Source organism: Abrus precatorius, unplaced genomic scaffold, assembly GCF_003935025.1.
Source record: "Abrus precatorius isolate BTA unplaced genomic scaffold, Abrus_2018 Scaffold7, whole genome shotgun sequence".
NCBI classification, from domain to species: Eukaryota; Viridiplantae; Streptophyta; class Magnoliopsida; order Fabales; family Fabaceae; genus Abrus; species Abrus precatorius.
Genome location: NW_020874417.1, coordinates 34,085,835 through 34,357,870, shown reverse-complemented (window position 1 = coordinate 34,357,870; position 272,036 = coordinate 34,085,835). Strand labels below are relative to the sequence as shown.

Sequence of the window (272,036 nt, the reverse complement as noted above, 5' to 3'; positions counted from 1 at the left end):
CAATTAATTTGCATGCAAAGTCATTTAAGGAAGGAGCAATAACGTATGTATTTGGACTAGCATGCATATATATATATATATATAGATATATACAGTATAAAATATGTTAGTGAAGACCGCGTTTGGAGGAACCGACTTTGACAACACGACACGCATAGCATAGGAATTGGATTCACACTCCTTCAAGTCACAACTTGTAAATCGAAGCCCATCACTTGGCTTATAATATGGCCACATAACGCGTATAATGCTACTTTTGCATCCCAAAACTCGGAAAATTAAAGTTGCTCACAACTCAATTAACGTAGCTTAGTTGAATGCATTATTAGTACACTGTACCACACGTTGAAGCATTCCCCACACGTCTTGCCAGAGAGAACTCGGTCATGAGATAACTACTTAGAAGAGAGCTTAACTATTTTGGTCGTTCCTTCATAATGTCCTAATAGCGTACCTGCCCACCTGGCTATGATTGGTTTAACATTATGATTACTTTTAGGTCAAATACAATAATGAGTTAGATTTAAAAATTAAAGTAAAAAATTACCAATGTGTATAGAATAAGAAGCGATTAATTGAGGGATTTTTTGTTGACTTTTTGGATCGTGTATTTGGATCCACCCTAACTTGGATTCTCAAACATGGAAAGTATAGTTTAGGGGGTGCTTTATCTACATCTCTTGTCTAATACAAGATTCTGGACAGTGGAAACGTACAGAGACTTGTTATTAATTAGTGGGTGGATAGATTTGCCAACCCAATAACAAGTGTCCTTAGCCACAAGATAAAGCGGTTGTAAATTCGGTATAATGATACCAACATGTGCATTAAAGGCAGGAACCACATGGGGAGGGTTTTCGGTTCAACCCACCTTACCCATTGCCCCTAACACGACATTGCACAACCAATTAAGTGTACCCTTTCATTAGCACTCGCCTTTTTCTCCTCTCTAAATTTTTTAAGGAGAGGGAAAAGAATAACAGTTAGTGAGTCTTTCAAATATTAAGCTCAAGTTTCATTAATGAGTACAGTGCATTTAACCTGTCAAAATGACTTAGCAATAACTAGTATTAAACAAGCAAATTTCCTTCCTGCTGTCCCTGCGTTGTTCACGCGGCATGCAGTGGATGTTTTTGGACCCAAGTAAAACCCAACTATTTTCATTATTTTATTGGAGAAGACCTTGACTCAATCCATTCTTCCCTCGTCAATTCATTTGGGTCACTAATGGACATCACCCATTTTTGTTATGTTTATTATAGGGTGTAAATAATCACCATCCATTCAATATTGGAAAAACGAAAAAACGTCCCTACGTTCAATTACGTAGAAAATGTCAAAATTTATAAATTTCCACATTTAACCCAATCTTAATTCAGTTTTCTCTTTTTCCATATACTTGATTTCCAAGAACATGTATTTTGCAATTTATATGTCTTGAAAAATAGTGAAATCAAATTACTGAATAATCTTAATCTTATTATTATTTTTTACTACTCAACGTAATGAAATTATTATCAGTAATTATTAATTTTGTTCTGGCTGTGTGATTAATACAAGAAATCAATGATATTAATTCCATGTATACTTTCTTACATACACACAAAAACATTAATTAAATCAGTAAATGTATCTCTAATGAATAATGGTACTCAAATTAAATTCACTCACATAACCACTGAAGAAGGGAAGAAGTAAAAGTATATGAACTGACATATGTATGTCTTTGGCATAAATACTGAAATGTTAGATTGAATGGATGACAAAGAAGAGTCCAAAAGCAATGAACAAATTTTGTCTGTACAGATGACCAGTAAATTCAACAGAAACAAAACCTAATCCCAACTCCCACTAACCCCAAAAAAATAAAAATAAAAATAAATGGAAACTAAAATAAGTGCGTGCAATTCATATTCACTGCACCACGATAGCAACAAATTCAATGAAATTAAAATAAATAATAAACGTTCTGTGAACAAAGCTACGCCGTTTCACCATCATCACCGCCCAAAAACAAACGTGGCCTCTTGGCGGCTACTGGCAACGGGCTTTCCACCTCTTGCTCACCGCCTCCACCTATGATCTCATCCTTCTTCTTCTTCGAATCGAACCCCAACGGAGCCCAGAACTCCGTCAACGGTGCCGGCAGGTTCAGGTCAAACCCACGGAGGGTGTGAGAAGAGGCAGCACCGCCACCGCCGTCAGAGGAAGTGACACCGCTGCTGTTATTCGCGTTAACGGTGCCGTTACTGTGGTTGTTACCGCCGTCGTAGTGGCAGCGCTTGTGGCCACCCAAGGCTTGCCCCGTAGGGAAAGTCTTGTGACAGATGGAACACTCGTGCATCCTTCCGGCGGAGGCGGGAACATTGTCGTTGACTGAAGCAACGGCGGAGGCGGTGGTGGCTTCCGATGAGGACTTGCGGTGGCTTGCCTTGTGACCACCGAGTGCTTGATAAGAAGGAAAAGCTTTGTTGCAGACGGTGCACCGGTGAGTTAACTTCACCGGCGGTGACGCTTCTTGTCGTGACTGTGACTGCGAAGATGATGATTCAGTTTGGCGGCGAGAGACGTTATTGTTATTATTGGTGTGGTCGTTGTTGCCGCTTTGTGCGAGCATGATGAGGCATAGAGCGAGATACTCTTCCTCAGTGGGTGGGTTTTCGAAACGCGGACGTTTGGAGCGTTTTCTCTTAGCCCAAGGCTCACGGAAGTGATGGTCAACGTCCTCCTCCTCCTCCTCTTCCTCTTGGTAGTGGTGGAACGAAGCGGTGGGTGCTGTTGGAGAATTCAAAGCCTCTAACGCCATTAAGCTAAATAAAAACGATGATTTGAGCTTAGTTAGCAAGCTAATTAAGCAAGTGATGAAATAGAAAATTGAGTTAAGTGGATATGAATGAGGAAGTGGGGGTGTGTGTGTGTGGGTTTATATAGGGATGGTGTAAAATGAGTGAATGTTTTAAGGTTATTGTGAGACGATGAAAAGAAAGAGTGAAGTCGGTCAACTAAAGGCAAGAGGGGACTCACTCCTTACGAAAGCTTTTAATACGACTTTTTCTAAGTCAAAACTATGTTACGTTATACGTCTGCGCTATCTTTACACCCTTTTTTTGTGTGTATCTCTATCTGCATTAACCCCCCATAAAGGCAATGGTTGTGATTATGAATTCTGAATTTGAGGGAATCTTCGTGGGTGTGTGTGTGACACAGAATTTTCTCGGTGCGTGTAAAACACGATTTTCATTTTTATTTTGTTATATACGCTGTTACACTTGATTTTTCAACTTTCCTTCCTCCCTTTGGATTATAAAACGTGTGCTCTTTTACCCTTTTTACATTCAAATTAGTGTTTTCCTTTTTTAAAATTTGTCCTGGATTACGTTGCCACCTCCGTCTTTTAAATGCCAACGAAAAGTATATCCTCACTTGTTCCCCAAGATTACTTCTATCTAATAATTTAGTATTTGCTTCTTTTAACATTATTATTTGTAGATAAACATTAATGTGTTTATATTTAATCTTGTTCGATCAAAGTATTTTGAGACAATAGCTGTTTTATTTATAATACTGATTTGTTAATGATTTAAGATTTTCCCTACCACATTTATTTATATTTAAATTTTGATATATATATTGAGCATCTCTTGGTACAGTACTTGTCCTGAATGACTAAGACCACGTTTAAAATATTTATTAAAATGGTGTAACATTTCTCTTTTTTACTTGCCTATGACGGTTGATGTTGGTGGAGAACAAAATACAGATAAGAGCAATGGAATGTGATTCCGAAGGAACCATGCCAATAGGGCAATAACATGTTTGACTGTATTCAGATTTCTTTAGAAAAAAAATATATATATATTTGACTGTTTGATATTTGAAAAGCAAAATTGAAAATGCGAAGTAGATATAGACGCCTCGTGGCAAAAAAGCGAAGTGTGGCTTGGCGTCATGGCTTTGATAAGATTTCAGGTCGTGAATCTCTCTTGGATTTCGTGGTTTGGGCAACCACTTCCACTGCTATCAGGGATCGTTTATTCGTTTGTTTGTTGGCACACAACAGCCAAGCTATTGTTTGCAAGAAACCTCCCCACGCGCCACCTGTATTTATAACTTTCCAGTATTTCAACTATTTTTATTTCCGTCATCGCCTCAAAGCTGAGAATAAACAAATATTAACTATAAGATTATATATATATATATATATATATATATATATATATATATATTAAAGTAATTGTGTGATTTTAAACTGAGACAATAGTAATAAACAATGAAAATTAAAAAACAAAAGTTATTTTATACTAATATTTAAAACAGATCGATAGTTTAATGGCTTACCAAAATTGCATCCATGACTTAATATATTTGAAAGATTAACAAACTAATGACTATTTTAATTAACCAAGATGAAGCCAATATTATGACATAAAAAAAGGAAAATATGACATGATAAGCAATCAGTTATTTAGCATGATTAAAATTTGCGTACACTTAAAAAAGTAATTGTGTGGTTTGTATAGCGAGTTCTAGAACTACGGTAATGGGGAAAAATATGGAAAGGCGTGTATGATTAATTTATAATCTAAAAAAAAAGAAAGAAAATGAAACGTGTTAAGTGATGAGTGAGATAGTGAGTGAAGACTGAAGAAGAGTGTGGCAGTGGTAGAGAAAGTAGTTGCTTCACCGACGCAATATAAAAGAAGAAGAAAAAAGTGTTGGCCGTACTCACACGCAACGCAGATAAGTTGTTCTAATTGGTGACACGTTGCACTTCAACTCTCAATCGCCTACTTCCACGTGTTTTCGATAACCGACAATCTTCATCATTTTTCTCTCTACAGATTTGGCATTTTATTCAAAATAGCCATTCTCTCTTTTATTTTAAGATGATAATGCATTTTCCTTGGGTGCATGTGTATGACACTGCTATTGTTTTACACTTGGCATCTTTCAGTGTCAAGGCTGCTGAAAGCTCTTCCAAACCCCACATATGAACCGATTACAGGTGGAATGAATATGAATTGGCAGTAGCATGTCTAGCATGACACCAAACGCTTCTATTCACGAGCAAACTCACTTCTACACACACCCGTGGAGCATTTATAATCTTTTTGTTTTAATGTTTTATATCTTATCATCTCAATTAATGTGTGAAAATCTCTGATTAAATATATATTGAGTGCATATCTCTATGTGCCAAATAAATATCAATATTATACCTGCAAAGTTTAATTCTTTAATAAGAAGTATATATAAGAGTACAAAATAAATTGTTTCATTGAATGTAATTAATAAGTTAAATTTTAAACAATTTTATAATCTATTACAGGCTTATATATAGTTTTTTTTTAATTTTATTTCAACTATTGATTAGCAACTATAACTCTATTTTTATCTCTTTAAAATACATTTATTGTTTTTTTTTGGTCGTTGTTGATACAAGGCGAAAAGCCCAACGGCCGAAAACAAAAGGCCCAATAAGCCAGCGAAGAGCAACCTGGACCAGTGCTGACCAACATAAACAAAAACTAATTTTTTGGTCAATGTTGAAAAAAAAAAGAAAGAGAGTTGATTCTCATAAATTTTTTTATGAATTTAAAGTGCAGAGTTTAAATATTGCTCAGAAAATATCACTCATCCCAATATATGCAATATCACGCTCACATTTCTGTGACCTCACGGCTATAATTCACAAATCTAATTTTAATGACTTAATTTTCTTAATATTAAAAGTGAAAATCGTATCCCTTCACTGTTATTGTCGAACATTTTTATCTCCATGACTGTATTGCAATGTTGTTGCAAGTCCGTTTCAATTTTTCTAGCTGAGGAATTGTTTAAACTTGCAACAGTCAAAGCAAGAAATGATAAGCAAAACAAAATTTGAAGATTTGTTTGATTATTGTAACTTAAATGAAAACTTTTAGATTATTTCACTATGTTCCGTTTTATGTTAAAGTTTTATTATATTTCTTACTATAAAAAATGCGAAAAATAAAAAGTTAATACATAACTACATTTTTATGATTAAGAAACTTGTATGCGGCCCATACAAGAAGATAATGATTAAAAAAAATAAAATAACAAATCTATTTTTTTTTTCAGTATTCAACGGGATTGAGGTTGAAAACCCAAATATAAATTAACTTTTGATTTTCTTATTAATGATTAAAATAATAATTCATTATCAAATATGAAAACATCAAAGACATAAAAGAATAATAATAATAAAAAAAAACTGGAATTTAACCCGAACCCGATTACCACAAGAACAACTGGATAGCAGCTTCTGGCACCTATCTATCTTCGTTCCTCGCCGTTGCAACCAAAACCACATTCTTCGTACCCTTTACACGAAATCTTGTAATTTTGTTTCAAATTGTGTGAACACATGGCCTCTTCTGTCTCATTATCACTCTCTGCACGCCACCTTTCATTCCTCCATGGAACAACGCTCTTTCCTTATCCTCACAGACACAGAGTGCCACCACGATGCTTCAATTCTTCCTCGGTTAAATGCTCCCTCGACCACGTCCCCAAACAATTCAGGCAGGAAAATCTCAAGGATGGATGTTAGTTTTTCCCTTCCTTCTCTTTTATATGTTAATTTGTTCTGTTTCGGTGAAAAAAGAAAAGAACTAAGTACGTGGTTTTTGAGAAAATTTCGAGCATGAAGTGAAAAAAGATGGAATTTTTAATCTGGGTCTGGATTATTTTAGTGCTTTTTATGTGATTGAGGACTGTACTGTCTAATTATTTTGTCATGTGTTTGAAAGGGAAATAGCAGAAGGGCATGAAAAATAGTGGTTTTTACTGTTTAGTGTTTACTTTTATTCCATAAATTTTATTTTGGAGTTGGTTTGCTTTCGTTAATTTTTTAGCGAACTAGAGTCTATATGCTTGGTTATTTGCATCCTTGGAAAGATTAAGTAGTTAAATTAAATCACACTTCAGGTTTTGTCTAGAGCAACTATGGCATACTGCAGAAGTTTATGTCACAGCTCCTTTGATTTGAAGTAACAATGTTTGTGATAATTTTTTCTCCTAAATGAAAGGAATTTTACTAGATTTGTCTTTTTGAGAAGTATGACTAAGGGAGATTTCGAGTTATATGCGTAAATTGTAGGAACGAAAAACAACGAGGCACTCTGAATTCTGGCTGTATACACTAGAATACGCAGCATTGGGCAAGGCCAAGTGAAATTTTGGTTAAAAAAATAACATCAGGCATTTTCATTATCAGTTTCTACTAATTTATTTACACTCTCCATTTATAAATCGTCTAGACAAACATGGGAGTAAGTTTGTTCATGACGTGTGGGTTGGGGGACTTGGTCAATGTAAGGCTTCAAATTGGTGCACTAAAATTAATTTGGACGAAACTTTTATGGAGGTTGAATATAATTTACCCAAATAATAATAAAGAAAACTTGAAAGAGATTCTTCAATTCTTCTGAGTTTGGTTGGAAAGTTTGAAGATTGGGTGCCGAAGCCCCAGCCTTGATTTTTATCTTCTTTATTATGTGCAGTGATGGAAAACTACAAAAATGCCTCTAAATATCTCTATGGCCTCACTCCTTCACAAATTGACATGTTCATGACCGAAGACAATCCTGTCCGCCGGCAATCTGAAGGAGTAACAGAGGTTCTCACCATATTTATCCTCTTGATACTGTCTAAGTGATTGTGATGTTATAATATCTAATTTCTTATCAATAATTTAATTGTTAACATGTGATTTGATTTTGCAAAGCACCCAAGTTTGATCACTGCACAGTTGACTGCTTGGAAATGCTCTGAATTTTATCAATGTGACAGGAAAGCATCTCATCTGCCAAAAATTATTTGGATCATGGTGGAATGTGGAGTCTCTCTAGCATGGGCAACAATGACCCTTCAAAATACAGCATGAGTGTTAGTATGTATCGCGGAGGAGGTAGGATATCTGAAAGGCCAGATACAGCTCCACCTGATCTGCCTTCTTTGCTCTTGGATGCTCGAATAGTCTATCTGGGTATGCCGGTAAGCTTCGTCATGTGTTTTATTTTGATCCCCAGCCAGGTGCTGGTGATTGTTTTTTTTTTTTTGTTTCACTAGCTTCTGTATACGGATATATACTTTTTATCTGTTATCCTAATGTTCTTGATGTTCCTCTATGATTTGTACAGATTGTTCCAGCTGTGGCGGAACTTATTGTTGCTCAATTTATGTGGTTGGATTATGAGGACCCTTCTAAACCTATTTACTTATATATTAATTCATCTGGAACTCAGGTAAGTGTTATAGTCACTGTTCTAAAATTTTCCCTTATGATGTATAAGGTGCTGATTTATATAATTACTTTTCTTTTTTGTTTAGAATGAGAAGAATGAGTCTGTGGGATCAGAAACTGATGCATATGCCATTGCTGATATGATGTCTGTAAGTTGTTATCATGAATTGTTTTCCTCTTCTATTCCGACACCCCAAGGCTGTGATTTGGTTTATCTTTTCTAACTCATACTTTTAACTCGTGTCATCAATTAATCTTTTTCTTTCTGCGTGAAGTATCTCAAATCAGATGTCTATACTGTGAATTGCGGCATGGCATTTGGTCAAGCAGCAATGATTCTGTCTGTTGGAGCAAAGGGTCATCGTGCTGTACAGCCAAATTCATCTAGTACGAATCATTTCTATGTAAACCTTGGAAAATTTTTGCATGATTACTTTTACTTGTTTATTGTGACTTTGTGAAACTTCTGGCAAATGCATACTTGAGCCTATACTTTGAATCTGATTCACAAGTATATTTGAAGAATGGACAGCTCATTTGTAATTTCACAATAATCTTTGTTGTCATCACATTGTACATCTTTTGATCAACTGACTACTAATATGCCTGTTAAGAAGTATATTCTGGAAGATCAGTTTATGAAATTCTAACTCTTCTGGAGCCCTAGAACAAGGAGGGTAGAGTTACAGTCTGAATTTAAATGCTGATGTTGTATATTGAGACTTGTGTGTTGCCTTAGGATTGATAAAAGGTCATTGCCTACATGACCGTGGCATGAAAGGCCTGCTACATGGACCCGTTTTAGTTATGGTTTTTCCTGTTTGTGTGGGTTTCATAATATTTATTTCCAGAGCAAATTAAAACTTATTTAATTCAGTTTTTGGTGCATGTGGCACATCTAAGTTATTTGTTGTTCCATCTTGACAGAACAAATAGTGGTAATTTAGGAAAACAATTTGAAATATGCGTTGATTGGATTGCATACAAAGCTTGCTTTACTGGCAATACAGTGTTTTTTCCCCTCTCGTGCCGGTGATAATATTATTGAGGCCCGAAATTCTACACGGTTAGGGATATGTTTTCTTTGTCAGTTGCTATTATTGGGCAGCATTGACTAGGTAGAAAATAAGTGATTGTATGTTTTGTATAGATCATATGGAATATAGGGATGCTTAACTTTTGAGCATTGCATTCACTTACTGTGGATTCTAAACTATTTTTTATTGCAGCAAAATTATATCTCCCAAAAGTAAACAGATCAAGTGGTGCTGTTATAGACATGTGGATTAAGGTATGGTCTACTTATTTCTTTTGTCTGTTTATTATTCTTTTACACATTACATTTATCTCAACTTTATTGACACACATGCATACAGGCAAAAGAACTAGAGGCACATACCCAGTATTATATTGAGATGTTGGCAAAGTCAACAGGGAAATCTGAGGAAGAAATTGCTAAAGAAATTCAGAGGCCTAAATATCTACAAGGACAGGAAGCCGTAGACTACGGACTTGCTGACAAAGTAATTGATAAGCAGGATCAAGCATATGAGAAGCGGGTAGTTTTTTTATTGCCATTAGTGTTCATCTCTGTAAACGTATCATGATGCATAATATATTTATGATTACTTTCTGGATCAGGATTACGAGGCAATGCTTGCTCAATCAAGAGCTATGAGGGGACAAGATGGTGAGAATCCTCAAGTGCTTCCTTCTAGATTTAGGTAATCAAACAACCCATGAGGTCACTTAAAAGGTGGGTTAAAGTTAAATTGACACTTAGTATAAAGATCAAGCAGCTATCTTATATCGAGGCCAAGTGGAAATTTTCTCTGGATAGTGTATGGAGTCTGTATCTTGGCTCTTGGGTGATGTGTTAAATACTTACGTTACTTGAATTACCTATGCATAGCTTCAGCAACTAAAGAAAATGACCAGGTTTCATAAGTTGTAAATATGGAACCATTACCAATGTGATAGACTTGATTTCATGGCTGCATTCTATACTATACTGTTTCTGTTTCTCTTTTATGGTGGGTTTTATTTTCTCCTTTATCTGTTGTCGATAAGCACTTTGCGTTGTTCATTTCATTTGAATGATAAGTACCCCTCTAAATTCAACACTTATTTAATAAATTTTTTACGAGAACTTATACAATCAATATAATTATAATAAGTTGAAAGAAACTTTTTTAAATTAGTTAAAAAAAATTATAAGTCTATTTTGTTTTAATATGCTATTGATAAGGTTTTTCCGCATTTTCTAAGTCTGATCGAAACCCGATATTGAACAGTCTCTCGAATAAGCTTATGTAAAGAAAGGTCATCATATTCGGACAATAGTGGTTGACATTGAATGTTAATGTGACTTGTAAGATCAGTAAATGTTTCCAAAACCGTGGATAGTTGTCCTTGCAATTTTTTGCCCATGACATCTCTCAGCTATTGGATGCTCAGGAATCCATAGTCAATCCTGCTAGAGTTACATGGGATGCATCTATTTCACATACATTGGCCATTGACGAGACAAGTTTATTTTTCAATGATTTGAAAATTGAGGAAGGCACAGCGCTAGTGGTTATCCTTGGCTTATCAGTTTCAATTTACTTTACAACATATTTGACTGCACGAGTGCACAGTTTGAAGGGGATTGGACACGCATACGGAAGATACTTCTGACCGCAGCTTGTATCTACAAATAAGCTAGTGCTTCACCAGTTTACGACATGCAGTTTTTTTGTTTTCACAAGAGGGAACTGAAACAGTAGAAAAAAAAAAAAAACTTCCATTTTCAAAATGGCCTTCACGAATCACGCTGGAGGATTGGGATAGACTTTTGGCTTTGGCTTGACCTCAATCTCGTTTACACTGCGAACAAAAATAGCATCTTGTTCGTCGTGGCTGTAAAAGAAATGAGCAAGTTACTTAAATCTATCATGTAGATGACAAAGGTGAATATTGTGTGTGAGAGCGAGCGTACGGTTTAGGCCCCTCTTCGAATGTGTAACTTGATGCAACAGCCAAGAGGCGTTCATCTCTGCTAAACGAAAGTGCTGCAATGCTTGTAGGATATTTTGAGTACTGGAAGACAAAACAGCAATTACGCAATTGAATTTATTGCCATACGAAAATTTTGGTCACTCAATCACTCAATGTTAGAAGGAAATAAAAACCTGGTATAGCCTCTTCTTATTGTTTCCGTCCCATACATTAGCATAGCCATCACAACCTCCCGTGGCAAATGTACCATATCTGCAGACAGTTTTTTTATAAAGCATTTCGTTAATCAAGATTATTAAGTGTTGGTAATTCTAACATGCACAACACCGTGTAATTCCAAATTTCATTTAAAGGGTTATCACTGTATTTCATGTTTAGATCTCTTGAAATTTAAGGGTTGAGAGGGAAGGGGGAAAAGAGAGGCAAAAGACGAAAGTTAGTTTAATAACGGTTCTGGATATTTGTCAAACACAAGCCTCATCTACCAACTTCAGATATTTGTACTCAAACTCAGACTGTGTAAAAGCATTTATACCCTCTACTTTTGATGAACAATGTGTACTTAACCAAGAAATTTTTCTTAATAACAATTTATATTTCTCAGCAGGATCCTTGAATGATACAAGTCACAACTCAGCTATTGACACTGTACATTGTAGAGAAACAATAAAGCAAGCAATTCAAAATCTTCTTAGATTTTAGGCACTTACATGGGGTGGAATGCAATTGCATTTACAGGATAGACGATGTCCCTACCAGCTTCTGATTTTCTGTGACACTTAAAAGCATATCTGCACAATGATCAGAAGTCATCACGGGTAAACGGTGATGAACATATGGTATTTTTCATATGGACTGAAACACAATCGATACGTATGGACAAAAAAAGTTCAAAATCTTCATATCACAGTAGTATTACCATTAGGAAGGGGAAATACACTATACACAAAGAAGTGTTTACTTTTTTGCTTGGCTAGCCTCAGACAGGTCAAAGAATTCCATTGCAATCCGGCCTTCAACAGAACTAAGTGCATATCCTGCATAAAGTAGCTATACAAGTATGAAGGGGAAACAAATATCTTGGCTATGAAGCAAGACAGAAATCAGTTTGTCATCTTTTTGAAAATCAATGGTTGAGTAATAACCATTAGTTGAAGTTCACCTGTTCCATTAGGGTAACAGCGCACGCATCTGGTTTGATATTTTAGTGAAGATTCTCTACGTTGCTCAGGTTGAGACATGTTCCTCAAATCATAAATATTAACATGTCTTCCAGCCGTCGCTACAACCAGACGATGTCCAACCAGTGAGAGAGAGTAAACACGCTCAGGTTGTGGATATGTCCCAACTAGCGTGCGCTCTTGGCCACTTGCACCTCTAGGGTCCCAACATTTCAGGGTTTTGTCCCAGCTACCAGTGATCAGCTGCCCTATAGTCACAGACACAGACAAGATAGAATTCAATATCCTTATAATAGGAATTCCTTTAGCTAAGGAATTAAGTAACACGTGTGAGCATTATAGAGAGAGGGAAGAGACCTGCGGCATAGGAATACTCAACACAACGAACAGGTGCATCATGCCTTCCCAGAATATCCTCTTTATTGGAGCTGAATACAAGCCTGGAGCATGATGATATTAAAAAGTAAATTACTCTCCCTCCACTTATAGATGAATGCCCTTTCCTCCACTCAGAGATGCTTAAATTACACTTTCTCTCTCACCTTCTTCCCTCTCAAAAAGGTGAAATGAATTCCCTCTTAGTCCAATCTAAATGTAACCTATCCTTTAAGAGGTAATCAGCCCAACTATAATCGAGCCTATCCAAAAGGGAATTCTTTTTCTTTCTTGCAGTAAATCATAGCGCCACTGACGATTGGTTTTGAGCATTGTATCATCAAATTTTGGACTTTAGAAGATAAATTTATATACACATTATATTGGCTTTGGAGCTTAATTCACAATCTTGGCTTTGTTTTCTGAAGTCCCTAAACCGATAATCGTAATTCAAAAAATGAAGTGATATCGACATTGACATTGAATTGGGAGAGTAAGTAACAACTAAATGACTAACCGTCTAACAGTATTGTCGGCGGCGACACTGAAGCCGGAGGAATCGTCGTGGAAGCAGCAATCGAGGACGGGGCCAGAGTGCATGAACTCTCCTCTCAGCACATTGGCGCTCGCATCATACAACCGCACGCTCTTATCCCACGAAGACACCAGCAGGTGATCGCTGTGGTTCGAAAACCGGAGGTTCGAGATGCCGTCCGAAGGAGGGTTCGACAACTCTTGCCCCGCCGTCGCCGTCGCCGTCGCCGGCACCGCAGATGCCATCTCCGAGATTTGAAAATGTAAAATAGAATAGAATTAAAGCCCCTCTTTTTTCAAAATTTCAAAAGGTTGGGTGGTGAAGTCACTGTCACGTCAAGTTATGGCCCATTTGATTGGGCGGAGTTATGGTCCATTTGATCATAAAAGATGTTGAGAAATCGTGGCCCATTTCTTAACCCGGCCCGTCAAGTGTGTTTTTTGTTTTTAATAATTTTTTGTAGCTGCTCTGGAAATAATTAATTAGGAGAAGAAAAAATAAATAAAAAAATGAAAATGAAAACTCAAACGGATCTCGGTGGCAAACGTAGGAGGGGGGGTTTTGTTTTGCAGTGAGCTGAGGCTGAGGCTATTATCAACACAAACATCAATCTCAGTGAAATTGTCTCTGTGATCGTGATTGGCGATTATTTCATCATGCTCTTCGCTTTAATTTCCCTTTTCAAATCCATCTGAAAATTTCTGTGTTCAATTGGACTATAATCCCTCAATGCAATGGTGGTCTGCAAATGTCGCAAGGTTTCGCTCTTTTCTCTTACCCTCTTACACTTTGTGCCTTTGTCTTTCTCTTTTCAAAGCCCTGATTTCGGTTTGCTCAATCATGCTTGATTTGTTAGCTGGGTAGGCAGATCCGATTGGTATTGTCAACTCAGATCAATCATGGGTGATCTACGTGCTCTTGCATTTTGCGTGATTTCATTTTTTATTTTTATGCAAATGCGTGATGAAAACAAGTGCTTGAACCGTGTAGCCATCGTGTTAATGCAATTGTGAATAACTGATATAAGTGAATGTCTTGGCATGTGAATTCCGTTTCTGATTATCTTGGGAGCCATGATACTTGTTTCCTATTTCCTTGCATTCGAATTAGAGCTAATGCTTTGTAGCGGGTTTCCTATGGTGTTTTAGGCTACTAAGTTATATTGCTTCGTGCACAAAGTTCCTGTCTGCGGAGAATGTATCTGCTTCCCGGAGCACCAAATCTGCGTGGTAATTTTTCTTTTTTCAATTTGTAACTTCTATTATTTTCCACTTTCAATTTATGCAATTGCAAACCTGGCCTTGTTCCCTTGTCCTTACCTTCTTCATTTCTACTTTTCAGTGTGATGATTTTTGTTTTCATTTAATATATTAAACCTTGCGACCTTTTTTGGTTTTAAATTTTAATTTGATTCTAGTTTTGGTTGAGTGTTGTGGGAGATGATGCTGTAGAGGTAACTCTTAGTTGGTGTTTTGGGAATATATAAAAGTCAGAAAGATAATTTGCTATGAATCTTGATTTGATATTATATTGATATATAAATAACGTTCGTTTTTTTTTTCTTTATTTCTTCTTAAAAAAATAATAAGGTTTGTGTTTTGTCCAAAGATTTTTTTATCAATCTGTAGATTTCTGTTATGCTTCATCTGTTTTGTCATGTTTCATAGGTCCGGACTTATTCAGAATGGGTTATAGATGGGGAGTATGATTGGCCCCCCAAATGCTGTCAATGCCAAGCTGTTTTGGAAGAGGGGGATGGATCTCAAACAACTCGACTGGGTTGCTTGCGTATGTGATTTTTTTCATGTGTACATTTGAAAATAAATCCAGTTGAGCTTGCACTGATTGCATATTGTAAGCTTAAATTTTGTTTATAGATGTTATCCACACAAATTGCTTGGTCTCCCATATCAAGAGTTTTCCTCCACATACTGCCCCAGCAGGATACGTGTGTCCTTCATGTTCTACTTCGGTAAGATTTACCTTCAAATGATTTTCTTCTTCTTCAGTTAGAAAGATTTTTGGTTGAAAATAGTGTATTAAAGTAGATGTTTTTAACTGAAAGCCAGTATGCGGTTTATGTCTAGCTAACTTCAAAGTATGATTCATGGTGTTTTGGTTTTGTTGAGCATTATGCACAAACAGGGACAAACATGCTGTAGGTTTTTTCTTCTGTTATTTGTTTTCTTAATCATTGAGAGCAGATAGAAACTTGAGAAGGCAATTACTAGTGTCTCCTTCAAACCTTAAACTAATGGTTTGTCATACGGAATATTGTCATTTACTCATATTATGCTTGTATTGAAATTATTCTTAACCTGAAGCTAGCCTGTTGATTTTGCCTAGCTATGTGAAAAATCAAGGTTCTCCTTAGTATAATATCATGGTGTTCTAGGTGCCTAGAGCAACATGTACAAACAGGGAAAGAAAATGACATGTCATGTTTTGGAAATAGATACTCTATTAGATAAGTGTGTATGTCTTGTTGCTAATATTGTAATTATGTTTTCAGCTTTTAGAACTTACCTTCAGGCACCTGTATGCCAAAAGTTCTTCTTTTGATGTCTCATTTTGGTGGAATAAATCATACAGATATGGCCTCCCAAAAGTGTGAAAGATTCGGGATCTTGTCTTCATTCCAAGTTGAAGGAAGCTATCATGCAGGTGATTATGAAATGAGTAGTATATGGTGGGGTCCCTTTTTTACTAGTTATGATATTATACTAGGTGTATTTATTGACAAATGAAAACCAGACAAACTTGTAGTCATAAACAGGTGTCTTTTACTGCCATTTTTTTCAGAATAAAATATCCATACCCAAAGCTTATGAATTATTTTAAGGCATATGGAATTATAGATTATGAATAAATTGGGGCCTGACAATTATATTGGTAGACAATCCCAATTGTCTTGGGTCTTGTTATTCTTCTTTCTTCTTAGCTGAGGACGATGAAGTAGTATTATATGGAATGTCAACATTCTTTGGTGTCAATACTAATTGAACCAATCAAGCAATCACTATAATTTATGTTACTTGCAAATGACCATTCATATACTAAAATATTACTAGTTTTTCTTTCATGCCCATCTCATTTTTGTTCAGCAACTTCATGGTCAGCATGGAAGAGATGATGTTAACGGTTATGATACGCCATCTTGAAAACTCATTTGAGGCATCTTGTCTGATTGTTTATTAAACGGACAGGACTGATCTATAATTGTGGTGGTAAATTGTTGATTATTGCCATTTGCTGCTGAAAAATTGCCTTTCGTAATAAATGCATGTTTCCATTATTTTTGGGTGATACTTTTCTTGGACCCCAGAGTTATTTTCCTTGTCTGTTATAAATAAATTTTTCATTAGTTTTTATCTGTTTTTGTGCAGTCTGGTATGGAAAAGAATATCTTTGGGAATCATCCAGTTTCGATGTCAGTTACAGAATCACGAAGTCCTCCACCTGCTTTTGCTTCAGATCCATTGGTTGGTAGGGAAAATCATGGAAACTCAGATTCAGTTGATGGATACTCAGCTGCAACTGGGTCAGAACTACCTAAGCTTTCAGAGACAGATATAGTGGAGATAGATGGTGCCAGTTCAGCAGGAAATTTCATGAAAAGCTCAAGTCCTGTTGGTGTAAGAGGATTTCTTCAGTGCACTTATTGTGTTTGACCGTTTGCATTTATTTGTCCTCTTATACTTTAATAAGTAGGCCTGAATTTCTAGTTTTATTCCGATGTGAGTTGTATCGTCTTTTGTGTTTGGAATTTATCTTAGATAATTTTGTTCTTATTGCAAATAATTTAGCCTGGTGCCACGACAAGGAAGGCCTCACTCCATGTTGAGCGACAGAATTCTGAAATCTCTTACTATGCTGATGATGAAGACGGGAATCGTAAAAAGTATACAAAACGAGGTGATATTATCTTTTTGAATGAATTTTTAATATTTTAAAAGTTTGCAATTAGTATTTGACATGTCTTCCTCCCTTTGTTTAGGCTTCCTCTGCTCTTACCCTCAGACTCTTGTCTAGTTCAATATATTAATTCAAACTTTCATCTTTGAAAGTGTAGGTCCGTTCCACCACAAGTTTCTTAGAGCTTTACTTCCTTTCTGGTCTAGCGCTTTACCTACTCTACCAGTGACCGCACCTCCAAGGAAAGATGCATCAAATGCAACTGAAGCCTCAGAAGGCCGTACTCGACATCAAAGATCATCAAGGATGGACCCCAGAAAAATCCTTCTCCTGATTGCAATTATGTATAGCTCTTGCTTCTCTTCATTTATAATATATAATAATCCAAAGTAGGAAGGCAGTAGGGAAGAAAAGATGAAAATCTAGGATCAAAAGTTTGTGCAATTGAAGTTATGTTTGAGTCACAGGTGATTCCTAATGAGGAGTTGTGTTTAGCGTAAATGGGGAACAACTGGGTTGGTGAGCTGGGATTTTATTGGAACATATACGCCACGTTTAAAGTATATTGACCTGTCGTTTGTTTTTAAGTAACTTCACGCTACATTATCTATCTTATATTTGTCAACCATTATCTCATTGCCCTCAGAAGAAAAATAAAGTTTCATTAGCATAAATACCTATATGCTATAATTCCTTAAACTGATGAAGTTATTATGATCCATTTGCAGGGCTTGCATGGCAACTATGGGTATATTGTATTACAGACTAGTGCAACGGGGTCCAGGGGAAGAGCTTCTCAATGATGAATAAATTTTCCATACAGTGCTCCTGAAGTCCAGAGATGTTCAGTGGCTCCCATTTTCGATATTGCTGGTTACTGTTGCTTCTGCTGCTTATCTGTTTTTTATTTGGATCGGTCGCTGTTTTCGGCAAACATACAAGTGGCTTGTTGATAATTTTCATTTGAATGCCTATGACAGTGACGTGTTACATAGAATCCTTGTAAGCCATCGTTGCTCTATGCCCTCAGTTTTGGTATCCATTTGGAATGTAATTGCAAATTCAGATTTAAGTGTTGTTCTCTTAATTGGATTAAGTTTTATCCGCCATTTCAAATATAATTCGGACGTTCTTTAGCCAGCCCCGTTTATCTGCGGTTGTTTTATACCAAACAAGCTCATACAAAGTTATGCATTGATAACACATCTTTTGATAGAGAGATGTAATCTGAAAACACGACCACTCTTAGCCGTTTGGTCAAGGCCAGGGCTTGGAGCGATATTTCAGTTCCATTTAAAAATTGTAAAGGAACTCTAAAACCCTGCAACTTGAACATGTTTAGAGCATTGAGATAAAATAATACAAACAAGAATGCTGCAAACTCAATAAGGATGAATGTAGCAAAGCATTCTTTTAAACATGCTTTTTTGTGATTGATTTATTTTTTAAAAGGGTTAAAGTAATTTTTAAAAGTAATTTATGAGACAAATGTTTAATTATTTGAAAAATAAATTAATAAAAAACAATGTATTTAGAGTGTATTTAGTAATATGTATTAGCATTTCTTGATCATCAAAACTTAAATATTCGTTCTTTAGTATTATTTTGCTACGACTAATATTACAATGATAGCCCACACGTTCAAAAGCTGGCTTAGAATCTTGTTTCGTCATTCAAATATCACACATATTCTTTTTATATATAATTAATGATGTGTTAATTAGTTTGGGTAAAATTATCGTAGAGACGCTAACAATGAACGATGTACAGTTATTACACTAAAATTATAACGTGAGAAATATTAGCAATATGTTTTCTCTAATGTACTGTTTGGTTTATTTTTTAAGGAAAATGTTAACGTTAATTTTAAATAACTAAAAGTGCTACTTTTTATTTTAAAAAAATTATTATTGTGAAAATATACAAATATAGTATATATATATATATATATATATATATATATTATTTTTTATTCGTCTCTTTTTTTTAAAAATTATAAGATAAGCATTTTAACTTTTTAATAAATCAATTTATTAACTTCAATCTTTAATGTTGATTTTAAACATAAATGCGTTGCTAGCGTTGTTCGTTATAACAACTATGAAAGAGCATCATGTCGAGTACTAATAATAAAACAGTTATGAAAAAGTCGGTGTTTAACGGTTACTGAATGAAAAATGAAATATTTTAGTCCAAAATAAAGCTTTTTAAGTTACTAATGCATTAAACATTGCACTTTAAGTTTTCTACTTCTCGATTCACAACAATAAAAGGCTTAAAAGGAATATTGTTAGTGATATTTTTTCTTCTAAGATAATAATAAAACTAAGGTAATGTATTGGCTCACGCTTATACAACCTTTTGACCTCTTCAGGAGTCAAATTATAATAAATTCTATAAAAAAAACTCAAAATTGATACACTTTTAACTGAAAGATATCGTTGTTGCTCTGACCGTTGGTATAATCTTTTAATTTCACACATAATACCTTCTAAGATATAATTTGTCAAATATGTGAACAAATAAACGAATTTAATTTAAAAAGTCAAAGCAAACAGTGAATTGTATTACTTTACTTTGTAATTCAACTACCTTTAAAAAATTCGAACAAAAGTTCGCAAGTCATATTTTGATACTTCTTATTTTATATTCTATAAGTCAAATTCAAAGAAAGCAAGGAGCGAAAGAGCTCATCAAATTCAATCTTATATAAAATTGAACATTCGGGCTACACTTCTTTTTTTGACATACTATTCATTATATTAGTTGAAATGATCCAATTATCTAGGGTTAAATGGTTGACCAATCCAAAGTCAACTCTACAAAAATAAAAATAATTAAAGAAGAGTTTCACTGTTTCAAGCTATTGAAGTCAAACATTATGCCTAGATAAAAATTAATACAATTTCTGCCTTCATTGACTTGCATGCATGGCCTTCGGTTAGGGGCTCTTCTTGGTTCATTTTATGCACCAACCACCCTCAACCCATGAATTCAGAAGACACAATATAAGGCATCAGAGGAAGTGTTCAGATTGCATTGAGATTGGTTTACACATGTATTTGGGTATAACATGAAGAGACTATATCATTTTTTAAAAAGTTTAAATTTTTTTTGTATCTGTAATTTATCATGATTTTGGTTTTGGTTCTATTTTTTGAATATTTATAGTAGGGTTTTATCCTTATAGTTTTATTCTATTTAACTTTGGTCCTTTTAATTTATTAGACTTTAGTCCAAATGATTATACTTTAAGGAATGCGTGTTTTAGCATATTGTTGATGGTAAAAAAAAAACAAGGCCAAAACCACTAAAATCATAAAACTAAAAATATATTTAAACTTTTGAAAAATAAGGGTGCCAATGTGCAACAACAGTAGAGCAGTACTGTAAAAAATAATAGTATTTCTTTCACAAAATTAATAGAGAAAAAGTCTTAGAGATAATATTTATTTTAACATAATAATTTATCACTCTGTATTACTTACGATGGACGAACTAGTTTATTTTAATAATTGATAAGTAATTAAGTCTGGTTGATTGGAATTTAATTCTAAATTGCATGTATTGAAAAGATCTTTGAAAAGAAGTTGTATATAATTTGGTAATTTTTGATAAATCAATATTCAATAAATATTTAACAGCTCAGTAATGTGAATTAAGTTTAAATAAGAATGTTTATGATAAATGTATTGTCAACCCCAAAAATTTCAATAAAAGAATCTTTAACCCATTTTATATGGACACGTGATTCTCGTCTCCGTGCACCTGCAAACTTCAACAGTGGACAGCACGTTCCCACATTTATCCAAGTTTCCACACGCTTTCGGCTTTCATTCAATATAATTCATCTATAACTATTTTTGCTAATTTTAGATTTTTAATTTTTCATATGTACCATTCGTTATATATTTATGTGTATAAATTCTATTAATATGAAAAGTTACACGTTTAATAAAAATATTAATTGATAAATCTAAAATTTAACAAATCTTATATATATGATAAAAAAAAATAGTAGTGCCCATAAATAGCTAACCAAATGCCAGCTGTTTCATAATATTAGATGCCAACAAATAAATACACACAAAAAAGGCCTTTTATAAAGTCGTGCCTGCCGGTTTACAAACTAAGGCTATGTTTATATAAACCCAGAAGATCAATTATAGGAGTGCATACATATTATAGAATATAGATGCATGCAATGCCAGAATCAATATCATATTTTTTTAAAAGGGCTTTCAGGTTCCAATGTTTGTAAATAAATAAGACAAGAATTTCACTATGTGCCACTTAAATGACAAGAATAAGAACCGATTCAGAGATAATTTCTATGAATATAGAAAGAATAATATCTTTGTTTGGACAACAAAATTGTTGGAGTGCTGAGTGAGTCAAAACAATAATCTTGTTTGGGACAATGTCACACTTTCAGCTGTGCATCAAGTTTGAAGAAGATAATTTACGCGTAAACTCAAGCGGAGAAACCGCCGGGAACAACGGTGATTGGTGGGATAATGACAAATATTTTGTAATTCATTCCATTTGCTAATCATATCTTTCTTCTTTTTTTCTTAAATTATTCTTATCTTATTTATTTTATCGTTTATCATTTAAAATAAAATTTTATTAAAAGAGAAATATTTATTAAATTTTTATAACTTCAATATAATAACTATAAATTTTTTTATTTAATAGATACTTAAACTCAACGCTTAAAATTGAAGTTAATAAAATCCTTTAAAATATTAGCACATTTGGAGTAAATTTATCATGTAACCAATGTTGGAAACTCAAAACGCTTCAGTATTCGGAAAAACCTCTCATTACAGCAAATCTACCCATTGAAATTCCACCTGTTTTTCTTCTATAGCTATTCACATAGAACAAGATTATCTCAAACAGTATATTTTCACAGCACATTTGGTGACAAGGAGAAGTATAAAGAAAACAAAATTGTAAGATAAGATAAGTGATACATTAAAGGTTAAATTATATATTTAATTTTACAATATAACAAAAATATTTGTACAACAATTTAAATGTAATTTTTTTAAAGTATAATAACGAAAACCTAATAGAAAAAGATAAAAAATTGTATTTACATAGAGGTTTATTAGGGTGTTATGGAAACCAATAAAAATGACTAAACACACATCATCGTGGTTAAACAAAGGTTCAAAAATAACAAAACAGAATCTTGAGTTGAGTTGAGGAAGCTGGATGGATTTTAGACTGCTTCGGAGGGTACATGAATCCAGTTGGCAGACAACACTGTCACTGTCAGATTCAAAATTAAAAAAGGTATATATTTATAATGTTTGACAAACATTAGACACCACCACCCCTAAACTAAAGCTCAAGCTCTTCCATTGCCATGTCAAAATGTCATTTTCCTTCGTTCTGTCTATAACACAAATTATTCTTGTTATATTAATATCATATTCAGGGCCAACCCCATGTCTCAAAATTGACATTTTTCATTCTCCTTCCTTGTCTCGAATGTACCAAGTATCACACCGGTCTATTTGATCATTGTGCTTCTTTCTCACCTGAGAGGGGAATTTGAAGTCCCATTCACTATTTTATTTTATACATATCAAAATTTTGAGATGGGTCCTCTTAAGTTATTAGTGTTAGTGGTCCCATTCCCATCAAGGACAACTAGTGGAAATTAATTTCAGGGTATTTGTACTTTGTCAGCGCTTAATTCTTGCCAATTATTATTGGTATCTTTTTCTATAGATGAATCCAATCCCTTTTTGGCATTACCTTAAGTTGTTGGATATAAATGTACTAGTATTTCTCTCACTTTTTCTATCATTAGAACACTGAAAAATAATCGAACTTCTTCAGTTCTATTACATACTATCACACTAAAACAAGAGCACCAAAATAAAAATGGAACCTGCTCAACTGATATCTGAAGAATGGAGTTCTCTTAGTGGACTGCATACAGCTGAGGAAGCAGACTTTATGGCTCAGTTGCTTGATGTTGGTGGCAACTATTCTGCCTCAGAGAAGCACAATGCAAATACCAATTTCAACTCATACTTTCCTTCAAATGTTACAAATACTAATCTTCTATGCTTCTCCCAAAGGAGTATCTCCAACACTGATAGTGGTAAAAGCATATTTTCCACTACAAGTAGTGGAACCTACTCCTGTGATCCAGCAACAAACTTTGACTCTTTGTCCATGGTTTTTTGCTTGGAAGATGCCAACTTGAGCCAACTGATAAATGAAAGCACTGATGAAGAGTGGAGTCTAGATCCAATGAAACAGGTTCTTGGTGACAAAATGAAAACTAGGAGAGATAATGAAATGATGGTTTCTGAACCTGTAGAAGAGGATAGAAAGAACCCAGCAAAAAGATTTAGGAGCTCAATAGAGGTAGAATAATAATACCTAGTTAAAAATCTGGCACTTGCTAGCTAGTGCTATGTGTATTTCACTATTTCTATTTTTTCTTTCAGAACATTTGAGTTATGCTGTTTACTTGTGTGTGGTTCTGATCATGGTTTTATTATGTAGGTCTCAAGCACATTGAAGAATGTTAAATTGATGAAAAATCCAATGTCTACTTCTATTAGCAATGATGAAGATGCTAGCAGCTTGAGCCTCCAAAGGCATGGCTCCAGCATAAAGGATGACTCTAATGTTTCTCTGGAGCCCAGTGGAAGGGTATCAAAAGACCTTGCAGCTCCCAATTTATATAGAAAATCAAGAGCAACCAGCAGTGCTGCCACTGATGCACAGAGCCTTTATGCAAGAGTAAGTTCTCTTTGAAGGGCGTTTCTTTAACAATATTATGATAATTTTGCACACGTCCTTATTATTACTGTATTAAAAGTCTTGTCTTTTCTCTCAGCTAAATATCTTTCATTTTGTCCAAATCTTGTGTTGTGCAGAAGAGAAGAGAAAGAATAAATAAGAGATTGAGAATATTGCAAAAGCTTGTCCCTAATGGAACCAAGGTAGCTTTCTCAATTGCTATTGAACTATCACTCAACAATTGGTCAAGGTGATCAATCTCTCAAGCTTTCTTTCTTGGTGAATTGTAGGTTGATATAAGCACCATGCTTGAGGAAGCTTTCCAATACGTGAAGTTTTTACAGCTACAAATTAAGGTAACAACTTGAAAACCTTCCTTGCAATGCATTTTTTTTACTTGCAAGTGATAGTGATTAATTCATTTTTGTTTTCCAATTTTTTGATTTGGATGAAACAGCTTCTGAGCTCTGACGATCTGTGGATGTATGCTCCAATTGCTTACAATGGAATAAACATTGGATTAGACCTCAGTATTTCCCCAACCAAAGGAAGATGAATATCATAGCATAAAAATTAGAGTATATAGTATTTAATTAGCTTATATTGCCTTTTTATAATTTTTCTTAGTTCACATGTATTGATGGCGGTGAATCCTAGAAACCGTGGTCGAGATTAATTAATCAAACAAGCACTGTCTTACTTCTGAGTAACGAGACATCAATTTAACTTTGTGATTCCTTATGCAAACAATTTGGCAGAGTGTATATTTGTATTTACAAATAATTTGGAAAGGTAAACGAAAGTAAAAATTATTTGAAAAGCAATATTATTCTATTAAAAATAATAAATTATTTTTCTTAAAAAAATATTTCATTTTAATATGATTTTCCCCATATTAATTACATATTAAATATTAAATCCTAATTAACATTATTCATCTGTCTCGTCACCACTCGACTTTATTGCTCTAAGTTTCTCTATCTCTTCCACTATATATTATACATTAGCGATGCTACAAATTATTTGCTTTTCAAAGAGAAATTCTTAATTAAAGTTTCTGCAACATTGACGAGAAAATTTAGACAAATCTATTATTGGAGTTAACTGGGTATAGACAATGAATATAATCTTGGAGCAGCTAGCATGCTGAAACATGAAGTAATTAATTTTTTTTTTCATTTTAATTTAGATTTGGCAAATTGTGCCTATTTTATTCGATGATGGAGATCGAGACAATATTGTTCGTATATGAATTATTTATTCATTTACTTTGTGTGGCATATGGGCTATAGCCTATAATATACCCATTTATAATTATGTCTAAGGCTATCTAAACTACTAAAATTTATCACGAAAACAATTAGACCTAGTTGATAGATATCTAAAATACTAAAATTATGTTGATTTGGGCTTAATTTTTAGTTGTGTATATAAAAAAGACTTTATTAATGAAAAGAAAAAAAGTTCACTTTGAAGATATTTATGTCTAAAAAAGGATTAATTTTTAACCATTGACTAGAGAAAGATACGCCTATATTTACCGAAACATGCTACAGTGAACATCTCTTGCCTTTATTTACCTCCAAGACCAAGAGGTCCAAGACAACTTAGCCATCACCAAAAAAATCTAATCAAATCTTAAACCGACTAATATCAGACGCGAACATATCCTAATAATTTCAACATTTGCGGGCATATTTTGCCACCTTGAAAATCATTGCAGCTCCAATAAGATTCAAGACTGATTAATATCTCCTCCAAGAACATGATGATGATGGCGTATCAACTATTGTCAATCACCCTGATGGGCAACAAAAATGTATCTGTGAAAAGGACCACAATGCCAAAGAAAATCCATCCTCTCTAATAACAAAGAATAGAGATAATCAAGTGCTCTTTGTGACAATGTTTGTTGGCTCAACTGATAATATGGAACAGTAAAGTATTTATGTTGGATTCTTGTTAGAGTTTCGTTGAGGTAAGACTCTAATTCTTGGCTAAGGCATGTAGCATGACTAATCTTGTGCAAAACATTCTTGAATTTGAGTGTAAGAGGAATCTTATGCCAGGTAGAATCTTTCATCTTATCAAACGGGCATTCACGTACTCACTGAGGATATAAAAAACAAGAAATCTTATTAATCGATATATCAGAAAGAATATATTGTTGTCCACATATTCCAATATCATAAACATAAAATACAATTGAGAATAGATCAAAGCAAGAACCAATCTTCATATATAAATCATTAATTTTGCCTATGTTCTCTAGCCTAATGCATATCTGGATTATTGCTTGCCCAGAATACCAACTCAGCATTAACATACTCGGCAGCAGAATCTCGTATTATATCCACCCACGTAATGTCAGCAAAATCTATAACTGAACTGAGTTGAAATTATGAAGAGAATGTGGTAGGTTTTAACAGCTCTGGAGGGGACAAAAACACAGTTAGCAGATAATCCTGTCTAGGTTTCAAACCATGTCAGACTCATCTCCACGATCTCAAGCCGTCCCTCTTGCATGCGTCATTTTTATTTTTCTAATACAGAATTCTTATAATATATTCAAGGCCGATTTTGGGTTCAAATTTGATATATATATAAAAAATTCTCGCTTGGAGAGTTAGCCTCATCATAATATAGATATTTCTGACTCGGGTAAGATTATTTCTTGTGGAAGATAACTATAGTTTAGACCTTAAAAAAGAGCCAACCCCACGTCGGTCTCACAATTAACAGGTGTAATTCGTTTTCTCTATCTCCTTTTCAAATCCCATTCTCATTCAGACATTAACAAATACTTAAATATTGTGCTTCTCTCTCATCCTTGGGAGGAATTTTCAAGTCTAGGAAATCCGTATAGGGTTTAATTATGACATTCTTATGTAAACCAAATACTTGGAACTGGGTCCTCGAGTTAGTTATATCAGTGGTCCCATCAAGGACACATATGCATATTGAATTAAGGGTATAGGACTTTGTCAGATGCCAATTATTGGCAATATGAACTGGGATATTTTTATATGGATGAAGTCAATCCGTAGTGGTATATTATTTCTACTTGTTGGGTATAAATAGAGTACTGATCTCATTCGAGCATTGAATCAAGTGTAGCCTTTTCTACAATATCAAAAGAAAAAAAAAGAGGCATACCAAAGAAAGAAAATGGATCCTGCTGAGCAAATTTCTGAAGAATGGAGTTCTCTTAGTGGGTTGTACACAGCTGAGGAAGCTGACTTTATGAGCCAGCTGCTTGGTGACTGCTCAGTCCCTCAGCATTTGTATGGAAATTTTAATTTGGGAATTCCATCTGCAATATGGCCTGGTCATGAATCAACAATAGTGAGCGTGACAAGCATCAATAAAAGTTCAGATTTTCCTGCAAATGTTGATAATAGTAATGCTAATTATTTTTGTTTCTTACAAGGAAGTAGCTACACTTCTGAGAGTAGCAATACATTTCCTACTACAAGTGGTGGTAACTGCTGCTTGAATAATTCAGTAGCCAACATTGGCTACATGAACTCAGGTTTTTCCTTAGGAGATAGCACTCAAGGGAATGACAGCCAACAGATAAATGAAAACACTGATGAAGAGTTAGGTCTGGAGGTTGTTGCTGACAAGAATATGCAGGATCACAAGGAATGTGAAGTACTGGTTTCTGAACCAGCAGAAGAGGGTATAAACAACAATCTTGAGAAGTCAGAGAAAAGATCTAGGAGCTCAATGCAGGTATAATAACACATTTTTCAATAAATAAATCACAAATGTTGTTTCCTAGTCCTTGTAATATAATTATATAAGCATTTGCTTTTCCTGAAGAATTTATGGTATTTGATTCTGAGAGGTTCTAATCAAGATTTGATAATTTTGATTTTAATAATTTCATAGGTCCGAAAGGGTAAGAGAAATGTTAAATCGATGAAGAAATCAAAACTGGCTTCTATAAGCAACACTGAAGAGGGTAGAAATGGTGATCTTCAGGGTCAAAGCTTGAGCAGTTGCTGCTCAGAGGATGATGATTCCAATGCTTCTCAGGAGCTAAATGGAGGAGGATCTTCAAGTTTTAGCCCAGAGGATTCTACAGCTCTGAATTTAAAAGGAAAAAAATCAACATCTAATAGAGGTTCTGCCACTGATCCACAAAGTGTTTATGCAAGAGTATGTCCTTTGTCAAGTGCATTTCATTAAACCATGCTAATAATTTATGATTTTGTACTGTTGTATATGTATTGTGAAGTGTGAAGGATTAGATTTCAAGAGATTTTCCTTTTGTATAACGCAGAGAAGAAGAGAAAGAATAAATGAAAGGTTGAGAATCCTACAAAATCTAGTCCCTAATGGAACAAAGGTAGTTTTTTCAATTGCAATATTACTATGGTAAAACAATTGGTTTAGATTATGAAATTTTCATGTTTGCTAATTGCAGGTGGATATCAGCACCATGCTTGAGGAAGCTGTCCAATATGTGAAGTTTTTACAGCTCCAAATTAAGGTAACATCTCCTTAGTCCTAATCTGCATTCAAATTTTAGTTCAGTGCAATCCATAGTATATTTTCAGGAAATATAGGGACTCATTCATATTTCCATGTATTCTGATTTCAATTTAACAGCTTCTGAGCTCTGATGATCTCTGGATGTACGCTCCAATTGCTTACAATGGAATGAACATTGGACTAGACCTCAATATTACACCAACCAAACATCCATAAATATATAGCATAGCAAAGGGATGCGCAATTGAGTGCTGAGGGTGCCATTTTGGCATTTTGTGATGTTTCTGATTGGTTCATAAGCGTTTATTAATTGGCATTTAATCCGAGGATGTTTGAAATTAATTAATCAAGCGAGCCTTGTGTATTCTTTTAACCATGAGACAACATTTTGAGTTGATTTTTTTTACTCTATCCATGTTTTTTGGGATAATCCAAGTTTGGTTTCAACATTTTACTAGCCCTCGAGTTATTTGCATCTTGCCTTGTATATAATTGTAATGAAGATTACAAGATTGTTTGTAATTATAAGCAACGGTCACAGTTATATTTCAGCAAAATTGACCTGAAAAATGAATGAAAGGCAAACTTTATAGATTGATTAATTAAATATTTAATTTCATCTGAGTTTGGTCATGTCATACTCAATAAGGTTGCATAAGACTGGATTAGAATAGATTTAAACTTTTAATGACTCCATTACTTAAATTTTTAGAAAACATTGAAAAAATCGTGCATCTTTTAAAGATTTAAATAGTAATTTTCTCTTAAATGAATTAGAGTCTGATTGTATGAAGTTTGGAATCAATATCTTCGTAAGTAGAAAATAGTTATTGCCGTTTAACATACTTTGAATTTCGTGTTAAACATCTCTTCATCGTTTATTTTGAATTGAGAATCGATTGATGGCAATGCAACGTTAAAGCAAATAGGCGGTTAATCGGACTCCAATGCAGAGCATCTGTGAGGCCAAGCTGTTCCAAGAATTTGTTTTCTTCTTCAGAAAAATAAAGAAAATAATAATTTAAAAAAACCTTACAAAAATTTTAATTATAAGTTATTTAAAATACAGAGAGAAAAGGAGGCAATTATCTCAATGTTTTGTAGTTCGACTATTATAAATTATTTCATGTGCCAAACACAGGACATGAAAATTTTCCATCTCTTACATGCTTGAACTAATTACATATAATCATTAATTGAAAACTACGAATAAGGGAAAACGTGCTAATTTATACCAAATACAAAGTGTATTTTCTACTAAATACTAATTGGATTAATCTGATATATTTATTATTTACTACATAAATATGATTCATGCCTACTATGTCTAAATTCTGTCGCAGAGCTGATGTGCATTCATTTGTAGATCAGAAATGAAATCATTAATTATAAAATGCATCACCATTCTCACAAGTGGAATGTTATTTCATGCAGCCATCACAGAAGAAAACTTCACTTCTTTAAATTGATATTAGCATGTAATGCTCATGGCATATATATACACACACACACACACACACAATACATTCTTAATAAAGAAAATGATAACACCAACTTTTAAGATTAACTTGAAGTATCTCAATACAATAGAATTTTATAAAATAAATATTTTCTTTCCCAATAAATTTTTATTACTTCTCAATATTTTAAGCTATTGACTAACTTGTTCAACATAATTTTCGTATGTATAACATCTAAATACTATTTTAATTTCAATATAAAAAATATTTACATCCATGTATTCTTACATTCTTAATATCTCTGATTATTACTAAATTTTTTTGAAAAATTAACATAGCAGCGCAACGGGTGGTTCTACATCTATTGAGTAGTGTTGTTCACTTAAGCCTGTACTAAAAAACAAAATAGGTTACAATCTCTTTTTGGTCAACACATAGGTTACAATCAAAAGTGTGGAAACAAAACATGTCACAAACAGAAATACTAGAATCTTGTGAAATGAAATAATTTAAAATCTGCCCTAAATTCATCCTTTTCAAGTATACAACTTACTACATTACCATTAAAAACGTAGGACAACTATCTAATTCTGAATTTTTTATTGTCCATAGGATACAGTCTATTAAATTCAAATATTCAGAATTCTGAACAACTCAACAAGGTACACAGGTTAAGCCACGCCCAGGCTTCACACATGATATCCCTAGAGGTTGATAAGTGTTTCCTTTCAAGCTCTATCTTCGTTCACATGGTTTACAACTTCTCCTTGGCTGTCCAAGGGCATATATTGTGCCATGATGGCTCTAATTTCAGAATCCATGTAAGACTGCAAAACACCAAGAAAAAATATTTGTAAATTACAAAGGAAACGTCTTTTGCTTCTTTACAGAAGCAGAAAATAATGAATAAAGAAATGCAGATGCACAAGAGACTGCAAATTTTTATGCTACACATGCATGTTCTAATATTTGAGTTTCTATTAAACCTCAGCTATTTATGGAATTTAACGAATCTCATAGCATGCCACAACAATAAATATTTAGAGTCAAATAAAAAAAGGCATTGAATATTGTCACCAAACTGTGATAATGTAAGCTCACCCTTATTCTATATTTGTACACAAGGTATGCCCCGGCAGCAGCCACAACTAAGCCAACTAGAATGACCCAAAAAGCAGCCCAAGCAGATTTTCCTTCTTGACTGGCAGTTTTACCTGCAGAATACCCCCAATCGGATACATAAAACCAAGCAATTCAAATGTTCATGCAACAAAAAGAACAAGTGTATTTAACTCACTTATGCAGGCATCATGATCTCTGATATACAGGAGATTCCCACTGCAACTGCAGTCATAGCTGCCCCAAGTATTCTTGCAGCTACATTCAGGGCACTGACAAGCTTTCTTCTCTTTGCATTCATCAATGTCTGAATCGATGAAACAGAAGGATTCAGCTTCAGATATTCTGATTTTAGTTAGGATGAAAACATTCCCAGGTATCATCAATTAACAATGTCAAGTTAAATGATTACCAAAAATACACAACTAATTTATTGGTACGATGAACTTAAGATATGGTTTATCCAAGTATAAATTACATAAAAGCCAATTTTACTTACTGAGACAGCAATACATCTTCCTATTTTTAGTCATTTTTATTTGTCCTAAGGTCTCAATTGGTTTAGTTCAAAATATTTTGTGTGTTACAGAAAGCTCTTTTTATGCGAGAATAAGAATAAAAATCCTACCATGAATGGTTAGGATAAAACATAAAAGTCACACGTCTTTAAAAATTGATCACATGACTTTTTAAATCGATCATGTGACTTTACTTTTTATGTGAAAATACATCATACAGCAGCAAACTCCCCCTTAACCTTCTGATAACTACACATCATAAAACGAAATAACTGTTACATTACTTCCCTATTACAATTAAATAATTGCTGCAGCACCAATAACTGTTACATCTGTCTAATCACACAAATAAATAATTGTTACATAACTGCCCTGTCATATAACTACTTTATCATTAACTCTGGCCTGTCATTTTATTATTTCTCCTAGAGTAGACAAGCCAACGTTTTAGAAAGTGCAAACAGATTTTCATTATCAAAACATGTTTGGTAAAATTCAGTTGATTTGGGTTAAGACAGAATTTTGGATCTTCAAGCATTGGTTTGAGTAGAAAGGAAAAAATTGATTTTCGGTTAGGTCTCAAACCATGCTTTGCAACAATAATCCACATATACACTAAAACATGGATCCTCTAAATAAATCCACATTCATGAAACGACAAGAATATCCACATATACCAGAACAACATTAAAAATAGGATCCAGATTCTATTCCAGGTGTATGTCTTACTGCTCTAGATAATCTGAATATTGCACAAGGGCTCACTCCAGGAAAAGAAATGAATAAAAAACAATATCAATATTTCTCACCTTCACAACTTTTGACACCATCACCTCTAAAGCCAGCAGGACACTGGCATTTAACCCCTCCATTATCCTGTTCATGAAGCAAACGACAATTTATGTCATAATTCAGTTTCCATTATGTATGTACAAACCAATATAATTTCAAATGTTAAAGATTTGGTGAAGACAAATACAGGCTGAGTGGAGTTTCAATTGTTGAGAAACTTATAAATTACTAACCGAACAAGCAGAATATGCATGTCCATTCCGAGCTTCATGCCAACAACCTCCATTGTTTATCTTGCACCGCCCAGGTCCACTAGCTGCAAACCCAGAAGAAACTTGTTGAATGAAACTATGAATACACATTTTAAAAATGGTTAAAATACTCAATATATATTTTAGGTTCCAATAATTTTATTGAATTTTTATAATTTAGGGTTAAAAGCTTTCAACAGTATCCCTGTTCAATAGGTCCACACATTTTAACTAAGATTTTAATTAGGTTCCTAATGATCAGGAAGTTTTAAAATTAGGTCCTCAAAACAAGTCATAGTAAGCACAAAATGACATGCAAATGACTTTAAACATCCATTAATGGAGTTTAACAGCTGTCAATCAGTAGGGATCAATTAAATAATTTCTATAGCATTAGAAACTTAGTTTAGGACACTAATTAAAAATTCAGTAAAACTACAATGACATATAAAGTAATTTAACCTTAAAAAAAATAGATTTTGTAAAAGGATCATCTGACCATATTAACCAGTGCACCAAATTGACCGCAATTAGTAAACAATTACCCCTTGAACCACTGTACTTCATTTAAGTGTAACATCTTCACAAAAAAAATTTGAGGAATGATGAAAGTGACTTTTATGCATGGGACAATCATAGATCATTGTTCACAATGCTATATTCGCATCCTTCTAATTTCATCCTTTTATTTTTCTTCAAATACAAGTAACATGCACAGAATTGGATGAAGTTTATGCAAATAGATAAGTTTATATTTTAACCTTCACAGGTTGTATAACCATCTCCTTTGAACTGCACACCATCCACTAAGGGGCATTCACATACTCTCCCACGGAATGTATCCTGAGAAAATATTCACAGATATAATCATGAATACAGAGAACTGGAACCAGAATTGATCTCTAGTTAGATAGTTATTTTCACTAAAGTACAAATACCTTGCATGCAGTGATGTTAGCTGTTTTATCCAGCCAACAACCACCATTGTTCTCCAAGCACTCATTTGTCTCCACATCTGCCAATAAAAGTTTGCCACCCATATCAACTCAGCTTCAAAACTAAAAAGTAAACAAAAATAGTTCCCCTAACCCCACACTGAAGTCAACATTTACCACTGCTCAAGCAAACAGCTGGTTCAGTTGTTTCTTCAAAACCTGCACAAATAGCTTTCATAACAGCGCCTTTCTCCAATTTTCCTGAAAAAGCATTAAAAAAATACATAAGAATAAAAAATGCCAGTCAATATCTATCAGAGAAGCATACAATACAAACCTCGATACTGTCTATTGTTGACAACAAGAGTAGGCAATATGGTAACATCACCTCGCGACCCTTTCCCTACCTGAAAAACACTAGTTCATTAAATATCTATACATAACAACCAATTAAATGATGACAAACTAAAAAACTAATCAATGTTATAAAGGAATACTTGGGCATCTTGCTCTTCTTTCAAAACAGGATTTTCAGAATCAGCCTCTGGATCTCCCATGCACTTTTCAATTTTTTTAATATCAAGGCCTGCAGATATTGAAATAATCATATTTGAGAAGTCACCATCAATCACTGATGAAAAACATAATAAACAATAATGATGCACTTGCCAAGTGATTCAATGACAGCATCAGCACATTTCTTGTTGTATTTTTTCTCCTTCATTGGGCATCTAATTTGAAAATCAGTGACATAATCCCACCACACCCAAGGCTTTTTGGTTTCATTTGCCACCTTGAAAACACATAGCTGCCTTAAATTTTCAACAACCACATCTTTCCCGTCATAACCAGTGCTGAAATCCTGCTCGGGATCTGGAGCACAATATCTTCCATGATTTATGCACTGGGACTTGCACTGTTTGCTTAATGTGAATGCCTGAGGACAGTACCAAGTTATATAATGGGGCGTAAATTGAGTATAACCACCCTTCTCTAATATCTGCGCTGCACCCTTGAAATCCTTCACAAATTCCATCAACATATCACATTTAACTCCACACTCATCATTGCTGTTGGTCCACAATTCATACTCTACACGATCATCTGGGTGGGGGACAGCCTCTCTCCAATCAAGATTGACGTTGACCATCTCCCCATTATTTATGGCATTCTTTAATTTTTCACCAAAACTTTTCTCAATGAGAGCTGATGGTATTGTTATGTTTTCTATATATTTTGCAGATGACCCATCCTCTTCAGGTGTGTCCATGGTTATCAATTTTTCCTCAATATCATCCGCAACAAGAACAGCAGAAGCTCCAGCCTTCTGGGCATTCCAGACCTTCAAAGCAAAGAAGCAATCTACAAGGAACAAAAGAAAAGCACTAAGTGTAAACCCAAGAGAACATTTCAAGACATAGTCATACTTATAGCCCCCACTCAACTCTCACTTTCTCAGCACCAGTGTAAAACTGTAAAAGCAAACCACAAATTTGAATTCATAAATTATTCAATCATCAAATAAAACCTAAACACCCATCTTTAACTATCAACTAACCCAAAACGAACTAATGGAGCAAAAATATTTTTCTCCAATGGAAAAAACAAAACCATTAATCCAAATTTCAAGCAGACATAAAAACATGCAAAAGCAAATTTCCACGAACCAAAGAGCATGGCAGTGCAATTAAACTGACAAAAGCAAACAACTTTAGCTCAGCAACAAGCAAAACAATCAACAAAGTGACAAAATCGCTTTAGTAACAAAGCAAAACCAGCTACAAAACCACAGAAACAAAAATATGAAAAAGTTACCCCAAACCTCAAAATCAAATATGCAGGTAAAAGAACCATACTTCCTCGATCGAGCAAAACGATAGTGGGAAGAGCACCGGGCTTGGATTTGAAGGAAATCCCATACTCATCGAACTCCTTGCATCCCTTTTTGTTGTCCTTTGGGTACAACACGTTCCCAGCCATGCTTCCTCCATATTGGGGTATCCCAAAGTTCCCAATCGCGCTATCGTGCGTGCCCTTGATGTCATCCGGCGACGTCACCGTCAAGCTGTTCTTCTCCACCACGAATTTCGCCATTGACGCCGGCGAAAACGACAACAACAGAAACCCTAGAAACACACCCAAAGAAGATCTCCGAAGCTTCATTTTGGAACACCCGTAGGGTTTTCCAAACTCCAAAATGGGTCTGCTTCAGAGAACGCTTCTGTGAAGAAAAAGGGATAAAATTTGCTCCGTTACTCACACACTCTTATTAAAAGTAAAATAAAGAAAGTGGGATTTTTTTTGTTGTTTGAGAGGAAACAAAACAAAGTAAGGAACTTGAGTTGCGTTTTTATGTTTGCTCACAACAACGAGTCTCACGCAGTCTACAGAAACTTGGAGACTCGGAAACGCAAAGATCTTTTTCTCTGTTGATTCCACGGAGACACAAACTGAAATTGCTATTCTTAACCATTAAGCATATAATGCATTCATAAACATGTTTAGTTGATTAATTAAATTCTTTGATTTTATTGTTGATCAAGATTTAGTTGATTGGTTTTTTTATATATATATATATATATTTATCCATTTTTTATTTAATATATTTTCTTCTTATCAGCATATCGTATATATTATATCACTACCAATCCTATAAAACCAAACACATCGTGTGCAGTGTGCTGCTGGATCGACATCACCATATCTCAACGGAGACAATAATTGTTTGTGCTTGTTTTTTTCAGAAAATTTTAAAATAAAAGCAAAGATAAGTTTAAAATTTTAATCATGATTAGACAGGTTTTGGAAAATAAAAAATAAATTTATAGTTTAATATGATTTAAAAGATATAAAATAAATAAGTATTGCAAAAATTTAATTTATACAAAAGTATAAATTTAATTTTATTATAAAAATGACTATTTTAACAGTTAAATTAATGAAATTTAATATCTTTAAAATTAAGTAGAAAGTTAAATATTAGGTTTGTACCATCTTATTTGCAATGAACCTAGCTACAACAATTGAGTGTGAAAATCTTTTCTTTATGAAGCTTTCAATACAAATATGTTTTCAGATCTTAAAATCGGAATGGCTAATTAATCACAAAAACCCTCTATCGATAGAGTATTAACCTATATGCTGGAGGGTCAGTAAATTTAAGAATAATTAAATAATAAAAACTGCAAATACAAAATAGTAAATATATTTAACGATGTTACATTTAAGACATTTTAGTGATATACGTTAACTGGGGGTAAGATTGCTTAACTGGAGAGACATTACTTAATGAAAATGAGTAATGAATAAGATGGACAGTGTAATTAAAAAAAAAAAAAAAAAGAATTTTTTAATTAAAAAAATTATACAGTATAAATGTATCATTACTCAAAAGAGGAATAATATAATACTTTATAAACAAATTTGTCACCCAACACGCTTCATTTTTTCTCTGTCTTTAGTCACCACCCATGATTCGCTGTGTTTTATTTAAGAATAATAGTCTTTTTTTTTCTGTTAACATTTCGAATATGTTTGGTTAATTTTTTATATATATAGATTTATTTATTTATTAGTTTTATGGATTTTTTAAAAATGATTATTTTTCTGAGAAATAACCCATATACACATGCAATTAGTCAATGAAAGATATAGTCACTCTCGCTCTCCTTCCCTTGACAAAATTTTCAATGTTTTTTGTTTTATAAAATGTACTTTAAAAAGTAAAATATAAAGTGTATATTTTGATTAACCAATAATATAACCAATTTAAAGAATTTCATAATTCATTACATATAAATTTGAATAATTTCAATAAATAAAATTTGATTTTATATATATCAACTGCAGTTTTTTTAACGTGTATTCAAAATATGCATTATGAAATTGATAAATAATAAATTTTAATATTTAATATCATTAATATATCATGTTTTATCATATTTAAACCATTTAATTAAAATTTATGATATTCTTAAAAGTTTGTAATTTATAACAGGACGGGTTCAGGTTTGAAAAAGGGTAGTGTATACCTCTAAATTCATCCTACCTACCCTTTATTTAATGAATCGGAGCATACATGATCCCATGATCAAACTCAATAAAATAACATATTTTTCTCATAAAAATAATGTCAAGATTAGAAAAGGACTTGTGAATTCATATTAATTGTGTTCTTTGTTCGTTTTCTCAAAATTTGAAAGCCACGTAACTAAATAAGGTTACCTGATGAAGTCAAATAGCATAATAATGAGTACGAAATGCAATGAATGAATGAATTATAGTGAAGTTGAGGCAACTTAAACGAGTACTTTACTTAAATATTTATGTTCATCGTCAACTTGGCTTCATGCAAATTCAATTTACTCACAATCAGAACCATACTTTGTCACTAAATAATAAACATTGCCCTTTAAATCAGTTCAATTAATAAAATTATGAGACAATGAAGTATGTAATAATGAGAATACAGTATCAGTATAGTCATAAAGTAACAACAGCACCGTTATTAACTTGTTCTAATTACTTCAGTTATTATATGTCACTTTAAGATTTTAACATAGAAATTTAAATTAATGCTTTCGTTATTATTAGAATTATTGCCTACAAATTATTATGTTTTAATTTTAAAATACTAATGAAATTTTCAATTTCGTTGAACATTTGAAATTGATAAATAAATACAACAATGAAAAAACTAAAAGTCATAAGAGTCAGTATTTGCTATAGTCCCCGTCCATGACCACCATATGCTGTCGTTTTGCGTGATTGTGCACTTCGTACGACAACGTGTTTGATTTATATTTAAAAGCTAATAAATTTATCATGTTAGATTTTTGGATCAAGTTATGAAAAGGCACACATCCACTTCAGCTTAAATTTAATTGAAATGCAATAGAAATTAAATAAATAAATATTATATTAAATTTTTAATCATATGTATACTAAATTTTAAGACATCTAATATATTTTAAAATTAAAGATAAATAGTTAATAATAATAATTTTTTTAAAAAAATATTTAATGTATTTTTATAATTTCAATATAATAATTATATGTTTTTTTATAAAAAAAATTATTTATGAATGTTTAAATTTAATTTTAAAATTTGAAATTAATAAAATTTATTTCTTAATATGGAGTAATTATAGTTTTACTATAATAGCAAATGAAGAACACTTATTTAAACTTGGATATAAAAGTAGGTCCACGCGGAAAACGTTTCTCATTATAATATGAGAAATGAGCAATGAGAAAGCACATGACGCGTTCCAGCCAATAACCATAGTGACAAGTGTTCTTCAATGACACGTGGACAATCCCGTAGGCGCACCCTTATATTTCAATCGTGTGAAGATTAAGAGCACAAGAAATTTTATTAATTAATAATTTTTTAAATAAATGTTATATTAATCTCATTAAATAAAAGGCTGCTCAAATAGGGGAAAAAAGTGTCTCAAGTTATATAACAAGCGTTATACAATATTTATTCAACAATAATCATTTATTAAAAAGAAAAATAATATAATATAAAATAAATATTTTTATCATACAAGGATTTTAATTTTAGATTCTTATCTTATGATATTTATATGCCCATTTTGATAAACTTTTAGAAATTTTTTTATAAGAGAAAAATTATTGTAAATAACAAATATAGTTAAAAATAATAATTTGTTATTAACACATAACATAAATTAATATTAAATATTGTTAAATAATATAATATTTATGAAATAAATATTAAATATTTTTTTTATTTAAAAATTTAATATATTTTTTTATTAAATAATTTAAAATATAAATATATAAGATAAAAGGATCTAGAATCATTCATATTATTTTTGCCTGACAGTCATCGTATGGCTTTTATCTACACAGCCATCGCTCATTGGTGGAACTCAAATTCAACTGTACAGTAGTACTTTTTCCTTTTTCTTAATGCTTTAATAATTTTATTTTAGTTTTCTAAAATAAAAAAATAGTTAACTCGTTTATAAGTTTATCTTTAATATTGATTTTATTTGATAAAAATAATAAAAAAAATGAGATGTTAATGATTTTTTTTCATTTTTATAATAATCTTATACATTTTAACAATATAATGTAAATTTATAATACATATATAAACTTTCATTAAATATTTGTTATTTATAAAAATAAAAAATATAATAAAACATTTATTCAATTATTTATTATTTTATAAAAACATTTTTAAAGTCTTAAATGTGAAAACAATAATAATAAAGAAAGTTCTTTAAAAGACGGTTTGTCAGGTTGTAGGTGAAACCTGATGAGGAAAGTTAGTCTGTTTGGTTTTTAATTTTTTTGTTTTTATTTTTAATAATAAAAATGTTATTTATTTTTATTTTTTTAAAGATTTGTGTAGAAAACAATAAAATATAAAATACGTTTTCAATACCTTTTTATAAATTTTAAAAAATAAAAATGAAATAAAAATAGAATATAAAAATATATTTTATAAAACTGGTAAATTTGGCTTGTTTCACATATATCACATCACCGGTACAGTCCATTTATAAGCACAATTGAATAGCCCTTGCATGACCACGCGCGGTGACAGAGCGTTAAGACAAAGAAATCGAACATTTATTGCAGAAAATTTGCAGAGCAAACAAAAATATATCTCACATACATCCCTAGGTGAATAATATTTTTCTTTTAAATGCACGCAATAAATACTTTTATCAATTTTTTTAAATTTGTATCCTCTCGTATTTCCAAATGGTGTTTCATTCGAAAAGATTAGGTTTAGTAAATAGCTTAATTAAATATTTATTTAATACTTTTATATAAAATTAACTGTAAATAGCTTAATTTTTTTTATTATCTTAAGCTGTGAAAACGAATCATGTAAATGTCTCATAATACGTTAAATTAAAAGTAAATTAATTAAACTTGATTCACTTTTATGATAAGTCAAGAAAAAATTTAATTCCATTTAACCTATCAACTTGGTAGATTGACTTGATATATAAAAATATTATAAAAATAAAAATATTCAAAAAATTGTAAGAAAAAACTTCACGTAATTTCACCATTAGCATTTAATAAATTGTACTACTAACTAATTAGTAAACATTAACCATTATTGTAAAAACTGGAGTCCTTAACTAGTTGGGTCAGGCCCAAATATCAATGGTTGATTAATCAAGAGTTAAAGCTTTGTATGACAAAGAACATATAGAGGGCGTGCACTTCATCTGCTTTGTCTTCAAAGGCACCCTACCATGAGTACCCCTTTCACTTCCTTTGGTCCCTTTTATCTAATCCTAAATATATTCTTAGGTACTAGTATCTTATTTCCCAAGAAATATATACATCATTACTTAGTTACATTGACATTAACTTCGTTATAAGCTACTCTCATTGAGCAACGTCATATTAACAATCCTATCCCATTCCTACGTGAACCACCATTTTCATAATTACAATGACAAACCATTTGTATAACGAATAATATCAACCCACATTAATTATTATAGTGACCACGCAATTACTGTTACCATTCTCTAATTTTTCGGACAAGATATGGGATGTGTTGGACCATGTAGAACCCTACACTAGTGATGCCACGGAAGAACCAGAGATGCTTTTGTTTTGTTTAAGCATCGTAGAATCATTATACATGCATTACATCACCGCCAAAGTAGTAACCAAACAGTGAAACAATACACTGTACCTTCTAGATCATATCCCAACTCACAAGCAACCAACTTTTAGCATGAAGAAGGAAAAAGCACACAATCTTGTAGTAGTATATAAATCAAGAGGAGAGGTTGCTACGCTCCATAACATAAAAACTACATAATTTTATGAAGTTTTTGTAAACCATACCATGAGAAATCAACTTTTGTTCTTACCCATTTTTCTTTCATTTGTGGTACTCCCAACTGGTAGCCAAAAACATGCATGTGACAAGGGGTCAACTAAAACTAGCAACTTCCCATTTTGCAACACTTCCCTGTCGTACGAGGCAAGGGCCAAGGACTTGGTGTCACGCCTAACACTTGAAGAAAAGGCAAAACAATTAGTAAACCCTTCTGCGGGTATTTCTAGGCTTGGTGTGCCTGCTTATGAATGGTGGTCAGAAGCACTTCATGGGGTGTCCAATTTAGGACCAGGAACACATTTTGACAAGAGGGTGCCAGGTGCCACTAGCTTCCCAGCTGTGATATTATCAGCTGCAAGCTTTAATGCAAGTTTGTGGTACAATATGGGGCAGGTTGTGTCAACTGAAGCTAGAGCCATGTACAACGTGGATTTGGCTGGTTTGACATTTTGGAGTCCTAACGTGAATGTGTTCCGTGACCCAAGGTGGGGACGTGGCCAGGAAACTCCAGGTGAGGACCCTTTGGTGGTGTCTACATATGCTGTTAAGTATGTTCGTGGCCTACAAGAAGTGGATGATGAAGCAAGTGCTAAAGCTGATAGGCTTAAGGTTTCAAGTTGTTGTAAGCATTATACTGCTTATGATCTTGACAATTGGAAAGGCGTTGATCGCTTCCATTTTGATGCAAAGGTAAAGATAAAAACTAGAACAAGTTATGTAATATGCCCAAAAATGCATTATTTATTTTATTCACATGGGATTCTTTCTAAAAGAGGTCAATCAATTTAGATGATTAATTTTTTTCAATGATGTCTCTGACTTAAGACATCGTTAGTATAACTAAGATATACATAATGACTTATACATTAATAATTGTTGCATAATTGGGGTTGTTGCAGGTGACAAAGCAAGACTTGGAGGACACGTATCAGCCTCCGTTTAAGAGGTGTGTGGAGGAGGGGCATGTTAGCAGTGTCATGTGTTCTTATAATAGAGTGAATGGGATTCCTACATGTGCTGATCCAGACCTTCTCAAAGGGGTAATCAGAGGCCAGTGGGGTCTAGATGGGTTTGTCTTCCACCCTCAACGAGTCATTTGATTTATTCATAACATATCCCAGCCTAACATAAAAACGTTACATAAAAATTTCCGTACAGGTACATTGTTTCAGACTGTGATTCAGTGGAAGTCTATTATGATGCAATACATTACACTGCAACTCCAGAAGATGCAGTGGCTCTTGCATTGAAAGCAGGTAGAACTGAAGTTGCAGCTGCACAAATTCTACAATTTTATGATTTGGTTTTGGATAATTATTTGGTATCTTATCATGCAGGTTTAAACATGAACTGTGGCAACTTTCTAAAAAATTACACTGTAAATGCAGTGAACTTGAAAAAGGTAGATGTAGCTACTGTAGACCAGGCCTTAGTATACAACTACATAGTTCTAATGAGATTGGGCTTCTTTGATGATCCCAAGTCGCTGCCATTTGCAAACCTTGGGCCATCCGATGTATGTACTAAAGACAATCAACAATTGGCCTTAGATGCTGCAAAGCAAGGAATAGTTTTGTTGGAGAATAATGGGGCTCTTCCCTTATCCCAAACTAACATTAAAAAATTGGCTGTGATTGGACCAAATGCTAATGCCACCACAGTTATGATTAGCAACTATGCAGGCATACCTTGCCGCTACACTAGCCCTTTACAAGGGCTACAGAAGTACATTTCTTCTGTGACTTATGCACCTGGTTGTAGCAATGTTAAATGTGGTGATCAGAACCTCATTGCAGCAGCAGCTAAGGCAGCAGCCTCTGCTGATGCAGTGGTGGTGGTTGTGGGATTAGACCAATCTATTGAAGCTGAGGGCCTTGACCGAGAGAACTTGACATTACCTGGATTTCAAGAGAAACTTGTGAGAGATGTGGCCGCTGCTACCAAAGGAACAGTTATTTTGGCCATCATGGCAGCAGGTCCAATTGACATTTCTTTCTGTAAAAGTGTTAGTAACATAGGCGGGATATTGTGGGTGGGGTATCCAGGTCAAGCAGGGGGGGATGCCATAGCTCAAACGATATTTGGAGACTACAATCCAGGTACAGTTTTTGTATTACAATGCCTATATTTATTTTTTAGTACTTTGTTACCAGATGATGTCTACAAAACAAGTCTTTAGACACTAACAGTGGTGTACTAATTTTTAGGTGGTAGGTCCCCTTTTACATGGTATCCACAATCTTATGCTGATCAAGTGCCCATGACAGACATGAACATGAGAGCCAACAGCAGTAGAAATTTCCATGGAAGAACCTATAGGTTTTATAATGGGAATTCCCTCTATGAATTTGGTTATGGATTAAGCTACTCCACATTTTCCATATACATTGCATCTGCTCCCTCCACCATAATGATTCAGAACACATCCATTTCTGAACCACATAATATCTTCTCTTCCAACTCTGCCACCCAACTTGAGTCTCTCTCTGATGGTCAAGCAATTGATGTTTCCACCATAAATTGTCAAGATTTGACATTTTTACTTGTCATTGGTGTGAAGAACAATGGACCCTTTAATGGATCTCATGTGGTGTTAGTGTTCTGGGAGCCAGCAACTTCAGAGATGGTGACTGGGGCTCCAATCAAACAATTGATAGGATTTGAAAGAGTACAAGTTGTGGTGGGGATGACAGAGTTTGTAACGGTGAAAATTGATATATGTCAATTGCTAAGTAATGTGGATAGTGATGGCAAAAGAAAGTTGGTCATTGGACAGCACACCATTTTGGTTGGCTCCTCTAGTGAAACACAAGTTAGACACCACATTGATATCAGACTTTCAGGGAGTGTGAATGGAAAAGAATTCATGTATGAATGAAACCAAAAAGAAAACTATGCTAGCAGCTACAAGCCATAGCAATATTATCTGCCAGCTAGTTACTATACTCACTTCATATGTAGTAGGTAAATAACAGTGTTTCTGCAAGTGATGAGTTTGATAGAAGTGGAAGAGTCCTACGTATAATGTATCTGATACTATATATATATATAAAGTGATGCAAAAGTATTAGAAGAAAGTTTTACTTTGAGTAGGTAATACTGTTTACAGTTGATGCTTAGAAATTGGCAAAACAGCGAAAATAAATAAATAAATGAACAAACGCTAGAGGAAGGGCTTGAACCTTAGACCTTGTGGTTAACAGTCACACGCTCTAACCAACTGAGCTACTCCAGCTTGTGTGGTGCTTTGATAAGATAAACTTATTAGCATAAAAGGTTGGCATAAACGATTTTAGATTAAAGCTCTCTAGCTTATGCACTTTTTTTCAGCCTTCATTTTATGAATTTAAACTCCTTTTTCAAACTTGAATATCCCATTATTTAAAATCCTTCAAATCTTATTAAATTTTTACTAACTTTGTAACTTAAAATTTGTTTTTGTTTTTAAAAAAATATCCACATGCTATCTCGTTAACCATAGGTTCAATGCAGTTAAATAGATTGGGCTAAAAAACTCACATTTAAATGATTCTATATTTTTATAATTTCAATACAATAACTATATATATATTTTTAAATTTTTTTATTTATAGATACTTAAACTCAACCTAACAAAAAAGTTAAAATCAAATTCAGATAACAGCCTCTAGTTATTGGTTAAGGAGTTCATCTTAAACAGTGCATTTAACCCAATTAAAAACTATTATGCGAGCCTTTTATAATTAGACAAAAAAAAAAAAAAACACATACACGTGTGCGCACCTACACAGACTCTTTGTATATATAAACTCTAATTTAGTAGAAAAAAGATAAGTCAACATGAGAAAATAAAAAATTAATTAAAAGACTATCCAAAACTAGTTTCGATGACAAGAAGATAAGAAAATATATATAAATAATAGAATGATAACAACATTTTAATACGAAACTTCTCAAAAAATAAAAAGCATAAATTATTTTTAACTATTAAAAAAATTATTATTTTTTTATACTCAAACTAAACTTTATTCCAATCTCATCATTTTCAAAAACAATCATTTTAAGAAAGTGGCGCTGAGCTGTTTAGCTCTATCTTTTGCTACGCGCAATGTCATGGGGCATTGCAGCCAAAGGAAAATCATATGGTCAAACCTTCAACGGGTTACTTATTATTCGTTGAAAGATATGACTAAAACATGGTGCTATCAAATATCACGGAACATATATCTAGCAAAAGTCGTAGTCAGACTTGTCACCTGACAACAATTGCAACCGGAAAGCCAATTACCGAGTGAAAATATTCAAACACCCCTCAAAAGTCAAAACCATTTTACATATTTTAACTGATAAAAGTAATAATATTTGAGATTTATCTGTTAAACAACTTTCCTTATGATTATTATTATAATGCACTTGGTCATTATTTTATATATTACCTAGGAAGAAGTGTTTGAAGTTATCTTTACATCTAGTACTCGTAGAAGGATATGAATGGAATATTATTTGGCGTTGACAATTTAGTCCTGCAAAATCTCTGATTGCAGGCTCCAGCAATATAAATATGTGATCCTTCGTAACCTGCTATGCAAAAAAAACCCAAGCTTCACTTCAAGGCTTTCAATATTCATAGTCAAAGGTGGCAAAATTTGTGAAAGGAAGAGCAAATTAAGCAGCAATGGAAGGTTTGATTCCATATCTTATTCATGTGATGAAGAAGCAAAAGCCTCATCACCATAGCTTCAGGAGCTTCTCTCATTCTGAGAGCTCAAACCGTAGCTACCATTTGCTATTGGGATCTGACTCATTCACAGGATCATCTCACAGAAGAACCAGGTCTGATTTCCAGCCACCCACAACTGAATTCTTAGAGCATAGACATGGTGTTGATGGGTTTTTGGTTAGCCCCAGAGGCCCTGTTACTGTTGCTCCACCCACTGCCAATGTTACTGCTTCTTATGCTGCCCAACCCACTAATAATTTCAACAACATTCGCAATCGCAAGTGATAACATCATAGGATTGTTCAATCTTCAATTATTTATAGTCTTCTGGGACTTTAAGATATTATGTGTTTCTTTTACGGTTTGATTCATTTGTTTAAGATGATGGGTGACTATCATTTGTAATATAATTGTGTATACTCCTGATCTTGTAACCTAATTTCTAGGGGATCAATTGTAATGACTGCTTCAATGAATGTTAAGAGATTTTGATTTTGAACAGAAACAATTTTCTTTTATTCTGTTACAGCCAAATCAGTACAAAATATTTATCTAATGGCGTTATGTATATAAAATTAAATCCATTATATTTAAACCAAAATAATGTGCGAATTACCCTTTCTCTGTCGATGTATAAAATAATTTTACTTTTTATGTTGTGCTGGCACGTTCTCACAGGTAATATAAGCTTGTAGGTGCATATTGCTCTGACCCCCAATGAAACCAACTTAACCAAGTTACTCCACTTTCAAAATATATACCTCCACTGTCATTAGGATTCGACCCTGTCGTTAACATTTGCAGAAACTGGCAATCGTAGCAGAGTGAAGTCAGTAACTACTTGATATCATATAGAACAGATTCGGCAATACGAGGGTAACACGTAAAGCAGAGAGAGACAGAAATCATGAAACTGGTAAGTGAAGCAAATCATCTCTGGGAATTGTACGACAAGCCACAAGTTGAAAAAAAAAAAATCAAATTAAAAAAAAAAAGCAAATACTGGCTTCTGTTTTATACTATGAAGCCAAGAGTGCTTCTAACTTTGCAATCTGCTCATCCTCATTCTTTGAAATAGGATCTTTGTTAACCTCTTGATACAAATCATGTTTCCACTTCTCTGTTCGTGTTGTAATAGGACGATAACCTTGTCTCCTATTAAATTTATCTCTTCCCCTGTAATTGTTATTGGCTCCACTGCCCCCATGCCTTATCGCTCTTGATGAAAAGCCATCCCTCCTAACTTCACTCTTGTTCAGTGCTCTGTCATCTGCATTTTGCCCCTCAGGTTTATCCAGATGATGAGGATTGCTGCTCCTTTCCTCCTTGCTTTCATTTCTTTCTTGAGGGTAGTCAGTATGGCTTGACTTTACTGCCACTGTTGGAGCTGGATTAGCATCTCCTGAATCCATTGGAATTTTCTTCTCCCTAAATGCCGGCCTTTTCCTCACTGTAGGAGGTGGATCATCTTTTCTTTCAGTAAAACCATTTCTTCTCCGGAAATTATCATCCAGTTTTCCCTGTGATTTCTCGTCTCTTTGCTCTCTACTTTGACTTTTTTCCACCCTTTCATTATTCTCTTTACTCTGAGTGAAGACTTTTCCTTCGTTAAATGGAAAAATTGTGCTTCAGTGTATGGAGTCAATCTACAAATCATCCATGCACAATAAACCGAAGGAACATATGTGTGTGTGTGTATCCAAAATAAAAATAAGGAAGCTCACCGCCAACATCCCTTCGACCCCTGCTTTGATCAAGCTGCCCAGTAATTCCTTGTTCATCATGCTGTATAAAACATGCATAGGCAAGCCTAAGATGGTTATACATTGAAAATCAACCATATAAAAGGGATTTTAAATGAATCACCAAGTCATCTCGTAAATGATAATTAAGAAATGTTATTTTCAATATTGCGTACAGAAAGGTAAGTGATGATAAATATTGTCAAGGGAAGTAAAAATAAGAACTATTGTCAACAATGCTTGCCAAGGATTTCATATTATACGTTTTGCACAATCAACTACGCAGATTTGAACTGTTCATACAATATTTAGCCCTCGAAGCAAATGCCAGTTGTTGTCTTTTCATGGCATTTCAAGCTTATATTTCACCTGGTATAACAACACTATATAGCAATCTTGAATCGACAATCTTGAATAATTACCACTTGTACCCGATAGACAATGGCACCAAAGAAGTACATCTAAACCATTGTATACTAGCCACAATACGACCGATTATATGCAACCCAAGGATATACAATAACCTTGAGCTAAAGTTCACTACTTTATGTTGGGGAATGAATTAGCCAGTGGATAGTGTACAGTACACATGTAACACTCCTCTTTAAGAATATAGAAATCATGGATCTTAAAACAAAAGAAAAATCCCTTTGGTTAGGCAGTCACTAGGAACCAAAAAAGGGTTAAACAACAACCAAATCTAATACAAGTGAATATGCAAATTTGAATACGATTAGGGGCAGAACTAGGTTCACAGGCAAACAAGATGCATTCAATTGAAAAATAAAATAAAATTGGTATGACCTGATAATAAGAACGAGATCTTGGTGGTTGAGAAGAATGTTTGCGAGGCTCATGATGATTCATATGATTATGGTGGCCACCTCCTCCTCTATTTTCTTCCTTAACATCCCTTCTATATCTCTTGGGACTACAGGCAACATCCCAATAATGAAAAATCTCAGTAATTTACAAGAACTAGAATGTGTGTATTTATTGAAAACCATGCTATGCGATTGATGGAGTTGAAAACATAAGGAGTGAGAAGAGAGAGCACCTTCGTTCTCGATCCAACTTATCAGAATGGCGACGCATTGAATCCATGAAACATTAGGTTTTTCTGTTCAAAATTGAAATCTCAATCCGATTAGAGTAGGGCTAAACTTTGTTCTGTTCTACTATTCAATTTCTACGTGTCACCATTGCTCTTTCTCTCGAGATCCATCCCACAACACAAGGTCATCATTTAATTCTCTTTTTTTTTTTTGTTAATCATCATTTAATTCTTTAATTTGTTTTTAATAATTATTTAATGTTTATATACTGCGTAAACATTATTAAATTAAATAAAATTTTAAAAATGTATTTTTATTTTTATTTTTTGCTAACTTTTTTTTATTTGTTTTTAAAAATATACAAATTATTTTTTAATTTTGTTATATATATATATATATTTATAATAGTTTATTTATTTATTTATTATTATTAATTATTTTTTAATCTTTAGACTACTTAATATTGTTTTAAATGTTTATATTAATAAATAAATAACAATACTTTTCCCTCTCTGTACATAAATAATAAAAAAAAGGGTGATATATTATATAATTATTTTAAAAAATTAATAAAATATAAAATATCATTATTAAATATTTTATTACACTGAGTAAAACTAAATTAAAGAGATATATTTTTTATAATTAAATATAAATTGAATTAGAAATATTATTCAAAGTCATATAACAAAATGAGAAAGAAAATATAATGTTGAAAAAATAAAATAGTTTCTAGAAATGTTATTGCTTAAAATAATCACTAACCTTGGATACGTAGAGGTAGATTAAAATCTTTAATACTGAATGAACAAACACAATTTACAATTTATTTAAAGAATAATTGAAGCAAGTGTGCAAATATTAATTTTAAATTTGTTTTAGATTGAGCACATTTATCATATTTTTACCTGGCGATGCGATAATTTTCCTCTTTCATTGAAGACACTTAACGTTTTGAAACATTCACTTGTTTTGTATCATTCAGTGAAAATTAATTAGATGTTTACTAAAGTATTTATATATGTTAAAGAATTCCAAAATTTTCCAAATAGGTAATTTCTTAATTATTTATATTTAGACCAGAGGAAAACGTGGACACCTACGCCATGTTAATTAGAGGATGCGTTCTTCTTTTAACAATTTTAGCAATTTGCTCACAGAGGATGTTGTAGAATTTAGACATGCTGCTCCAATATATAGCTTGATTCGAAGATATTAGGAGCCAGAGGCACCACTTACGTTTAAATCGATCCATTTTTATATTCTTTTTGGACACTTTTTTGAATGAAAAATTAAATTAAAATAGAACCACAGACACCTCTACTTACATGGTGGTCATGCCAATCAATGAATAAAACAAAACGTGCTTTTAAAATTGCAAGTGACTATGCAAAAATTTAAATAATAAAAACAAATGGCATCTAATGTCTCATTGAAAGATTTACTAGAAGAGTGAATTTGTAACTCTTTCTTACTACTAGCCAACCTTATTCGGGAAATTAAAGCTATCGCATAATCATGCATTCAGTGAGTGGTTTTCCATCTCTTTAGTAATCTGCATACTCAACCCACTTATTATACTCGATGCACTTTGAGCCTTGAGATATTGTAATCTGCATGCGTTTGGCTAAATGCAACCTATATATGGTGTAAACTCCATTAATGAACGTCACCCATGTACTTCACTATTTGAGCTGTAAAACACCACTTAAATATTTGATTTTGGTGTCAAATATGAGTTGTAACTCACTCACTAAACAATGGTTATATGTGGTTGATAAAGCTCACTATTTGCGTTTTATCTACAACAATTTATAAATTTTGTTTACGTAACCTCTAGAGTCATTTATTTAATCATGTAGATGCATTCCTCTTCGGATGGCACTTGATCAGTATTAATTGAATTAACAAACAGTGGGTGTCTGATATATTTATTTAAGTAATCATATGAAATATTAAAACGATATATGCCTAGAGTATATATGTGAAAATTATTTTTTAACATCAAAGTGAGGTAAGAAAAGGTTATAAAATATTGTAATATATGTATCATCTAATCTTGCATGTGACTATTTGTTATTTATTAATATTTTGACTTGTTTGCAATTTTAATTCTATACCTTAATATATATTATATAATTTTAGTCTTCTTAATTTTAATTGTTCATATTTAATCTTTCTATTTTTTAAATATTTAAATTAAAATTTATACTTTAAAAATTTATTCAATAATTAATAAAATATAATGGGAGTATGATATCTTATTAATTTATATAAATAAATAACAGAAAATATTTAAATAAAAAATAAAATAAAATGCATAAAATATTATTAAAAAAACCTTTTTATTTGTATTTAATTATTTTATTTGTTTATTTATAAATTTACATAGATAAATGATATATTAGTATTTTTAAAATAATTTCATAAACGAAAAATATTAGAATCTCTCTCACATATTTTATAGTATAATTATTAATCGCTATCTATTTATAGTCATTATTCAATTATTTTTAAAAATTAATGATATGATCAATAAATAATGAATAATTTTCATATTAATCAGAGTCCAGATAACTGATGTGGTATTGGAAAAAGAAATATAATAAAGTATAATAAAATAAATTTCTTTAAACATAACATTGAATTATGTATTCAATCAAGTTATAATAAAACTATTTACATAAGCAATATTAATTACAATAATAATGCTATGAATGTATTAGCAAAAAAAAAAATAATGCTATGAATGTTAATTACAAAAAAATTACTAGTAATAAAATTATTATTTAAATACGAAAATTACAATTACTGAACTAACTTTATTTGAGAAAAAAAAGTTCCAAAATACTTTATATATGCTTTTTGAGTTGTAACACTGTATTAAGCGGGAGGTGATTCACGGGACGTCATCGATGACCATAATTCGAATTATCTGACATTGCTACACAGGTCCTGTCTGGACAAGTTTATATATATATATATATAAGTATTATTTTAAAATCTGAAATGTAGGTACTGGCTAGTGAACATCTGAATTATCCAATTAACTTAATTTTTAATGTTTACATCTATCTTACTTGAGTTATCAGTAAACCAAATAAATCTCTTTCCATATATTTGGTACCATGCATCTTCATTCTCTAATTGTCACTGAGATTCAATTCCTCATCTTTTCAGCTCCATTTATCACTTTGGAACCATTACTACAAATCTATACCAACATTACAAAACTCTCCTTTAAATACATTTAGATTTTACAATGAGATCAGTTTTTTCGATGGTATTAATTGCACATATATTATTCATTTTTAAATAACATCAAAACAAATTCAAATACATCATAGATATAACTCTTAAGTGTGTGTGTATTTTCATGTGTTTTCTTATTTTTTAAATATCTGTAACTATTATTGACTTTTCTTATAAAAAAAAAAAAAAGATTTCAACGCGATTTTCAGGCTCACACGTATTGCACTTAAATCTAGTTAATTATTATAACCCCTATGAGTGCGTTGTGTAAAGGAAGGTTTCTTTGGTACACTAGGGGAAGTTTTTAGTATTTGATGAATTCCAATGTCAATATATACCCTTTGATACTAACTTAAAAATATAGTTAAGGCTTCTTTGATTAGTGAAAAGATGAAGGTTGGTGCAGTATGTTGCAATTTGTTGTTCATCACCTCTTGCCTTTTACTGATCTCAGGTTTCCATCTGTCTCTGTCCCTCCCTAGCTTTCTTTCTGGGGCTAAATGTTTACACATTCTAATATATCTTCTTAAAATGTGCAGGGCATGGCGTCTATTCCATGTATTATGATTATTCTGCTCCTACAGAGGCAATAACACTTCCTCATAAATAATTTCATACACTAACCAGGAAACTAAAATATTGTTTTCTAAGTTGCAAAATGTTTTCCATATGTACCGTTTTCTTCTTAGGTTCCACCATTCTAGAATACAGAATAATTTTATTTTACAAGATAAGCCATAATAAATATAATTTTGTATTAGTTTCTGTCAGCAATTGTAACACAGACCTACTTGTGTTGTCAATGAAGCAGTGTTTGGTTGAACCTGAGAGAGCACAGTATGAAGGAGGGATTATAGTAAATCCAGGATTTGATCACAACATAGAGGGTTGGACTGTGTTTGGAAATGGAGCAATTGAGGAACGAATATCTAATGAAGGCAATAGATTCATTGTTGCCCGCAAGAGAACACAACCAATTGATAGTTTCTCACAGCAGGTTCAACTTAAGAAAGGAATGCTTTACATCTTTTCTGGTAACTTGTTTTCCTCTTTTGTAAACTTTGAAAACGTTATAAAACCATATTCAATAAAAACAGAAGGTCAATATTTTAATAAAGACAAATTTATTTATGTAACAAAAAATTAGTATAACAAGTTCATTTTATGAATGTTACCATCTTGGCCATTACTCCCTTCGTTTAATATTATTTGTCTTTTAAAATAATATATTTGTTTTAAAAAATATCAATTTCACTAACAAAATGACTCTTTGACATAAAAATGCTTATTTAAAGAGGTAGAATATAATAAGAATATATTTAAGTATTTAGACAAAATATCAATAAATCAAGATAGCATTGAAAAAAAAAAAAGCTTCTTTAATAACATATAACATGAGATAAATAATTTTATAAATTGACCAATATTTTGATATAAACTAAAAAGTCTAGAGCGGCATATAACATGAATCGGAAGAAGTATTTTTCTTTTTGAAATTTTATGAATGATTATTTTTCTTCCCCTCTCCACATTCAGCATGGTTTCAGGTCAGTGAAGGAAGTGACACTGTGACAGTTTTATTTAAAACGAATGGAAGTGAAGTGGTACGAGGTGGCCATGTGGTAGCAAAGCATGGATGCTGGAGTCTCCTTAAAGGAGGCATTGTTGCAAACTTTTCAAGTCCTGCTGAGATTTTTTTTGAGGTGAAGAACATTCTCGAATCTGGATTGCTAGTCAATAATTTCAGAAACAAGAAAAAAATTATCTAATATTTTTATAGGGCCTCTGTGATCATCACTTATCACTCTTCTCCCCTAATTGTTCTGTTAAGGATGAAATAACATGCCCAAGAGACAAAAATCTAACTAACCAGCTGCTCCTATGTGCAAATGCAGAGGAATGATAATTATATGAGTTTATATTCAATTATTTATTTTAAGAATTTGTAATTTTTTATTCTTGGGTATAAAATGCATGTAAATTGTAGAATCAAAGGAATCATAGATGCTTGGAAGTTGCATGAGATCCATAATCAAGAGAGAAAAAGAAAATGGTCAAAGGGGCCGTTTTTATGTTCTTATAAATACCTGTTAAGTTTTGTTAACTGAAATTTCTTGAAAAATGCAGAGCAAGAATTCCACTGTGGAAATATGGGCTGACAATGTCTCCTTACAGCCATTCACTAAAGAGCAATGGAGATCACATCAAGACGCCAGCATTGAAAGGGTAAGCTACCACGAATATCAACCTCTTTTCTTTTTTTTCATAGATATTGGAATTTACATTGAAAACCGGTTCTTCTTTTATACTTTCACATAGATCCAAGTTCTTTACATCAGAGGAAACATCATTTCTTTTATTTTTTTTACTATTACTAAAATGAAACGCACCAATTGTTTGTCATGCATGTGTGACTAAGAGGACTGAAAACAAGAGGAGGTCTGAAGTACAATATTTTAACACAATCTTTGCTGTAAGCTTAAATTTATTAAAAACTAAAAAAAATATAAGTAAAAAATATCAGATTAAGAACAAGACTCACGTAAATTTTTTATTTCTAATAAATTTTAGCGTGTGATAAAAGAGTGTGCTTAAAAGTGTTAAATAATGATTTGCTAGTATTTTCGTGAAAACAATAGCAAAGCAAATTGCAGAGACAAAATCAGTAGTAAACTGTAAAAGAAGAAAGAAAATAATGAGTCTTGACATATAATTAACCTGCAGGTACGTAAGAGAAGGGTGAGATTCAAGATAACTCATATAAATGAAACAGCATTGGAAGGAGCAAAAGTGGAGGCCCAACCACTTAAGATGAACTTCCCATTTGGATGTGGAATGAACCATAATATCCTCACAAACAAAGAATACCAGAATTGGTTTGTGTCAAGATTCAAATTCACAACTTTCACCAATGAGATGAAGTGGTATAGCACAGAGATTATTGAAGGCCAGGAAAACTACACCATAGCAGATGCAATGCTGAAATTCGCCAAAGATAATGGCATTTCAGTCAGAGGTCACAACATTTTCTGGGACAATGAAAAATTTCAACCTGAATGGGTTAAGACCCTATCACCTGAGGAACTAAGCGAAGCAGCATCAAAAAGATTAAAATCAGTGGTTTCAAGATACAAAGGAGAACTCATTGCATGGGATGTGATGAATGAGAATCTCCACTTCTGCTTTTATGAGGACAAACTCGGTGAAAATGCCTCTGCAGAGGCTTTTGCAGCAACTTACCAACTTGATCCAGAACCAAACTTATTCTTGAATGAGTATAACACCATTGAATATAGTAGAGATGAGATTGCCAGCCCACACAATGTTCTGTCGAAACTCAGGAGTATTATGAACTATCCTGGAAATAGAGAAATACCAGTAGCAATAGGGTTGCAAGGCCACTTTACCCCTGGTCAGCCAAATATTGCTTACATGAGATCAGGCCTAGATCTTCTTGCTTCAGCTCAAGTTCCAATATGGCTCACAGAAGCTAGCGTGGATTCAGACCCAAATGCGGTAATTTTCTCAACTTAACAGAAACTTCTGCATGTTACAATCTAAAGCATTTGACTAAACAAACAACGTAAATATTTTGCTTAACAAATTTTACTATACCAGAGTTTATTATTGTATATTTGTCTATAAAATTTATTAACAAACTCTATTAAAAAGACATATTAAAACAAGTTTATTTTAAAAATATGCATTTTATTTTGATCAGTTTATTGACATAAATTAATATATATAAGTTTTTTTTAATAAATTTAATGCATGTTTAGTTTAACTTGTTTTGAGAAAATAATCTCTTTTTATTTTTTATTTTTGTGAGAGAGCTTTTGAAAAATAAACAATTATTTCTCTAAAAAAAGAAAATCTAAATATGCATTTAAAGTTTGTATTAGTTGTTTTAAACGATTCTTTAATATTAAAAAAAAATCATTTCATCTTCTTTTTTTATATTAGGAAAAAGAAAAAAGAAAGAAACAGTAAAACAAAAAATCAATATACCAAGTGATTGCAATACCTTCACAATTTTGTTATTCTTGTTTGTTGAGAAGGCAGAGTACTTCGAAGAGATACTAAGGGAGGGTTACTCTCATCCTTCTGTTAATGGGATTATAATGTTTGCTGGTCCATCACAAGCTGGTTTCAACAACACTCCCCTAGCAGATGAAAATTTCAAAAGCACTGCAGCTGGAGATGTTGTGGACAAGTTGATTGCTGAGTGGGGAATAATAAGGCCTCATTTTGCCACAGCAGATAGCAGAGGATTTGTAGATGTTTCATTGCATCATGGAGATTATGATGTAACTGTTACACATCCTCTAACCCACACTTCTGAAACACTGAAACTAAGTGTAAGGAAAGATTTTTCACTGGAAACCATCCACGTGAAAATGCATGGGTAATGAACTATTGCCTTCTATTACTTTTGAACCATGCAGTCATTGCATGTGTACATTTCGAAATATTATAATAAAATGGCATGCAGCATCATGCTTGATCATTATTCATGCTTACCAAATCGATCCATCATTAGTGCTCTTCCTCCACTTCAACATAAACCATATACAAGTAATTATGATACATTTCAGTTTTTGCAACATCTTTTATAATTTCTTTCTTTATTGCATTAGTTATCTTTCTTTTTTATCTCCCTTATGTAGGAATAAATTGAGTTGAATCTAATTATATGAATCTAGAATATCAATTGTGAAGTAATGATAAAATCACTTACTTGTTGTAGACATTGTAAATTATATCGTAAATGATCTACACGTGCGAATTCTTTTGTGAGTGAAAAGTCAAGATCTTCCTTTGTTTTATCACTCTCTTCTAATCTTAGGTTCTCAATGGGGCAAACCTAAAGAGCAGTGGAATGTGTTTCCTTGACGGCAAAGGGGACTTAGTCATTGTATTTATTAATCCTAGGCACTTCCCATCATAAACCTAGAGGTTAGGCCCACACTATATTCCACATAGATCAGTATTAAGTGTCCAAAGCTCATAAGTAATTAATCACATTATTAATAGGCTTAAACATCATAGAAATGGATCACAATATTAGCCTGTTTTTAATAAAATAAAAATCACAATTGATTGTAACCCATAAATAAATTTTAATAAAAATTTCTAACACCTTAAATTATAAAATTCGTTGGTCAAAATTTTTGTATAAGTAGCATTCTCAAAAAAAAATTACTCAATTACTGTCATATCAAATCTTCAAAACATGATGCTAATATTTTTAAATTTAGATAAAAATTTAAAATGACACAATTTATAATGAGTTTATTTTTTAAGAATCAAAATATAATTTACACTAAACTTAAATATATATATATATATATATATGTATATAAAAAAATTATAATTTAAAATTAAGGATTCATGGACAGGGGAATCTCCTCGCAATTTTGTTTATTATTTAAAGATTATTTTATCAATATTGTGTGCGTGTGTATAAAGAAATATTATTTTTAAAGATAATTTATCCTTTTTACTAAACATTTTTAATAAATTATATGAAAAATATTTTTTTATGTAAAACATAATGGGGTTTAAGTAAGTATGTTTCTGTTTACAGTTTGAATTAATACTTACACTTTATAAATATATACTTAATTCATGTTTTCTTTAATTGAGACAAATGGTTAAGCATTTCAATAAAAATATGAAGGAATACTTTTAAAATAGTTAATGGTATTAAAGAAATACTTAGTCAAAGAAAATAAATAATTTGTAATTTTCAGTCAAGTGTAAAAATTGACATCATACAACCCCAAGAATAATAAAATGTAATTTACTAAAAAAAATCAAGAAATTAAAACATTCTTTAATATATTGAAATGAATTAAAGCTCGGTTTCATCTTAAGCGAGTGTAATTTATACCAAACTCCAAAGAACCAATCTTCAATTGCACGAATTTTAGTGAAAGGGATGTTGTACCAAAACCTGTAACTTGAAAAGAACACTTAAGACTTTCATTTATTATATCTCGAAGAGACCAGGAAAGATTGGACCCTGAAGCCTATCATCACCATTTTGAAGGAAGTTATGACAAAATCTTGTCACTTCCTCGTTCTTTCCCAATCTGGAAATTCAGCCAATTGTAATGTGCCTTATGCACTTGTGCAATTTAGGTTCTTATTTGTGTGTGTTTGTGTATGTGGTGCAAAGATGTGTACAATCAGTTAATGGAGATCCCTCCATTATAGTCTAATTATCATGTGAAAAAGATTTAAAAAGAAAGAAAAAAAGAAAGAAAGGCTATTCTTCATTATCAGAAAACATAATTTTTTTCCCATCACATCAAGGAAATACGATTTCTGGGTTCTGATGATTATATTAGTGCAGCCAAGGACAAAGGTAGATCCAAGTGAGAAAATTCTCAAAAAGCTAGTGAGTAGGCCGTGGAACATTTACAAGATCAAATAGCAAAAGGTTGATTCTTCAGGATCAGAACTCAATCAAGAAAAGTAAAGATTCTAATATTGTCATAAAGAAACTAATGAACAAGATTTTTTTAGTAATTTCCAAACTAAAAATGAACTCTTGTTAGAAATCTGCTACCAACCAGTGATCTAATCTAATAAATCGAAGTACAAAATAATGCTGCATAAAATTCTCAGAATATTATAGATAGAGTTCCTCCTATAATAGGCTCCTATTACATCAACTGAGAACTCTTTTGTGATCCAAAACAAAAATAAAATTAAACAAATTCCTAACAGCTAACTACAAAAATTGATCTTGATTTCAAAACCAGCTTTCCTACCTGTTCAACATTTAGCTGGACAAACTGCAAAAATGTGCAAAAATGTAGAAATAGATCAAAGTCACTTGTTTTGGGTTGGGTTTGAATTGCTTGGGGGAGCCTGCCTTAAACTTGTGGTTACTGATTTCTGAGGGGCTTCATGAGATATTTTCAATTTATCTAAACTTGAAGAGAACGAAGAGACGGGAGCTAGCACCTTCCGTGGTGGGCACCTACCTATGAGATTAGTTCTACTCTCTCCATTGATTGAAACTATAGAACAAATGATGAAATGAGTGAGAATAATAACAAAGAGACCCAACAAAGCACGTTGAGTGGTTTTCATAGCAGGGTCTGACTGAAACATTAATTGAAGATAGTTGAAAGAAGCAAATTCCGGTGCTTGGAAGTTGAAACTATCCCCATAGAAACGTTGCAACACTTGTTTGTGTCTAAGATAGATGGGAATTAACAGGTGTGTCTCAAAGTAAAGCAATCTTTTTTATTAGCAATATGTTGGTGGTTGAAGAGTGAAGACTATAATGGGCAATGGAGAACAAAGAAGTTTTGATCTTGGACTCTGATCAAGCACTCAATTTACTAGAGTAATGCATATAGAGAGCGTTGGCTTGCACTACTTTAAAAGGATGAAATGAACGTATTTGAGATTTCTTTTGCCAATCAGTACTCAAAGCAGTATGAAAGATTCAGATTTAGGAAGAGGAAAGAAAGGAAGAAACATGGATTATTTGACCTGCCACGTCTTTGTAGTGTTGTGGGGTAGAACATGGAACGGAAGGAGCTTATCATGTGATCCTTAATCAAATCCCATACTTCTCTGACATTTCTACAATCTTTCCATCACATGTCAATATATATCATGTGACTAATCACATGATATAAAATGGGTTGCCTCATTTTGCTGATATTCTTGACCATAAAATATTACTTATGATTGTTTGTATTTCTGGTTAGTTTGACAGGCACAGCTAAACTTAGCTGGGTAAAATTACTTTCCAGGTACGTGAAGCTTCTTCTTCCTATGGGAAGCGTACTTTATTGCTCCATATGCAGCATTGACACTGTAGCGAGTTCATTATATTCCTAGAGTTCTTGCTAGTTACTACTTGCAATATATAGAACTCAATTAACGAATTAAACATATAATTGCTTATGCATAATGTTTATGAAAATAAGACATATTTATATTATGTGAGGAACAGCTATTATTTTCATGTGAATCCAGATATTATTGTATGTATACACGATGCTCTATATCTTACTGCAACTTTTTCGGGAACTCGTAGAGGTAAAAATCCTATAAATAACGGCATTTGCTCCATTAAAGTATGTACCCTTTTTTTTTATGTAGTTTTGAGGTCTTACGTAGATTTTCTAATAGAGGATGTGGTCTTTTTATTTGGTCTCAAATAGATAATGTAATCAAGTGGCTCCTGAATGTTGTTTTTAATAATGGAAGCTTTGTTATCAAGTGTCTCTCACTTGATTAGAATCAAATTTGCATGTGAGACTGCATAGCTTCAATATTCTTTCTGCTGAGAAAAACATATGGTCTATGTCAGCAAGAATAAAATAGAATTTGTACAACTAACCGTAACAAAATATTTTAATTAAAGATTAATTGGTTAGTTCAATCAAATTGGTTCAGCAATAGTAATCTGGATCAGAGCAGTAACAAAAAATACTGTAATCTGAAACCGAGACACTCTTCTTATGGTTATTTTGCTCTTTGCTTTACTATTTGTTTGGTCACGTGACAGAAGAAAACTCGTTCTGATCGGAAGAGAAGTTTAATTGATGTTTGTAGCATCAACAGCCAACCAAATAGGTTCAACATCATAACAATCCCGCAACATATTGAGCATAATCTTAATATCTGATTTGATTTTCCTCACCTGATCTTTAATATACGTGTTTCTATCATTTAACTCACAATATATTATCTAAATCTTGGGATCAAACAATTGAATTAGGTTGATCATTATCAGCTACTAATCAATCACAAAAATTCAGGGGAAAAAAATGCAGAAGAATGTACATGATTTGACCAATTTACGTCTCATATAAACAACCGTGTAAGAATGATTGTGTAAGATAAAACAAAAGTTACACAACTATCTGTTACAGTTACATCTCATTCAGTTTTGTTTTTATCAAAAAATATAGAAGCATCCTCCTTCCATACCAGGTTATTATAACCAAATATTCTAGCAAAAGATGAAATTAACTGCTCCTGTATTATTTCCTCTCCAGGAAGGACAAGATCTGTCTCCCTTCTCAAAGATGTCACTTCTTTATCAGTAATTCCACAGGGAACAATATGACTGAAGTATCTCAAATCAGGATCAATGTTAAAAGCCATCCCATGGGAAGTGATTCCATTCGATATGCGAACACCTATTGCACCAATCTTCCTTTCTCCTACCCACACCCCAGTCTCACCAGACTGTCCAGGACTAGCTTTTACACCATAAAGGGCAGCAAGTTCAATCATGGTTAACTCAATTTTTTCTACAAAACTTCTAGCACCAATTCCCATTTCGCGAAGTGATATGATAGGGTATAGAATGGCTTGGTGTGGACCATGAAATGTAATATCTCCTCCCCTTTGTGTGTGGTGAAGTTCAGCTCCAATTTGTTCCAAATCTGATTGGGGGATTAATAAATTGTGAACAGTTTGTCTTTTGCCAACAGTGTATGTAGGTGGGTGTTGCAAAGACAGAAGAGTATCACATATCCTATGAGATTTTCTATCCAAGACCAGTTTTTCCTGCAGTTTCAATGCATCCAAATAGTTGACAACTCCCAGTTTCCAGACTTCAAGGCTTCGCAAAACCCTCATTCCCTATTCATAGCGACATTATTAATTACATACATGACCTACTCTTATGCCAAGAGAATTAATGAGGAAGACAGTAACAAGTAAGGAAGAGGCAAGAGAATTAAACTTTCTAGCAGATAATTGCTTATTTTTCAAAAGCTAGAATGGATAAAAATAACGATTAATTAACCAAACATGGATCAAGCATTATCACAAACGGGGAATTTATGAACCGTACCAAAAAGGTTTCTTCTCAAACGGTTGAGTGGGAACAGCAACTATTCCTCTGTCTGCGATCTCAAATTTTCTTCCGTTCCTATCCCTTCTACTTAGCTTTGCGTTGGGCTTGTTCCCAGTGAGCCCGATGGGCCTTTTTGCTGGTTATTGAATCACCAAAACCTAAAAGCTCCACTCGACTAAAACAACAAAACTCCAAATACTGGTTTCAGTCCAATAAATAGGTTGACCAAAAAAATGAAGAATTAATTTATTAAAAATTATGTGTGCCTCATACTTCTCATTTATATTTATATTTTCTTATTTTTAATAACTTTTTATAATTTTAATCAACAGTTAAGAGTATGTTAAAAAAATTGTATTATTAATATTTTTCTTACTATTAATATATAACAAATATATTTAATTTAAAAATATAACAGTTTTTCAACTTTATGAAAAATGAAAAAATATTATTTTTCAAATTTTAAAATTATAATTTTCAAGTAGTAATTTTTTTCTAATCAGTATGTTATAAATACTGATTAATATTTAAATATGAGATGAATATTTTTTTTATAATTTTAAATTAATATCTTAAAGACCGTGGTTCTCAATGTATTTTTCTTATTAAAAAGTGATGGAAAATGCCGACAAAAGCATATTCTTAATTGTTGAGTTGAGTAGTTGACAACTTATCTGAAACTGTTGTTTGGGAGCTTAGTTCAGCGGTCGGCACCGTCCACTCATAGTCCCCTCTCCAATATATCCAAAATTTACTTAAAAAAAAAAAGAGCAACTTTTGTTTGGTACCTTTGTGTAGTGTGCTTTTTTATTGGAAAATGTATTCCACGTGTCTAATATACATTCCGTTTTACAGGGAATGTTTTCAATTTAGTTTTCTTTTTGAGAAATTTAAAATTATTAATTATCTTATTATTTTACATATGTTTAGGAAATAATATTTTTCTTACAAAAAATAATACTCCGTGTTTGGTTTTTTGCAATGTTGTATTGGATCTAATTAAATTTATCGTTATTTGGTGTTTAATAAATTTTTTACGTATAAATATCTAAAAAAAAAAATCTAAAATAAAAAAGAAGTAAAAAAAATACCCCGCTTTAAATCTAGAAAAATAATTTTCAATATATCAAACGTTTTTTTTATTATGCGTACACGTAAGACGGAGTTTTCTAGTCGTACTTTTTGAAAGAGAGGAAGGTGAGGGGCTAACATATAGAGAAGTGCTGAGAATTGAAATCGAAAGGAAGACATTTACGTCTGATCAATGGGGTTGTGGTTGTGGGAAGCCTTCGTGAATTGGTTGCGAAGGTTTACCTTCTTCTCTCTTTCTTTTCTTTCTCGTTTTTACATAATTTTTAAAACTTGTATTGCTTTGCTTGTTTTCACGAATGATCAATCACATGAAACTTAAGGTAAAAAAAAGACCATGTAGTGTGGATTGTGTTAGTCCATGAGTAGTTTTAAGTAAGTGCATAAGTGAAAAAGCACTAATCGAGTACGAGAGGGTCCTTTTGAGTTTTGAGCTCCATGCATTGCATACCGATACTGTGGAATTCTTTTATTTCCAATTATTTCATTACTTGTGAAGGGTTTAATTGGGGCCAAGTCCTTACCTTTCTTAGTGTTTCTGAGAGATTGGTGATGTGATGATTAACTGAAATGCTCCTTTTGTTTCTGTAATATTTCATTCAACAGGATCGAGTGACCTTTATGGTGTGCTTATTATTATTATTATTATTATCATCATTATTATTTAATTTGTTTCTTTCTCTTGCCGAACGGTAGTCTCTTTTTCAAGCATGAAATGGAGTTGTCTTTGATTGGTCTTCAGAATGCTGGGAAAACATCACTTGTAAATGTTATTGCAGTATGTAACTAGACCTACATGATTAATTTTCCATTTTATTTCTTCCTTTCCTACCTTGCTGATGCCTGGTTTATGTTTGGTTCCTTTTGCTGAAGACTGGTGGATATAGTGAGGACATGATTCCCACGGTACACTATCTTTCTTTAATCACTGTAACTGTTCAACTGGGGCATGTCGTGCTGCATCCTAGATGTTTTGTTCTATTCCCACAAATTTTTGCTTAATTATTTCTCTGCTAAGTTAATTGCTGAAGTTGTTGTCTACAGGTAGGATTTAATATGAAAAAGGTAACCAAAGGGAACGTGACTATAAAGTTATGGGACCTTGGAGGTCAACCAAGGTTTCGCAGTATGTGGGAGAGATACTGCCGTGCTGTTTCAGCTATTGTGTATTACCTCTAACACTGTGAAACACTCAATCATTGCATCAGTGACTGAATTACTGTCCTTTCTTAACTACAAAAAAATTTCATATGCCCTTCTTACCAAAATATGTCAAAACACTGCCTTTTGTCTCATTTGGTTCAATATTTTCTGCTATAATATTTTTTTTTTTCACTTTTAAAGAAATAAGAATGAGAAACTTCAAATTTGACAACTGAAAAAGTAATCCCAAAAAAATTTGTAATTAGAAAAGGATGAAGTATGATACTTTGTTTAACATGAAGTTAGTATATATTTTTCCCATACTGAAATCTATGAATGATCGTTCAATTTAACCTTCTAAATAAGTTCCCATGAACAATCTGGCTGCAAACCTCACCTTGCAGCTCTATGTCTCAGAGATTTATTGAGATCAGCATGAACTCCCGCTCTCTGCCATGTGGCATTGCACCATGTTATTTTCCAGCCAGCAGAGTATATAAAATAGAGTGACACGTCACTTGATCATAGACCACATCACCATCGCAGAAGGAATTAATTGCATCAATGTGAAAAATGAAAACTATTAGGATAATATGATTACAATTGAAAGGAGTACCAAAATTGAATTTTAGTGAAACTAAGATTGCTTAAAGTGTAATTGAGTCTTTATTGTTTCCATCCAAGGCATCACAGATTTCAACTTTATACTTTGTGTTTTCCTGTATTGTTGTATAATTTTCATTTTAGTTTTTATCTATATGATCAAAATCTTATAGAGTATGAATATCATCAATTTTTTATGGTGGGAGCTGCAGTTATGTTGTTGATGCAGCTGATCACGACAACTTACCTGACTCTAAAAGTGAACTTCATGACTTGTTGAATAAACCTTCTTTAAATGGGATTCCTGTGCTGATTTTGGGTAACAAGATTGACAAACCAGAGGCTTTGTCTAAGCAAGACCTAACAGAGCAAATGTAAGTATTGTGTCCAGATGTATAATATGGTCAGATGTACCTAGCCAAGTTGAGTATGATATTGACTAAAGCAAAAGTTTGCTTAAACATTTCTATTATGATAAAGTACAAATTACTAGTCAAATCACGCCATTTCAAATGACTTTAGCTGCTAATTTATTATCATCTTTACTTTTGCTACCTTAAGAATACCCCACTAAGTAATGTTCATTATTTTGTCTGCACCCAGTAATTTTATTTAAACAATTTAGCTTTCAGAATGTACTTGACTTCTAATATTGTTTCATATGTGCAGGGGTCTCAAATCCATCAATGATAGAGAAGTTTGTTGCTTCATGGTCTCTTGTAAAAACTCCACCAATATTGATACAGTCGTTGATTGGCTTGTAAAACATTCTAAATCAAAGAACTGAAGCTTAAGTTCTTCCTATAAATCTATTTGCATGTTGTATTATAGACGCATTGAGCTTATTGAAGCGACTTCTGTTTGTATGATACTAGTTTCTATTTTCTATTTTTTCATCACATCAAACAACATGTGATTTGATATGTAGGTTATTATGAAATACATCTCAAGTGTTGTAAATTTAATGTAAGACAATTGCTAATGCTACATGTATAATGAATTTGAATAAATATTTGTCTTCATCAATTTTTTTAAAGATTCATATTTTTGGGCCCTAGGCATCATGGACAACAATTCACTGCCTCCTTCCTTATTCAATTTTAAATCATGTAGTTGATTTAGCAATATTACTTCAGTTTATAATGTAGAGTTCAAATGTTGTGGTTAGACTTGAGATCACTCACCATATTCTTGGTGTTGTGACTGATGCTTGCTGCTCAACTGTAAAGGCTAATACAGGCAAGCTGTTAAGCCTGTGGTTTACATTGCAAGTATTCTTTTCTGATTTAAAATGCTGTGCATGTCTTTGTGGCTAGTCATTGACAAAACACACTTGTGAATAATAAATGTGCAGATAAATATGTAAAAATAGGGGCATTCCGAGAATCGAACTCGGGACCTCTCGCACCCAAAGCGAGAATCATACCACTAGACCAAATGCCCACATTGAAATGGTGAGAAGTAAGTCAAGTCTATGTCTACTTTCCTGTTAAATTTGTTTATGCATGCCACACTGTCTGCAGTTCTGTACTTTTGTAGCAAAACTGTAAACAAAAAACCAGATTTGCTTACCTGGATAGGCGATTGTTAGTCAATGTAACATGTTTTTCTAGTCAAGATATCAAAGAGATTTTACTTATTTGTCACTCTTTTTCCATTTTTTTTATTTTATATTTTCAGATCAAATATGACTTACAAGTTACAACACATTATTGTATTACATTTTCAGTGGCAATCTGCCCCTTGGTACTGAAAAACTTCCAGCCAAAATTGTCAATGTATCACATCATTCATCCCAACACACTCACATGCTGCCTCTGATGCTTATTGTTTAACTAATTAACAGGTCAAGCTTGTCAGCTTCAGAAGGCAGAATTTAAAAATAAAACTTGATGCTTGTTGACATTTAACTACACTAATTGACAAGTCATGTCAGGCTGCAAACTACGAGTCTGGTAAGCTTGTCAGCTTCTAGATCATCAAATATGAGGGGCATTCCGAGAATCGAACTCGGGACCTCTCGCACCCAAAGCGAGAATCATACCACTAGACCAAATGCCCAGATATGGAAGTTTTATTCTTTCTAATTATATTAAAAATTCATAAATTTAACAACATTAATCAAGTCTCATCCCATTAGGTGAGGTCAGATAAATGGATTGCATGACATTATTGAACTTGGTCAAAAACCAAGTTTTCAAAAATCTGATTAATCAAAATGTTTCTTTTAATAACTTTATAGATTCATTAGGTGAAATTAAATTAGGCATTATTCTAAAGTTATAACATAGCTTCTAATTTACACATCTGATTTCACCACATGTTTATACCATAAGTTGAAACATTACTTGTGTGCTTTAAATGTTGTTTCATATGTGCAGGGTGCTGAAATCCATCAGCGAGGAAGAAGTTTATTGCTTCATGATCTCTTAGAAAACCCTGCCAGCAACATACAACAGCTATTGATTGGTTTATGAAACATTTTAAATCAAAGATCTGAAGCAAAATGTATTTATTTGTATGTGAATTACAGACTAAAGCAAGCTGATTGAAGTGACTTCTGTTGGTGTCATGAGTTTTTCTTTTTCCTTTTTGACTGACTTGCATCCCATCAGACAGCATGTGATCTGATATGTGCTTATGTAGGTGAGTGTAGTGGACTCCAGGAAATAATTATGTTCATACATTTGTTTTAAGATTGATGTTTTTGGACACAGGCCTCATTTACAACAATTCATGACATCCTTCCTTTTTCAATTTGAAGTAATACAGTAGATGTAGTAATATTACTTAGGAGTTAGGACAAAACTGAAGTGTTTTTTATCAATCAAAACTAGAGTTTTATCTTGGTAATCGGCAATAACATTAAATATAAATATTTTATTGAAGTGAAAATTTAATTTTAAGTGATAGATTGAACCAACAATACTTAAAGAATAACACATAAATTTTGTCCTATTACTTATTGTAAAATATAGAGTTCAAATGTTGTACTTGAGACCTAAGATCTGTGTTGTGAGTCTTGTGACTGATTTGCGAACTTGTGCAGATATATGGAAATCAAAGCAACTGCCATTCACTTCTCCTTTTCCTTGGCAGAAAAAATGCAACTAGCATTTATTTCTGGATGATAATGCAAAGCAGATCCTTGTGCCGAGTCAATGGCAAAGTACATTTAAGAATAAGAAATGCACTGACAGGTATGTGATAAAAATAGGGGCATTCGGAGAATCGAACTCGGGACCTCTCGCACCCAAAGCGAGAATCATACCACTAGACCAAATGCCCACATTGGAGTGGTTAGAGGTAAGTCAAATCTATGTCTAGTTTCTTGTTAACTTTGTTTATGCATGCCACAGTGTCTGCAATTCTATAGCAAGATTGCATACAAACAACCAGCGTTGCGTACCTGGATAGGCAATTGTTAGTCAAAGTATCATGTTTTTCTAGTCAAGGTATCAAAGAGAGCTTCAAATATGACTTACAAGTTACAACACATTATTGTATTATTTTTTCAGTGGCAATCTGTCACTTGGTACTGAAAAACTTCCAGCCAAAATTGTTAATGTATCACATCATTCAACCCAACACATTCACATGCAGCCTCTGATGCTTGTTGTTTAACTAATTAACAGGTCAAGCTTGTCAGCTCAGCAGGCAGAATTTAAAAATAAAACTTGATGCTTGTTGGTATTTAAACTACACCAATTGACAAATCATGTCAGGCTGCAAAACAATTAACAAATCAGGTAAGCTTGTCAGCTTTTAGATCATCAAAACAGCAGGGGCATTCCGAGAATCGAACTCGGGACCTCTCGCACCCAAAGCGAGAATCATACCACTAGACCAAATGCCCAAGTCTTTGTAATTATATTAAAAATTCATAAATTGATTTGGCAAAATTATTTTAGCGAGCATTCTAATGTTATAACATTGCTTCTAACTTATACATCTGATTTTACCACATGTTTATACCATAAGTTTAAACATGTGTTTTTAATGTTATTTCATATGTGCAGGGTGCTGAAATCCATCAACGATGAAGAAGTTTGTTGCTTCATGATCTCTTGGAAACAAACACCCCCCCCCCCCGCAACATAAAAACAGCTATTTATTGGATTATGAAACATTTTAAATCAAAGATCTGAAGCTCAAGTTCTGCAACATGTATTTGTATGTTGAATTACGGACTAAACCAAGCTGATTGAAGTGATTTCTGTTGGTTTCATTCTAGTTTTTTCTTTTTCATTTTTGACTGAATCACATCAAATCAGACAGCATGTGATCTGATATGTGCATATGTAGGTTATCACCTTTTACATCTGAGTGTTGAAAAATATAATGTAAGATACTTGCTAATGCTACTAGTGTAATGGACCACAGTAAATAATTGTATTCGTACATTTGTTTTAAGATTGATATTTTTGGACGCCAGGACTCATTGACAACAATTCACCACCTCCTTCCTTTTTCAATTTGAAGTAATTAGAGTAGATTTAATAATATTACTTAGGTCAGAACTTAGGTGTTGATTATCAATCAAAATTAGAGTTTTATCTAGGTACTCTGAAATAACATTCAATTCAAATATTTTATTGAAGTGAAAATTTAGTTTTAAGCGATAGATTGCACCAACAATACAAAGAATAACACATTTTGTCCTATTACTTATTGTAGAGTTCAAATTTTATACTTGTGACTCAAGATCTGTGTTGTGACTGATGCTTGCAAACTTGTGGAGATATATGGAAATCAAAGCAACTGCTAAATGCCGTGTGGCAAGGTTCTAATACAATACTGCCTGTGATTCACTGCTTCTCTTTTTCCTTGGCAGAAAAAATGCAACCTGCAAGTTTTCCTTTCTTGCTGATAATTCAAAGCAGGTCATGGCAAAGCACATTTAAGAATAAGAAATGCACTGACAGGTATGTGACAAAAATAGGGGCATTCCGAGAATCGAACTCGGGACCTCTCGCACCCAAAGCGAGAATCATACCACTAGACCAAATGCCCACATTGAGGTGGTGAGAGGTAAGTCTAAACTATATCTAGTTTCCTTTTAAATTTGTTTATGCATGACACACACTGCAATTTATTGCAAGATTGCATACGGGTTGCTTACCTGGATGGGCAATTGTTAGTCGAAGTAACATGTTTTTCTAGTCAAGGTATCAAAGAGGGTTTACTTATTTGTCGCTGGTTTCAATTTTTTATTTTATATTTTGAGATCAAATGACTTACAGCACATTATTCTATTACATTTTCAATTGCAAGCTGTCACTTGCTACTGAAAAACCTCCAGCCAATATTGTTAATATATCACACCATTCATCCCAATGCATTCACATGCAGCCTCTGATGCTTATTGTTTAACAAATTAGTAGGTGAAGCTTGTCAGCTTCCAAAGCTTCAGAAGGCAGAATTTAAAAATAAAACCTGATGCTTATTGGTATTTAACTTTCACCAATTAACAAGTCATGTGAGGCTGCCTACCAATTAACACAAGTCAAACAAGCTTCAGCTTCTAGATCATCAAAATAGCAGGGGCATTCCGAGAATTGAACTCGGGACCTCTCGCACCCTAAGCGAGAATCATACCACCAGACCAAATGCCCTGTTTCTACTTATATTAAACAGTCCTGGTGAAATTATTTAGGGAGCATTCTAAAGTTATAACATTGCTTCTAACTTGTACATCTGATTTTACCACGTGTTTTACCATAAGTTGAAACATTACTTGTGCTTTTAATGTTGTTTCATATGAGCAGGGTGCTGAAATTCATCAATGATAAAAATGTTTGTGCTTCATGCTCTCTTGGAAAAGCCCCACCAATATACAACAGCTGTTGATTGGATTTGAAACATTTTAAATCAAAGATCTGAAGCTCAAGTTCTGTAACATGGATCTATTTGAATGTTGTATTACAGACTAAACCAAGCTGATTGAAGTGACTTCTGTTAGTGCCATACGAGTTTTTCTTCTTCATTTTTGACTGGCTCACATCAAATCAGACATGTAATCTGATATATATTTATGTAGACTACCACCGTACCACGTATTACATGAGCGTTGTAAATTATAATGTAAGATACTTTGCTAATGCTACAGTAAAATGGACTCCAGTAAATAATTGTGTTCGTACATTTATTTTGAAGATTGATATTTTTATCACCAGGCATGATTGACAACAATTCATGACCTCCTTCCTATTTCAATTTGGAGTAATACTGTAGATGTAGTAATATTACTATGGAAAAAACTTAGGTGTTGTTCTTTATGTGTTATTAGTGTTTTTACACAATAAAATCAAAGTTGTATTTTAGTAATTTGTCATAACATTAAATATAAATATTTTGTTATAAGTAAAACTCTACTTTTAATTAGTATACAGCACTAACAGTATCGAAATAACTATAAGTTTTCTCCTATTACTTAATTGTTGTAATCGAGACATGAGATTTGTGTTGTGACTGATGCTTGCAAACTTGTGGAGATGTGTGGAAATCATAGCAACTGCTATGTGCAGGCAAGGATCTAATACTGTACTTTGATTCACTTCTTTTCTTTGGCAGAAAAAATGCGACTGCGTGTATTCCTTTCTGGCTGACAATGCAGAGCAGGTCCTTGGCCTAGTAAATGGCAAAACACATTTAAGAATAAGAATTGCGCTGACTTTGCTGTAATAAAAACAGGGGCATTCCGAGAATCGAACTCGAGACCTCTCGCACCCAAAGCCAGAATCATACCACTAGACCAAATGTCCATAATGTTATATGTCAGCTTGATGTCTTTTCAATGTTAAAATCTTCATGCATCTTACGTGGTTTGCAGTTTTATTTTTTAGCAAGATTTCTACAGTTGACTAGATCTACTTACTGAACGCACAACTATCAGCCTTTCTTTAATGTTGCCAACAGTGCAACCAATGCTACTTTTATGGAAATGGGACCACTTTATGAAGCTTAAGTGTTCTTCTAGTGAAGGTATCAAAAGAGAGTTAGTTCACTTATTTACCATGGTTTTACTTTTTATATTTTAAGATCAAGTATGATTCACAACAGAGTGTTCTACTACATTTTCAGCGGCAAGCTGTCACTGGTACTAGGAAACTTCCATCTTTAACTGTTCATGTATCACATCATTCACCCCAAGGCATTCACACGCAGCCCTTGATGGTCATTGTTATTTTACTAAACCAGTTAACAAGTCAAGCTTGTCAGCTCTGAGAACATAAAAAAGCTGAAATTTAAAAATAAAAAATGATGATTGTTGATGTAGTTTAACATCAGTTAATAACAAGTCAAGCTCCATAAACTAGGAAAAACAATCAAGGGGCATTCCGAGAATCGAACTCGGGACCTCTCGCACCCAAAGCGAGAATCATACCACTAGACCAAATGCCCTTTTGTGTTATCTTTTTAGTTTCTAAACATACTTTGTGGCAAAAACATTTTATGTGACCATCAAATCCTTGCCAAAAACTGTAAACGAACAAATGACAGTGTTTCTAATAGTCATATCAAATAGGATCTTATTGGATGAATTTTCTGATCAGGACGGAACCAAAAAAGGACATTCACATTAGAATCTTGTCAACCTTGGATATCATAGTTCATCAAACTATAAATCACAACACACTTTTATAAAGTAATGCATGCCCCTACAATGGTGAGATTGAGGCTTCACTTAGATCTCTACCTAATGCACCCATTCTTATTGTTGAATTACTAAAACTAGAGCATCTGTTTAATTATGATAGAAGGAAACTTAGCAGGCAGTTAGCTTCAGTAACTTCACTGTTTTTATTGTCTTCACACTGCTTTTCCTACATTAAAAAAACTGAATTCGACAATAAAATATTGCAAATGCAAACATATTTCTTTTTTATTAGTACTTGCTTACAAGAAAGATAGATATTAAAATTATGGTAAAGACTTTTCTAAAATGAGTTTGCCAATAAAATGTATAGGTATGCATTCAACTTTATCTAAATTTAGAGTATTTGTTGATATAACTTAGACGTAATAATATTCAAAGCCTGATACACCCTTTACCTAGAGGGTTTTTTTTTTTGTTTTTACAAAAGAAAGAAAAACAACTTAAAGAGGTATGAGATAATCATATTCCTTTGAATTCGGACAATATGATTGTCGGGGTAGCCAACTACACTGGATCTACATTCTAAATAAATCTTGTTAATCTCATCCACAGTTTACAAACAACTCATCGCAACATTCGCATAAATAATCTCTTTCAAGACCATGCGCAATTCGCTGTCCACAATTCTCTTTTTCTATTTTCGGTTTCTTTGGCTTCTTTTATCTCCTCTTCTCATACTCATTTTCTTGTAGGAAGCGGAAAGAGATTAGAGAAGCACAGGGGGTAAGGGAAACTTTGGCAAAGGAAATCCTTCCCAAAGTGTCCAACTTTCCTCCCTCCCTCTTTCTCTCTTTGTTGTGCTTGCTCTTTTGATCAGGGTTTGGTGGTTTGTGGATCTAGGAAGCCATGGCAACTTTTGCAGGAACCACACAGAAGTGCATGGCTTGTGAGAAAACGGTGTACCTTGTTGATAAGCTAGCAGTAGATGGCCGTATCTATCACAAGGCCTGCTTCCGATGCCACCATTGCCGGAATACCCTTAAGGTATAGTATATACCAATTTATTATATATATATATAAATAAATACACATTTTCCCATTTGATCAAATTTTAATTTTCTTTTAAAAAATTAAATTGTAAAATGGGCACTATGTTTAGCATAGTGCAGTCTGCACATATATAATTATCAAATGGAGGATATATATGAAGGGTTTACATATAACCAGTGATGAGGAGAGGTATTGTGAAATCATTTATGCGAAATGGTTTTTATCCTTTAATGATGATTATGAATGCATTGCATATAGTTATATATATGCCTGTCATTTTCTTTCTTTTGGTTTCTCCACTCATACTACTTCTAAAACTAAGCTTGGATTTACGTGTGATCATGCATTATGTTTATTTTATATGATATTGCATCTGAAAAAACGTGTCTCAGGTGAAACATTTTCCCTCAATTCCAAGGCCCAAACAGATGTTTCTATTGAAGAATTCACTAAACAACCGTTCTCAAAAGTTTGTTGTATTAATTTTGTCCAATGTTAACTAATGGCCTGATTGTTTCATGTAGTGAGAACGGTGTTTTCTGAAAGCGAAAAAAAAGCATATTCCATTTAACATGTTTCGTACTCAATGTCAGACAAAGTTTTGTCAATAATTCTATATCATAAATCATGTCACATGCATTTAACTGATTAACAAACACAGTTTTGTGAATGTGACCAAATTAAGTTCAAATTTATAAAAATATTACATTTTTAAATAAAATCAAGCCTCCAAAAGTTGACCAAATGATATTTTTATTCGCAGCTTGGCAACTACTGTTCTTTTGAGGGGGTGCTCTACTGCAGACCTCACTATGATCAAATCTTCAAGCGAACTGGCAGCCTGGACAAAAGCTTCGAAGGTAAAATTGAAACATAAATAATCCCATGTGAAAATATTAGTACACTAAAACTCTTTGTTTTTGTTGCCCCTCATTCTCTTCATCACAGGAACACCCAAAATTCAGAAACCAGAAAAACCGATCGCTGATAGTGAGGTGATCATTCCGTACCTTGTCTTCTCATGTATCGTATTAAGTAAAAAAAATTCTACATTCTACTTCTTTACTCGTTAAAATATTACAATATTTTGTCTGTTATGTAGGAAGTATGCATGCATTAATTTTCACTGATTTTAGTATTATTTAAACCGAAAATATCATACTGATATCTAACTGGAAATAATATTTTTAATAAGCAGAATACTAAGGTTCTCGCAAACGTGTTCTTGGGAACCAGAGACAAATGTGTGGGTTGCAAGAAGACAGTCTATCCCACTGAGAGGGTAACCAATAATTTATTGCATGTTTGGTTTTTCTTATTTTTGAAAAATGGGATATTAATTGTTTCTCTTAATCTAAATTGTACCAAAAATGCCACTAGTCCTCTTATTTCTAATTATCGATCCTAATTGTGCTATTAAAGGTTACGATTAATGGGACTCCCTACCACAAGAGCTGCTTCAAATGTACCTATGGAGGTTGCACAATAAGCTCATCAAACTTTGTTACACACGAGGGGAAGCTCTATTGCAAACACCATCACATTCAACTCTTCAAAGAGAAAGGGAATTACAGTCAGCTTGAGAATGATCAAGTTGCTACCACGGAAATCGCTGCTTAGAGTTGTCAAATGTATACGAAAAATAGTTGGCAGTGTTTGTACCATGGATGGTCCAATTTGTGCACTTCATAATGGTGCTCTCCTTGTAAAATACATGGTTTTATGAGACTACGTATACAGCTTGAGATTGCTTTCAGCAGCTTTATCCAAACGATGGCCTTTTTCAGTTGACAAATAAATATTTAGCGGATATTTTAATTTGTAATTTAAAAAAAGTTAAAGTTAAAATATTTAAAATAATACAAATCAAATCAATTTATATTTAAAAAATAATTATATAACTTAATTTTGCATTATTTTTAAATGATATTTATAACGCTTTTTAATTTTTATACTACATTTCATTATATTCGTTTTCAGATATCAAATTATATTTTTTCAGGATATGTAAAACTTTTATAATCGTTACTCTATATCCTTTTTAATGTATTTTTTAACATAATTTTCACTATATTTAAGTAATTTTATTTTTAAAATATCATTATTTTAGAAAAATCTTACTTTTGTCTTTTAGTGACTTTTTATAGCTCTCAATTTTGTCTTTAAATTAATTTAAGTTAGTATATTAACTCTATGATTTCTTAAAGGCCAACTTACAAGGATGCCCTCTTTTTTTAAATATATATAAAATTCTTAGAACTAAAAAGTAATTTTAGACTTCAGCTGATTTAAGTCACAATAAACTAGTTTAAAGTTTAATTTTGAAATATTACCAATAAAAAAATTATGCTGTCAGATGATTAAAATATTAGTTAAATTTTAAATTATTCATTACAAAAGCTAACAATTATCGTCAAGATGACATATTATATTCAATTGATAATTTACAAAATACACAATTAACGCAGTTTAATTAAATTTAACCTCTTAAAGAATGAAGAACTTTCTCAATGTTTATTTTCAAACTTATGAAACTCGAATGTGGTATTTTTAAGTAAAAGGGGAAATGTGATAAATTTAAGTCAAAGTATAACTCTTTTTTCGTTCATGATAGCTACTGTACACATTTTTAATAATTTTTAATATATAATTATATTTGTGTATTTTTCTTTGAGTTTTGTTGACAGTAGAAATCTTGTTCTAAATATAAGAGCCTTCTAACTATTTTATAGGAATTAAGAGATGTGATTAACTTCATTAATGACATTAAATTTATCAATAATTTAAATTTTTTTTATAAAATTATTGAAACTCGTTATCTTTTTTCATCTAATTAATTATTTTGTATCCATTAAAGATATTTTTAAAAAAATTAATTAATAAAAAATGACTTGTAAAATGTCTTCTTATATAAAACGGTAATGACAAACTCTTAAAAAAACATTTTGTATTTATAATTAAAAAATTAAATATAATAATTAATTAAAAATATTAATATATCTTGTTAAAAAAAATATTTTAAATATAATCATTATTTACATTTATTACTATTTATCTTTTTTTAATTTACAAAATTTAACTTATAATTGTTGTCTCAAACTCTCCCATCATCCTTACCGGTTAGCTTAGCTAAAGTTCATCATTGTAATATTTCTCTCAATCATTTAGTTATATAAAGTCTAATTTGAGTGAGCTTGTAAATAAATTTAAAATAAATAATAAAAAATAAATAATTTATTTATAAATTAAAATTAAGTTATTTTTTTGAAATTTAAATAAAAATACAAGTTAATTTTAACTTATAAAAAGTTAAATTTATAGTATTACTTACTTTTTTTTATTCTTCTAAATACTTACGTAGAAATTTATCTAAATTGAACTATAATCTTATACTTTTCCTATTTTTCTTTTAACTTTCTACTTTAAGAGTTTAACATGCGTAATATATTTAATATTTTTATAAAAAATATCATTTAAATCTTTATAATATTATTTTATCTCTCTTGTTAATTAATTATTGTTTATTTGAAGTTACAAATATAATTGATAAAAAATTTAATTAATATTGTTTTAATATGATTTTTAAAATAAAAAATAAAATTAGATCTAATAATTTAAAATAAAAAATACTAATAACATATTATTTGAATATATTTTTCAAGAGAATTGATTATTATTTTATTTAAATTTAAAAAAAATTATAAAATTATGTTATTTTCACATTCTATTTTATTAGTCAATTATACTTTTATAACTATCAATAAATTTTAGTCATTAATTATGTACACATTTAAAAAAAATGCGTTAGTATATTTGTTACAGTAATTTTCTTTAAATAATCATTGCATTTTTAGAAAAGCATATAAGAAAATTTCAAAAAGAAAAAAAACACGACAATTATAATTTATAAGAAAAAATTTATTTATTTATACTTCGTTTTTTCTCCTATAAATTTTTTTCTAGAAGTTTACTAAGTTTTTTTCACAAGAAAGAACCAACTATATCTTTGTTGTTATTTAAGTATTTATATTGCCAATTTTATTTAATTAATCATTTTATAAATTATTAAATTGATTGATATAGAACAACAAATATATCATATATGAAAAATATTTAAATAAAAGTGACGATAAATATATAAAAGTAAAAAAAAAACAATCTTTTAAGTCATTATCTTTTAAAAGACTTGTTCTGCGCCTTTTTGCTCTTAAATATAAGATGTTTTTGAGAAGTTTATTATTACTTCAGACTCTTTGTAAATTATTTTTTGTATTAATATTTTAATAAAAATATCATTAATAAAGACAAGGTACTTAATTAAATAAAAAAGAGAATAAGAAAATATATTATAATTTTTAAAAATTGAAAAATAATATTAATTATTGATAGATTTAATATTCTTAACTAAATTAGTTAAATTTTTATTTTTTATAAAAGAAGCTCTTAAGGCTAAACATTTTATTAAAACACACTTGAAGGTAATAAATGCCTATATAAAGAGTTTATAAAGTTAAAAAGAATATTATAATTTAAAAACAAAATGTAGTAAATAAGTATTGGCAACTGTACCGCAAAATTCGGAATTGGGGGCGCTCCTATGCACACGGCAATACAAAGAGAGAAGAAATAATCCCATATAATCAAAGACAGCACACATGACAATGCTACACCCATTTTTTTCATTCTATCATCTTTCTCCTTATTCTCTCCCTCACTTGGCTATCTAAATGACTTTACTTACCCAACCTTTAATAAATTAAAAGTCTTGTTTATTTTTTTTATTTTTTAAAATCTTCACATATTCTTAATCTCTGTATATATCCACCCAATATGTTAACTAATGAAGATTTGTCACCCAAATACTCAATTCTCAGTTTCCACATGCGAAAGGATCCCCCAAGTCTTTGAATGTTTATTTGTTGAATCATCTTCTGATAAGGTTTTAGGTCCTATCCCACCTCGACCTGTACAGAGAACCAGTATCACGTCCAGATCAATTAAGTTTAACACACTTATCGCAAGCTGTTGCACCATTATCTCATTGCCTAAAAAATCGCATTTCAATGCGTTAGGAACACTAAATCAATCGCAATTAACCACATTATTATGCTGTACAAATGTCATGGGCAAGATAAGGATATTTGATTAACAACTATTGTCAAGAATCCAACAATAGTTGTTTTGCATCATTGAAGCATGGCATTTGGAGAAGAAAACGTGTATATATTCAATGGTGGAATCAACTGTTTTTGGGGAATCCACTAGAGACATTTTATTACGAAATAAGCTGCAAAAGCACGCTAAGCCATATGCAAAAGGCAAAAGTTATAGTGCAATTCGCGTCACAAAGATACCAAAAAAGAAAAAAGACAGAAGCCAAGCAAACTCTTCCGTGCTACGAAGATTTGTTTGAATTTGCAGAAGAGCCAATTATTCGTTTCGTCTCAATCGCTAATTGTTTATGCTTCGATTTGATACCTCAAATCAATTAATGGAGTTATTGTAAGGATGATTTATTTCCGTGCGCCAGAACACACAACAAATTCACCAAAATCCAAATGTCAAATTCAAATGCTTGCAACAAATGAAATATTTATTATGCTAACTTCTACGCTATTAGAGGATGTTGCATCGAATTATCTATCAATGCAAATATAAATAAAGGCATCAAACAAAACACGAGAAAAACAGAAACCCACCAATTTTGTTAATGACGCAGTATCATCTTTGGAGGTAAGAGTTCATATCCATAAAAGTAAACAATAAAACGGGAAAATTAAAGAAAATAAAGAAACTAATTAAGAACAATATTCTTTATGTTCAAAGTCAAAATACAATTGCAAATCCAATTTGACCAAAGTAACGCCTTCCTAGAAGCACGCATCCAACAGGCAGCAGCAACAGAGAGCAGCCAAGCTGCAAAAAATTACAAATTCAAACAAATGAGAATAGTACAATTGGTGCAGATAACACAATGTATTATTAATTTCATAAAGTTCTGCTTTATCGTGAAAAACAGAAATGCGACTGAAAAGTCAAAGATGACTACTCTTTCTATTCAAAATTGATTGCCATAATTTAAAGTTCTAAGTTATTTGTTTTTATAATAATTAGAGAGATAATAGTTGCTTTCAAGTCTCATTCTTGTTTAAAAAAGTAACCATTTCCGAAATAAAAGAATGATTTAATCAAATCTGATTATACTCTTTTAAAACATTTGTTATATTTAATAATTTTAATTCACATAAAAAATAAACGATCATTCATTTTTTTAAAACAGAGCAATATTGGGATTATTAATCAATGGGTGTTGAATTTAAGGACATAAAAATAATAATTTAGGGTTTTATACAAGCATTAATTATTAAAATAAATATGAAGTTATAAAATTATCAAACATTTGAATCGAGGAAAGTTTAGATGTCATGGGTTAGGTTATTTTGCAAACCCGTAAGTGGGCCACCAAAAGAGATGGGCATCCGCTTCGAGTAGCGTGCGTGAGATAGATGACAGCAGAAAAAGCAACTAACAACCTTTCGATTCTTTTTTTTCTTCAGCATTTTAATAATTTTGTTCATTTACTTTTTAGTTATTATCATTATTTTATAAAATAAATAAATAACTAATCCTTTTAATAATTTTATTTTAATAATTAATACTAAATAATGAATGTATTTATTTTATATAATAAATAATTTATATATATATATAGTTTTTAATGAAATTTAATATATTAATTTTTTGTAAAAAAAAAGAAGTAAAAAATAACCGCTGACGCAGCATAGACATTGGCCCGCATCTGAAATCGAGTCAACCCCGATCTCAGCGGCCACAACCACCATCATCAGAGAGAAAGATCAGGGAGAGAGAGAGACGCACCAGCCTTCTAAGCAACCAGCGCCGGCAGAACTCTGTTGAGGAGGCGGAGGCTGAGAGTACTGAGGAGGTGCGTAGGGTGGAGGGTACCCCTGTGCCGGATACGCCGGCGGTGGGTATCCTTGCGGCGGATATCCCGGCGGCGGGTACGCGTCCTTTCCATAAGTCTCCCCCGGGGGCGGATAACCTTAATCAAAGAAAACCCCTTTAAAAATCAGCAACATAAACCAACATGCAACGGTTTAAATCCACAAAAACTAAATCAAAGAAACCAAAAAGAAAAAAAAAAGAATTATTGACCTTGAGTGGGAGGAACACCGACGGGGGGTTGCTGCTGATTGTAGTAACTCATGATGGAAGAGAGGAGAAAGGGTGAATTAGCTTTGTTCTGTGAAAGCGAGGATGCAGAGAGGAAGGTATTTATTGGAATTGTGCGTGAGTTTTATGGGGCCTCGGAGGTTATAACCGAGGACACCTTTTTCCCTTACTTTGTTTCTTTCTTAGTATTTTCTTCATTATTATAATTGGAGAATGCTTCACATCATTACACGTCATACTCTCGTCTACGCATCCTTCCCATTATCATTTTCTTTTTCTTTTTCTTTTTCTTTCTTTCGCCATTTATATGCCGTGTGAACTGCGCGTGCAAGTCTTCACTGTTAAGGAATGCCATTCAGTGCATATCTCCAAAATGTTATTCTCTCAAAACTAATCGTTTCATCCTAATATATTATATTAAAATCATGTTTAACTCAATTAATTAATTTAATTTAAATATATTTATTCAAATTTACCAACACATGTAACAGAAACATTGCATAAAATAAGTCTAATTAATTATCTCTCTCAATTGACCTAATCCTTAAAAAGCACAACTAATCAACATTTCTTTTCTTTTCTTTTTTCACATTATAAATATTTCTCTTTATCATCTGAATTTTCTTCTCCCACTTTTCTACAGTCACTCTCTATCTCTACAAGTCAAACAAAATAAAATTGTTTTATCTTACTAACTGACCAAACAACAATCAAAATAGGATTCTTATCCCTGTACATTTGATCTCCAAATATGGGGATCTTGTTGTTCCCCTGTTCACTTTTTTCCTCCAAACAAAAACAACGTTCATATCAATGTTCAAGTTAACGTTCGTCTTATTTCTTCTTATAATACAGTTGACAAAAAACACTCATATGATATAAAATGTCTTGGCTTTTTTTTATTTTTTTTCTTACTTATTTTGCATTCCTTCCTTTTACCTTTTTTTGTCCAGTCCTTGGCACACTTATTTGTTTTCTAAAAAAAATATAAATATTAATATATTTTATGAAATAATACTTGAAATATCTCTTCCACTGCATCCATCTTGTACCATTAACTTCTTTGAAAGGTTACTTCTCTAATATTTTTTTTATTTGTTTGTCTTCTTATCTTCTTGTCTGTTTTGTTAAACGTTAAATAAAATTAATTTTAAACCATTAAATATAATCGAAATATGTATATAAGTTAATTAGTTTAATGTTGATACAGTATGAGTGTAAGAACTTTTATGATAATATCTATTTATCTTATTAGAATACATCGTAGGTATATTTTTAATTGATTGTTATGTAATACAAAAAAGGTGCATGTTATTAAATGTGAGAATCTGCATTGTAAAATAAACAAGCCCAAATCTGTGTGCGTCTACCAAACTACGTTTCTCCGTTTCGGCAAACAGTGGCAGAGCCCGGAAGCAATGGAACAGTCTTTCACGGCCTAACTTTGCAATTGATGACAAAAATGTCGTCAAGATCCTACCAAATATTAAACGTAGTAACTATGAAAATTATATTTGTAAAAAATTATTAAGTAAAATAAAATTAATATTCATTTTTTTCAAACTAATTTAATTTAGGCATTTAACGAATGAGAAAATAAATGTTAAAATATTACTTAACAATTATAAAAATAAATGCAAATAATTTTTATGAATATGATGATATCCTTAATTTAAAATCTATTTCAATAAAAAAAATTCCGTTATGAAAACAAAATTAAAATTCAATGTTTAAAGTTTTAAAGATAAAATTTTACCGTCTAGATAAATTGAGTCGAATTAATTTATATTTAGAGTAATTATTAATGGTCAGCGTCTTTGAAATGTATTTACACACACAACAACGGCAGTTATTGGTGTTGGCCATATGTCACTTTCATAGCATCTTGTGGGAAACATCGTCAAAGCAGAAGAGTAAGGGAGGTTTATTTTAAGTTGGAAAATACGAAATTTTGGCGTGACATCATAGATGCCTATGATTTTGGGTTTATTTAATCGATTTTTATATATAATTTGTAAATACTAATTATTATACGAGATAAAAATATTTTTAAATGAGCATTTTTAGAATTTTATTTTTTAGTGTGTTAAATATTTTGTTATATTATATATTTAGTTTAATATTAATATAAATTTTATTTTTATTTATATAATAAGATATGTGGTATTAATAATTATAGTCATTTAAAAATATATATTAAATTTAAAAATAGTTGTATGATATATATTAATTATCAATCTAAAAAATTAATTTAATAATATTCTGACAATATAAAAAAGTTTAATTGTGTTTATAGTTTATTTATCATAATTAATGTGATTTTGATTATTTAATACTTCTTTTTGTTGTTTTACACTTTAATGATTATTATACAAATAGTAATACTTCATTTTGTTGTTTTAATTCTTTTATTGATTAACGTATATTTAATTGAGAAAAATGTATTTTTCAAACAATACATTAAATGAGGAATATGATAAAAACTAATAATAATATTTTATATAAAAAATTTAATTTAATTTTTATACAAAATTTTAAATGATAAAAAAAAACTAACTGAAATTAGTTCAAATAGTAAACAGCTCAGTATCATTTTACGTAAAATCTTGATTTATATATAAAATAATGTCCAGTAACTCAAGTCAGAAATTTAGATTAAATTAGATGAGAATAATATATATATATATATATTGAAATTTATTATTTTTTTATCATAACAATTAAAGTTTTTATTTTTTTATTTAAAACTTTTAAATTTTCATTTATATTAAAAATTATGAGTTGAATATATTAAGTTATTAAATTAATTTTTTAAAATTAATAAACATATTATACATAAAAAATAATAAATTATTTTATTCAATAAATAATTTATTATTATATTTGGTTTTTAAAATACTTTATTACTAAATTTATCTTTTAAAAAATTAACTTAATTAATCCTAAAAAAAATAAAACATTGTGACGTAAAAAATTAAAATGTCACCATATTAATTATTATAAAAAAAATAACGTGGTAAGAAATATATTTTTAAGGGTTTAATTTCGTGGTAAATTAAATCGTTGGAAATGTATTTAAAATTTGATCAAATTAATATTTATAAAAGATTAAAGCAGTAATTATTTTTAAGAGATCATAAATAAATTTTTTAAAAAGATTAATTTAGTTCAAAAATTTTCAGAAGATTAAAATAACAATGAAAAACAAATTTTGCCAATACTTGAAAATCCGCTGATCCAAACAAGCAGTCACACGAATTTGTGGGAACCTTCCTCAAGGCCGAACCAGAGATGTTGACATTGACGTGAGAATTCAAAGGGTGCAACTATTTATCTGTTCATATTCACACGTTTAAACATGCATGTATAGTTTTTAAATTAATTAAATATATATTAGTAAATTATATTTTGTTGTATTTTAAAATACTTTTAAGACGTAGTTGATTAACATAGACTTGACCTTTTTAAAATGTGAAATATATTGTAAAACATAAAGTATACTAATGATTATTAATTAATCAGTCAATGGTAGAGATTGAGTAAAAGTAAAATACATGATTTAACAAATCACAGAGTTATTTAAATCTCAATCATTATTTTTTCAGTCATTGTTTATTGTTTTTTCACTTTTCCCTCTACAGTACACCCTACGTTTTAGAGCTTGTTCATTTATACGTTGGAACCTTCATTTTATTTTTTGTTTGCCTTCAAATTTTCGTTTTGTTCATAAATCAAGAATGATGTTTTTAACTTCGTTATCAGCGGTAACTACACAGGCTCTTAGGTTGTATTTGGACACATAAATTCTAAATTATCAAATCAAATGTATTTGATTAGTAAAAAAAAATATTATTAAAATATTTTAAAATTTTAGCTAATAAGTTTTTATATCAAGTAGAACAAAATTTAAATGACATATCATTAAAGATAATTTAAAATATATTTTATTATACTCAATTTTTTGTAACCATGATTTATAATTCTTCTTACACTTATTCATATTTTAATAAAACATCTATTAATTTCCTTTTTTATAAAATCACATAAAATTAATTTATTTGATAAGAATATATCTAAACTTATATTCTGACTATATATACTTCCATGAATAGTTTTTGTATTTTTAAAATGTGATCGAATTAAGTTGTTTTTTGTAAAAATAAAAAGGCCCAGCATGGTTGCGAGCTGTTTAGATTTTGAAATTGTAAACGACAAGGCCCAGATGTTTCCAAGCAAGGTTGATTGTTAGAATTTAAAAGATAAATAAATGAAAATCATTGTAAAAATAAAAATAAAATTAAAACATTGATAAAATAAGTAGAAAAAACTGAATTACTATTCATGACAAAAATGATAAAAAAACTTGTAGAATCCTAATCTTCCAAGTTTCACATATAATTTTGGTTAATGTTACACGATATTAATATTATAAGTGGAGGATATAACGAATCTGGAAAGCAAAATGCAATTGAATCCATGAGAGAGAATATTTTGCTAAATGATTAGCTGAGGAATTGGCCTCTCTATAAATGTAATCAAAACTAATATCATAAAAAATGAGCACATAGTTGAAAGCAAACATAGATACAAACTGGGAAATCTATTTGAATTTCCTTATTTCCTATGGAACATTCTTCCACAGTGACCTCTACCAATTAATGAAAATGAGGAGAGCATGATGATGTTTGATAAATAAAATATTAAATTAAAAGTTTATAGCTACAACCTGGAAATTCTGACACGAGGAGAAGGTGGTGAAGAGTTGACATGAAGATATCAATATTCTTTGTTTGGTATTCCAACATTTGACCTCTGCGAATATAGTAGTACAAATTAGCAAGACAAACTACAAACAAAGCAAAACTTACATTACACCGACGATGCAAAGCCAAAGATGAAGCAGTAATGGTAGTAGTAAGCTAAGCTAACATTACCAACCACAACAAACCAATTAATTTTGACCATTAGATATAAAATTAGCGCCTGTTTAAAGAAATTGTTTAGAAGAAATTGACTATCTTGGCAATTCAGAAAATGCCTCTTCAATCATTCCAAACACAGTTTCCCTAACATGGATCGGCTTAAAATATTTATCATGCAGATTGCAGAAGAGCAATTGAGCTAAAACACAAGGCCTTGTCACCATTCCATCACATTGCTGTTTCGGACTATGAAGATGAAAACTCATGAATATTGGACAAGCTAGCCAGTTTAATCATGAAAATAAATAGATGAAAGCAGCCATCATCTAAAAACATAAATATAATATTAATATTCAATATTATAAATTGTAATACTACTTATTTAATTTTTTTAAAAACTTTAAAATATAAATTTAGGATGAAAAATAAAAACAGTATTAAGTAAAAAATAAAGAATAGTAATATATTAATATTAAAGGTGAATATTATAATTTATTATATTTATTCTTTAAGTTTAAGATAAAAAAATTATATTTAATATTGCATGTTTATTAAAAGTTATATTTATATTTGGAGAATGAATAGAAAAAAGAAAGTACGAGAATTTTTATCAATTATTTATTATAACCTAATGATTATTTTTTATTTTCCATGTAAAAAAATCATTTTCATATAATACATATATAAAAAATATAAATATAAATTATAATATAATATATATAGTAGTTTTTATAATATATATATATATATATATTTATTACCTACAGCAATGTTTATATTACAATTATTTATTTAAATTCGTAGAACGAGTATTATTTTTTTCAAGGTATCTATCAATGTTATTTATTATCATATTTATTTCAATTTGAATTTTTTATGAAATAAAATAATTTTAAAAATTTTATATAACTTAAATACTAATTAATATTTCATAGTCTTAATGTATTCTAACTTAAAATTTTATTTAAAATATAAATAAATAAATAACTACTATCTATTTATATATATAGATTGTATAAAATTACATGCACACAAATTTCATGATAACATTACTAAAATTAATGATTAAACTGATAAAAAAAGTGTTATTAAATTTGACATTTCATCCTACCCTTTTCATTTAAGATATAAGTTACTTTGAAATTGAAAAAACATGTGGCGAGGCTTTAAAAAATTAAAAGTTTCATGAGGAGAAAACACAGGATGGATGCTAAACGCCCAGAGATTGAATGGTTGCGTGTGAGTTGCAGATGCATGCAAGAGTTAGGTGCGGGTTTCTTGCTGATTTTAAGCCAAGCACCAAATGCAAATTTCTACACGTTATATAAATTACATTGAAAAATTATAGAAAATCTATAATAACCGGTCTTATTGTTCTTAACCTCACAATGCTCAATTCACCCATAACTGCACCCAAGAAAATGACACTGGTCACAGTTGTTGAAAAGTGCGCCCAGTCCACTCGTAAAAGCATTGTTAGTCACAACGTCTTCGCCTACTCATCATTTCTACTCTCTCTCGCCATTTCGTAACAGACAAAGTACACACACCACTTTCCTTCATCCTCTGCATTATAAGAAACTGAAACATTGAAAACAGAGACAGAGAAAAAATGGCAGCAGGAGGAGGAGTAAAGATTGATGAGTTCCAACCTCATCCGGTGAAGGATCAACTTCCTGGTGTTGATTTCTGTGTTACCAGCTCTCCTTCATGGCGTACGTGCCAATTGCCAACCCCTTTTTCTATTTAACCTTAATTGTTGATACCCTTTTTGGTTGAGCTTAAATTTTTCTCTTTTTTCTGCTTTCGTTTGATTGCAGCTGAAGGGATTATTCTTGGGTTTCAACACTACCTGGTTATGCTTGGAACCATTGTCATTGTTTCTACCATGCTTGTTCCTTTGATGGGTGGTGGCAATGTAATCAAAATTTTGGAGATTTCTCATATAGTTTTTTGTTTATGCATTCAATTTGAACCCAATTTCTTCTTTTGCACAAAAAAACAAATAAAAATTATAGGTGGAAAAGGCTGAAACAATACAGACTCTACTTTTTGTTGCGGCCATTAACACACTGCTGCAAACGTGGTTCGGAACACGACTTCCTGTGGTTGTTGGGGCATCCTATGCTTTCCTCATTCCTTCTATCTCTGTTGCTTTTTCATCCAGGATGAGTATATTTGTAGATCCACATCAGGTTAGCTTATCCATTTTGTTGTGTTATAGCTCTCTCTAATTATTGCATGGCAAAAGTAGCTAATGGATAGCATATATATGCTGTTTCATTTTCATGGGAAAAGAGAAAGAAGTAGAAGAATTCAATTGGAAATGGATGGTTTCTTTTTATTAGCAATTTTGGAGATAAATGTTAGTGCATGTGAGTAATGTCATTTGATTCTTGACTGAAACTTTCAGAGATTTAAGCAATCCATGAGAGCCGTGCAAGGCGCACTTATTGTTGCATCCTTATTTCAAATCATTATTGGCTTTTTTGGATTCTGGAGGATTTTTGCCAGGTAGACTACCTTCTTGAGAATCTCTTCTGATCATTACGGTGCAATTTGCTTCTTTGACGAAATCAACTATATTTTGGAATAGAGAAGTTCACTAATACTAACCACTGATATCGCAGGTTTCTCAGCCCCTTAAGTGCAGTTCCCCTTGTCACTCTCACTGGCCTAGGACTCTTTGTATTAGGATTTCCAAGAGTACGTGCATTGTTCTTTTCGTGTGCATATTGGTGATAAATCTCTTTCATCTGATTGTTAGTTGTTTAGCAATAATCTTTGGTTTTTCTTTGATTCTTGTAGTTGGCGGATTGTGTTGAAATTGGTCTCCCTGCGTTGGTTATCCTGGTCATTCTGTCTCAGGTATGTTAGTTTCCTTACCATTGTTTTTCTCATCAATTTCAGTTTAATCCTTATGAAATGTATATATGCAACATTAAGTAAGGTACAAAGCAGAAGCTCGTTTTTTAATATCTTATCCAAATTCCTGGCTATTGATTATATATATCGGTTCTGTTTCTGCTTGACTTTGCTATATGCATAATTTCAATTGATTGAGTCTTGAATAAAGTCTAAGGTGGGAGATTAAAATAGCGTATGTAAGAGGTTATTTACCTTTATTATCTGTGTATATTATAAATCAAAATATCACAACATTTCAAATTGATATTTCTATTTATGTTAAACGAACTTCCTTGCAGTACATTCCCCAAAAGATGAAATCAAGAGGAGTTGATCGATTTGCAATCATAGTCTCAATTGGAATTGCATGGGCATTTGCAGAAATTTTGACTGCAGCTGGTGCATATAATAAAAGATCGCCTAGAACTCAATATAGTTGTCGTACTGATCGATCTGGGTTAATTAGTGCTGCTCCGTGGTCAGTAGCTTGCTTTTATTAAGAATCATGTAGTGCTTTCAAAGTCAAAAATTATAATAAATATCTGCATTGGTGCTTATTAATTTACTAATTTGAAATCCATTTATTTAGATGATCATCTGAAGCTCTATTCTTCAATCAGATTTCACTATATTTATGCAGGATAAGAGTTCCATATCCATTTCAATGGGGACGCCCTTCTTTCAATGCTGGTGATACTTTTGCTATGATTGCTGCTGCTTTTGTTGCAATTATAGAGGTTTGCTTTATATTTTTTCAAATGTAGACAAACTTGTGAGGATGGCTGTTATATTGTTGTATAACAAATAATAAAAAATGCTAATGCTACTAATATTTTGCCCATGACAATATCTACCATTTTCAATATGACTGGACGATGCATTTGGTTTACAGAAATTTTGTGAACTTCCCTTGTTCTTTTATATTTTCTTCTTACAATTTGACAATTTCTAAATAAAAGGTATGTGATTAAAACTCTTTCTATTTGGATATACTTTGATTTCATTATTTTCATTCTTTGAGGACAGTCAACAGGGACATTCATTGCAGCATCAAGATTTGGCAGTGCAACCCCTGTTCCACCCTCTGTGCTTAGTCGTGGTGTTGGCTGGCTGGTACTGTGTTTCTTTAACATTACAATTGTATGTGCATTTACTTCTAAAAGAATTCGACTTATATGTTAAAGTTTGACTATTTCAGGGCATAGGTACCCTTTTGGATGGCTTTTTCGGCACTGGAACTGGATCCACTGCATCAGTGTACATTTTGTTACCTTTAGAAATCATCCGACTATTGTCAAATAATTCTTAGGCTAAGGAAGTTTGTCCTGTCTCTAAGCATAAGATGAGTTGCTAATATTCAATCAGTAAATGTTAATTTCCTTGTTTCAATTGTCACATGGAAGTCTGTGAAATTACTTTCTGGTGATATTTGGCTGTTAGCTCATAAGAAAATATTAGAGGTTTTGAATAAGCAACTAATTTACACTGCATAGAGGTCAAAATAAGCTTAGGGCTGACATCTTGCTGGCTAGTGATTGAAGTAGGACCTTTCTGTCTGAAAATGATGCTCAGCCCAATATATGAATAATATGGCTGCTTAATCTCCTTCTATTAAATGTGTGAGCCTTGGAAATTTTATCTATTACCATTACATTAAAGACATCATCTAATTATCTTTTCTTTTATTTCCTTGTCATTTAGTGAAAATGCAGGACTATTGGGTTTAACACGAGTAGGAAGTCGGAGAGTCATTCAAATATCAGCTGTGTTCATGCTTTTCTTCTCTATATTAGGTGTTGAAACGCTTTCTGCTGATCTCTAAAAACTGTCATATTAGTGAAAGTGAAACATGCCTCATACTTTATGTTTGTATTTAGACAATTTGTTCATTTCTAAGACTTTATTTGGATATATAACAACCACTGGAATAAAATGAAATGGATATCATAACATTGTTTATATGTTTTATGATGAAATGGAAAGCAATTTTCTTTTGATTATTTTAGAAGTGAATAGAATGGTAAAAATAGTAACAAACAATAATTTCTTCCTTTACCTCCCAAATAGGGGGAAGAAAAATGGAGGTATTTGATAAAATGGGATGGAGTATATTTCATAGATTCCTTTTCATTCTACCTCTATTCCAATGACAGCTAATGCAATTTCATTCCATTCTCCTTCATCTCGTTCATCTTCATCAATACAGAATTATCTAGTTTTACATGCATTTTTGCCTAATTTTTTTGCTTAAGCATTCAGGTTTTTGCTTCTTTGGCAGGAAAATTTGGAGCAGTTCTTGCTTCAATACCTTTGCCGATTGTGGCAGCTCTTTACTGCGTTCTCTTTGCCTATGTAGGTATGTGTGATTTATGTCTTATGTGGTCAGTTGCATTAAAAATAATGTAATGTCAATTTGCTATAAAACTTGTGATGTAAAATATATTTCCATTTGGATGCTAATTTCATGTTTTGTTCCTGAGTTATTTCTGCTTTGATTGTAATGTTTCTTCTATCCTGAACAGCATCAGCTGGCCTTGGTTTTCTTCAATTCTGCAATCTAAACAGCTATAGGTCAATGTTCATCCTTGGCTTTTCTCTCTTCATGGGTTTATCTGTTCCACAATACTTCAATGAATATTTGTTGATATCCGGACATGGCCCTGTTCATACTGGCTCCATTGGGGTTTGTATATCCAACCTAAAAAAGTTGTTTTGATTCTTATGGTTTTATTATTTTCTTTGATTCTTACGGTTCATTGTTACTCTTGTTTTCCAGTTCAACAACGTAGTACAAGTGATTTTCTCATCCCCAGCAACTGTAGCAATTATAGTTGCTTACTTGTTGGATTTTACTCTCAGTCGTGGGCACAGTGCAACCCGGCGAGACAGTGGAAGGCACTGGTGGGAAAAATTCATGATTTTCAAACAAGATACCAGAAGTGAAGAGTTCTATTCACTTCCTTTAAACCTAAACAGATTTTTCCCATCTTTGTGAATGTTCTTCTATTTTAAAACGAACAAGAGAAAACTATCATTCTGTTGACAATTTATTGTTTCAAATTAAAGAGTCTAATATCATATCTACACAAATAGATGTATAAAATAATATTCAAGCAAAAGAGTTGCAATATATAGCAATACCAGCTAGCATATTATGTTCTTGTCTTAATAAGAATCTGCTCAACTATTCCAATTGGGCTTCATGTTTTGCTTAGCAACCTTACTTGGGCTGTATGGAACTTGAAGCCTGCAATTGAGTCCAAGCTCAAAGTAGCACCCACATGGGAATTGCTGTTTCCTGTGTGAGTAAGTTAGATTATAAGGATTATTTTAGATCCTTATCAACGTGTTGGGCTCTCTTTCATTATTAATGAAATCATTGGAATTGGTGGACAAAAAAAGTGAGATGATAAGGATGGATGAACATGATAAAATCAAAGGACTAAAAAGGTAGGTGCAAATTAAAGCATTGAAATGTGTGTGGTGGAATGGTCTTGAAATATATGGCCTAATAGGCTTACTTGGGCATAGCCTAGACTAAGCGGGCCCGTATGGCAGCCCTTGTCATGCGGGAATCACGCTCACGTGCTGTCATACACTCACATGAAACAACAACAACCATAATTTTGGTGAAAAATATGGTTTGACACTTGTAAATTATAATTTAGTCAATTTCACTAAATGAAAAAAAGTTAATATATGATGTGAAATTATTTTGTGTCGAGCAAATACTGAGTTCAACCCGGGAATCAGATAAAAAAAACTTTGATGTGTAAAAGAGGGTACTAATGTTGTTTATAAAATTAAACGACACTAATAATCGATGCCAAATATTTGTAGATATTAAAGTAAGGCTTAAATAAGTCTTTAAGTATACGAAATATTAAGATTGTTTGTGAAACACTCTATTATAAATAATGTTTTTGATATAATATCCATTTTTTTTATGTTGATGATAAAAAAGACAACTTTTTGAAAATGTCACTCTCAACAATATAGCACATAGTTAATTGTGTACGATAAATACATGTAATATTATAAATTATTTTGTCAATGAGTTTTTGTACTGTGTTGTCGATCATTCAGTTATGTCAATATTTAAATTATCAATTAATTTCATAAGTGATGTCGTTTATACTACTTTGAAAAAGGTAATTTTAAAGATGTATGAAAAGCAATTTATTTATAGAGATTCACTGAAAAAAAAGTTGGTTTTTTGTTATATTGTTTTTTGAAAAAACAGTCACTTCTTTCAGTAAATCTTTAGAAAATTATAAAAAATAACTATTTTAATTGTATAACTAAAGAAATTATAATGAGACAACTTAAAAAGTAAAAATTCCAAAAAGATGAAACAGCAATAAAAGAGATAGCTCGGAAAGAGGGGTGTCAGAGACTAAAAAGTGTATAATTATGCGCACATCCTAAATAAGGCTCTAATGCTCAGATTAAAGGACGACTTGCAACCACTATTGCATAATCCAAATCAAATCTCTATTTTTTTAAAAATAGAGTTTCATAGTATACACGTGTATGCTATCAAATAAACATCCTCTTTAATCCTATTCATGAGATCCCTTGTAAGACATTCTCGTGTAGTCAGCATTCGTATTATCGTGGTTTATCTACTAACATTTACCAAATCATCTTTATAACCATAATACGAACTTGTTATTGTTGAAAATGAAACAAGATTTACGTCTATTGTCCTTTTTATGCAAACATGTGTTTTCTTATTTGTGTGTTAAATCAAATTTTTTATGTGAAACATGATATTTATAATGACCGTCTATGCAATGATTTATCGCAAAATAAAGTTTCATAGTCAATATTACATTAAAAAAGTTCTTTTTTCTCTCAACATAAAGCCTTTTTGTTTTTAAATTACTTCAATTCAATCTAAACGTTTTTTTATAATGTATTACTATTTACTATATATATGTGCATTTATTAAATATCAATTTTTTACTTCAGTACACTTTTTAATATTATTTTAGTTATTAATTAAATTTTATTAAAAACTCTAATATTACCTTAGTTTTAAATATTTTTTCTAATTTAATATTTATTTTTTATATTTTAGTTATAATTTTTATAATTTAATAAAGTAATTTTTAAAATAATAATTAAATTTCAATAAAAAAAATTATTTTGGAGAGATACAAAGGAGAAAAAAAGATAGATATGTAAGAGGAGTTATTAAATTGTTTATTTATTAAAATAATATAAAAAATAAAGTTTTTTTTTTAATTTTGAATAGTTTTTATGATTTTTGGACATGTTTTAATTATTTCATATTCATTAAAATAAATTAAAATATTTCTCATCATTTTTTTTATTTAAATTCATTCTTATATCAAATAATTTTTATTTTATCTGTACTCATTTTTTCCTTCAGTTATATCTTCACCTTTACGTTTATCAAGAAAGAGAGAGACAGTCGTATAACAATTATTAGATTGAATAGGAAATATAAAGGGTGTAATTATAATTAACAGCCAACGAAATAAAATATAAAAAATACATTATTCTTTAAAATAATTAAAATATTGAATGAATATAATTATTACTCTTTTGAAATAGTAAATAAAAGATGTTGAAATTCGTGCAGAATAGCTTATTTGCATTTAAAAGCATAAAAAAAAAATGCATCGCTGTGCTTTTTAACGTGTTTTTGTTCAGTTACTAATACTCTTAATATACTGATTATCTTTTGTCTAAGTATATTTGTTAGTAGGTTTGTCAAAATAAGATAAATTTTGAATTATTAAATATAACTTAATATATGTGTATAAATTTATTTATATCACATTTTTCTATTAAAATGTATAATCTGGACATTAAAAATAAGTTTTTATTTACAATAAACAATATTAACTGATCTCGAAGAGTTAAGATTAATATAATTTTTATTGACTGAAACGAGAAAATGAATAATTATTGAAATAGAATTGTTTATTTTAAACGAAATGATCACAATAAATACGACTCTAAAATGTTGTTTAGATTTAAATCAGCAGAATCAGAAAACGGAGATGAATGATTTGGAAGAAGTCGTAGTTACATTTTGTTTTTATTTGGAAAGAACAGTGTAAAAAGTGAAAGGATAGATGAAGAAATAGAGTTCTGAAAAAAGTGATTTGGCTCAATAAGGCAGTGAGTAGTGACAGAGAAATCACCACCCTATTTGTCACTGCCATTAAGCCATTAATACACACACTCACCCCCCAATCACTCGTTCTTCATTACTCTCTCTCCTCGGTCTTGTCTATGCTTGACAACTCCTCGCTTCTGCACTAGAAAAAACCGCAAACAAATAAGAGACTCTTTCGCACTCTCTCTGCAAATTCACACGCACAAAGCAAAAAAGAAACAACGCATTGCAACCAAACAAACAGACAAAAAAGAAAACTTCAGAGACAGAAAGAAAGAGAGAGAACGCACACCACTTTAACATGTCAAACACAAATCCATAAGACCCAGCCATGACCCAACAACACCACACCACATTCACCACCTTCCGTTACTTCGCCGTCACCAATGTCGTGACTGCCGTTACTAATCCCCACCCCCGCTCCAATGTCTCTCTCGCCAGACCCTTCCGCCGCCGCTAACTTCTGCGGCAGCTTAATCTCCGACCACCCGTCGCCGCTCCCGCCTGAGTCCGACGAGGCAGTGATCGCCGAGCTTATCGACGCGGAGAGTCACCACATGCCGGGAAATGATTATCTCCGGCGGTGCCGCGACCGTTTTATCGACATCACGGCACGCTTGGATGCCATCAACTGGATCTTGAAGGTACGCTCTGAGTAACGATAACACATGAACACCTTGGTTGCATGAATGAATAACAGCGTTTCACTGTGTGGTTGGAGGCAATGCAGGTCCACGCATTCTACAGGTTTAGTCCAGTAACGGCGTTTCTCTCCGTCAACTACTTGGACCGTTTCTTGTCGTGCTCTTCTCTTCCGGTAAAGTGGACTCTTTTTTCCGGGAAAATATCGCGTTTAAAGGGCAAAAAGTCAGACACAGTTTTTGTTTGTTTATGCGTCCTTTTTTAAATTATTATTGTTATTTTCTTTTTAAATTATTAGCAGCGACCGAATGGGTGGCCGTTTCAGCTGTTATCAGTGGCTTGTTTGTCTCTAGCGGCGAAAATGGAAGAGCCCAATGTGCCGCTCTTGCTTGACCTGCAATTGTTTGAGCCCAGGTTCGTGTTTGAGCCCAGAACGGTTCAGAGAATGGAGCTCTGGGTCATGGCCAATCTCAAATGGAGACTCCGTTCCGTTACTCCCTTCGATTACCTTCATTATTTCATAGCCAAGCTTCCTTCTTCTTCTTCCTTGTCTTCCGAATCGGTGAATCGGTTCTTCTCTTCAGCCTCCGACCTCATCCTCAGCACCACCCGCGGTAACCACCAAACGACATGACTTAGTTTATTCCTTCATTTTGTTGAAACGCCGTTTATCTGATGTCGTTTGGAATGTTGTGGCAGTGATCGATTTCTTGCGGTTTGCGCCGTCCACCGTGGCAGCCGCCGCCGTGCTCTGCTCGGCTGGCCGTGACATTGTTTCCGCGAACGGCCAATTGCTGCTGTGTTCTCACGACAGAGTAAACAAAGTAATTTAAAATTCGATTTTAGTGGGCTTGGTTGGTTCATTTTCAATTATAAAGTAATTTGGTTTATTTCGAATTATTATCATCATTGGAACAATAAGAAGCTTTGAGAAGGCATGGAAAGCTGTGTCTGCGCGTTACAGTGTTGGGCGATGACAAGTTTTGATTTCGATTTTGGTTGGTTTGTTTATTATTATTGTTGTTGTTTTCGCAATGAATCTTTGTTCTTCGGGGACAGGAAATGGTGAGATGCTGTCACCAACTAATGGAGGAGTACGTGGTGGACACGTGTCCCGCATCTCGCAATAAAGAGACGAGAGCCGAGCCGCCGCCCCCCTCCAGCCCCGTCGGCGTCCTGGACGCCGCTACCTGTGTGAGCTGCGACACACGTTCCGAGAGGAATTACCTTGGCTCAAGCGGCGAACAAGCCGAGCCGCCAAACAAACAGCTGCGATCCTCTGCTCCCGATGGACCGCAGCAATAGATAAGACCGGAAGTTCATTCCCGGCATCGTATATTATTTATTCATATTCGTATAATAATATAATATATTATATAAATGTCTCCATTTGTTGGGTTTCTTTTGTCAGCGAGAAAGAGGTTACTTACTTTTTGGTTTTTAATTTTATTTATCATCTTATATTATATTTATATCTTGATTGTAAGACCAAGGTCAAGATTTGGTAGAGTCTTGGTTCATCTAAAGGTAACTTTATCAACTGTTTACTACATTTTGAATTTATTATTATTATTGCATAATCTTTAACTTGCTATATAATATTATTGTTGAATGATTCTCTCTTGGTAATGACTGTGAATCGAATGAGTTGTGTTTGGTTAAACAACGTATGTATATCATTCGTTCTCGTCGAAGTACGGCATGGCTCAGAAAACTAAAGTAGGACGAAATTATGTGGTTGTGCCCAATATGAATATGCTGGTGGTGTGGTTGGTGTAATTTTGCAGTGATTGGGCCTGAAAGGATGTGGTGGTAATTTAAGAATGGAATTGCTATTTATGGGCCTGTTAGGCCAGCGGAGCTGAGCCACGTATCCGACAAGTGGGCCCGTAACGGGATCTTGAATCTCGGAGGAATATAATTGTAAATTGGCGTGGAATTAAGATTGAAGAAGGTGACGTGGGCATGACGAGTGAACGCCACGTAATGCATACGGAAAGAGAAATTTTGGAGGGAAAAAGATGTGAGTGGAGTGGAGAGTTGAGAGGTGGTGGGGTGGAAGAGAGATATGATTTGACGAATGGGAAGGGAAAGAAGGAACGGGGTTGGATGGTCACATACATCACATCATTCAAATCACGTCGTAGTGATAGTAATAGAACAATGGTCTATGTAGGCATAATAGAATTGTAGGTAAGGGAACAAACAAGGAACCAAAAGGTGCTGTTGAGAATAACGAGACCCTTTGCTCTTTGGACCGCGTTGTTACCCTCATAATAATTACATGTCTAAATACACACCACGGGACGGGGAGTGACTCCTATTCTGGGTAAAGACAAAGGTTTTCGTTATGGTTGACCTTTATCTTTTTAACCCATTATTAGCCCTTAATTACTATTTTTTTATCTTTACATTTTATTCTCTTTGAATCTATGTTCCAAATGCTAAGTTTAATATGTTTTTGATATCAATTCGTATATCTAATCCATGCAATAATATGATTTGAAGCAGCAAGCCGGGCGATCCAGTTGATTAGTGAGTACAGTTAATTGAGCGATAAGCTTGTAAATGTTGGGTTATTTTGCCAAGTGCACAGATGAGTCGATTCACGAGGTTGAACGGAATGGTTTTCCTTAGCTTCCACAATCAAATTTATGTCTTCCTATTTCTGCATAAAAGCTTGTGAACATCAGTAAAATAATGATTGATCCACGCTAAATTCAGATAAATAATAGTAGGGGCATGTTACGTGTAGTTTGAGAAACATAGGCTGTAGATTATTCGATGGATTGCATTTTTAACTTCAATTTTTGAGCAGCCACGAAATGTATTACATCAGAATTGAAATGACATCTAGTATACATTTAAAAAATACTTTAACGAAAAAACTTTTTATTATTTGATTTTATTAATATTATATAAAAATAATAAAATATGTTAAGAAAATTTTAATAGAGGAATAAAACAAAAAGTAAAAAATAATTTTGAAGAAAACGAAAATTGTATTTAATACAGGGAATCAGAAAACTTGTCTTGAAAATTGAAATGCACTTGAGTGGCTGGGCTTGAATATTATACGGAATAGCAACTTAACTTTTGTTTAGGTACCTGCGTCAGCATAACCGTACACTTGTTCAGTTTTGGGTTTACAGCGTCCACGTGGGGATACGAGGCTTCGGGTAGGAGTGTCTGTGCAGTGTAGTGTACAACATGCGTGTGCACCACACAATATCTTCTGTACTTCTCCAGATCACATTTTTCAATGAAAATGCCCCGCTGTTTGATTTAAATACCCAATATTTTTCACTTTTTAATATGGAAAATATTAATTACCAAAATATATAATTTTTTAAAATTTATAATAATATAGAAAATTTTCAAAAATTATCAATAACGTTTTTTGGGGTAAATATCATCAAAATTCGTCAACAATATTTTTTAGTATTTTAAAAAAATTATAAAGAAATAAAAAAACTCATTCATATTTTTAGTTTTAAAATTTTTTTTCCCAAAATCCGTTAATTATAAATATCTGAAGTTAAAATTTGAGGCAAAAAATTATCCTACAATAAAAAATTAGAAAAAACATTAAAAAATGACCAGGTGTTAAATAATAAAGAAATTCATGACATAAAATAAGATGATTCGGTAAATATTTTTACATTAAAAATAGTTAGACAAATTTTAAAAAATAATTTAACGTTTTTTGGTAATTTATTTTCTGATACTTAATTAAAACGTTAGTTTTTAATTATGAGTGCATTTTTTTTTCAAATAAGAAAAGAGTAGTAAACTATTTTGTACACAGGAAAAGCATTTTCATTATGTCACTCCATTTTGCATACTTTCACGCGTGTATATTTCATAATTCATTGTCACGTGGGAAAATAGTACAATAAAAGTCATTCGTTCTTTTAAAAAACTTAAAATCAAAACATAGGAATTGATTGTTTAAGATGAAAATGTTTTTTTAAAAGAAAAATAAGAGTATTCGAGTATTTTGTTGCACTGGAAAACACTTACATACGTTATTTCATTTTTTATATTGTCGTAAATGTATATTCCACAAATCATTTCTTAAAATTAGTTTATTGTGAATAATTGTATACACTAAATGTATAAAAATAAAATAAAAACATTTTATCTTCCCAAGGAGACTAAATATTCTTAATAAAATTAATTTAGTTATTATACTTAAAATATTAGTAAACCCCCTTATATTCTGTAAGGGCGTGAACATCAGTTGCTTTAATTGTTCACTTCATAGAAGGTCGTTAATTTAATTTAATTTACCTTTTGTTCATCATTTATAAAAAAATATGAAATAAGTAATATAATGTAAAGTTCAAAATAAAATAAAATATTATAAAATAAGAGACTGAAATAATTAACTTGTATTTTTTATTCTGAAAATGAAAATTTTATAAAAATATATCAAAGTCAAAATTTACTTTAAAATATCAAAAAATAAGTACGGCTCCTATTTGGTCCGGGATTTGAAAAGGCGATGATGGAACATTTGATTGACATTGTGCTTGACTACCTTGAACTCTTTAGCAGCAATCCTTCAACAGTGTTATCACTCTACACCTGGAAATCTGGAATATAAATAAATAACAGAAGCTTGTTGGAGAAAGTGAAAGTAGAAATCTAACCATTGTGGAATATTAACCCACAAAAGTAAAACAATTTCACAGGTAATCTTTTTAAGTGCTGAGTCATTTTTATAATAACTCTGGATATATCATCCATTCTAAAGGATAGAGGTGGGTCCGATTCTTTCTCTCTCTCATTTTCCCCCTCTAAATTTATATAATTTTTTATTTAATTTTATTTTATAAATAACATTAAGGATGATCATTGATTCAAATCCAAGAAATTGAATTTTATAAATAACAAGTAGAAAACACTGTATGATTATTTTAAAAAAATATTTTGTAATGTTTTTGGTCTAACAGTAATTTTGTGAAACTAATATCTGAATAACAGAAGGGGGGGTCCACCGAGGAATTTGGGCCCAGAAAACAGTGCTCTGGAGTGTAGTAAAACCCTTTTCTGAGAGTTAGAAAAATGTGAGGTGTCTTGGACCGGACCTTGGGAAACAGCCGAAGTAAGAGACAAATAAGCATTAACAACCTTTGACAGGCACGACCCACCCTCTGCTTCTACATATAACCAAACCCTTTCACATGATTGCCCAATTGCCTCCCCCTCATTCGTTGCCTTTCCATCCAATTTCTGTACCATTGTCCTCTATTTTAAATGGTGCCAATTTCGAATATCCTAACCTGTCTTACAAGTTTAGAACCAAATTTATCCAAACTACCCTTAGGAGGACTCAAAAAGTGGTGTCAATGGCACATAAATGTTAAGACTAAACATACACTGATTCTAAGACCATGATGAGAGTTGATTATTTGTGTTTAATTTTTGCGCTGTAGTTTTGGACATATATTCCAACGTCGGTAACGTGTCACTGGGCGAGGGTCAGACTTAACAGACACACTGGTGGAGAGCATGGGAAACAGTACAATTTGATCAATTGTTTGACCAAACATCTATCGGAACAGTTGAGCCAGCTGGAGTTATTTATGTAATTGTTCTGAATTGATTAGTGAGCACTATAGAATGCCAAAGAAATTTATTCGAAACGAGACACTGTCTCTTATGAAATGTAATAGTACGAAGTTCATTCAATTCTTCTACCTTATCCTTTAATATAAGAAAAGCTTCCAGTTCAATGCGCCTTCTTTTTACAAAATAAAAAATTGGTGAATTCAATTTTTAAGATTCACTAGCAGTAGCAAATGCTCAAGACTCAAGAATATTTATATATATTACTTATCAATAAAGCTTTTATATTCATAATAATATTTTAAATTTGCATAATTTAATCCTTACCGTTTAGTTTAACAAACTATTGTGTTACACATTTCTGTTAGACTTATATTATTATTCTTTATAACATCTTTTATAATGTTAATTTTTCTTTACTGTTTTACTTGTCTTATCATACATTCCTTCTCTCTGTTAATTTCTTCTTTTTGTGTAAAATTTTCGACAAAGTTTACGCCCAACTAGAGTTTTTGTATATTTTCAAATTATTATTTTTTTATTTTGTACAGTATCACAATGTACGATCTATTACAGGTGATGATAAAAATATTGTTTTCAATTTAGTTAATATTTCAAATTTTCCAAATATAATACTATTTATTATATAGAAAGTATACTTAAGAAATTGAGTTTCATAGAAAAGTAATCGTTAGTATTTTTCATAATTCTTTTAACATGTATGGTATTATAGATATTATATTGTTTTTAACTTTTAATTTTTGCTAATTGAAACCAGATAGTTAAAAGAATTAAGAGATACTGTTTTATTTTGAAAAAAATAATAATTTTAAACAAACGGATATCTAAATTGTATAATTTTTTTGGACTACTTTCGCATCAATGCATCCATATTAATTTTACGAATCTTAATAATCTTGACCAAGAATATTAATTTTAAGATCTTAAAATTTTATATTCTTATTTTATATATGTCTAACACTTCTTAAAGTTTTTTTTCTTCACAGCATATATTTATTTCTAATTATCTCTATCTCTGTGGTACATACCCATAAAGGTGTGAATTTATTTCATAATTCTAAACTAATAATTGTATTAAAAACATGTTTTTTTTTTGTCAATATGTGAAACGCATGTTTAAGATTTTTACATAAATACTATGCAAATATTTGTTGCAAAAATTTGGCTCTGCATATTGATGGCCATTTTCTCCATGGCCAAGAGTAACATAAGCAAGAAAATGTGATCGAGACACTTTTTGTAATATGCATAATAATTTTTAAAAAATTAAATTAATTACAAAAAATGTGTTGAAAATATATTTCACTGACATTTCTCATACAAGTAATGCATGAAATAATCCTCAACTATTGTAGGATGCATCTGCTGTGGGCTCAATTTGAATTTGGAGGGTGGCTAATAAAACAAACTAAAAGAAATGAAGTCCAATCAATCCATTTGGGTCACAACGTAAGAACATTTTTTTACAATTGAAGTATCAATAATGTGAAAATAAATTAAAAATACTATTTATCGAAACACTCATTTATTTTCATAATTTATGAAAAGTGTGTTTAGGGACAAGTTAATAAAAGTAGCAAAAAACTTGGATATATATATATATATAAACCAAGTCGTGCTTTGCACAGACATAAAATAAAGATATTTTTGCTCAACAGTAAAAACTTCACTGAACAAACCTTTTAAATGATGTTTCCGAAATAGATGGTATTGATTTTTAAAGCATGTTTCCTAGTCCAATTTTTAAAGGAAGAATTCGATCACTGACCAGCTGTTTTTAGGCCCAAGAGTAGGCATCTAGCGGTCCCAAACAGATTGTAGCCCACATTCTTTTAATGTGGGTTCGGGGATTGCTAATTCTGAGAACATTAACGTTGAATATCATGGGAATAGTGACTATTTGAGAAGATTACGAAAAGGACACCACCAAACCATTGGTTTATTTTTACAAAATAAAAAATAATGTATCTTTGATTACCAATTACCAGCTAATGGAAATTGACACATTGAAAGGGGACTAGGTCAAAACATTAATGGACCCAAAGCTGTCGAGACGCCTCATATATAAGCTAATGGTAAAGTTATGGCACATGTGAGCTGGATTTGAACTGGGGTCAGTTAAACATGTCCACAATAGGGAGAAATAGTAAAAAATAAAGGTAAGGGGAAGATGACATTTATGATGCCCAATATTGGGAAGTTCCACTTTGAGCAGGTTCGATGTTAGATTGTTGCACTGCTCAGTAGCCATTGATAATGAGTGATCCAAGGGGAAAAAGTTGCACATGGTTTTAAAAGTTCTATTTTCCCTTATTTTGCATAATTATTATTGCCCTTCATGTGCTCTCTAGCCATGCGAGGTGATATAGCCTTTGCAAAATGCATATAGTAATTCTTGTGGCATTTGCATTCTTTTAGCCCCCTTTTCTTGGCTTTAGGCTCCTAGGATTGCTCCCTAGTGTTTCAGTAATCAGTATCAATCACCAACCCCACCCCTCTCCACCCAAAAGGAATAATAAAATAAAAAGCCTCATCAACACTAGGAAGCTTCGTTAATTGAATTCTACTTTTCATGTTGCCACTTACAATTTCACTTTCATTGATTACCATTGTTTTTAACTAAACATTGACCATTTGGTTCACGTATCAAATTTTTATATTACTCACGGCCGGCTCTACTTTTATGACTAGGGCGGTTCCTATTCTTTAGTTTATTTTCTTTGCATTAAAATAAAACAATCAAACTTACAATCGAAGCATATGATGTAGCACACTGGGAGAGACCACTCAAGATGAAGTCTTCATTTGATTGTGATACTTGATCTTATCTTCATTCGTAGCTATATACAGCTAATAAAAAATTAAAATTTTACATAGTTGATGGATGGTTAGATTTTTTAAGTAAATTGATTAAAAACTTTAATTCGCATGAATTAGTGTGTGTATAGCTATTACACTCTCTACCAGTGGTTATTGCCTTGTGTTCTATATGTATTTTATTAATATAGTATTTCTCTATTTAAATGATCTTGGAGCGAATCAGTACGGCTACGTCGTAGTACCGCTTTTATTTGACCATCATCACGTGCTGACCCTTTTAAGAGATAAAGATGTATGAGAATCACTGCTCATAATCGACATTCATTTGTTTGTCACAGTTTAAAATTATAAAAAAGAAAGAAAGAGATTTTTAAACATTCTGAAATATGTGTTGTGTTGATTAAATTAAATATTTCGTCACTTGACTAACATGTGTTACTTACTTTATTATCAATTTAACTCTCCATTTTCATTTATACTTTACTCATAATTTCTTAAAAAAATCTATTTTTTATAGTTCAATTAAATTATCAAATAATTTTAAAAAAAATATACGATTGTTTTAAGCTTTACCTCTCTTTAGTATAGGATTATTAATCGACATTTTATTGTTATCGTTATTATATGATGATGATGGTAATAAAAAAAATCTAACTCATTTGTGGTTTTCAGAAAAGAATTTTCAGTTTCACAACCGAGTCTTATAAACGGGAGTGAATGGCACGTGCAATCATGTGTTTGACGACTTTGTGTTGTGAGAGTGAAACTTCGCATATACGTACAGCATGCACACGGATTTGAATGTTTTAACATAATCAAAATATTTATTAAAATAAAAATGAAATTTTCAAATTTTCAAATTTTCTAAATTTTTTTTGCTATTATTTTTCTTAATTATTAAATAACAAAGTATCAAATATATTTCATGTTTTTAACATTATATATATATATATATATATATATATATATATATATATATGCTCTAATAAGTATTTTTTTCATAAAAATTTATTAGTTTTGAATAATTTATTTTATTCTAAAAACAAAATATAACTTAAATTTTTAGAATTAAGTTTAAATATATAAAATAAATAAACTCTAATTAAGAAAACATATTTGTTACATTAAAACTACAATAATATAAATATTTTGTGTTACTACATTATTATTATTAGTTATTTAAACTTAATCTTGAGAATTAAGATTAAAAATTTTTAATCACATAAAAGGGAAGCTATTTTATAAAATAAAGAATTGAAGGCATAAAATTTTAAGAACTTCACAATTTATTATAAATATATACGTATATTATCATATTCTATTTATTATATTAGTTATCACTCCAAGTTTCTTTAAATATATATTTTTCAAATTATTCATTTGACAGAATTAGATAATACATATTTTCATGTTCAACTCAAAGTTTCAATAAAATTAATTACTTAAAATCAAACTCTATCTAATTAAAATCCAATAATACATATGAGATAAAATTGAATTAACTTGATTTATTTATTAAAAGAATGTAGCAATTTTAATGACAAAGATTAGAAACACATTATTTTTAATATTTTTATTGTTATTGGCTAAATTTTATTAATAAATTTTAACTAATTATTAAGAGTGTGTCAATAGCAGTTGTTTAATTTCAGTATTATATAGTTAATTATAAAATTAAATAAATATAAACTAATTAATATACATAATGTATATATAATTTTATTGAAAAAGATAATTTTTTTTAATATATTATTAAAAAAAGATAATATATCAAACCAGATTAAAAGTATTTTGAAATATAATTGAAATTTATTTATTTTAAACCAAACCAAATTAGCAGGGGTAGAACATATTTTAGCCGAACTCTATGCACACGTGCGCTCACATGTGACATGTCTGTGTCAATCCTGGCGGAGTAAATTCTTGAAAAGAATTATGAATGTGATTGCATGTGGATTCATAGTCAACTGCACTGTACACTTCTGATATTAAATAGTTCTTCAATTTAAAAGAGAAAATGAATATTTTCTTTTTTTTAATGCAAAATCATTTTTTATTCAAAAAGAATAATCTCATAATAACCCATCTAGAAAATAAAACATGTATATTTGCTTTTTTAATTTCACGCATAATATTTTAGAATCTTATATTTAAATTAATTTTCCTTTTGGCTGACCATATAATGCGACATATCCTTTTTCTAAAAGATATTGATAAAAAGAAGCTATTGAAGAAGATTCTGTTTAGTAGGGCATTTTATAATGACCACACGTAATGGACACATAAAAGGAAAATAAGGGCACTAGGATACCGAATCATATAGATGTTATGTAGTGTCTATGTATGGAATAGCATACTCGTATTTGGCATTCGAACCACGAATCAGGTTTATGATATACCGAATGAGATCCATTTTTTGGGGAATCACTTTTACCCCAATAATGAAACAAAACCCTTTACTAACCACATACTTGTATTCTTCATTTCTACCTCTAAATTGGGGTGATAACAGTGGTGGTAGATGGAGAAAGAGAGGCATTATATTAGTGGTGATTGCTGAAGGTGTCCCATACAGTACTGTGGAAGGGAAATAGACGTGTAGCCTGTTTTGTTAAGAGGGTACACAGTGCCTCGCTGTCTAGCATGTGAAGGGGGTGTGGCTCTCTCTCTCTCTCTCTCTTACATGCACCCACTATAACCCACCCAACTGGCACTTCTCATTCATTCGCATAGAAAACCCAATGAGAGGAGAATGAGGACAAAACTAGTCTAGGATTTCAGTCTCAGTTTCTTGCTCTTTCCCACCTCCTATCCACTCTTTTTATTTCTATCCAACTTTGTAAGTAGTGGACACTGCACACCAAAACCAAAACTACATTGCCATACCGTTAATAGAGAGTGTGTAGAACTAAGAGTTTGATAAATTGTTCCATTCTTTTCAATCTTTCACCACTACTCTTCCTATATACCAAATAGACAGCTAAAGGAAGATGAATGCATTTGCTTCAGAATGCAGTAGTGGGTGTGAGTCTGGTTGGACTCTATACCTTGAGCACTCTTTCCTTAACCAGAATGCTTCACATAGAGATACTAGATTCATAGGTGGAACTGAGGGGTTTTATGAGGAGGAACACAAAGACAAAAGAGTCAAAGATGAGAACTCCAGGGAGGAGGATTTGTCCATGATTTCTGATGCTTCTTCTGGTCCTCCACATTTCCCAGATGATGAGCCTTACTTCAACGAAGAAGTCAATGGTTGCTTTTATTCAGCATCGAAGGCAGTAAAGCTCCCCAAGAGTGGTACAAAGAGGCAGAGAGTTAAAGTAAATCCTCACAATGAAGATCAACATCTTCCTTCTTTTCTTCATGACACTGCTAGTTCTCATGTCTTCAACTTTTCCCCAGAAAGTTTTGAGGTGTGTAATGCCAAGAGTTTGAACTTACATGATATTCCATGTGTTTTTTTTACTCAAGATTCTTGACAATTTTTTTCAGAATAATGTTACTGGGTCAAACCCACAAACTTCTATAGGGAGTATGCTAGATTATTCACAAGGTTTCTCTGCTACTTATTTTGAGGTACTTGGCTTGATTCTCTTCTTTGATTTGACTGTCTTGCCCTTTGTAGAAGGCATATAGTCAAGTATAAAATCATTTGTATTCTTGCAGGGAAGATCCTCATTCCAAGAAGAACACTTTGGTTTCCTACAATCATCTCTATCAGAAAATGAACTTCAAGGGGACAAGTAAGCTTCTTATGTTATTTGCATTGGAAGAAAAATTTACTAGATATAGTAGTGCAATGACTTGTAGCAGCAAAACAGAATTCTAATTTTTGGATTTGATCATATTTATTTGCTTTTCTTGTTTAACAGATGGAGGGAAAGGAACGGAGATAACGCAAAGACATATCAGTTTTACTAATTTGCCTCTGCCATATGGTGAAGATTCATGGTGCAGAAGGAATTGATATCAATAGGGACCCTTTACCTTTCTTTTTCTCTTGTAGCTGTCAATGCAGTGGGAAAAACCTGAAAAGACAAGTTAGATTTTTATTTTGTTTTAGAAATTTAATTTCCTTGTTATTGAATGATTATCACAAGCTAGATCAGTTAGGCAGGCTCTGTACAACCTTGCTCACCTCTTGTTTTCCATGAAGCCCCACACTCAATTAATACAAGCAATATGCAGTACTAGCAAGTCTTAAAATTAAAAGCAAACTAAATAAATATTTAGTACGTGCTTGCTTGAATATTTTATTACAAATATTTATTTAATTTTTCTAACCTTTTAGGATGTTTTAAACATTAAATATGAAAAAAATTTCAACGAAGCATGCACTTAATTGCTAATCCATCGCTTTAAAAATGAAATATAACAATGTAGCATTATTTTTTGTTGGCGGTATAAAATTAGCCTTTTAATAAGATACAGCTTTGGAGTTCAGAGGTTCCCAGTTAAGTAATTATTTTAAGCCATATATACGCAAACCAAATTCATAGATGTAAGTTTCAAGCAACACTGTCGTCTGGTAGACAGCAGCAGGGATCTATGGCTCCTAATTTATAAAACCCAGAAAATTCATTATAACTTGCTATTTGCAATAACTTCCATAATACCTAAGCGATACACATATTGCCCCCAAAAGCATATGAATTTGAGGGATAAGAGTTATATAAGGTGAACGAACAAAGTGTTCATAAATTTTTAATTCAGCTTTAATTTGATTTAAACTATAAAAGCTGTGTTTGTTTTCGCGTTAAATAGTTCTACTTTATTTAAATTCAAGAGTAAATATGCTTTTATTTTATTTTCAAAAATAAATTTACTTTATATAATTTTTTAAGCAAGAAAGGCGTCTGGATTAAATTAAGTTATGCGCTGGACAATCGAATCGGATAAACTGTCATGTTTTTATTCATAAATTAACAATATTTTTAGCAAAGCAAGATTAAGCGCTGCCGACTTAATATATCCATCCTCGATTGAAAGATAATTAAGATAAAGGCTATGTGATCCGAAGTTGATTAGGTAGGATCACTTTTCATTTACATTTGATTATCTAGGATATTTACATTGCTAGTACTAGTACGCACGGTTGTAGATTAATAAAATAAACAAGTTTAAGCCTTAAATTGTTTTATAATTAAAAAATTAATTTTATTTTTTTTAATAAAAACACATGTTTTGTTAAAAGAAATATATAATTCAAATTAATATAAACATATATTTCAATCATATTTAATAGTTTAGAATTAATTTTATTAACTTTAAACCACACAAACATTTGGGTGTTAAAAATGAATGCTTCTGCTTCCAGAAAGAACAAATATGATAAGTAGTGTCATGAGGGATGGGCAATGAAGAGTTTGTACAAAGATGAGGAGGAAATGGCAATCTTCATGTTGGAATATTTCATATGTAGCTCTTTAAATCTCTTTTAAGCTCTGGAGATCCTGCCTGAGATCTTCCTGACCCAAGGAACATGCCCCATTTTATTTAGTTTGTCAACTTGATCTCTTTTGGAAGGATCCTCTTTTACTATATGATATATGATGTTTGTTTATGTAGTTTTGTTCCCTCCAACTCTGCCTGCTTGGAAGCTGTCATAGGACTTGATGTCATCCACAATCGTGCCTTTGGTTTTTTTATTCCTTTACTTATTCCTAGTCAGTTCCTGTTATAATAAGGTACGAGTCCAGAAAGGTTGAAAAAGCTAAAGAAAATATGGGCATTGAGAATTTAGGATGACAAAATTCTAATCTCATCCCACATGTTTTGTCATATATAATTTAAAGTTTGGCAATGAGAGTCTTGGTAATGAAAAAAAGGACTAGAATAATTGAAAAAGTTAGCATACAGACAAATCAAACACACAAACTTCTAGAGAGAGAAAATAATTTAAAAGTGATGATAGTCATTGCCCAACTGCATTCCATCTAATTGGATAAGAATCTAAAAGGGTGTGGGAAAAACATTTCTGCTCTTCCAACCACCGCCCAAACCAAACCCCTCTATCCTTGTCACATATAGAGAGAGAAGGTAGGGAGGGAGCATTGTTGCTTCCAATAACTTGTCTATTATCTCATCTCCTATTTATGTGGCCATTGCCAATTTAGTTTGGATGTTCCCTTTTCTCGGGACAACTCTTTCTGCATTTCTGCGGGTTGCAAGCTCTATGCCAACGACATGAATTGAATGTGGTACACACTACACGCTATAACATGATAATTGGCAGTGAGTTAGTAGTACATTACATCACAGCAAAATTCCATGTCAAGGGCTACGAAGCATTGTGTTTAATTTCTGTTCTAATGTCTAATACAGTAGCAAATCAAATGTCCTAAGTATAGGATAAATGCAATTTCACTAGAGACTTAAGACAGTTCCAACTAATAACAACTTTTTGGCCCATGGGAGAGTGGCACTGAAAAGTTTCGCAGGCAGAATAATTCTTCCTTTAATCTAGTCAAAACCCACACTTCAAATCACAGAAATTTTATTTTCTTTCTAGTTTAGACTCTTATTTGGAACTTGTACTAAATTTCTACTGTTAAATCTTGGACTTCACGTGTAGGCCACAGGACTCTGCTCTGATCTACCCCATGTGAGAATAGAATTTCTCATTAAGAAAACTAACTTGTACCATTGGACAACTATGAGATTGGTCATGAAATTTGATAGTTCATAATTTGAATACAAGCAAAATCTCGAAGGGCGATACACCTAGAGAAGTAAACTGCTAGAGATTTGACTTTGATAAAGGAAATTTAATCTTACAACACACTTCACTTAGTAACTTTGATCCGCAAGGCACAAGATGGGCTCTACCAAGCTGATCCAAAGTCATGGGCAGGATATCCAAACCGAAAGTCACATGGGGTCAATGACCGTAATATTACTATAGATTTGCAAGCTAAAAAATAAGAATGATGATAAGACGTGGCTTTGGATGACAATTATGAGCTAAGAATGCATGTAGTGATTGGTGAACCTAAAAGTAACGTTTGACCTCACTACCAAATGATTCGGTGGTTCTGTCCCTTAGATCTTTGATATTTTGAGGGGTGACTTTCCGGCCTTAGCCTGCCAATAATACTTTCTTTTCCTTTGAACAAGTCATGCCAATGCAGGGAAATGTCAGCAACAAATCTTGCAAGAAAGAAACTGCCGCCATATCCAAATATCCCAAGAGAAAAAATAAAAAATAAAAAAGAGAAAGAAAGATGAAGTTCAATATACTATTGAAGAATGTGATGCCAACAATGTCAAATTAAACTCAATCACTTGCAATGTTTGTACATGGAGGATTTCAAGGATACAGGAAATCACAATCTAATGTTCAATGTGCCTATGTGGATACAAAGTATAGTTCTAAGGGTGGAGCTGCAGTGTACAGAAGCGAAAAATCAATGCCGTCAGTGTACAGACTACAGAAGCACCGACTGAGAAGTAACTAACAACAATTCAGAACCAATTTCACTTGTTACTTCGAAGCCAATCAAGGATACCCTTTTCTGTATCTGAAAGCTCCCCATTCTTTGCCTTTAACGTCCCTTCAATATAGTCAAAGTAATCCTTGTAGTTACGCTTGTAATAACTCTCCAGCCTCTGGTTCACAATGTGACTAAAAATTAAATATGGCACAAAACATAATGCCCATCTAAGTTCATTCACGTAGACACTAAAGACAACATGTTGAATGGGGTAAGGTTTGAAAATAATCGGTCGGTTGGTAAAATATCATTTAGTTCAGTGACTCATATTGTTCCATTAGAAAACATTATTGTACTTCTCACATATAAATGCACACCAACAAACAAGAACGGAATTTAAATATCATTACCTCCTTGTCATTTTTCTCCTTGTTTTCCTCTGATTTCTTCTGATATTCTGATAATAATTTCATTACAATATTTTTTAAGTTAGAAAGATCACTTCAACTTGTTAAGAGGTAGAACAGCTACGTTAAAACTACTTAATTTAAAACTATGGACAAAAGAAGAAGTGAAGAGAGGGATGTGTATACTTTTAAGAAGCTGAGTCCTAGAGTCAGGTACTTGGGTGGTGGCAATTACAGTAGATAAGAGGATTCCTCTCCTTCCAAGTCCCACGTTGGTGTTTAAGGTGGGTGTGGCTGGGTTTGCTGCTTTTCCTTGTGTTCTGTGAACTGCTTGCAAATTTGATGAAGCATACTTGTTTACGGTAACAGTTAGTGCCATCAATATGCTTTGTCCTACTGAACTCATCCGGAAGTTTTCATCAGTCTCTTATCTCTATCTTGTTTTACTACAACCAAGCGTTAGAGCGACTGGATAATGAAGATGAAGGCTAAAGTGGTCAGTTAAAGAATGAAATCCAAACCCGTTTCTTTTATTGGTTTATTTAACAGTTATCCCAAACTAACTTTAATGGTTTTATTTATCTATTACAAAATTATAATAATAAATTATTTTATTTTTCGTGCATCCCTTTACATACCAAATAAGGGAGAATGGATTGTCATGAAGAAATTTTGTATTTATCTCTATCTTCATTAGGTATAAAATAAGTGAAACTTTGTTAATAATTGTAAATATTTGCAAGGATATACAGATACAAAATTTGTTATACAGTAAGATCAACATGAAAAATATTCGTTTTCAAATAAAGTGTTCTTTATCATCCCTTTTTTTTTTGCATTAAAATCTCCCAGTTTTTATTTTTATTAACAAACCAATGCAGTAAAAAGAAGTTGAATTAGGGTATTGAGTACAAATGATTACTGTATTTGTTAAAAAAAATGTCTAGCACATGTAGGAAATTAACATTCAAATAAAATACATTTCAATCTGTAACACAGATGGGTGGGCACCTATTCCAGCAAGCGCTTGCACTTGTACCAAATGATGGCAACCACATACAAGAATATGCAAGCAACAGTGCATCCAAAAATAGTCCCGAGGAACTGTGGCATCCCAGTATCATATAGATCGATATGAATATTCATGCTAAATAGACCAGTCACACATATGAAGGCATTCAAAAGTATATTTGCTGTGCCCAACTTCACTCCCATTTGGAGGAGACGGTTCTGTTTGTCATCCAAGGTAATGTTTATGTAGTCCTCTGTGTCATCCACGTACTCCCTCAGCTTCAATGGGATAACAAAGAAGTCAATTTCATTCTTCAGGTAAACAACAAAAGGTAACATGATCATATCACAAAAGATTTGACAGACTAATATAAAGCAAAACTATATCAAACTTCTATATATCCAAAGCCTTTTTCTTTATTCATTAGCCATATTCCCTGCCTCATGGATCATTTACAGATGTGTCAATTTATTTATCTTTACTGTAGCTTATTTTAAAGATAGTTTATTTGTTTAAATTTTTTGAAAAAACAAAAACTATAATTGTCTCAAAATTAATTTCAACTAAACACGTGTAATACTATGACTTCAGTAGCAGACTAGCATTTCCTTCAATAATTCTTAGGAATGGAATTTATGGAGACCACTGCTTATCTTGTGGACCCTCCTCCAAATTAAATATATGTTTAGTAACTTCCATAACCTTTGGATAAGCTTCCATTAGGCTAATTGATCAAAGTATGAAGATTTTGAATTTTTTTTGGATCCTTCAGCTACTTATGGGGGGCAAAGAAAAGGGTCACAAAAGTATAAAAGAACGAATTAAAATATAGAAAATTGCATACCCTTGATAGCTTGTTCGATGTGCCACCGATTTGCACAAAGTAAGCTCCCAAGAGCATCTCAAGTTCCTCCACATCAAAAGAGTGTCTGGTTACAGCACCGTAGGTAGTGCTAGCCTGGGCTTCATGCATTTCACTACCAACTCCATTAGATGCTCCAAACATTTGGTCTTTTGAGTAGTCAGCAGAATTTTCATGATCTTCATGATCACTAGCAGAATCTACACCACGTTCCAATGATACTTCAGGAGGAATCCTAAAAAAATAACCGTAGGCACATAGTTGTTATTTTAAGAATCACGGACATAATCATATTCATCATATATAAAATTACATGCCTGTCACTTATATCTGGTTGAAGAACTTCATTCTCCATGTCATTCATGAATGAGGCAGTAGAATTTTCAAGTTGCTGTTGAACCAACTTGTCTGTCAGATACAGCTCAGCCAAATGTTCATTATCATCCAGCAAGTGCTCTAATTCATCCCTTACCTAAAAAGATGTCAACAAGAAATTGAGAAGTAACGTCCCACATTACATGTACTAGCAAAGTAATGAAGAAATAAGGAATGTCCCATAATTGAAAATGTCATAAGATAAGACTTAGGTATTGTATCCTAAGTATTTTTATACCCTTTTTCAATAAAAAAAATATAGTTTCATCTTAAAAATTAATAACAACACATAAGATTAACCTTTATTGTGCTGGTTACTGAAATGAAACTTCAATTTTAATTAAAAAATAACAATAAATATACTTAAAGAACAATGTCTAAGTTTTATTTAGTATCATAACAATTAATAAAAATTTCAAAGAGCAAGGCAGTGGTAGATGTTGGAAACACTGCTTAACCCTTCGAACACGAGCAGCCAAGGCAACTAAGCGGCTCTTAACAAGACGAATGCATTCCAAATTGGAAGTACTAATCTGTGAGGTCAATTTATCTAAGGCAGGATAAGTCTCCTGCTCCAATATCTTTGCCTACAAAACCATGGGAAAGAGAAATAAAACAGATTATAGAAAATCATGAAGTCATGAAAAGCAATTAAACGATCCATATATGGAGGAATAATATATACATACATATACCTCATTTTCTAAAGCACCACAAGCAGCCTCAAGGCATGCCTCCAGTGCTAAACACTCAAATGGAAGAATCTTCATGCCATCTTGCTTTGTTTCAGATTCATTCTTCCCATCTTGAGCCTCCTGTAGATTTATTTGATAATAAATAAAAGAAAAATCAAAGAAGAACTACTGAAAACACTTTCAAGGCTTATGTCATGATATCCGCCCTTGAAAGAATACTAGAAAGCATAAATACCATATACATCAAATTTTCAAAATCATTTGATAAAACATGATTATAATAAAATAAATAAAAATTAATACAAAATTAACATAGAATATAAATTTAAAATTTTAAAAATTGATGCTTTAAAATTGAAAATTAGTTATTGTAAGCATGACAGACTTTTATAACTTAATTAATTATCTTGATATTTTTATACTATTATATAAAGGTTTATTCTATAATATTTTTTTTAAAATATAACTATAAATAAGATCTTATAAATCAGTGTTTTAAATGTACTGATTAAAGAAATAAAAATAAAAAATGTATCTACTTGAGATTGTTTCCTAAATGAGTGTACTATTTGACTTAATCCATCTTGAATTAATAAAAAGGGTAAGATCATTAATTCACAAGATAACTAGTTGAATTATTTTAAAAATTGATGAATCAGAATGTTTAAAAGAATGTATTGGTATTAATTCAGACGTGTAAATGGTGAATTCAGCACTTAACAAGAATGAATTATGGTTTTCTTTCTCTGACTAATAGTGAAATAAAATAAAGACCGGAGGTTGTGGTTGAGTGGTGGCACGGTGGTGGCACAGAATCTGCGAGTGAAGGTCATCAAGAAAAGAGAAAGCAGAAGGGTCGGTGGAATTGACGAAGAGAAGGTCTTGAGCAGTGATGATGGCCTTTATGTGTTCCAAGTTGACGATGATAGCTCTTCCACGCCCAGCAATGGTGGAAGGGTATGAAAGCAAAGGGTCAAGTATTCGCAGGTCCCGACCAGACACACCCGTACGCTGCATTATCACGTGTTTGGGAGCCTCCACCACCTTTCTCTGCCCCTCTAAGTTCATCATCACCCACGTTCTCTCCTTCTTCTGAAGCACCATTCCTCTCTTTAGTTATGTGTTGTGTTCTTTGTTACGTACAATGTTAATTTAGATCTACCTTTGTCTTCCAAAGGAGACGCCATTATTACAATATTTTGTCAATGCATTCATTACCCATTTTTTGTTTTATGTAAGACTCTCACTTCCCTCCATTCACCGCTCTGTCTTATAACGAAATAACAGTTGTAACTTCCGATTCTGATTCTCTCCAACGGGACCCCTCCCATCAATTGGTCTATTTAGACCCAAATTAATCAATATTGATGAAGACTGATCAATGTTGGTGCGAAACGTTAGCTGCACTGTTATATGGATTTTTTATTATTATTTAAACTTTAAATATTTTTATTTATATAAAATACATCACTGTATTAATGATGTTGATGTGGATGAGAGTTCTGATATTTGGTATTGTTATTATTTTTCAGTTCAATATAGGTACAAACGAAATGATGTTAAGAAGAATGTTGGTAATATGTTATTATATTTTTTTTATTGGTCAATTTTTAAAATATTCTTTGAAAAGTGATTATTTTATAAAGCAAACTTTTTAATTTTTTAAAAATATGCTAGGCATAAAGAATATATAAAAGTTTGTATTAAAAAAAACGTATTACTGGTAATTTTCATGTTAGGAAAGCCAACGTAGTTAGTATACCTAATATGATTTTGTTAAGGGAAGCTTTAGTATGTTCAACTTCTAGCTATTTTCAAAGAAATTTAAGTGGGTTTTGCATGTATAGCTCTATACACTTGACTTCTTTATGTCCCCATACATTTTTTTTCAATTATTTAAAAAGAATAATTTTAAAAACGTTTTTAAGAAAATCTTAACGAGAGTATTTTAAAAATAATTGACTTAAATATGTATTAATTATTTCCTATTTCTATGTTGAGTTATTTGCATGTTGAATTTTCATTATCTAAGTTTGCATTGGGTTCCCATTTCTCTTTTTGCTTGTATTTATGTTTATTGTTGATTTTGCGTCAGGGCATAAAATTTTGAGTATGAATATATAGTTTATTATTAGCTTTGGGTTGAGATTTTCAAGTTTTAAATTTTGGATTTGATGGATGTTCACTAACATCACCCACTTGCATCAATTATATATATAATGAGTTGGTTAACATATGTTTATTTATTTTTTTCATAAAGTTCCTGAAGTCATATGCTAACAAGGTATAATTTTGATTTTCACATACATCGTTTTCATAAGCTTATTTTCAACTAATTTGTGTTTATCTACGGCAGATAAATAATTCCATTGCATCAAGTTTCAAGCTGTAAAATAATTAGTTTAAGGCCAATATTGTGTACTATCAACTCGGATTTTTTAAACTAAAATATAATGAATTTGCTGCAAGTTAATTAGGTTTTTTTATTTAAATATTGTAATTTAAAAATAAATTCTTTTTTTTCAAATTATTTTTATGTTTGGAGTGAATTTGGTCATGTGAAAAAAGTTTTGTTAATATGTTTGACGAAAGTATTGAATTTTAATTTTTTTTAAAAATAAATTTTAACATTAAAAACACAAAATAAGTAGGATGTTCCCCTTTATCACTATTTTGTAATTTCTCCATATGTTTGGCAAAGTTAGAAAGAAATTTTGCCATGAATAGAGTAAAAAAAATTTTATATTAATATTAGGTCACTGTCTGAAGGTTAGTTTTGTTATGAAAATACACAATTTGTGAATAGTTAATATATAGCACGAATTTAACATAATGCCCACATAATATAGTAAAACTTGTTTATTATTTAAATATTTTAACATGTATATATATATATATATATATATATATATATATATATATATTTCATTGTAACAGTTTATATTTTTATCTACAAATTATTATCACATCATAATGATATAAATTTAAATTTATAATTACGTTAGATATTTGTTTAATCAAGTTAATATTTGTATTATTAATTAAGAGATAAATAAATGTTACCATACTGTCAAACTCGTACCACGTGTCAATTTTCTATGAACTGTTTAATTTTCATAAAATAAACTCACTCCAGTAATGACACTCAATATAAAAAAAATTTCGCTCAGCTCGTGACAAAACTTCTAATTTTGACAAACATATGTCGATGTTGTAGCAAAATTTATTTTTTAAAAAATTTAAATCCAATACTTTAATCATTGTATCAACGAAACTTTTATCACGTGGTCATATTCCTCCCAAACAGACAAAGAAATGGTTTGAAAAAAATAATAAATAAAGAACTTATTTTTAAAATTACAATATTTAAATAAAAAAAAAACCCCTTATCATTATAATATTATTATTCACTAAGTAAAAAAAATTGAAGATAATTGTGCTAGAGTTGAAAATATTTACAATTTTATTCTTACTATATCTTCCAGCATTTGAATGGGTAATAAGGTATAGTTTTTAATATATAGTTTTATACTTGTTTTTAAATATTTAAATGAATAATCAAATCTATTCACAACTTTTCTTTTACATATTAATCTTTAAAAATTTATATGAATAATTAAAAATCAACTTTAGACAAATAAAAGAAAAAAATTAAAATGAAGAATACTTTGAACGTAAGAACAGTCAAATTCTCAAGCAAAAGGCAATTATATTGAATTATCTAATGAATATGAAAGGTTAAGACTGGCGTACTTTGAGGGGCATCTCTATTTTAAAATTCATGACTTATCAAGTATAGAGCAGGAAAATTACATATTTACCCGACGAATCTTCAAATTATTCTCTCGCCACAGCTGGATTTATCAACTGATAGACTCAACGAATCCTTTCAATTAGACAAGGCAAAAAAACTACACAACCTTCAATGCTTTATGTCCGTTACAATAATTTATAGATTTTATTAATCTCAACTCTTAGTACCGAAGATAAGCAGTTAATAATAGTAAAATTTTATTAAAAAAAAAAGTGTTTATTGTATTTTATAATTCAATACAATAATTGTATACCTTTTTCTAAAAAAAATTTATTTGTAGATGCTTAAACTCATTCTTAAAGGCTGAGGTTTACAAAATTCATAATTTTTATCTAACAGACAAGTAAAGAAGAATAAAATATATTATGTTTCTAGAACATAAACATGCCTGACCTACCTACACTGATGAATCAATCAACTGAACTTTGTTGCGAGTCAGACCATAACATGACAGTTGCTAAAAGTGCTATGGAGGCAGTTTCAACCCGAAGACGATGAGGTCCAAGACTAACAGCTGTAGCACCAGCTTCTATCATCATACTCACTTCTTTCTCAGTGAAGTCTGGAAAACTCCATGGCAACATAAGCAAGTGTTAGTTTTACTTTAAGAAGAAAATATATATAATTTATTTCCTCCAAAAAACATAACAATTATTTGGCGTTCACATCGTTAACACATTTTCATTTTACCCTGATAAGAGGGATATTTAACCTCACATCTAACCTTTAACTCATTATCGTAGCAATTCAATTGTAATGCCCATTCATTTCCAGACATTTGGTGTAACGAAATGGAAATTGGACAGCTAAAAACATACTAACCGCCTTCTGGTCCAATTATAATTAAGCCACAATTTTCCTTTTCCAATGTCATCAATGCACTTAGAACAGGAGTTGCACTCGCCGTTGCAACAAGAGATAGCTTTGATTGTGAAATCTAAGGGACAGAAATAGATCAAGCTGGTTATGAACAGAGAGAAGAGTTGAATGATATCAGCATAACAAATTCATCAATGCCATCGTGTAGCAATGCATGTCAATTAAATTGCTAACAACACTGGGATCAAATCCCTTGTTTAACTCTGAAGAATTCCCAAGAAAGAAAAAGGAAAGCAAGCATATACAACAGTATAGACATCTAGAATTACAAACATATCAGCGGTTAATAAGATGAAGGTTATCACAATGTACTGGTTAAAATTCTTCTGAGACAACAGAAATCCATGCCCAAATTTCTGGCTGGGTAGTAAGTAATGGAGAACTCACCCGGTGTAATAGGTCATCAATCTCTACAGGAGGTTTCAGAACCATTTCATGCAGTCGCTGGCCTACAAAAGAGGCATCAATGCAAAGGTTTACTAACCAAAAGCAAAATAGGTTAACCTTCATTTTCAACCCAAGTTTAAAATTCATTACAGTCTGAATAGCCCAAAGAAAATTTTGATAGTAGTTAAATAAATGTTTAACCTCAAATGCAAGTAAAAACAAAATTACATTGTTTGGATGCTGCTAAAATGACACGTTCCAATCTGTCCACCCGACTTTCTGAGATTGCTGGAGAACGTTCAGTCAGTAGAGGAGTTACACTATTGGCTCCAAGTTCCTATCACATTTAAACATGAATAAAAGAAAAACAACCACAATGCATAGAAGCTGTACGTCTAACCAGATAAAATCTCAATACGCTATTGAAACATACTGTGCACTTCTCTAGGAGCCAGTCAGCACGACCACCCTTCAGAGTACCTAGACAGGTATGGTTCAAACAAGTTAAAAATTGGGTAGGAAAACTTAAGTGTTCTTCAAAACATGCAACGGTTAATAAGTAGTTGTACTTTACTGTTAGACTACAAAAACCTACCAAAACCAGCAAAAACGTGTAATTGTGTATTTTGTGGAGGTATTGATATCAAATCATTCAACGCAACAAAATCAAGTCCAGTGCGGTCGATGTTTTGTATGCATCCTTCTACCAGACCTCCTTTCCCATTGAATAGCTGTACCCTTGAACAGCATGATTAGGATCATCGACAAAATCTTCTTCAGATCAGAGTATAAGTGTAGTGCTAGACAGAAATACCAAAACACGGGCTACAAAAGATGTGAAAGGACTATCTCTTTCTCAATTTTCATTGAAATTAACAAAGAAAATTGTGCTTGAAGAAACAACCCTGGCTAAACATTTGTAGCACAAGATGTTCTACATTCAATTCTACTGTGATTCCCTGATGCCTTTACACTTTTTTGTAATCAACATAAAGAATTTTAAACAAATAAAAGATTATTCAATTTGGCTTTCAAGGACACTACAAATTGTCAAAAATAAAGTTTCATCTCTGAATCACAAGCAATGATCAACAAAATTACCTATCATTGGTGCTCAACCTCAATACCTTTGTCATATGCCAGAATTCATCACCTTTTACGCGTATAACATTACCCTGCATTATTCCGGGTATAAAAAATATATATTTTTCAAATAACTATCTTCAACCAAACCAAATAGCACATTAACTGCAATAGTTTTTCAGAAGTAAAATAATTAAATAAAATCTCAGCAAGCCGTTAAAATGCTGACTTTACAAGAAACAAACTAAGAAATTCCCTTAATCCCTATTCCATGAAGCTACGTGCTGTCTGTAACGGGACGTTATGAACTGAATTCATTTCTAATTGAAGCCATATCCATTAGTCGAATTCATATTGCTCAATATTGTTCTTAGGAGATGATTCCGGTATCATGAAACAGTTGAAAATGAAGCGAAGAGAGAGAGAGTGGAAGAGAATGCCTTGAAAGGAGGAAGAGTCTCGGAATAAAATCGGGGAAGGCCACCACGTGACTGGTCCCCATAATCGGAGGAGAAAGAGAATGCACGGAGGTTGAGGCTTCGGAGCCACGATCGATTCACAAAGCGAGGGCTTGAAGCTCCTAGGGTTTGCAACATTTCTCTTTGTCTTTACACCCCCAAGTCAATTTCAGTTTGTGATAATTCCTGTCTTCATTTGAAACGGTTGCGTTGCATTTGCAGGGAGAGAAAGAAGGTTTATTCATTTATAGCGGGAAAAAACCCCATCATGGCCCATGGCTTAGGCCCATGTATAAATTCTCGTCTACAAATCAGTGTTAAACCCTATGGCGTTTAGGCATCACCGTTGTGTTTGGGCATTAGGCTTAGTGGGCTTTTTTCTGATTAATTAATGAATAAACCCAAAACAAAAAGGGAAATCTCAACGGATTATTAAAAAAAAGTACGTTAAAAAAGAATTAACTATAACTTTATTATTTTTCAATTTAAACTATGTTTCATTTTAATTGATAATTTTTTGATTTAATTAGCTTCTTATTTTCAAATTAAACAAATTTGATCCTCTGTCAATTTTCTTTAACCTAAAATTCTTATGTTTTTCATTTAAATATTTGAGGGTTTATGAAAAATTTAAGATACAAATATTTTAAAAAAATGTTAAAGCCTTTAGAAAGTTTATAAGATTTTATAGGAAACGAAATTAGGATGTAAAAAGAAAAAAATAGATATTTTCTTTATTGAAATTTGATGCATAAATTTATAAGTGTGCAGTAGAGGAATGCTTAAAATAATTTGATATACAAACATTTTAAATATAAAATTTGAAGGTTAGTTTCTTAAATAAGTCAATATTTGTTTATCATGACGCTGCTATCTTCATTTTTCTAGGCTTTGACTCCCTTTTCAGGTAAACATTAAATTTATGGAGATAATTGGCACAAGTAATCCCAGGTTTCTAAGTCAAAGCTAGTAGTAATTGGAATAATTATTATTATTTTAAAATCGAGCAGCAAATAGCGTACGGCATAGAGGGGCCTAGATGTAATGGAAATATAAATCCACAAAGAAGCTTCTATTGGTAGGTTGTAAATGTAAATTTCCAATACGACTAATCCACCCTCTCTATATATATTCCTTTAATTCGATCATAGTGATTCAGAGTCAGCCATCAATAGCATGTCAAAATCATGCTTGTTGGCCAACAATGCACTAACCAGGCCATAATGAATCCACACAGTAATTAAATTGTGTAAATAAAACAAAAGCTAAAAGTTGCTGTTCTTAACAATTTCATACGCATATGAACCTTTGTTGAAACAAAAACTTTGACAAATAACTTGAAACACGAGTAATTGTACACAATTATGGATGTAAAACTCTGCAGCCAAAGTTGGAAGCACTACAAAGAAAGCTCAACAAATGGACATATAATAGTAGTAACATTCTTGCCTCTTGGTTTTGAGTAATCATGTATTGTGGGCCTACAGCCGCAATCTCCACTGCTAGATGTTATTTGAAACATGATATAATTAAAGTCATCCATGTTAGACCATTCTCGAACACAGTGGCTTGGTATGACTGATTCTAATGCACTTGGCAGTTTTGTACAGCATAATATTTTTGAGAAAATATTTTCAAAACATCGAAATATGACAACAAATGTTAATTTTTTAATATTCAAATAATGAAAGTAGTACTTCTAACTTAACGCTCTTGTAACTCTTATTTTTATATATATATATATGTTACCTAAGAATGATAGGCGTGATTTTTAATTTCATTGAGGGAGGAAGGAATAAAATAATTTTATATAATACATGAAATCTCAAATTTTTTTATGTTCAAATAATAAAACCAATACATCTAGCTTAACACCCTCTCATGGTAAAGTTGTTTTATATATTTTGGGTTGACTTCTCATGGTTAAGGGATGTAAGGTGTGAAATGGTTGCTTTTTCTTTTCTTTTTTCTTCTTTGAGGGAGTGGGGGTACCACTATCACTTTGTTGCATGTTTTTGGTCAGGAAAGACTTTTCAAACTTTAATATATATTTTTTTTCTTATAAAATTGACAATAGGTTGAGTGAAATTGGATATATTGGATTGAGGTTGAGATTAAAAGCTGAAAATAGATGGAGCATAGCTACTAGCACTTGATAAGATCACATGCATCAGCGATCTAGAATGGTGAGAAAGATGGAGCTTTTATATTGGGAGCCAAAGGTTTGAATTTTGAGAATTTCCTCTTTACTTGAGGAAGGAAAAGTCATGTAAGCTTCTAGACAAATGAAAAAAAAGAAATGTTTTTGGATCTTCTCAATAAAATATTTAACATATGATTAATAAAAAAGGAAATTTTGAAAATCTTTTTCTAGACACAGTTAATTGATATTGAATTGAGACTTCTGTACGTATAATTTCTTGTCCAGATGAAGCTTCAGGCACCAAAACCCACGAACGAATTTTCTACTGGTAGATTTTGAACCGAAAGGAAAGAATGTCTTCTTGTTCATATTTATAGTAAACAACCCAAGAGGAAAACTCGTGGAAATGACCAAACCATGGTCTCAACCATGATTTAGTTTGGTCTTAAACCACAATTCATTGATTTTCTCAATTTATTCTGATTATATTTGTTAAGGCAATTATATTGTTTCAATGATAATAAACATTATCATTTATCACAAGACACACGAATAAATAGTAATCGATGACGATTAATACATAATACAATCTTGGTAGCTAATCCATATTATATAATTCTAAACAAGTCTTAAAAAAAAACATTGCTAAGACAAATGGTACCTCATAACTCAAATTTGTAGCCGTAACATAGGTAATTAATTACATTTGAAATAAATTTATATGGCCTAGCTTGGTTTAAATGGTTGTCGAACCTTGAACCATGATCCAAATATTTCAAATATTTTTACAGTGCTAACTAAACAAAACAGTGAGCCAACTAAACCAAACTTATGGTTTGGTATTGTTTAATTAAATTGGTTAAGTTTATTTACCATTCTCAACGTACGGGGTGAATTTATAAGAGTGCGATTCTTTACCCATGTTCCGAAAACAGGACATTTTAGATGCAAAAGAACAATGTTTGCATTGCACTTCATTTTTTGAGTATATGAGGTAGAAATAAATTAGTAAACAAAAAGAGAAAGTAAAAAGAAAGAAATAATTTTATTTGAACATCAATTTAGAACACTTATATTAAGAATATTTGGGTGGCAGCATATCTTTTGTCTCAGACAAGTTTCGTTATCATTGAACAGTAATAAAGAAAAAAAATGTATATATACCCAATCTTTAACATCGATTGTAAACTAAGAAACCCCAAATATTTAATTGTGAAGAATCTATAATTTTTTCTCTGTTGTCTCTCTCTCTCCCGCAAAAGTTATTATTCACTTTGAAAACCAAAGTGACTTTCGGTCCATTTTTGTTGGTTATATGCCATACAGACCCAAGTTGGAATCTTTACAGCTGATGCTTTGCATCATCATGCAAGCACCAAGCTTGCTCCGTTGTATTCCATATGACCAATCAAATTGTGAACATCTATTCTACCGAAACCATGGATAAAAATATAAATAATATCCAAATTTTATATCTATCAAAATCAATATATACGTTGGTTTACAATATGAAACAGAGAAATACATATGCATAATTTAATACAGATTAGAAAAAAAAAACTCCAAACCGCAACTGCTAGAAGTGAAAAACAAGTGACTGAACTAACTCTTCAAATGTAAAAAGTGGCGTATGAAAACTATAGCTTATACATAAATTACAAGTGCAAAAGAGTGGCGCATAGCCTGTGAAGTTGATAAGAGTAAAACAACTATGGATCTCATGGTTTGTGCTTCTGTGTGTAGATATAATCCGTGTGAGCCACAAGTGTTCTTCTCATCAAGCATTCTTCTTTGTCAATACCATCACAAGTTTCTTCCAAGTCTACCTTCTCTTCCAAAACCTTAAAGCACATAAGAGAGGAAAACTCATTATTGAATAATTCTAAAGAGAAAAGCATATGATGTTATTGCCATGGTTATGCAGAGAATATCATATGATATGATATGATATCATACTATATGATATGATATTAATTAAACTAATTAACTCACCCCATGTTGAGTTTTGCTTGAAATGATGAGAGGGGAAGAAGGGCCAGGTCTTCCAGCATATGTGAAGGTAAAGAAGAGGAAGAAGAGAGCAAGGCAAAGAGTGGCACTGATCTTAGACGACATTTTCATTCTCTGCTTTCTAAAACTGCCAATTACTATACATATAATATGATATGTGACAGAGCTAGAATATATAGGACTCATGGATTGATTTATAAAGATGGTGTGTGGAATTTATTAGGGGTAGGAATGGAATTTCACTCTTTGGATTCTCAATAGTAGAGTCCCGTGTTTCACGTATACATCCCAAACTTTTCAAAAGAGAAGATGAAGTATGCATAAAATTCTTGCTAAAAAATAATGTATAGAAGGCTGTTAAAAAATCACTACCTTATCGTGGTTGAGTTTTTACATATTTAACACCCCAGTTACTTATTGATTTTATAATATTTTTAATGTCTTTTCACAACTGAACCTTTTTGAATTTGAATCATATATAAACTTGCCTAATAACTAAAGTTATTAAATAAAGTCGTATAAATAATTTTATATCACATAATATATAATTGTTTTTCATATATTATGACCGATAACGAAATTTAATAAGATAAACTAAACATCTTAAAAAATAGAACGCATTTAATCAGTCTCCGATCGAAGAGTTCTCATTGACATAAAATCGAAATTTGCGAATTCATGAGATAATTTTATTGATACAAAAAGATGGGTGTCACAAGGATATCGAAAAAAGATGGAAAATGAAGCATAAAATAAATGATATGATTAAAAAAAGAGTAATTGTAAAATGAATATAAGGAAAAAAAAAAGTATATAAAAGCATTTATTGTTGAAAAGTATAATGTATTTTGTATTTTAAGTATCATGTATGATATGGCAGTCATGTGATTGATTAATTACATTTGGCCACTTCATCGTAAGAATTGCTCCTAATACTAAATAGGACATCTAATTTGAACTTAGTGCATTTGATTCTGATGAAAGTCAATAGTTGTAATCAACATTGCCACAAAGAAATAAATATTTTGAAAACTGGCCGCTCCCATTAATAGTGTAATATACATTTGACAAAATCTGTAATTAAGAATTTATCAATTCAACGTTTCCCTGAAATTTCATCTCTTAACTCTTATCTAAAAAGTTTGTAAGCGTTACCTGCGTACTGTATATCGTCATTTAATTGTTATACTTAATAATTAATAGAACTAAAAAATACGTTCTACCGTTAGCTCAAGCCCATAAGCATTAGAGAAAGTTATACGACTTACTTTAAAAGTTTATGATAATTATGGTTTTTTCTAAATTTATTTTAGATTTTTAAATTTGAAACGTAATAATTTTAACTCCCCAAAGTTTATTAGGAAACAAGAGAGAGATTTTACTTGCTCATTTTAAGTACTAGTTCGGTTTTAAAGAGTTAAAAAAATAAAACCAATGATTGAAATGTTTGTTTTCTCCAACGATATTATAATACGGAGACAATCCTTAAATTGGTCTATAGATTAGTATGTCACATATTAGTATTTAAAATATTTCTATTTCCAAATTAATTTAATGAATTTTTTTATAAGATTAAAATGGTAATATAAAAAGAAAATTTTGACAATTATTTGTATATTCAAAATATTAATTTGATAATAAAACCTTTTGAAAAACTAATGGTTGACACTTATATTTATAAAATAAATTAATGAGTTTTTTCTTTGACATATTCACACCAAACTAAAGCGGGTCAAAGTTCAGAGATAAGGCTCTAATGTGATTTGGGAAATGGTCCCAGTAATTGAGGTGATGGACATTTTATATGCGTGTTATGCATAGCTTCCTGTGTTTTTTAATTAATCTTTTTTTTTCTTCGAAGATAAAGATTTGCATATTTAATGGCTTTGACTTCAACTTGATGATCTTGACAAAACAATCATGAAGAACATCCACATGCGTAAACGGCTGTGCAATACAAAATTGATTACAATGAATTTTCAAATTGCTCATGAAATAATATTTGGCATGCCTAAAGGGGAACATTAGCAGCTACAAGCAATGATAGGACGCTAAGGGCACAAATGGTGGGACTGGATGACGTAATAAACATGGCAAAAGAAAAGTTAAGAATGGGAAACATGACATTTGGAAAGGTATTAAGCTTTTCATTTATTATTCAGCTTTTGCATTTATAGTGACAATCTAGCTCAGCATCTATCTTTCTATCTTCACGAGTTTCTTATCAACAGGATTGCCATTATTATTTATGAATGCAGTTGGAGTTTGTTTTCTGTTAAAAAGATGCATGGATGGTAATTACAAAGGTTTTGGACATTAGTGAGTAGGCCCAACATCAGGGCCGAGAAAAAATCCTGATACAATATTAGAATGGAAAGTGTTCCATGTACTATTAGCTGTAGATAGTTTTAGTTGTCTCCTTGGGGTCTATGCTTGAAATGTATGCATACAGAAAAGATAAAAAGGAAAAGAATAGAGACAACGGTATGCAGGGTCACGTATGGTTTCAATTTTTAGTGGTTCAAATAATAGAATTGTATTAGGATTGAGAATCAAAAGTCATAAGAACTCAATTTCAGAAACTAGCTTAGGTGAAGATGATCGCAAAAGTCAAAATAAGAAAATACTTTTGCTCGTATACCAAGTTATTATAAGAAATAATTTGTTCATATACTAAGTCAATGTAGGATGTTTCATGTTAGTTGATACATAAACCAACCAACCGAGCTTTTGCATGAACCTTCAACAGAAAAAATCTATGATGGTACTTTTGAGACATTTTCACGTATGATGCCATTAAGGTGACTATGTCAGAACTCACAAGCTAGTGGTGTCTACGGTTAAAACTTAGAAAATGCTGGCCTAAAATTTCTCATCTAGGGATGGCAATGCATGCTGCAGAAGTCTTCCACATTAATGAATTGATTTCGCTTGTCAACAAGCACAGGCATACATGCCACTTTTGACTTAGTGTATGTGACCTGCTAACAATTAATGATGTTGCATCCATAAACCTCGAATAAGTGAAGAGAAAAGGATGAGATTGAACCACGTTGTCGTAGCGTCTGGTCTCTATTTGGTAACTCAGTGATTGCGTACAATTTGATGGTGTTATACATCACCAAATTGGTAACAATTCGTTTAGTTGTCACAACGAGATCATATTAGAAGGAAAAATTGGAATGGCATTTTTTCAGTAGCTGTACTTACATGGAGTTAAATCATGTATTTTAAATATATTTGTTGAAAGGGGGTGAGGGGGAAGAAAGGGAAAGGAAGGAAGGAAGAAAGAAAGAAGAGAGGCGCGTAGAGGAATAAAAGCAGCAATTATTTGGGCCGATCATGCCTAAATTACTTGGAAATTTTCATTATTCTTCAATTTTTTCAGTTTGAAATCATTAAAAAATGGTGGGCTAGATGCAATTTATGGTAGAATTTTTCGGCACTGACAAAGAACGAAGCATGTTAAACTATTATCTGACACTAGGCTTGAAGGTATGGCACTATGTATAATTTATATTTACTAGTAGTAGTAATTGCCTTCCCAAAATAATCTTTAATTGAAAAGTTACCTTAGTAACAATTATGGTAAATTGGACAAAGGCAATTACGTAGCGGGGAAAACACACAGAAAGGGTTGTAGCTATGTCTAATGTCCACTAACATTACATAAAACAACGCAAGTAATAAATGGTGCTTGTTACCTGATTTAGAAATTGATTTCTCTAATGTCTTCAATAGTGATAAAGCAATCACTTCTGAATTTCTCCTAGCACGCTGTGTTACCCAATTCCCTATTGTGCTGTATTTCGATCTCAGGCCAGATCAACTGTAAATGATAATAGGTTAAAAGTAGAATTAGTGGCAAACCATTAGCACAAAACCTCGTAGTAATTTTAGGCCTTGTAATCAAATTCCTGTGATGTGATTGTAGCTCCTAATAATTATGAATGAGTTTTGGACGCGCCTATTGTAGTTACAAATCAGGTTTGACCCAGGAAAGAGTAAAAATAATGATTGTAGAAATCAAATTGATAACATCTCATTCACCATTGGAAGTAACCCAATCTGATTCAGACCAGTGGACCAAAATGAAAGCGAACAAAGAGCAGCAAGTACCAATAATGAACACAACTTCACCTTCCTAAAATAACCCCTGCTAATTGAAGTTAACATATCTAGTGGAGCTTATTTACCAATGGCCGTGAGCAAACATTGCGTGCAGTTCAACTATAATAAAGATACTAGCGAAGAATTAGTGATACTAATAAGAGTGGATATTCACATATACTTAATAAGTCATTTAAATCCTGGGTCTATCAATTTCTTGATAGGCATTAAATACGCCCCGTATATTTAATGTCTGTCAAAAGAGAGATAGATACTAGATTTGACATTGATCATGTTAAAATTTAATAAAAAGGAAATCCATTATCAACCAAAGCAAGTTACAGCAAATTGGGCTCTGCTTGAGAGAACTTAACCTTTCCTTCCGGTATCAAATTCATCAGTGCAAAAATTAGGATACAAGGAAGTTCTCTTCAAAAATTATATTTTGATAATTTTTTTAAAAAAATAATACATATTGAGATAAAAAAAAGGTAATCATAGGAGTTTGAATAAAATAACAAGACTACCACCTATTCACATCATCACCAAATTCCCCATCCTCAAGCTCCCCATGATGATCACCTTCTCTATGAGAATCACTGCGGTGGTCTCTTTTGTGTCTTTTGTGCCGTCCTTCATCTGATTCATGGCCAGATGAGTGCTGCTCCATTAAAAAAAAAGATAATCAGTGAAAAATCAATGATAGCAGAAAACCATGAATATGTGTAAGATAGCAAAGCAATGCATACACGTCTTGATTTCTTGCGGTCACTACCATGACCATGAGATTTCTTAGTCCTCTCTTTATCCATTTCATGCTCCGGACTTTCACGCTGTTTCCGTTGCTTTCTAGTATCATCTTCAGATCTTTTGTTGTCTTTGGAGGATTGGATCTCAGTTAACTCCACACTGTCACTGTCTGCTTTATCCTTCTTGTGTGCCTCCTCTTTCCCTCTTTCACGCCCTCCCTCTTTTTCCCTTCTCTGCTTGGCTTTCCTTCTTTCTCTTTCCTCCCTGTCTTTCTCCTTCTTTGCCTGCAGAAAAATTATTATCAGCTACTCAGACTCCTCTATACAGACTATATAAACACAGGAAGTCATGTCACTTTCAATGCTTCGAAACTAGTCCATGCCAGACTATAAGAAAAGATTCCCAATCGAAACTACTTCTGATGGCTTGAAAATTGTTTTTTATATATTTGTTTTATTGGGATATGCACTTTGTATTAACTCTGAAAATTCACTCATATTCTCTCTTAATGATTACAAACTCTACCTAACCTTAACAGAAAAAGATATACAGCAAAAATTGAACATGAAAACACGCTTGCATCTGTTATTCTGTGACAATAACACATTTAGCAAGATGTGCAGATAGAGCAACAAATGCATAAATTGGAATTAGCAAAGACTATTTATGGCAAATAATATCACAAGTGACAATTATGATAACTGGTTGTGCTTGGAACTAGGTAGCAATCAACAAGCTATTATCCATAATAAATCTGCACTCCTTTTCATTTTTCTCCTCTACAATTGTCAGGGGGATTTCCACTTCATATAAAGATAGTTTGTTAATTTTATGTGTGAGAAAATGAATGACAAGCATAAATCTCAAATGCAGATGCAATGAGCAGAAATTATACCCTTTCGTCTTTCCGTTTCCGTTCACTCTCTTTTGCCTCTTCTTTCAGTTGCACAATGTACTCCTCAAATATTTCCTTGCAAATGCTCTCATCTCCAATAGACCTAAAAAAACATACACCCCAATAAAAGTGAAAACAGGAACTCCAATGCTATTATGTTAGGAAAATAGTTTTGAGATATGTAGGTTAATTCATAGCAGGAAATCCCAAAGGGCAATGCAATGCAGACTACCCCAAAAATGTTATAGCATATCATAGAGTGCATGCTATACGGCTATACCTAAGATAGCTGATACAATATAAACTTACTATAATACACATATAATATTGCTCAAATCCCAAAAAGTACTCTAGATTTAAGACATTCATCATTAATATCCAAAATTAATAATCCTAATAGATTACCATAAAGTTTCAGAACTCAATTACAAAAACCATATAGTCAATGTGTTTGAACTCCTCAAATTCCTAATAAAGTTATTAAAAGTATAACCAAATAAGCAAATTAAAACGCGTATTACTAAAGTAAGACAGCAATGTCAAAGTCAATATAAAAAAAAAAACACCAGGCGGATGGCAATTACCAAAAAGAAATCATATAAGTCAATGTGTTTGAATTCTTCAAATAACTAATATTAATAACAAGTATTAAAAGCATAACAAAATAAGCAAACTAAAAATCATTTTTTCTAAGCAGGACAACAATGTCAAAGTCAACATCAAAATAAAATAACACGAATGTGGATGACAGTTACCAAAAGAAAAGGACATCGATGTTGATGAAGTTCAGTGTCGATGACATATATGGCTAAATAAAAGCTTATAAAGACTAAAATAATCCTTACCTTCCAAGTTAGCTAGCTTTTAGGGTTAAATTGGGCTTAAAACTCAAATTCAGTATAGCATCAAAGCCTACCGTATATTCGATATTGGGTCACCCTTGACCCAAAAAAAAAATAAAAAATCTAACCACACAAATTTTCCTAGTTCAATTAACCTGAAGTTACCTGGTCCCACAACTTTTCCAGTGCTACCTACCTGGAATCTTGGGCGTGATGGAGTGTGTTGAAGTCTCAAATGAACTATATGATTAAATAAGAACTTATAAAGGCTAAAACAAGCCTCACCTTATGAGTTAAGTTAAACTTAAAGCCCAAATTCAACCTATGTCTCTTTATTCTGAAACATAATTTAATTTTGGGGGGAAAAAGTGAAGATCTAGTCACAGGTCAGATCTGCTAAAGGAAGTAGGCTTGAAGTTGTCATCAAAACAATGTCAACAAACATCCGCAGCAGGACTTGACCAGTAAAAGAGCAGACCTAGCAGAAAAGGGAAAAGGGCAGTTTTGGCTGATAAAGACTGGGTTGCTAGGATTTAACCATAACAAAGGAGAAATGCTAACCAAACATCAGGTATTTCATCCCTAAGGACAGTGATAGACACTACTGCTTGGCAGCTATGAAACACATTTTTCATCTCATATCCGTATCAGATATATATCCAATACCGATACACTTCAATTCTCTATTGATACATGTCTAAGCAGTATTGAAAGAATTTTTAGAAAAAGAAATAAATCTTGATACATCTTTGACACTCCTCAATACTTGACTGTTGAAGTCCAATACATTTAAGTAATGCACAATCACATGACTCTTCATCTCTTTCGTTAAACTCACTTGTTAATTGTAACAAACGAGTGAGACAGCCATAATTGCTGGGAGTTGGGATTCTTGCTAGGACTCTTCAAATCAGAGGAAATGGAAACACTCTTAACACACCACCAAAACAGAGAAGATCACAACACTTTGGGAGCTCACACCCAATAACCAACACCGAGTAACTCTAACTCCCTCTCTTCAATCTTCAGCCAGTAGCCACACTGTAGCTCAGATCTAACATTAACAAAGTAATGTTTAAGAAAAATGTTCTTAATTTTTTTAATTATAATATTTATTTATTATATTTTGTCAATTATAAACACACACACACAAGTTTATCTTGAACGTGTCATATGTTGTTCAAGAACAGAAGTACCATTGTATCGGACATGATCATATCAAGCACAAATCATATGAGATACTCGTATCATATCAGTGTATCATAGCCTGGCAGCAATCCCATCCACTGCCACAACAAGACAGATAATATTTTATATGACAAGCCTGTAGAGACCAAAGGCTGTGATACAATGTTACATGTTACAGTACTATGGTGCCACAAGTTTATGAAACTTAGTATTCTAGGTTTATTAGTGAAAAATGGGATATCAAACAGCAATAATAAAGTGTTAGAATTACCTTATCCACATATTTGACACCCATAAAGGTTGATTGGCAAATCAACAGCTGAGATTCTAACATAGTTTGTTATACATACACATGTATTTTATCACAAATATCAACCACTAATTTTTCAAAACAACAGTTTTAAAATATACACTATATCCACTGAAGTGTTTCCCTTACTTTAGAAAAGCCAAATCCACCATCTATAGCCCATTTAGAAGGCATACTGTATTATACACTAACCTCCCTTTGCCTAATATTAAAGAAAAGGTGTTGCAAAAGGAAAGAATATATACATAAAGTAGGATATGTCACCATGGACATAATGTCAACCTGATTATGAACGGAAAACAATTAATGGTCAAGTCCCATTATTTGCATACTGCTAATAGGACATTAAGTTATGTTCAGTACACAAAACGGTGCATTAATTCCATGGTTTATTCCATGTGTTAGCATAAGTAACACAGTTAAATAATCACCATTCATCATTTGTAATTAATTGTCTTTCCCTATCATTATTGTTTTGTACAACACTAGGAGCATAAATAAGTATAGTCCCTAGTGTTTTATACACACTGCAAATAATATTCCATATGTTCCTTCCTTATCTAAGTTGATACAATTTAAACATGATTTATAAGAAATGGAATAAACTTCACTCAATTTCAAAAACTATCTCAAGGAAAGAGGGTTCTCACAGTCTGACAAAGACTACTTTGGCCATATTCTAAGCCAATTAAGGAAATCTTAACACATCGTACTTAAGGCTAGGACTATATATCTAGCACATGAAATTTGTAGAATTGGCTATCTGTAGTCAATCTAACATTAACATCAAATAGGCGTTGACTCCACATAAAATGGATCTGGGCTAACTCAATCTCAAAAACTAGCTCGATACAAAAGGAATGGCTACGAGCCTACGACTTATAAGAAATGTTTTAATCATATTCTTAATTGATGTAGGATATTTTAATAATGTTAGAGCCACAACGTGTAACTTGAGCATGATTTCTCCTTTCTATTCTTTTGATTGAATTCATATGGAACTTGATTACCACCAAACCCATATTTTGTGTTTTAGTTTGCAATCAATCTTTTTCAGAGTTTTTAGTTTGCACCACGTTAGATCTCATCCAACCTATCTTTTGGCGTTGTTTTTGGCCTATCTTTCTACATTTTGGCTCTGCTCTCGCCATTCTTTCCATAGGTTTGATTTGGGTCAACCTATCTTCCCATGGTTTGACCATGTCTCATGTTACTAGGTGCTTACATTCCTGTTTCTTAATTGTCTTCCTCTACTCATCATTCTCGTTCGCTCATTATCCCTTGTCAATTTCCAATTTGGCACATGTTGCTACCATTGATGACCACGATTCTCTCACGTCCCTACACTACAAGTGATGTTGGGTTTGTTAATTATAAACCACCTAAGTTTCTCCACCATTGCACCAACCTCTTTATGAAAATGAGTTAGAAATAAGCAAAGTTTGACCATTGGTTTCATACTCTAGAATCTAAGCTCATGTTAGCTCCATCTAAACACATTTGAGTTTCAGGAGGCATTCAAGGAATTAATGCAATTAACTGTTTGTAGAGATTAATATCATTATTTGTAATTAATTGTCTTTGGCTGTTTCACATATTAATTGATTGTCTTTCCCAATTCTTAGTATTTGACGTCATTCTACATTGATTCACATACCAAACAAGAAGTTATTTAAAATTTAAAATTGAAATCCTACTTAAGATTGAGAAGGGGACTAAAGATTGTATATCGTGGAAGCATAACACCAATCGTAAGATCCTATGTCCTTCTTTAAATGTGTGTGCATATAAAATAGCACTTGAAGCTATTTTCACAGTAGAAGTAGCAACAGAGCAATGTTATCAATGGCGGATGGCGTGTCATGGCAGAAAAAAAAAAAACTGCCATAAAATTATGACAGATGCCATGGCGAGTTATGGCGGAATAATGGCGGTTATATATATATATATATATATATATATTGCAAAATGTGATATAAAATTAGAAAACTAACTACATATAAAAAGAAGGTTTTGAGAAAAAAAGAATAAAATGGTTGTACAATAGTGAAAAAAAACTGAAGTTATAAAAAGAAAGTAGAGAATTAAAATAAATATGGAGAAGGAAACTTGGAAGTGAAAACAGAAAAATAGAATCAAGAAAACAAAATAATAAGGAAAAACGAAAAAAATGGGAGAGTAAAACAGAGTGGGAGAGGGAAAAACAGAACTGAAAAAAAAAAAATAGGAGAAAAAAACTAAGAAAGAGGGGCAGAGCCCAGAGACACAAAATAGAAAATGGACTTCGGAAAACAGGGCCTTCCACTCACAGTTGCCGGAAAACAGCCGGAAAGAATGTCTTCTCGGGCGAAAATGGTGAAGGAGATGAAGGAGAAATTGGCTTTAGAGAAGAAGGAAGAAAAACAGTATAGAGAACCCTAAATATTTTACCCATCAGAAAATTTACCGCTTGAGAAGAGAAGGTAAACCCTAAAAAATTTTAAGTGAAAAAAGTCTATTTTGCCCTTAAAAAATCCTAAAATACATAAAGCAAGGGCAAGATTGGAATTTTGCTATCTATTTTGCCCTTAAAAAACCCTAAAATACATAAAACAAGGGCAAGATTGAAATTTCGCTCTCTTTCTCTATTACACTTCAACACCCACACCAAGACACTACAACTAGGGCTTAACCCTTGCGAAGAAATACTTCACAGCAGCAGCAGGTGGCGGACCGCCGCTCCGCAGCGGCACAATAGCCAACCAACGCTCCACACTGGCACAACAGCAATGAAGAAAGGAAGAAAATATGTGATTTAGGGTTTGAGCTCACGGATTATCTTTTTGGAGCAGGTCCAATCAATGGCCCAACTCAATTTTTCCCATAAAAACGCCATTTTTTTACATTTTCCGCCATGGCTGCCGTTACCGCCATGCGCGTAACGGCCGCCATTGAAAAACGCCAGAAAACAGTAACGCTGTAACAGCGGGGTCAAAAACCGCCACCGAATTCCGCCATAGCGCCGCCATGGCCGCCATTTAACAACACTGCAACAAAGGGCAGCAAACAGATCAAATACCGAGAGAATTGAGCATAGAGGAGAAATGGAGGTAGTTGGTGTCAAGGAACAGAGGAAAGCAAAGCAGAGCAGAGCTTTGAGAATAGATTTTATGGTCAAAATGCGTTTTAAACCAATTAAGTCACCAAATGGTCTGCAAGTAAGGGTTGAAAAATAGGTTTGAGGCACAGTGGGATCAACCATGCCTACTGATTTTACAAATCAACATGGCAATCCCACACAATTTTACATTTTTCCAATTCCACATGCACTAGGTGCTCCAAGTCGTAGAATCATGCAATTCAACGTGTCATTATGAAGCTACCAAGTTGTGAACTAAGAATGGTCATCCCATTTATTCCTATTTTGTGGAATAATCATTCCATGCATCAAATATGACATAATTCTATGAAAATTCAGTAACTAGAGAAAATAGCTTCAAAACCAAACCAGATAAGCTGGTTGAAGTGGATATGTGAATTTGTTCACGGGCAAACCCAATATTTGAGCAAACAAACTTGTCATCAACTGAGAAAATAGGGGCAAAGTCACCATGTAACTAGACGAACTGTTAAAATATCAACTTACAACGCTAGCTATCATTTAGACAAGGGTGTTTCTTGCCAGATATGATCATACATACTTACATACATATATGAGTGTGTATTGAATACCTGTTAAAATATCATGTAAAAATTACAAAATTTAAAAACCAAGGATCAAACATTGTTCCCATCATAATTGCATAGGTGATTAGCCACTATGCAACTGAGTTTATTGCTTTTAAAATCTTACCCAATTTGTTTTATTTTTTAATATTGAGACATTTTCAACATATTTCCTCATTAAATATATAGTATGTATGTAGCGATATTTATAGTAAGATTCAATTATTTTATTTTTGCAATGTGTCATGATGCAATTTGATGATATTAGATATATACATACATAGAAACACAAACACACGCACACACATACATTCATTTATGGTTATTGTTGTATATTTATAAAAATATATGTGCATATACAAAACACTGATTAAATCCCAGTTGCACCTCAGAACCTTGCTTGAACCTCTTCCTTTGACAATTCAATGACTACTACAATTTTGCAAACATTAAAAGAGGAACCAAAACATTTAAGAGTTCAGTGTTTAAATTTATCATGATCCAGACCTGAACTCTTGGCTATCTTCAATGATTGGTCTGGAGTCCTCCCACTTTGAAGATGCAGTAATGTCCTGCAAGGAAGCATACAAAAGAAAAGCACAAACAATAATCATTATTTCCCAACCATTACAACATGACAGTTCTTTAATAGTTGATGTCCACAATACTGCACCTTGATAGAATATACCAAATGAAAGAAATCATCTGCAAGACGTTTACGTTTCTTAGCTTCCTTCTCCTCCTTCTCCCTTGCCCGTTCTAGTAGCTCATCAAACACTAGCTGGCAGGATAGCACAGCACCAGACCAGACATGTCAAATGCATATTTTCCAAATCAACAATTATCAGAATCAAACTTAAGAAATTTAGCCTTTTTTAAGTGATAGGATACCTTTTATGGTCATTCACCATAATAATCAAACTATATTCATAAAAAAGTCAAACTTTGATATGAAGAAGAGACAAAACAGTGTAAGTGTGTAACTTTAGACAATTTCCAATTACAATAATAACAAGCTTTCCAACTTTTTCCTATTAATGTACATACAGAATGAGAACACTCATTTTTGAACTTTTTGAATAAATGTATACAAACACACAAAGAGAAATGTCTTAATAAAAGCATGTGAAGAAAAAGCAACAAGCTAAAGCATAACTAAAGCATAACTAGTAACATATGATAAGTTTGAGGCGTCATTCATTGTAATAAACAAACTTGCCATTAGGTGTGGACATATAAAGAAATTCAATACTGGAATGCATAAAAACAGAAGATAAAAATATATATTACACCCATTTACCTACCTTTAAGTTGAAATCAGATATTGGAGGAGAGCTAATGTCTTTTGATAAAGCTGATTTGAAGTCTTCAAAAGTCCAGGTTGACAATAATGTGATCTGAGGCAGCATGATAACATCATATCTGTCAGAAAAGATTTGTTAAGCAGAAACAACAAAAGATATACATCATACCTTTGCCAACTTCACTGCATCTTTTATTCGACTCTTTTCTTCATGATACTGCAACATACAAATTAAAAAGAAGATTGACATTTTATGAGAACTACATTTGTCCAAAGGTAAATTTTTTTTCAGAGTGCATAAAAGCAGAAGCACCCCCACTCTTAAGTCAAGGAACAACCTCACTTTCATATCCCCAAGATATGGGTATTGAAGCTCCCCCAACTATAAAGACAGTTTAACACACTTACTTGTTTCTCTAGCTCTTCAGCAACATCTTCAAACAAGTCTTTTGGTGTTGAACCTGAGGTGTTTGATGCCACTGCTAGATAAGCAGGTAAATCTTTCACCTACAAGATCACCCAAAACAATATCATTAATATAGACATAGACAACAAACCAGAAAATAGAAACAAGGTAACATTATGAGGAAGTTAGTAGAAAGTTCAAAATATGCATTTTAAAACATAAAACTAAAAAATAAAGACAAACCACTGTAAAATGGACAGTTAACCTTCGAATAATAATCACGCCAGTGAGTTTTCGCTGTGAGAATGCCTGAAGCAATATGTTCCTCCATCAATTTACGGAATTCATCACGATTTTTACGTTCTGTCTTTCTCAACTCTTCCTATTTTGTTTGAGAACAGAGATCATGAGATAATGCAATAAAATAGAAGAAGGAGGGGTCGGAGTCCTATAGACCCCCTTGTAGAGAAAAAATACAACAGCACCTTTTGTATCTTCTTCTGCTCTTCCTCTTCCTTTTCTAAATCACGTAAATAATCCTGCCAGGCAAAATATAAATTATATTGAAATAAAATTTTAAGTATAAAGATGTTGAATTAGATTGACAGACAATATCAATTCTCAAGAAGTTGCATAAAAGAATTACTTGAAATATTTCCAAGCGATCCATCTTTTCAAGACGAGAACATCTTTCGTCAGCCTCTAAGCGGTCTTGAACTTTTCGCCACTGTGTGCTAGCCTGTGTAGAAGGTGATAGATGCATGAATAGAATTTCTATCATAGAACATATTTAGAAATATAATGACCAAAATACAACTATGTACCTTTATAAAGTCGCAAGACTCCAAAAACTTCTTGTATTCCATTATATTTCGCTTCCGTTCCTCCTGCACCCTAGCTCGCTCCTGATAAAAAAATACACAAGTAGATATTCACTAAAAGCATTTCAAAAGATTCGTAAGCTTTAATGCATTAATCACAGCCAAAAAACTTCATTCATGGTCCCATATCCCCAGAAAAAGGAAACTTTGACAATCTTTCTAAACTCTTCATCTCAATTCCTTCATTATCCAATCATAACAGACTTCACCTTTTCATAATATAATTTAGCTACACTGCTTTATCCAAGAAACTTTTCCTAAACAAAACAATAGCAACATTTTGGACCCACCATAACCAAATTTTGATCATCCAGAAAACATCCAATATAAATCTTACAAGAGAGTGATAAACAGAAATTTGTATTAATGTGGGTGAAGTCTGCCAGGATTATTATATAGGATAGGAATCAGTCAAATAACACAAAATGCACACAGGTTATAAATGGCTGAACTATGAGTTAGTAGCATCCACCTTGTTTATAAGTTCTTCCAAGAAGCTTTCAAACATATCCCTGCGATCTCTATCACGTTCTACAGCCTTGAATCGTTCATCATTTTCAAATATAGACACTGCTTTGCTGAGTAATGATAAAAAAAAAATATTCAATTGAAAAGAATAAACACCACAAAGTATATCAACTGGATGCAACATAAGCCACGAAAAGAAAAGAATAAAATATAAATATCATGAATAAAAACCTCCATCTAGTGGATGAAGTCAAGTCTGTGGATTCCTGGAACATAATTTAATATATTAGTAAAAAGAATAGACAAAGGAAGCAACATAACACACTGCTAGAAAGAAATATAGAAGCATATAAAACGTACTTCTAACATCTTTTTAAAATCCTCCCGTGCTTTTTTCTGTTTCATACGTTTTTCTTCTGCTTCCTGTTTTTTCCTCTGATTTAAGTACTGGGGAAAAAATAGTGATGTTATCATTTTATCAACATGTAGGCTATTCATGCAATTAAAAGGAATGTAGAGATCAATTTTAGGGATGGATAACATGGAGGAGATCATCCCCAGCAGCATGTCCTCTCTTAATACCAACCATTGCAAAAAATATATTCTTATTACATTAGCTAGTTAAAATAGAAATTTAAAATAAATTTTCCTATTTTAAAAAAATTTTGGACAAATGAGAGGTGTGAGATTGGTCAGAAGAAATAATGGGGGTTGTGGGCATAACAAAAGGAGAACCATCTGCAATGAAATATTTGAGTCTAAATAATGGGTGGGGAACACAAGGAAATATATGGAAGTCCCCAGAAAAGATCAAAATAGTTTACAAGAAATTTGACCCCCATCTGAACATACCTATTTAGTTTCCTTATATTATGAAGAGGATTTATGCTTTTTGTATTTTCAAAAGTTCGTGACAAGTCAAATATTCCCAAAACCTTCAAAAAAATAGTTTCATATTTCATATAAAGTAAAATAAAAAATGTGTAGCATACTAATTTCCCTACAGGAATGTACTACACACCTACAAGACAACTTGACAGATAATGGACGCTACTAATATAATCATTGCTCTCAGACATGACCATAGTTATCAATCTGACAAAGCAGCAGAGTGACCAACCTATGTATATTTACCCATTTCAATATAGCAGCCGTGACAGCCACAATCGCCGGTGCAATGAACACAATGACTAAAAAGCAAATATCTTCATACAACTTTTCCATTTCTATTATCTATATGCTTGATAAATAAATATGAAAGCCAATTGACACTCACTCAGGTATTATAAATTGAACAAACAATTGAGACTTGCTCCTGACAGGATGAAACATGCAAGCTAAAGCAACAAGAACAAGGGGGAAAAAATTTAGGGTAAGAATTCAAAGGTTATACAAGAATTACCTCATTGAAAGCTTGCTTCCTTTCTCCAAGTGTTTTTAAGGCACCATACCTTTTGTCATTAATTATTAATCGCATTGCCTGAAGCATAGAAATGTTATATCAAGCAAATCATATAAACAACAGATATATTCAATAAATTGAAAATTGTATATAAAGGCAAGTGACATTAAAATATATCAATGAAATCACTCTACCCGATCCCAAGTCCAATCAGATCCAACATTTACAGACTCCAAGAGTGCTTTGAATGCATCTTTAGCCTCCTGAAAAAGAAATATAACAAATGATTAATGAACAGAAACATAACATAGAGAGTTAATTAAAATACTGATATTCATTCTCATACCATCTTATTTGCATAAACTAAGGGTTCTGGTTCAACTGATTTTGTTTCTGCAGTCACATCAATACCTTTCTCCCCTATTAAATCATTCTTACCATCCTACAGAATTTACGATCAGTCAGCTTGCTAAGCACCAGTAGCAAACCCATCCAAAACACAACAAAACTACAATTAGAGAAGGATACTTCTTTATCTTCTACTGGAACTCCATCAGGAGACCCTAGAGTATCTTGAGCTGGAATGTTGGTAGCGTCATTCCTACAATTTTTACCACTAAAAAATTAAATCAAAGTGTCACCAGAAAAAAAAATGAAATTAAAGACTGAACAAGAAACTAGTAAATAGAAAATACATTGGTGTTTTAGAAGTATTAATATCAGTAACAAAAACTCTATCGCTTCCCACGCTATTATCTGATGGTGTGACAATATTTACAGGTGCCTCAAGCTCATCCACTTTTGTTCCAGGTATAGGGGTTGCAGAAGGAGAAGTAGATGATCCAGAAGGCATCTCAGATTGTAGATTACTTATAGATGTAGTAACAACTGGAGCAACTGAAACAGGACTTGATGGCTCTCCTTGACCCGTTAAAGATGAATTATCGGCACTAGGCGTTGCTTCAATCACAGAAGGGGTTGCAGCAGGTTGAGCATGAGAATTCAGTATTGCTTCAGGACGTGTTCCACTGACCATTGCCTTTTCAACTTGCTCACGGGCCAACTTGAAGGAAATAATTTGAAGAAAGAAAAGTATGTTAAAAAATAAGAGGCAGAAAATAAATAGAAGAATTTGTAACCAGCATTCTTTTCAATGGTGGAAACCTTCAGTTCTTCAGGAATTGACCACTTTGATTCCTTTGTGACCTTGTTGTAGTAATACCTACAGAATATTCATTAAAGAAAGGGAGGAAATATCAGCAATGAACATTAAAACAGAAGGAAAAAAAGTCCAATTAATGGAACCAAGACGCACTTTCTTCCATCAGGACTGGTATACTCCTTCCAGTTTGTTGATGCATCTACCCTCTAACAAAATGAAAGAATGCAATGAGTGGATAATTTCTCATAAAGAGATTTCCTTCCAAAAGAAGAATGATCTCTATCTCATGATATTCTCATAATAGAAATTAGAAATTCAAATTTTATAAAGCAAGAATGTGAAAGAAAGAACATCAAATCCAGGAAATAAATGGCACTGTAAAGGATAAATTACTAGCTAGCCAACCCACATCAAGCACTAAGAAAACTAACATGATCAATTCTCCTTGTATTTTTCTCATCGAAATAAAAGAACAAAAAATTAAGTGATATTTTATGAATTTGTACTTCCTATTGCTCAAACCCTGTGTGTTTCAATGTATAGGAGTTAAGTGAATATGTCCAGAAAATAGACATCTGAAGATACAGAAATTTCAGAAGTCTTATGTTACTTGGATAGTAGCCTGTAAAATGAATCTTGTATGGTAAATGTTTCCATGAGGGAGAAACTTTTAAGTTTTTAGTACATATGTGGATTGAAGTGAGCTTTCACATTGTTTATTTTTAATCATTTTACTTGCACAATATTATTGTTAACAAGAAATCCAAGTGAACCAAATCACTTCACAAGCAACTATGTCAAGCCCGAATGTACCAAAGGAGTCATAGGTAGTGCACATGATGATCTGAATCTTCATTATGAAACTACACATTACATTCATACTAAAGTCAATAAACAAATGCACCTGTAAATCTTTTTTTACAAATACTATTTACAATAATCTTTTCAAGATTCTAAAATCAGACACCAGTAAACTGTTCATCGAACTAATACAAAGCAACCTAACTGATTGCTGCCATATCAGAAGCCCAAGCTCTAAGATGCGAGCCATAGTAATGAAAAAATCAACATCCATATTACAGTAATACGTTTTTTTCCACACAAAGGAAGATTAGAAGTATTCTTTTGAATGAAAAAATTGCCTTAAAGACATTCACTTCAACTATTGTAAATAATCATGATAGTTGAAACTGATAATGTGATACAAGTACAAAAAATGTGCAAAGATTTAGAAACATGTGATGCACATTTTATCAAGGGACATGACTAGCTATTTCACCTGTTGATATATCAGGAGATAAATCAAGACAAAGGAATTAATGATCAAGACAGTAATACAATAATAAAATTTACTAACATTCAAGCAATATAGTAGGTAGAGCAAGCAGCAAAGACCCACAGCATATCCTACCTCTCAATAGAGTAGCACAGCATGTACCTGTAAGCAGCTTAAAGCTATGGGAGTCACACGTGTAGATTTGAATGGGGTAAAATTGAAAGATATGAAGTCCTAAATTCCTTAAAATTACCACCAACTTTAAAGTGTTTAGAGTGATACTGACAAAAAACAACCATCATATCCTCATAGCATTTACAATAAAGGAATCAGCTCAAAATGGATATACTGGAATGCTTATCTTAGAGAACATATCTGTTATATAAAATCGTTTTAGTATTGGATTGAAACTTATATACCATAAAGAGAAAAAAATATAATAGGTGGTCTATCATTACAACTCTTTTCATTGAATGTCAAAATAGAATCTATTATACATTGTTCATTAATGCCTATGAAGAAATATGGAAGGTAGTAATCATCTACGGCAGAAATCACATTAAAGAAAAATAAAAATACGTGACACATGAAGGGAAAAGAGAGAAAGAGAAGTTCCTTTTCAGAAGTAAACCAAAACAAACAAGCATAACCTCTCACAATAACATAAATAAGCAACCATAATTTAAAAGTCATCAAATAATTGTTAAGCCCCAACCACAAAGAAAGAAACCCCAACAAATAAAACAGCTAAATTTTACTAAAGAATGGAAACTGAAAACAATCTTAGGACAACATCAACTGTATTCCATCACTGACTCTGATTTTTAGAACTTTTATTCTAGATATGAAAAAAATGAAATAAAAAATTCTTCTAGAGCATCATCCAAGGAAAACAAACAAAGCTGATATCAGACAGTCCAACCGGCAATTGTCACAACACTGACCTTACAACAAGACGTAAAAGTCAAGATTGATGGTTGCCTGCCTGAGAGAAAATCCGTTCAGTAATGAGTGAGCTAATGGAGCAGATTATTTTCACCACACTTGGACAAATAGAAAAGCCCATAACAATTAAACTTGAATATGTTGACTCAGCTAATATTGTACTAAACCAAGAGAGATATATATGTCCCAACTTTCAGCAGAACCAAAAAAAATGATCCAGTAGTATGACTAAAAAATCATATAACATGAAAGTGAAATCAATTACATGACTCACCTCAATAGGAGTCATCAGTTCAAAAGGTTTCTCCCAGCTAGATACTTTAGTCTTCTTATTGTAATAAAACCTGCAACATAAAGTGAAAATTTACACACTGAGACTTGCTACAATTATATCTAGAAATGCTTTTTCTGGCAAGCAAATATGCATTATTCGTAGAGATTATTATGATTACCTAAATCATCAAATGAACATCCAGAGCATTTAAAAATTAATGGCAAAACCAAGCAAGGGGATCAGTTTATAAAATGTATTAATGGTAATTTCCCTTTTATAGATGGTTCATTGAATTCACTTTTCACTTATTAGAACCAAATCAAGAGTGATTCGTTGCATGACTGATGTCATAATAAGAATCTATTGACTACAAAACAAGTTGGACAGCCAGTTTCAGCCAAAGCAATTAAACAAAAGTTTAACTGAAAATAAAGCACTAAACATATCTACAGAAAGTATTGTCATTTTCTACAACTGTTTGATTGAGTTGATAACATTAGGGCAAAACCAACAACATCCAAAGTATACTCCTATTATAGGTGGAAAAAGGCAATAATATAAGACTAAGTTTCAATCTGGCAGAGTGAAAACAGGGAATAAAAATCGAAAAAAATATTTCAAGCACATGGATATGTGCCTAGAGAGGATAGAAGTAATAACATGTGTTTAAATCCTCGCCTATTCACCCCTTAATTACTTCTAGCCAAGGATACCACATCAAAAAATATACTGCATACCAAAGAATACATTTTTTTTTTCATTCAGCTTTCCTCCCTAACTGATAATTAACTTTCTTTACTGAAGCTAACAGTAAATTTTCTCCCACTAGATCACTGCTATATGGATTGCATGACATCATCATGTTCATAAATTATTTAAAGAATGTGCAAATATCAACAGCACAGTAACCAAGGATTACAAGCAAACATTTGAATCACTTACTTCCTTCCAGTAGCAGAAGTATGCTCTATCCAATCTGTGGAGCCATTCTTAGCAAGCTGTGGCTGGACAATGGCAGCCTGAAAGAAATAAATTAAAACTGCATAAATATTCTGCTGATATAAGAGGCAAAATACAGAATCCATGTTAAGTAAAAAATAAGTATGATTTATACCGAAGGCATGACAGTTGTAACTGGAGGTTGTCCGCCATTGCTCTGAAGAGTTGTGCCAGAGGTAATACTCTGGGACGAAGAACCAGTAAGAGGATGCATTTGAGGAACAGGTTGGAATTGGCTGGTAGAATTGAAATTAGTCTGCACTGGACCATAAGTGGATGATGCAAACTGCATAAATGGAATCCTTTAATCACTATTTTCATATTGAAACTTTAATGTATCCGATACAAATACAATGCACATGCCAGAACTTTACCGTATATGATGAAGAGAGTGGCATTCCTGGGCCACCTAAACCAGGCGTGTAGCCATTTGGAGCTTGGGAATCAGGCTGAGGCATCATTGATTCAGATGAGATGTGCATGTTAGGACGACCAACTGGCAAAGGAATTGCCTGTGATGGGGGCAGCAATTGCTGAGTAGGTCTTGGGGGTAACTGTTGAATTGGTTGAGAAAATTGGGAATGTTGATTTTGGGGAGGCATTCCAACACCAATCAGGGGAACACCAGGACCAACAGGTGGAGGTTGGAAATGTTGAGGAGGCATGGAAATAAACTGCTGTCCCTGCTGAGTAGGAACAACAGGACGGAACTGCAGAAACAAATACAATCATTTAGAAAGATGATAATTAGATGCAGAAACTAATACAATAACTGTTAGCAAAAAAAAAATGCATTACTTGAACAGGCATCGGTGGACCAAAATTGCGTGGAGGATCCACTGAACCGGCTATAGGGGGCCGAAGAGGCTAGCATAACAAAAACAAAATAAATTAAAATAAGGAGCCAGGAGAAACCAAAATTTTATACTTCTAGATACCCTACCTGTAAGCCTGGAAATTGCGGATTATTGGACATCTGAGCAGAGAAACCTCCACAAACTAATGCAATCAGAAGAGTAAAGAGCTATCAGTACTCAGCAGCCCCAATATAACATCTCTAAGAAAAAATGAACAGTAATCAATTAAAACCCACATAGCCACGAGTTATGAACATAATTCCCTGGGGAAAACAGTAAATTCTATTTCAAACCAGGACACTAGAATTGGAGGCATTAATCACAAGCAGGACTTGACATTAAATTCTATATGTGGGTGCCCCCAAATTGAGATTGAAATTAAAAACAACAAAGTATGGGGATATAGCCCAGGGAGCCAGAAAACCAAAACAATGTAACTCAAAACCGTTCAAAATTGACTCAACGAATAAGCTCTATCGACAAGAGAGTCCCAAAATTGAATCTTTTTCACCCCAGCTAAAGAAAAATAGGTTCCAATAAGAAACAAGAATGGCAGCAAGCGAAGGTTTAGAGAAAAATTGAGGAAACACGGTAGAGCACAGCAAGTGACACATGCATATAACAATGGATACGAAGTATAAGGGAAAGGGGAAGCAAAGTGATGGAGCGTACCTGCGATTGAGTGATGTAAAGAAACGGAAGGAGGGATTTGAGTTTGCAGGGAGTGAGAGAGAAGGAGACAGGAGGACTAGGCTGTTACCTTGGTAATGGTTATAGTAAATGAATTGTCCCCTCTTTATGTCCCCTTAATTTTGCGAAAACCTCTATTTCTCTCTCCTCCCTCCTTTTTTGCCCTTTATTGTTCTTTTACTGGGCCATGTTGAGTTTTTTGTTTAACCCAAACCAATCACGATAATGAAAATGGGTCATGGCCCGTTCTCACCATGCATTTGGTGCGAAATAACTCATAATATTCCTGACCCAAAATATATAATAAAATAATATTTATCCTCATAAAAATAATAAAAATATATAATTAATAATTATTAAATGAAGAAATTTTGTTATTTGGGAATTGAATTTTTACGTTTGATATTTAATCCTACAATTTGATTTTAAATATCTACATATAAATGAAATGAAATAAAATAAAATCATTCATAAATTTATTAAGTTGTATTTTAAAATATTTCAAAACAATATAAAAATATATATACTTTAACGCAACTTAAACTCAAAATCACTATTGATTAATAGTACTTTTTGTTTTCTTTAATTGTTTTATATGTACTTTTTTATTAATTCTCATATTTTTTAATGTTAATTTAAATTAAGCTCATGTTTTAATTATTTATGAAATAATAATATATTTTTATCAAGTTTTATTTTATTTAATAAAATAAAACACTGCCCTGAAACATCAAATGAATACTTTTTTAATATTTATAAGCTATGCGCAAAACTCCTCATTTGTTGTCTTTTAGTCTGTTAGGAGTAACTTTTAGATAATTTATAGAAAATAACTTATAATTTGTAAATTATTTTTATTTTATTTGATAAATTATTTAATATAAATTGTCAAAATAAGATATTTTAATTTATAAAAAATTACTAAAAAATTATATGTTATTAATTTTCAAAATTGAGTAAACACTTAAATAAATAATTATTTAAATATAACTTTTGATCGTCTAAATAACATATGTTACCATGAAACAAATCAACATCTATAAGAATTTTATATTTTTTATAAACATTTTCAATATAATTTATTTTTATTCATTTAAATAAACATGTTTTTTTCTTATTTTAGCTTATTTAAACATAAATAATAATAATACATTTTTACTGTATTTTTTTCGTTATTTATTCTTATTTATTTATTCTACCTCTTATCTAAACATACTCTGAGGTTTTCATATGGTATAGCATGGATTAAAAATTTATTAATTAAATAAAATCAAGTTTTTGATTAATTTATTATTTATTTAGATAAAATGTAAATTTTCAACAATTTTACTAATTAATACTTAAAAATTTTTAGTCAATATTAATAATAAAATATGAAAATATTTATTTATAATTTTTAATGATGATCAAATGAAATAAAATAATACTAGTGATCAATTCTTAGTATTGTGATTAAAATTAAACTAATAATATTTTTAATTATTCAAATGAAAAAATTGCATCCATATTTTAATTAATTAATGCCCAAATTACTTGAATTAGCATACATCGATATTAAATAATTTATCTTTAACAATTAAATTAATTTTACATTATATTTTTAAATTTGCTTTTACATTTTTATAAATACACATGTATTGTGCAGGATAATCATTAGTTAAAATATTACATTTTATACAATATTTAATTACATGCACTATACTAATAAAATTGTTAAGTTTTTAGAAAACATCTTTTTTATTATTACGATGGATTATCATATAATTAAATCAATGAAAAAATAATCCCATTTGTCGTATATATTAAAAAATAAATTTTAATATTCTGTTGTTCTAGTTTTTTTATACCATTAATCAACTAGAAGCATATAATAAATTTATTATTTTTATTATGCATGATTACATGATTATTACTATTATTTTTATGAAATTATAAATCTTACTAAATTTTGAAAGTTTTTAATTTATTTAATAAATATTAAAATTAAATTTATAATATGAATTCTCACAATATATAGTTTTAATAAATATTTTTTAATTATATATAGAAAAACATTTTAATACTAATTTTCACAATATTTTTATGATTATTTATTTATTTATTTATTTTTCTGAATATGCAGAGAGAAAGTGTGAACATTTTACTTGTTAAATAATGGAACATTTTCAGCGTCCATTAAACGATTGAGGCACAGAAACCCCAAAAACGTTAATTACTTGTTTGCGGTTCCCGTTGAATCGAAATCCATTTAGAATCAACACGATGAAGTTGAGACTCAGATCTTTGGAATCCAAAGAAACCCTTAAAATCGAAGTTCCCGATTCATGTTCTTTGCAGGAACTCAAAGACACCATCCCTTGTGCAATCTCTTCTTCTTCATCTCTGCATCTCTCCCTCAACAGGAAGGATGAAATCCACGCTTCCTCGCCGCACGAGTCCCTCCACTCCCTCGGCATAGCCGGCGGCGACCTCATATTCTACTCTCTCAACCCCAACGCCTTCTGCTTCGAAACCCTTCTCCACAAACCCACCCCTCAAGAAGAATCCAATTCTCGCGACATACCCACAATTCAAGACTCGCCGAAGATCGTTTCCGGCGATGCTCCTTCTATTCCCGCCGCCGAAAAGTCTCCGACTCTGGGCGCTGCGGAAGCGGAAACCTCGGATATGATTGATGGGTCTGAATCTGATCACGAGGCGGTGTTGGGGGGGAGCAATTCCGAGCCTTCGTTTGTGAAAAGGGTTCTAAGAGAAGCTCTCGGAAATGAAGTCAGCGATTTCAAGCTGCTAGTCTTCGCTGTTCACGCTGTTATTCTGGAATCTGGGTTTGTTCGTGTGGATCACGTTTCGGGTATGGCGGTTAGTTGCTCTCATCTTCTTGAAGATTGGCCTTCAAACTCGTCTTCAATGTTATCTTTGTGGTATACTCTGCCTGAGATCATGACTAATGGTGCTTCTCATAGCGTGAATTTGAAATTTCAGACATTAGGGCATCTTGTGAATGTTTGTGGTTCACTGTCTGATGATTCCGGTTCGAGGTTGCATATGGTTTTTTTGGATAAATGTAAATTTGCTAGACCTTTAGAGTTGATGCTGGCTAATTCTGAATCTAAGGATAGTTTTGATGACGAGGGAAATGGAGTTTTTGAACTGTGGAAAATGGTGAAGGATAGGCTTGCATTGCCACTGTTAATTGATCTTTGTGAGAAAGCTGGGTTGGATCTTCCACCTTGTTTTATGCGCCTACCCATGGAGCTTAAGCTCGTGATTTTGGAGTGTCTTCCCGGTGTTGATCTGGCTAAAGTAGCTTGCACTTGCTCAGAGTTGCAATATTTGTCCTCCAGCAATGAGTTGTGGAAGAAGAAGTTTGAGGAAGAGTTTGGAATAGGAAGGAATCGAGGAAGGTTTTTTAAGGATTTGTTTGCTATTTATTGGGAAACAAAGAAGAAGTCAGAGAAAGGGCTTCCACTTCGATCTTTTAGGCATGGTAGTACAAGATACACCCCAAGGAGACACCCCAACCCTCTTGGATTCCCTCCAATTTGGGGTGGAGAGTATGATTTGCAGCCTGTTTTTGGTGTAACACCCCTCGGATACCCACCAAGGAGGTCTTTCATTCCCCGGTGTCATCTGAGAGAATTTAATCAGTGATCTGCGTGCTTAATTACCCTCATCAACCACGTGTTGTGCTGGGACTAAATCCTTGGTATATTTCTTCTAATTTATTCTTCTATGTGTGGGAAAAGATGTTGCTTGGGTGAATACATCACAAATGGATGGCTGTGAATAATGCTTGTGGGTTATAGCTTTTTATTTGGGTTAGTGTTCAGAATTATTTGGCAATTTGATTTGTTTAGTCTTTTGATTATACGTTTTGAATAGGATCCGAATAGTTGTTATTTGTTCGCATAGTTGTTATTCAATCTTTGTGCACGGTCTTTGGTTCCTGTCTCTGCCTAAGTGAACCAAATTCTGTTTCGGCGTATATGAAACTGTTTCAGAATAACGCAGGGAAGCAATTTTTTTATTTGGGGTACATACTAACCAGGCTAAGATATATCCTATACTATCATTATTGATATGAACGGATTTGGATCTTATTGCGTTATTCACTAATATGGCAACACAATAATGTCATCTTATCACTCGAGAGACGAAGATATTTAGGCAAATTGAATGGTCTTTACCCAAACAATTACGGGTCTGTAATGCTTTTAATACTTTTTTGTATAACATTACCTTGTCATACTGGTAACATGACAGAATCTAATCCACTATCAAGTTTGCCTACCTTTAGAGCGTTTATGGTTGTGCCAGTGGTATGGTAGCATGTGAAACTTTCTTACGCGTCTGGGTGCATCTTTGATGTGTGTTACGGCTATTGAGAGAAAGAAATTGTGCTGAGGCTCAGTTATCATGTTTTGATAGACGGTGAAACCATTTTTTAGAATTAAAAATCATAGTTCATAAGATGGTCTGCTAGCTGTATAGATAGTAAATCGATGGAACGTTGAGTCTACGAATTGCATAATTATTTTGTATCTTGTTTTTAATTTGCGCTACTGCTTGGCGTTGCCTATAAATGTTTCACTGGCTAATCCAATGAATAACAGTTCTTGGAATTTCTTCCAATGCCTTTCAAACATGTGTAACTTTAAATTATTTAACCGCAGCACAATAATTGTTCCTCGCGAAACCATTTCAGCTCTTGTTACTAAAGGCACGATTAATCAGTGACCAAGGTTCCGTTTGATTCTATTATTCTTTAATTACTTTTTTAGATTAACTGTGTAAATTATTTTGCAAAATATGAACATAAAAAAAATGTTTGTTTACTATGTAATGGCATATTTGGTCCTGCATCCATAGGTATTGGACGCTTGTATTTTTTTAAGCTACTTAATAATAGCTTTTATATTTTAAATGCATTTATATGCAATCTCAAGTGAGAACCAAACACACATAATTATGAGTTTTTAAAGTTTTGGAGGTACTTTGTTGCACTGGTGGCAACATAAAACTTTTTATTTTGCGGGTAAGAGGAAAAGGGTTGAGGAAGATAAATGAGTGATATTTTCCTAAATTACATTGTACAAATATTCATTTAAAGTTCATAAATCTCTTAACTTTACCATTCGAGTTATGCAAGAGGTTGTAAACATTAATAGTAGACATAAATGATTTGATTTTACAAAACTAAAAAACTAAACTGTTTTTAAAACAATCATCAAACATGCCCTAAAAATGTATAATTATTTCATCTACTAGTGATTCTTTCAAGTTAGTTTGGCCCAACTAAGATAAAATTTCAGATAAGTAACTATAAGAAAAATATCAAAATAAATAATAAATAATTTTTATTTTATAAGTTGTAAACAATTTATACTTCTCTAGTTATTAAAAAATTATTTTGTAAAAAAATTATTTTTAACTCATGAGATACATTTTTTTTCTATCCAATTTAATTCAAATTTAACCTGAGTCAAGAACTTGAATATAATAGGTGGGTTTACTATTAATTTTTTTTTACATATACAAAAACTTAAACTCAAACCTTTACTTAAGTGATATCGAGTCATTTGTCACTCTAATCAACTTTCGTTGGTTATAAATTTTATTATTTTAAATCACATTTCATCTAGTATTATATAAATAATTCCTTTAAATATAGTATATATTTTTTTTAAAAAGGTTATTAATTGGCATTAATTTTCTTAATAACTCAAGGCAAGATTAGTAATTAGTCTTAAAACTATTGTTTATTTAATTTTAATTCTCTGATTTTTGTTGTTAGTAACTTAAGGCGTGATTCCTTCATACATCAGATATCAAATTTAATATTTATATTATTTAAATTTTTTTGATATAATATAAAATTAACCAATTTAGTTATTAAATTATTTTATATTATGTCTACCGTGATGGATATCAAATTTCACGTTATTTAAATATTTCTAAACATGTAACTCAAAAATTAATATTTACTATTAAAAATATATTACACATTAAAATAAAACAATGTAATGAAATATTTATTACTTTAACTTATTAATAAACTTTTATAAAATGGTCTATTTAATAAAAAATTATGAAATAATTATTAAATTAATTAATCTCATAATATATGAAAAATTATTAAAAAATAGAAATATTTAAGTTTGATATTGATATTAATGAATTATGACTCATATATATATATATAATACTTTTGAACAGTAAAAACTTATTAATTACTTTAAATATTTTTAAGTTGTAAAATATATAATTCTAAAGAGTTGTTTGTTGCTATTTTAATTTTTAAAAATAATATTTTAAAAATCAGAAAATATACATGTTCTGGTACTCTCCAACGGCACAGCCGAATATTTGCCGTTGATTTCTCGTAGTTTGAAAATATAAAAATGTTAAATTTATTTATGAACTTTATTGCAAATTTTTTTTCACTAAACGCACCGTTTTTCACTTTGCCATAAAACGATATTTTGAACCTCATACCGTTACTCCTCATAAGGCACAGCCAAATCCGGTTTTGACGGGCCTAGGGCGGCAAAAAATAAAATTTGAAAAAAATGAAAAGATAGGAAGTAACCGTGGTTACCCAAGTTGGGTTACATTGGAAAGAAACAGCTCAGCCATTGCTCACGCACCGTGAACCAACCCTGGTTAAACATAACGACAGTACACCCACTCCAAATATCTTTCTATAAAACCAAACCCAAACTATACGAATGGTTCTCACATCCATTTTCGAAAGAAGGCGTCTTCATAAACGCCTTTCTTTTCCGTTTTCTATCCTTTCCTCCTCCTCTTTGAATTCAAATTCGTTTTCGTTATTCTCTTTTCATCTACCAAAATGAGAGAGTGCATTTCAATCCACATTGGTCAGGCCGGTATTCAGGTCGGAAATGCTTGCTGGGAGCTCTACTGCCTCGAGCACGGCATCGGCGTAAGTACTCGATCTAAGCCTCCTTTCGCTTTTTTACTCGATCGAGATTCAGATCTGTGTCATGAAGCCTTGTTTCGTGCTGTTTCGTAGTTGATTTTTGTATTCAGTTATCAGATCTAACGATTTTTGAACGTTGTTTTCCTATTTTTATCTGTTTATCGGCTTCTCTCCGATCCTTTCGGTTTTTTTAACTTGCCGGCATTGTGTTCGAAATTTGATTATTTCTACTTTATTTTGTCAGATCTGTTTTGTATTGTTATTGCACTTTTGAAGTCGTTCGCAGATCTGCGATGTCTACTAACTGGTCTATTTGCGCATGTTGGTTTCGAGCTGTAGTTCAGTATCGTTTTCCATAATCCGATCTACATTGGAAAGTTCACGAGTTAGTTCAATTAGATCGTTCGGTTTAGTGGTTAGATATAATAATTATTTGTAAAGTTTCATCGGAACTCATTTGTAAATTGGTGATCTTCAATTCAAGTCTATACAAATAATTGTACGTGTACTCATTTCTAGTTTTTTATTCTTTGCGTTAATTTTATGGGATTTTGCTACGAGTTGTCTGCCTTTCCTTTTTACTTATTGACGCTGATATTTTAAATCCCTGTGCAGCCTGATGGGCAAATGCCAAGTGACAAGACTGTTGGTGGTGGTGATGATGCTTTCAACACCTTCTTCAGTGAGACTGGTGCTGGAAAGCACGTTCCTCGTGCCGTTTTTGTAGATCTAGAGGCCACCGTCATTGATGAGGTAAGGACCGGAACTTACCGCCAACTTTTCCATCCGGAGCAGCTGATCAGTGGCAAAGAGGATGCTGCCAACAACTTTGCCCGTGGTCATTATACCAGTAAGTGACAGTGTTACATGCCGTTTTCGCTTAACTCCCAAAATTTTTTGGGGTATCTGATGCTTAATTGATATCGTTTCTTTCAGTTGGGAAGGAGATCGTTGATCTGTGCTTGGACCGCATCAGAAAGCTTGCTGACAACTGCACTGGTCTCCAAGGGTTTTTGGTGTTCAATGCAGTTGGTGGAGGAACTGGTTCTGGGCTTGGTTCCCTTCTGCTTGAGCGTTTGTCGGTAGATTATGGCAAGAAATCTAAGCTTGGGTTCACCGTATATCCCTCTCCTCAGGTGTCCACCTCTGTTGTTGAGCCATACAACAGTGTCCTCTCTACTCACTCCCTCTTGGAGCACACTGATGTTGCTGTTCTGTTGGACAATGAGGCTATATATGACATTTGCAGGCGCTCTCTTGACATTGAGCGCCCCACCTACACCAACCTCAACCGTCTTGTATCTCAGGTAATTTTCGTCAAATAAACCCTTGATTTCCTCATAATGCTGCGGTTTTGAATGAATGCGATTTTTGTGTTAAAATATTGTAGCAGTTGTTGGGTCTAGCACTTGATTTATGTATTGATTATTGTTTTTTTTTTTTTTTTTGGGGGGTTCAGGTGATTTCATCCTTGACTGCTTCCTTGAGGTTTGATGGTGCTCTCAACGTGGATGTGACTGAATTCCAGACCAACTTGGTCCCCTATCCTAGAATCCATTTTATGCTTTCCTCCTATGCTCCAGTTATCTCTGCTGAGAAGGCATACCATGAACAGCTTTCGGTGGCTGAAATTACCAACAGTGCTTTCGAGCCATCATCTATGATGGCAAAGTGTGATCCTCGCCACGGAAAGTACATGGCCTGTTGCCTGATGTACCGTGGTGATGTAGTGCCTAAGGACGTAAATGCTGCTGTTGCCACCATCAAAACCAAGAGGACCATTCAGTTTGTCGATTGGTGCCCTACAGGTTTCAAGTGTGGTATTAACTATCAGCCGCCTACTGTTGTTCCTGGAGGTGACCTTGCCAAAGTGCAGAGGGCTGTTTGCATGATTTCAAACTCCACCAGTGTGGCTGAGGTGTTCGGTCGCATTGATCACAAATTTGATCTCATGTATGCCAAACGTGCTTTTGTCCATTGGTACGTTGGTGAGGGTATGGAAGAAGGTGAATTTTCTGAAGCTCGTGAGGATCTTGCTGCTCTTGAGAAAGATTATGAAGAAGTGGGTGCTGAGTCCGGCGAGGGTGGGGATGAGGAAATGGATGATTACTAGAAATCATCCATTCTCGTGGTTCTTTGTTTTCTATCAATGTATTTGAAGATGGCCTTAGCCTTTGTGTTTTTATGCCTCGTCGGTTTTCACACCTGAACGAAACTTTTAATTGCAATGTATGTTGATCACTTTCTTTGTTTTTCAAGTTACTCGTTGGTTCTTAAATGTTTCACACCTGAACGAAACTTTTAATTGCAATGTATGTTGATCACCTTTTCAAGTTACTCGCTTTTAATTGTGTATTGACGCATATCGCGAACCAGAAGCGAAAGCTTAATGTAGTGATGTGATTAACTTAAAAGCTAGACGGAGCATATGCGTGTGTACGACTAATCCAAAGCGAGATGCAAATGCAGAAGGAAGTAAAAGTCTTGCAACGTCAATGGTTGGGGTCGCGGGTTCAAGACTGGTTGACTGTTATCTACAGTGAGGGGGAGACAGAGTTAAGATACATTAGGCAGACATGAAGTTCCTAAGGCAGTTTTTTTTTTTTTTTTATGTTAATACATGTAAGAAAAAAATGTCTATATTACTCTGTTAGCCCATACATACCAATGTTAACCCATTTAACCTGTGGAATGTGCGCTTAAATTTGGAAAGGCCCAATTTATATAACCCAACTCTACTCAGAATGTGAGATATTGCAGTTTTATTATATTATATATATATATATTATTGACAAAGTCTTATATATATATAATTTTTTGTGTATGTGTGATAAAAATGTTATTGATTAACTCGTCCAGCATAATAAATAATACACATGGTTTTTTAAAAATTATGGAAAATAAGCATTAAATTTAAATGGTATTTATATATTAAGAATGTTATAACCGTGTTAAATATTTACTAATATGGTGTAAAATAATTCTGAATTGATAAACATTTTACGTGCATCAGCTTTTAATTTAAGGATAAAATTAAAAGAGTGTTTAAGGAGTGGTTCAAGACCATTCATTGAATATTAATTATTAAAATAAATAAAAAAGAAAGTTTTAATAATTTTATGTTTGTATATAATAAATTATTTTTTCTAATTAATACTCTAAATTTTACTTTAGGATTTTCCTTAATTTAAGTAAACATATTTTACACTATCATATCAGTAATAACTATTAATTCTAATTCATATAATTTTCGGATCTATATTATATTCTAATTAGTTAATGATGTATAAATTTATAGTAATAATGTATCAAAATTATATTCAGCCATCACTTTTTTTCTAAAATTATTATATGACGAAATGTTAAAACATAATAACATTTTCTATCTAATACTCATTCAGCGCGTATGTCTAGTTTTGGATGTGTTTAAAATATTTGAGTTAAATTTTTTTCTTGATTAATATTGTATTGGCAAAAAAAAAAAATTGTCTGAGAAAAATACGAAGGCAACTTAAAATAGTAGTATTTATTGTTCCTCCATATAAAATGAGAACTCATAATAATTAATTTTTATCTTAAGGGATGTATACTATTGAGATGTTTTTATTCTTAATTGAAAATTTTCCTTATTAATGAGATTATTAGGAATATTTTTAAAGAAATCATAATAATTATTGGCTTCTCATTTAAATATTTTATAATCAATTATTTTATTTTTGCTTATCAATATAATTTTTTTTGGTTATTCATAAACTATCACTGTTGCAAATTTTTTACAATAAAAAAAAATCTCGTTTCTCTCTCTCAAAGCATGAGAAACATCTATTATATCATTTTTTTTCTTTAAAAAATTTTGAAATTTTTACACCACGGAATAGGTCCTTTTCCTTAATTGTTAATTGGTTGAATGAGTACACTAGACCAAAATTATTACTTCACACTTTTAATGTGAAATAATAAATTTTTATTATGAATTATTATACTTTTTACACTTAACAAATAAGTATTATGTGAGTCAGAAAGAGATAAAAAATAGAAAATAAATAATATGATAGATAATTTAATAAAAAAGTAAAACAAATAAAAAAATTAAATTAAATACATAGTATAACATCTGATTATAAATTATGATATCGGTAATTATTAGTTAATATAATAATTAATATATAAACATATATATAATATATTTTAATTAGTCGAAAGTGCATTAAAATGAAAATTAAAAAAAAAATACAAACGCATATATGCATAGTTATTATTTTAATTAAACAAGGAAAGATGAAGAAATGAAAGAAGTAAACAAAAATTAGCGTGGTTCCATCCATACATTCCCCAATGGTTGTGGCTGCACAGCAAAACGACATGCCCTCTGTTTACACGTTCTCAATTCACATAATCTAAACGGACTCAGCGACAACGAATAAAGTCTAACCAAATTTTATCGAAATCACAATTAATTAATACTTGCTAAGGACATGAAATAAAAATCAATTGGTAAGAAAAAGGAACAAAAATGTATCTAAACCTTTATGGTAAGTTTGTCAAATATTTGAGTGCCTAGAAATACCATATTGGGATGTTAATTTTAAAATTCAAAAAACGCTTCATTTTTCATTCTTCAATGTTGGTCTATAAGAAGATAAGGTGCCGGTGAGGGATAAGTCGCTGTGCTATTGCTAATTAACGAAGGAATAGGCAAAGAAAAAGAGAAAGTTCATGGCATTACAAGGTAACAGAAACCTCTCCATAGAAGCACAAGGAAATGACGTGTTTAGCTCTAAACATGATGATGATGGTCGCTTAAAACGCACAGGTATGTATCTTTACACAAATGCTATACATCAAATCAATGAACATTTGATTTATTAATTTTTGTAATGTTATGGTCATGAAGGAACATGGGTTACTGCGAGTGCTCACATTGTGACTGCTGTTATTGGATCTGGGGTGCTATCTTTGGCATGGGCCGTGTCTCAGTTGGGCTGGATTGCTGGGCCTTCCATTCTGATGGTCTTCTCAGTCATCACTTTCTTCACTTCTTTTCTGCTCACAGATTGTTATAGATACCCTGACCCTGTTCATGGAATGAGAAACCACAACTATATGGAGATGGTGAAGAATATTCTAGGTAATTTCAAATTATAAGGTTTTCTAATACACATTCTTGAGTCTTTCTGCCAATCCTTTACGTCATAGACGAGTAATATTTGATTAAAATGCTCAAACAAGTAATATTTGATACGCACGAATCTTTGAATTTCATTTTCACTCACCTGCTTAAGAGTGTTAGTTGGACATGAAGACAGAGAACAGTGACTAAAATTTTCAGTGGAGTAGTCAAATAATAAAATATTATTAAGAAATAAGTTAATGAAAAAAATAATTATATTTTTTATGATAATTAATATTTAATTTTTATCTGTTAATTATTTTTGTTTGCATTTAATTTTCTACCTCCTAAAACTGTTACAATTTAGTTTATCTATTAATTATTTTCTACTAAAATAATTAAAATTTTAGTATTAGAGATAAGAATGATCTGAAACATTTATTTTTTATATATAAAAATTGAATTGTTTTTGTTTGTATGATATGATGTTAAGCGTTTTTAAAAAAGTGAATGCTTTGAATTTTTTTAATATTAGGTGAAATATAACGTTTTGATCAGTATTTTTTATTAGAAGATAATTTAAAATATATAATTTAATTCATAGAGAATTTAAAAAATAAGAATTGAAGAGTTTTAAGAAAAATGATAGAAAGCCGTTATTGTAGCAATTAAAATAGTCAAGGACTCATTTTCAAAAAAAAAAAAAATTAAAGAAAAGACTATGTAAAATGAGAATCAGAATCCTTCCTCTTCCTATTTTATATGACCAAATAAAAATAATAATAAAAGGTGTGCTTGAATACATAATTTATTTTATTGTTTTAATAATTTTTTAAAGTGATAATTCATGTCATAAATTTAAAAATAAACATTGTTAAGATAAGTTTAAATTGACTTATTTAATAAGTTATAACAAAATATATTAAAATAAGATTACAAAATTACAAGAATCATAAGCTCTTTTAGTGGCTTTTAGAATCAATTGCTTAAGAAAGAATTTTTTTTAAAAAGAACAAGTTCTGTTATTTTTTTGGGTATGTTTTCCTCAAGAAAATGTGCCAATATTATTACAAAAGTTGAACATGACTAACAAATCATGCTGATGGTTGGGTGTAAGAAGATGCACTTTGATCCTAAACAAGAAGAACCAAGTTTGGTTTTTGGTCAGCTGCAAGTATTGTTAACTTGTTAATGCAAGTCATTTTCTTTTGAATTTGAATATTGCATTTTAATCTGTCTCTTTCTCTACAGGAGGAATGCAATACCGGTTTTGTGGATTGGCTCAGTATGGAAATCTTGTTGGAATAAGCATTGGATACACCATCACCGCAACCATTAGCATGGTGTAAGAATCTAATGAATATCCCACCCATTTGTGAAGTGTTGAGAAAGGAAATAATGTTTTTGCATTGTACTGATAGCCAAGCATAAATATGTATTATGATGTATCATTTTTTTTTTAAATGTGTATTTAAGGATACACAATAATAAATTTTTATTATATACTCTTCAACACTAATTGAAATCTATTTGGATCTTGTGTTATTGAAGTGCAAGCACATGTTTATTAGAGATTTTTCCTTGTTTCTTATACAGGGCCATCAAAAGATCCAATTGCTTTCGTAAGTATGGTCACGAGGCGGAATGTCATGAATCAAATTACCCATTTATGATTATCTTTGCGGTCGTACAGATTTTATTAAGCCAAATCCCTGACTTCCATGAACTTTCTGGGCTCTCTGTTGTTGCTGCTGTCATGTCTTTTGGCTATTCTTCCATAGGCATTGGTCTATCCATAGCCAAAATTGCAGGTTTGGCATTGCATTTAGCTAACACAAATTTCTTTAGTTCTTTTGACAAGACTTCTAAATATTTTTTTTTCGTTTTTTTTCATATTTATCCTTTATAAATATTGAATTTTTTAATTTTTTAATGATTAGTATAATAATAAAATTAATTTTAAATAAAATTAGTTGTAATAACTTCACTTATTTTATATAATTTAATTGTAATAATCTTATCAATAGTATGTTGTAGCAAGAAAAAGAAAACCTATAATGAACATTTGATTCATAACATTGAACTAACATGGATTGGAATGTTTTGAATGGTTGAACATAAAAAGGAGGAAACCATGTCAAGACAAGGCTTACAGGGCTCATTGTTGGAGAAGACGTTACAAGCCAGCAGAAGCTATGGAATACTTTTCAAGCAATTGGGAACATAGCTTTTGCATATGCCTTCAGCGTAGTAATTGTTGAGATACAGGCAAGCTATATCAGCAAAATTAGTCCTTTATTCATTTCATACTCTTACAGTGTTGTTGGTTAACATTTACCACTTCTCATCGCTTTTGATGAAAGATAAAACTTGATGTCATTTTTTGTTTCTCAATAGGACACATTAAAATCAAGCCCACCAGAAAATCAAGCCATGAAGAAGGCAACTCTCACTGGAGTCACAATCACCACACTATTTTATATGTCATGTGGGCTTCTAGGCTATGGAGCATTTGGGAACAAGGCACCTGGTAACTTCTTAACAGGATTTGGTTTTTATGAACCATATTGGCTTGTTGACCTTGGCAATGCTTTCATTGTTGTTCATTTGGTTGGCGCCTACCAGGTAAATTTTTTTTTGAACAAAAGTTTCGTACTTAGTTTCACAGGTCAGTTTTGCTGTTAAACATATACGAAAAATTAAATTGAATTTTAGATGTTGATAATTGTTGATCAAATTAGTTTATAATGTTAATAAATCAGTCAATTTTAATTTTAATTTTGATAATTGTGAATTTTGGTATCAAATGTAACATGTTGAGTTGACTCATACCCACCGACATGGGAGCATTAGAGACCAAATTAAATAAAATTTGTCAAAGTTAAGGATTAAATTTTCTCTGCTTTTTTTTAAATGCCAATTTCAGGAAGCCTTTTTAGTAATGATGATAAAATTGACCAGTAATGATAATTTAGAGACCAAATTAAAATATTATTGGTAAAGAAAGGAATGATATTATTTTGCGCTTTTCTGTGTACAGGTATTTGCACAACCCGTTTTTCTTCTTGTGGAAAATTGGTGTGGAAAGCGTTGGGAAGAAAGCAAATTCATGGCAAAAGAATATCCAGTGAGGATTCCAATGGTTGGCATATTCAAAGTGAATGCGTTCAGGGTGATATGGAGGACAGTGTACGTGATATTCACTACGGTGATTGCTATGATACTACCCTTCTTCAACAGCATCGTGGGTTTATTAGGAGCATTTTCATTCTGGCCCTTGACCGTGTATTTTCCAACAGAGATGTACCTGACACAGGCTAAAGTGCCCAAATTTTCTATGATTTGGACAGGGATGAAATTGCTTAGTGGGTTTTGCTTGATTGTCACTCTTATTGCTGCAGCTGGATCAATTCAAGGAATCATCGTAGACCTTAAAACCTATAAGCCATTCAAGTCTATTTAGTGCACTTCTTGCTCCTTTTGTTCAATGAATCGTTTGTGTACTCTCTCGGGATGAACAATCCTTTAGAGCAATGGTTTAGGTCATCATTTGTTGTAATTTGGATAATTTTTAAGTATTTTTATTATACATGTACTTTTTTTATTGATTTCTCTGACGCGTGTGCACCCCTTGTTTTATAAAAAATTTTTTTTGCTTATTTTAACTTTTTTCTATCCATTGTTATAGTACATGTTTGGACCCACAAGATATGTAACCGTTTCTGCTTAAGATTGAGGATGAGAAGAGACCGTTGAGAAGACATCCATAGGTGTCTTCAAAGGGAAGGCAGAGAGTGACATTATGGGGGTGAAAAAGTGGGAAGGAAGAAGAGAGAGGCCGAGAAGAGGAGAGAGTAAGATTTAGCCGTTGAAAGAAGTTAAAGTAAAAATGAAAATTAAAAATTAATGATAAATTATGAAACCCATTTAAGAAATGTGGTACAATAGCCCATCTAAGAAATGACAAATCAGGTCATATATTTGTGAACAGAAGTTAGAACATTAACAATATGAGTAAAAGAGAATCGTTTTATCAAAAAAGGGTAAAAGAAAAAAAAAAGGTAAGTTCGAGACTAACCAAAATCAACATATCCTCATTTGATGACTCATTATTATTATTATTATTAATGTTCTAGACGGTATAAAACCTTTATTTTTCGCCAAGTATATGGGCTACATTTCATCAACAACTTGACCAGGAAAGAGCAATTTAACTTCTGACAGGAAAATGAAGAATTATGAGCAATGCTGCTTCTGATGGACTTTCATTTAGATATATATTATACAAAGCATCTGTGCAAAATGCAAAGGGCATGTAAAGAATTGAGTCAACCATGAATGCAAAATAGATAACATGTTCATCCTGGATGATATTTTACAATGGAACTAAATTAACCAAGGCTAAGTAAACAGAAATTTGATACATGTAACTAGATTCCTAAGTATGTGTAGCTTTGCCTTTAATTTAGCCCAGGTGCTATCTGAGATATCCTTTCATCTTCTAGGAGCGCATAAGGATCCACATATTGTGGAGGTGAAATAGCCATCGTGCTAGCATCATGGACAAAAGTCGGTCCAAAATACTGCAACAGTAACCAAGGTTCAAAGTCAAAGCCTACTCTCAAAAACATCATCTCCTATGTATCCATTACAAACAGACTGAATTCAAAAGTGAGGCAACAATAAAAACAGCATAGGTTAGTGTAAGACCAACAAGCCACAAAGAGGAAATATATTTCCATTGAAGTTTCATTTCTCAACGGGGTAAATCATTTCAAACCAAGAATTACTGCATTATGAGAGTTTCATCAGTATGCCGTGTATATATATATATATATATATATGGAATTTACAACATTGCCTGTGAACCATAACTATTAACATGACAAACTACAGAAAAAGAGATCTTTTATTTTTTTTTAAAAGGAAGCTGAGTATATAGCCTACAGGTTCTAAATTGTCAAGTTTAATAAGTTGTGTTCTGTCCATCAAATTCTTATTCGCTTTAATAACAAACAAGCTAACGGTTTGCGAGGAAAAACATGTTGCCATTGTACGGATAAGATTCCCACTATACTACGTACACTGGTTAACATGTAAACATGTCAAATAGGACAAATAAAAAAAAAATTATGCATAAATCACATTAGTTGCCAGGTAAAGAGCTTACAAAGTAAAGAGCAGAAAAAGATGCAACAGTTATTAGGATCAATGGCCAAAATCCTAAGAAGAATGTTCCTCCAAGAGTCAACAGAAGTTTAGCACGAGGTATCAAGCCCTGAAATGGATGTATAAATAAGTTATTTCAGGTGATTTCACCAAAATAAATAAATTCAATCAGATCTGATTATCAAATCTCGCATCAATACAATACATTATCAGTTCTGATTCAGTGGCATTTTATTCTGCAGAATAGAATAGATGTGACGTACATATTTATCAGTCAAAAGATCATAAATTATGCAGTGCTGCAATTGCTACAAGCTCAAATAGTAACATTGAATGCAAAAGAAAGTGCACCAATTTCTACACCGGTAAGCAGAGAGCCATTGCATACAATAATAGACATCATGTTAATTTCTTAACACATACTTTGTTATAATTACAACAGATTACCTAATGATGTTTTCTCCAAGTTACTAGCACTGATTTCAAACTTGTCTCAAATTTAGGATATATTTGAGTAAACAATTTAATTAAGCATTTATTCAATAAGCTCTAATTAAATAAGGGCTTTTTCATAAACTTGATGGTGAACTGTGAATTTCAATATTTCTTGTCGCCATATATAGCTGAATTTCAATTTTTGTTTTCATTAGTTCACCCTTTGGTCTTTCTCTGTCTTCCCATTCTCCAATCTCTTGTTTTTCATTAATAAAAAACTTTGAATTAGTATTTTTTTCCTTCAACATTAGCTAATGCAGGCATACTACTGTCAACAAAACCTTTGAAACGACATCACGATCGTTTATAGATTATTCAAAGGAAAAAGAATCTTGACAATGAATCCACCTCAAGACCTTCACTGTTCAGTGCCATAGATCGTTCCCTTTGATTGGCCAGACTCCTCTCAACGTTGGTTGAGACAGCATTTCTGTTTGGGAAACCTCCATCTTCTTCATTCACATACACCTCTTCATCATTTCCGTAGTTGCTTTGCTTGTAATCATCGAGCAATGATGTAGGGGACATACCCCTCCTCTTCAATTCCTTCATAAATAATGACTCTGGAGGTTCCTCTCCTGAAAATACCACAAAAAGATTTAGTTAGTCACCTGATGTTCTCTTCAATCATTTGTAGTTATCCACCACGAAATCTAGTTATCATGCCAAAACACAATACAACAAAACCATCAACCCTTATCATACTAAGTAAAGTCAACTACATGGATCACACACAACCCCACGCACCATTAAGCTCAGTCAAAAATAAAATTTTAGAAATATTATCACATACAGTTTTTTTTGCTAACCAACACATGGAAGGCCCAACCGTAAGGGCCTACTTGTCTGTGCTCTTAAGATGATACAATTCAAATGAAAACGAACTGATTAAATTTCATCTAAGGAGTATTTATATTCACGTGCCTATAAAATCTAATGCCTCCCTGACTCTGATATAAAAAGCTATCAATTTTAGCAACTGCTTTCAATTCTGGGTCATGCGTTATTTCACAATGAACAAGCTGAAAGCACAAGAACTCACATCCTACACTCAATTGGCAGAAGAAACAGTTAAAAAAAGGGTTTTAGTAATCTGCAGAGGAAACAGAGAGATATCACAAATATCCATAATCAAACAAACAGAGCTCAGACAATTTCAGTATTTTCTGTATTATTTCAAATTTACAATAATTCTTACTCAAGCAAAAATCATTACAATTCGAAGAGACAATTATTCTTCTGATTGAATGACGCAATCAAACAAAAATTTAAATAAGAAAATAGAAACTTGCCATTGTTTTGGTTCTTGGAATTTTGAGAATCACAGCAGACCCTGAAAGTGGAAGGCTTAGAAGCGTTGAAAGTTTGCAACTTTGTGATCCTTTTGTGGAAATAACAGTGTAGATGGTTATTCCAAGAGGATTTTCTAGGAAAATTGGGTTGGGAAAGGGAAAGGTGAGAGAGGGTAGGTCTCAAAGAAGCCATAACTAACACACACCAAACTTCAAAGAGAGAGACCCAAGTGAACGAAACGGGTTTGGTGGCAGAGAGATTTTCTTCTAGAGAAGTAGCAAGTGGAGCAGAGCCTGCAGCTGCTGGAGAAGTGTAGTTTAGAGTGAGACAACTAACGGTGGCTAATGTGCGCGGGGGGTTGGTCTGTGTTTGTGGCTAGAAAGAACCAACAAGTCGTGGATTTGCGGTTCGAGGCTGCTGACAACAGAGACAAAACAATCATGATTTTTGTTTCTCAAATAGATTTTCTTCACTATTTAATTGTTTACTTATTCTCATAAATTCTAATTCTGTTCCTTCCACGAAAATATGGTAAACTTTTTCCGGTTTTCATGCTATGCGGTTTGTCTTTTTTCGGCAAATTTTGGAAGCATGTTTATCCGCTTTCTCAACGGTAAAATTAAAATAACATGAGAATAAGTAAAAAACCAAACAATGGAAATTGACAATTAATGCGTGTATTTCTCAACAATGAAAAACGAAAATTTGAAACTTTTTACTTTGGAAAATCTTAAAATTTTCTAATATTTAATATTATTTAAAAATGTTAAATAATAATTAAAATAGTTAAAATAATTAAAAAAAATTAGACATAAAAACTCATCGCTTTAATTTAATATCAAAAAGTATAAAATGCATGTCATAATATAAGGAAAACACGTGGCGATAGTTAAAATAACTAAAATATGAATCTCCCTTGAATAGCAATGAAACAGAAAAATATATTTACTTGTAATAATATGAAAGCTCCATTTAGAATTAATAAAGGTAAAATATTTTGTGTTGGTGAAATCAAATCAAATTATAACAAATCTTGTAAAATAAATTATCTTGCAGTTGCTTATGAATGACCCTTTTGTTCTGAAATTTTAACCCCTGAAAATATTAATCATCTTCCACTTTTTCTCAGTTCTTGTTATTTATTGTCGAGGGGGAAGTGTGTAGGATGTTTTTCATGCCCTAGTTAGGCTTAATTTATTCTTACTGTGCTATTGCTTAACTAAATATAGCAGGCAAGAGAAGAGACACGGAGTCATCAGGGGAGATGCTTTTCGTAAGCATTTGAGTTGCGTGTAAGCTGAGGAGCTTGATATTGTAGTATTCTGTTGTTGCTAAAGGCAGGCAACTCCATTCATCTTAATCAAAGTTGATATATCCAATGTAATTGCGACGTATGAGTACTAATAGTGTAAAATGGTTGTTTCATCAAGTGTAAATTCATAATCATCTTTTGAAAATGGTTCTGAATTAAGACAAAACTGGCTAGAGTTCCAAAAATGAATATTTATAAACTTTGTTTTATTAAACAATGACAAGACAGACCTTGTTTGTTTCCTGTTTTTAAGAACCTGTGTTTTTTTAAATTGTTTGATAAGAGTAGTTTATGAAAAATGCTTTAAAAACCAATAACATTTCTTTATTAGTTTTAAAGACTGAAATAAATTTACGTTTTAGGCAAAATTTCTCTAATAAATTAAAAAATATATATTTCTTTACTACTGAAAAGCTCTTTTATTTAAATATTTTAAAATTTTAAGAAATAACCTATTTCTAAATTATAATAGAAGTTTTATTTAATTTTTTATACTAATTCTTTTTTCTCTTATAAATTTTTTTAAAGTATGCCCGAACTGAGCCTTACCTGCTTTGGTTTTCTATTTTCATTTTTTTATAGTCATGTTCTTCCATGTGTTACTATAACTTTTAATTTTTTACTCTCCTTCACTTTGTGTCTTCAGAAAATCGTTTTACAATATAGTTTTTAAAAACTAAAAACCAAAAGTAAATCACACACCTCCTAAGAATAGAATACCCTATCCCAAGCCTAGAAAATACACAGACACGTGTCCTTCAATAATTTTGCAGCGTTGCATTTTAGATAATAGTCTTCACCTGAATTGATTGAAAGGCCATAGGAGTGGCACGAGTTGGAGCAACATCTGAGACCACAAGAACAACATCTCCTTGGCTGATCAATCCTTTAGATTTCATAAGTTGGACAGACTTTGAGGTGTTAGATTCAGCATCATCTGACAAATCAATCAGAAGGGGTACAACACCCCATTGCAAATTCAAAGCCATGCGGGTACTGTCATCATTGGTGAAAGCAAAGATGGGAGGATTTGGGCGGTTGCGTGATAGGAGTGATGCCATGTATCCATGTTTTGTGTATACAAAGATGGCATCCACACCAAGGTTGTTGGCTGCAGACATGCACAAATGAGTAAGTTTTGATAATTACACTTTTGTCACCATGCTAAGCACAATTCATAATAGTAGGATATATGAAGTCTCAAGTTGCAAGAAGAATATGAAGTACCCATTTCAACAGCACAATAGCATATTTGCTCAGTGATGCATTCTGGCAATGATACTCCAAGTTGATGGTGGTTTAAAAGACTCTCTCTGTTTTCCTCCCTACTCCATGATTCCATCCTACTGCTAGTCATGTCCAAGACAGCCAAAGCTTTACGTCCATACGATCCAATAGCTGATTCACCAGACAACATCAAAGCATCGGCATACTGTCGAACAGCTTCAGAAACATCGGCTACCTAATGCATAAAAGTAAATATTTATAAGAGGTAAGTGTATCATTCCAATAGGGAAACTGGAAAAATATCATCATAGATGGGAATTCTGTCCTAGAATGCTATTATTACTTCTCGACTACAATCTAAGATACTGTCCAGTCATCCAAGTTGATAACGATCATTCTGGATGTACAAATTGATTTTACCTCGGCGCGTGTTGGCGTTGGATACTCAACCATTGATTCAAGAAGCTGAGAAGCTACAATCACTGGCTTGTTTAGTTGTCTGCAAACATAAATTATATCCTCTTGGACTGTAGGAATCTGTTCAAGTGGTATTTCGACTCCCAGGTCACCCCGAGCCACCATGATGCCATCAGAAGCTTGCACTATTTCCTCCAGTTTATGAAGCGATTCTAAGCTTTCTATCTTTGCCAAAACTTTTATGGATCTGAAACAATCATATAATTTGTGCTAAAAACAAATTTGAATTAAAGCACTTGCTTATGACACAAGAAGGTTGGTGTTTAAACAAATTGAGTAAATCAACTATCAATTATTATGTTTTTAACACACAACTTCATTATTCCAATACAGCAATGACAGAGAGGAAGCTGACCACCCAAATCAATAGTTCAATCTGTATTTCTTCGATCACAATAGATGCAATTGTAACCTAGGAAATATGGGCTGAAAGTGCCTGTTTCATACAGGATTTAAGAAAAACCCAACGTAAAATGTATTTTTTTTTTACGATTGTTACCTATATAATTGCAGATTACAGATGAAAATATTACACTTCTAGGTTGATAATGACTTGGTTTTACAAGGCCAATTGGCCAGCTCCATCATGATGCAGTCCAAGTGATACACACCAGTGTTGTTATATCAGTTTAAGGGAAAACAAAGAAAAAATCTAGATGTAATGGCTCTGGCGGTATAACCGGTATTACCTACCACATTCCTAGTCACTATCATGACATTTTACACTAAAAATTATACCAACATCTTTTCGTCGGTGTTAAAGGTTACATTATATTGATAAAACCGTATAAATGATTATTTTGTGAATCTGTGCTTGCTTACTTGGTTGACTTGGTAGATAGGTAGTTCTTCAGATCCTTAACAGAGTCAGCATGATTTACAAAGGATAAGGCAAAAAAATCAACTCCCTCAGCTATACCAAAGTCAATGTTGGCCCAATCCTGCGGATAAAAACAATTTGAATTCAGGAGGAGGAATAAAAAACATATAAGAGAAAGATTTTCAATTTATAGTTATTATTCGAATAAATATGCAGACAAAACTTGTATGAATAATTATACTGACATTGTAAAGACAAAAACTGTATACCTTTGTTGATAGAGTGGGGAGCTTGTAATTCCTCCTCACAAGCTTTCCATCTCTCCAGAAGCTAAATTTGGCTCCAGGTAGGAAAAGACCAGCATCTATGCATTTAATCTGCAAGTCATTTCCATTCTTTTCAATGACTTCAAAGCATGCCATTCCACCGTCAATAACAAGTTCGTCACCCACTTCAATATCTGACAGCCATTAATAACTAAGTTCAGTATTCACTTTAATTCATAACACATCAAGCTGCCAAGACTGAAAATCATTGGGAAAGAAAAGGAGGGTTGATTCTTCACTTATTTAGCAAAACATCATCACCTTCAGAAAAACCTTGATAGTTTGCTTGAATGGTGAATGGACGAGAACCCTCAAAATGTTCAGCAGTAAACCGCCAAACCGAATCTTCCTAAGATTGAAATAAAAGAAGACAAATTACAACAGTAAATGGTTCCAACTTCCAAATTCAAATTTGGCTAATCCTAACAAGTGCGACTACAGAGGACTAGCAAGCACAAACAAGCCTTTCACACAATAATAGAAACACATCCGCAGACTATGTTGCCCTGGTACGAGTATCGAGTACCAAACATACTTATACTGATTATTGTATTATTACTAGTCTTTAACCTCATAAAAAATTATTGAAAAGGAATAATCACAATCAAATTTAAATAAAATATTACATTCAAGGTATGCTACTAATTATTTCATTATTTAAAGAAAATTTGCATATTAAAAGATTTCAAGATAAGTCAATGAATGAAGCCATAAAATTCACACATCGAGTATCTCGTACGATATGAATATATTGCCAATTTTGAAGTACCATGTCAATTAACAGAACACGTGCTAAGAACTTACCTCCACTTTAACCGAAGAAGGAGCTCCATGATCAACAACATGAATCTGACTACCTTCAGTGTCAATCATCAGAGAAACACAGAAACCTCTCTCCTCATTCAACTTCTTGATCTTCCTAATGACATCACGGTGCCACTCCATAGTGCCATGGCACATGTTGAGCCTGGCGACATTCATGCCTCCCAAAGCTAAGTTTTCAAGATCCTCCAATGAGCTGCAAGCAGGACCAACAGTGCACACAAGCTTGGTCTTCCTCATCCCCGCAAACCCCTTTACTGTCAACTCTCCCTCTGAAACCACATCCAACCCAAAAGTTTCCTCCAAAACATTACTCTTTGTCTCTTCCACACCCACTTGCACAGCTGCATAAACCTTAACCCCATGATTTCTCTTCCATTTCTCTTTGTTGAAACCAAATCCGACGTTAATGACTGTGCCACCAAAAACCCGATTCTTCAAATCAAGTGGAGGGTTTCCTGCAACACTAGATTGCCTCACAAGACTTAGATCGCTCGCTGAAGCAACCATTGACTTCAAAACCATTGCCAGAAAGAGTGGTTAACAGAGGCTTCTTCCGGGGAAAATCTAGGTGTGAATCTAAATGTGGCACCAAAGTTTTGAGCTTTACGAAGGTTTAGAGGTGGGGTTTAAAGGGTTTTGTTGTAAACTCCGCCCAGTGTTGGATTCTAGTTGCAGAAGTAACCGGGGAGTTTACCACGAAGAAGTAGGTTTGGAGGCGTTGGGATTATTTAATTCAAAGACAAATGCTAGTTGAGCGCCGCATTAGTGTAAAAATATATTATATTATATTATATCAAAGGCAACGCATCAATAAAAATTCTTGTTTATTTTTAAATAATTACATGTATTTAACAAATATACATTTTTTGTGAAGAATTTGAATTCTCTTATGTCTCAGTTTTTTAACTGCTTATATTTTTATATTTTAGTCAATATCTAACAATTTTTCTACAATTTCTAAAAAAATATATTAATTAATAGTCTTGGAATAATGAAATTTTATTTAAAATCCCAATATTGAAGGGGAAATAAAAACGGTGGGACAAGAAAATGTAAACCACATTTCGATAAATACATAAATTCATTGTCGACAAACAGCCAATATTAATTTGGCTTTTGATAATTAGTATCTATGTAATTTAACTCTCAAATCGTCAAAACTATTTCTGATAGATTAGTTATTCTTTGTCAACTTTAACCCAAATTTGATCGAAATCATGTTGAAAAGATTGATTTGTCGTGAAGTTAGGAACTAAATTCCATATAGACTAGCTTTCAAGAATCAAATTAATAGAAGTTGCTTTGTTAAATAAAATCATATATCTACTCTTTTAAAAATTTCAAAAATGACAATTAAATTCAAGTTTAATGGGTATTTATACAAAATACGCACATTGAGTAAGTCTTGACCCATCAAAAAAGTTATTTGGATATTAGTCGAGAATAAATCGTCAATATAAATATTACAGTACTTAATCTTATTCACACATGTATAAGATATTTGTTATATTTATGATTAAAGTTTCAAAGTTTTTAAAATATTTTTCAATGAAATAAATAACTCTACCTGTAATGTTTCTAATCTTAAATTATTTTTTATTACTTTTCGTTTAATTAACATACAGTAATTATTTAAATATTATTAATTTATTATATTTAAATAATATAAAAGGTATACTTTTTAAACCAGTGTTCCATGAAAGGCTTTTTTATATTTCTATGGCTGCATTCCTCTGCTGTCCTCTTGTTTGAGGAGTTCCATTTTCGGTCCAGTTTCATACCGAGTACGTGAATCATTTAATAATATTTTAATTTCATTTATAAAAATATTAAATTATTTAAATAAAATTTATAATTTTAATTGCGTGATTATAAAATTTTAAAAGTTATGAATTAAAGCTAATTAGTATTTATTTTAATAAAAAAAGTGTCTGTAATAATATATAATAATTTTATTAATTTAATTTTAATATATAAGTACATGACACTTATATTATCTACATTAAATTTATCAAAATAAAATAGTTATAAATTTAAGTTTTCATTTTTATACATTTTAAAAATAATTAAGATCATATATAAATAAAAAGTTAAATCAATGAAAATTATAGTTTATATAATGTTATTAATAATTTAAAACGTTGATATAAACTTACGTAAGTGTAATTTCATCTAGAAACTTATATTAACAAAACTATTCTTATATTTTCAAAGTATATTACTTTAAATTTCAAACTTATAATTTATTATTTTGAAAATACATTTAAAAATATTGTAAACATTAAATTGAGTTTATTTGTTTTCATGGCCGAATACAATCCATTTTGTTTGTTTTTCGGCCGCTACAATTAACTGTAATGTTCTTTTTTTTGCCAGAATCAACTCCCAATGTTTAGTAACAACAGGTCATTAAACTGGGCTGGCTGATGAAAAGCCCAATTCAAAGCAGCCATTGGAAAGAATACAATAAAATGTTAAGACATTGTAAGAAAAAAAGTTGGGTTATGCTACTCATATACAACAAATCTTAGGATATAAGAAAGAAGACCATTAAATTAAATAAATGATAGATAGAAATAAAAAAATAAGAAGAGAAATATTGTTCAGTATCTTTAAATTATTCATTAAGAAATTTAAAATATTTATTGATTGGAAAGTGTATAAATGCACTCTTCCTTTGATTTTTAATATTTTTCAACCGGATTTTTAACCAAAAAAAATGCACTTAAAATAATAGTTAGGAGGATCCAATAAAAAAATTAATCTGTATAAAAGAAGTCTTCAAATTTTGTTACAAATGTATCATTTTTTTAAGATATACAGTGTCTGTTTCTGTACAACTATTTTTCTTTTCATGATGTTTCTGCACAACTATTGTGTGCCCCTTTAATATGTCCAGGTATGTGCACCTGATAGATAATAATAATTGAAGCTTCGACGTAGCGAAGTGTTGAAACACATATATAGCAGCACGTGAGCCTTATGCACAAAGTGTATGTAATTTGCAACAGAGCATCTCAAAGGATTTGAACTTTCAATAAAGTTCCCCCCACTTGGCCACATGACACTGACAAGGCAAAATATAAAACTGCAAATTCAGTGCGCTTCTAAGGAAGTTCTACACCTACCTACGCACTGGCCGATAGGATTTTTTATATATAGATATGGATATATACCAACACATGTGGATAAGATAACAATACCATTTGCATTTTTGTATGAATTGTTGCATATGATATGAGTGTGAAGTTTCCGCAGGCCTAAAGAAACTGGTGACGTTGTCATATTTTTCCCATTCGCAGGAAGACCTTGTTGTGTCAATAGACCACGCGACATCGTCGACAAATAAAACATGGCATGGTGTTTAGTTTTATAAATTTATAAACTATGACGATAATATTATAACAACTAAAACGAGAAGATTCAAAGGTGAAATTGAGATGATCCAAGGTATAATGAAGCATAAATTATATATACATGAATCATGTTGCAAATTAATCTACGATTATTTGGTTTTACTGCTTTGGCTAGTAGCATCTATGTCTTGTGTAAAGACAAATATGGCCTAAGTTTTTGGATGACCATTTAGTTGATACAAATGCTAGCTATCAATATTCTGTACAGGCAACATGCAGTTTCAAATTATATCTTACGAGACGTGACGAGCAAGATGCTACTTAAAGAACTAATTCCAATTGCGAATATACATTCATCCCTATTTCTGTTGAGTTTAGTTTTAGTTTCGCAAGTCTTACAATGTTGAAAGCCACGATGGTGAATAAATTCATCATAAATTATTAAATAAACATTGAGGTGAATCTTTTCATCACTTTCAAACCTAATTCATCATGCAGCCGTGATAATTAACAATTTCATGACACTGGTCATTTACTCAGAAACTAATTTTGTTAATGTGAAAGAACTATATAATACTTGTTTTTCTCAAAATCATTGAAGTCTTCTACAGTTTTTTTATGTGGATAATTTGGTGGGAATCACAGAATCCAAAGCTCCAATTAATCAGGCATCAGCTATGATTCATCGCATCTCAATCAACACAAACGACAAGGGTCAAAGCAAAGGAGGTCTAAAATGCTTGCAAGTGTGCAGCTCCTTGGACTAATGTAAGGTCACGAGGGATTCAAACTCATCCAAAAGCCAGATTTTATAATTGGGTATAGTGCATTGATGTCACATGCCATGCAACAGTTTGATACAATACTATTTTAAATAATAAGAACAAAGTGGATGACGGAATTTGAGCAAAAAGTATATGCTGATAAGTCAACCGATAAATAGGATAAATTTGGAGCATGTGAGGAATATGAATCACGTTGCTGCTTTTATCTTTCCGTCAAAAAGAACAAAGGATGTGATATTGATGCAACTATTTTACTATGAGATCTCCAAAAGGCTAGAACAGTTAGTCAATTTGGAATAGTGTTTGAACATACTTAAAAATCGTATCAATGCAAAAGTTATATTAATAATATTAAATAAATGTAAATTTGTAATGGATCAAATGCAAATCCAAACTCACCTGAATATGTAAATTATTAATGAAGTGAATGATCAATACAGCTAACCGAGAGTTATTGTATGAGCAACCTTGGGTACTAAAATTCAATTTATATCTCTTTCAAGGACAAGGCAATTAATGTCATTAGGTGTATACATCTCTTAGCTCAAAATAGGTAGGTTTGAAAACATAAAATCAAGAAGATTGCAAATCTCCTGTAGTGCCATCAGTCCTATGTGGAACTTCGATTAAAAGAAAATCCCAAAAGAAGAAATAAAAAAATAATAATTATATCATCGTGAAAGAATTGACTTGATGTTGAACTTAAGCACGTATATTTAGGGGGCGCTTTTACAAGGCCCGATTAGTTACCACCTTATTTTAATTAGATGGCGTAACATCACAAATCCTATACTCTGAATGTCAATTTGTGGTGGGCAATGAAGAGTTTGGCCCCCAAATCTCGCATTAACTTGGTTCAACTTTAAGCATATTCTCAGACTCTCTGCAATATTCTTCATTGCTGGCATATGAAAAATGAACATTAACTAGAGGTAGGTAAATGACATTTGAACCTACCATCGAATATGTAAATCAGCTGGCATAGATAGAGCTGTTTTATTTTAATTAGTAAATTTGAATTGGAACTCTTTAAAAAATTAAAATTTAATAAAAAAAACTTTATAACTTATAATAATTTTATCTACTACGAATCAACTTATTTAAATATTTAATGTGGTATCAGATTACAGATCATAGACAAACTAAAAGTCATTTAAACAACATGAAAATATTTCATTAAAATTTAGTAGGAAAATCCTATCATCTATGATTATTTAATCTACTTCGAATCAAATTATTTAAATATTTAATGCGATATCTGATTACAGGTCATAACAAACTAAAGTCATTTAAACCCCATAAAAAATAGGCTAGTTGCCCACTTTAGTTGGGATCATTTTAATTTATGGAAAGGTAGAACCGTGGAAAAAAAAGAGACAGTGACTATTTGGACAAAACATTTACTGTGAAGCTTCATTATGGTAACTGAAATGATATCTCCGATCCTAAAATAATACAATTCATAAGGATCATTAATTTACGGATTACCTGGAGTTTAAAAATGAATTGTAGGAAAATACCATTAAATTTTAGTACTCAATGTGATACTCATAAATTGAGTAGATATTCTATACCATCTAAATTAACGATTGTATTTTTTTTAATATGTTAAAGATGAAAAGATATTAACATATTTTTTTAATTATATCATTACCACTATTATCTATTCATATAAAATTAACGGTCAAAATTATTCTAGCGTATAAAAAAAGTTATCAAACTTTCTCATTTATTCAAAGTATCATAGATTTTATCTTAAATTTTATTCATATTTTTTTAATTTTATATTATTATTCTATGTAAAAGGAAAATATCATATGATCAAAATTCTCTATTTTCAGTAGCAGAGACACTTTTTTTTTTCTTCTGGTAAACAGGACTACATACGAGGGGTAGAGATGCATGCATGCAATACAAACTAAAAGCTTTAGTAAAGAAGAAATGTCCGTGTAAGAGACTAAGAGGTATCAAATGCTTATAATAAGTGAAATTTATATTTCGCGCAAAGTATATTGGGTATAGAGCTTAAATGTTTATAAAGGTAGTGTTTTGTTACTACAAAATAATTAAGAAAATTCACATTTTCATTTTTCTTTATAAAATTTACTTTGATAATGAGATATCAAGATTCAATTTTCCTCTATCTGCACTCTTGTGATGAGTTTTGACCAATGATACCATTCATAATACATTTAATGAGAATTTGTGTGCTTTCTCAGTGCCAAATACCGCGTTCCAATGCGCTTTTGACAAACGGACTTTGCTCTTTATTCTTTTTAGTATGCAGTGGCGTTAAAATAAATTCAAAACAAACAAACAGTTAATTTTACACAATATCCAAAAATGTGACCATGCATTTAAGTTATATTAAGTGTTCGATAAACTAAAGCTTAGAAAGATAAAACTGGTTCTTATGGTCATCTCTCAAATCTAAAACCATGGGAGAGGAAATATGTATATTCGCGCGGTAGTGTAGCTGCTCTCTGAATATTTGTTTTTTCTTGTTTTTTTTAGCATTTTCCATGATATATATATATATATATATATATATATATTTATTTATTTAATAACCTTTTGCATGGTGTGAAATGCTCTAGATAATCTCCTTTTATCTTAAAATTATCTGCATAATTAAAATGGAATGTTTATTATTTTTCACTACTCTAAAAAATATATTCATCACTTTGACATGTTTTTATAATTAAGAAAATGTTACAAATTTTATTCAACTTTTATAATAAAGTTAATCAATTTATAACAAATATTGATTATATATTTAATAGATAATTAAAATAATGTTTTTAATCCTAACCGATTTTAAGTACGGGAACTTAAAATGGACCCACTTTACTAAAAATTATAAAACAAAGACATTTTTTATTATTATAATAAATTTCACTCTTTTAAAATTAGACTTTATCTATTATAAAAAAAGACACTTTTAATAATGACAAAGATAACATGGATAAGATAAAAGATTACCCTGCTTTCTTACCAAATACCATGAATCCCATTTGGCAAAACAAGAAAAAGAAAAATAATCATATACCCCACTCCCAAAAGTCCCAACCCCATAGAGCAGGTGTTTATAATCGTTTGACTTCTACGGAGTAGGCCAACCAACAATTCAATTAAATAAATAATATTTTAATACTCATTTAAAAATATATAAAAATTTAATACATTAATAAGATTAAATATTATAATTTTTAATAAGATTTAATTATTTATTAATGCTTTTTATTATCAACCTTACGTTACAAAAAATACTAAACAAACAAACAAATATGACAGACAAAGGGTAAAACTGAGAAAGGATAAAGGGGGAGGAGTTTCATTTCAACAACCTTGGCACTATCACAGCACTGTATTATATTAAATTATATATAATATATAGATATGCTTCTCATTTCACTCACTCCATTCTTTCACAATTACACCCAAATCCAATCTTTCTCTTCTTCTTCTGCAAACTGAATATTCCTCTTCCCATACACACATTTCTCTCTAGGCCTCCTCTATTCTTTTTCCATCGTTTTCCTCCTCTGTTCCTTCTTGTGCGATTCGCAGATTTCGTTTCCGTTTTGATTTCGAGATTGAGAACTCCGCCGCGGGAAAATTGAAGCAAAGAAGGGGAAAAGATTTGATCTTTGAATCAAGGGGTTTGTGGCGGGTGCCAGGATGAGGCTTGACGGAGAAATCTCAAGCGGAGAAGAAGAAGAGAAACAAGCCGGAACGACCCCGTTTTCGGGGCAGAAGGTGGTGGTTGGTTACGCCTTAACGTCGAAGAAGAAGAAGAGCTTTCTTCAACCAAGCTTCACTGCCCTTGCACGGTATTATTTGCTTTTCACCTTCATCTGCATGCATATTCATGTTCTCAATTTCCACAAATGGGTTTTCCAAAGCAAGGGACTTTTTTCTTTTGTTTTGTTTCTTTTTCTTATTTTGATCTTTTCATTTGTTTCGTGTTTTGCTTCTTTAGCGTTAAAGCGCCTTTTGCAGTGGTGGGGTTCAACGCCACACGTCGTGTCTTTGTCTGTGTTGTATGTAATGTTTGAGCAATTTTGCACCATGTCTAATGGCTATCACTTTCGTCAGTCGAACCCGGGCAACTGTGTTTTTTTTTTCCCTTTTGTTTTCTTTCTAAATTTCTTTTGAACTTAACGATTTTGCTGCTTGGTATATGATATCTTGGTCTTTTCTCAGTTCTAATTTAAATAAGAATATTCCAACATTTATGCCCTACTTCCTTTGGATTTTTCCACACTGACAACCCAAGGTCAAACCTTAGTACATTGTTCTTTATTCATAATTTAAGTTAATTTACTTTGCTTCTCTGGAATGTCAAATTTACATTATTGTCCACCAATGTTGTCTGTTCACTGAAAAGACTGATGCCAACTGGGCATCTGCATTAGAGGAAATATAATTTGTCTGTTATTCCATTCAACATTACATTAAATGTAATCTTTATCAATTCTACCATGAATTATTGATTATTTATGTGTAAAAATTGAACAACAATAAAAGTATAATTTCATTGTTATTATTTTTGTATATTTCAAGAGTGTTAATCTTGACAATATATCAACGAAGTGCTAAGCAATTGCTGTATGCTTTTTTTGATAAAATTATCCTGTAAAAAATTATGTAAAGGTGTATGAGTAATATTGACTTACACCAGTATAATCAGAAGCCTTCTCATAATTTAAAGTTTCTGTCATATAGATTATATTTTATAAAATTTAAATTGACCGAAGAATTTTTTAGCACTTCATTGATTTACATCAAGATTAGCTTGATTTATAGTTAAAAAAAAATATATATGAAAATATAAACAAGTTGCAATACGAGTTAATCTTGACCATTTAATCTTGCTTGAACAGTCAAGATTAGTTTTAAGTAAAACCAATTTTGACCATTCATATGGTGTGCATATATACACATATTATTACTCTGAAATAAATGGCTGGCAAAATATTTCTTGAAAAAAATCTTCGAACAACTATATTTTGTGAGTCACCTTGACACTCTCAATAGGAATGCTTAAAAATCATGTATAATGCAGGAACAAGGGGATATACTTTGTCGCCATTGATCTAAACAAGCCATTACCCGAACAAGGTCCTTTTGATATTATCTTGCACAAGGTTTGTGTGACATTTCTTTCAGCATTTTATCATTATTGACATTTGAAATTCTTCGTAAGTGTCTGCCTTTTTTTTTTAGATTTCATTTTTGGTTTTGCTGAATTTCTGGCTCAGTGACCGGTTATTAGCATTTTAAGATTTACTTCTGTTTCCTTCTCTATTATAACCTTTCTGGCTATTTGTTTTTTCCAGATGTCAGGGGAGGACTGGCGTGAGATTATTGAGGTTTGTGAACTCCAGACACTTCCATCTACTTTCACATTGTGGTGGCAATGTTGTGTTGCTTTAATAATACAGATTCATGGCATTGCATGAAAATTGTTAGTACCCTTAGTCTAGGACTTAAGTATGAAATGGCGGTGATGGGCTGGACAACCCAAATCTTCTGGATTCTTAAAAACTTATTATTGTCTGACATAATTTGCAGAGTTCATGCTCTCCTCATCATGAATCATGATCAGATAGTTGAAATCAGTCCCCAAGTGTTCAAACAAGTGAGGATTTACTTCTGTGATTAATGTAAATAATTTGGTTAGGCATGGCTGGAGTTTGTTGCACAAAGAACAAATTATTATTTCTCTCTATTATTTGGTTCATTGCTTCTTAGACGAAAGTGTTGTTTCTGTTATACTTTTGATAGTGAATATTACAGTATTATGGCATGGAGATCAAATTTCTTTAAGTTCAAGGCTAGCTGAGCTTATAGGTTAGAAGGCAATGATGCTACACCCCAAAACGCAACCGTGTCTGGTAATGTAATAATATAAAAATTTTCCAGATAAATATAACGATACCAGCTTAGAAGAGTTGAGTTGAGAAGTTTTCTGACAGTTGGTTTAATAATACATTAAGTGCAGGAGAAGTCTAGTTAAATTCTTTCACCAATTTGACTTTATGAAAATTTTATCTTTTGTTTCTTTCATCTCCTAAAACTGGTTTGCTTGACAGTTTAATGAGATGATAAATTACAATATTGGTCTTCTTCTGCTAAAATGATTAGAGCTGGCTGACAATATGTAATTGGTGATTGTTTCATACTTTCTAGATGGTATGTAAAGTATGTATTTTGTGGGGCTAATTTGACCTTTTCTTCCTCTCTTATTTTTGAAGGATTATAGGCAAAAACATCCAGAGGTAGCAGTCCTTGACCCTCCGGATGCAATTGAACATTTACACAACCGCCAATCCATGCTGCAAGATGTGGTGGATCTAAACTTATCTGACTGCCATGGTAACTTGTTTACTTCAATTTACTAGAACAACAAAAATTAAAACTCCCCATATGAAAGTTTCAGGATAGTACATGAATCTTTATTCAGAAGTACTAGAATCATCAGCATACATCTTGCTCTTGTATTGAGCTACTCATTCAACTATTTTTTATTTTTATGGAATGTTAGAAGAATGCATTGGCTTTTCAATTTCTTAACTTGAATCTGTATTTCATGCATGGTAAACTAGGCTTCTGCAATACCAGTATCTGCATCTATATATTAATTACTGTTGTTTTCAGGTAAGATTGGCATTCCACGTCAGTTAGTTATTACAAAAGAGAAAGACCCATCTACTATCCCTTATGAAGTCGCTAAAGCAGAGATGAAGTTGCCATTAGGTATGTATCTTTGTCTAATCTTCTGCACTCAGTCAACCTCTGCATTGATGGGTATATTTGAGTGCGCTCCAAAGAACCTTGTTTGTATCTGTTGTATTTGTTTTTCTAGCGAAAGATTGTGTTAGGTTGTTTAAGATATACTGCCGTCTCAATTGTTGTGTGTAGATACGTGTATATTAAAATTATTCCCTTTTTTTTTTGGTTAATTTTCAGTTGCAAAACCACTAGTTGTGGATGGCAGTGCAAAGTCACATGAACTATTTCTTGCTTATGATGAATTCTCTCTTTCAGAGCTTGAACCTCCACTGGTTCTACAAGAGTTTGTTAATCATGGTTTGTGAACTAATCCATATAACATGATCTTTTTGTGTTCAATTTTTGCTGTTATCGAACCTCTTTCTTTTCTTTTTGTGTTTTATTCGTTTTGGGACTTGACAATGCAGGTGGTCTTCTCTTTAAGATTTATATTGTTGGGGAAACCATAAAGGTTGTGAAGCGTTTCTCTCTTCCTAATATCAGTAAACTGGAGCTATCAAAAGTTGCAGGTGTATTCCGTTTCCCAAGAGTTTCATGTGCGGCAGCTTCCGCAGATGACACCGATCTAGATCCTAATGTTGCCGGTGAGACTCGGAAAACTTCCCTTTCTTGAGGCTTTGTATGTAGTTACGTGATTTGTGCGAGTACATGCTACAAATTGCTTTGGTGTAAATGGCTGGAATTAGTGCCTCATTTCAACTTATTGACACTTTGTAACAGAACATCCACCAAGACCTTTGTTGGAGAGGCTTGCGAGTGAGCTCCGCCATAGATTGGTATTTATTATTATTATTTCTTTTGTTACTTTCTTTTGCATTCATTTTTTTTCATATTCAGATGATATACTAAAACTAAGTTGCACACCATCTCCAGGGACTCCGCATGTTCAACATAGATATGATTCGGGAATATGGAACCAAGGATGTGTTTTACGTCATTGATATCAACTACTTTCCTGGCAAGTACAACAGTACAACTTACTATGATTGCATGTTAGTGCATAAATTGTGTCGTAGACATTCTCTTAAATGTGTTTCTTGGTTTTATGTGCTGCAGGTTATGGAAAAATGCCAGGCTATGAGCACGTATTTACCGATTTTCTACTTAGCCTAGTGCAGAACAAGTGTAATAAGAGACTTCCTACTTAAAATAAAAGGAAAGTTAGTGGATCCATTGAGCAGGTTCTGGCTTTCTTGAAAATTTATACCCCTTACAATGTCAATGATGAACCCACCAAAATGTTCTAAATGGTTGAAAGATGGCTCTCTCCAATCTCTCATTGTCTCACTCTTGTAAGTTACATATATATATATATATATATATGCTCCCTCATCCATTAATGCAAATTTTGGCGATGCTAAATAACTACAAAGATCTAAATATCTTTTGTAGAAATTCCGAATGGCTTGAATATTACCTTTATAGAATTTTTATTTTATTGCGTTAAAATGTTCCTATACTTGCACCATATCATGCTGCAACTGCAAGACCAACAGACCATGCAATTGATATTTGACAAATTGTAACACTTCTATTGTATATTCTTGAGGTAGAACTAATAGCGAACAGTAAAATGTCATTAAATAAAACTAAAAAAAATGAGTAATAAAATTTATAATTTTAGTTATATTCATAAGAAAAATATATTTAACTTTAATTAATATTATATGTCATTAAATATGACTATAACTTAAGTATTTTGGTGCTCCTGTGTTACATAATTTGTGTAAACATTTTATATTTTTATTGTTTTGTAATGAATCATAAAGATTCATTTGCATTATACCTTCCCCAAGCTGAAGTTTTTGTTTTTTCAGTCTGAAAACTAACGTCATTGGTCAAACGTGACGGGCCGCAACGCATTCAGGGCTTCAAGCCCACTGGCCCAGATATTCTGTGGGTTAGTTGGGCTTTAATATTTTATTGAAACTCTTAAATTTAAGATTAAATCATTTAATAAAAATGTTAGATATAATTTATATTGATTTAATTTAATTTAATTTAATTTAATTTCTATTGATATATGTGTAATTTAATTTGGATGCAATTTTTGTAAAATTTTTTACATCGATAGCCAAAATAAAAAAAACATATTGATGATTTTTTTATATATTTTTATTACAAAAATCAATTTCTTTTTTACTAGTATAACATTTTATGATTGGATTATTCTGTTATTGTATTCAAATTAAATTATATTAATATATAAAGCTAAAAATTTAATTTCCATCATTAATATAACTTAATTTACACAGTCATTATAAATTATTATATAAGTAATAATTATTTTTTAATAATTAATATAAATAAATCATATTCATAATATATTTAATTTAAAATGTTTATATTGACTATTTATTAAAATTATACTCATTATTTAAAATTTTATTGTTGATTTAAGTTCCCAAATAATTTATATAACCTTTTATTTTATTTTACGCTATGTACTAAATCTCTTATTTTAAAGGAGTTATATATCTCCGACAGATATCATAGAATTAATGTTTTTTTGTGCACTGCATAAATTTCTAAATTCGAAAAAATACAAGTAACTGTAAATTAGAGAGAATAATAATAATTTTATTAATAGTAATAAATATTTTATTATACAAAATAAAATTAAAAAAAAAGATAAAATTTTAAATTTCAAATCATGACATGATTAAAAAAATACTTTTCCATTTTTATTGATACAGCATATCAAAATTTAAAAATAATGTTAAATTAAGATTATATATATATATATATATATATATATATATATATATATAATAAGTTCAATTGATCTAAGGAAGAAATATAGATTTAATTAGATAAGTATGTCAATATTAGTATTTAAATCCAATTAAATTTTAAATTAAAATAGAAAAATAACATTTATAAGGAATAAAAATAAATATTGATTGTTAGAATCCTCTGGCATAATGAGAATGTAAATAATTCTTAAAAATAATATTATTCAATAATAAAAATTTAAACTTAATATATAGAAATGGATTATATATTTAAATAAATAATATTTTTTAGGTATAAATACATTTATTTGATACAATATATAAACAATAAATCAGAAAATTAAATAATTTTAATGTACAAAATTTTACACTAGGTATTATAAAATGTACTAGTATAATTTTGGAAATAATTATGGCAAAAATTATTTATTTTAGTTTTATAAAATATTATGATCAAATAATAGTATAAACAAAAATTACATTATTGATAAATTCTAATAGATTCGTTTATTATAGAAAATTAACTTTTGAATTTTTTTAAAGTTCAAAATTTATATTTAGAATGCATTAAAATGAAATAAATTCATTTTTTTTATTTTACTTAAATTTGGAAAAATATTACAAAAATAAGGATATGAATTTAAAGTTAAAATTCAATCCAACTTATTCAAATTCAACCAATTATTTAAATAATTTTCTAAATGCAGACAAATGAAATTACAATAATTTCAATATCAAATCATTTTATTTAATGATTTTCTAAATACAAAATAACATTTATGGATTATATTTTAATTCTATAATTTTCCAAAATAAAATCTGTAGAATATTTATTGTTTAGACTGAAGCTCAAGATTATAACTTAAACTGGAACAATGAAACTAGTTGATTTACTCAATGATTGATAACAATAACTATAGAATCTGATTCATCATTAATATGGAGAATTTACAATTAGATATAGTTAATTTTGAGGAAATTTTTTTAGTGATATTATTACTGAAAAATATATTGACCTTTGAAAGAATTAATTTTTTATTTTAAAAAATAAATAAATGCACAGTATATAAGGTTAAACACAATTAAATCGAATGAACAACGCTAATTTACAAGAGAAGCTCGTTAAGCTTTCGCTTTTCTGTTTTCCCTCATACTCAAACAATAATCACTAATTTTCATTTCTATCTAATCCTTAACAGTGAAAAAGCTTGAAACGTAAGTTCAAATAACAAACAACTCAATCAAAGACAAAAGACAGAAAAAGTCACAAGATAATGCACCAAGATTCTTTTGCAAAAGCTCTTGTACAAGTTTCTTCTCTCAGTTCCACTTCCTCACATCAAATAGGGCTACCATTAACTCAGTTACTGTTTAATCTTAATACGTACAAAAAATGCAAACAGATATCTAAGACGATAAACAGTAGAATCTCGATCCACTGATAACATAAGATCTAATATTGTCTTTAAAAAAACAAAAGTCATTAGTCTTTATTTTTTTTCATGAAACATGCTAGTTCTTCCATTAAAATTGACTATAATATTTTTTAGGAACTATTTTGGTTTTTTTAAAGCTTTTTAAAAATTATTTTATATGATGAAAACTATATATGCCATCTTAACTAATTAATAGCTTATTAAATAATAATAATAATAAACAAATAAAAAGAACTCACAAGTAAAAACTATTAAAATAATACCAGTGAAAGAAGAAAAATTCAAGAATCACAAACCATGATTCAATTATGTGTTCGTTTAAAATAATTTATTTTTGGAAAAAATTTTCTAGGACTTTCTAAAAAATTTGAAAAAAAAAGAGTTAAAAAATCCTAAAGAATGTAAAGTGTAAGAAAATACATGGTATTATTATGAACATCACGTTATGCATTTGACATTTTAGCTCAAATTGGATAAAATTATTATGGATAATTTTTTTTTTGAGATTATAATGTAACTGCATTTTAATATACTTAAACTCAAGACATTTAATTATATTAGAACAATTATCTACCAAGTCATCTTTACAATAATTAGGTGGATTTTACTTTTAAATAAAAAGAGTATGAAAAAGATATTACTTTTGTTTGTAATACAGTAAAATTATTTTGAAAAAATCATTTTCTGACATATAAAAAATTTTAAATGTTAAAATAACTCTCGTTAATAATATTACAAAAATTAATCTGTTAATAACAATTTTAAAAGTCTATGTTAACGAAGAGTGTGCTATACTTTTTCTTTTGGTGAGTAAAGTGTATAGTATATTATATATCAATGTCTAATACAAATAAATTTGTTTATTAGTTCGTTAGTATAAATTCAAATTATTTATATTAATAATTCATATTTTATTAAAAAATTATTATAACAGATACTATTTTAATATAAATTATTAATAAATAATAATTAGTTTGCAGTGGATATTTGTCTGCGTTAGCCCTCGTTTTTTTTTACTAACATTACATACTTCCCTCCATTTTATTACTATTATTAGTTTAATAATTTTTAAAATTATTTTCATTTTTATAATATTAAAAATGTTTAATATTTTTTCCAACATTGTTCTCTTTTTATATATATATATATATATATATATATATATATATATATTATAATGATTTTTAATCATCCTTTAAACATTCTATATATCTTAATAATTGTAAAATTAGTTTTTTTTTTCAAGTGATGAAGTATTAAATACAATCATAAAAAAATTAATTTAGACTAATGGTCTTTTTCCCCCCTAATTTTTAATTAATTATTATTGTATAACACTTGAAAATGCTAATTATTTTGTAATAGAAAGAATATCACTTTTAATATAAAAAAATATTATTATTTTTTGAATGCTTTGCACATATTTAACGCTGACATGTAACTTCAAGAATCCTAGCTCTATTAGATCTTTTCCTTGTGCTAACTTGTGTTCTCACATTACAATTTTCATTAATTGCTCACTTGACATGGCATACATAACCAACTTTTATAGTCTCTTTCTATTTGGGCTTTAAGCCACGTTGATTATATATATATAATATCTTTCTAATTTCAGATTTTCAACCTTTGGTTGTTTACGTTTACAATCTGTCTTAATAATTATTTGTTTTTTTTTTTCCACACAAATAGAATTTTAACTTGTCCTTCTATTTTCTACCTATTCCAAAATTTGAAGCTAACTTTCCAAATACTTTTGATATTGAGGGTTCCAAACTTGCTAATTTTAAGGGAGAATAACATAGGAAACAAAACTTAAACATGATTGTCATATTATCGGGTCTTAATTAATTAAATAATTGCATCCGGCTTTCTCTTTGTTTTAGGGTTTTTCTGGTTTTAATTATGATTACTTATCACAATTACTTAGATTATCAAAACGTGAACAAATCCACCTTCTGGGAACGAGTTGTTACATCATTTTCTGTTTAATTACAAAACGAGGATAGCTGTAAGTAATATTAGTTTAACTAGTAGTAGCTTAGATGAATGCAACTTTTCAGCAACGAAGTAGGAATATTTTTTTGAGTTTACTCATTGGAAATTAAGAATAAAAACGATTGGAATAATGTATATTTAAAAGACCACGATCACAACAGCAATAATATAATAAACATCAAACAATAATGTATCTTATTTATTTGTATTTAGTAATTAATATATAAATAATTTTCATACATTCTGTATATTGATGGGTGATTTCTTTAACACATTTATCTCACAACATTAATTATTCCTTCTAAAATTACAAGATAACTATAATAGACTACTGTCTAATTTCTACACTTTTGGGTACGTGTGTATTTTGATTTAACAACTGGAAATGTTATGCCTTACACTTTTTAAAAAAATATCATTTATTGATAATTTAATTTAATTAATTTTCATTAATATATTTTTAATAAATATTAATAAAAATATTGTAAATTTATGTTAATATGATGATATATACTATTAATAAATAACTTTGCTTATACAAAATATTAATATATTCTGTCAAACTACAAGATATTACAAATAAAAAAAAAAATTTACTTGCGTGTTTCTAACAAAATTTTTGTAATAACTAGCATCTTCCTTTTATCACAGCAACAGTTTATTTAAAAGTTAATTTCTTTTTAATGATACAACTTTAATTAATCGCATCTCTTTGGGTATATGATGTCGCCTGCTAGGTTGCTACATTACAAATACCTTTTAACTAGATTCTCCATATTAAACTTTTTGTTTTTCCAAAAATCGATAAGAATAAGATCGTTTATGGTAATTTACAGAAAAAAAAAAACAGCAAAAATGTTATCTAAAAAAAAAAATTCTGAATTAGCTAAAGTATAATTCGAAATGCACCGAGACCTCGATTTTTTTAACATTAAATTTCCTCCCATATATGGCATGCAGAGAGGATTTCCATAATCTCTCAATCCAGAAACCACTTGAATGCAACGAAAGGGTGTGGCTTCTGCTCTGTGTTTGTGTCTCAACAAGCGCGCATTGAATCAAGCATCCGCTCAAACAATGCCTATAAATTGAGCCCTTCACTCTGCCACTTTCTATGTGCCATGATATATACATAGCCTAAGCTTATTATATAACCCATCTCCATTTTTTTTAAACTTTTGTAACCACAAATTTTCATTTTTGGTTGAGCCATGTCGAGCTTAAGGAAAAGCCGTGGTCGCCAAAAGATTGAGATGAAGAAAATGAGCAATGAGAGCAACCTTCAAGTCACGTTCTCAAAGCGTCGCAGTGGGCTTTTCAAGAAAGCGAGTGAGCTTTGCACCCTCTGCGGTGCTGACGTGGCTCTCGTTGTGTTCTCACCCGGCGAGAAGGTGTTCTCCTTCGGACACCCCAACGTGGACGCCGTCATAGATCGCTATCTCTCGCGCGCCCCACCGCCAAACTCGGGCACCATGCAGTTCATCGAGGCTCACCGCAGCGCCAACGTGCGTGAACTCAACGCGCAGCTCACTCAGATCAACAACCAGCTCGACACCGAGAGGAAGCGCGGCGAGGAGCTGAGCCGTATGAGAAAGGCGGCGCAGGCCCAGTTCTGGTGGGCCGAGCCCTTTGAGGAGATGAACAGAGCCCAACTGGAAGAGCTCAAAGGGGCGTTGGAGGAGCTGAAGAAACATGTAGCGCGCCTCGCTGACAGGCTCCTGGTTCAGACTGCGGCTAACCCGGCTCAGTATTTTACCGGCGCGTCTTCTTCCAACCTTGTTCATCAGCCACCTCCACCTCAGGTGTTTCCCCCTCAGATGCTTCAGCCATCGATGTTTCCGAATCATATGTTTGATGGAAGCATGATGCGTTACCATGCGTATAATAGCATGGGCATGGGAGGGTTTGGACCTGCTGGTTTCTATTGATCCGTTGAGATATATATAATGGTGATGCTCTGTTTACTTTTCAAACTCATGTTTTAATTTATTTCAATGTAGGGCAGGGTGAACTAGTTTCATGTGTATGACATGGTTATGACTGATCAATAGGGTTCGGATGTTCATTGTCTTTGAACCATCGTCATCATGTATTGTTAGAATGTATTCTCGTGCATTTCTTTGTTATGTAATTGGGACTGTAGTGGTGTAGTTTTATTAGTATTAGTTAAATAAAGGGCATCTTAATTATGATTAAGTTTTAATTTTGTCATGTGATTAGAATATATTTAAATTAATCTCAATTATCGGTTTTATATCAAAACATGTTATAATGTATGAGATTGATTTTAAATGTTAGTTTCCTGTTGGGAAAAAAAAACGGTTTACATTTCTCTGAGAGTACATCCTTTTAATGTTCAGCAAGTTCACTTAATTCCTTCATCTGAACAATCTACGAACTGCAAATAAAGGGGTGAAAAGAATGGGGAAGATATGTGCTAAAATAAAACGAACAAAAGATAAACATAAAAGTATTACATAAGAATTGAACACATATTAAAATGACTTAGCGTGTGTAATTCACCCTACAAGATAAGTTAAAATTATGATTAAAAGTGTTAAAATAAAAGTAAATTTATGATCAATAAGCATACAACCAAAACATACATTTACTTAATCATTCATATGCCATTTTATTTAACCCAAACTAATGAAGAAGATTTGTGCAAGAATTAGTCAGAATTATTAAATGATAATTATTTTAAATGTTAATTTTTAATTTTGATTAAAAAATAATTTTATAATATTATTTTTTATGAGTAAACCTCCAAATTAATCTCAAAGGGCCGTGCATATAATTTTTTTAAAATTTATAACTTTTATTAGTTATTTATTTTGTAAAAAATATTTATTTTATTTTATTTTAATTATCATTTTACTCCAAGAAGTTTAAAGTGATTATCCTTTTATAAAATTATATACTAATAAAAATTTAAAATATATAATAATTACAATACTTCATCCACATAAAGTTTTTTAAAACGTCTCATTTTCAACTTTTGAGATACTAACTCACATTTTTTGTGATTTTTATTTTCAGAAGTTACATAACTGTTGCAAATTTTATCAAACATATCTTCTAATCAAAAAGTAATTTTTTCTTTGAAAAAAAATAGAATGGATCCCTTGCTAAGTCGTCTTCTAACGGATATGACTATTCTATTTTTTATATGAAAAAACTTAAATTTTCGTGCGAAAGAGCTGTGTTTATTGGAAAACCGATTATTTATATAATTATACATGTTATCATCTAATTAATGCAATTTATTTTTTAATTTTCATGTGATTTTACCCATTGTCCACGTTGCAAGACGATTGAATCGTTCACATACTACTTTGCTTTTTCTGTTTTCTATACTTCTAATTTAGATTTAACGACGACGATGTACGCTAAATCAGCCAAAACTTGTTAGATAATTTGCATTTAACGTTTAATTAAGTCATTTTTCAAAGACATGACTCACACACACCATTTAATCACTTATTATACGCAAAACTATCATTTCAACCATTAAATTATTTTATATTATTCTTATAATTTTTATATATCAAATTTCATATAATTTAAATATTTATAAGTATATTATTTAAATTTTAATATTTATTTTATAATTAAAAAATATATTATATATTAAAATAAAATAAAATAATAAAATATTTATTAATTTTATTTTTATATAAAATTTTATTAAGTTGATAAAAAAAATTTAAATAACCAATAAATTAATATATCTTAAAAAAATTGTAAAATAATACATAAGTGTCAAAATTTAACACTTATTGTTAATGATAAAAATATTTATATTTTTTTTATTAGGGGAGCATTTTTATGTTATAAATAAAAATTATTACATATTATAAACGTCTAAATTTAATATCTAAATTAGAGAAGTAATGTGAGACAGATAGAAAAAAAAATCAAATATATTTTTATGAGGTTTTTATTTGTAGTATTAGTTATATCATTATAAATAATTAAAAGTGTTAAAATTAGAGATTAATTTTTTTTATAAAGGAATAAAATCAAATAGCATAAAAATATAAAATATCTAATTACTGTGTTAAGATTTAAAATAGTTGATTGTTAAGTTAAAAAGTGAGACTACTTATTTAGCTAATTGTTAACAATCACTTTAATTCCTTGGTTCGTTTTTAAAACATTATTATAGAATTATTAAATTTGTTGTGAAGTGCATATATAATATATGGATATTAATAATAACATTGAAAAAAAATTGAAATTTTAAAATTTAAATTAAGTGCTTAATATAGAAAAAAAATATTATGTAATGAGAAAAAAATGGTTATAAAAAATATTTTCATTTATAATAGTTCTTAAAACACTATTTTTTTTTTATTAAGAACAAAAACTTATATTTAATATATAGAGACAGATTATCAGTAATATCTCTAGTTATATTAAAAAATTAAATTAAACAGACAATCTTTTAAAATTAAGAAATAGTTTTGAAAAAATTGAAATTCAAAACTCAAGTTAAAATTGAATAAAAAAAAATTAAATACTGAATAAGATAAATGACGAAATAGAAAAGTCTTAATTTTTTTATTTAAAATGATTTCTAAAATCATTGTATGTTAAAATTAAAGATTTATATTTAATATATAAAGGTAGATGTATTTTTAGGTGAAGTATGACGTTTTAATTAATTTGTTTGATTAAAGAAATGGCAGATTTGGATGGGGTTTATTTGATAGTCAATTTTTTCAGATTTTTTTATACAAACTTTTTAAGATTTTAATTTGTCAACTTTGTACTTCAGTTTTTACGTAGTAGTACAATTTCATATTGTTGAAATTTTAATTTTTCGAACACCTGCAAAGATGTTATGATGGGTGAAGATATTAATCTCTCTATAAATAAATTGTATTAAAACATTTTAAGAGTTATTTAAATTTTTTTAAGAATTAATTATTTTTTCATTATGTCGTATATATATACACACAAGACTTCTCCTTGAATGTATAAAGAATATTTTTCAAAGATAAACAAAATTCTTAAAAAAAGCATTCAAATTAATTAAAATAATAAATTATCAAATAGTATCCAGACATTTTAAAATGAAAAGTATTGATTAAATAATAAATTATCATATTTAAAATTTTTTTAATGAAAAATAAAGTTATCCATTTAGACTTTATTGCAACAATATTAATTTTAAGAATATTTTTAATTAATTTTAATTTTTAAAATTCCCTTTTACTAAACCGATGGTTATTGAAATTATTTAGTTTATACTATATATAGAATATGTATTTAGAGAAAAATAACATCTTATTTAATTATGAATGTTAATTAGCGTATCATCTTATTTATTTATATAATTTTAAAAACTAAAAAGTAGAACACAAACTACTGTAGAGGAGATTTCTAGAATTTCGTGGTGCAAAAATCACTTCAACGCAACAAAACAAAAGGATGACTTCTAGGGTTTGTATTTGAATCACCACATGATCTCTAGGTTTTATTTTATGTTTGGAAAGAAATTTTGGAAGAAAAAAAAATTGGAATGTATATTTTTAATTTTAAATTAAAACAATTATGTATCATTTACAGTAATAAATATATGATCAATATATTAAATTTATGTTAATGTATTAATTTATATATTTTATTTTAAATAAATATTAAATTTAAATATATTCATTTAAAACATAAAATTTATCTTTTTTTCTTCTTCTCTCCAAAACTAAATATTAATTCAAATTTAGTATTTTTTCTATTTTTAAGATATTTTTCCCTTTTATTATATTATTCATCTTATTTTACACTTCTCTATCTTCCTTTCTCATATATCTCTTAATTATAAATAAATAAATAAATAAAAATTACTCGATATGCATTGCTTCTCAATATTCATCTCTAATACAATCCTAATGTTTAAGTTATTTTGTCTCAACAATATAAATATTGCACTTCAATTAGAGTATACACATTAGCTTCTTATTCATATGGCTCATTCTTAACACCGTTACTCTTTTATACTATTGCCCCGTTAACGATAGCTTGTTTTTTCCTATGTGCACTCATCTCTTTTTCTTTATACAGTACAGCATTTTGTTTTCATATTGCAAGCTTTTGGAGTTCTATTCAGATCCCATCTTACTTATTCGCTTAATCGTCTCTGCATTATAAACAATTTTATTTTCACAAAGCAAGCTTGAGATTAGCATTGATTAACTTGGGATTTCTCATAACCACGAAAGCATTTTCTTGTATGATATTTCATCAAAAACTTTCCAAGCATATATACGTGATGAAACCAATATTCTATAAATTAACGCACTTTGATTTAAATTATAAGAATTAAAACCGAAATCAAATCCTATTTAATAACACACGTTGAATCAAATTAGAGGCAACAAAGGAGAAACTAGGGAATTGGACCTGTGGCTCGAAACAAGGCATACATTTGCAACAAGGATGGTTCAAAAGCTTGAGCGGATTAGAAGAGAATTGTGATCTGAATCAAATTCCAAGTCTGTAACTAAATAAATAAATAAATGCTAAAGCTGTGTGTAGAGAAGAGGAGGATGCAGAGAAACATAAAAAGTTTGACATTAAGAGGAAAAGGAGGAGATTTACATCACTATGAATTGTAAAATTGAGGTGTAAGATTTTTATTGGTGGAACGCGAATATAGGACAGAAAATTTCTATCCATGTTGCCAACTGTCTAAACACAAAAATAAAATATACAAACAACTCTTGACATTAATCCTCGATTACAAAAATCCTCATAGTAATTTGTATAGCAAAATTGGAATGAGCCCTTGAATACATTAACGAAAGATAGATATATGAATCAACAGAAATTATTTTGTTGGCTCACAACCTTTTAGAGGAAAAAAGCCATTTTAGTTAACAAATCAAACATTTAAAAAACGACGGTAAATCACTTTCTAAAAATTGTGACTGAGAATAATTTCTAAGAAAACATTTTATCTCATGAAAATAATTATATAAAATTTATACTGAAATATGTTCTATAAACCTACATACAAAAAAATGTTATAAAAATTGACTTCAAATTTATTGCCCTTTTATGAAGCAATATCCTATGGGCAAACCATTGCCAGAGTCCAAGAAATATGTGTTATCCATCTCTCTCCTATTTTTTTCACTGAAAAAAAAATATTCTAGTAAAGAAAAAATTGTGCAGAATAAATTTTGAATGTTAAACATAATTAGGTATAATTTTATGAATTATTTGAATATCTTTTATAGAAATTTCAAATATCTAGTTTTACAAACCAATTTTTCAAGTTTTGAAAATTATTAAAACTGCTTTAAAAATTCTTGTACTTATACTTAATATGTGAATGAAAAAGAGAAAAGCTAACAACTAAATTTTAACACATTACGTTCATGTTTTGTAGAAAAAGTAAAATTCAAGTGAATTTTATTAACTAATAAGTGAAACTTTTTAAATATACAAGAGTCGAGACTCATACTATTAGTTGATAATAATACTACAAAAGTTGATTGCTGTAATTATACAGTTCATAGACCCTATAAATCTCCTACTCCTAGCATAGGACTTGCCATTCATAACTGATAAGTGGATCCTCACACTGATGGATTTTGTATATAAATTTTATCTAATAACAAAGATTGTCTTAAAAATTATTGATGGGTTTTGTATACAAACAAACGCATGTAATACGAAGAAATGAATACTGTGATGCAATATTGCAGAAGTTAAAAATCTTTTATAATGCCAACTAATTTCGTACAATATTTAATCACTTATTAAGACAAAAGATTATATAACTTCCTAGTTTTGGACTAATAATAAAAAGAAATAAAACACATAAAAAGGAAAATTAATTGGGTTATGTGTAAACCAAAGATTTTGCAATATATATACTGATGTCAGTTTCCACTCCAGGAGTCCAATGCCAAAAGAAGCATAATTTGGCCTTCTTTTTTATCTTCTTCTATCTCTCTCATTGCTTATTTTTTCTCTTTTCATTTCGACCATGTCGAAGAATAAGAAGTCTAGCTTAGGTCGCCAAAAGATCCCAATTGAGAAAATACCCAAAAAAAGTCATTTGCAAGTTACATTTTCTAAACGTCGTTCAGGACTCTTTAAGAAAGCTAGCGAACTTTGCACCCTTTGTGGGGTAGAGATTGCAATTGTAGTTTTCTCTCCAGCTGATAAGGCATTCTCTTTTGGCCATCCAGAAGTTGAGTCCCTCATCGACCGTTACATGACACGAAACCCTCCACAAGAGTCTAGTGCTCACCAACTTGTTGAGGCGCATCGAAATGCTAATGTTCGTGATCTCAACATGCAATTGACTCAGCTTTTTAACCATTTGGAGATTGAAAAGAAGCGAGGGGAAGAGCTTGATCATGTGAGGAAAGCTAGACAGAGACAGTTTTGGTGGGAGAGTCCTATTGATGAGCTTGGATTGCATGAATTGCTACAGGTGAAGGCTTCAATTGAGGAGCTCAAGAAAAATATAGAAAAACATGCTACCAAATTCATGATGGACCAATCTAATATATCACCTTCACCAATTGTTGGGGCTAATGGACTTGCACATTATGATGCCTTTGAGAACAAATCTGGTGGTGGGATTAATATTGCTTCAACACTTCCTAATGCTCATTATCTCGGTTTTCGGAATGGGTATCTCTGATCTTATTTTTTTGTCACTTTTGTTATGCTTTTGGATCCAGAGAGGTGGATCACAAATTGGTACCCCACGAGTTGTTTATTTCCTATTTTTTCAATAAGAGCGAACACCGGTTGAAAATAATTTGCCCTTTCATCAAGGACTCTTGGGGAAGGAAATTTCGTCTTTTTTTTTTCCTAGACTGTTTTTGTTGCTGTTCTTGTACATACAGATTTCTTTATTCAAATAAATGCTTATAGTTGATACATATGGTATATTTTAACTCTAGTGCATTGATAGCATGATGGTTTCAAGTGACTCGAACAAGTTATCGACTCCAAATTAATATGAGATAATCCACAATTAGAATGTACTTCAATTTTTTTATATTTCCCTGATTTGAATTATCGTATTGTTGTTAAATGATTGGGTGACATGTCTGGGGCAAAATGGACACGTTAGTTACAGACTTGTATTCCTTTGTTTTCAGCAATAAGCGAGGTATTAACTATGTGTAAATAGATTAACCACACTGCAATTAAAAGACAATAGGTGAGAGAGGGAACGCTATTAAGTGAGGATGAGCTTCAACGTTTGAGTTTGGCCGCTTTGAAAGATATGGGACATGGACGGTTACGCCTCTTCTTGTGTATATATGCAGTATGTTGGTATTTTCATTCCAATGTAAAGATGACATTACATTTCCTCTCGAAATAACTATTATTATTAATTTTATATTAAATATGTATAATATATAATAATAATTAGTAATTTATTTAAAAAATATAAATATTTTTAAAATTTTTAAGATATTGAAAAAAAATTATATATTTTTTAGGCAATCATTGACTGGTTTGGATTTAAGGTTCCGACAAAAACCATCACCAAATAGAAGTACTAAAAAGATATTATATTACGCTATGATATAATATTTTATAACATCTGATGTTATATATATACACACACACACATACTTAATTTATCCCACACTTTTTTCTTTTTTTTAAAATTTGTAATACAAAATTGGTCAGTGCAAAATTAAAAACTTTTAGTCATCAATAACTTGATATCAAATATAATTATATATTATTTTAATTATTTAATTAAATTTTTAAAACAAAAATTATAAAAAAATTATTTGAGAAGTATATATTATATTAATTTCAATATATATAAATAAAGTTACTTAAATACTTTATTTTTGAACATATAAAATTAGATGTATAAGTAGTTTATTTTGTTAGGAAATATAATTGTTTGACAATTATCGATTCAATCTAACGTAATTTTAAATAACATAAACAGCCAAAGATTGTATGATACGTTTCTCAAAAGTCAAAATCTTCTCATAATGCTCAACAAGGAGATAGGGGTTTCATGTAATCATGCATTAAGATTAAAGATTTTATAACTTCCTAATCTTGAAGTTATTTTGAAAAAGAAGTAAACATTAATATTGCATTCGGTGATTAATTTAGTTAGTGTCATTACGCAAAAGTTTATATATACATGCATAACTTCATACTTTGATAATCATAAACCCGATTTTACACGTATGGTACAAGCATTTTATATTTATATTTATTTAAAATATAATAATATTAAAAATATTTATTTTAAACTATATTTTGTAAATAAATTATTAAAATATAAAAAATATTATCAATTGGGATATTAAAGCATTTTTTATGTCGAATAACTTTTTCAAATGATACTAATTAAGTTATAATTTTAAATGTTCTTTTTACATCTTTTGATACTCAAATGACTTAATATTTATTTAAAGAATTAAATCAATATTAAATATAATATTTTGAAGTCATAAAAAATTTAAATATTGAATTTATAAATTTATTTGTGTTTGTCATATTTTTTTACATGACGCCAATCATTTAACATATATAAAATATATGTTCTAAATTTATATTGTTGTCCAATAAAAAAAATAACAAATCTAATAATTTTTTTAATAATTTTAATCTCATAGAAAAATTATATGAATTGATTTTTTTTTTAATCTTATGCCAAGTTCGTCCAAAATATAAGAATTAAAATTGATTCCTACTCAATAATCTCACATTGATTATCATTTGTCCACGGATAATTGCTAAACAACCTTTATGTGAAGAAATTAATTGACTAAACAAGTCTTTTAAATCCTTATGTATATATTAGCGCCCCTACAGAAAGGAGAGAAAAACGGAATCACAACTTGGTTTCCATAAACACAAATATTTCTCACAAAACAAAATCTCAGATCAATTTTATAATTTACCTTTCATTAATTGAAACCATGTTCAAAATTATAATCTAAGATAGGCCGAAATTGTAGGATTTTATTATAAGAATAAATCAGACATACATCTTCCATTATATATAATATATGTGTTTACAGTTATTTCTCATTCATTATTTTTTTTCTCTTTCTCTTACATATACTAGTTTATAAATACACAAATATTTTATTTTAAAATAAATATACATATAAATTAATAATTAAAAAATAAGATTTAATATTTTATAAATCAATATATATATAATAAAATTATTGTAAACAATATGTTTTTAAAAAATTATTAAACTAACTTTATACTATAAATAATATGCATCAAAATAATAAAAATTTAACAAAAAAATTACAACTTTAAAATATAATTTTATTATATAGTATTAATTTCTTTAATTAAATGTCAATATATATAATAAAATAAAAATAAATTCTAAATTTGAAAATACATAATTTTTTATAAATATAAAATAAATATTTACAAATAATATAAAAATTTATATAAACTAATAAAAAATTTAAATAATAATTTAAATTTTCAAAATTTAGAGTAAATTCACCACAAAGTAAAATTATTATATTAAAAAGTATAATTCATGTATATTTTTAATCAATTTTAATATAAAAATATATAATGTGAAGGAGAGTAATTTTTTTAATGCTCTAATTTTTAAATAATAAATTATTATTTATAACATAGAGATTAATTAAGATTATTGTATCTTGTATTAGAAAAAACTATTATCTTTCAATTAATATTCATTTTATTTACTTTAAGGAAATGTTAGAAGATAATAATTAAGTTTAAATTATAAGAGACTCATGTAAGTCTAAACATTCATGTAATTGATCTGAATTTTTTAATTAACATATATTTGAGGGTAAGTGAAATAATAAATTATAATTCGTTAGATATAAGTTAAATGAAAGATTTAGATGAAGTGTAAAACTTATACTGATGTAAGAAAATTTTGTTATAAAATTATACTATAATATATTAAATATTAATTATGATTAATTAGAATCTAATATATAGAGGACAAAATTATAGGATTTTAATAAAAGGATAAATCAAACGCGGATTTTCCAATATAATAAATCATTTCAATTACAATATTTTGTGGCGACAACCAATACTGTGGAGTATTTAGACCATACATAACATAGGTTGATTTTCCTCTAACCATGGATATGTTTGAGCAGAGGAAGAAAACCACAGGCCGCAAAAAGATTGAGATTAAGAAGCTTGACAAGGATAGTAACAAGCAAGTCACATTCTCAAAACGACGAACTGGGTTGTTCAAAAAAGCTAGCGAGCTCTGCATTTTATGCGATGTTCATATAGCCATAATTGTGTTCTCTCCTGCTGACAAACTCTTCTGTTTTGGTGAACCCAACATTGATGCCATCATTACCCGTTATCTCAAAGGAACCACAGAGTTTGAGGCTGCAAAGTCAAGAGGCAAATCGGTGTCCTATGAAGAGCATAATAAGCAATATGAGGAAGCCATGAAGAAATTGGAGTTAGAAAAAAGGAAGCTTGCTGAAACTGAAACTTTGGCTAAGGTTTGGAATAGAGTAGATTGGTGGAACGAGTCCATTGATGAGATGAGTGGTGATCAATTGGAGCAGTTTATGGTGTCCATTTATGAGTTAAGAAGGAAATTGGCTGAAAGAGCAGGTGAATTGATGCTGATGCTAGCGATGTTATAGAAGTTTTATTTATTTTGATGGAAGGTTTTTTCTTAATGATTTGCATTAGACAAAAGCTTTTATTCATTTGTTTATTTTTTATTGTTTTTTAAAGGTTTCTTTGGATCTTTTTTTTTCCCCCTGATCCTCATTTGAATCACATTATGTTTGTAATCTTTTGTCAGAAAATAATTGCCTAGGACTGGGCAGGTCTGTATTAGGAATGAACTCAATATATTATTAAATTTTATTAGACGATTATACTAATTGAGGTAACCATCATTGACAAATAACTTTAAAACATAAGCAAAGACATATAAATTAAGAGGGCAGAAGATAAGTTGTGGATTCGTGGTCTATTTGCATAATCATCAGACAGCTTTTTGCGTTGTGTTTGGTCCTCTCATTGTTAGGTAAGTTTTGACACACCATCGCAAATATGTATTGGAATTAAAAGCTAAAACACTTAATTAAATATTCTAATATGAACAACCATAATATTCCTGGGTTTTCTCTCAGTGTCTCTGCTGTAATTGTTTAACTGTGATGCCTAAAACGACAGTTAGAACAAACAGTGGAAATGGTTACATGACCTAGTGCAACCTTAGCCAGATTATATACATTTTCTTAGCTCAACATTAGTGCTACTGTTACATGTATACATTTCAAATAGGGTATATATTATATTCATATTTTAAAAAAATAATATCATAATAAGGAATATTATATTTTAATGTTATAAAAATAGAATATATATTAAAATATGGTATCATGTCATTAACATATTATAGTATCAACAAATTTTTTTATAGAAATAATTTATTTTCAAAATAATAAAAAACAATAAGATTTAAAATGTGATAAAATGTTTTATTTTAATGTTCAAAATAATATTATAATATTTTAATATAATATTAAATTAAATTCTATATGCATAAAAATAGAATAACAATATTAAATATTATCTAGATACTACTCTGTTGTTGTTTCTAATTTTTCTATGATTGCCCGAGTCTTTATTTTAAGTTAAAATTATTTTATATTTGTATTATTTAAAAATAATTTTATATATGTATATATTATATAAATATGTTTAAATAACCCATACAAAGTATGGTAATCATGACTAGTTAAAAATAAAATAGTCATAGATATGACATGAATATATAATATACACGTTTGAATCTAATTAGTACAGATAATAGAGGCATTAATATCATCAAACAATGGAAGTACTCTATAATTTTCGTGATGTATTTATAAATTATGATTAAAATAACATTTCATTAATTAAAGTAATTTAACACAGGGAACATATTTGTTTTGAATTTAAATAAATAATATTTTTAGTATATTTTTATAATTAAGATACAAATAATATATTTATTTAACTCGAATGCAGGTACCAAGCTCAAGTATAAATAGAATATAGAAATAGAAATGAAAATTACTACTTATGCGATCATGAATTTAAATATAGACAATTTTTTAAGATATGAAGATACATATAAGTACTGTGTAATACTGTGCTTTTCTTTTGGTCGTGCTGTAACATATCCACAAGATAACATCCTCTCATCGGAAAAATATAATTTTTGAAGACCTCATCATTTTTATGGTCATTGGAAAAGGAGGATTGAGAATTTGGAAAAAAAATTGTTATTGAAAACCTCATCATTCAAAACTTAAAGAAAAAGATTACAAAATACACAGATATTGATAGGCTTGGTGTTTGATTGACCAAAAAACTTATAGGCTTGATGTTTTAAAACCCCACATCCCTGTAACCCGAAAAAAGAAAATAAATGATTCGCATTGTGCAGACAGGTAAAAAAAAAGTAGTTGAAATATATCCTAGTAGTAGCTAAGAGCCAACTCAAAAATAGTGGCTTCTGTATTCAAGGGTGTAACAATGTCACAGTTTAAATTTTACAGTAAATCATATGCACCCAAAACAACGCACAATCTACCCAAGAAGTGTTGCTACAAAAACCGACATACGGTCAACAAAGCCCAATTCTTAACATTCCAACAAATTCAATGACAACAACAGCAATACATCAAATTTACATTTTCCTCTATACATCATACTTGTTACTTCTCATTGTTATCCACTACAGAACATTTTATAATTTTCAGTCAATTAATATTTTACCTTATTTGGCATTTGCACTCCTCTCTAGTAAGGAAAGAAAAAGAAAAACCAGAAGTTCACATGCAAATAAGGGAAACAATTGTGGTAGATAGATGAATGTAGAAATAAATTATACATAGCCAGACCTTGAAACAATCATAAAAATATCCACTAAACTACGTTCACCATACCTTTAAAGATCTAGTCTTGACACATTTTTGAGTCAAGCAAACAGGTTCTAACAGCTAGCTCGAACTTCCATGTAAACAGGATCGGAAGAAAAACTGAAAAGCCCTTTTCAAGAACTCAACGGCTTTCTATCCAATTTACTCTGCTGCAGTTTCATCACTATTATCTCCTTCATTCCTGATATCTGGCAATGTATCAAGATCAGTTTGAGCCTCAGCCACATCCTCGTGGATATGAGTATCAGAAGAATCAATGGCATCATGTTCAACTGAATCCAAAGTTTCATTGGCAAAGAAAGAGTCTGATGTTTCATCACTTTCACCTGTTTTAGTGTCACCTTTGAACATCTCATCTTCTGTGGCATCAACATTCTGAGTTTCATTTGTTTCATTCATTTCAGAGTCACCTTTAGACTCGTCACTTTCAGAAGTATCCGAGCTCTCATTTCTGGAAGTGTTCTGAGTTTCATTTGAAGCTACAGATCTGTTTGTCTTCTCTAATTCACCAGCCCCCAGATTATAAGATTCTTGTGCAGCTGCATCTCCATTCTCAGTTTTAACAGAGACTGTTGAATCAGTATCAGGCAGGCTTTCCTCAGAAATTCTATTGCCACTCTGCTCTAGTCCCTCTGTTTGAACTTTTTTGACATCTCCAGTGATTGTTGTGTTCATCGTGGTATTTTGAGTGTGGTCAGCTTCAGATAATATCACTGATTTATTCTGTTCAGATGAACCTGAGGTGTTAGCACCAGCTTCAGTCAGGTTATTGCTTGTTTCAGCGATTGTTACTGTCAGGTTACTGCTTGATTCCAAGTTGCTGTCATAGTTTGCTGTTTTATTTTGATATGAGCTATCCACAGGGTTGGACAAACTTTTATTTCCAGTCTCTTTACCAGCAGTTGCATTTGAAGAAATCATGTCTATCACTTCACCTTCTGTAACCTTCAAATCAGAATCATTTTGATTCTTGCTACCTTTGTCTGAATCAGTTTTTTCGTTTTCTGGTTTTGTAATATTTGTTTCTAAGTTTTCATCAGAGTTTTCCAAACTAAATGTCTCGGTTTCAGTGCCAGTTGCATGAGTGTCGTGAGCCACAGCACTAGAAGCATCATCCCCCTTGTAATGCTCCTCCCGAGCCTCATGATTGTTGTCGTTTTCAACAAAGCCCCCTTTCTCCTCATCCTCGTTTTCGTTATCCTTCTCATCACCCTCTTCTTCTTTTTCTTTCTCTTCATCCAAGAACTCATCATCACGATCAGTATCCACCTCAGATTTCTCTTGATCATTTTCATCTATCTCACCGTCTCCTATTCTTCTTCCTTCATCTTCCGCATCTTCACTTTTGTTTTCATCTTCCTCCTGTTCTTCTGCTCCATGTTTAACTTCTTCCTCTTGTTCTCTCCCTTCATGCTTGTTATCTTCATGCTCTTCAGTATCATGCATGTTTCCTTCTTCTCTTTCATTGTGGTCATGCTTATTTTCCTCATCCTCTTCAATATGTTCATCCTCCTCTTCTTCCTCACGCTTTTCATTCTGATTTACCTCAACCTTATCCGGATGAAGGTCTCTTCTACCAAGTTTCAGAATCTCATCTGTCTGTCTTCTGACTGACAGTTTTGCATCATTCTTGTCAAATTCCTTCTTCTTATCATGATTGTGCTTAACCTGGAAGATCAACCAGAAGCAAACACCAACCAACAGAATAATTTGGAGAACATGTTTTACCTTGATGCCTTTGGACCTATTGTTTCTACTTGGAAACCGTTTTATCATGCTTAAACTACCTGGAAACTCCTGATTTGTCTTTTCCAGATAGCAAGGGCAGGCAACCTGCTTTGAATTGGCAAAGCATTGTTAAGAATCTGTGTACCTATGATAGTTAAAGTTAAGAAATTCTTGAAAAGAAACTACTTGTAATAAGATCAAAATATTCCAAATGTTTGTATCTAGAAAATACCTAACAGAGCCCTCACTGACCTCAAATAAAGAATTGTGAACAAAAAAATAAAGACAATAAAAGGAGCAAACAAGATCTATGCTCCAGTTCAAAACTTTTTCTGGCTTGCGGCAATGAGTACAAACTCTAAAATATAATAGTTCTTTCAAAACGCAGACAATACCAAATGAATTTGTTTACAAATGCTGATATAAAAAACATGTCAATTAAAGGTACTGTTTATCGGGCCTTTTCCAATTCCAGAAAACAATGTTCAGCAAAACCATATTAAACAACACATAAATACGGTTCCGATTTACACTCTCATTTCTCAACTTCTATGGCAATCGAGACAATCGTTTGATGGTACTAGGAAAATCAACTCCAAAAAAGAGCATGATAGTTCATTTAGGTGTTATACTCTACATTTCCACAACAAAAATCCATATAATTGGAAGACGAGCAAAATCAGTGACTGCGGGGTTTCAAGAAAACAATCACACAGAGAAACAAAATGCAAAGAAGACACACAAAAGAAACCACAAACAATCCCTGGACAAAAAAAAGAAAAAGCAAAACCAAAATCCCACCACAACCATCAACCGAAAATTCCAACAGTAAAAGGTTCATGACAGATCAATCAGATTTTGTCATGTCAGTAAAACCCCATTCTTCAATAAGAGCGTGCTTGAAGGGTCATAACTCAGCCATTTTGAAAACATAAAAGAAGACGCATACAGATATAGGGTCTTGTATGCATCTACTGACAACAATAAGAAGAAAGATTGAATTTTGAATAGAGATTGAGCATACTCTTGTTCCAGAAATGAGTGGAGCAAATCCTTGTTCTATAAAAGAAAAAAAGAGAAAGGATAGAAAATTACCCGAATGAAGATAAAAGGGAAGGAGTAACGATAAGTGAGAAGAAGTTGAGACGGTGAGGTGAGGCTAAGACAAAAGTGGTGACATTTAGGATTTAGGTGTCAAAAAGAGTTTTGATTTGGAGTGTGTGAGTGGTAGTGAGGAAACACTGCGATCTAAAACAAGGATGCTGCTCTGTCCTTTGACCACAATTGGAGCCTTAATCCCAACTCGCTAGGTTCAACATAGAAATTAGAAAGCGTTGTCCTTTTCATCGTTCTTGTTTTCCCGAAATGTTTTAAACGGATTAAAATCAAGTGTTTGCTCAGATAATATTTTATATTTTTTTAGATTAACTCTTCTAATATCTTAAATTAACGTTTTTTTAACAATTATTTTTTGCATGTAAGAGAAGACAGTAAACTCTTTTAACGAGGTACAACAGATTTTACTTTAAAAATAATTCTATGTTCTCTTTCGGTATGGAAAGAATCTGAATTGATTAAAATAAAACTCCTTTGTAGATATTTAATTTTCTAAATAAAAAAATTATTAAAAATAATCGTATTATACTATCAATATTTTTAACTTCAATTAAATTATTGTTGAAAAAAAAAAGATAAATTAGGAAATGTGTTTTCAGCGTTAAGAATTTTTATTAAACAAGAATCTAAACTTTTACAATTTAAGTGACTCTATGTATATGTACCCAAAAAGTATGTGAATATTTCAATTTTTACGACTTGAATCGTTTTTTCCAAATAAATCTTTTGATGTCTATACTTATGTGAAAGCTAACGTATAAGTAGTATAATTTTACTTTTAGACGATACTTTTCGTGATTTATTTGATGTTCTTAATAACTTTCCAAAATCATTTCGTGTAAGAATAGTATAAATACATATGCAGGTGTTTCTGGTCAACAACGGGCAAACTAATTTCAGGAATTTTTAGATAGTGGGCTTGGCAGCTATCCACCTTATTTGATGATATCCATCACCCTTGTCTTCTTACAGTAATATCCGTCATCAGGAGCAACAGCCAAACCAATGAAAATTGCTTGTCCACTTAGTGCTATTTTCATTGAAAATTTGATAAATTGATTTTAAAATCAACTTTCTAAATGAAGGGATTGTAACCCAGACGATGTAGAATAACTAGGTTAGACCATAAATATAAGGGCAGCAAAGTCTAACAAATAACAATTTTACATAGTAGTAATTTCAAAAAATTCTCATCCCCTTTACACGGCATCGGATATACGTAATAAAAAGAAATGGTCAAAAATTTGTGATATAAAAAAGTGAGAAAAGATGAGGGGACCTATTTTTTTGGGGGGGTGGGGGGGTGTTATAATTTTCAAGCATTCTCTTTGGTAAGCAAAGAGAAAAATATAACTGACACAACAACGTCCCTACAAAGGGAGGAAAGGAATAAATTTTAGAACCCCTTAGAAAAATAGAATCTTTAAAACCAAGTTATCCTTAGAGAAAATCTCCGGAGGCAAGAAAGCAAATTTGTTGTCAGCTTCTCATTTTTGTAGACTTTCTGTCAAGAAGAGCCTTAAAAGGCTTGTCTTAAGAAAGCACAAGTGTGTGTCCAAAGACACGTATATTTTATTAATTATCCTTATTCTGTTCAATGTGACCAAAATAAGTTCCTTGCCTTGGATCAAGATTCTTGGATGCAAACATTCTTGAATTCATCTTTCAACGTGTTCCTTTGTTGGCCGGTAACAATTTAAGCTAGTTAATGTTGCAGTAGCCATCAATTAGTAGAATGATTTTTATCACTCTATGAGTACCTTAAACATTTATTTATGTTATAATGTGAACTCTTAGCAAATATTTTTGCACAATGAAGATTCTGACAGCCTAAAATTCCTTTGCTTCCTTCTAAAGATATTCTTAATTTAATAAAACTGCCATTGTCCATTCCATGCAATACCTATATATAGCCACTTTAATTATCAGTAACAAGTTACAACCCCCAAGACATTCTTTCATAAGAACCATGAAAAACCTCCAGACAGCACTTATCTTCCTCATTGGGTTTGTTTCCTCAAGTTTGTTTCAAGTTTCAGTTGCATCTGTTGTTTCAACAGGAGACTTCAACAAGGACTTCTTTGTGATATGGTCTCCTACCCATGTGAACACATCTGCTGATGGACAAACAAGAAGTTTGAAACTGGATCAAGAATCTGGTACTAACTATTAAGTATAATTTAACTACATGCAATATCAAAGATAAAGACTCCTTTCTTAATTATGAGTTTGGTTTATTATTGCAGGGGCTGGTTTTGCTTCAAACCAGATGTTTTTATTTGGGCAAATTGACATGCAAATCAAACTAGTACCAGGTGATTCTGCAGGCACAGTCCTGGCCTATTATGTAAGCATTTCTTCGCTTTTCTTTTTGTTTGTTTATTTTGAATTATAAAATACAGAAACAAATTATAGTTTGGCAATGAAATTCAGCTTACCTCAGATCAACCGAACCGAGATGAGGTAGACTTTGAGTTTCTGGGCAATGTCTCTGGGGAGCCATATATTCTTCAAACAAATATTTTTGCAGATGGATCTGACAATAGAGAGGAGAGGATTTATCTGTGGTTTGATCCTACAAAGGACTTCCATACTTATTCTGTGTTTTGGAATCTGCAACAGATTGTGTAAGCCTATCTCTTATAATCAATCAACAAAACCTCTTCATAGCTTAAACTTTTGTACTTGGTTGAATCAGGTTGATAGAGGAAGCAGCTTCAATAAATTAAGTATATTGACGGAAACAAGTGTATCTTATTAATGCACTTATATAACATTATAACTGCACAAACATACATAATTGAGAAGTTTCATCTGCTTTAGTTGTTGAATTTGAAAATGTTCTCTCTCTAAATTTTATGTTCCATGTAAGTCTAGTTAATACCGTCTCCAAAAGTTTATCTGTGAAAGTTGGTTCTGCCTTTTACAGGTTAATGGTAGATACGATTCCTGTAAGAGTGTATAGAAACCATGCAGAGAAGGGGGTGCCATTTCCTAGATGGCAGCCAATGAGTTTGAAAGCAACATTGTGGAATGGTGATAGCTGGGCAACACGAGGTGGCCAAGATAAGATTGATTGGAAAAAGGGTCCCTTCATAGCTACATTCAGAAATTACAAGATTGATGCTTGTGTGTGGAAAGGAAACCCAAGGTTTTGTAGAGCAGCTAGCCCTGCCAATTGGTGGAACCAATATAGCTTTAACACACTAACATCCACACAAAGAAGGTGGTTCAAATGGGTCAGGAAATACCACATGATTTATGATTACTGTCAGGACAATGAAAGGTTCCAAAACAATCTTCCAAGGGAATGTTCTCTTCCCAAATATTGATCAGAAAAGAGAATGATTGCTTCGGCTTCTTTTATTTTTCCTTTTGGTTTTAACTTCTCTGATATGCTGTTACAATGTTCTGAAAGTTTAATGGCTACAATTTAAAAGCTAGATTTCATTTGCTGAGTATATTCATTCTTTAAGCCTCTGAAGGGAAAGCATTCGACCATGCAGCTGAAATATCTTTAGAAAGGTTTTTAGCCCCTCTGGAATATTGTAGAGTTAAAATTTAATTCCCATGATATCTTTGGAGATGGTTTTTGGAAAATAAGTGAGAAAATTATATATATTTTTTATTTTAAATTAAAATAATTATATATTATTTATAATAATATACATATGACAAATATATTAAATTTATAATTAATCATATCACTTATTTCAGCCTGTAATAATAATATAAAAAATGACGACATGTGTAATGATAAATTATAGAAAAAAGAAATACTTTTTGGTTTACTTTAAATAAATCTCTCGTCTCTAAAATTTATTTAATAGTTAATAAAAATATAATAATATATGGCATGTCATTAATTTATATAGATTAATAAAAATATATATAAATTATTTAAATAAAAAAATACCTTTCATTACATTATATATTATTTATTTAAATATTTTCTACATTTTATCGTTTGTTAATTTATGCGAGTCAATGATACATAATACTTTTATTATATTTTTATTAAATATTAAATATAATTTTAAGAAAAATGGCCCAATTTAAATAATTAAATATATTATAAAAATACAAAACTATAATTAAATTTAAAAAAAAAGAAGAGGAAAGCCTCTCCGTGTCTGCATTTATCTAATTATAAAATACTCTACAATGTAAGATATATTTTAACCATTACTGAGCTTTCCATTTTTATGTTTTTCTTTATATTTTCATCCTTTACCTTCTGGCACTTGATGTTTAAGCTCAAGTTAATCAAAACCATATATCAATGTTCATATCCTTCCTGTTTTTTTGTATAAACACACTCTTACAAATTCTTTTTTTCTCGTTTAACCATAATTTTTTTAATTTTTAAAAGGAATTTTTTTTTTATTATTAATATTATTTTTTGGGTCAGTTTTATTAGTAGTTGTGTCTGTATAGTGTTAAAAGTAGTTTTGTTTTATGTTTGATAAAATTTACTATACCTTTTATTAATAAGAGAGTTTAATATTTTTAATTTTATGTTAATAGATAATGAGTTAATAATTTAGTTAAAAAATGTTAATCCTCTCTATTTTTAAGATATTAAAAGAATTACAAATATTTTAATCTAAAAAAAATATAAAATATCTTCTCATATTTTTTTAGTACCGGAATCAGTTTTTGTTTTGGTCGTGAGTCGAGGCCCAAGCCCAAGAGCAGTAAAATGTATTTAATTAGCTGTTTCTCCCCAAATAATGCATCGTGTTCGTAGAGTCGTAGTTCCTGTCCAGCGTTTGCATTTTCTTGATTTGGAGACAACTGAACTGACAGCAAGAATCCAATAAATGGCAGAGAGAAGCAAAGAGCTTCTTCAGTTTGAGCACAAGGGCACGCCCCTTTCATCTTTAGGTCTCTCTCTCTCTCTCTCTTCAATGCAATTTATTCTCTTCCATATTTTCTTTTAATGATGAAGTTTCCTTTGTTTGTGCAGAATCAGCCCTTCTTGTTTGTGATAATAAAACACAATCAGACACACAAACTAAGAGACTCCCTCCTCATGCCACGCCTCTTACTGCCCCACTTCCCCCGAGCCAACGTACTTTTCAAATTCATCCTAACTTTTTATCTTTTACATCTTTCTCTACTTTACCAATACTACGTTTTCTTAATTTGAGAAGTAGGAACCCGTGCTTATAACCAAGTTATTTATTTATTTATTTTATTTTTTCTGTAATGTTTGATTGATATTGTTGTTGTATTTACTTATGGGTCTTGCATGCACTAGTTAAGAAGTTGAAAAGTAATTTTTTTAATGAAAATTATGTTAAACTGTATTTGGAATTACGGGAGAGGTGAATTAATAATGTTTTCGTACAAAAAATATATATACTGTTATTCCTTAACCAGTGTATTGGTTATTATTTGCCTTAACTTATTCGTGTTCCATTTTGATCTTACCATCCTCTCCCCCTCCCTCTCCCCCCCCCCCCCCCCCAACCTCCCTGTGAGGGAGAGTGTGTTTGTTATTGCTTGCAATGATTCCGTATATAACTTGACAAATTCAATATTATCTATGTTTGCCAGTTTGAGTCAGAAGATTATGAATGTTGTATTTATCTTATGATTTAATGCTTTGCTGTTTATGGTTTTGTCTCTGCCTCTCTGATATATCATGCTGTGCTTGTACTCTTCAGAAATTTTGTTGTGCCCTTTACCTGTATCTGTACCGTTACTCTTACCCAGATCTATACAACCTACTGAGTATCCCCCAATTATCTCCCCTGCTAGTGTGATGGACCTATATTAGACCATAGTACTTCCTTGCCATCAATCACAGCTGCCCTCAAATTTGGATCTCGATCAGAAACAGTTCTCCTCTGCGCCAATGGAGTCCTCAAAATGGGTCTCATGTGGTTTTTGACTTACTATTGGCATGATTTGTGTGACACTGGGTGTTTTTCTGCTTTTGCATACCAAACAGCTTGGCTGTATGTTAGATGCTATTATTACAAGCAAAATAGTTTAAGCTGGGAAATCAAAGTTCAAATCCTTGACTACAAAACCTTTTTAATTTGTCTGTGCATGATGCTGTTGGTCGGGTTTTCTCTGCCTAATCGTGCATTTTTGGTATTGTTTTACTGCGACAATCTTTGTATGAGGTTGGTCCAATGGTCCTTTAAGATTCTGAAATCAATGATTGCTAAACTTTTGATTTGAAGAAAAAGAAAACTGAACGTAATATTACACTACCTAGTTATATTCTAGTCATGTGCATTGAAGGAGTTATTGTTTGAACTTTGAATGTAGCAGAACTCTAAAGATGTGTTTGTTGATGTGCAAATAGATGAATTTATAAAAATGAACCCCTCTTTTGCCTGACATAAAGATGTGTTTGTTGATGCAGTTTTGGGGAAGGTTAAAGACTTCCTAGGAGTAATGTCAGAAGCAAATAAGAAGCTGGAACATGATGCAAAGGTTAAAACTTCTGATCGAAACCATTATTTTTACTGCTTTGCAATTATTTTCTCCCTTTTTACATTTTATATTTTCTTAATAGTTTATATATATATATACACACATATACATGTAGGACAATCCCAAGAGTTATGATATTGAAGAGATTACTGGAAATGAATCTGAAGTTATTGAAATGGTCAGTCACTCTTCGATATCTGTGTATTGATAATCCCACTGCCTACATATCTATATTCATATTGCTGGCTTGCAAATAGTGGACTAAATTAGTAATTTTTTGTTTCATTTTCTTGCAGGATTTGATGCTTGGTATTGCTGATCTTCATACACCTGAGGCGGTGGCTGCTGCTGAATCTGCAATTTCTAATTGTCAGCCTGTAATTCCATTGGCTGCTGATGGTAATGGAACAGATTCAGAGGAAAGTAGTACTGATGATGAAAGTGATGAAGAGGTTGAAGGCAATGACAATGGAAAGGATGGTGAAAAGCCTTTGTCACTTGCTCAAGAATCTATTTCCAGTGAAGATAATATTCATGAAAAACAAAAGGGAAATGGTCATTCCAAAAAACGTCCAAGGATAGTGGAGCTATCATGAGCCTAATGGGTTTGTGAGAAGTAGAGTTATGTTACTGAGGAGATTGCGACCAGTCACAATGCATTTATACATCTGGGGTTGGAATATACTGCATGAGCTGCGTTGAGAATAGAACAATAGCAGACCACAACAATGTTATAATACAGTAGAAAAATTTCAATCTACCAATGTATTTATGACCGCTGTCAGGTAGTAAAGTAACAGGACTTGCTACTTGGCTTTATCGTAGGGTTCTCTATAGAAATCTACCGACTTTTTAAATTATTGCATACGTGCATTGTTTAACTTGCCGTTCTTGCTTATTTTTCCCTCTTCTCTGTCAATGAGGAAAAAAAGGTCAAAATACAGAAGAAACAAAACATTATTATTTACCATGAGCTGTGACTAATTATAACAATTATCTACGAAAATGGAAATTTAGTATTAAATTCTCAGTTATTTAATCCCGACTACTCCAGATACGGTGATCTTATCAAACAGAAGCACTTATAAGTGGAGGATGGCAGAAATTCTATATTTTGCCCTTTGTTGACCCTTATTTAGATGCAAAATATCAGGCTATTTTGTCCAATATAATGGTGCAGGGTGAAGAAAAAGCACATAGGGCTAGCTGTGATACTAGTAGAATCGCCATAGCATACATTTTATAATTAAAACAAACTGAAGTTCACAGGTGAATGAAGCTTGTCACAGGTGAATGAAGTTCATACGTTTGGGTTGAAGAATTAAATGTTACTCTGAATAGATTATGTTTATGACTCCCACCACTATGATCAAAATCTAGCGAGGATATAGCTCAGTAATGGAAGCCTCATTGACCGAGTCTTGAGTAGTAGTTTGTTCGCTTGATCTTGTTGCACCTGAGTCCAATAACTGTATGTCTTCAAGGTTTGCAGTATTATCCACATAAAATGCAGGTTCCGAAGGTACCGCGAGAGTGACAGAATGGCTATTAAGTCCAAGTACAACAGAAGCCATGGTTGGTCTGGCAGCTAAATTTTCTTGAACACATAGCAACCCAATGTGGATGCATCTCATTATTTCATTTTGTGAACTGCTGTTTAATGTGGGATCTACAATGTTTGCAGCTCTTCCATCCTTCCAGTTTCTCCATGCCTGCATGAATTTGCTCAATTGCGGATATTAGTTAGATTTCACTTCAATAATAACGTAGAGTAACATAATTTTTTCTAATTTCATGCTTCTAACAACAAGGAAGATATATGGCAAGAAAAGGATGACTTACAAAACTGAGTAGATCCTCTATACTCTCCCCATGTTGAATGCCAGTGTTTCTCTGGCCACTTACAAGCTCAAGAACTAATACACCAAAGCTAAAGACATCTGATTTCATTGAAAATTGTCCATGCATTGCATACTCAGGGGCCATATATCCACTGCAGACATAACAATCAATAGGTACAAGCTTAAGTAAAATCTTTTCACAATCATCTTTAACTTTTCAGAATCAATATTATTATCGACTAATAATAAGCTACAATAAATTCCAACACTTACTAGGTTCCAACAATTCTACTTGTATCTGCATGAGTTTGGTCCACAATAAACATTCTTGCCAAACCAAAATCTGATATCTTAGGATTCATCTCTTCATCCAAGAGAATGTTGCTTGCTTTGAGATCACGATGGATAACACGCAACTGAGAGTCCTCATGGAGGTAGAGAATGCCTCGAGCAGCACCAACAATGATTTTGTAGCGCTTTTCCCAATCTAATTGTGCTCTCTTGGTTCGATCTACATGCACAAACAAGCCATATAAACATTAAAACTATGTAATTAAGCTTAGTATTAAACAACAATTGATCTAATAGAGTTATTTCCAATTAAACAGACATTCAAATTTAACATACCAAATAAGAAGTAATCAAGGCTTTTATTAGGAACATATTCATAAACAAGTAGTCTTTCTCTTCCTTCCAGACAGAAACCAAGTAACCTAACTAAATTTCGGTGCTGAAGCTTTGCCACTAAAAGCACTTCATTCTTGAATTCTACATCTCCCTGACTAGATTGCATTGACAACCTTTTGACGGCAATCTCTTTTCCATTGGAGAGCCTACCCTGAAAATATATTACAGCCAGGAATAGTAAGCTTTCAGCAAGTAAATGTATACCTTATTTTGATGAAGTATGTTCAACAGTGTTATCTTACCTTGTAAACAGTCCCAAATCCACCTTGTCCAAGTTTGTTGGAATCAGAAAAGTCATTTGTAGCATCCCGTATGGTGTTGAAGTCGAATTGCAATGACTCAGAAATGTCAATTTCATCATCATCATATCCTTCTTGTTGAACTTCACACGGAGAAAACGGATTTAAACTAGTAAGTTTTTCAGATGGTATACGAGAATAAGAAATTCAAGAGAGTTTGAAACTAACGTTGTTAGAAATAATTGAGTAGAGCAAGGTTTGAATTACTTACGGAAATTATTAATTTTATTTTTGCAAAATGGACCGTTTATTTCACATTATTTAATGGAATATATATATATATATATATATATATATTGAGATCTTTTCTTTATGATGTTGATGTTAGGTTGAGTTTTCCTCTTCTGTTTTATTGCAAAAATGTAGGTCTATCAAATAGAAAACAGGTCAAAGTAAACCACTACTTCCTCTTACTTTCAAACTTTGTCCTTGACTTGCTTGCTCTTAAACAGATGCAGATAAAAATGAACACCACCACCGTGACAACAACAACTGGAACTGCTATTGCTATGGCAATGGTAGCCGTGTTGCTCTTTCCTGCACAGATCAGAATCTTCATCAGGCCATTCCAAAGATTAAGATTATAAAATATCAGCAAATCCAGCAACTAAACATTAAGGTCATATTAAGCACGATTTTTGAAAATTTGTTATCGTACGGATCCTAAAGATAAACTTCAACCAAAAAATTGTTTTTTCTCTATCAAATGAATAGTAAGGAAAACAAAACCGCACGATTCGAACGAAGAAGAAATCGTTCAAAATTATGTTACTGATGCAATTCAAATTAATTTATACTCATATCTAAATAACATTTAACAGCTTAAGATCAATTTAATCAAAATCAATTCGACTCAACTTTAAACCACGCCCCGAAGTCAGGTTGAGTTATAATTTATTATTTTATTTTACTAGAAGCGGTTAAAATAAGATTATGTAACAAGTACCTTTTGAGGGAGGGTTAGTGGTGTTGGAGGAGGGTGGCACATATGCTGCAGGTCCATAGAAGAGAAAGGAGGTTTCGAATCTCATAAAACAACTGGGTCTAACAACTCTACCGCCAATCTTGTCTTTGCAACAGTCTATTGGGATGCGTGCAATGGACTGAACCAAACAATCATCGCACTGTGAGCCAGACAAATCTGGAGTGCACTGAACAAGACCATATATGACTTGATCATCGGGACCAGATTTATTTCCTGCAGCATATTTAAATCTAGAATCACCTAATGCAGCTGTGCTTTTTAAGCTATCCAGCAAGGTCCTTACATCTTCATTGAACTGATTCAAGTCCGTTGCATTTTTCATGTTGTTAGCATAGTACGCAGGACCAGTTTCCTCGAGGTTAAATATTGAACGGTCTGAGTAACGCAACATGCATTTCTCGTCCTCGTACCACCCAATTGCCTCCTTCTGGTCTGGACAAAGCTGTGTGAGATTGGCTCTTGAACCGTTGAGGCAACTGCGGCATTCATCGGGCTTAACATCTCCTCTACATAGCCCAATGGCGTTCACTTTGTCGGTGCTTTGGCCGAATGAGAAATTGTAGAAACCATAGTTAATTTGTGTGTCGGAAATGAGAGTGGACAGAAGGGTGTTGAGATTCGTGTGATAGGAGCTGTTGGGTGTGTAATTACCTCTGTTGTTAAAATTACAGAAGTAGTGGTAGTTTTGTGTGGTATTATCGGCGCTTACTTGAGATATAAAAATGATTATGGAAAGGAGACAACAAAGAAATGAAAGTAATCTTAAAGCAAAAACAGACATCAATCCTGGTTGTTCTTTCGAAATAAAAAGTAACAAGCGGAAGATGCAAGTATTTGTTTGGTTTTGGATGAAGATGAAGATGAAGATGAAGATGAAGATGAAGGGTAGAGATTAATTGAAGCTTTAGATGTGAACGACGAAGAGATTTCTGCTGATGGTCATGTAGTTAATCATTTCATCGTATGAAATAAAATTAAATAGCGAAATAATTCGTGTGTTATATTTTAAATTCATTTATGACCAAAGACTTATCTCCATCTATACAACTCTACGCATGTTCTGATTTTGAAGAAGTCACGAAGGAAGGACAAGCAGAAGCGCGTCACTCCAATTAAGTTCTTGAATGGGCTCTTTTAGACTACACAGAGAGAAATTCTATTCAATCTTTCCATATATCACGTGTTAATCAAATTCTCTTGCTCCAAGCTCACCAAGCACTGTTCTAATTTCTTATTCTATTGTTCATACGAGAGCAAATAAAAGAAAAAAAAAATAAAATTATGAAAAAAAAAACTTTAAAAACTTTCAAATTTCCATTTATTTTCTTCAAATAAATAATACAAAATTAAACTTTTGAAAGATATTTCCTTCATTTTTTTTTTCATCCGACCAATACATACAATATAAAACTCATTGTATCCTTCTTGCAGTGATCACAGAAATTAGACCAATAAAGCTTAAAATAGCTAAAAGATAATTATATCTCTTAAATAAATTGATGATGATTAGGTTCTTGTATTTGTAAATTGTAACAACAATTATTGGAAGAGATAAAATTTACTATATCATTTCCTTTGCCTCAAAGAAATTAGTTTAAGGCTGTTGGCTGAAAGGATACCCTTGAGTACATATCAAGGATGGTGCCTCTTTAAACTTGGCTCCTCATATTTCTGCTGAAAAATAGTGATTTTAATGCAATTAGCTTTTCGAATTTTTCTAATTGACTCTCAATATTAGTTTTCCTTTTAAAATTCTTTTAAATTATATATTATTCTAAACAAATCTTTTCGCTGTTTCATGGATAAAAAATTTGCACAAGTAAATATATACTATTTATAAATATGACATAAGAAATATGTCTTGCATAGTGAATACGGTAAGCATACAGTGACAGGATACAGAATGGTATAAATTAAAAATATAATATCTTGCTTAGCATTATATTATTCATTTAATAACACGTTAAAGCATCCCAACAATAGGTAAAAAAATTATTTTATATAAGATATAGGATCATATCTGTCGCCGCCAAGCTTTGTATGAATAATTTTTTTTAAAATTCGGTTATTTAGTATATTTTTTACTCTGCAAAGCTTGGACTCGTTCTCATTGACTCTCAAAATCAGGGATAAATGGTTTCGGCTTTTTGTTTTGGCCTTTTCACTTTGCATTCTCTTTGAATATAATTTAATTTGCGTAATGAGTAATGATGTTTTGGTTTTGTATACACTCTATATAAATTAAATAATTGTGTAAGATATCTGGTAGAGTGAAATTGAGAATTAAAATAATATTACTCTTTGCATAATATAGTTGTGTTTCAGAAACGGAAATAGTTAATTTTCTAATCGCTGGTAATTTTAATAAAGGCATACAAATGTAAATCACAAAATTTTAAATTTTATTTCTAAACAACATTAAGATAATCTAAGTTTACACACACAAAGTTGAAACTTTTATATCTAAAATGACATTACAAAAAATAATCTCAGCTTATAGTTGTTGCATCGAGATTCTCCTGATGATAGCTGTGCTTACTTGGAATTGCTTTCAAAATAAAATTTCCTTGACTTCCTCATTCTTAAACGAAAGCAACTAGAAAGGAACACAATAACAGCAACAGGAATGGCACTATAGTGACGGTTGTTCCTGAATTGTTGCCCTTATCTGCAAAAACCAGAATTAGTCCCCTGAGACTTTTACTTCATTATGGATAGCAAAACAAGAAGCTAGAAAAAGGACATAAAATTAAGAAGAAAGAAACACGGAGTAGAAGACCACTGTAGACTTGATATTCATATTTTGTTGATGGCTATCACAAAACAGTTATGTTATTTGAAGAATTAAAACCTGACATTATATATAGTATGATTTATAATTATTGAGCAGTGTCAAATTATTCTAAAAATAAAAATAAATTTTTACAATAATTATAAAGTTATAATGAATATTAAATTTTATTAATTCAATCTTTAAATAATATAATATAATATATTTATATTAATTATACATATTAGATTTTAAAGAAATTAGACACTTAAAGATATTATAATTTTATCATTAATATTTATTTATATTCTAAAAAATTATATTAAATATTAAAAATAAAGATGTTCAATCAACTATTAATTAATTTTTTATTTGTATCATTCTTTTTTAGATTCAATTTATTTGAGAAAATATTTGAATTTAACGGTTGATAAATATAATAAATATTTATTAAATAAAAAATATATTATTTTTAATGTTTAAAATAAAATTAATATTAACAAAACTGATGAAACTGAGCTTTTTTAAAGACAAAACTTAAGTACACTATATTATTTTTTTTAAAAAAATGTAGAATTTTACTCTGCATAATAAAAGTTAACGTTAAAAAAAAAAGTTTAACATGAAAAGTTAGGAATGGGAACACACGTAGATCAATTTGAGGCTTCAGTTGCAATTATTTGGTTTAAGCAACTAATTAAGCATAATACGACACGTACCTTCCGAGGAAGTGCTGTTAGTGGGTGTAGAAGCAGGTGGCGGCGACGATAGCGGTGGCGGCAATGATAGCGGTGCTGGAGAGGGTGCATCTGGTGGAGGCCCATAGAAGAGGGATGAGGTTTCGTATCTCAGATTACAACTGGGTCTAATAACTCTAGCACCTATTTTGTTACCACAACAATGCGGGATTTCATTGATCGACTCAAGCAGTTATCGCACTGTGGCTGAGACAAATCGGGCGTGCACTGAACGAGACCATAAATGGTTTTATTATCAGGAACCTGTGCACTTGATGTAGCGTATTTAAAACGAGAATCACCAGAAGAAGCCTTGCTTTTTAGGCTATGCAGCAAGTTATTGACCACTTTATTGAACTGATCCACTTGCGTTGCATTGTTAAGGTTCCACATAAAATACGCAGGACCCGTTTCGCTGAGGCTAAATATTGAGCGATCTGAATAGCGCAACATGCATTTCTCGTCCTCGTACCACCCAATTGCCTCCTTTTGGTTTGGACAAAGTTGTGTGAGATTTGCTTTGGTGTCTTGTAGGCATCTGCGACAATCACCTGGGTTAACGTCTCCTCTGCACAGCCCAATGGCGTTTACTTTCTCGGTGTTTTGGCCGTACGTGAAATTGTAGAAACCATAGTTAATTTGTGTGTTGGAAGTGAGAGTGGATAAAAGGGTGTTGAGGTTCGCGTGGTAGGTGCTGTTGATTGTGTAGTTGCCTCTGTGGTTGAAATCACAGAAGTATTGATAAATATGTGAACTTTCATTGGCGTTGGTTGGAGGTGTGACAATGAGTATGGGAAGGAGACAACAAAGAAAGGAAATTGGCCTTAAAGAAAGAAAAGCCATGTTGGTTGTCTTCTGACGAATGGTGATCTTCATAGGTGAGTGGATATGGCTTTGGATACCAAAGGCCAACATAGAATTTAACGTGACTCAATAAAGTTATGGTGCCTTTCGAATTACGTTAGATTCAATTTCGATGAATTTTTAAACACATTTAATTGTTTATGTTTTGTGTTATTTTTTCTTCAATTTTCAAATTGGTTTAATCATGTTTTATAGTTTTATTTTTTATTCTTTTGATAATTTTGAAATTAATAAAATCGAATTTCTTACCCTGAGATTTATCCAATTATTAGATGAAGTATAAAAAGAAAGATAGTGATGTGACATATCTTAATTCCGACTTAATCAAAAATAAATTACCGGACTAAAAATCCTACAACTGCTACCTTTATAATGAAATTTTATTTGGTTACCATATTTAAAGATAATTGTCTCTTTTTATTTAACTGTCTTTAATTCATAAAAGTATAATTAAAGTTAATTATAAGTTTTTAATTTGTAGTTAGCTTTTATTTTTGTAAAATTTAAATTTTTTAAATTATAATATTTAATATTATTAATTAATATATCATATCATTATGTTTAACTATTTTTATTATTAATTCTTTAATCATCAAATTTAAGACAAGTGAAATTGATAACAAAACTTATTTTTGTATGTTAATTTGAATGACAAATATGAAATATAAAAATAATGCGGTAATTGATGACTTCAAGGCATGCGATAAAATAAGAATTTTATTAATATCAAATTTTTAAAAATTCTGTTTTAAATATTTAAAAGTAATATATCTTTATGAAACTATATATTTGTTATATTAAAATTATAAAATTGTACTATTGTTTTTTATTTAATAAATTAAGATTAAAAAAGCTAGGTAGCAAAACATGATCCAAAGAGCAAAATGAGAGAAGACAGAGAACCTTTTCTCCGCAATTTCGATGCTGAACAAGAAATCTTAGGTCTGCATTGACTTTGTCAACTGAGCCAAACTCAGTCAAAGTTTGTTTTTTCCTTCGCTCATTATGATATGGGGTCATTTGGACCACCACTTGGAGGAGGAGAACATTTACAATATATTTTATCATGTGTTTAAATTTGAGTTTAAATATTTTTTAAATATTAAAAATATGTTTTTAATATAAAAACATAATAAATATTTTAATAAAATTTCATTATTAATAACTATTTAAACTTACGATATTATTAAGAATATGTTTTTTTTTTCCTTTTGGCTACGATGTATTTTTCCACGTCAACTTTGGTCAAGCTCCCTAGAGACAGACTCTCTCCGTTGTAAAAATAAAGGAAAATTATTTATTTACATCCAATTTCTTTGGCATAATTGTTAGGTTTTATTTAAAAGTTCAACAGAAGAAAGAAAAAAAAAAAGGTGTAAGAGATAAAGAAAAAGAGAAAAAATTAATAAAAGAAAATCAGTCAATTTAAAAACTTAAAAATATAAATTTATAAAAGCTATAAAAATTACTATCAAATAAACATTCATCTCTCTTAAAATGAACTCTTAAATAAAACATAAAATGCGTTACATTTTGCAAGTCAACTAGGGTCAATGCAATTTGTTCGTAGTAATTCACACGCTTCAATCTTCACTGAAGTCTTGCCTTTCTCATTGGTCACGTACGGAAAATTCGGTCCTGCCATCATAAATTTAACACTTTTGCTAATAAACTTATTATCTATCATACATATTATAAAAGATCTTGCTAACTAGATCTCTAAAAATATAAATTTAAAATAAAACATTATATTATAAAATGTAATAAAAATACATTAATCATATTTTTAACACTATATATAAAAAATCATTTATATATCAATTTTGTGTACCTTTGACTTGTATATTTAAGAGTTTGTCATAAGAGTTTATAGAAAAATTATAGAAATAACTTGAAGATTATTTGAGAGAAGGGTTTTAAAGATAAAAGAGGAGATTTTTTTAAAATAAAAATATAAATTCATGACAATAAAAATTAATTAATTAATATATCATGTTTAAATTAATTTATTATTTTATATGTTTAATTTAAAAAATTAAAAAAATAATTTAAAATAAAAATGTCTCACTCTCTATTTCTTTTCTTTAAGATTTTTTTTTCTCTCAAACAATTCTTTAAATATTTTATAAGTTTTTCAAATTTATTTTTATAAAACTTAAGATTATTTTTTTAAAAATAAACTAATTTATTTTAATAAATTTCATTGTCAATTTTGTATCATAAATTTTTGTGTAATAATAATTTATAATAAAAATTTCATATTTAATATTATCATACATTGTTAAATTAATTTTTTTATTTAAAATAACATAGAAATATTAAAATAGATATATTTAAATTCATCTTTTGTAATTTGTTACTTGTTATGTTTTTATAAATTTAAAATAATTATTTTATACTATTCTTAAATTAAGAATTATTATTATTTTAAATTTTAAAAATAATTATATTTTTTAAAAATAAATTATTAATTTTTTACTATTTATTATAGGGATTTAATATAATATTAATAATCATAATTATTCGCATTGAATTTCCTCGCAACGTATTTTGTGAGAATTTTCCTAGACACAAGGGGAAAGGCGCGTATTTGAGTGTTTCAAACGATATATCCATGCATTATTGGTATTTAAGAAATGTTATTACTAAAACAAAACTGTTGTATTTTTTTTTATCAATAAAAGAAAGATAGAAAAAACAAGGAAAATAATCAGATTAATAAGTATACGCATCTACCATTTGATAAATATTTTTTAATAATATTATACATATCAACAGAAAAACATTTATTATTTTCATTTTCTTTTGACTTGTATATTTAGGGGTCCGTTAAAAGAGTTCATGGAAATAAATTAAAGGTTGTTTGGGAGAAAAATTGCGAAGAGTAAGGAAGACGCATACTTTTTATTTTTTTAATAAAAAATTACATAATTAATTAACTATTTCATATCTTTAACTTCAAAACTTTTAAAATTTTAATATATTTAAAATAATTTTTTTCTTCTCTTTTTCTCTTGTTCAAAATATCTTCTCTCAAACAAGTCCTTAAAAATTCTATAAGTTTTTTAATTATTTTAATAAAATTTCAATATAATTAATCAAAATAAACTAATTTTATTTTAATGTATTTTGTTATCAATTTTATGAAATTTTTTGTGTAATGATAATTTATTAAATAAAAACTTAATTAAATTATACTTGCAAACAAATGTTTAGTACATAAGATAAAAAAAATTATTTTTTAATTATAAACCGATTGGACTTATTTATATATAGTTCAGTGTTGTGTTTGAGTTGATATTAGTTTTATAAGTACTAAGGAAAGGTTTTTTCCTGTTGATCCATTAATAGAAGTTTTTATTCAATACTATTACTAGTAAATGTATACTTGTATAAGATATTGTTATCTTTTACTTCATCAAAATTTGTAATATTTTACGAAGGAAATATATGTTTAGGGAAACTTAAAAAAATTCTTATTTGTAAAATACTTAAGATAATTTTTAGAAAAAGTTTAGCTTCTATTAACAAAGGTTAAAGTGATTGGGTTGATAAATTGTATAACTTATCATTAAATGTTAAATTATCCGAAAATTCCGCTCATTTTTTCTTATTTAAATTTGAGATAAAGAATTTTGAAACGTAAATAATCTTATTTTAAACATTTTCAACCAAAATTAATTGTATAAAATTAAGATTATTTAGAATCAAAGTAATAAACGCTGACTCAAATACATCCTGAATAATTCTAAGAAAGTGGTTCACGTAAATTAAGAAGAAAAAAAAAAAGTCATTGCAGTTTCAGATCCAGAGCATGTATAGAATAATAGAACAATTAGAATGGGAAACCAAATATTGAAATCCAATAAAAAAAGAAAGCAACCAATTTGACTAATTGAAGAAAAGGCATGACATGATTGCATTCTGTTTCAGTAATAGCAAGATCTAGCGAGGATATGGCTCAGTAATTGAAGCCTCATTCACCGATTCTTGAATTGATCTATTTGTTTCCCTTGAATTATGCTCCGATGACAGCATGTCTGGAACGCTTCCAGTTCTACTGTCAACAACAAATGCAGGTTCTGAAGGAACTGGGAGAGTCAGAGAATTGCTATTAAGCATTAGTGCAACTGAAGCCATGGTTGGTCGGGCAGCTACATTTTCTTGAACACATAGTAATCCAATGTGGATGCATCTCATTATTTCATTTTGTGAGCTGTTGTTTAACGTGGGATCCATAATATTTGTAGTTCTTCCCTCCCTCCAGTTTCGCCATGTCTAAACGAATTTGATCAATTGCACGTTAGTTTTTCATAGATTCCATTTCCTTATACGGTCATGTAAAGGAAGAAATAGTGAGAAGAAAATAGACTTACAAAGCTCAGTAGATCCTCCACATTCTCCCCACGATGAATGTTACCACTGTTTTTCTGGCCACTCACAATTTCAAGAACCAATACCCCAAAACTGAACACATCTGATTTCGCTGAAAACTGTCCATATATTGCATACTCAGGTGCCATATATCCACTACATGCCAATAATGGACAAGTTTAATTAGTCATAAATTTTGAGTCTTTTCAGTTTCATGATCTTAAATTTTTACTCTCTTTCAATCGCTAAGGCTAACGATAATTACATCAAATTTTTTAATTTAAAACTCTTACAAGAATTACTAGCTTAGGACTTACAAGGTTCCAACGATTCTATTTGTATTTGCTTGAGTCTGATCCACAAAAACCAGTCTTGCCATTCCAAAATCAGAGATCTTAGGGTGCATCTCTTCGTCTAAGAGAATGTTGCTTGCTTTGAGGTCACGATGTATAATACGCAGTCGAGAATCCTCATGGAGGTAGAGAAGCCCTCGAGCAATACCTCCAATTATTTTGTAGCGCCTTTGCCAATCCAATTGTGCTTTCTTTATTGGATCTATATGTACACCGAAGCCATATGAATTTTAAAGCAAGTTTCAATATGTCCTGAGCCAGAACTAAAGTGATAGAATAACACTCTAATTATACACATTTGAACTCACCAAATATGAAGTAATCAAGGCTCTTATTGGGAACAAATTCGTAGACAAGTAGCCTCTCTCTTCCTTCCAGACAGAAACCAAGTAGCCTAACTAAATTTCGGTGTTGAAGCTTGGCCACTAAAAGCACTTCATTTTTAAATTCTATATCTCCTTGACCAGAATCCCTTGACAACCTTTTGACAGCAATCAATTCTCCATTGGGAAACTGACCCTGAAAATATATCAAAATCAAGAGCAGTGAATCTTTCTAGGCCAAGTTACCGGATATATATAGCATACTTTGATGAAGAGGTGATATTTATCTGATTGAAAGGGTAATTTTATTCTTACCCTGTAAACAGCTCCAAACCCGCCTTGCCCAAGTTTATTAGAATCAGAGAAGTCATCTGTAGCAACCCGTATGGTGTCAAAGTTGAATTGCAACGATTCAGCAATCGAAATTTCATCTTCATGATCATCTTCTTCTCTATGAACTTCACATGCATGAGAATCCGGGTAAAAGGAATTAGTCAGTTATTCGGACATGATCAATGAACGCAGTCAAAAGATAATATTCATGAATTATAAAGTCTTTAACTTGTTAACCAAATGATGTGGGACTTTGTTAGCCTTAAACTTACTTTCAAAGTGTTTTCTTGGCTTCCTCAGTCTTAGATAGATGCAGATAAAACCAAGGAGCAACACAACACCAGCAACTGGCACTGCTATGGCGATGATAGTTCGTGACGTGTTGGTGTTTCCTGCAGAAAAGAGAATCCGCAGGGCGAGAACAGAAGCACTTATTTTGCCTTCAACAAATGAAGAAGTAAAACAACTAACTTAAAGAATGTGACAAGACAAGTACGTACCTTGAGAAGGAGGGTTGTTGGAGGAGGGTGATGTGGATGGAGGTGGTGCATCTGGGTCTAATTTCAGCGTAGGACCGAGGAAGCTATAAGGGTCAAATCTAATTCTACAACTGGGTTTTAAAACGTTAACTCCAGCCTTGCCAGTACAACAACCTGGGATTTCTGAGATAGCATCATTCAAGCAGTTACTGCATTCTTCCGTTGTTAAATCAGGCGTGCACTGCACGTAAGCGTATGTGGTTTGAAAATCCGGAGAAGGAGTGGTACCTGGAGCATACTTAAGACGAGAGTCACCTGATGCAGCTTCATTTGTTAGTTTCCTCATCAAGTTCTGTAGCCCATCATTGAATGCATCCACCGATCCTGTTACATTCTTTTGATAATAGAGTATTGTCCTTGGATCATTTTCCAGGACCCCAAATATTGGGCGGTGAGAGTAGCGCAACATGCACTCTCCAGTCCACATGATTGCCTCTTTCTGGTTTGGACAGCTCCGTGTGAGGGACACTCTGGAGTCGTTTAGGCAACTGCGGCACTTGAATGGGTCAATATCGCCTCGACAGAGGCCAATGGCGTATACTTTGTCTGTGTATTGGCCATATGAAAAATTGTAAAAGCCGTAATTAATTTGTGTGTTGGAAGAAAAACTGGATAAAAGGGTGTTGAGGTTTTTGTGATAGGTGCTGTTGGCAGTGTAGTTTCCTTTTCCGTTATCACAGGTCTGGGCGCTGCTTTGCGATATGATTATCAGGAAGAGAGAAGAAAGAAAGGAAAGGAGCCTAAAAGAAAGTGCAGCCATTGTAATTGTCCTCTGCAAATCACAAGTAATGACTGAGAGGCCTTACAATTTAAGGAGCTTTTATACCTGGGAGAAGCCTTACGTATTGTGTGACTGACTATAAACTCTTTTTCCTGGAAGAAAAGGTCATATTAGTCAATATCTTATGTTTATATATTTTTTAAAATTATTTATGTGGACTTTTTGTCATCCATAGTCTATAGTTGACTTATGATAAAACTGGTGGGTAACATTTTTTTAGTATTTTTTTGGTATTCTATATTTTAATTTTGATTAAAATTGGATTACTTTTTAACTTGTCAAGTGGCGGTGTAAAGCACGGGAAGATTGGTCAAGTAGAACTGTCCAACTCCTTTGTCAAGATATGGAACTATTTTAATTGAAGCAAGCTGCAATTCATTCCTATGCAACAGCATGTAGCACGTGGCTTTTTGTGGTGCAAGGAAAAGTGAAAGTGATGTAAAGCTGCAGCACGAACGACTATTCCTTCGTTTCAGTCTTCCACGGGATGGATAACTTTTTACGTGGTCCTCTTTACTTGGTCTTGAGCAAATATCTGTACTACATTTTTTAATAATTTCATAATTTCATAATTTTTTAAATTTAAATAATTATGCTTGAGATGCATTCAAAATTATAAAAAACTATAGTATTACATCTTTGATAAAAAATCACTTTTCAATTTTTAATCAATATTCTTATCATTTGTCAGTAAATTTGATAGGTGTTGTAAGAAACATGGCGAATTTTATCCTTCCCAAAAACTTTTCTAATATCCCTTTTGTAATTTTTAAATAAATTTTATATATGTCTTTTTATTCATTTAAACAATACAGATGTTGAAATAAAATATAAAATAAGGTTGAAATTAAACATAATTATAATATAAAAATACGTTGATTAAATTTAAATTATAATATTTAAAAATAAAATGACTGTGAGGGTGCCGAAGATGGATACCTTTTTCTGCTAAAGCATTCAGTGCTAGACGCGGTTCTCAAATGGAATTAAGAAAGCCTCAATCAACCAAAAAGTCACATCACACTTGCTATTGTTCAAATAATTCATTCGGACAAGTCTAACGTAATTTCACGTTAAATTCCTCAGTCTAACGTAAGTTTTAAATTAAAAGAACCAAGATAATACTACCTGCTTTCTTATTATTTTCAAAAGACAAACCAATTTATCATCATGAATAAAAATAATTATATATTTTTGTTTCAAAAATGTCCAACATATTAAATAATTAATTCAGTAGCCTTCATTAAAAATAGATAAATGCGTAATTATCATAATTTTATAATAAATTAAGGATATAAAATGAATTTAATAATTAATATATTTAAAAATAAGTCGTTATTTTTTATAATTAAGAATTTAAAATTTTGACAATTATTTTTTATAAATAAAACCGGAAATATTAATAAATAGTTAAATAATGAATTCAAGTGTATAAATATGCGACTTATATATTTAGAAAATTTTATTTTAAGTTAAGAAATACAGGTAATACCCTTATTCAAATTCAAAGGGTAAGGGAGCTGCTAGCTATATAGCCATAGCTTACACTAACACCAACTACATATCACATTCCAGGTTTCAGTCTCGGATTAAACAGAGAGAATCTGTGGTCAATTTTTAAACAAGACATGGCACAAAAATTATGATCAGTTCCATGACTTTGCTGCTACGACCAAAATCTAGCGAGGATACAGCTCAGTAATTGAAACCTCATTCACTGATTCTTTATCTGATTTTATTGGCGATTCACTTGGCCTTGAACTATACTCATCCCTGTCCATAAAAAAAGCAGGTTCGGAAGGCACTGGAAGAGAAAGAGAATGGCTATTAAGCATGAGAGCAATGGTAGCCATGGTTGGTCTATCAGCTACATTTTCTTGAACACATAGTAAACCAATGTGGATGCATCTCATCATTTCATTTTGTGAACCGTTGTTTAGTGATGGGTCTATAATGTTTGTGGCTGTCCCGCCCCTCCAGTTTCTCCATGCCTGCAAGAATAATTTTCGCTCAATTGCTGATACTGTTAGGTCTCTAATAGTGATTGATTCAACTTCTAAATTAATGTCTAAGAGCATGTAACCTTCTAATCCACATTCTAGTGCAATATAATAATAGTAGTAAGAAAAGAAGGACTTACGAAATTCATTAGATCCTCTATATTTTCCCCATGACGAATGCCGGTGTTCTTTTGACCACTTACAATCTCAAGAACTAGTACACCAAAACTAAAGACATCTGATTTTACTGAAAATTGTCCATGCATTGCATATTCAGGTGCCATATATCCACTGCAGGTAAATATGGGCCAGCTTAATTAGTCATAGATATTACTTAGTCTTTTCACACACATAATTTTGCAATCTTTCACTTTTACATTCATAATTCTAGCATATTCAAATACTTACTAGGTTCCAACAATTTTACTTGTATTTCCTTGAGTTTGATCCACAACAAACAGTCTTGCCATGCCAAAATCAGATATCTTTGGATTCATCTCTTCATCCAAGAGAATGTTACTTGGCTTAAGATCACGATGTATAATGCGCAGTATGGAATCTTCGTGAAGGTATACAAGGCCTCGAGCAATACCTACAATGATTTTGTAGCGCATTTCCCAATCCAATTGTACTTTCTTGATTGGATCTACATGTATGCCAACGTCATATGAAACATGTTAGTACTTTGTAGCTAACCTTTGTCTTGGACCTAAACTGAAGTAATAGAGTAACAATTTAATTATGCAGATATATTGTTAATATTCAGATCTACCAAATATAAAGTAATCAAGGCTTTTGTTAGGAACAAATTCATAGACGAGTAGCTTTTCACTTCCTTCCAAAGAGAAACCAAGTAGCCTAACTAAATTTCGGTGTTGGAGCTTGGCCACTAAAAGCACTTCATTCTTAAATTCCACGTCCCCTTGACCAGATTCCCTCGACAACCTTTTAACTGCAATCTCTTGTCCATTTGATAGCCTACCCTGAAAGTGTCACAATCAAGTATTGTTAATTCTTTGTTGCTCAAGTAACTGGTCAATTATATCATGTTTTGACGAACGGGTAGCATTTATGTGTTCGAAGGAGTGTAAGTTACCCTGTATACAGCTCCAAATCCACCTTGTCCAAGTTTATTAGAATCTGAGAAGTCATCTGTAGCGACTCTTATGGTATCAAAATGGAATTGCAATGACTCCCTGGTTTTAATTTCATCTTCATCTTCATTTTCATCTTCAGAAGGACACAGACAACGGGGTTAAAGTAGTGAACTTTTCAATTAAGATAAGCACACTCGACGTAGATTACTGATAGATTATTTTCTTAGTTCTTGATTTCCAGGTTTACCTATATTTCTAGATTTTTTGTATGTATACAGTATATATAATACACGATTTTTTAACGGGTATACAACTATACAAGGACACAATAAAAAGTTTAAAATATAATAATAATGATTTGAAAGTTATTAAAAAATATTGATGCATATTTTTTTATTATAAAATACTTAATAAAATATATTTCAAATATTTTTAATACATGCTATATATTAAAAAATCATAATATATAATCTATAGTCTGCAAAATAATACCCATTATTTGATATTTTAATTTAATAGAAAGCACAGTAAGGTTTCCACAAAAAGGCCAGTCATGATATTGATAGAGTAAGCTAAAAGAACAAGTGACGATATATACTTAGACTTACTTGCAAAAACTTCCCGTGGCTTCCTCACCCTTAAATAGATGCAGATAAAAGTACTGAGCACCAAAACAACAGCAATTGGCACAGCTATGGCGATGGCAGTTCGTGCTGTGTTGCTGTTTCCTGCGCAAATCAGAATCATCGCCGGTGGGACAGATTTTTGCAAAGTTCAACAGATAAATAGTAGCACATAGAAAAGTCACCACACCACCGTAAACACGATTTTCGAACTATATCACCACATAAATCCTGCAAACCTTGTTTTGTCTTTGCATAGGCACTTATTATTTTGAGTCCAGCAGACAGAATAATTCTAATTTTTCGTATTTTTTTATTTCTGTAAGTTTACTTAACAAATTACTAAGGGAGAGAGCATATGAGAATGATATAGAATTTTTGAGAAATTTATTTTAAAAAATAAAAAATATATTATTTTTTAATTTAATATTCAATGTATAAAGAATAAAAGGGTATTAAAAAATACATAAAAAATATTTCAAAGCTGGTTTGTAAAAAACAATCTTACATAAAAGGGAACAACAAAATTTCAGTAATTACTTCACTAATTATTAATCGAACTGAAAAATGGATCATTAAGTCAAGTCCTCATTTCAGCCTTGATGGATCAGTCGTAACTATTACGCTGTGAGAAATTAAGCAAATGTGATGCTTACCTTGAGAGGAAGTGTTATTATTGGAGGAGAGTGAAGGTGGTGAAGGCATTGGCTGCGGTGACGGTGGTGATGCTTCTGCAGAAGGTTCATAGAAGCGGTAATTTTCATATCTGAAATTACAACTGGGTCTAATAACCCTACCACCTATTTTGTTATTACAACAATTTGGGATTTCTGAGATAGCTCCAGTCAAGCAGTTGTAGCAGTCCTGTTGAGACAAATCAGGTGTACACTGTACAAGACCATATATGGTTTGAAAACTTGGACCGACTAAGTTTGCTACACCAAACTTACGTGAATCACCTGGTGCAGCTTTGTCTCTTAGGCTCTCCAACAACTTTCTCAACACTTCATTGAACCGATCCACATCTGTTGCATTGTTTAAGTTCCACATATAAAACGAGGGTGAAGCCTCCATGAGACCAAATATTGAGCGGTCGGAGTAGCGCAACATGCAATTGTCGTACCACCCAATTGCCTCTTTCTGGTTTGGACAAAGCCGTGGGAGAAGCACTCTTGAATTGTTGAGGCAGCTGAGACATTCATTTTGTTTAACGTCTCCTCTGCATAGCCCTATGGCATTTACCTTGTCACTGTTTTGGCCATACGAGAAATTGTAGAAACCGTATTTAATTTCTGTGTTGGAAGAGAGATTGGACAAAAGGGTATTAAGGTTGTGCTGATAGGTGCTGTTTGCTGTGTAGTTGCCTTGTTGATCAATACAGAATTTATATAAAAAGTTTGGCTGGGCGTTGGTTAGAGATGAAATTATCACAAGGAGGCAACACACAAAGGTATTAAACCTGTAAGAAACACCTGTCATCGTGATTTCCCTCTCTGTAATCATAATAGCAAATGGGAAATTGAACCTTCACTTTTGATTAGCTTCCAATGGCAGAAGGATACTCTGTACTGTCGTAACTTATATCATGCACACTTAATATTTTGATTAAAATTTATTTAAATTATAAAATGGAATAAACGTATTAAATTTCAAATATAACTTACATATATTTTTATAAATTTTAATGAATAAATAAAATATATTAGAAAAAATGTTAAAAAATATTTTTAACATTTTTCTTTTAACAAAATTTATTTGAAGTCAATTTCTTACTGTTCAATCCGTGTAATTTTGATAAGTATACCGCTTTTATTTTGATGTATTTTGATTATAGAAAATGTTTTTGTCAACGTTAAATTGGTTTTACTTGTAAATTTTATTTTAAAATAATTTGTATGATTAATTTCAATTTAGTGAAAAGTTTTTATAATATGACGTGATGTTGTATTTATATATCATTAATAAAAATTCTTTTAACGATGTAGGTAATTCGTCTAAAGAGCATACAAAATATATACTTTTCTACTGATGATTTAAAAATAATTCAGTAAATATACATTTCCATAGTATGAATATTTTATATTTTATATTTAAATAAAACAAATTCAACAGAACGATAGATATTATTATTATTATTATTATTATTATTATTTTATAGCAATTAAAGAGTTCTAAAGGTGATAAAAATTATGAAAATTAGGACATTTTATTTTTCTTGACGTGGTATATCAAAATATAAAAATAAAAATAATATTAAAATTCAATTTACCTAGAAAGGAAAATCATATTCAGTTTGATACATTGTTAAAATTAAAATTAAGAAAGAGTATTTAAAACTAATAAAAATTATAAATAAGATTAAATATTCAATACATGCAAAGTAAGATAATTTTGCAAAGATAAAATAAAATTTAAAAATACGATCACTGAAAAAAAGTTAAATTTATAATATAAAAATGTAGATTATCTTTTAATTTTAAAATGAGTAAACGATAACAAAGTGAAATTTCTTGCATTTTCAGCAGGTCAAAATTAAAATATTTGAAAATATGCCGTGTCTTATGGAATTGGAAACAGAAATGTCTTGCACGACAACTGAGTGTGACCAGAGTGCGCATGACAAAGCGAGCAAATTCCAAATTCTAGAGAGATGATTAATTTTCAGATGAAAGCAGCGTAATTAGTGTAGTTAAATCAATGAAAAATCCAAAAGGAGGATTAACATATATCACTCTTGTACATATTCCCACACGTTTTACAAATTTTAATGGGATTGGATCTTAATTATTACGCTCATTGCAAATCATGTGTGTCTATATTTCGTATTATTAATTTTTAGAGTCTCAATTATTTAATATCTATATAAAAAGAAAAAACACAACTTAAATACGATAACTATTTATATGATTAATAACTTTGGGTTACTTTCACAACTAGCCGAAACTATTGATACATACCTCAACCATTTTTCCCTTACAGAGAGAGGGATGCCTTAAGTGCTTTCCCATTTATTCATGCCGTGTTTGAAACGTTCAAGAGAATATTTCAACAGGACCAACTGGTTGTTGAGGTCCATATAAAGAGACGTGGAAACTCCATGCACGCGTCCTTCATTTTTTCGGCCCTGTTTGTATATAAATTTAGGAAAATGTTTTTTCTTTTCTATTTTTTAAACTAATTTAGGTGTTTTTTTTTTTTAAGTGAATGTTAGAGATGTCTGTCTATAAAAAAGATTAAAAAAAAATTTATGGGCTAAATTTTTTTAGTTAAAAGTGACCTAATATTATGTGTAAAATACAATATTAAATTCGGACTAAGGACTAATTTATTTTTTTAAATTTTAGATCATAAATATCCTTTACAAAATAATTTTCTTTAAATTAAATTAAATTATTATGAATAAGAAAATTCTCTTTTTAAATATTTAACATATCCACTTTCTTAAGACTTCAAAATTAAAACTATTCAAAAATTAGTTCCTAAAATAAAAATTATTTTAATTTTTATAAATTTTATTTACGTATATTTATTATATTCGACATAGACTTTCACAAGGCACTTAGTCATGTTGCCGATTTAAATCCAACACGTGTCCATTCTTGGACAAGATAACTAAAGAAATAAAAATTTAGTATTAATAATAAATTGTATCATATTAAACAAAAGCACTGGTGGAATATGCCAGAAATTCTAAATTGAAACTTGTTCATATGCAAAATTTCTGCCTTCAGAAATAGGGTTTCAGATTATTGAGGAAGATTAATCGTAGACTCGTAGTTTAAGCTAGAGATTTCCCCCAAGAAATTGTCAAATACATCGAATATATATTGGTCAACACATTTTATTATTAAAACACACATTACAGGTTTCTGTCTCACTTTAACCAAGACAATAAACGATAAGCTTTACCCATGTTCCATGACATCGTATATCAGTTACAGGATTGAATTCGTTAATTTTGAATCAATTATGCCTACGAGTTACGAACTTCACAACTAGGATCAAAACTAGCGAGGATATAACTCAGTAATTGAAATTTTATTGACTGATTCTTGAGATGATCTATTTAACTGTTGGGTTGATCTTGTTGCCGTTGAATTATACTCCCATTGATGCATGCCAGAAAGGTTTCCAGTAGTATTATCCACATAAAATGCTGGTTCTGAAGGTACTGGGAGAGTGTCAGTATCATTACTAAGCATCCGTACAACGGCAACCATGTTTGGTCTGGCAGCTACATTTTCTTGTACACACAGTAACCCAATGTGGATGCATCTCATTATTTCACTTTGCAAAGCGTTATTTAATACGGGATCTACAATATTCAAAGCTGTTCCCTCCCTCCATTTTCGCCATGCCTGCATGAATTTGCTTAATTCTAGATATTATTGGTTCATATATTCCATTTGTACTCTCCTACGGTAATTAGTCAAACAAAATCTTCTGATCCTTCTACTACTTGATCAATAATAGTAACATCTACACCTACTTTTATGTTTATCACTATTATTTATATATTTTTTCTTCTTTCCTCAGGTCACATTCATATTTAAAAATGTGGGGACACCCAGAGGGAGACATTTCAATGGGACACCCAAGGAAGAGATCACACATTTTAAAGTCTGGATGTTATACGAGAAAAAAGAAAAAATATATATATATGTAAGTGTGATAAAATATAAATATAGGTGTAGATGTTTAAAAAGATAAATTTTTTAAATAATGGAAAACGCTACTTGTAATGACTTACGAAGCTCAGTAGGTCCTCAGCATTCTCCCCATGACGAATACCGTGATTTTTTAGGCCACTTAAAATCTCAAGAACCAATACCCCAAAACTGAAGACATCTGACTTCACTGAAAACTGTCCATGCATTGCATACTCAGGTGCCATATATCCACTACAAAATGATGTGAACAAACATATTAAACATAATCGTTTCACGGACATCTTCGTTTTTTCCCCCAAATTTTAGTTGCTGAGCCCAATGATATTAATAGTAATTAATAAGTTTAGTATATTCAAATACTTACTAGGTTCCAACAATTCTATTTGTATCTCCATGTATTTGATTCAGACCAAACAATCTTGCCATGCCAAAATCAGCTATCTTAGGATTCATCTCTTGGTCTAAGAGAATGTTGCTAGCTTTAATATCACGATGAATAACGCGCAATCGAGAATCCTCATGAAGGTAAAGAATGCCACGAGCAATACCTCCAATTATTTTGTAGCGGTTTTGCCATGCCAATTCTGTTTTCATGGTTTCATCTGCACATACAACCAAGCATATGAATTTTACAACTTTGTTTATGCTTAGTCTTTGTCTTGAACCAGGACCAATATAGTAACAATCTAATTATACTGAATAGTAGATATACAAACCTACCAAATATGAAATAATCAAGGCTTTTATTAGGAACAAACTCGTAAACAAGTAGCTTTTCTCTTCCTTCGAGACAAAAACCAAGTAGTCTGACTAAATTTCGGTGTTGAAGCTTGGCCACTAGAAGCACCTCATTCTTAAATTCAATATCTCCTTGGCGAGAATCCCTTGACAATCTTTTGACAGCAATCTCTCGTCCATTGGAGAATCTACCCTGAAAATGTATATCAATTGGTTAATATACTTTCACGTCTGAACAACTCGGAGTACCACATTGGGATAAAGGAGACATTTAGCGTGAGTAGCACAAACAATGTTATCTTACCCTGTAAACAGCCCCAAATCCTCCTTGTCCAAGTTTATTAGAATCTGAGAAGTCATTTGTGGCAATTCGTATTGTATAAAACTGTAATTGTAATGACTCGTGGGTTTTAATTTCATCATCATCATCTTCAGCTGGACATGAGGAGGAACAGGGTTATAACTCGTGAGTTTTTCAAATGTGATAAATCGAAACAGAACATTGATAGATATAATGTCTTAAGTAGAAGGAAATTGCTACTGGCTTCTCCATCCGTCCCACATTGGATACTCAAAGAATCAACGAAACTTTAAAATTGACTAGGTAATTGCATCCTACCCAATTTCTGGCTGTAAATCATTGCTTTAAAAAAACTTTAAAGCCTCATACTTACTTTCAAAAATATCCCTTGGCCTCCTCACTTTCAAATAAATAAAGATAAAACAGAGCACCAATACAACAACAACAACGGCCACTGCTATGGCGATGGCTGTCAGTGGCGAGTTACTCTTTCCTGAATGGGAAAGCACTGTTAATATCATCAAAATATAGCAAGTTCCACAGCTAATACATGTAAAAGGAAAATGTTATTTGATACGATGCAGAAGAGGTAAAAAGAAATAAAAGATACTAAAGAGGTGTTAATATAAAGCAATTAAGCAAAAGTGGAAAAGTACCTTGTGTAGAAGGGTTGCGGGTGGAGAGTTGAGGTTGGGGCGATGGTGGTACATCTGGGTCTAATTTTGGCAAAGGACCGAAGTAGCTATAAGGGTCAAATCTAATTCTACAACTGGGTTTTAAAACGTTAACTCCAGCATAACCACTACAACAACCTGGGATTTCTGAGATAGCATCACTCAAGCAGTTACTGCATTCTTCCGATGACAAATCAGGCGTACACTGCACATTACCGTATATGGTTTGAAAACCAGCAGGCGAGGTACCTAAAGCAAACTTACGACGAGAGTCACCTGATGCAGCTTCTTTTGTTAGGTTCCTCATCAACTGCGCCAGCGCTTCATTGAATGCATCCACCGATCCTGTTACTTTCTTTGTAAAATAGAGTATTGTCTTTGGATCATTTTCCAGGACCCCAAATATTGAGCGGTGAGAGTAGCGCAACATGCACTCTCCAGTCCACATGATTGCCTCTTTCTGGTTTGGACAGTTCTGTGTGAGAGACACACTCGAATTACTGAGACAACTGAGGCACGTGTCTGGGTTAATATCAGCTCTACAGAGGCCAATGACGTATACTTTGTCTGTGTGTTCGCCGTACGAGAAATTGTAGAAACCATAGTTAATATCTCGGAGGAAAGTGAAGGTGGACAAAAGAGTGTGGAGGACCTTGAGGTTGTCGTGATAGGCGCTATCGCTTGTGTAGTTTCCTTTCTCGTTATCACAAGTCTGGGCGCTGCCTTGCGATATGATTATCGCAAAGAAACAGCAAAGAAATGAAATAGCACCCATTGTAAATTGTAGTTATCCTCAGAGATTCCCAAGCAACAAACCCGAGATTGAAGCTAAACATACGAAGAAAGATCTTGTCACTTCAGAAATTAATGTTACACGCTTTTACCAGTCAAAACAATTGAAAAGAAAAGTATTGTTAAGACTTTTATTATTTCTATAATAATTTTTTATAAGTTTAATTTACTTTCTCGTATTTTTATTTTTTATTGTCTTTTTTTTTATCACATTATTCATTATATAACTGTGTTTGTATGCCATGAAAATAGATGAAGAGAAGGAGACAGAAGAAAGAGAAAGTTGTTATGTTTGGTTGAGAAAAGGAAGAAGAGAAATGAAATGTTTTGTTAGTGAATCTTACCATAAATAATCTAAATTTTTAAAATTATTTTTAGTATATTAAATTATTTTACTTATTCAAACAAATAAAATTTTATTATTTTTGTACTCTTATTTTAAGTCACTTAAATATTAAATATTTTTAATTCTATTTTATTTTATTTTTCTCTATTTTTCACATTTCTTCTAAAGAGAGCCGTAGACAAGTAGTCAGAGAAGACCTGTAGCAGTTATTAATGTGAAAGTAACATGAACCAACTTGAAAGACTTAGGAAGTATACCATATCACCCACATTTAATTTCTACGGTTAACGACATTAAATAATTTTATTAATCTAAGATATCAGATTCTGCGGAAGTTACACTTTCTTTGTAGTGTCTATTACTAGACAGCAACATTTGAGTTGAATAAGATCATATCAAATCTGATTTAGAGAGCTTGTACGTCGATAGGAGCTGAATTAAAATCAGCTAGTAATGCTTTTGAGTATCACATCACTAAAATCTAGCGAGGATCTTGCTCACTAATAGAAGCCTCATTTTCTGATGCTTGCATGGAGTTATTTCTTGATTCACCTGACCTTGAAACTGATGAACTACTGCCACTCATAAAATATGCAGGTTGTGAGGGTACTGGAAGACTCATAGAGTAGCTGTTAAGCATGACTACAATTGTTGCCATATTTGGTCTGTTGGCTACATTTTCTTGAACACACAGTAATCCAATATGGATGCATTTGATTATCTCATTTCTTGAATAATTGTTCAGTGTTGGATCTACAATGTCTGAGGCAGTCCCTTCCCTCCAGTTTCTCCATGCCTACAAGAATATATCTTAACACTGTCATGAAGAATTTCAAGGCCAAGAAAATTGTTGATTAAAGGTAGCAGCAATCTTACAAAGCTTATTAGATGTTCTACATAATCACCATTATGGATATCATTGTTTCTGTGTCCAGTAACAATCTCAAGAACAAGTACCCCAAAACTAAAAACGTCTGATTTCACTGAAAAATGTCCATGCAATGCATATTCCGGTGGCATATATCCACTGCATATCAACATGTACAAACTCAATTAGATAGTTAGCATATGATTCGTTTTTCCTCCTTTTGTTGCTACAATTAGAGAGACAAAATATTTGCCTTCGGCATATTATGGTACTTACTGGGTTCCAACAACTCTCAGTGTATTTGCTGCAGTTTGATCTGCATCAAATAGTCTGGCCATGCCAAAATCTGATATCTTTGGATTCATTTCTTCATCTAAGAGTATATTGCTTGCTTTGAGATCACGGTGAATAATGCGTAGTCGAGAATCTTCATGAAGATAAAGAAGACCTCGAGCAATACCTTCTACAATCTTGTAGCGCCTTTCCCAATCCAAAAGTAAACGCTTGATGGGATCTACATGCAGAAGGAAACAGAGAATGTTTTCAATTATGTTCAGAGTGTGAAGTGCAGCAAAAAACAGAAGTTGTATGTTACCAAATATGAAGTAATCAAGGCTTTTATTGGGAACAAATTCGTAGACTAATATCATTTCTCCTGTTTCCAGACAAAAGCCAAGTAGCCTCACTAAATTTCGGTGCTGAAGTTTTGCTAATAATAACAATTCATTTTTAAATTCTATATCTCCTTGGCCAGAGTTCCTGGATAACCGTTTGATAGCAACTTCTTTGCCATTGAGAAGACTACCCTGAAAATATACAAGAGTTTTAAAACGTTAAATCTTTGCCAAATACGTATTCCAACTACGTTTTGACCAAGAGGTTATATTTAGCTCATCCTTATAGTGTTATCTCACCTTGTAGACTAATCCAAATCCACCTTGCCCAACCTTATTTGCATTTGAAAAGTTATTTGTAGCATCTACGATGGTTTGGAAATCAAATTGTAATGTCTCAGTGGGCTCGATTTCATAGACAACTTCGGATTCACCTGAGGAATGAATTTGTGACGACAGAAATACAAAAAAAGTAATAAAAAAGAAAAGCGAAACACACAAAATTAACATGTGAATGACTCAAGTCCACGAATAGTTTTAGATATATTTATTGTCAATATAAGAAAAGTGTCTTATAAATTTTTAAAATTTACTTGATGACTCAGCTGATCATAACAGCCGATGAAACATAAGAGACACAGTAATCATCATAGTTAATTAGTAATATCATAATTCAAGTCAAGGTATCTCAAGAGAATTTAACAGAGATCTTTAAACGATGATATCCAAGAATGTCATACAGTACAATTTTATTTACTTAATTGATAGTAAGAACTATATGATTAAAAAACAAAATCTATTATAAATTATGTTATTTCCAACATTAATAGTCCCGAACAATTGTTTGTCTATGGAGTTAAACTTGTTTAACGAACATTTCATTTCTATTATGTACTTGACTTAAAAGTTAACGGTTATAAGGAACAGGATAATGGACTTACTTTCCAAATACTTCCGTGGTTTCTTTCCTTTTAAATGGATGCAAACAAAGGTAAGGAGTATTACAAAGGAGACAATTGGCACAATAATGGCAGTGACAATTTTCCATGAGTCGCTCTTTCCTGCACAATTGCATATTGAGAATAATAAGGTGAAGGACTCTGAAGGTAATTTTTAATGAAATCACAAAAAAGAGCTAAGTAGCATAGAACATGTCTTGATAGCCATAGGAACAAACCTTTTCTGAACGTGGCATTGACGGATGGAGGAGTAGAAGGAAAAGCTTGCGGTGCGAGGGATTGCGGCACATCAATCATAGAATCATCATAGTATGGGGTGGTGTCAAATCTAAGATTACAACTTGGTTTGAACATTCTGACTCGTACCTTACCAGCACAGCAGTTTGGGATATACGATATTGCTCCAAACAAGCACTGACCGCAATCTAACCCTGACAAATCAGGTGTACACTGCACATGAGCAAATATAGTTTGAAAGCTTGGACCTGTTTTGTTTGCTGCAGCAAACTTACGGTGGGAATCACCAGCAGCAGCTTTACTTCCTAAACTACTCAGCAATTCAGCAACAACTTGATTGAACTCATTCGCATTTGGTGCATTCCTATTGTTCCATATATTCCAAGAAGGTTCAATTTCCATAGTCCCAAATATTGAGCGGTTAGAGTAGCGCAACATGCACTCATCATACCACCCAATTGCCTCCTTCTGGTTTGGACACAATTGCGTGAGAAGGACTCTTGAATTATTGAGGCAGCTACGGCAAGCTTCTGACTTAACATCTCCTCTACACATCCCAATAGCGTTAACTTTGTTAGAGTTTTGGCCAATGGAAAAATTGTAGAAGCCATAGTCAATTTCAGTGTTGGAAGAGAGGTTGGACAAAAGGGCATTGAGGTTGGCATGGAAAGTACTGTTAGAAGTGTAGTTGCCATTTTTATTATTACAAAAACATTTTACGAAGCTTGGCTGGGCCGTGGCTTGAAACACGAGAATGACAGAGAAAAAAATAAATAAGAGCACTTTTGCAGATACTATGGCCATAGCAGCCATCCTAAATGCAAGCAATGGAACGTAACAAAGAAATTGATGACTGCCTCCGATTAATGGATTGGAGATTCTTTTTTTTTTTTCCCCTTTATAATGTATAAACATCCTTCGTTTTCTAATATTCTTTCTCTCTGTAGGTCCAATCTTCTAATTTCTTCGAAAGTTCATATCATAGTTGAAAAATCAAAGCTTTAAAGTTTCATATTATTATATATCCATTTGGGGTGCGGGGAGATCGTACAGGGCTGAGGTAAACTATTGGTCCAATGACATCAAATAATTGCATGGTTGATATTTTTTAACATTTTAATGTGTTGTGCAAGTCTGGAGGGTGCAGAAACGCTGCTAATAATGTGTTCCTTATTCGTTCGAACTTTAGACTGAAATTTTGAAGAATTAGTAGTTGCGTCTTTAAAGTTGATAGAGAGATTGTTAACGACAGTTTTCACAAATTTTGACATTCAGAACATACATAAAAGATGAGAGATTAAAAACTGTGCAATGCTATACAGAGTTACAGGGCGAACGAGGAGTTATAATTCATTTGAGATGTCTATACCGATCTAACAAAATTGCCTCCATTAAAGATACCTCAATCCAAAAGGCAAAAATTTGATTAGCTGTTAAAATCCTGCAACTTCGATAACTTTGTTATCCATTCTTTCATTAAAAATTATAGTATTAATATTATTAATAAATTAAAATTTATAATATTTTATTATTTTTAATAAAAAAATCATAAATAAAATTTTATAATGCATAAATAAGAGTTATTATAAATACACGGATGAAAATAGATAAAAAAAACTTATTAATAACAAAAATTTAAGTGTAACTTTTTAAGTATTATTAATATTGTTATGATATTTATCCAAAATCTAAATCATTTGTAGGGCTGCTAAAGATTAAAAAAATGATGATGGCTTTTCTTTTCTTTTATTATCATCTTCGTTGACGACAGGACAAAACAGTGTAGACGGCAATGATGATTTCCATGCAACTTTGAAATTTATTCCACGGTCCATTTCAAGGTGCTTCAATCTGCTGGCTGCTGCTCTGTGCTCACCATTCACATTTCTTCATTTCAAAAATGGACCAATGATTTATGGTATACTTAAATATTTTAATCAACACATGCGCATCAAGCTCCATTCTTTTATTGGGAAAAAAATACCTCTAAATAATACACGAATCTCACTTGTTTTACTGCTCCAAATATAATGCTCTATTTGGACCAGATAAAATAGAAAAATAAAAAGAATTATTTAAATGAGTTAAAATAAAAAAAATCTTTATTTATTTAAATAAATAAATAAGGGAAAATTAATTTAAAATAATCATAGCATTTAAATTAAATAAAAATTCAAATTTTTTATTATAATACTTTTTATCAATAAATTATATATTTTGAAAATAGTAACATCCTACAAAAAATATATTAGTATTACAATAATAAAATAAACAAAAATTAAAAGGAAAAAAAATTTTCCCCTCTTTTTTTTTTCTTCCTTTCCCTCAAATTGAAAGTTTTTTTTTTTACCGGTACGTTTCACTAAAAAAAATGTCTTATCTTGTTTTGTTCCATCTAAACTATATATATATTTTTTCTCTCTACTTTCCTCCTTCCTAATTATGTTTTTCTTAAATATTCTAATCCAAACAAAGCATAATGGAGTCGGTGGAGAGAGAGAGAGTTTAGACAAGTGAGTTGATCTTAAAGTGCATATTTTAGTAAGATCCAAGCTATTTAATGCATTAGAAGCAAAAAGGTCGTTCGAAGAGCTCAGGAATAATTTATATCCCAGAATGAAGTAGAATATATATAAAGCTATTTATTTAAAAATTATTTGCATTATATTTTTTTATTGACCTTCATTGTTAGTAAGTTAAATATCTGATTGATAAATTCATCACAGTTTATGTCATTTCCATCTAATCCTATTAAAATATGGATAACAATAATTTTAAAAATAAATATTTGAAGAGTTGTTTAATTTTAGAAAATATTTATTGTTTTTACTCTTCAACTTACTGTATTAATATTATATTTTGAAATTCACAATTATTTTTGTAAAAAAAGGCGAAATATTGATTTAATTTAGTGTTGCAATAAACCGGGGTCCGGGGAAGTTAGAAAACCAATCACAATTTCTTTCGTACAAAAAGGAAAGATAAATCGAAAATGTCAATTTAATTAGGAGTTACGGTAAAGAAAAAAGAATTTAAACCCTTTTTCATGTTAAGAATTTTGTAGTAATTAATGTCATAATAAATAATTTAAATTAATTTTCTTCTACATAAACTTATAAAAAAATAAGCACTATAATTTTTAATAAAAAAATATCATTTGTTAATATGGTACTATGAGCCTTTTGAGTTCACTTCAGAAAAATCAAATAAATAAACATCACAACAGGTGCTGTAAAATAATAGTAAAGTTGAACCTGTCTTGATTTAACCACCTTTCATTTCTTCTTTATTTGATTTTCTTTATGCGACTGAACTAAGCTTGTTTATAAAACTCAGAATCTTAACATCAAGGTTATTCAGTGTGGCGGGTACAATAAAAAAATAAGAAGAAACTGGTAAATTTAGTCTACAAGTTTCACTTTTATCAGTGAACTCTAGCGAGGAAACGGCTCAGTGATAGAAGCCTCGTTTACTGATCCTTGAACAGAGTGAATATTCGTTTCATCTGATCTTCCAGTCACTGGATCATGCTCATCTGATTCAATCACTGATAGACTTGTACTATCAGTAAAGAAAGCAGGCTGTGAGGGCAATGGAAGAGTAATAGAATAGCTGTTAAGCATTAGAACAACAGAAGCCATGGTTGGTCTATCAGCTACATTTTCCTGAACACAAAGCAACGCAATGTGGATACATCTCATTATTTCATTTGTTGAACCATTATTAATTGTGGGATCAACAATGCTTGAGGCTGTCCCTTCCCTCCAATTTCTCCATGCCTGCATAGAGTTGCTCAATGGTAAAAATAAAATCGATTTAGCTAGACTTACATTTTACAAAACAGTATATTTTTTATGATAAAGTATTTAATATATGTCTAGTGCACACGTTAGAAAAAACGTTTTACAATCCATATGTACCAATTGAACCTAAGTATCAAATCTTCAAAGACAAGGCAAATATGTGATTAAAATAAGGTTTACTTACAGAGGTTAGAAGATCCTCTAGATTCTCCCCTCTTCGTACACAACTATTTTTCTGGCCACTAACAATCTCCAGAACCAATACTCCAAAACTAAAAACATCAGACTTTGCTGAGAATAGTCCATGAATAGCATACTCAGGTGCCATATATCCACTGCATGTCAACATGGACGACCTCAATTACATGCAATATTAACAACTCTCTTAAGCTCACATTGAAGATTTCTTTATTTTGATTGAAGACGGTGATTAGTGCAACTTATTAGCCATGAAACATTCTATTATTACTTACTAGGTTCCGACAATTCTATTTGTATTGCCCTGAGTTTGATCCATTTCAAATAATCTTGCCATGCCAAAATCTGATATCTTAGGGTTCATCTCTGCATCCAATAGAATGTTGCTTGCCTTCAGATCACGGTGAATAATCCTCAAACGTGAATCTTCATGAAGGTAAAGAAGGCCTCTAGCAATGCCACCTATGATTTTGTACCTCCTTTCCCAATCCAATTGAGCACATTTGGTTTGATCTACATCCCAAAGCCAAAATATAATATTCTAAACAATCAGAACGCTTATACAGTTAACTACGTGGTAGAAATTATGTAACAGATGTTTAGTCCAACCAACCAAAAGTTTTGCCTTACCAAAAATGAAGAAATCTAAGCTTTTATTGGGAACAAATTCATAGACCAGTACCCTTTCTCTTCTTTCCAAACAAAATCCTAGTAGCTTAACCAAATTTCGGTGTTGAAGCTTGGCTACTAACAGCACTTCATTCTTAAACTCTATGTCTCCTTGAATGGAATTCCTGGATAACCTTTTCACTGCAACTTCCTGACCATTGGAAAGCATACCCTGAAAATTTGAGTTTGATAAATGTAAATCAGGGCCCACTATCAGCTTATCTGGTATACCACACTTCATATGATGTGATTTATATTTTCATGTGACACTGTTATGTTTACCTTGTAAACTGATCCAAATCCTCCTTGTCCTAGCTTCCATGCATCAGAAAAGTTGTTGGTAGCTGCCATAATGGTGGCAAAGTCCAATTGCAATGTCTCAGTTGATCTAATTTCGCCACCATTTTTACCATCATCTGGGAATAAGTTGAACAAATCAGTTCTCCAAATGGAATTCTAGTTCATTTGGATTATCTTCTGATTAGAAATGCTTATTTGTTTTCATTAATGATAGTAATAACCTTTTGGGTACTAGATAGAACCCGAGAAAGCAATTTATGAGATTATTTTTCTAATTGTTATGACTTCAAGTTTTTTCGTTATGACTGTCAATCAAATGCATTATACAACGAATTATTATTTATACCAAGCTATTGTTGAGATTTTTCTTCAACTCTTGCAAAACGCACTTTATTATACGAACATTGCTTATAAACTTCAAGCAAGTGAATTTTATATCGTTTTACTTCTTCCTGATTGTAATTGAACCTTTCATAATTTATTGTTCTGCTGAATCCTTAGTAACTAGAATTATGAGAAATTACTCTAAAGTCTAAATTCATATTTCTGAGGGTAGCAACCAAAGTCCAGAGAAGGCCTAAATCAACAAATTACACATAAAAAGAAAATCAGATGTTAGCTTACCTCCAATATGTTTCCATGATCTCCTCTTTCTTAAATAGATGCAGACAAGGACGACTAGTGTGACAAAGGCAACGATTGACACCACTATTAATATTACATTACGTGATGTCTTGCTTTTCCCTGATATAGAATAGTAACTTTAATCTGATTAATACATTTCTAGGTTAAAGAATAATTCTCAACAAGTATAATCACTAATTCCCAGAGTTAATTAGTTCCTTCAATTATTAGTTGACATTTCGTTATTTTATATTTCAAGCAGGATCTGACATGTACCTTTGGTTGACAAGGCATCTGTTGATGAAGGACTAAGAGCAAACACTGTTGGTGCTGGTGCTTGTAGTATTTCAACATTGGTGAGATCATAGAAAGGGTATATCTCGTATCTGAAGTTACAACTGGGTCTTCCAATTCTACCACCTTTCTTGCTATCACAACATTGTGGAATTTCTGACATAGCCCCAACCAAGCATGAACTGCATTGTTGCTCAGACAAGTCAGGTGTACACTGAACAAGACCATATATAGTTTGAAACCCTGGTCCTGTCATATTTGCTGCAGCAAACTTACGCTTGGAGTCCCCTGATGAAGCTTTGCTTATGAGGCTACCTAGCAGGTCTCTCAGCACTTGGTTGAATTGATTAACATCTGTTGCATTACCATTATTTCTCATATAGAAACCAGGAGAATTTTCATTTCTGTTAAATATTGAGCGGTTGGAGTAACGTAGCATGCAATTGTCATACCACCCAATTGCCTCCTTCTGATTTGGACACAGTTTTGTGAGAAGAACTTTGGAATCATTGAAGCAGCTACGGCAATCATTTGGCTTAACATCTCCTCTGCACAACCCAATTGCGTTTACTTTGTCACTGTCATGGCCATAAGAAAAATTGTAGAAACCATAGTCAATCTGTGTGTTGGAAGAAAAGTTGGACAAAAGGGTGTTCAGGTTGTTCTGGTAAGTACTGTTAGCAGTGTAATTACCATTGTCATCGATACAAAAATAGTATAGGAATTTTGGCTGGGCGTTGGTTTGAGATATGAATATGAGTATGAAAAGGAGACAAAGAAATATAGGCATTTTTGAAACCATGGCCATATTGAAGGTTAGGAAAAAAGCTTATTGGTGGTGAAATGCAAAGTGATTCAACTCTTGTTGTTGTCTTCGAAGCATAGGTAGATATATGCAGTTCATGACTAAAACTTCCGCGTCCAATTCAACAAGTGGGAAAGCTATGAACATTTTCTAACTTAGGTCGTTGCATTATTGCCTTGAAACAGTGATTAACACTATTTATTTTTATATTGTAAATAAGAAACTTCACTGAAAAGAAGAGGGCCAAAACCAGCATCCATGTTACAAACCAATGGGAAGGAATCGATAGTGATGGCCATGCATGGACCCTTGTAACATTTAAGACTGGAATATTCCACTTGGTTGAAAAACGAAAGCTCTAAATCCACTTTACAAATTATTACCACTTTTGGATTTTAAAAAGCAAAGTTTAACTACTCAATTGACCTCGGAAGCTTCTTATGGACTTTGAACAAATCGTTGTCTAGGGAAACGTGGATGAGTGTGATGTGACTGGAGTGCACAGACACGAGGATATACACAAGTGGTACATATTACGAGCTTTCCCCGTCATTTCTTTCTTGTTTCCGAATGCAACTTGAAACAACTTTTTAATATGCCACACATTACAAAGGTTGCAGTTTTATAAATCAACCCTCAGTTAAAAACCATCCATTGTAGTAATTTATTGCATTCCGATTTGAAAACAAATAGATTTTAATTTTTAATGTATATAACTTTTTAACATTATCGATTTAACGAGTATTATTGGTTGTAGCAGATACTAGATAAGATTGGAATTTGGATCTAGACAAATTTATATACATTATTAAAATTCGAATTCTAAAGTCATCTATAGAATTACATTAAAAAATAAAAATAAAAAAAAAATCTACAATCCATGCAAAAAATATTCCGCCCAAAACTCTTACAGGGGATACCAATTTATCATTTCAATATATCGATCCATAATATATTATTCTAATTATAATGTATGCATACAAGATGCAACCTGTTACTACGGTACTTCATCCTCCAGTACCATATGCCAGTGGGAGTATATAATTTTCAAATTCTTAAAAATAAATCAAGGAATAAAATTAAAGCTTGATTATCTTATCTTTAAATCTCTAAATGCGTATATTTTTCTTTAGATAATAGATTATCATTATTAAAACTTCATATTTTATTAAAATTTGATTATAACAATGTTCTAATAATATTTTTTTGTAAGAGATGAGAAACTAATAATAAAATGATAATGATAGGAACGTATAAACATTAATTAAATTACAAGAAGAAAAAAGACCCATATGTTACTACCCCCCTGGAAAAAAAAGAGGAGGGTGCACTTGAATGTTTCTATCGAGGGGAAGGTTCATCAGTTGAGACCTCACTTGAATAAGTATTGGCAGATTTCCTTTTTGATTTGCTTGACTCTGTGGTTCCTGAATTATTCTCCCATGACCGAGTTTCTGAAAAACCTCTACTGTGCATAAAAAATGCAGGCTCTGAAGGTACAGGAAGTGTGTGAGAGTTGCTATTAAGCATGAGTGCAACAGAAGCCATGGTTGGTCTATCAGCTAAATTTTCCTGAACACAGAGTAAACCAATATGTATGCATCTCATTATTTCATTTCTTGAACCTGTATTTAATGTGGGATCTATAATATTTGATGCTGTTCCCTCCCGCCAGCTTTTCCAAGCCTACAAGGATTTGCACAATTGAAGAAAATGTTAAGAACTAGACTTGCATTCTAACTAATGTTTCAAAAAGACAATGAAGAAAGAGACTTACAAAGCTTATAAGATCCTCTACATGTTCTCCACTACGGAAGCCATTATTTTTCTGGCCACTTACTATCTCTAGAACCAGTACACCAAAACTGAACACATCTGACTTTACAGAGAATTGTCCTTGCATTATATACTCAGGTGCCATGTATCCACTGCATGTCAATATCATCAAGTTCAATTAGCATACAATTTTCCTACATTTTGGTTGGTAAGGACTAAGCGAAACAATTTATTAACCCTTTCATATTATGTCACTTACTAAGTTCCAACAACTCTGCTTGTGTTTCCTTGAGTTTGATCCACAACAAACAATCTTGCCATGCCAAAATCTGATATCTTAGGATTCATTTCTGCGTCTAGCAGAATGTTGCTTGCTTTAAGATCACGATGAATAATACGCAATCTTGAATCCTCATGAAGGTAAAGAAGGCCTCTAGCAATGCCTCCTATAATTTTATACCTCCTTTCCCAATCCAAATGTGCACGCTTAATTGGATCTACAAACCCCGATCAAGGGACAACCTTTTAAACCATGTCTAAAATAATTATCACTTACCATTAAGAAAAACTAAATTATCCATTCTAACTTACCAAATATGAAGTAATCAAGGCTTTTATTGGGAACAAACTCATAGATTAGTAACCTTTCTTGTCTTTCCAAACTGAAACCAAGTAGCCTTACTAAGTTTCGGTGTTGTAGTTTGGCCACTAACTGCACTTCGTTCTTAAATTCTACATCTCCTTGTCCCGAATTCACTGACAATCTTTTGACAGCAACTTCTTGTCCATTGGAAAGCTTACCCTGAATATATATCAGAGTTAGGAACATGTAAATTGGGTCAATTATTAGTAAATACGACAAGAGGAAAAATATTATTTGTCTAAAATGTAACCGCATATTCTTACCTTGTAAACAGGTCCGAAGCCTCCTCGTCCTAGCATATTTGTCTCAGAAAAGTTATTTGTAGCAATTTTTATGACGTCAAAGTTGAATTGCAATGTCTCAGTAGGTTCAATTTCGTTGTCAACTTCAGCTACGCATAGGAAAGTAGTTCAATCAATTTTAGTTCTTGAAAGGTTATTTAAGATTGATTGACAGCAGCAAGTCAATATAAAACATGATGGCTAAAGATAAAGTTCTCGTTTCTTTGACTAATTCAATACCTTCTGTTGATGTAAAAACAACACATCTTAGTCGTATTTTATTATTTCTATTTTGATTAATGCGGAAAGTTGAATTTTATCATGTCAATGCCGAAACTTTTGTCTATTTGTCAATAAAACATAACAAGAAAACTATATTTTGTCTTACTTTCAGTATCAACATTTTTCCGTTGCTTTCTCGCTCTTAAGAAGATGCACACAGAGATGACAAGAACAGCGATGGCAACAATTGGTACAACCACGGCAACGACAATTCGTGTTGTGTTGCTGTTTCCTGCAAAAACTAGAACTCCATGTTGATAACTGACAAAGATTTTTTTGTTAAAGATTAGAACAAAAAATTAATTTTCTTTGTACAGACTAGGGTAAAAACCATGACATTTTCGGAGAATAAATACTTATTTATGTTTATTAAAAATTTAAAACCCAAAGACCCTTCAGAGAGGTTGAAGTTTAGCAAAGCAGTAATGCACTCCTTAACTAAGAACATCACAGATACCTTGTGTGGAAGTATTGTTGTTGACTGGAGGAGGAGGCACTTGTGATGGCGAAGTTGGAGGGGCATCAGCTGAGGGGTCATAGAAAGGTGATGTATCAAATCTAAGATTACAGCTTGGTTTTCCAATTCTGCCACTTGTCTTGCCAGCACAACAACTTGGGATATCTGAGATGGCCCTAACCAAACAATCATTGCACTGTTGCCCAGATAAATCAGGTGTGCATTGTAGAAGAGCAAATATAGTTTGAAAGCTTGGACCTGTTGCACTTCCTGCAGCATACTTCTTAAGCGAATCACCAGATGCAGCTTTGCTTCTGAGGCTGTCCACTAAGCCCCTGAGCGCTTCATTGAACTGGTCCATATCAGTTGCATTATTTTGGGTCCATAGAAAGTACGTAGGGTCAAGTTCCATGGTTCCAAATATTGAGCGGTTTGAGTAACGCAGCATGCAATTGTCATACCACCCAATTGCTTCTTTTTGGTTTGGACAACGCTGTGTGAGAAGGACTCTTGAATCATTGAGGCAACTGCGGCATGCATCTGCCTTAACATCTCCTCTACACAACCCAATTGCATTAACTTTGTCAGAGTTTTGGCCCTGAGAGAAATTGTAGAAGCCAAAATCAATTTGTGTGTCGGAAGACAAAGTGGATAAAAGGGTGTTGAGGTTGGTCTGGTAGGCACTGTCTGCAGTATAGTTGCCTTTATCATTCTCGCAGAAATGGTACAGGAAACTTGGCTGGGCGGCGGTATGGTATATGAGTATAACAAGGAGACAGAGAAGGGAAATCACTTTTGAAAGTGCCATAGCTATTGGAGAATGCCCCTTAGAACCAGCTGGGTTCAATGTTATACGCTGTCACATTAGGAAGATGAAGATATGCCCCACTTTAGTAGACGCATTATTTGAAACAATCAAACCGTGGGATAAGCGAAGTCAATGTAATACGTAGTACAAATGTCCCAGCACTTCTCTCTGTTTTTATGAGATTTAATATTATACAAAGTCAAAGCTGTTCTCCAACATGCCTTTGAACGCTCTTTAACGTTTGAATTTACTAACGTTGGGGATTAGATATTTATAATACTCAAAAGATTACATACGCTGAGATTCAGATAAATAATACACTTTACTCCACCAAATTCTCCCACTCGTTCGTTCCAAGTTTTACATTTTCTTACTTTCCAGGTAACTCGCTTCCTAGTTTTCTTAACTATGCTATGCTGCAATCCTCTTTGCTGTAAAATTTATTAAGTAATAGGATTTTGTTTTTTACCTTAAAAAGGAATAAGTTTTATTCGAATGCTTTTCTTTTTTTTCTCTGTCAAAATTAATATATTTACTTAAACGAACTATTAGCTTACAACATTGTTGGACACAAGAAATAAGTTTTTTGCCTTCTCCATTTCTAAATATTTTATATAAATAAAGTATACTTATATAAATATTTAAATTATACTTGTATAAATATTTTGTATGTCTATGAGATTTATGATAAAAAGGGATAGATAATTCTTTTTATCCTGTAAATTAATTATAAATTATTATTTATTACAAATTTTTATTTCTTATGGTAATTATTTTAAAAATTATATCTTAAATATTATTTAACTAATTTATAATGTAAATTTGTCTATATTTGTTGTACATCAAAATTAAAGTATAAAATGTCAGTGCTAATGTTTCTCGTTTTAATATATACTCGACTTTAACATTAAATCTAATTGAGAAAAAAAATAAGAGAGAATTTTAATTATTTAGATGAATGAAAATGCAGGGAAAAGATGATAATCGGGTGAGACGTGCAAGTAAAAAAAAAATCCCTAAAAACAAGCATGAGAATTTTATAAAAAAAAAATTTCTTTCAAACTTTTATTATTTCGAATTCTACTAATTTTTTTTAATTCATGTTACTTTCTAGTGATGATATTATTATTAAATATATCTCAAACCTCCAAAATAGCTATTAATGCGAAAAGATTAAATATATGGCACATTATAATTAAATAATTAATAAATTTTTATGCATTGCGCAGTTATTATTATTTTAAAATAAAGTTTTAAATATATTTTATAAAATATTTTAAATTTTAAACAAAGCAACATTTTAATTAATAATTAAAAAATTTCTTATAATGTTAAATAAGACTAAATTAAGAGATATTAAAAAAAACAAAGTATAAATTAAAATTAAGATCAAATTAAAAATAAGACGAGAATTAACATATAAAAAGGTTCTCGTGTAAGATGATTTGTACAGATACTTTCGTTTAAGAAGTAAGAATCACAAATTTCATATAAAGGTAGATAATACTTAAAAAAAATTAAGAACTAAAATCAACTAAAAAATTACAAAATGATTAAAACTAAATTTAGCCATAGTTAGAAGAACTAAAATTATATTTAAGTTTTTTATGTATTTTAAAAAGTCAATTATTTTATAATAGAAAAATAATGAATGATATATATACTTTCTTTAGCTAAACGTTATTTTTTAATTAAAATAATTTTTTATAGCATTTATAATTTTAAAAATTTACATAAATGCATTTTTTACTATATTTTTATACAATATTTTCATTTATATTAATCTTTTTTTTTTCCTTTGTATTTAGTTGACTAATTCAAATTTTGCACGAGTGTTGCCGACTTTTATGTTCAAGATGCGAGTACCCATTATTTACGGGCTCTTCAGTTTGGTAAAATTAATTTCTCTAGAATATTTTGAACAATTTAGTTTAGTTTTTAAAAAAGGTGTAATTTATAGTAATTTTTTTAAATAAAAAGTTAGGCATTGAAAATTAAAACCATTAAATCAGTTTTTTTTTCTATTTGTTTGGTTTAATTTGTAATGGTTAGTTATGTTAAATACAAAAATTAGTTATTACAAATAAGTTTAAATCTTGCCTTTTATAATTATGCTTTAAAGATTGATATCTTAAAATAATTCAAACAAAATAGATTATTATAAAATCATTTTTCAGAAAATGACATCACATATTAAACAAAATTTATTTATAAAATTACTATTATCATTATTATTATTTGTAGAGCTGATCCTGACAAATGTTTGTCAGGATCAGTTAAAAAATGGTTGCTGATTGAGAGGGGAGTTGTAGATCACAAGCGTCAATCTCACAAAATGCATCCAAATTAAATGATCATTTAAATGGCTTTCCAAGCATTGATTGTTATTTCATTGACTGAGTATATATGCAGAACGTCAACTCCACTTCCCTGCCACCATCTTTTCAACTATTCCACTTTGCTTAGATGCTTCCCCGGTAAATGCCTACGGTGGTAAAGGGCTACTGAGATTTGAAGCAGCGTTTGCAATTGTAATAACATTTTTTAATTATTAAAATATTGAAACTCTTGACAAATTCAAAGACAAATCGAATTTAGCATATAAAAGGACTAATATGACCTGCTTTTATGATTTTTAGATGTGAGCTTTAATTTTACTTGAGATTGACTACGCGTTTAATTAATTTTTTTAAATAATTACTTATTTTTAATCTCTTGAAAAACAAATAATTATTTAACCAAATTAAACGTTATCGAACATGTTATAATATATCTCATAATAAATTTATCAAACTTTTTTTTTCAGTTTCTAACGGGAAATAGCTATTAACTTGTTTTTGTGAAAAGAATGAAAAACAATAGGCGTTTGTAAATTATATATATATATATATATATATATATATATATATATATATATATATATTTATTTATTTATTTATTTTTTATTTCATAATTATTATAATTAGTAAATTTTACTATGCTCTTTAAAATAAAAGATATTCTATGTTCTTTTAGATAATAGAATTAGTAGTTTATTTTAAAAAAAATAAATACTTTTTTATTTTAAAAATATTTTAAAAAATCACACTCTTTACTTTAAAAAGAATATTTAATGTTCACTCAAATTTAAAAATACTGTATTGTACATTATTGAAAAAATAAATATTAAATTACATTATTTTTATATAAAAAATAATTAAAAAAATCCTTTTTTGCTTTCACCATTCCCAGTAACTAATTAAAAATTTAAAAAATACGGCGTTAATTTTAAATATAAAATATAATAAAATCATTTTTTAAAACCAAACATGCCCAGAGTTCTCAAGGATCGAGTAAAGGACCTTAGAATACCTCAACCCCTTGTTAACTCCTATCCTCTGTAATATCCATCGACAGTATTCAGATGTGATATTATCGACATTTTTTTGGTGTATAAATAACAGTATGTTCCTCTGATCTGTTGTCTGTAACTATATCACACTCGTAACAACTCAATGCAGCTATTAGACATGAGATAGGAAATTGCCACGCAAATTTTAAGATCAACAGATGGTCATATTCAATGGATTTTAACTCGATTTAAATAGGGTATGTGGTTTATTTATATATAAGATTATACAAATACTATCGAGGAATAAATTTACTCACAGACATTTCATTGATTGATAGAGCAGAACCTGAACTCGACTCTCCTGCTACCATCTTTTGAGCTATTCCATTATGCTTTGAATTTGTCGGTTTTCCAGGAAATGGCAACTCAGTTGAAGAGCTGTTGAGATATGAAACAACTTGTGCGATTGTAGGTCTATCTTCTGGTTTCTCTTGTACACATAATAAACTTATTTGGATGCATTTAATGACTTCACTATCATTGCAAGAGTCTTTAATGTTTTGGTCTAATATCTTTAATGGTGTTTGATCCCTCCATTGTGCCCAAGCCTGCAACAAATTTATGAATTAGATATTAGACCATTGGGCTGCTTCTTTCTGCTTCATTTGTATACACTAATGGAAAACAATCTACCAGAAATAACTACTCACATAACTCAAGAGGTCCTCGTGATCTGAAAAAGGAGAACGAACATTCTTTTTTGCACTGATTATTTCCAAAACTATCACTCCAAAGCTAAAAACATCTGACTTTTCTGAAAATTGTCCATGCATTGCATACTCTAGAGCCATATAACCGCTATTTAAAAATATCAATATTAAAAAAATATATACATTAATGAATATATGTAGCAGAAAAGAATGCTATAAGTAAACATTATTATATCATTTTAATATGAATATAAAAGATTAAATTATACCTAATAAATAAATAAAATATAAAAAATGTGAAGAAAATACTTACTATGTTCCAACTATTCTATTTGTATTTCCTTTGACTTGATCTATAGCAACAATTCTTGCCATCCCAAAATCTGAAATCTTCGGATTCATGTTATCATCTAATAATATATTACTAGGTTTAAGATCGCGATGTATAACTTTTAATCTCGAATGTTCGTGTAAATATAAAATTCCTCTGGTAATTCCTTCAATAATTTTGTAACGTTGCAACCAATTCAATTGACTGCTCTTGTGGGGATCTATAATTGTCAAAATCCATAAAAAAAAAAGAAGAAAGAAGTAAATATATTTCCATTAGCACGAGTTTTAAAATTCAATAATAAGTAAAGGAAAAAAAAAACAGAGTTAAGTAAAACTTATTTACCGAATAGAAAGTAGTCAAGACTTTTATTGGGAACAAATTCGTAAATGAGCATTTTTTCTTGCTCTTCCAAGCAAAACCCTAACAATGTGACCAGATTTCTATGTTGAAGTTTTGCTATTAATAAAATCTCATTCTTGAATTCGATCGCGCCTTGTCCTGAACTTTGTGAAAGCTTTTTGACAGCTATTTCTCGTCCATCTGAAAGAATACCCTGAAAATACAATCAATTAGTTAACTACAGGAAACAAATATGCATATGCTTTTACACATTATCACCTTATAAACCTCTCCAAATCCACCTTCGCCTATTCTGTTTTCACATGAAAACTTCTTTGTGGCAGCTTCAATTGTGGCCAAACTAAATTGTAACGACTCCAAAGTAGCACTTTCTTCTCCAACTGGAACAACATCGAAGTTCCAAAGCTAAAATTAGTCCTTTTACCTTCTAAAAAATGAGAATGGTTTGACTTTGTTTTTCAAATTACTTACAATTTTCCTTTAGAAGGGTCTTGTACTTCTTCCTTGATCTTTTCAATATGAAACAACAGACACAACAGAAGAGTATTACTGACGCGATAACAAGAACAACAATCAAGATAATTCGTGATCTTGAATTCTTATTTCCTGCATAAGTAGTTGTAAATCAAGCTTTAGCAATTGAAAAAAGGACTTAATATTGAAAAGTCATTTTCTAAGAGATATGTCTAGTATTTTTTATATAAGAATGTAAGAAGTTTTCTAGACCACAAACGCGATTACATATATCATCAAACAAACAAAGACCAATTCTCATTATTCTTGTTTTCATGTTATTTCTAATGCTACAGGAGCCTGATTAATGTGGTCATGAACAAGAAATCCCAAAAATCATATAAAATAAGATAATGATGTTAACTGATATTCTGTAACTAAAAAGTATATGTAATGTAACATATAAAATCTCCCATAATAGTGAGCACTATTTGTTATGCAACATACCCGAAGGAGGAGGAGGAGGAGGAACAAGTGGCGGTGCTGACGTGTCGCCAGTATTGTAAAACCGGAACAATTCGTATCGAACATTGCACCACGCAAGAAGAGCCCTCGCGCCCTGTTTTCCTCCACAACACGATGGAAGAGTTGAAATCCCATTCTTCAAACACTCCTCACACTGAGCACTCGTTAAATCCGGCAAGCACTGCGCCAGGCCATACACCGTCGTCTGCGGCGAGGAACCGGCGAATTTCTGCTCCCCGGCGGCGAATTTCTGCGCTGACTGGGACCTCGCAGCCCCTTCGGCCAGATCGTTCAACAAGCTGAACAACGTTCGGTTGAAGCTAACCAAGTCCGAGAAAGAGATGTTTTTGTCATCGGACAAACTTGATCCGGGGACGATGCTGGTGGGGGCGAAGTAGCGGTTGGTAAAACGCAGCATGCACTCGTCGTACCATATTATGGACTCTGTCTTGTTGGGGCAGCGGCGTGCTATCTCCGTGGCAGCGGTGGCAACACAATCGTGACACGTGGCAGAGGAGACATCACCGCGGCAGAGGAATTGGCCATTGGCGACGCTTGTGGTCCCCATGCCCATGGCGGAGTAATAGGAGCCGTCAGATTGGGATGCGTTGGAGACGAGAGATGAGAGGAGAACATTGAGATTGGTTTGGAATGTTGGGTTGGATTGGTATGTTGCGTTGTCTGGACAGTAATTGTCGTTGTAAGTGGGAGCTGCTGAGGTGCTAAGTGATCCAATTGTGAAAAACAGAGATAAAAGTAAAAGAGGGGCAACATGGTTGTTGAAGAGAGACATGTTGAGCCAAAACATGGCTATTTGGAGTGGTTTAGTGTATAAATTATGAAGTGATAAAAACCAAAACATGTTGAAGAGAAACAATGCTCATTTTCCTTCTGCCTAGTTTTTTTTCCTGTGTGATCTGAGTCGGTGCCAAATTGGCAACGGGGGTGATGTAATTCGCCCAAAGTAGTTGAAAATTCGGAAGCCTAGTTTGAAAGGCCAACTCAGGACCCTTTTGACGTTTCCTGGTTCTTAATTGTTAATTCTCACATCTGACATTTGGTCAATTTTATACTAATTATTAGCTCCCATGGTTAGCACGTCTCAATTTTTAAAGAGTGGGAGTGGCTTACGAATTCAATCATTGCTAACCTTCATTGATGAAATAAATGTCTCTTCTATAATATGTTTAACTCTACTTGAGAAATATGTAATTAATTAAATATTTCAAGGTCAAAATCACACACACGGTTCTGCCTGTGTATATAAATTGGACATGTTTTGAAACCGATTATATGACAGATTTTTTTTAACTAGAAGAAATATGGAGAAAAACAAAACATCTTTCTGTCAAGAAAAAAAATGTATAATATTTTTAACTATTACATCTAAACATCCTATAGCTCGTACATTTTAAAAGAAATCGCACATAATAATCTTGTTTTCGACGTTAATCCAACGAGTCCAAATGCAAACAAAGGTGACAAAGGTGGTGGATTGTAAACAAGCTCACAGACTAATTCATGAGAGATGCAGAGGTTTTCATCAAGAACAGAGGTAGTCGGTTTTTAGCAGCAGCAATGAGCGAAATTCTTCAGTAGTTTAATTTCAGCTTCAGTTGTGAGATGTAGGTCGTATTGAATTAGGGTAAGTAATACAGAAAATTGGGGATGATGAATTCGTATGTTTGATTGTTACAAAATTTATAATAAAAATAATTAATAATATCATTTATCATATATAAAATTTGATCGATGAAGGTGGTTTTACTGTGATTGTTAAGTGTCTAAAATGGATAAAAATAAACAAAAACGGGTAATTTTTCAAGAATGATTTGTGATAAATTAGACATTTATTAGTGAAAGTTTCAAGAATGGTCGTAAGTAAGAAGTGTGTTTTAAAAATTTTGATCAAAGTTAAGAGAGATACACAATGAAGTTATAGAAAAACTTTGATGAAAAAAATAAGTAGAGTATTAAATTGAATTAAGACAAAAATTAAAAAATTAAATTGAAATCTAACTTGAATTTAGATTAATAAATTCAACAAAAATGCAATTAAATTAAAACCTTAATTAAATTAAATTTAAAGGACAAAAATTATGTTTAAAATAAATTAAATCGTAAATCCTAAATTTAGAGAATAAAAATTATAATTTATCCTATTATAAAATACAAATGTTTGAATTTTATGTTGTACCCAATTAAATTTTGTGGATTTGATTAACATTTTTTTATCAATATTTTTTTTTGTTCTATTTATAATAAACAACTATTAATACTTTTATCTAAATTATAAGAAATAAAAATTTATTTTTAGACACATTAATTATTAAATTTTTTTTACTCTTCTTTATTATTAGTAATAACTACACATCTATTTATCATCCATATAAATAAATATATTTATTCATTCAATGTTTCAGTCACTAATTTAACTGTTGATTATTATGAGTATTTTTTTTTAACTATAATGTAAATTTATGGTATATAATTACTATCTATTTATCGGTATGAAATAATTTTTTCGCAAAAAAAACAAACCAAAAGAAGCAATTTATAAATTCTCATCACATTTTATATAATTTTAAAAAGATTAATAAAAAAATAAAAAAGAATATCCATTAATAATTGATTAAAAAATATTAATTTAATTTAATATACATGTGCTATAAATTAAAATACAAAATATACATATGATTACGTGAGAAGTAAGATGCATAAAGGATATCTGAATTTAGAAAACAATGACTTATTTGTGTATTTTATACACGAAGCAATAACTACTTAAATATTTTATATAAAGATTGATTCACATATACGACTGCAGTCTAAATTAATTAATAGTTCGATTTTCATATTTAATGTTTGTTTGATTACTTCATAAACAACTGAAAAGTTGGTTCTAAATAGCATTTAGTTAGAGAAATAAAAAGATGAATTATTAGACTAGGAGAAGCTTCTACAATGTTTATAAGTTTACGAAATAACGAGATTGATCGCAATTAACCTTTAGCGAGGATATACTTCAGTAATCAAAGAATCATTCGGACACGACGGGGTTGTGCGCCTGTTCCCATCAGAATCACGTTGGTGTCTTAATCTGTCTGGTGCTGTTCTCCATCGCAGATAAGATGCTGGTTGTCGAGGTTGCGCTAATGTTATTGAATAACTGCTCAACGCAATTACTATTGTCGCCATTGAAGGCCTATCAACTGGGTTTTCTTGAGCGCATAATAAAGCGATCTGGATGCATCTCCGAACTTCATTTCGAGAATATGAGCCATTCAATCTTGGATCCAAAATCAAGAACGGTGTCTGATTTGTCCAATTCTTCCAAGTCTGTGGCAAAACTCGAGTTAGAGAACAAGTTTCACGTTTCTGGAATCGCCCAATAACCTAAATCTCTTCGTGCAGCAAAATTTTGACATTACTGAAGAAAACGTAAGTTGGGTTTTAATTTAAACTTACAATGCTCAAAAGGTCATCGCTTTCATGTGATAGATAATAACTTGAGTTCTTCTTGCCATGAATAATCTCCAAAACCAAGACTCCAAAGCTGAACACATCGGATTTCACAGAATATTTTCCATGCATTGCATATTCTGGAGACATGTAACCACTGAAACAAAAAAAATATCAATCTGTATGTTCCAGTAAAATAACATGAAAGATTTTCGAAGGCAGAAAAGAAGGAAAAATAACAAAGTTTGCTAGAAATTAAGCTACTTATCTACTCGGGAGCTGGTGATACAATTTACATTCTTTGGTCTTCAACTTACTATGTTCCAACTATCCTTCTTGTTGCTGCATTTACTTGACTTTGATCATTAGGGGAAATCTTTGCCAAGCCAAAATCTGAAATCTTTGGATTCATGTTTGCATCCAATAGAACATTACTAGCCTTGAGATCGCGATGTATTATTCTTAGCCTAGAATCTTCATGGAGATACTTCATTCCTCGAGCTATTCCAACTATAATTTGGTAACGTCTTGCCCAGTCTAGCTCTTCTTCGTTCTCACGATCTACAAATTAGTCAAATTGTATGACTGAAGTTAGCGATGAATTGAGTTTCGAAGAAGAATTAATTAGTCCATATAACAAGTTAATGAAATTAAAAAATTACAAACCAAATAGAAAGTTGTCAAGGCTGGAATTTGGTATGAATTCATAAACAAGTATCCTCTCCTTTCTCTCCAAGCAAAATCCTAACAGCCTAACTAAATTTCTATGTTGAAGCTGTGCAACAAGTGAAGCCTCGTTCTTGAATTCCAAGTCACCCTGCCGGGAACTTCTTGATAGCCTCTTCACAGCTATCTCTTGTCCATTCGGAAGGGTACCCTGAAAGCATGCTTGTGATTAGAAAGTTCCAGTCAACATAAATTTATTAAGAATATTTTAATCCATACCTTATAAACCTCACCAAATCCACCTTCGCCTATTTTATGTTCATCTGAGAATCCATTTGTGACAGCTTCTATTGTAGCCAAGTCAAAACGCAAAGACTCATCTTCACACATAAAATAACTCGTAGCTGCTGTTTAAAAGAAAGAAAGTAGACAACTTCATGCGATTGACAAAATTGCTAGCACATTGTGAAGCTTTGAAATTGAAAAATAACTAGAGCAATAATAGTTTCTATTTTTATTCAAAAAAGTTAAAATTATTAATGCTACCATTCAGGACCGCATCATGGTTTTTGCTTCGCCTTCTTCGCCACCAACAGCAGCCAAGAACCAATAGCGCCACCAAAATGGCAATTGGGACAAGAATTGCTAAAATCGTTGATATACGTTTGCTTCCTGCCCAAGATAACTCTTTTAAAATACCATAAGTGACTGACTAATAATGCTTAAAGTGGAGACAGATAGGAACCAACTTCCTCCTCAAAAACCCTCTCAATCCCAAAACAGCGTTGACTTGACAATAAAATTGATGAAAACTAAGTTTCGTAGAAAGTGTATAAATGCTTAATGCATACCTGAAGATGGGGAAGGAACACGTGGCATCTCTGAAGTGGTATTATACAAAAATGGATACAATTGATATCTGATATGACATGCCGGAAACATAAACTCTGCTCGTACACTGTACATGGTAAGACTTCTAATAGCGCTTTGTAAGCACGCGGTACATCCTTCTCTCGTTAACTCGGGCACGCACTGTGCCATACCGTACAGTGTCTGTGTACTCGTAAAACCCTTTTCGCCTGCAGCATACTTTATCTCCACTGCGGCTGCAGCTTTCTCCGCCAAACCGTAAAGTAACTCAGCGAATAACTGATTGAACTTGTCAATGTTCGAGTTTATCACACGGGTGTCGTGCACGGAAAGTCCAGTATCGATGTTGTTGTTGAGGGTGCTTTCGGAGTAATGCAACATGCAAAAATCGGACCAGATTATGGACTCTCTGTCGTTCGGACAGAGGCGTGTTATGTCGTTTGCTGCGGTGGCGACGCAGCCGTGGCAAAGGGTGGCGTTGACGTCGCCACGGCAGAGGAAAAGACCGTTGACGACGTCAGTGGTGTTTTGACCCACAGTGGTTGTGTAGAAACCGTTGTTGGATTGAAGAGAAGAGTTGGAGATGAGAGAAGAGAAGAGGGTATTTAAGTTGGACTGAAATGTGGTGTTGGGTTGGTAAAATGTTTGGTTTTTGCATTGATGGACAGTGTAAGGGGGATCTGATTCCCTTGCGTGGATGAGCAAAAGAAACGCAGAGAAAAGTGCTAATGGGGTTATAGAGAAGTTGATGATATGCATATTGGGTTGAAGTTGATGCGCTTGTGCAGTGTAGTGTAATAATATGTTAAGTACTGTGCCTTTGGTTTTAATTTTCCGATTAGGAATAGCCTACCTTGAAGTAGATACTGCTAGATTTAATTCCCAACCTATGAGCAGATATATAAAATTAATTTTATTTACAACAATTAATGATAAAAATATTATTTTATTCTTAATTATTTTTACAAATATACTTGATTAATAAATTATAAATTTAATTGAAGTTTGTTGATAGAATAAAATATTTTTATATTGTTATTTAGTTATACGTTATTATATCAGTGAATAATTATTTTTTATAATAAGTAAAAAAATTATATTGGTAATATATTGCAATTATACTTATAAATTATTTAATTGTTAAAACAGTCATAAAACTAATTTTATAATAAAAACATAGTAATATTATAAAATAAATATATTAAAATATTTAATGAACTATTGTTCTCTTATATAAAAATTATTTTATATTATATTTAAAGGAATATATATTAACATTTTGGTTGTTGATTTAATAATTTTTATATTATAATAAAAAATTTGATTATTTCATTTTTAATACTGTAACTATAATGTAATAATATATTAATATTTATTTATATCGATGATAATTGAATAATGTATATAATAATTAAAAGTAGTGAAAATTAAGAAAAAGCAAATAAAATAATAGTTAAAATTATAATCAAAATTAAAATTAAATTTGCAAATTAAAAATTGTAGACAAATAATGCAATAGTGTAGCTATGCAACAGAGATTCAAAGGTTAGTTTTATATCTGATAATTAAAAAATATATAATATGTTATAGTTATATAGAAAAAAAAAATATCATAAAATATGTGACTGCATGTAAGGGCCGAACAGATCAAATTGGGAGATACATGTATAGATAAATAGTTGATGCAATCACAGACAGCCACGTGGTTACTGTAGTAAATAGTATGCGTTGGCGCAAGTTAACAAACCTGATGGGTATTCATGGGTTAAATAAAACGTTTTATTTAATTTTTTACAAATAAAAAATGATTAGTCAACTGAGAGATTATTTATTCATGGGAATATATATATATTACTTTTTTAACGGGCGGATAAGTGAAGACAACGATTGGTAAGAGGCAACTTTGACTTTAAAATTTTGATGAATGTAACATTGTTCCTGCTTAAATCTCTAATATGATATCTTTCTAACGATAACTGACGTGGGAGATTACTTGTAAAAGACATTTCGATGCTGAAGTTAAGATTTAGCTCTGAGTTATAAATGGTATTTATTAATAAAAAGTCAACTCTTTATCTGTATTTTCTATCTTATTTTTATAGGCATTGTAATGGGTTAATGAGTCTGCTAAATTAGCTTTGATTTTAGCTCTTTTCTTGATTTAAATAATATTTTAATTATTATCTTTAATTAAGTTATTTACCTTTAAATCCTGATGAGATATTGGTTCAGATTGGACCGAGTAAATATTCGATTTCTTTTTTTTATATGTAGGATTGAGTAATTCTCTTATGCAGTACAAACATAAAATAAAATTAGGTGAAGGGTTGCAAATATTTTATTATTTTGATAATATATACTGATTTTTAATGTTAATTTTTATTGTACTATAAATTATTGAAATAAAATTTTATTTTTAACAGACAAACAATATATATATATATATAAAAAAAACCTTTCATAATTCAGGTTTTTTTTTTCTTGACAAGGTCAATGGGCATTGCTTTTACTGAATCACATCAAGGTATGATAATGTAGTGGGTTGGATATTTTATGTATATTTAGAAAACATTCTTAAGTTCATTATTATTATTATTTAAAATAGTATAGATTATTTTACAAATTAGCGTGTGGGATGAAAAGTTGTCTTTATACAACCAAGAATTGCGAAAACAGTCACTGGATTATTTCTAAAACAAAGTTATCTATATTCTTAAATTTTAAGTCTGAAGAGAAATGATTAGATAAGGAAGCTAAGTACTAATACTCAATTAGCAAGGAAGCTTTCATACTACCACATCTGCACTCGGAGAGATCTGAAAATATCGAATCCCGCAGCTACTCGGTCTGACTTATAAAAAGTTTAATATAATATGAATTTTTAAACTAATAGATCATTTACTAAAAACTATTTTGACTTATCATATCATCTGGACAAAAAAAAATAGTTGAAGTTTAATTTTATTATAAATAACGAGTTTATGTAAGTGGTATATTTTATAATTTTAAAAACATTTAAATATATATTAAAGATAAAAAAAAATATTATTAATAAAAGTTAATTTGAATAGCAAATAATTTGATATATGTAAAAAAATAATAATTTAATATTAAATTCATTTATTATATTAAGGTACACTACACAAATCAAATCTAAATTTAATTAGATTAAAAACTAAAAAATATTGATATATTTTTTAAATATGTTAAAATTTAAAACATTAAATATCTAACAAAATTATAATAAAAATTTTTAAATAATTACAACAAATATTCTAATTAATCATATAATTAAAACAAATATTTTTAATTATAATGTTTAAACTCTTATTCTCTACTAGTATTTTAGGTTAAAGTAAATCTTTTTACGTCGACGTAAGTTTAAAAAAATTTATATTTTAAATTAAATATAATAATTTATTATTTATTATTTTATTTTACTATTAAATTTAAATTAAATAAAAAATTAAAATTAAATATAAATTTTTTTAAACTTATACACTTGCACATCTTTGTCCTTTTAGATTAGTTTATTTTATGATCTAAGAGGATGGAACGTAGTCGCTCTTGCAGATTCCTTTTCTAGTTATTATGTTATGCAAGTCAACTACGGGTTTAATAAAGAATTTGTCTCTGACATGGTTTTCACTGTTCAGATTATTGTCATTTATTGATATTGTGTCGTATGAACGCAATGTTAATATTTATTCGGCTTTCAACGGGAATCTCGCGCTTCGTCTAGTGCTATTCATCCTGATTTGCTACACATAAACTTTTGGTTTGATCTCCTAGACATATATATAATAAAATGTAATGAGAAAATAAAAATGAATAGCAATGAAATAGCGAATTGTGCTCTTTAATTTTAGATTTTTTTACACAAATAAAATAAAAAAATTTATTTTTAAATATTTAAAAAATATATAAATGTCCTAAATGTACATATACCAAAAGTCAATTTAAATTGATTTTTATTTTTGTTTTAAAATTTTTTATATAAAAATCGATTTTTGATTTAAATCGACTTCTATTTTGCTTCTAAAATTTTTTACACTTTCATTTTTATTTTGACAATTTTTATACAGAACTCAATTTAAATCGACTTCTATTATAAGTTTAATTATTTTTACATAGAAGTCGATTTAAATCGACTTTTATTTTGCTTCTAAAATTATGCAGAAGTCGATTTAAATTGACTTTTATTTTACTTTTAAATTTTTATATAAAAATTAATTTAATTCAACTTTCATTCTGGTTTTAAATTTCGTTTACACATAAGTTAATTTAAATTAACTTTCACTCACACATAAATATATTTTAGAAAGAAGTTAATTATAATTAACTTTGTAATGCATAATTAAAGTTGATTAGGAAGAAGTTTATTATAAATAAATAAAATTTTATTATTTGATGATGAGAAAATTTTGAAATTAAGTGTAAAAATTAGAGTGAGATGACAACATTTATTAGCAATCGCTTTGCACCTCTGTTCTTAAACCTTACAACAAATTTTGATACAATAACACAATGTGCTGCACACAATATGCATGATATGCTGAAAGAATCTAACTCATTCTTTGTAGCTTTTAGAAGTAATTTGATTGTATGATAACTATATGTGACGTTTAGTAAACAATCCCTTAGCTCAAGTCCTTGGAGATACCTAGTTAAGAGCGGAGAAGGTTGAGGTGGAGATAAAGCCGCTTTGTAAGTATCAACGCGGGAGCACTTGTCTTTGTGATGAATTCCTTAAGCTTTTATTATCTTTTTCCTTATTCTAACGGATGAGTTGCTCCATTCCCCTGGTTAACTACCACAACTCGGTCTTCCCTTCTAATTAATGACTTCCACTGTGTCGCAACCGAGGCCACGACGAGATGACGATAACATGAAGTCGCCACCAAAATTTATTAAAGAAAATGTTGAAAAAACTTTTGATAAAAAAATCTTTGAAACTAGATTTGGGTTCGGGAATCATTTACGTATAAGAAAGGTATTAACACCTTATAACGTCCGTTGGATAAAACAATTACCTTCTAATTAATTGTGCAAAATTTTATTTTAACTTTAAAAACATTCATTTCACTCTAAAAGAAACTAATTAATATTTTTTTTACTATTTTCAAATTTGTTATTCTTATTATTTTTAGATTTATTTCTAATTTTTACAAATTTTTTGAAATATTTTAATTTTTTTTATTTTTTAAATGAGGAAATACAATAAAAATTATTTGAATTAAAGGAATAAGTCATTTATAAAAATATTATTCTTTTTTTTCATTTTTTGTATTAAAGAAATAAATAGTAAAAAAACTTATCTTAACACTTTATTTTTTTATTTTTTATTTTCTATTTTTTAAAATAAAATAAAATTTTCGTTTTTTTTATTTTTATAAAAAAATGTGCTAGAAATTAATCTTAGTTTAAAACAATTTTTAAAATATTTTGAACCTGAAAAAACAATTAAAAAAAATTAGACTAGACAGGTCAAGTTCATGCTCCTACATATCCTCCGTGTGTAATGTAAGAATCAAAACTACGTAGTTCTTTTTCAAAAATTGTATTTTGGATAAGTTTCAAAGATTTTCTGTCTTTTTTATTTTGTTGAGAAACTTAATTTTTCTTTATTATTTTTTTAAAGTAAATTCACTCTTGCACAGGATTCAAGTTAGCACATAGCTACTCAATAAACCCTTACGATCCAAGTAACGTTGAAGGTGGATCCTCCACTCTATCAAAATTATTTGGCCGTTGTGTGGATTTCAAGGACTCCCTTTTTTTTAATAATGAAAATTGATGTACCTTTTAATATAATATTTTTGCACGCAAAAAAGAAATAAACGAGAAACATACAGAATAAATAAACAAATACAAGAACAAATAAAAATAATGAGTAAATAACTCTTATTCAATTTAGGAAATAAGTTTTTTTTAGGTTAGGATATGCAAAGAAATCGGGGGTTTTAGAATTTATGAAAAAAAAGAATTTTTAAGATTTAGAAAAATTAAATTTTTATAATTTGGAAAATCGTTAGGGTTAAAAAAATAGTTTGTTTTAGACCTTGCAAAAAAATTGAATGATTTTGGGTTAGAAAAACAAATATTATTTTTAAGGTTTGCAAAAAAGAATAATTTAGAGTTAGAAAAAAATAATTTGTGTTTAGGGTTTGCAAAAAAAGGTAATACTTGGAGTTAGAAAAAAAAAATTAATTTTCATGGACTTGGATTTTATTTTTTAGGGTTTGACTGTGGGTTTTTAGTGTTAAAAGAACATTAGGGTTTTTAAGTTTACGAAAAAAAAAACAAGAGAGTTTATTATTAAAAAAGGATTATTGGAGAAAAATTAGATTCTTTAGAATTTTGCAAAAGGAATGATTTTTGGGGTAGAAAAAAATGTTTTTTTTTTACAAAACGAACAAATATTTCATGTTAAAAAAATTAGAATTTGCAGAAAGAAAGATTTTAGAGTTAAAAGGAAAATTAAAAATTTTGTAGGTTTATAAGAAAAGGACAAGTTTTTAGGTTAGATAAACTAAGATTTGTAAAAAGAAAACATTTAATACAGATGAAAGAAAAAACATGTAAAGATATGATGAGTAAAAGAAAAAAGGAACAACAAAAGAAAAAAGAAATAGTAATTCTTACTTAATGATAAAGAGAAGTGAATTATATTTTTGTTGACTCATTTGTGATGACTCAGAGTTTTTGAGTCGACTTTTCCTTCAACCTTCTAGATATGTTCTTTCCAATTGATCTCTAGGACTATGCTTTAACTCTCTGTTATTTTTTTTAGCTCTTTCCTCTTTCTCTCTGTTTCTCCAGCTCTCCCTGAATCTCCTCTTTCTCTTCGTTTCCTGAGCTTTCTCTCTTGAATCCTCTCTTTTTTTCTCTCTGTGCTCTCAAAGTATCTCTGTAAAGAAAATAAAAGGTGTCCACTTACAAAGTCCTCTCTCTAAAGACCTAAACTTCCTATTTATAGGTATTTTCTAAAACCCTAGATCCTATTTATTTATTTATTTATCTTTAATAAAAGCTCCCTTATTTTTCGATAACCAGTAAAAAATCTACAAACTACTTTGACCATTTCTAAATCTAATTTTAAATTTAAAAATTGAAAATTTAAATTTAAATTTTAAATTATTTTTTTCTATTTTCTTAACCTCTTAAAAAAAAGAATTATATTTAATTTTTTTTTAAATTTATTTTTGAAGGAGACTCAGATAAATTTGGGTATTCACACACTAGAGTACTTGATTTCGTGAAGAATCCCTGAGCTTTTACTATTTTTTTTCCTTATTCTAACGGATGAGTTGCTTCCTCTCCCGATTAACTACCACTACTCAGTCTTCCCTTTTAATTGATAGCTTCAGCTGGAGCACTTACCTTCGTGATGAATCTCTTGAGCTTTTATTATTTTTTTTCTTATTCTTGCTAGCCGTCGATTGTATGGTTTCCTATCTTGCTCTTGTGGAGCTCCAACTCGATCCCTGTCATGCAATCAAATTAGCTCTAGAAGCTACAAGGAATGAGTGACATCCCTTCAGCATATCATGCATATTGTGTGCAACACATTGTGTCATTATATTAAAATTTGTTGTAATATTATCATCTCACTCTAATTTTCACACTTAATTATATTAAAATTATTAACCAGGAATACTATCGGAAGCTCTGACACGAAAGTCACGAGTAACGCTTCAAATACAAAGGTGTCTCACAGTAACATACTCGTGTTTTTCAACTGTGTGGCCCCACCTAACGTTATTTGGATTGATATTGAATTTAAAAACAACTTAGTTTAATTATTCATTTTTATATTATAAATAAAAATATTTAATTAAAAATAAAATAATTAATAGAATTATTTTCTTTCATGTTTTGTTATATTTATTTTTTAAAATTAAAATTATTAAAAATCATGTGTGAATTATATTTTTTTACTACAATGATTTTATGTCTAATTTTATTTTGAAATTTAAATACAAAAGTTGCTACTTAATTTTTATTATTACATTATATAAATTTTTTTGATTTTTTAAAAATATTATGTATTTATGTTTATCAAAATTATCTTATTATTTTATATAAACTTTCAATTTTTATAAATATTTTTATTTGTACAAAATTTATAATATTTAATATATTATTTTTATTATTTTAGAAAACATATAATTTAAAATTATTATAATTTTATTATATCTTGATATTTTGCTACATAATATGTGATTATAAAATTAAGATAAAATACTTTTAAATATACTATAAATTTATTACATATAACTATTATTTATTTGTCTTAATGAATTAATTAATTTTTTCTTTAAAAAATTAATTTATAAATTCTCATCACATTTTATATAAATTTTAAAATATAATTAATCAAAACGAAAAGAATATCCATTAATAATTGATTACGTGAGAAATAGGATAC

The 272,036-nt window shown here is 31.4% G+C and overlaps 40 protein-coding genes, 8 non-coding genes and 2 pseudogenes across 84 annotated transcripts; 21 read left to right on the top strand and 29 right to left on the bottom strand.

Annotated features, from left to right (window-relative positions):
• Nucleotides 1-1,656: 1,656 nt before the first annotated feature.
• LOC113872812 (zinc finger protein ZAT10-like) lies at nucleotides 1,657-3,105 on the bottom strand. The gene has a single exon (XM_027510642.1). It carries the CDS (start codon nucleotides 2,804-2,806, stop codon nucleotides 1,982-1,984), a length of 825 nt encoding a protein of 274 aa, XP_027366443.1. The 5' UTR covers nucleotides 2,807-3,105; the 3' UTR covers nucleotides 1,657-1,981.
• Nucleotides 3,106-6,247: 3,142 nt separating this feature from the next.
• LOC113871339 (ATP-dependent Clp protease proteolytic subunit-related protein 1, chloroplastic) lies at nucleotides 6,248-10,269 on the top strand. 2 transcript variants are annotated; one of them, XM_027508398.1, is made up of 9 exons: nucleotides 6,248-6,572; nucleotides 7,530-7,645; nucleotides 7,819-8,022; nucleotides 8,169-8,273; nucleotides 8,359-8,421; nucleotides 8,548-8,659; nucleotides 9,502-9,563; nucleotides 9,649-9,831; nucleotides 9,914-10,269. In XM_027508398.1, the coding sequence occupies exons 1-9, from the start codon at nucleotides 6,392-6,394 to the stop codon at nucleotides 9,998-10,000; spliced, it is 1,113 nt and encodes a 370-aa protein (XP_027364199.1). In that variant the 5' UTR covers nucleotides 6,248-6,391; the 3' UTR covers nucleotides 10,001-10,269. The 2 variants fall into 2 exon arrangements, with proteins under 2 accessions (XP_027364199.1, XP_027364200.1); XM_027508399.1 differs by having other exon boundaries at nucleotides 6,294-6,572; nucleotides 9,649-9,795.
• A 769-nt stretch (nucleotides 10,270-11,038) lies between these two features.
• LOC113872999 (mitotic checkpoint protein BUB3.1) lies at nucleotides 11,039-13,633 on the bottom strand. Its single transcript, XM_027510927.1, has 8 exons — nucleotides 13,346-13,633; nucleotides 12,811-12,893; nucleotides 12,435-12,701; nucleotides 12,234-12,309; nucleotides 11,983-12,063; nucleotides 11,446-11,524; nucleotides 11,253-11,353; nucleotides 11,039-11,173 (listed from the first exon to the last, which is right to left on the bottom strand). Exons 1-8 carry the CDS (start codon nucleotides 13,606-13,608, stop codon nucleotides 11,083-11,085), a joined length of 1,041 nt encoding a protein of 346 aa, XP_027366728.1. The 5' UTR covers nucleotides 13,609-13,633; the 3' UTR covers nucleotides 11,039-11,082.
• A 226-nt stretch (nucleotides 13,634-13,859) lies between these two features.
• On the top strand, nucleotides 13,860-18,415 carry LOC113872702 (zinc finger protein-like 1 homolog). Its single transcript, XM_027510457.1, has 9 exons — nucleotides 13,860-14,121; nucleotides 14,512-14,592; nucleotides 15,031-15,151; nucleotides 15,241-15,335; nucleotides 15,956-16,027; nucleotides 16,750-16,998; nucleotides 17,170-17,278; nucleotides 17,436-17,622; nucleotides 18,007-18,415. Exons 1-9 carry the CDS (start codon nucleotides 14,098-14,100, stop codon nucleotides 18,086-18,088), a joined length of 1,020 nt encoding a protein of 339 aa, XP_027366258.1. The 5' UTR covers nucleotides 13,860-14,097; the 3' UTR covers nucleotides 18,089-18,415.
• Nucleotides 18,416-23,179: 4,764 nt separating this feature from the next.
• LOC113871866 (transcription factor bHLH84-like) lies at nucleotides 23,180-24,608 on the top strand. The gene is made up of 7 exons (XM_027508960.1): nucleotides 23,180-23,272; nucleotides 23,303-23,543; nucleotides 23,595-23,671; nucleotides 23,813-24,052; nucleotides 24,190-24,255; nucleotides 24,343-24,408; nucleotides 24,510-24,608. The coding sequence occupies exons 1-7, from the start codon at nucleotides 23,180-23,182 to the stop codon at nucleotides 24,606-24,608; spliced, it is 882 nt and encodes a 293-aa protein (XP_027364761.1).
• A 2,612-nt stretch (nucleotides 24,609-27,220) lies between these two features.
• LOC113871865 (transcription factor bHLH84) lies at nucleotides 27,221-28,768 on the top strand. Its single transcript, XM_027508959.1, has 5 exons — nucleotides 27,221-27,787; nucleotides 27,947-28,216; nucleotides 28,341-28,406; nucleotides 28,485-28,550; nucleotides 28,670-28,768. Exons 1-5 carry the CDS (start codon nucleotides 27,221-27,223, stop codon nucleotides 28,766-28,768), a joined length of 1,068 nt encoding a protein of 355 aa, XP_027364760.1.
• A 1,525-nt stretch (nucleotides 28,769-30,293) lies between these two features.
• On the bottom strand, nucleotides 30,294-36,125 carry LOC113871172 (vacuolar-sorting receptor 1). 5 transcript variants are annotated; one of them, XM_027508041.1, is made up of 13 exons: nucleotides 35,992-36,125; nucleotides 35,484-35,848; nucleotides 34,297-34,989; nucleotides 34,125-34,213; nucleotides 33,965-34,034; nucleotides 33,805-33,888; nucleotides 33,631-33,707; nucleotides 33,454-33,535; nucleotides 32,675-32,757; nucleotides 32,459-32,525; nucleotides 31,310-31,438; nucleotides 31,114-31,226; nucleotides 30,396-30,839 (listed from the first exon to the last, which is right to left on the bottom strand). In XM_027508041.1, the coding sequence occupies exons 2-13, from the start codon at nucleotides 35,788-35,790 to the stop codon at nucleotides 30,741-30,743; spliced, it is 1,893 nt and encodes a 630-aa protein (XP_027363842.1). In that variant the 5' UTR covers nucleotides 35,791-35,848; nucleotides 35,992-36,125; the 3' UTR covers nucleotides 30,396-30,740. The 5 variants fall into 5 exon arrangements, 4 of the variants coding, with proteins under 4 accessions (XP_027363846.1, XP_027363842.1, XP_027363844.1 ...); XM_027508045.1 differs by having other exon boundaries at nucleotides 30,294-30,839; nucleotides 35,484-36,096; XR_003505766.1 differs by having other exon boundaries at nucleotides 30,453-30,839; nucleotides 31,310-31,476; nucleotides 35,484-36,097.
• Nucleotides 36,126-41,456: 5,331 nt separating this feature from the next.
• LOC113872501 (probable beta-D-xylosidase 5) lies at nucleotides 41,457-44,403 on the top strand. 2 transcript variants are annotated; one of them, XM_027510100.1, is made up of 6 exons: nucleotides 41,457-42,169; nucleotides 42,379-42,548; nucleotides 42,638-42,735; nucleotides 42,817-43,578; nucleotides 43,687-43,889; nucleotides 43,941-44,403. In XM_027510100.1, the coding sequence occupies exons 1-6, from the start codon at nucleotides 41,486-41,488 to the stop codon at nucleotides 44,355-44,357; spliced, it is 2,334 nt and encodes a 777-aa protein (XP_027365901.1). In that variant the 5' UTR covers nucleotides 41,457-41,485; the 3' UTR covers nucleotides 44,358-44,403. The 2 variants fall into 2 exon arrangements, with proteins under 2 accessions (XP_027365901.1, XP_027365899.1); XM_027510098.1 differs by having other exon boundaries at nucleotides 43,687-44,403.
• Nucleotides 44,404-45,719: 1,316 nt separating this feature from the next.
• On the top strand, nucleotides 45,720-47,137 carry LOC113872967. The gene has a single exon (XM_027510886.1). It carries the CDS (start codon nucleotides 46,134-46,136, stop codon nucleotides 46,461-46,463), a length of 330 nt encoding a protein of 109 aa, XP_027366687.1. The 5' UTR covers nucleotides 45,720-46,133; the 3' UTR covers nucleotides 46,464-47,137.
• LOC113872966 lies at nucleotides 46,416-49,134 on the bottom strand. 2 transcript variants are annotated; one of them, XM_027510884.1, is made up of 4 exons: nucleotides 48,978-49,134; nucleotides 48,725-48,851; nucleotides 47,903-47,963; nucleotides 46,416-47,781 (listed from the first exon to the last, which is right to left on the bottom strand). In XM_027510884.1, exons 1-4 carry the CDS (start codon nucleotides 49,022-49,024, stop codon nucleotides 47,198-47,200), a joined length of 819 nt encoding a protein of 272 aa, XP_027366685.1. In that variant the 5' UTR covers nucleotides 49,025-49,134; the 3' UTR covers nucleotides 46,416-47,197. The 2 variants fall into 2 exon arrangements, with proteins under 2 accessions (XP_027366685.1, XP_027366686.1); XM_027510885.1 differs by having other exon boundaries at nucleotides 47,192-47,781; nucleotides 47,903-47,951.
• A 3,483-nt stretch (nucleotides 49,135-52,617) lies between these two features.
• On the top strand, nucleotides 52,618-56,636 carry LOC113871864 (endo-1,4-beta-xylanase 5-like). The gene is made up of 7 exons (XM_027508958.1): nucleotides 52,618-52,681; nucleotides 52,767-52,813; nucleotides 53,039-53,261; nucleotides 53,764-53,930; nucleotides 54,355-54,453; nucleotides 54,952-55,743; nucleotides 56,286-56,636. Exons 1-7 carry the CDS (start codon nucleotides 52,618-52,620, stop codon nucleotides 56,634-56,636), a joined length of 1,743 nt encoding a protein of 580 aa, XP_027364759.1.
• A 4,492-nt stretch (nucleotides 56,637-61,128) lies between these two features.
• On the bottom strand, nucleotides 61,129-62,124 carry LOC113873378 (octanoyltransferase LIP2, mitochondrial). Its single transcript, XM_027511476.1, has 2 exons — nucleotides 62,066-62,124; nucleotides 61,129-61,851 (listed from the first exon to the last, which is right to left on the bottom strand). The coding sequence occupies exon 2, from the start codon at nucleotides 61,846-61,848 to the stop codon at nucleotides 61,141-61,143; it is 708 nt and encodes a 235-aa protein (XP_027367277.1). The 5' UTR covers nucleotides 61,849-61,851; nucleotides 62,066-62,124; the 3' UTR covers nucleotides 61,129-61,140.
• A 709-nt stretch (nucleotides 62,125-62,833) lies between these two features.
• LOC113872357 (ADP-ribosylation factor-like protein 8a) lies at nucleotides 62,834-65,926 on the top strand. 2 transcript variants are annotated; one of them, XM_027509856.1, is made up of 7 exons: nucleotides 62,834-62,852; nucleotides 63,260-63,376; nucleotides 63,854-63,935; nucleotides 64,031-64,063; nucleotides 64,202-64,323; nucleotides 65,116-65,277; nucleotides 65,573-65,926. In XM_027509856.1, exons 2-7 carry the CDS (start codon nucleotides 63,333-63,335, stop codon nucleotides 65,688-65,690), a joined length of 561 nt encoding a protein of 186 aa, XP_027365657.1. In that variant the 5' UTR covers nucleotides 62,834-62,852; nucleotides 63,260-63,332; the 3' UTR covers nucleotides 65,691-65,926. The 2 variants fall into 2 exon arrangements, with proteins under 2 accessions (XP_027365657.1, XP_027365658.1); XM_027509857.1 differs by lacking the exons at nucleotides 62,834-62,852; nucleotides 63,854-63,935 and having other exon boundaries at nucleotides 63,245-63,376; nucleotides 65,573-65,740.
• Nucleotides 65,927-66,274: 348 nt separating this feature from the next.
• Nucleotides 66,275-66,346, bottom strand: TRNAP-UGG. The gene has a single exon. It is a non-coding gene; the product is annotated as a tRNA-Pro (tRNA).
• Nucleotides 66,347-66,892: 546 nt separating this feature from the next.
• On the bottom strand, nucleotides 66,893-66,964 carry TRNAP-UGG. Its single transcript has one exon. It is a non-coding gene; the product is annotated as a tRNA-Pro (tRNA).
• A 1,155-nt stretch (nucleotides 66,965-68,119) lies between these two features.
• Nucleotides 68,120-68,191, bottom strand: TRNAP-UGG. Its single transcript has one exon. It is a non-coding gene; the product is annotated as a tRNA-Pro (tRNA).
• Nucleotides 68,192-68,687: 496 nt separating this feature from the next.
• TRNAP-UGG lies at nucleotides 68,688-68,759 on the bottom strand. The gene has a single exon. It is a non-coding gene; the product is annotated as a tRNA-Pro (tRNA).
• Nucleotides 68,760-69,844: 1,085 nt separating this feature from the next.
• On the bottom strand, nucleotides 69,845-69,916 carry TRNAP-UGG. Its single transcript has one exon. It is a non-coding gene; the product is annotated as a tRNA-Pro (tRNA).
• Nucleotides 69,917-70,135: 219 nt separating this feature from the next.
• On the top strand, nucleotides 70,136-75,173 carry LOC113871863 (LIM domain-containing protein WLIM1-like). The gene is made up of 5 exons (XM_027508956.1): nucleotides 70,136-73,547; nucleotides 74,317-74,413; nucleotides 74,502-74,548; nucleotides 74,752-74,835; nucleotides 74,976-75,173. The coding sequence occupies exons 1-5, from the start codon at nucleotides 73,410-73,412 to the stop codon at nucleotides 75,171-75,173; spliced, it is 564 nt and encodes a 187-aa protein (XP_027364757.1). The 5' UTR covers nucleotides 70,136-73,409.
• TRNAP-AGG lies at nucleotides 70,447-70,518 on the bottom strand. The gene has a single exon. It is a non-coding gene; the product is annotated as a tRNA-Pro (tRNA).
• Nucleotides 71,596-71,667, bottom strand: TRNAP-UGG. The gene has a single exon. It is a non-coding gene; the product is annotated as a tRNA-Pro (tRNA).
• On the bottom strand, nucleotides 72,236-72,307 carry TRNAP-UGG. The gene has a single exon. It is a non-coding gene; the product is annotated as a tRNA-Pro (tRNA).
• Nucleotides 75,174-78,065: 2,892 nt separating the features above from the next.
• Nucleotides 78,066-80,928, bottom strand: LOC113873508 (cysteine-rich and transmembrane domain-containing protein WIH1-like). The gene is made up of 3 exons (XM_027511656.1): nucleotides 80,730-80,928; nucleotides 80,433-80,616; nucleotides 78,066-79,469 (listed from the first exon to the last, which is right to left on the bottom strand). The coding sequence occupies exons 1-3, from the start codon at nucleotides 80,779-80,781 to the stop codon at nucleotides 79,424-79,426; spliced, it is 282 nt and encodes a 93-aa protein (XP_027367457.1). The 5' UTR covers nucleotides 80,782-80,928; the 3' UTR covers nucleotides 78,066-79,423.
• Nucleotides 80,929-87,194: 6,266 nt separating this feature from the next.
• LOC113872782 (nucleobase-ascorbate transporter 4) lies at nucleotides 87,195-91,646 on the top strand. 2 transcript variants are annotated; one of them, XM_027510600.1, is made up of 14 exons: nucleotides 87,195-87,384; nucleotides 87,490-87,587; nucleotides 87,688-87,864; nucleotides 88,083-88,183; nucleotides 88,300-88,375; nucleotides 88,478-88,537; nucleotides 88,876-89,054; nucleotides 89,217-89,313; nucleotides 89,603-89,689; nucleotides 89,775-89,833; nucleotides 90,278-90,369; nucleotides 90,855-90,932; nucleotides 91,099-91,259; nucleotides 91,353-91,646. In XM_027510600.1, exons 1-14 carry the CDS (start codon nucleotides 87,282-87,284, stop codon nucleotides 91,569-91,571), a joined length of 1,587 nt encoding a protein of 528 aa, XP_027366401.1. In that variant the 5' UTR covers nucleotides 87,195-87,281; the 3' UTR covers nucleotides 91,572-91,646. The 2 variants fall into 2 exon arrangements, with proteins under 2 accessions (XP_027366401.1, XP_027366402.1); XM_027510601.1 differs by having other exon boundaries at nucleotides 90,855-90,938; nucleotides 91,105-91,259.
• A 3,509-nt stretch (nucleotides 91,647-95,155) lies between these two features.
• Nucleotides 95,156-96,677, top strand: LOC113871862 (cyclin-D4-1-like). Its single transcript, XM_027508955.1, has 5 exons — nucleotides 95,156-95,374; nucleotides 95,461-95,547; nucleotides 95,674-95,986; nucleotides 96,072-96,196; nucleotides 96,432-96,677. The coding sequence occupies exons 1-5, from the start codon at nucleotides 95,156-95,158 to the stop codon at nucleotides 96,675-96,677; spliced, it is 990 nt and encodes a 329-aa protein (XP_027364756.1).
• A 9,681-nt stretch (nucleotides 96,678-106,358) lies between these two features.
• On the top strand, nucleotides 106,359-107,991 carry LOC113872468. The gene is made up of 4 exons (XM_027510047.1): nucleotides 106,359-107,203; nucleotides 107,283-107,366; nucleotides 107,457-107,533; nucleotides 107,663-107,991. The coding sequence occupies exons 1-4, from the start codon at nucleotides 106,778-106,780 to the stop codon at nucleotides 107,709-107,711; spliced, it is 636 nt and encodes a 211-aa protein (XP_027365848.1). The 5' UTR covers nucleotides 106,359-106,777; the 3' UTR covers nucleotides 107,712-107,991.
• Nucleotides 107,992-110,461: 2,470 nt separating this feature from the next.
• Nucleotides 110,462-112,137, bottom strand: LOC113872469. Its single transcript, XM_027510048.1, has 3 exons — nucleotides 111,817-112,137; nucleotides 111,634-111,680; nucleotides 110,462-111,398 (listed from the first exon to the last, which is right to left on the bottom strand). Exons 1-3 carry the CDS (start codon nucleotides 112,034-112,036, stop codon nucleotides 111,267-111,269), a joined length of 399 nt encoding a protein of 132 aa, XP_027365849.1. The 5' UTR covers nucleotides 112,037-112,137; the 3' UTR covers nucleotides 110,462-111,266.
• Nucleotides 112,138-112,641: 504 nt separating this feature from the next.
• LOC113872466 (magnesium transporter MRS2-3-like) lies at nucleotides 112,642-115,711 on the bottom strand. Of its 2 annotated transcripts, none has more exons than XM_027510041.1 (6): nucleotides 115,349-115,711; nucleotides 114,575-114,694; nucleotides 114,338-114,466; nucleotides 113,822-113,976; nucleotides 113,487-113,739; nucleotides 112,642-112,920 (listed from the first exon to the last, which is right to left on the bottom strand). In XM_027510041.1, exons 1-6 carry the CDS (start codon nucleotides 115,676-115,678, stop codon nucleotides 112,642-112,644), a joined length of 1,266 nt encoding a protein of 421 aa, XP_027365842.1. In that variant the 5' UTR covers nucleotides 115,679-115,711. The 2 variants fall into 2 exon arrangements, with proteins under 2 accessions (XP_027365842.1, XP_027365843.1); XM_027510042.1 differs by having other exon boundaries at nucleotides 114,575-114,676.
• A 2,880-nt stretch (nucleotides 115,712-118,591) lies between these two features.
• Nucleotides 118,592-121,397, bottom strand: LOC113872467 (ribosomal RNA small subunit methyltransferase E). 3 transcript variants are annotated; one of them, XM_027510044.1, is made up of 8 exons: nucleotides 121,178-121,397; nucleotides 120,782-120,829; nucleotides 120,250-120,385; nucleotides 120,088-120,134; nucleotides 119,883-119,991; nucleotides 119,655-119,716; nucleotides 119,211-119,325; nucleotides 118,592-118,950 (listed from the first exon to the last, which is right to left on the bottom strand). In XM_027510044.1, exons 1-8 carry the CDS (start codon nucleotides 121,331-121,333, stop codon nucleotides 118,799-118,801), a joined length of 825 nt encoding a protein of 274 aa, XP_027365845.1. In that variant the 5' UTR covers nucleotides 121,334-121,397; the 3' UTR covers nucleotides 118,592-118,798. The 3 variants fall into 3 exon arrangements, with proteins under 3 accessions (XP_027365845.1, XP_027365844.1, XP_027365846.1); XM_027510043.1 differs by having other exon boundaries at nucleotides 118,651-118,950; nucleotides 120,250-120,392; nucleotides 120,756-120,829; XM_027510045.1 differs by lacking the exon at nucleotides 118,592-118,950 and having other exon boundaries at nucleotides 118,984-119,325; nucleotides 119,883-119,942; nucleotides 120,030-120,134; nucleotides 120,250-120,392; nucleotides 120,756-120,829.
• Nucleotides 121,398-125,056: 3,659 nt separating this feature from the next.
• On the bottom strand, nucleotides 125,057-147,951 carry LOC113871029 (pre-mRNA-processing protein 40A-like). 7 transcript variants are annotated; one of them, XR_003505741.1, is made up of 32 exons: nucleotides 147,794-147,884; nucleotides 147,559-147,637; nucleotides 147,208-147,263; nucleotides 147,063-147,131; nucleotides 146,639-146,974; nucleotides 146,380-146,550; nucleotides 146,208-146,284; nucleotides 145,266-145,335; nucleotides 142,924-142,976; nucleotides 142,773-142,830; nucleotides 142,304-142,671; nucleotides 142,137-142,209; nucleotides 141,955-142,050; nucleotides 141,803-141,871; nucleotides 141,609-141,686; nucleotides 140,567-140,653; nucleotides 140,438-140,472; nucleotides 140,211-140,316; nucleotides 139,682-139,762; nucleotides 139,504-139,596; nucleotides 139,343-139,396; nucleotides 139,123-139,239; nucleotides 138,860-138,958; nucleotides 138,621-138,668; nucleotides 138,453-138,545; nucleotides 137,822-137,929; nucleotides 137,656-137,720; nucleotides 131,104-131,206; nucleotides 130,208-130,492; nucleotides 129,989-130,119; nucleotides 129,053-129,177; nucleotides 125,057-125,179 (listed from the first exon to the last, which is right to left on the bottom strand). XR_003505741.1 is itself a non-coding variant. In XM_027507710.1 (30 exons), the coding sequence occupies exons 2-30, from the start codon at nucleotides 147,238-147,240 to the stop codon at nucleotides 129,174-129,176; spliced, it is 3,060 nt and encodes a 1,019-aa protein (XP_027363511.1). In that variant the 5' UTR covers nucleotides 147,241-147,263; nucleotides 147,794-147,894; the 3' UTR covers nucleotides 128,889-129,173. The 7 variants fall into 7 exon arrangements, 4 of the variants coding, with proteins under 4 accessions (XP_027363511.1, XP_027363512.1, XP_027363509.1 ...); XR_003505742.1 differs by lacking the exons at nucleotides 125,057-125,179; nucleotides 147,559-147,637 and adding an exon at nucleotides 127,231-127,295 and having other exon boundaries at nucleotides 130,041-130,119; nucleotides 147,794-147,890; XM_027507710.1 differs by lacking the exons at nucleotides 125,057-125,179; nucleotides 147,559-147,637 and having other exon boundaries at nucleotides 128,889-129,177; nucleotides 147,794-147,894.
• A 2,024-nt stretch (nucleotides 147,952-149,975) lies between these two features.
• LOC113872591 (F-box protein SKIP22-like) lies at nucleotides 149,976-152,443 on the top strand. The gene has a single exon (XM_027510263.1). It carries the CDS (start codon nucleotides 150,074-150,076, stop codon nucleotides 151,460-151,462), a length of 1,389 nt encoding a protein of 462 aa, XP_027366064.1. The 5' UTR covers nucleotides 149,976-150,073; the 3' UTR covers nucleotides 151,463-152,443.
• A 2,105-nt stretch (nucleotides 152,444-154,548) lies between these two features.
• On the top strand, nucleotides 154,549-157,493 carry LOC113870991 (tubulin alpha chain). 2 transcript variants are annotated; one of them, XM_027507627.1, is made up of 5 exons: nucleotides 154,558-154,757; nucleotides 155,370-155,604; nucleotides 155,691-156,061; nucleotides 156,214-156,672; nucleotides 156,758-156,937. In XM_027507627.1, the coding sequence occupies exons 1-5, from the start codon at nucleotides 154,665-154,667 to the stop codon at nucleotides 156,911-156,913; spliced, it is 1,314 nt and encodes a 437-aa protein (XP_027363428.1). In that variant the 5' UTR covers nucleotides 154,558-154,664; the 3' UTR covers nucleotides 156,914-156,937. The 2 variants fall into 2 exon arrangements, with proteins under 2 accessions (XP_027363427.1, XP_027363428.1); XM_027507626.1 differs by having other exon boundaries at nucleotides 154,549-154,757; nucleotides 156,214-157,493.
• A 1,977-nt stretch (nucleotides 157,494-159,470) lies between these two features.
• LOC113871861 (amino acid permease 6-like) lies at nucleotides 159,471-163,327 on the top strand. Its single transcript, XM_027508954.1, has 7 exons — nucleotides 159,471-159,567; nucleotides 159,649-159,882; nucleotides 161,116-161,209; nucleotides 161,461-161,675; nucleotides 161,990-162,132; nucleotides 162,262-162,489; nucleotides 162,905-163,327. The coding sequence occupies exons 1-7, from the start codon at nucleotides 159,471-159,473 to the stop codon at nucleotides 163,325-163,327; spliced, it is 1,434 nt and encodes a 477-aa protein (XP_027364755.1).
• Nucleotides 163,328-164,058: 731 nt separating this feature from the next.
• On the bottom strand, nucleotides 164,059-167,272 carry LOC113872624. 2 transcript variants are annotated; one of them, XM_027510322.1, is made up of 5 exons: nucleotides 166,821-167,257; nucleotides 165,877-166,106; nucleotides 165,035-165,142; nucleotides 164,317-164,447; nucleotides 164,059-164,157 (listed from the first exon to the last, which is right to left on the bottom strand). In XM_027510322.1, exons 1-4 carry the CDS (start codon nucleotides 167,011-167,013, stop codon nucleotides 164,325-164,327), a joined length of 654 nt encoding a protein of 217 aa, XP_027366123.1. In that variant the 5' UTR covers nucleotides 167,014-167,257; the 3' UTR covers nucleotides 164,059-164,157; nucleotides 164,317-164,324. The 2 variants fall into 2 exon arrangements, with proteins under 2 accessions (XP_027366123.1, XP_027366122.1); XM_027510321.1 differs by having other exon boundaries at nucleotides 164,110-164,447; nucleotides 166,821-167,272.
• Nucleotides 167,273-168,695: 1,423 nt separating this feature from the next.
• On the bottom strand, nucleotides 168,696-172,549 carry LOC113872564 (pyruvate kinase isozyme A, chloroplastic-like). Its single transcript, XM_027510202.1, has 7 exons — nucleotides 171,788-172,549; nucleotides 171,245-171,332; nucleotides 170,927-171,117; nucleotides 170,660-170,778; nucleotides 169,781-170,024; nucleotides 169,361-169,595; nucleotides 168,696-169,244 (listed from the first exon to the last, which is right to left on the bottom strand). Exons 1-7 carry the CDS (start codon nucleotides 172,328-172,330, stop codon nucleotides 168,916-168,918), a joined length of 1,749 nt encoding a protein of 582 aa, XP_027366003.1. The 5' UTR covers nucleotides 172,331-172,549; the 3' UTR covers nucleotides 168,696-168,915.
• Nucleotides 172,550-179,366: 6,817 nt separating this feature from the next.
• On the top strand, nucleotides 179,367-184,159 carry LOC113872970 (inositol-tetrakisphosphate 1-kinase 3-like). 3 transcript variants are annotated; one of them, XM_027510890.1, is made up of 10 exons: nucleotides 179,367-179,782; nucleotides 181,018-181,099; nucleotides 181,292-181,324; nucleotides 182,210-182,330; nucleotides 182,613-182,711; nucleotides 182,925-183,044; nucleotides 183,155-183,331; nucleotides 183,468-183,523; nucleotides 183,621-183,705; nucleotides 183,804-184,159. In XM_027510890.1, exons 1-10 carry the CDS (start codon nucleotides 179,631-179,633, stop codon nucleotides 183,893-183,895), a joined length of 1,017 nt encoding a protein of 338 aa, XP_027366691.1. In that variant the 5' UTR covers nucleotides 179,367-179,630; the 3' UTR covers nucleotides 183,896-184,159. The 3 variants fall into 3 exon arrangements, with proteins under 3 accessions (XP_027366691.1, XP_027366692.1, XP_027366693.1); XM_027510891.1 differs by lacking the exon at nucleotides 179,367-179,782 and adding an exon at nucleotides 181,527-181,593 and having other exon boundaries at nucleotides 181,017-181,099; nucleotides 183,804-183,952; XM_027510892.1 differs by lacking the exons at nucleotides 179,367-179,782; nucleotides 181,018-181,099 and adding an exon at nucleotides 181,527-181,593 and having other exon boundaries at nucleotides 181,308-181,324; nucleotides 182,218-182,330; nucleotides 183,804-183,952.
• A 5,965-nt stretch (nucleotides 184,160-190,124) lies between these two features.
• Nucleotides 190,125-190,841, top strand: LOC113871859 (agamous-like MADS-box protein AGL62). Its single transcript, XM_027508953.1, has one exon. The coding sequence runs from the start codon at nucleotides 190,125-190,127 to the stop codon at nucleotides 190,839-190,841; it is 717 nt and encodes a 238-aa protein (XP_027364754.1).
• A 6,071-nt stretch (nucleotides 190,842-196,912) lies between these two features.
• On the top strand, nucleotides 196,913-197,578 carry LOC113871858 (agamous-like MADS-box protein AGL62). The gene has a single exon (XM_027508952.1). It carries the CDS (start codon nucleotides 196,913-196,915, stop codon nucleotides 197,576-197,578), a length of 666 nt encoding a protein of 221 aa, XP_027364753.1.
• A 3,448-nt stretch (nucleotides 197,579-201,026) lies between these two features.
• Nucleotides 201,027-201,554, top strand: LOC113873528 (agamous-like MADS-box protein AGL61). Its single transcript, XM_027511683.1, has one exon. It carries the CDS (start codon nucleotides 201,027-201,029, stop codon nucleotides 201,552-201,554), a length of 528 nt encoding a protein of 175 aa, XP_027367484.1.
• Nucleotides 201,555-203,539: 1,985 nt separating this feature from the next.
• On the bottom strand, nucleotides 203,540-206,871 carry LOC113872362 (dentin sialophosphoprotein-like). 3 transcript variants are annotated; one of them, XM_027509865.1, is made up of 2 exons: nucleotides 206,676-206,871; nucleotides 203,540-205,688 (listed from the first exon to the last, which is right to left on the bottom strand). In XM_027509865.1, the coding sequence occupies exon 2, from the start codon at nucleotides 205,626-205,628 to the stop codon at nucleotides 203,994-203,996; it is 1,635 nt and encodes a 544-aa protein (XP_027365666.1). In that variant the 5' UTR covers nucleotides 205,629-205,688; nucleotides 206,676-206,871; the 3' UTR covers nucleotides 203,540-203,993. The 3 variants fall into 3 exon arrangements, with proteins under 3 accessions (XP_027365666.1, XP_027365665.1, XP_027365667.1); XM_027509864.1 differs by having other exon boundaries at nucleotides 203,540-205,685; XM_027509866.1 differs by lacking the exon at nucleotides 206,676-206,871 and adding an exon at nucleotides 206,605-206,647 and having other exon boundaries at nucleotides 203,540-205,685.
• A 1,794-nt stretch (nucleotides 206,872-208,665) lies between these two features.
• LOC113872791 (probable xyloglucan endotransglucosylase/hydrolase protein 10) lies at nucleotides 208,666-210,028 on the top strand. Its single transcript, XM_027510614.1, has 4 exons — nucleotides 208,666-208,855; nucleotides 208,943-209,043; nucleotides 209,130-209,323; nucleotides 209,626-210,028. Exons 1-4 carry the CDS (start codon nucleotides 208,666-208,668, stop codon nucleotides 210,026-210,028), a joined length of 888 nt encoding a protein of 295 aa, XP_027366415.1.
• A 1,403-nt stretch (nucleotides 210,029-211,431) lies between these two features.
• LOC113871999 lies at nucleotides 211,432-214,088 on the top strand. The gene is made up of 5 exons (XM_027509139.1): nucleotides 211,432-211,583; nucleotides 211,666-211,770; nucleotides 213,079-213,149; nucleotides 213,265-213,327; nucleotides 213,446-214,088. Exons 1-5 carry the CDS (start codon nucleotides 211,520-211,522, stop codon nucleotides 213,743-213,745), a joined length of 603 nt encoding a protein of 200 aa, XP_027364940.1. The 5' UTR covers nucleotides 211,432-211,519; the 3' UTR covers nucleotides 213,746-214,088.
• A 3-nt stretch (nucleotides 214,089-214,091) lies between these two features.
• LOC113871990 (putative receptor-like protein kinase At4g00960) lies at nucleotides 214,092-217,906 on the bottom strand. The gene is made up of 7 exons (XM_027509122.1): nucleotides 216,923-217,906; nucleotides 216,391-216,513; nucleotides 215,920-216,059; nucleotides 215,618-215,828; nucleotides 215,264-215,501; nucleotides 214,992-215,142; nucleotides 214,092-214,861 (listed from the first exon to the last, which is right to left on the bottom strand). Exons 1-7 carry the CDS (start codon nucleotides 217,740-217,742, stop codon nucleotides 214,526-214,528), a joined length of 2,019 nt encoding a protein of 672 aa, XP_027364923.1. The 5' UTR covers nucleotides 217,743-217,906; the 3' UTR covers nucleotides 214,092-214,525.
• A 1,637-nt stretch (nucleotides 217,907-219,543) lies between these two features.
• On the bottom strand, nucleotides 219,544-221,344 carry LOC113871857 (annotated as a pseudogene).
• A 3,739-nt stretch (nucleotides 221,345-225,083) lies between these two features.
• On the bottom strand, nucleotides 225,084-238,942 carry LOC113871993 (putative receptor-like protein kinase At4g00960). 7 transcript variants are annotated; one of them, XM_027509130.1, is made up of 8 exons: nucleotides 238,388-238,551; nucleotides 227,216-227,482; nucleotides 226,988-227,107; nucleotides 226,698-226,840; nucleotides 226,368-226,578; nucleotides 226,024-226,261; nucleotides 225,709-225,862; nucleotides 225,278-225,610 (listed from the first exon to the last, which is right to left on the bottom strand). In XM_027509130.1, exons 1-8 carry the CDS (start codon nucleotides 238,443-238,445, stop codon nucleotides 225,278-225,280), a joined length of 1,524 nt encoding a protein of 507 aa, XP_027364931.1. In that variant the 5' UTR covers nucleotides 238,446-238,551. The 7 variants fall into 7 exon arrangements, with proteins under 7 accessions (XP_027364925.1, XP_027364931.1, XP_027364932.1 ...); XM_027509131.1 differs by having other exon boundaries at nucleotides 238,415-238,551; XM_027509124.1 differs by lacking the exon at nucleotides 238,388-238,551 and having other exon boundaries at nucleotides 225,084-225,610; nucleotides 227,216-228,114.
• Nucleotides 229,469-233,350, bottom strand: LOC113871989 (putative receptor-like protein kinase At4g00960). 5 transcript variants are annotated; one of them, XM_027509121.1, is made up of 8 exons: nucleotides 232,412-233,292; nucleotides 231,808-231,860; nucleotides 231,731-231,749; nucleotides 231,132-231,265; nucleotides 230,808-231,018; nucleotides 230,444-230,681; nucleotides 230,176-230,326; nucleotides 229,470-230,026 (listed from the first exon to the last, which is right to left on the bottom strand). In XM_027509121.1, exons 1-8 carry the CDS (start codon nucleotides 233,256-233,258, stop codon nucleotides 229,715-229,717), a joined length of 1,965 nt encoding a protein of 654 aa, XP_027364922.1. In that variant the 5' UTR covers nucleotides 233,259-233,292; the 3' UTR covers nucleotides 229,470-229,714. The 5 variants fall into 5 exon arrangements, with proteins under 5 accessions (XP_027364919.1, XP_027364922.1, XP_027364918.1 ...); XM_027509118.1 differs by having other exon boundaries at nucleotides 229,469-230,026; nucleotides 231,741-231,860; nucleotides 232,412-233,350; XM_027509117.1 differs by having other exon boundaries at nucleotides 231,741-231,845; nucleotides 232,397-233,292.
• An 810-nt stretch (nucleotides 238,943-239,752) lies between the features above and the next one.
• Nucleotides 239,753-242,915, bottom strand: LOC113871987 (putative receptor-like protein kinase At4g00960). 3 transcript variants are annotated; one of them, XM_027509110.1, is made up of 7 exons: nucleotides 241,936-242,915; nucleotides 241,700-241,819; nucleotides 241,059-241,192; nucleotides 240,740-240,950; nucleotides 240,421-240,658; nucleotides 240,153-240,303; nucleotides 239,753-240,072 (listed from the first exon to the last, which is right to left on the bottom strand). In XM_027509110.1, exons 1-7 carry the CDS (start codon nucleotides 242,867-242,869, stop codon nucleotides 239,758-239,760), a joined length of 2,103 nt encoding a protein of 700 aa, XP_027364911.1. In that variant the 5' UTR covers nucleotides 242,870-242,915; the 3' UTR covers nucleotides 239,753-239,757. The 3 variants fall into 3 exon arrangements, with proteins under 3 accessions (XP_027364911.1, XP_027364912.1, XP_027364913.1); XM_027509111.1 differs by having other exon boundaries at nucleotides 241,059-241,180; XM_027509112.1 differs by having other exon boundaries at nucleotides 241,700-241,814; nucleotides 241,958-242,915.
• A 2,774-nt stretch (nucleotides 242,916-245,689) lies between these two features.
• LOC113871997 (cysteine-rich receptor-like protein kinase 25) lies at nucleotides 245,690-248,650 on the bottom strand. The gene is made up of 7 exons (XM_027509137.1): nucleotides 247,825-248,650; nucleotides 247,549-247,668; nucleotides 246,907-247,040; nucleotides 246,586-246,796; nucleotides 246,231-246,468; nucleotides 245,998-246,092; nucleotides 245,690-245,733 (listed from the first exon to the last, which is right to left on the bottom strand). The coding sequence occupies exons 1-7, from the start codon at nucleotides 248,648-248,650 to the stop codon at nucleotides 245,690-245,692; spliced, it is 1,668 nt and encodes a 555-aa protein (XP_027364938.1).
• Nucleotides 248,651-249,988: 1,338 nt separating this feature from the next.
• LOC113871856 lies at nucleotides 249,989-259,415 on the bottom strand (annotated as a pseudogene).
• Nucleotides 259,416-261,616: 2,201 nt separating this feature from the next.
• On the bottom strand, nucleotides 261,617-264,364 carry LOC113871855 (cysteine-rich receptor-like protein kinase 25). The gene is made up of 6 exons (XM_027508951.1): nucleotides 263,587-264,364; nucleotides 263,015-263,139; nucleotides 262,736-262,946; nucleotides 262,387-262,630; nucleotides 262,076-262,226; nucleotides 261,617-261,946 (listed from the first exon to the last, which is right to left on the bottom strand). The coding sequence occupies exons 1-6, from the start codon at nucleotides 264,362-264,364 to the stop codon at nucleotides 261,617-261,619; spliced, it is 1,839 nt and encodes a 612-aa protein (XP_027364752.1).
• Nucleotides 264,365-272,036: the final 7,672 nt, after the last annotated feature.

Excerpts from the sequence above, each read along its gene's own strand:
- LOC113872812 (XM_027510642.1), bottom strand. The coding sequence starts at position 2,806 with ATGGCGTTAGAGGCTTTGAATTCTCCAACAGCACCCACCGCTTCGTTC.
- LOC113871339 (XM_027508398.1), top strand. The coding sequence starts at position 6,392 with ATGGCCTCTTCTGTCTCATTATCACTCTCTGCACGCCACCTTTCATTC. Across the intron at positions 6,573-7,529 it reads GGAAAATCTCAAGGATGGAT|TGATGGAAAACTACAAAAAT; the intron begins GTTAGTTTTTCC and ends TATTATGTGCAG. Across the intron at positions 8,422-8,547 it reads CCATTGCTGATATGATGTCT|TATCTCAAATCAGATGTCTA; the intron begins GTAAGTTGTTAT and ends TTCTGCGTGAAG.
- LOC113872999 (XM_027510927.1), bottom strand. The coding sequence starts at position 13,608 with ATGGCATCTGCGGTGCCGGCGACGGCGACGGCGACGGCGGGGCAAGAG. Across the intron at positions 11,354-11,445 it reads ATAAGAAGAGGCTATACCAG|TACTCAAAATATCCTACAAG; the intron begins GTTTTTATTTCC and ends TTTGTCTTCCAG. Across the intron at positions 11,174-11,252 it reads TTCGAAGAGGGGCCTAAACC|CCACGACGAACAAGATGCTA; the intron begins GTACGCTCGCTC and ends TTTCTTTTACAG.
- LOC113872702 (XM_027510457.1), top strand. The coding sequence starts at position 14,098 with ATGGTGGTCTGCAAATGTCGCAAG. Across the intron at positions 14,593-15,030 it reads CGGAGCACCAAATCTGCGTG|GTCCGGACTTATTCAGAATG; the intron begins GTAATTTTTCTT and ends CATGTTTCATAG. Across the intron at positions 15,336-15,955 it reads GTCCTTCATGTTCTACTTCG|ATATGGCCTCCCAAAAGTGT; the intron begins GTAAGATTTACC and ends TAAATCATACAG.
- LOC113871866 (XM_027508960.1), top strand. The coding sequence starts at position 23,180 with ATGGAACCTGCTCAACTGATATCTGAAGAATGGAGTTCTCTTAGTGGA. Across the intron at positions 23,273-23,302 it reads TTATGGCTCAGTTGCTTGAT|CACAATGCAAATACCAATTT; the intron begins GTTGGTGGCAAC and ends GCCTCAGAGAAG. Across the intron at positions 23,544-23,594 it reads AAGCACTGATGAAGAGTGGA|ATAATGAAATGATGGTTTCT; the intron begins GTCTAGATCCAA and ends AAACTAGGAGAG.
- LOC113871865 (XM_027508959.1), top strand. The coding sequence starts at position 27,221 with ATGGATCCTGCTGAGCAAATTTCTGAAGAATGGAGTTCTCTTAGTGGG. Across the intron at positions 28,407-28,484 it reads TAGTCCCTAATGGAACAAAG|GTGGATATCAGCACCATGCT; the intron begins GTAGTTTTTTCA and ends TGCTAATTGCAG. Across the intron at positions 28,551-28,669 it reads TTTTACAGCTCCAAATTAAG|CTTCTGAGCTCTGATGATCT; the intron begins GTAACATCTCCT and ends TCAATTTAACAG.
- LOC113871172 (XM_027508041.1), bottom strand. The coding sequence starts at position 35,790 with ATGAAGCTTCGGAGATCTTCTTTGGGTGTGTTTCTAGGGTTTCTGTTG. Across the intron at positions 32,758-33,453 it reads TGGTTATACAACCTGTGAAG|CTAGTGGACCTGGGCGGTGC; the intron begins GTTAAAATATAA and ends CTGGGTTTGCAG. Across the intron at positions 32,526-32,674 it reads ATGCATATTCTGCTTGTTCG|GATAATGGAGGGGTTAAATG; the intron begins GTTAGTAATTTA and ends CTTCATGAACAG.
- LOC113872501 (XM_027510098.1), top strand. The coding sequence starts at position 41,486 with ATGAGAAATCAACTTTTGTTCTTACCCATTTTTCTTTCATTTGTGGTA. Across the intron at positions 42,549-42,637 it reads GGCCAGTGGGGTCTAGATGG|GTACATTGTTTCAGACTGTG; the intron begins GTTTGTCTTCCA and ends ATTTCCGTACAG. Across the intron at positions 42,736-42,816 it reads GGCTCTTGCATTGAAAGCAG|GTTTAAACATGAACTGTGGC; the intron begins GTAGAACTGAAG and ends CTTATCATGCAG.
- LOC113872967 (XM_027510886.1), top strand. The coding sequence starts at position 46,134 with ATGGAAGGTTTGATTCCATATCTTATTCATGTGATGAAGAAGCAAAAG.
- LOC113872966 (XM_027510884.1), bottom strand. The coding sequence starts at position 49,024 with ATGGATTCAATGCGTCGCCATTCTGATAAGTTGGATCGAGAACGAAG. Across the intron at positions 48,852-48,977 it reads AAGTTGGATCGAGAACGAAG|TCCCAAGAGATATAGAAGGG; the intron begins GTGCTCTCTCTT and ends TGTTGCCTGTAG. Across the intron at positions 47,782-47,902 it reads GGGTCGAAGGGATGTTGGCG|GAAAAGTCTTCACTCAGAGT; the intron begins GTGAGCTTCCTT and ends CATTTAACGAAG.
- LOC113871864 (XM_027508958.1), top strand. The coding sequence starts at position 52,618 with ATGAAGGTTGGTGCAGTATGTTGCAATTTGTTGTTCATCACCTCTTGC. Across the intron at positions 54,454-54,951 it reads AAGACGCCAGCATTGAAAGG|GTACGTAAGAGAAGGGTGAG; the intron begins GTAAGCTACCAC and ends ATTAACCTGCAG. Across the intron at positions 55,744-56,285 it reads TGGATTCAGACCCAAATGCG|GCAGAGTACTTCGAAGAGAT; the intron begins GTAATTTTCTCA and ends TTTGTTGAGAAG.
- LOC113873378 (XM_027511476.1), bottom strand. The coding sequence starts at position 61,848 with ATGAGGGTTTTGCGAAGCCTTGAAGTCTGGAAACTGGGAGTTGTCAAC.
- LOC113872357 (XM_027509856.1), top strand. The coding sequence starts at position 63,333 with ATGGGGTTGTGGTTGTGGGAAGCCTTCGTGAATTGGTTGCGAAG. Across the intron at positions 63,377-63,853 it reads TTCGTGAATTGGTTGCGAAG|TCTCTTTTTCAAGCATGAAA; the intron begins GTTTACCTTCTT and ends GCCGAACGGTAG. Across the intron at positions 64,324-65,115 it reads CGTGCTGTTTCAGCTATTGT|TTATGTTGTTGATGCAGCTG; the intron begins GTATTACCTCTA and ends TGGGAGCTGCAG.
- LOC113871863 (XM_027508956.1), top strand. The coding sequence starts at position 73,410 with ATGGCAACTTTTGCAGGAACCACACAGAAGTGCATGGCTTGTGAGAAA. Across the intron at positions 73,548-74,316 it reads ATTGCCGGAATACCCTTAAG|CTTGGCAACTACTGTTCTTT; the intron begins GTATAGTATATA and ends TTTTATTCGCAG. Across the intron at positions 74,549-74,751 it reads AACCGATCGCTGATAGTGAG|AATACTAAGGTTCTCGCAAA; the intron begins GTGATCATTCCG and ends TTTAATAAGCAG.
- LOC113873508 (XM_027511656.1), bottom strand. The coding sequence starts at position 80,781 with ATGAGTTACTACAATCAGCAGCAACCCCCCGTCGGTGTTCCTCCCACT. Across the intron at positions 80,617-80,729 it reads CGGTGTTCCTCCCACTCAAG|GTTATCCGCCCCCGGGGGAG; the intron begins GTCAATAATTCT and ends TCTTTGATTAAG. Across the intron at positions 79,470-80,432 it reads GCTGGTTGCTTAGAAGGCTG|CTTGGCTGCTCTCTGTTGCT; the intron begins GTGCGTCTCTCT and ends AATTTTTTGCAG.
- LOC113872782 (XM_027510600.1), top strand. The coding sequence starts at position 87,282 with ATGGCAGCAGGAGGAGGAGTAAAGATTGATGAGTTCCAACCTCATCCG. Across the intron at positions 89,314-89,602 it reads CTTTTGTTGCAATTATAGAG|TCAACAGGGACATTCATTGC; the intron begins GTTTGCTTTATA and ends CTTTGAGGACAG. Across the intron at positions 90,933-91,098 it reads CGTTCTCTTTGCCTATGTAG|CATCAGCTGGCCTTGGTTTT; the intron begins GTATGTGTGATT and ends TATCCTGAACAG.
- LOC113871862 (XM_027508955.1), top strand. The coding sequence starts at position 95,156 with ATGTCTCTCTCGCCAGACCCTTCCGCCGCCGCTAACTTCTGCGGCAGC. Across the intron at positions 95,548-95,673 it reads TGTCGTGCTCTTCTCTTCCG|CGACCGAATGGGTGGCCGTT; the intron begins GTAAAGTGGACT and ends AATTATTAGCAG. Across the intron at positions 95,987-96,071 it reads CATCCTCAGCACCACCCGCG|TGATCGATTTCTTGCGGTTT; the intron begins GTAACCACCAAA and ends ATGTTGTGGCAG.
- LOC113872468 (XM_027510047.1), top strand. The coding sequence starts at position 106,778 with ATGAATGCATTTGCTTCAGAATGCAGTAGTGGGTGTGAGTCTGGTTGG. Across the intron at positions 107,204-107,282 it reads TTTCCCCAGAAAGTTTTGAG|AATAATGTTACTGGGTCAAA; the intron begins GTGTGTAATGCC and ends AATTTTTTTCAG. Across the intron at positions 107,534-107,662 it reads AATGAACTTCAAGGGGACAA|ATGGAGGGAAAGGAACGGAG; the intron begins GTAAGCTTCTTA and ends CTTGTTTAACAG.
- LOC113872469 (XM_027510048.1), bottom strand. The coding sequence starts at position 112,036 with ATGAGTTCAGTAGGACAAAGCATATTGATGGCACTAACTGTTACCGTA. Across the intron at positions 111,681-111,816 it reads TAGGACTCAGCTTCTTAAAA|AATATCAGAAGAAATCAGAG; the intron begins GTATACACATCC and ends AATTATTATCAG. Across the intron at positions 111,399-111,633 it reads AGGAGAAAAATGACAAGGAG|AGGCTGGAGAGTTATTACAA; the intron begins GTAATGATATTT and ends ATTGTGAACCAG.
- LOC113872466 (XM_027510041.1), bottom strand. The coding sequence starts at position 115,678 with ATGGTGCTTCAGAAGAAGGAGAGAACGTGGGTGATGATGAACTTAGAG. Across the intron at positions 113,977-114,337 it reads TGGCTGCTCGTGTTCGAAGG|GTAAGGGATGAATTAGAGCA; the intron begins GTTAAGCAGTGT and ends ACATCTTTTTAG. Across the intron at positions 113,740-113,821 it reads CAACCAGATATAAGTGACAG|GATTCCTCCTGAAGTATCAT; the intron begins GCATGTAATTTT and ends TTATTTTTTTAG.
- LOC113872467 (XM_027510043.1), bottom strand. The coding sequence starts at position 121,333 with ATGTTGCAAACCCTAGGAGCTTCAAGCCCTCGCTTTGTGAATCGATCG. Across the intron at positions 120,830-121,177 it reads AGACTCTTCCTCCTTTCAAG|GGTAATGTTATACGCGTAAA; the intron begins GCATTCTCTTCC and ends GGAATAATGCAG. Across the intron at positions 119,326-119,654 it reads TTGATGACCTATTACACCGG|ATTTCACAATCAAAGCTATC; the intron begins GTGAGTTCTCCA and ends TCTGTCCCTTAG.
- LOC113871029 (XM_027507708.1), bottom strand. The coding sequence starts at position 147,240 with ATGTCCAATAATCCGCAATTTCCAGGCTTACAG. Across the intron at positions 131,207-137,655 it reads GAAGATAGCCAAGAGTTCAG|GTCTATTGGAGATGAGAGCA; the intron begins GTCTGGATCATG and ends ATGTTTTTTTAG. Across the intron at positions 130,120-130,207 it reads ACCGCAAGAAATCAAGACGT|CACTCATCTGGCCATGAATC; the intron begins GTATGCATTGCT and ends TTAATGGAGCAG.
- LOC113872591 (XM_027510263.1), top strand. The coding sequence starts at position 150,074 with ATGAAGTTGAGACTCAGATCTTTGGAATCCAAAGAAACCCTTAAAATC.
- LOC113870991 (XM_027507626.1), top strand. The coding sequence starts at position 154,665 with ATGAGAGAGTGCATTTCAATCCACATTGGTCAGGCCGGTATTCAGGTC. Across the intron at positions 155,605-155,690 it reads TGCCCGTGGTCATTATACCA|TTGGGAAGGAGATCGTTGAT; the intron begins GTAAGTGACAGT and ends CGTTTCTTTCAG. Across the intron at positions 156,062-156,213 it reads TCAACCGTCTTGTATCTCAG|GTGATTTCATCCTTGACTGC; the intron begins GTAATTTTCGTC and ends TGGGGGGTTCAG.
- LOC113871861 (XM_027508954.1), top strand. The coding sequence starts at position 159,471 with ATGGCATTACAAGGTAACAGAAACCTCTCCATAGAAGCACAAGGAAAT. Across the intron at positions 159,568-159,648 it reads TGGTCGCTTAAAACGCACAG|GAACATGGGTTACTGCGAGT; the intron begins GTATGTATCTTT and ends ATGGTCATGAAG. Across the intron at positions 159,883-161,115 it reads GATGGTGAAGAATATTCTAG|GAGGAATGCAATACCGGTTT; the intron begins GTAATTTCAAAT and ends CTTTCTCTACAG.
- LOC113872624 (XM_027510321.1), bottom strand. The coding sequence starts at position 167,013 with ATGGCTTCTTTGAGACCTACCCTCTCTCACCTTTCCCTTTCCCAACCC. Across the intron at positions 166,107-166,820 it reads TTCCAAGAACCAAAACAATG|GAGAGGAACCTCCAGAGTCA; the intron begins GCAAGTTTCTAT and ends TGGTATTTTCAG. Across the intron at positions 164,448-165,034 it reads CTTTTTCTGCTCTTTACTTT|TATTTTGGACCGACTTTTGT; the intron begins GTAAGCTCTTTA and ends TTACTGTTGCAG.
- LOC113872564 (XM_027510202.1), bottom strand. The coding sequence starts at position 172,330 with ATGGTTTTGAAGTCAATGGTTGCTTCAGCGAGCGATCTAAGTCTTGTG. Across the intron at positions 171,118-171,244 it reads CTATCAAGGTTTTTCTGAAG|ATATTGAAGTGGGTGACGAA; the intron begins GTGATGATGTTT and ends AATGGCTGTCAG. Across the intron at positions 170,779-170,926 it reads TCCCCACTCTATCAACAAAG|GATTGGGCCAACATTGACTT; the intron begins GTATACAGTTTT and ends TTTTATCCGCAG.
- LOC113872970 (XM_027510890.1), top strand. The coding sequence starts at position 179,631 with ATGAGGCTTGACGGAGAAATCTCAAGCGGAGAAGAAGAAGAGAAACAA. Across the intron at positions 181,100-181,291 it reads TTGATATTATCTTGCACAAG|ATGTCAGGGGAGGACTGGCG; the intron begins GTTTGTGTGACA and ends TGTTTTTTCCAG. Across the intron at positions 183,524-183,620 it reads GTGAGCTCCGCCATAGATTG|GGACTCCGCATGTTCAACAT; the intron begins GTATTTATTATT and ends CACCATCTCCAG.
- LOC113871859 (XM_027508953.1), top strand. The coding sequence starts at position 190,125 with ATGTCGAGCTTAAGGAAAAGCCGTGGTCGCCAAAAGATTGAGATGAAG.
- LOC113871858 (XM_027508952.1), top strand. The coding sequence starts at position 196,913 with ATGTCGAAGAATAAGAAGTCTAGCTTAGGTCGCCAAAAGATCCCAATT.
- LOC113873528 (XM_027511683.1), top strand. The coding sequence starts at position 201,027 with ATGGATATGTTTGAGCAGAGGAAGAAAACCACAGGCCGCAAAAAGATT.
- LOC113872362 (XM_027509865.1), bottom strand. The coding sequence starts at position 205,628 with ATGATAAAACGGTTTCCAAGTAGAAACAATAGGTCCAAAGGCATCAAG.
- LOC113872791 (XM_027510614.1), top strand. The coding sequence starts at position 208,666 with ATGAAAAACCTCCAGACAGCACTTATCTTCCTCATTGGGTTTGTTTCC. Across the intron at positions 208,856-208,942 it reads GAAACTGGATCAAGAATCTG|GGGCTGGTTTTGCTTCAAAC; the intron begins GTACTAACTATT and ends TTATTATTGCAG. Across the intron at positions 209,324-209,625 it reads TGGAATCTGCAACAGATTGT|GTTAATGGTAGATACGATTC; the intron begins GTAAGCCTATCT and ends TGCCTTTTACAG.
- LOC113871999 (XM_027509139.1), top strand. The coding sequence starts at position 211,520 with ATGGCAGAGAGAAGCAAAGAGCTTCTTCAGTTTGAGCACAAGGGCACG. Across the intron at positions 213,150-213,264 it reads AGCTGGAACATGATGCAAAG|GACAATCCCAAGAGTTATGA; the intron begins GTTAAAACTTCT and ends ATATACATGTAG. Across the intron at positions 213,328-213,445 it reads AATCTGAAGTTATTGAAATG|GATTTGATGCTTGGTATTGC; the intron begins GTCAGTCACTCT and ends ATTTTCTTGCAG.
- LOC113871990 (XM_027509122.1), bottom strand. The coding sequence starts at position 217,742 with ATGTCTGTTTTTGCTTTAAGATTACTTTCATTTCTTTGTTGTCTCCTT. Across the intron at positions 216,514-216,922 it reads CACTAACCCTCCCTCAAAAG|GAAAGAGCAACACGGCTACC; the intron begins GTACTTGTTACA and ends TGATCTGTGCAG. Across the intron at positions 216,060-216,390 it reads GTCAAGGACAAAGTTTGAAA|TTCAACAAGAAGGATATGAT; the intron begins GTAAGAGGAAGT and ends CTCCGTGTGAAG.
- LOC113871993 (XM_027509125.1), bottom strand. The coding sequence starts at position 228,014 with ATGGCTGCACTTTCTTTTAGGCTCCTTTCCTTTCTTTCTTCTCTCTTC. Across the intron at positions 227,146-227,211 it reads AACCCTCCTTCTCAAGGTAC|TGCTTCTGTTCTCGCCCTGC; the intron begins GTACTTGTCTTG and ends AGGCAAAATAAG. Across the intron at positions 226,262-226,367 it reads CCTTGATTACTTCATATTTG|ATCCAATAAAGAAAGCACAA; the intron begins GTGAGTTCAAAT and ends GTGTACATATAG.
- LOC113871989 (XM_027509118.1), bottom strand. The coding sequence starts at position 233,258 with ATGATTACAGAGAGGGAAATCACGATGACAGGTGTTTCTTACAGGTTT. Across the intron at positions 231,019-231,131 it reads GATTTGGAGCTGTATACAGG|GGTAGGCTATCAAATGGACA; the intron begins GTAACTTACACT and ends TGACACTTTCAG. Across the intron at positions 230,027-230,175 it reads TAGAGGATCTAATGAATTTC|GCATGGAGAAACTGGAGGGG; the intron begins GTAAGTCCTTCT and ends TTATTCTTGCAG.
- LOC113871987 (XM_027509110.1), bottom strand. The coding sequence starts at position 242,869 with ATGTTTATACATTATAAAGGGGAAAAAAAAAAAAGAATCTCCAATCCA. Across the intron at positions 241,820-241,935 it reads CAATGCCACGTTCAGAAAAG|GAAAGAGCGACTCATGGAAA; the intron begins GTTTGTTCCTAT and ends GCAATTGTGCAG. Across the intron at positions 240,951-241,058 it reads GATTTGGATTAGTCTACAAG|GGTAGTCTTCTCAATGGCAA; the intron begins GTGAGATAACAC and ends GTATATTTTCAG.
- LOC113871997 (XM_027509137.1), bottom strand. The coding sequence starts at position 248,650 with ATGGCCATGGTTTCAAAAATGCCTATATTTCTTTGTCTCCTTTTCATA. Across the intron at positions 247,669-247,824 it reads AGATGCCTTGTCAACCAAAG|GGAAAAGCAAGACATCACGT; the intron begins GTACATGTCAGA and ends ATTCTATATCAG. Across the intron at positions 245,734-245,997 it reads GGTTCTGGAGATTGTTAGTG|GCATGGAGAAATTGGAGGGA; the intron begins GCCAGAAAAATA and ends AACTCTATGCAG.
- LOC113871855 (XM_027508951.1), bottom strand. The coding sequence starts at position 264,364 with ATGCATATCATCAACTTCTCTATAACCCCATTAGCACTTTTCTCTGCG. Across the intron at positions 263,140-263,586 it reads TGTTCCTTCCCCATCTTCAG|CTACGAGTTATTTTATGTGT; the intron begins GTATGCATTAAG and ends TTTAAACAGCAG. Across the intron at positions 262,631-262,735 it reads CCTTGACAACTTTCTATTTG|ATCGTGAGAACGAAGAAGAG; the intron begins GTTTGTAATTTT and ends ACTAATTTGTAG.